The sequence below is a fragment of the Limanda limanda genome, chromosome 1 (assembly GCF_963576545.1).
Source record: "Limanda limanda chromosome 1, fLimLim1.1, whole genome shotgun sequence".
NCBI classification, from domain to species: Eukaryota; Metazoa; Chordata; class Actinopteri; order Pleuronectiformes; family Pleuronectidae; genus Limanda; species Limanda limanda.
The window spans coordinates 18179952-18427482 of record NC_083636.1 but is presented as its reverse complement, the minus strand read 5'-3'; the positions used below and the strand labels follow the sequence as shown (position 1 = coordinate 18427482).

At 43.1% G+C, this 247531-nt stretch overlaps 22 protein-coding genes and 3 pseudogenes across 26 annotated transcripts; 12 read left to right on the top strand and 13 right to left on the bottom strand.

Annotated features, from left to right (window-relative positions):
- The first annotated feature begins 6388 nt into the window (after positions 1-6388).
- Positions 6389-9414, top strand: LOC133009049 (fibroblast growth factor 6-like). Its single transcript, XM_061076459.1, has 3 exons — positions 6389-6722; positions 7228-7331; positions 9238-9414. Exons 1-3 carry the CDS (start codon positions 6389-6391, stop codon positions 9412-9414), a joined length of 615 nt encoding a protein of 204 aa, XP_060932442.1.
- Positions 9415-13693: 4279 nt separating this feature from the next.
- fgf23 (fibroblast growth factor 23) lies at positions 13694-15040 on the top strand. The gene is made up of 3 exons (XM_061076448.1): positions 13694-13928; positions 14038-14141; positions 14567-15040. Exons 1-3 carry the CDS (start codon positions 13694-13696, stop codon positions 15038-15040), a joined length of 813 nt encoding a protein of 270 aa, XP_060932431.1.
- A 1906-nt stretch (positions 15041-16946) lies between these two features.
- On the bottom strand, positions 16947-20721 carry tigarb (TP53 induced glycolysis regulatory phosphatase b). Its single transcript, XM_061076436.1, has 6 exons — positions 20651-20721; positions 20350-20387; positions 19843-19964; positions 18527-18604; positions 18308-18418; positions 16947-17753 (listed from the first exon to the last, which is right to left on the bottom strand). Exons 1-6 carry the CDS (start codon positions 20680-20682, stop codon positions 17319-17321), a joined length of 816 nt encoding a protein of 271 aa, XP_060932419.1. The 5' UTR covers positions 20683-20721; the 3' UTR covers positions 16947-17318.
- Positions 20722-23520: 2799 nt separating this feature from the next.
- On the bottom strand, positions 23521-33036 carry LOC133009010 (G1/S-specific cyclin-D2-like). Its single transcript, XM_061076415.1, has 5 exons — positions 32629-33036; positions 31547-31762; positions 29180-29339; positions 26601-26749; positions 23521-24367 (listed from the first exon to the last, which is right to left on the bottom strand). The coding sequence occupies exons 1-5, from the start codon at positions 32821-32823 to the stop codon at positions 24203-24205; spliced, it is 885 nt and encodes a 294-aa protein (XP_060932398.1). The 5' UTR covers positions 32824-33036; the 3' UTR covers positions 23521-24202.
- Positions 33037-53040: 20004 nt separating this feature from the next.
- usp18 (ubiquitin specific peptidase 18) lies at positions 53041-58042 on the bottom strand. The gene is made up of 10 exons (XM_061076390.1): positions 57850-58042; positions 57086-57182; positions 56732-56874; positions 56573-56652; positions 56357-56491; positions 55876-55971; positions 55636-55797; positions 55435-55566; positions 55222-55265; positions 53041-54225 (listed from the first exon to the last, which is right to left on the bottom strand). Exons 1-10 carry the CDS (start codon positions 57911-57913, stop codon positions 54153-54155), a joined length of 1026 nt encoding a protein of 341 aa, XP_060932373.1. The 5' UTR covers positions 57914-58042; the 3' UTR covers positions 53041-54152.
- Positions 58043-58506: 464 nt separating this feature from the next.
- pex26 (peroxisomal biogenesis factor 26) lies at positions 58507-60740 on the bottom strand. The gene is made up of 5 exons (XM_061076425.1): positions 60428-60740; positions 60205-60345; positions 59708-60024; positions 59467-59607; positions 58507-59376 (listed from the first exon to the last, which is right to left on the bottom strand). The coding sequence occupies exons 1-5, from the start codon at positions 60547-60549 to the stop codon at positions 59264-59266; spliced, it is 834 nt and encodes a 277-aa protein (XP_060932408.1). The 5' UTR covers positions 60550-60740; the 3' UTR covers positions 58507-59263.
- Positions 60741-60843: 103 nt separating this feature from the next.
- On the top strand, positions 60844-62329 carry llph (LLP homolog, long-term synaptic facilitation factor). The gene is made up of 3 exons (XM_061076467.1): positions 60844-60927; positions 61544-61751; positions 61835-62329. The coding sequence occupies exons 2-3, from the start codon at positions 61556-61558 to the stop codon at positions 61996-61998; spliced, it is 360 nt and encodes a 119-aa protein (XP_060932450.1). The 5' UTR covers positions 60844-60927; positions 61544-61555; the 3' UTR covers positions 61999-62329.
- Positions 62330-62679: 350 nt separating this feature from the next.
- hcls1 (hematopoietic cell-specific Lyn substrate 1) lies at positions 62680-67555 on the bottom strand. Its single transcript, XM_061076355.1, has 16 exons — positions 67485-67555; positions 66652-66735; positions 66498-66571; positions 65590-65713; positions 65347-65457; positions 65022-65076; positions 64817-64927; positions 64630-64740; positions 64446-64556; positions 64314-64369; positions 64094-64163; positions 63858-64006; positions 63578-63772; positions 63230-63401; positions 63083-63148; positions 62680-63000 (listed from the first exon to the last, which is right to left on the bottom strand). The coding sequence occupies exons 2-16, from the start codon at positions 66733-66735 to the stop codon at positions 62867-62869; spliced, it is 1623 nt and encodes a 540-aa protein (XP_060932338.1). The 5' UTR covers positions 67485-67555; the 3' UTR covers positions 62680-62866.
- Positions 67556-68020: 465 nt separating this feature from the next.
- Positions 68021-84783, bottom strand: golgb1 (golgin B1). The gene is made up of 20 exons (XM_061076305.1): positions 84687-84783; positions 82818-82896; positions 82299-82490; positions 82093-82206; positions 81818-81979; positions 81600-81722; positions 81099-81212; positions 80159-80861; positions 79976-80052; positions 78893-78953; positions 73611-78684; positions 73084-73495; positions 72757-72990; positions 71845-72678; positions 71520-71713; positions 71161-71320; positions 70979-71079; positions 70783-70854; positions 70363-70453; positions 68021-70252 (listed from the first exon to the last, which is right to left on the bottom strand). Exons 2-20 carry the CDS (start codon positions 82884-82886, stop codon positions 70115-70117), a joined length of 8925 nt encoding a protein of 2974 aa, XP_060932288.1. The 5' UTR covers positions 82887-82896; positions 84687-84783; the 3' UTR covers positions 68021-70114.
- A 3107-nt stretch (positions 84784-87890) lies between these two features.
- On the top strand, positions 87891-89506 carry guca1a (guanylate cyclase activator 1A). The gene is made up of 4 exons (XM_061077411.1): positions 87891-88088; positions 88917-89066; positions 89156-89249; positions 89379-89506. Exons 1-4 carry the CDS (start codon positions 87891-87893, stop codon positions 89504-89506), a joined length of 570 nt encoding a protein of 189 aa, XP_060933394.1.
- A 1094-nt stretch (positions 89507-90600) lies between these two features.
- orc5 (origin recognition complex, subunit 5) lies at positions 90601-95856 on the bottom strand. The gene is made up of 14 exons (XM_061079223.1): positions 95743-95856; positions 95222-95314; positions 94825-95010; positions 94540-94614; positions 93714-93825; positions 93302-93432; positions 93128-93176; positions 92843-92933; positions 92698-92753; positions 92220-92332; positions 91815-91862; positions 91624-91734; positions 90903-91015; positions 90601-90807 (listed from the first exon to the last, which is right to left on the bottom strand). The coding sequence occupies exons 1-14, from the start codon at positions 95854-95856 to the stop codon at positions 90762-90764; spliced, it is 1338 nt and encodes a 445-aa protein (XP_060935206.1). The 3' UTR covers positions 90601-90761.
- A 1254-nt stretch (positions 95857-97110) lies between these two features.
- On the top strand, positions 97111-118323 carry lhfpl3 (LHFPL tetraspan subfamily member 3). Its single transcript, XM_061079936.1, has 3 exons — positions 97111-97552; positions 116724-116954; positions 118301-118323. The coding sequence occupies exons 1-3, from the start codon at positions 97111-97113 to the stop codon at positions 118321-118323; spliced, it is 696 nt and encodes a 231-aa protein (XP_060935919.1).
- A 3126-nt stretch (positions 118324-121449) lies between these two features.
- kmt2e (lysine (K)-specific methyltransferase 2E) lies at positions 121450-147989 on the bottom strand. Of its 5 annotated transcripts, none has more exons than XM_061066065.1 (25): positions 147676-147989; positions 138823-139007; positions 135176-135290; positions 134264-134493; positions 133943-134082; positions 133203-133384; positions 133064-133102; positions 132770-132970; positions 132479-132609; positions 132226-132343; positions 132013-132122; positions 131668-131920; positions 130635-130733; positions 128560-128631; positions 127776-127958; positions 127176-127502; positions 126657-126956; positions 126309-126459; positions 125942-126168; positions 125801-125857; positions 124916-125461; positions 124246-124526; positions 124061-124140; positions 123891-123970; positions 121450-123693 (listed from the first exon to the last, which is right to left on the bottom strand). In XM_061066065.1, the coding sequence occupies exons 2-25, from the start codon at positions 138891-138893 to the stop codon at positions 122647-122649; spliced, it is 5040 nt and encodes a 1679-aa protein (XP_060922048.1). In that variant the 5' UTR covers positions 138894-139007; positions 147676-147989; the 3' UTR covers positions 121450-122646. The 5 variants fall into 5 exon arrangements, with proteins under 5 accessions (XP_060922048.1, XP_060922206.1, XP_060922129.1 ...); XM_061066223.1 differs by having other exon boundaries at positions 133269-133384; XM_061066146.1 differs by having other exon boundaries at positions 135176-135287.
- Positions 147990-152776: 4787 nt separating this feature from the next.
- rad51ap1 (RAD51 associated protein 1) lies at positions 152777-155317 on the top strand. Its single transcript, XM_061080330.1, has 9 exons — positions 152777-153017; positions 153100-153146; positions 153640-153772; positions 154061-154167; positions 154247-154336; positions 154439-154564; positions 154649-154834; positions 154922-155059; positions 155157-155317. The coding sequence occupies exons 1-9, from the start codon at positions 153001-153003 to the stop codon at positions 155288-155290; spliced, it is 978 nt and encodes a 325-aa protein (XP_060936313.1). The 5' UTR covers positions 152777-153000; the 3' UTR covers positions 155291-155317.
- Positions 155318-157684: 2367 nt separating this feature from the next.
- On the top strand, positions 157685-165335 carry LOC133027845 (probable polypeptide N-acetylgalactosaminyltransferase 8). The gene is made up of 11 exons (XM_061095365.1): positions 157685-157880; positions 158454-158697; positions 158918-159084; positions 159645-159828; positions 159950-160142; positions 161055-161240; positions 161321-161458; positions 162144-162239; positions 162454-162472; positions 164875-165023; positions 165177-165335. The coding sequence occupies exons 1-11, from the start codon at positions 157685-157687 to the stop codon at positions 165333-165335; spliced, it is 1731 nt and encodes a 576-aa protein (XP_060951348.1).
- Positions 165336-165756: 421 nt separating this feature from the next.
- LOC133026904 (adenosine deaminase 2-A-like) lies at positions 165757-167347 on the bottom strand (annotated as a pseudogene).
- Positions 167348-170637: 3290 nt separating this feature from the next.
- On the top strand, positions 170638-180417 carry LOC133025976 (probable polypeptide N-acetylgalactosaminyltransferase 8). The gene is made up of 11 exons (XM_061093163.1): positions 170638-170833; positions 171297-171540; positions 172027-172193; positions 173828-174011; positions 174133-174330; positions 178019-178133; positions 178429-178614; positions 178695-178832; positions 179116-179211; positions 179416-179583; positions 180259-180417. The coding sequence occupies exons 1-11, from the start codon at positions 170638-170640 to the stop codon at positions 180415-180417; spliced, it is 1851 nt and encodes a 616-aa protein (XP_060949146.1).
- Positions 180418-180815: 398 nt separating this feature from the next.
- On the bottom strand, positions 180816-182512 carry LOC133024824 (adenosine deaminase 2-A-like). The gene is made up of 5 exons (XM_061092162.1): positions 182477-182512; positions 182327-182435; positions 182081-182238; positions 181805-182007; positions 180816-180903 (listed from the first exon to the last, which is right to left on the bottom strand). The coding sequence occupies exons 1-5, from the start codon at positions 182510-182512 to the stop codon at positions 180816-180818; spliced, it is 594 nt and encodes a 197-aa protein (XP_060948145.1).
- A 9365-nt stretch (positions 182513-191877) lies between these two features.
- On the top strand, positions 191878-200834 carry LOC133023855 (probable polypeptide N-acetylgalactosaminyltransferase 8; annotated as a pseudogene).
- Positions 200835-201240: 406 nt separating this feature from the next.
- LOC133022933 (adenosine deaminase 2-A-like) lies at positions 201241-202867 on the bottom strand (annotated as a pseudogene).
- A 13667-nt stretch (positions 202868-216534) lies between these two features.
- Positions 216535-220795, bottom strand: ada2b (adenosine deaminase 2b). The gene is made up of 9 exons (XM_061079120.1): positions 220498-220795; positions 219705-219924; positions 219386-219596; positions 219138-219265; positions 218428-218518; positions 217738-217846; positions 217492-217649; positions 217216-217418; positions 216535-216622 (listed from the first exon to the last, which is right to left on the bottom strand). The coding sequence occupies exons 1-9, from the start codon at positions 220793-220795 to the stop codon at positions 216535-216537; spliced, it is 1506 nt and encodes a 501-aa protein (XP_060935103.1).
- A 679-nt stretch (positions 220796-221474) lies between these two features.
- On the bottom strand, positions 221475-227489 carry atp6v1e1b (ATPase H+ transporting V1 subunit E1b). Its single transcript, XM_061068824.1, has 10 exons — positions 227409-227489; positions 227216-227280; positions 225815-225880; positions 224925-225034; positions 224666-224732; positions 224451-224540; positions 223714-223782; positions 223188-223282; positions 222977-223064; positions 221475-222295 (listed from the first exon to the last, which is right to left on the bottom strand). Exons 2-10 carry the CDS (start codon positions 227246-227248, stop codon positions 222233-222235), a joined length of 681 nt encoding a protein of 226 aa, XP_060924807.1. The 5' UTR covers positions 227249-227280; positions 227409-227489; the 3' UTR covers positions 221475-222232.
- A 3530-nt stretch (positions 227490-231019) lies between these two features.
- On the top strand, positions 231020-232588 carry si:ch211-214j24.14 (uncharacterized protein LOC559160 homolog). Its single transcript, XM_061089240.1, has 2 exons — positions 231020-231046; positions 231451-232588. The coding sequence occupies exons 1-2, from the start codon at positions 231020-231022 to the stop codon at positions 232318-232320; spliced, it is 897 nt and encodes a 298-aa protein (XP_060945223.1). The 3' UTR covers positions 232321-232588.
- A 4549-nt stretch (positions 232589-237137) lies between these two features.
- spic (Spi-C transcription factor (Spi-1/PU.1 related)) lies at positions 237138-238537 on the top strand. Its single transcript, XM_061080897.1, has 5 exons — positions 237138-237176; positions 237312-237399; positions 237596-237717; positions 237807-237912; positions 237993-238537. The coding sequence occupies exons 1-5, from the start codon at positions 237138-237140 to the stop codon at positions 238475-238477; spliced, it is 840 nt and encodes a 279-aa protein (XP_060936880.1). The 3' UTR covers positions 238478-238537.
- Positions 238538-239583: 1046 nt separating this feature from the next.
- Positions 239584-241564, top strand: spi2 (Spi-2 proto-oncogene). Its single transcript, XM_061088081.1, has 5 exons — positions 239584-239619; positions 239967-240039; positions 240113-240207; positions 240672-240825; positions 241163-241564. The coding sequence occupies exons 1-5, from the start codon at positions 239584-239586 to the stop codon at positions 241468-241470; spliced, it is 666 nt and encodes a 221-aa protein (XP_060944064.1). The 3' UTR covers positions 241471-241564.
- The last annotated feature ends 5967 nt before the right edge of the window (positions 241565-247531 follow it).

Below are 247531 nucleotides of genomic sequence, written 5' to 3'. Positions count from 1 at the left end.
AGTTGCACTATGTTAAAAAATAATGATTCAAGTGTACCTGATATGTGGATTCTAGAAGACTCAACCAGGTTTGTGTGTAAAGATGGACGACATGACGGCTCCCAAAACGAAAAGCCAAAGCATCTTGATCGCCCCCTGTTGGCTGGCTGCAGTACGGGTCATAAACCCATCTTCCACATGTGAATGTGTTGGATACATTTTTCTCTAAAATGTTTTCTATTATTTCAGTTCTTATCACACTTATGTTTTAATTGGTTATTGGATGCTAGAGGGTAAAACGTCATGATTGACAGCTGACCCTGAATCTGCACGATGGCGTCGTTCATATCAGAGGTGTTTAGGCTTTGTTTCTGGATGGTGAGAGGAGGTGGAAACAAGTCTTTTTTCTCACTGTCACTGCTCTATGACGTTGTGCTTGAAAACTGCTGTGTCACTGCCTGGGATTTGTAGCCGGCGTAAAAGTCACCTCTGCCTCGCTCTTTTTCCCTCAGTCACTCTTCGCCCAATTTAGCAGCAGACACATCTTTCTCTGCAAGGTGCACAAGCTGTACCCTTGAACAGATATTTTTACCGGGAACACTTCCTCCCGACAGGCTGCACCTTGTCCTCCAGCCTCAAAGCTCCACAGAATGAAAATGAAAGAGGTGGAGCGGATCCGTCGCTCCCCTCAGCTACATTGCATATGTTCTACTATCAGTGTATGTCGGCGACTGTCAGGCTCCCTGTGGATTTGCTGCTTTTTTCCCTGTGTCACAAATTCTCAAAGCAGCAGAGAGGAGGGCAAACCCCAGTGCAGTTTGAGGCTGTTGAATTATACATGAGCTTCTTCAGCAAAAAATCCTCCAGCTACTCTCAGGGCGGCACTGTTACTATTTTACAAGCCCTGGTTCCGTTGGAGTAAAATACAGTTGTTTCGACCGGTCAGCTCCTCTGCTCGATTATGCAAAGTTTTAGCATTTAGCTAAACGCACTGCTGTGCCAAAACATAAACCAGAGACTCTAAATAAAGATGGACGACATTACGGCTCTCTGAAGTGAAGCCAAATCACCTTGATTGCCCCCTGGTGGCTGGCTGCAGTATGGGTTCTAAACCTCTCATCCATGTTAGTGGATGGGACATGGATTATTGACAGCTGAGCCTGCTGAGACGATTTCATCAGCGGGAGCTTGACACTGCAGCTGCATCCCTCGATCGCTAAAAGCTAAAAACTAAAAGCGCAAGATGGCAGCACCAGTATCCAGAAAATGTTGGCTTCATCTTTCCGGAAAGGGAAGAAGTAGGGATGTGTTGTTCATTTTTTTGTCCATGGTGCAGCCTTACAGAGCTGCTATCTTCCTGTAGACTCTTATCATACAAAACTTTTATTTATCTATGTATGTCTCATAAATAATAACTTTTCCATCCACTGCTGTGATTCTAAAGCTATAATCCCGTCTGTGTACGTGAAGGACTGTGCAGCCTGGGTGTGTTGTCTCTGCGTTCACAGTTGGCCCGAGTGTTATTCGCCGTCTATGCCAACGATCCTGATGTCATTCCAGAGAAATCCCTCCCCCGTCTCCGGGTCCCCCCAGCTGTTGTTTCAATATCGTCTTTTAAACCCCATGTTAATAAAACAGTAATTGAAAGAGCTTTGCATCCTCCTGTATCCAGTTACTTACACTTTCGTAATAAAAGCTGTTTGTGAGGCTATTCCCCCCGGTGCATTGTCCTGATTGATGTGCATGTGTGGGTGTGCATGTACTAAATAGATACTATAATTGCAACAGCTGACCTGACAATAGTGAACTGCAGATATTTCTCTCTTGCTCGCGTCTCTGGTGTCTGCGTCGTCTAATTTAGCTCTAATATATTCAGTGGAGGTGAGTCTATAGGCGAAATCAATGTGGCTGTTACGTGAGCGAGGTTCCTTCTGCCTCCGACTGCTCTCTCGATACGTCGAACTTTCTCTTGCTCAAGTCTAGAGCCAATTAGTTGATCGATTGTAGAGTCGCTTCAAAGTAAATTAATCTGCAACTTTTTTGATAATCATCTGCAAACTTTATTCCTCCGTTTATAAGACTCACCGCGATTATAAGAATTGGTGTGAAGTTGTGAAATATCTTCTGTGGCTTTGGGGAATGTTTTACAAATTTGGAAACATAATAACACCTTACGGGAAATGTCAAATGTTGTGTTTTTCAAGCTTGCCAAATAATAAGGGTTTGTCTCAGCTGCATCAGTTTTAACTGTACTTGTTTTAATCTATCTTCTCTAAGTTTCCTAACTTTATTAAAGTCTTAAATTCAATTACTTTAATCATTTTACTTTGTTTTTCAAGCATAAATGATATAAACATGATTGTTTCAGCCTCAATTCAATTCAATGTCTTTGGCTTTTCGTTGGACGAAACAACACCATGGTCTATTTTGTGATATACATCCATTTCTGTTTTCATGTTATAGGCCAATAATAAAGAAAACTATGTATTGGATGGGACATGGATTGCATTAAAGTAAAGTAAAGAGCTTTTAGTGGATGGGGGTCTTATTTCTTATTTCTCTGTAAAACTATAACCAAATCATATAAATATACTTGATATGTCTACAACTAATAAATATTTGAGGATCTCGTTGTATTTTTCTGTCAAAGTGCATTTTATGTGATGTTTGCGCAGCAGAAAGGTTTTATGAGCAAACAGCAGCCTCAGCGTCGGTCCAGCACCAGACTATTATCTGAATTAATCTGAGGAGCGTAGTAGCCTCTGATTAACGGTGCCCGCTCTCCATTGATTTAAGTTTCCCTCTGTCAATAGCCCGGTAGTTTTGTCTATTCAGGCTATTGGTTGCCATTGGTTTGCACAGTCATGTGCTGACACAGCAACTCAGGAGGCTGTCTCATTAATTTGCGAATCACTCAGGTCCAGTCCGTCTACTCCGGTGGGAACAAAGGACCTAGATTTTCTCTTTCATTATATTCCTTCAGGGATGGTTCAGAGGAATGAAGAACTGCAGCATGTCAAATTAAATCAAAATAACAGAGTTTGAATCATAGGATTGTTTAAAAAAAGGTGTAGAAGGAGAAAAGACATGAAAATATAAATATGTTAGAAACTAGGACCGATGTTTGTATGTTACCATGTCTGTTCATAGTCTATGATCATTGTTTGTCCCCGTGGTGGATGTAGTATACAGATTATTTACTGAAGTAAAAACAGCAATAGAACAGTTTAAATCCATTATAAGTATGTTACTGCACTTCAAATCCTACTAAAGTGACAGTTGTCCCCTGTGGTTAATCACATATCACATTAATAGATTAGCAACATTCTTAATTATTCTATTCTAATTGTACTTCAGTGTAGTAACTGCGTAAATATACTTGCTTTTCACCACAGATCAATATTTTACATATGTGAAGTGTTTACTGATTATTTACGTAATAAAAAATATCTTGATATTAATTTCAACCCAGAATACTTGAAATAGTCATGTAACTTTAGCCTGAATATGTTAAATATAGAAATATATATATACACATGATAGTGTATTAGAACACTGCATATGTCTGCTACATAACATGCACGTTAAATAACTGCGGGGAAGATACATTTGGAAATATTTAAATGAATCTCTGTATTCTAAGATACACGATGTTTGTTGTTGTCTTGCCAGTCCGCTGTTGTCTATCAGCAACAAGACCTCTCCGGTTGCTAAGGTGGTAGCCGACAGCACCTCGGGCCCCAGAGCCCGGTGCTCTGTGACGCACTGGGAAATCCCCCGAGCCCCAGTCACCTCCCAGCACCCTGCACCGTGCAAACAGGGATGTAAAGGTGGGGGAAACCAGTGCACTCACTTTTTTTTTTTGCCCAACATATTATCCACATTTTAGACAAATAACATTTGTAAGAAAAGAATTATACTTTTTTTTCACAGGAGACATTTTGACTTGGAAAATCACAGGTTTTATCATTATGACATAAATAACTGCAGCTCAATGTTAAGATGATCAGAAACATCTCATGTTTTCTGCTGTAACAAGACAAAATGTCTGCTGTAATAAACACATCTAGGTAGTAAAAAAACTTTAATGAGTGCTTTATAACAACCACAATACAGAGGTACAATCAAATGTTAATAACAATATAACAAAGGTTTTATATCGTTGTGTGTTTGTCATTCTCATCTCATGAGTTTAAAACCACAACCTTCACTTAGGACCAAAAATCTGTCTTTGAATTTTAAATAATTGATAATTTGACATTTTTCTTGATTTTTATCATTATCGACTAATTATACTTTTTTTAATTTATTTTATATATTTAATATTATTATATTTATTAGGGAAATATATCCTATAAGGCTAAATACAGCAAAAATGCAGAATAAAGCAAAAATCAACTGCAGGTATTTTTTCTTCACTGCTTCACTCTCAGTTTAATAACGACGCCGTCTGATTTGATTCATGCAGGTTATATTTTTCCTATTAGTGGCTGGGTGAGTTACTTACAATAATAATGTGCAATTTGACCAGGCAAAAATATTTGGTTGTGTAAACTTCCTGAACAAACAGCTAAGGACGTGTCACACAGGATTGTCCTTCGCTCTCCTGTGACTGGCTGTGACTGTTTTTACACCTTCCTTCTAAATAAGGCTTCAGGCTGCCAGGACATATGACCACCGTCCCGATTTGGGTTCTGGACACAGTATCCATCCATCCATCCCATGGTTGCTCAACACCAATGAAAGTCAAACACACACACACACGCACACGCACACACACACACACACACGCACTCACGCACGCGCACTCACACACACTCACACCCACACTCACACACTTACACACACACACTCACCCCCTCCTTCCCTCCCTCCCCTTCTGCAGGTTTCCCATGTGAGAGAGAGATGGTGTCAGGTCAGCCATAATTAGCTGGAGGAAGACCAAGAAAATGGGTTATTTTACCTTCAAAATAAAAGCAGCAATTAAACGACTTTGATTAGATATGACACGCAGTTCCGTTGAGATTAGATTTTTGGTTTATTAACAAACTATGATATATAATAATAGCATATTATAATAAGTGTGATAAAAATGGCACTCTGGAGAGACCAGTGTTGACGTTGGAAATTTGTTTCCTCAACTAGTAAACTCCCATTTTAAATTTAGACCCAACTCCTCCAATAAACACGGTCTGGATGTCTTCAGGTGTCCTATTTGCAAACTGTCCAATTTGCATCTTGAACATGCCAATTTTTGCTTGATGATGAATCAACGTTTTTGATGAATTAACTGATCATCTGAGTTTCGACTCAAATTGTACAAAACAAATTGTAAGACTTTTGCGGCATGTGCTTGTCAAAAAATGTAAATCCTTTATTATTAATCTGAACTTTAGCTAAACTTTAGGATTCACTTGTATGTGCCAGTGATCCGTGGGGAAAACATAAATCTATAGTATATTGGAAGGTGATAAGAACAATTTAATTACTTCTCAGTACAGATCCATGGATTTTGGTTGAGATTTAGTGTTTTTGAATTCAAATATTATTCAGTTTCCTCTTTGCGGTAAGTTTTTAAAATCTATATACAATCGAGACATGTGTTATTTATTTAGTTAAGACGAGGTCATTGCTCGTCAGTGTTTATTTATCTGAACTTTTAACTATAATATATTGCTGGTTTATTATCCTAAATGGATGAACTGGAGATATTCAGAGTTGCGATGGATGTTGTTTATGGGGAGGCCTTCAAATATGAACCAGATTATTTCTAAACACATTGAACCTTTTCATGATGACCTTTGCTTTGACCTGATGTATTTAATGCAGATTTTCCTCAACTTGGCACTTCATCTCATTGAGTTCACAGGTTTGTGGAGATGCGGTGACGCAGGGACTCCCCAGGATGAGGGTTTTATTTTGAAATCTACCACAGGAAACCTGTCTCCTCATTGTGTGCAGCTTCTCCTGACACCGATGTGAAGGTGCAGCACTCCCCATCATTCCAGTCAGAACTGCTGCTGCTGCTGCTGGGGTCCTCTCTCTCTCCTCCTCCCATCCCCTGCCTCTGATGGGGGTGCGCAGCGGTGAAGTCACAGTGATGTCATGGTAGGATGTGGGAGTCGGGGGCAAGGTGAGCTGGTTTTGCAGTGAGTGGTGTCCCCCCTCCTCCACAGCCAGCGTTTGCCTGTAGAGAGGCGAAAGATGATCATCGTCACCGGCACCAATTCAAGCTCCGACGCGCTCCGTCCCTCTCCTCCTGCTCAGATCCCGGGCTATGGGGCCTCGGTCTGCCTCCATCCCACAGCAAGCCTTCACCACCAACACCACCATGCCAAAGGACAGGGAATAAGAAGAGTTGCGTTTCTAGGGCAGGTAACTTTGACCACGTGCCCCGAAGGTGAACCGGATGGCCATTGCGCAGCGGAGCCTCTCCAGCATGTCCAGCGGGGCCAGGGCGCACTGGACGCTTCTTGTCCTGTGGACTTCTCTCTGCGGGATCGCCTCGTCCTACCCGATTCCCAGCAGGACTAACGCCACTTTGCTGGAGAAGAAGTGGGAGACGCTCTTCTCCCGCTCCTACCTGGGTATAGCCGGGGGGAAATCGGAGCTGAACTGGGAGAGTGACTATTTGCAGGGCATCAAGAGAGTGCGGCGGCTCTACTGCAACGTGGGCATTGGGTTTCACCTGCAGGTGCTCCCGGATGGCAGGATAAGCGGTGCGCACAGTGAGAACCAATACAGTGAGTTTGCATCACGGAAAGCACGGATGGAGGAAACCAATGCGCAGCAGGGAGCGTAAAAGTTACTCCTCCTGCTGCATGATATTTAATATAAGCGGTGTGGAAGTTTCCGAAAGCAAAAAGGTCCCGAGCCTCATATGCGTGCAGAGAGAAACATCCTCCCAAACCAAAAACATGACATGAATGCTCTGGAAGCAGTTCAGACGCACGCTTATTTTTACCCTGCAGCAGGACGCACGCACATGCACGCACACAAACACTTGCACACACACACACTCACACACAGTCATGCACATAGAGAGAGAGCACCGTGGTGTCTAAACTGCATGGATCAGGGCTGATGGTGCACATCATCCCGGCGCAGTGCACCTGCAAGGTTACACCCATCACTGCTGCAGAGGCCAGTACCACCGGCGCAGTGTGTGACTCTGTATATCTGCTGTGCGTGTGCGTGTGTGTGTGCGTGAGTGTGTTTGTTTCCCTCATAACCTCCTGTTTCCTTCAGGTCTGATAGAAATCTCCACCGTGGACCGAGGAGTCATCAGCATGTTCGGAGTGAGGAGTCAGCTGTTTGTCGCAATGAACAGCAGAGGAAGGTTATACGGAACGGTACGTGTGTGCACAACTCTACACACACACTCACTCACTCTCATGCACACACGCACACACACACTGCTGAGTGTAAGACGAGTTCATGTGGCTGCTGCATCCTCGGGTTTATGAGCACTGTTGTGTTATTAATATTTCCTGATGATGGGGGGTTTCACACGGAGTTCCAATTAGAGGATGAATCAGCGCCAACATCCTCTTCTCTATGTCAGTGCCACACTGAACAAGTAATCCATTACTCCGTTACAAGTACAGGCCACGCATTCACATTTAAGTAGAAGTGCTACCAACAAAAAGTAATCTAAGAAACGAAGGTAAATGGCCCATATAGCACAAAGCCTATTGAAATATAATATATGACTATGGTTACTGCTGCTGGTGGAAACAGAGCTAAATAGTTACTATAGCTACTGTAGTAACTCGTAACTATCGCTATAGCTATTAACTGTGGTGTAGTAACGAGAACTATGCAATGGCTAGTAACTATACTGTAGCAATTATTGGTTCAGCTAGTAAATATACATTAGTAACTAGTTACTATCCCTATAGCTAACAACTATACCACAGTAAAAAGTAACTAATGCTATAGCTAGTAACTATGTTGTAGTAACAAATAAATATTGCCGTCAATAGTGGAGTACTTCTCTCGTAGATGTAGTAAAACAGAAATATAAAGTAGCATAAAATGGAAGTACTCAAAGTAAAAGTGTCTAAACGTTGTACTTATGTACTGTGTTTGAATAAAGAAGAGTTCTTTGTTATCTCGCAGCCACTGGAGACTGTAAATCTTAATATGTGATTTATTCCTCATAATGTTCATCGGAGCAGATGATGAACTTTGCCCTGCAGTCAACACCACGGCTGCAACATGTAGTCAACAGTCAACATAAGAGTCTGATCCTCATTCCAACAAACGACAGCACAAGTCCTCTAAATACATTATCAGTGGGTTTTTCAGGAACTTTTTAAAAAGTAAAACCTGATTTTAAAAAAACTGTCTGAATGTTATAAAATACCTGACCTTGACGTGAGGGTTAAAAGCTGCCCTGCTGAATTTTTAATGATCCTTTCAGTTTCATTAAAAGAGACAAATATTTAACTTGTTGGTGAAGAAAATTAAGCAAAGAGGAAATTCTTCTAAAATATGAATATAAATATAATAATATAATAATAATATAAAAGTATTTGTAATTTTGAGGTACTTGTACCTGAGTAACTCCAGTTTATGCTCCCATGTATTTGTACTGTACCATATTTTAGAGGCAAATTTTAACTTTTTACTTCGTACTTATCCGATGTTCATTTCATTTACCAAATCAATTTGTTATTACTCATATAGTCAACTTATAACTTATGTATTACTATAGAATAAGCCACTCAGCAGTATATAACTACAATTAGCCTCCTTTTTACCAGATGCAAAGTAATGTATATGATTCTGTATTTTTACCTTTATAAGCAAAGGTATATTTTAATGTTAACACAGATCTACTTTTAATAAACCTTTCGTAATATGGTATTGTCACTTTAACATAAATAAATTTAAGCAATTTCAACTCAACCATAATGTAAACCTAATCTTGCTGAGCATTTACTGCCTGCTTATACATGTGTGTTTGTCCTTTAAATTCATATTTTCGGTTATTCAGGGTTATTTTACGAGTCGAGCGCTAACAGCGGTGAGACGAGTATCTGCTTTTCAAGAGTTTTGCAACAACATGCCTCCTCCTCCAGTTTCCCTCAAAGCCTTCTATAACCGTCTGTTTGCCACAGTAAAGGTCACGTGCGCAGACGTCGTGCACGATGACGTGATGTTCGTCCTGCGTCTGTCAGGAGATTTACTGACCTCTCTCATTTGTCTATTGGTCTGATTGTTTGGGGGGATGGGACTTTTTTGTCTTTTCAGAGAGTCTTCGCGGACGAGTGCAAGTTCAAGGAGACTCTGCTGCCGAACAACTACAACGCCTACGAGTCTTTTGTTTACAAGGGCTTCTACGTGGCCCTCAGCAAGCACGGCCGCGTAAAGAGGGGCAACAAGGCCACCACCGCCATGACCGTCACACACTTCCTCCCGCGGCTATGAGAGAAACTGGCAATAACTCTGTAATTTGCACATATGGATGTTCTTCCAGGTAAAACAGAAACGCATAGTCACGATATACACACCAATGGACTGCGTAAAAAAACACAAATATTTATTCTGTTTATATATATGTATATTTGGATAGCTATCTTTGTATATGTATGCCATACTGTGCTGCTTATTGTTTTTACGGCCGGGGCGAGTCGAAGCCTCGGGCCTGTCTCACTTTACCTTGGTGCTTGCTGTAACTGAACAATGTGTCACTTCCTTTTTTGAGATGGAGGATGAGCGATATCCTGAGCTTTTAAAGAGTGAAATGAATACGTTTTATTACCTCAAAGAACCACGTCACTATACATTTAAGGGATGCATGGACTTCCGCCCGAATATCTGCTAAGTGTCATCGTTTCGATCGAACCTCCGAGTGCTCGACGACTCGATGGCAGCGGGGGAAAACTGAACTGCACTACCTTTGCTGCACGATTTTAAAGGTGCCTTGGTGTTCCCACTTGTGGCCCCCTTCAGCTTGCATGTAAGAGACACCCGCTGGAGTCAGAAATAGGGCTGACGCTCCGGAGAGGGCCTCAGGAGGGGAGGGTTGGGGGGCGGGGGGGGGGGATTGACTATCTGGTTTATTTTCTTTTCTGTAATTAGATCGATTAAGTAATATACAATCTGTGGCGGAGACCAGAGAGTGGTCGGCCATGGCGGCTGGCGCGAGGCCACGAGTTTGACTGTGTGGCATCGCCAGCAAATACACAGGGTGGAATACATATCTATCTGAGCATGGAGAACGTTTTTTACTTTTTGGTTTGGACCGGGCTTGCATCTGCACAGGAATCAAGCGAGCGGATGGAGCACACTGTAGAGAGACGGACGGAGCTCCCACAGCAGAGTGGGTTGCTTCAGCTGCTGTTTGAAAACGATGTCCTCTGTCCGTCCGTGAAACCAATGAAAAAATGTAAATAGCTGCAAATGTAAAGAAGAAGAAATCAGGAGCTTTTTACGCTGCTTTGTTGCAGTCGCCTGAACGAGGCAAAGAGAAAGAGTCCAGGTTGCACATGAGCCGTCGATGATGGTGCCTCCATGTTTCTTTTTCTGGTGAGAATCTGTTTCTTTCCCTCACGTTGCGGTTGTGTGTTCGGTGGGAGTCTGTGTCCCCCCCCCCCCACCGGGCCATGTCCCCTCCTCGTGTCTGTGCTCTGCAGCAGCACTGCAGTGGCAGCGAGGTGTCGGGAGCTGGAGGCAGATAGTTACTAATGCAATTACAGATGAGCCAAGTGCACGTGCCCCAAAAGGACTCAAGGACAGTGCAGTCGGTGGAGTGGCTGCTCCCTGGAGGATTTGTCACATTTTAGCGGTGGAAACCCTGGTATCAGAAAGTTGGTACATCACAGCATCTTCTTCACATACAAATCGTGGAGGTGCTCATGTGATCAGCTCGTTTCCTGTACCTCGCTTTGCAGACTCGCTGTCAGCACGTGGACTTGTTTCAAACTTGTTTTCTTGCTTTGTGTCACTTCTGAGAATCTTAACGTGAACATGTTCCCTTGAAGTTTCTGCAGCTGTTTACTTTTAACACTGGATGGTTGCTCCACCATCTGCCTCCATCCGTTCATGTGTCGAAAGAGGAAGCAGGGCCGTATAAATCCAGGAAAGACGTACACGAAGGAGGCGGCTGCTGTGTTTGTTGTTCGTCAGACCCCCCTGCAGGAATGACAGGCAGCCCCCCCCCCACCACCACCACCACCTTTGGAGCTCCATTGCCCCCCCGAGCACCATCCACCACCCACCTCTGCTCTTCCCCCCTCGCCCGCTGCAGGCAGGGACCTTTGGATTCCTGCTGTAACCCAGGAGCTTCCTCCTCTCCTTTCAGCCTTTTTTAGTTCAAGGTCAGAGTCACGGACCAGCCTTGGCCAGCCGGGGTGCTCAGCTATATGGGTCGGACTGTTTCCGTGAAACAGAGACACTAAGTGCATAAACTAACTTTATTTTATGCTTTAACGGATTATAAATGATTGAAGAGGTGGGTTTCTATTGGACAGGTGGAAAAACCCGGCTCTTACAGTTCCCTATAGTTCCCTGCTTGAATATCTCTGAACCAGTCCTGCTCCTCTCTCTGACTTTAAGAGCGCCACCTCTTTAAAATGCAGCTCCACAACATGCTCCCCCTCGCTCCCCTCCCTTTTCCAAGTACTTGCATTGGGATATTTCTGGGAAGGGGACATCTGCAGAGTTAATGCAGTGTGTGAGGAGCAGGCAGAGTCGTGCAGAGCCTCACCTCTGCTGCTGCAACTCCAGTCCTGCAGGGCCGCTCCCTGGCCATCCTCAGGACGAGCCCTGTGCTGCTGCTGCTGCTGCTGCTGCTGCTGAGTACCGACCCCAACATCTCCCATCACCTCCTGTCACAGTATCACCCGCTGCTCTACTGTTGTCTACGACGCACAGATACACTCATAACAGTATTCGTCCCTCTGATAAATCTCTTTTTCCATTTGCGAGTGCTGAGACCACGATGCTGAGGAAGTTGAACTGAAAAGACTTGTTGCTGTTGTAGACCAGGCTGCATGCAGAGGCACTGACGTACCTACGAGGTGGGGAAGTCAATGGTGGCTCTCGCTACCCACCTCACTGTCAACCTGTCTGACGTCTCTCGTAGCACCTTATTAACCACGTCTCCATTATAATCTCATGCGGAGATTAAGTGAGTTTTCTCACACGTCAGAAACAGAGCTGGATCCTAAACAAGTGATGGTTTGTGTCTAAAAAAAGAAAAAGCTTCACCTTTCAGCTTTGACCAAAAGGAATCTTATCCAGATTGATCTTTTCTTTCCATCGCTTTAATCAAATTTAACTTCATTCAAGACGAGGAATCATTTTTTAAAAAATACTGTTTAATGTCCTATAAGCATGTCTGGGCCCCGAGCTTGATTAGGGCTGTGTGCTTCATGTGTTTTAATTTTTAATTTTTAATTCCTGCTCTGAAAGTACTGAGCCTCCACTCTATTCCTCTCATCTCTGCTCTCATATACCTCACCTCCTGCCTTAGTTTTGGTTTGCTAATGACTGTAAATGATGAAGAAACAACCTCCTGTCACTTGTTTCTGAAAACAGACAATGCTAAGTAAGGATATTAAAGTTTTTTCCTTTTATTTTTGTACGTATGTGCTGTGCACAGCAGTCTACTGTATTCCTGAGATACCAATAAAGGTTTGATTTTTTAAATTGTTGCTGGTTAAGTGTAATTACAGCATGAAAATACTCCTGTCCATCAAGAAACTGTTAAAAAGACAGAAAGGTTAAAGTGCTTGTGCAGAAAAATGTGAGTCATATTACTGTAGCTGATATTATTAGACTGTTAAAACAATATTTACCTTTGATTAGAGGAAAAATCAAACAAATCACAGAGTAGAAATTCTTGAGTAGAGCAGGAATTACCTCAAATGTGTACTTTATGTGCAGTACTACTCAATTACTTTCCACCACTACAGCAAATGTGAAAATACGTAATTGCACTAAATTAACATGTTTTCCTACAACTGGAAACTACTTTTCAGTTTCAAGAGAAGCTGTTCCCAGTTTAATGTGATTTGAACTCAAGCATCCAACTCTCACCCTGACGCACTGTAACTTTCCAGGAAGTCAGTGAAAACTACATTAAGTGAGAGAGTGGCTCCCTCTGCCGGTGAAGAGCGGGGATGTGGAGTCGGGCAGGTGCGTAAAAACAGACAAACTCCAGACTGTGGCTCCACGTTCAGCTCGGAGTGAAACTAAAGTGTAGAAAAGTTTGATGTGACGATAAACTTCCTGAGTAAAAGTCTGAATTTGCACAAACTACAAAAGTCAGTTGAGCTCATAAACAAATAAAATGACCCTGATTTGATTAACAGGTCGTTTTTATAGGTTAATATTCCTGTTTATTCTTTATTGCCTAATTCAAAATGTGTCCTGTCCAAAGAAAATAACCGGACTTTGGAGCATTTGGTCTAAGGTGGACCAGTCCAGACTTGCCACCTAAAATAAGCCTTCTGTTGTGTGACCAGAGCCCCGGGATAAACAGGCAGAGGTGGAAGTGCCCTTCCGCTGCAGCAAACCCGCACATCTGCTTTGGGGGCGAGCTTCTTTTTTTGTTTTTTTACGCAAAGGATGTGAGCAGGAGTGGCACTCGGGGGGCTTTAAATAGGAACTGTCTCCGAACTCTGGGACAACACAGCATCTGAAAAACTCAGCAGCAGCAGCAGCAGCAGCTCGCAGTGGAAAGAGCCAATTTTGCTCCAGGATGGACGTCAACAGGAGACTGGGGATGAGGGACACTCTGCTGGCCTTCCTTCTCGCCGTCTTCCAGGGGTTTCCTCTCGGGGACACAGCCCCAAATCCGTCCCCGCTGGTTGGGTCCAACTGGGGGAACCCAAGGAGATACATCCACCTGCAGACTTCCACGGATCTCAACAACTTCTACTTGGAGATCCGATTGGATGGCACAGTGCACAAAACGACCCGCAGGAGCTCGTTCAGTAAGTGATTCATGCTCCTCTTGTTGTTTTCAGTTTATTTGTTGCAGTGAAGGTCTGTTATTAAAATCCCCTCTTTCTCTTTCTTTCTCTCTCTCTCTCTCCTGTGCAGGTGTTCTTTTACTGAAAGCTGAAACGAGGGAGCGCGTCGCCATCCTCGGCATCAAAAGCAGCCGGTACCTGTGCATGGATTTGGTTGGGAACCCGTTCAGCTCTGTAAGTTGCTTTTCAATTAATTCACTCGATCTCCTCTAGAACTTGTACTCGTCGGTTTCCTCTTGCACTGGGCACACGTGTGAGGTTTTACGCATCCCTTGAACCATCACTTTAAATATGGGGTTTCTTTTACGCACGAACATAATGCAGCAATGGGATGTCTCAAAATGTATTATTAGATTATTATTAGATAACTCAGATCGATGAATTGTTGATTGATGATCTCCTTAACTTTTTTGTGTCCATATTTGGCACAAGTGCGCGCTTTTACGCATGGTTTCAAACCACTTTTGGTACTTTTACGCACCACATTTTTCATGGTTTCACTAACATCCATTTTCCAAAATAGTTTCAATTGATTATTCTACCAAGAACAAAAATGGAATACCTCCAGTTGAATGTTCTGCCTCTCTCTTCCTCCTCAGCCCACCTGCCTGAAAGACGATTGCCTCTTCAACCACAAGCTTCTGGAGAACAACCGGGACGTGTACTACTCAGTCCGGACCGGCATCCTCTTCAACCTGGAGGGCTCCCGGCAGGTGTACGCTGCGGGTCAGAACCTGCCCCAGACCTCCCTCTTCCTGCCCAAGAAGAACACGGTGTCGCTGGAGCGCCTCCTGCTGCACCGGGAGAAGAGGAACCAGCTGGTGGATCCCTTCGACCCGTACAACGTCTACATGGGTCAGACCGAGGGGGGCTCCGACTCCCGGGCCGTGCCGGAGGACGACGCTGACCTGGAGGTGGAGGTCGAGGTGGAGGTGGAGGTGGAGGCCGGGGACGCAGGGGACGACGGGCGCAACGTGTCCCGGGAGACGCCGCTGGATCCATCCGCCCACGACCCTTGGAAGGTGCACTCGTCCAACCCCGCGAGCCCCCGGAGCACCGGCACCATGGGTTGATTTCAGTGTGACCCAGCTTAGTTTCAGTGTGGGCGCCCAATTTACCGTAACTTAGATGTAGCCTTGCAGTTCATGAACATATGATACAAACAATATACAAACACAGACTTAACTTTCAGGAAAACAGAGGAAAGAAGAGCATTTCTTTCTTTTTCAGACTCTTTATCATAAAAACTTTTCAACCAGCATCACCCAGAGAAGCAGTGTGTTTCACTGAGAGAAGAAATTATTACACTTGACTCACATTGTCACATCTCAAATCCATTTTCTATATTACTTCTTTAATATCTGCTCTGAGATCACAGGTTACATTTATTCCTCAAAGTCCTTTAGGAGAAACGTCTTTGACGTGGATTTCACTCAATGTTCTGTACATTCCCAAGTAGGTTTTGGAGATAAATGGAGGATATGATAACTGATTTAGTTCGAGGAGATATCGTAGCTGTGCCAAGACAAATGAGTCAAATCAATTCCCACCCGTTATAATAAATTGTCACTCTCTTGCATGGAGATATAGTTTCATCAATCTTTGGAAAAGCAGGACAAAAAAAACAACTAAAAATAATAATACCAACATTTTGTTTAGTTTATTTGTGTGTGGTCTCTTCTCATCATGTTTTTTTGCAGCTGGCAAGACAAACCCAAATTTCAAAGGGACATTAACCCCCCCGACAGACAGAAGCCTGACTTCAGCCTCCTTCTGTCTACTGATGTGAAACAAGGCTGCATTAGCAGATCTACGATGAGGTTTCGCTTGTCAAAGTCCCACATTTGCTGAGTTGGAAAAGATGATTTGAAGTTTATTGTAAGATGTTTAACCTTTTTTATTTTGCCACCAATAATACAACCTATAATTCTTGACTTGAAGTAATATGACAACAGGGTAAACAACCTTTACAGAGCAGTGATCTTGAAATCAAATCTGAACTCTATGATTTTACGGGTGCCGGGCACCACCAGCAACATGAGCCCCAGTCCCAAAGAGTATTTATTTATTTAAAATCATTCCTTTAGTGTTATTTATGGTATTTATATGAATGCTTTTTCCTTTACAATGTACATATACTGTAAGAAAACATGGTTTGTCTTTGAATGTATGAGCAGGAGTTGTGGATGGAGGGTTGCTTGAATTTGGGACAAAATAAACTCATAAAGGAAAAGTTGTGTGTCAGATTTGTGTCTTTTCTTTAAACGTGTGGATCTTTAAAAGTTTGGTGCTTTGTGTGCTGCGTCATTTCCCGGGGACAACATGTACTATGCAAACGGAAGTCATGAATATGGGAGCAGGTTAAACAATCGACCCAGTTTCTGTGGAGTTCCGCTCAGGAGCCGAGGATCCTGCACTTTTCACACCTCACTTCACACAAATAAACTTGATTGATTGACTTAACTTCATTAGCAAACGGGCACATGAGCTGCGGTGCGATTTCAGCTTTGACCGACAGCTTAATTGGTCGTTGTCGTCCATTAACCTTCGAGGGAATAGCTCGACATTTCCGCTGCTGTGGTGACGATTCCAGAACTTATACAGCTCCCGGCCAAGTAATAGTCTAGTCACAGATATCAGCATAAAACAGCTGAGACCCGACTTCAGTTAAAAAAAGAATAAACATATAACTACCCTCGTGTAAATGAACATCTTGGGAATCTTTGCCAAATTATTATCTGTTTAATATTTATATTTTTGTTTATATTTGTTTGTGGAATCTCTTTGATTAAATCATTCAAATAAATGCAGTGGAGTTAAAAGTACAATATTTCCCCTTTTATATGCACAAATATGAATCAAAATATATATGGGTGTTCAGAAACACCTATGAGTATGAAGCATCTGCACACATAGACATAAATAATAATGTTGTTTCACAGCGTTTTCAGACATGTGCATAAAAAACTCAAACAAAGATTTAGTGTTGTCATCTTATATTGCACGTAAAAGTAAAAATGAGCAGCTGCACATGTGACTCATCAGTGTTTACGCAAACACTAAATAGACTTTGGCAATAAAAGAGGTAATAATACATTAAATATGGAGACTGACACTCGAGTCTTTACAGGCCTACAGTTGGAAGGATCACATGTTTGATAATACAGTATTTATATTACTGATCCACAGTAAAACATATAGATTACTGAATAAAACACCATATACCCTGTTCATTCTTGTTTGGGTTACCCGTGGTAACTCCTGAGGTCTCTTATTTCCCTTTAGCGTTTGTTTCTTTACATGTTGAACATAACATGCACAGTTGCTGCACACACACAGAACGTCGACTCACTACTCAGCGGCTGTGACCTTTGCTAGGTGGTCCGTTCTGTTGGTGAACACACAGCGAGCGGCAGAGAGCACCGGGCCGGACTCGGACGCCCTCAGAGTGAAGATAAAGCGGCCGATGCCGGTGTTTGGACAGGGTGCGATCATGTGGGACATCTTCACCCCTGCAGGTAGGGAGCACTTCAGGTCCTCCACCAGGTGCCCGATGGCCACGCGGATGTAGGCGCCGTGGCTCACCACCAGAGCGTGGACCGCGAGACCCTGCAGGCCGTCGTCAGCCGCACCGACCGAGGGGGCGTCCGAGGCGGCAGCTGCCACGTCCTCTGGGGCGTCTCCACCGGCTAACGCTCCATCAGAGGCGTCCGACCCAGACGCTCCGTGTTCCTCCAGCATTTGCTTGAAAAGGACTTTGAGGAATTTTTTGAATCGCAGCTTCACCTGGAAGCAAGGTGACATTACCCAGAGATCAAAAGGATTCCACAACTGATTCTGCGTCCGCCATCAGCTAATGGCAGGAAGTCATGTTTACATTCTGTTAGATGAAGTTTTGCCTCATTTTTTTTTTATCATTCTACAAACTGCACATTGAAATTGTTCAACTACTCGTCAACAATTTTGATAATTCCTTAATTCTCACTTTTCAAGCAAAACTGCTCTTAACTTGCTGGTTGCATTTTTTTTCCGTGAAGATTTGCTGCTGGTGATTTTAAAACATTTACATAAATTCTCCTGTCGTCTTTAAAACACAAACCTGTTTTTTCATGCTTGATAAGTTTTGATATATTGAAGATAAATGATTGTTATTCAACAGAAATATAAAAGTCGACTCCACTTTTGCAGCTGATATCCGTCGACAAACTTTTAAATGCAATGTCCCAGGATGAACACTGAAGGGCGCTGTTGTGCAATCAACACTCTTCTGACCTTGAGGTTCTTGGTGTGTTTTCAACTTTCACACTGTGACTGGATCAGCATCTAAAGGAGTGACTCACCTGTCCTAAAGTCTCTCCTCCTGGAGGCGTGTAATCTCGACACGACTGGCCGGCGGCGTTGGCCATGTTCTTCAGATGCTCTTTGGGTCGTCCTTCAGCGACACCGAAACCCTGAGAGGACGACGAAACCACTGGTCAGAGCTCATGACAAAACCTGCTGCGGGGATAAAGGTGTTTATCTGTGACATGTACACGTTGTATGGAGCCCACGAGTCTCACCCTCTCTCTGAGTAACGGCTCCAGGACCATCTCCATGCCAGAACAGTGAGTGTTGCTCCTCACGATGAGTTCAGCAGTCTGATGGAGGAAATGAGATCTGAAGATCAATGACTCAAGACGTCTTTATTTGCCAAAACACTTGAGAAATATCGGTAATACGTGGTGAGCACCGGTGAATCAAAACCCACAGACGCATGAATGTTCACACAACTATTTCATATCGGGAAGTGATCCTGCTTTTTTCCTCAATCAGGCGAAAACTACTGGGGTAATTTTACTGGTTTCACTGGAAGATTTGTCCTTGATGAGAAAACCTCAGTATCAGCTTCAATTTAAGAGTTAACACACACATTTACAGAAAAGTGAGGGGATTTGAAACTATGACTGTGGCACTGCGGAGGGTTGAGAACCTTTAAATTAAGATGTTGTGGGTTCAGTTACCTCAAACTCTGTCGGTGGAATATTTCAATAAACTGATGACAGTGCTTCTAACCTGTACCGTTAAGATCACCTTTTATGTAGGAAGCCAAATTATCACACAGGAGCTGGTTAAGATTTTTCATTCTTCATTAAAAAAGGAAAACGTGCGTGCAGTCTGGCCGCAGGATACGAGCCAGGTCTGGAATTACTTTACTGAAAAGGTCACTGACGTAAGACTGTTGCACAAAGACTTTTATTCTCAGGAAAATTTTAATCAACCCCCACGAGAAGTTCCACCGACAATGCATGACACGCTGAAGTAAATCTGATGAGTCGGACGTCTTATTGAATCAAGTATGATTAGAAAAGGAATTTAGCTGTGACTCATTACAGCAAACTATTTTTAGTCTGTTTGTTTGTCAGCAGGATAACAAATAAGATCAGAACCCTTAAGAAGAGTAGAATAACAAATCTTAAAATCAATGTCTGAGCACATCACTCGAGGATTCATTGAAATACTTTAGTTTGTGGCGTCCGTGTCAAATTGTTCTTATATAGTTCAGTTTCATTTTTATTTATTCTTCTGTGCCTGAATTGATTCTGTTCCTTGGAAGCTGAAATATGTGATTTTCCCCCATTGAGATCAATATAGAATTAGATTATCTTTAAAAATAAAAACATTAAAATAACTAAAAACCTCAACAACCGTATGAGTTATCATGGTATAGAAGGAGAATGTCACCCATTGTTAACACTCATGAGTTTTGCACTCAGGAATGCAGCTCTATGGCAAAAGAGGAAATAAGAATCAGGCTCTGGATTAACAGGCTGTAAAATAGATCATATGTAGTTTGTGTGTTTTCATGTTTTAGCCCAGCTGTGTGTGTCTGTCTCACCTGCACAGCCCGTTGTAAGTTACTGGCGAACACGTTGTTGAAGGCGATGTCTCTGAGGTATCTTCCAGCTGCTTCTCCCTGCAGCGAACCCGTCTCTGACAGGGACGTGTCCACGCCTTGACCTGAGGGGACAAGGCACATTTTTTGCAGCCACAAGACTAACAAGTTTTGTGTCTCTTTTAAAGTTGTTGGTTGTTGATTTACGCCTATTTTGTCGTTATTTTGCTTTTCTTTGCGTTTTCTTTCTCTTATGTTCTTTTAGTCAGCTTTGATCTTGTTAAGCACTTTGTTAAGAGAGGGTTAGAGAGTTTGTTAAAAAGTTCTATATTGTCATTGTTATTGTCGACCTGTACTTGTGTAGATGTACTTAGTTACTTTCCTCCCTGAGAAGCGGACCTGTCCAGTCCAGTGTAACGTGAGAGGATATTCTAACAAGTTGAGACTGGTAGTTCGAAGTTGGGCTGTGCAGATGGATCCATGTTGAATCCACCTCCTGGTGTCACGTACCTTGCAGCAGCTTGTCTCGGTTGTACGTCGTTTCCCCACTGCAGGAACACAACGTGACTCAATCAGCTCAAACACACACAACTGGGTTTATTACTCAGTGACAACACAAAGCTCTGTGGTGTAGTTTTGAACACAAGAAGCTGAGTGATGGGGACTGAGCCCCAGTGAACTACACCAGTCAGCCGCCATGCTGCACCAGTAGCCGGCTCACTGGTTTGAGACACACCGACACTCCAGTTCCATCGTGCTCACGTTCTCTGAGGACATGAGAGCGGAATTAAATCTGTGAATGGTCACTTACTGTCTCACCAGGGTTAAACTGAACGTCAACATCTTCTCCTCCTGTCACTTCCTGCTTCTGCGCCTGCTTCTTCTTCTCTCCTGCTATCTCGGCTGGCAAACGAGGAAGTGGCGCATTACTGCCCCCTCCCTACCGCTACAGACAGAGTGAGGCAATAGTAATAATGATAAAAAGGAAATTACTATTGTTGTTATTCATATTATTACTGTTATTAGATGTAGAAGTAGTAATAATTATATGAATAAGAACATTATGTATATTTTTTCTATATAATCTAGTATCAAGTTTCCTTCTATTTCCCTTCATATTTTCATACATAGCATATAGATGTTCTAATGTAAGTATTTTCTTTCAACGTTTTTTTATCGTCTATTGAGTTAACTTGCACCAAACTATATTATTGTTGTAAATGTACCTGTACACATTGGAATACTGTTGGGATTGTTTAAAATAAATGTCCATTATAAGCTAGCAAGGGGAAATTAACATCAAACTTGCAAATACTGATGAAACTGATCAATCAAATTTAAATCCAAACAAATACAACTAGGATCAAAACTTCTCGTTCTCAGGATGGATATTTCTATATATTTCTTGGCTTTTCAGATGCACTGATTTCTATACAATAACCTCACTAAATTAAAGTCAAAGTCCAAAATGAATAATTTACTCAACAGAGAAGCAGATTAAATTCTGCAGGACAAAAACACCACTCACATGATTTTAGCCAATTTAATGAGGAGAAATTGTTGAGGTACACTGTGTGGTTGCAGGTGGGAACAGTGGGAGAGGAGTTTGGAGAAAAAAAACAACCACACTGAACGACGACAGAACATTCTCGTGGCTTGAACTTTGACAAAACGGGTACCTCAAAAACTAAACAATATTCCACTTTAGTCCAAATGAACTGATCTGAACATGCCAATGAAAATCCAAATCTTCTTTCTGAAACGTATAACATACAGTTTAGGCTGTTATTTGACTTAGCACCAGCTGATTGAAATAACCTTTTGTAAAGTATAGGCACATTTAATTGCTCAGTGGAATCTGGCAGTTTGATATTTTTTGATTTAAAAGAAGAATCAGAAGAAGAAGATTTAGAAGAAGCACCGTACTTCCTCTCATCCACACGGAGAAAAAAAAAGAAGTAAAACCCGTCCAACAAATTCAGAGTGAAAACGATGTGTTATACGAAGTGTGTTGAGGTAATGATGAGATGGCCTCTCGCTCTATCTGTCCAAATTAACCTGAGGTACACAAACATTACAAAGAAGCAGCAAGAATATGATAAAATATTTTTTTTAAAAGATACAAATTAAACAATAAAAAGAATAAAACATGCTAATCAAAAAATAGATCGGCAAAACACAAGTACAAGTACTTCCAGTCCCGCACCAAACTGTGTTACGTTCCCTCCGGTACACAAACAAAAACAGAAAAGCCAAAAGGAGACGTATACAAAAATTCATAATATAGCAGCACACAAGTGAATCACAATAAGGCATCTTTGTGTAAGACTAGAAAAGAAAAAGCTTCATAGCAGCAAGAGAATCATGTGTATAGTCTGTTTTTTGTCACTTTGGAATTATGTTTTACAAATTATACACAAAACATGTAAAAGCACGAACATTTTGTTCTGTTTAAAGCATGTTTGTTTGTTTTTTTAAAGGGAAAAAAAAACATTTTGGCTTTAGCACAACAGAACATGCATGAACATAATAAAGAATAAAGTCTGTTCTAATATATAATGAGGATTTCTGCTCTTCAGGGGAAACTGGTTATATACAAAACTTTCCGACTATGTAAACCCCTTCATACCCACGTCTATAATGGAGAGAAGTCACAAAAATGGCAGTTTTAACATTTCAGTTCGGAGAGCAGTTTTACATACAAAGAACAAAACAAGAAGAATAGTTTGGACACAGAATGTGTTGAACTCCTTTAAAGTCTATTGGAAGGTTTTGGCTATGAATGAACAAAATTTCAAGTAAATAAACGCACTGGATCAAAAAAAATCTAAGTCTACATGTGACTTGGCTTTACGTAGTTTCTATACTATTATACAATAACTGATTATCCTACGTCTACTCACCTGTCGAGGAATAGGTTTCAAGACAACGTGCGTTACCCCATGGGAATCCAGCCCAGAAAAAAAAGAAAATCAAATAACTTAAAAGAAAAAAACTAAAAATTGAAAACAAAACTAAAAATTACCCTACTAACCCACGGAACTCTCCTCAACCACCATCCCCTTACCCTTCTTAAGGAATGTGTTTTTAAAAGTGCATCAATATTGTTATAAGTCGCCCACTATTCATAAAGTTAAATGGTACAATGGATAACAGGAGAAACTGCGGCACGTCCAAACTGATCCGGCCGACATCACCGAGGATTCTGTTCCTCCTCCTGTGTGTCACTCAAGTATCAGAAACATCATATAGCTTAAGTTAATTTCCCAACTCTGTCATGACTTCTGGCACCCCCCCCCACCCCCTCTAGACTTTCCACATGCTCGTCATCGTTCCTCAACAAACCTCTCGATCTTCACTCGTTTCCTCTCAAAACTTTCCAAATCTTTTTTTTTGACTAGTAACATGACAACAACCTGGCTAATGCTAAAACCACATTTTAACTACAGACCAGAAACGTCTATCTGCTCTCGAACACCAACGTCTGAACGATTAAATGTAGCCTCGCTGAATTCAACATGTGCAGGTACACAGGGTCCTGTTAATATACCGTGCTCCTCGGTGACTTTGGCAGTGAAATCAAGACTTTAACTGATCTCGTCTTCTCTTCTCACTCTTAACCTTTCGGACATTAGCCTCTGCCGCCATCCCATCCCATCCCCTCCCTCCCTCCCTCCCTAACGTCCTTCCTCTGTGAGCGGGCCCAGCCCCCTCCTGGCCAGCACTTTTCAGCATAAATAAAGAGCATTGCTACAGGTGCACCCAGTATGAGAGACGGAGCCGAGCGACCCTCCTCCGCGTCAACTTCCTTTAAATGCCATGTACTGTATTTTATCAGCATTGCAATCATGCGAGGAAAACCCCAGTAAAACTGTGAATTGATAACTGTTTTCTAAAGATGATAAAAGAGTAACATAACTAAATGCTTGCTAAATATATACATTATTTATTATATATTTTTTTTTGCTAGGTTGTATCAAAAGAAATATGTATATTTCATATAATTATGGTATAGATTTTTTTTTCAAGTATGAAAATATATTCAGATTTCCGGTCAGGGGAAATCAAAGGCACTATCAAGTTTTCAAGAATTAACCTTTTTTTTGTTGTTAAATAGCTTGTTTGATTAAATGTGGCCCGTACAGTGAGGTGAGAGAACACCCAGCCGGGTATGAATGGGGCAAAAAAAGGGGGGAAATTCCTTAATTTCTAAAAGTTCATAGATTGTCACACCATCACTCATGCAGTGACTAGATACTGGCAGCTCAAACACCCCCCACCCCCACCTGTCTTGCTCACTCCGGCTAGTTCATTGGTGTGACGGGCACGAGTGGTGCGTGTGAGGTGGTCGAACAACGGCGGTTCACAAGTTGACGTCGCGGACATCTGTGGGGGTGCTGGACTGGTCCTGCTGCTCCCTGGCTTTGCTGCCGGCCGGGACCCCGTTCTCCTGCCGGTGCTGCTGGCCCTGCTGCAGGCTGGTGGCCAGCACGCGCTCGATTTGCTCCTGGCACGCCCTCAAACAGTCCTGGAACAAAAAGGGGTCAGAAGTCGTTACACACGCACACGTCACCAGCATCTCGGCTTGTGTGTAAGTGCTTATAATACATTCCAGTAACCGAACAGCCCTGGAAGCATAACATTTTGTTTTGCATCTATTGAACTGTCCCCACCACACATGCATGCAATCATTTGTCTCCCAAACAAAAAAAACGCAGCTTTAAGTCTGACTTTTCATTTTGTTAACTACCTCCACGGAGGAGGTTATGTTTGTTTTAAGCAAGATTACAAAAAAAACTAAACGGATTTACCCCAAACATAGTGTAACATATGTTGTATCTCTAATTATACACCCAAATACTGCAGAAAAATGTAATCACAATCTGCCTCTAAAAGGCTTTAATCGCAAATCTTTGTGACTTTTCCTACAGATACCTGTAGATTCAAAGTTTTAAGAAAAACGTGCATGAAATATGTGAAAGTCCCATATTAGCTTTGTCAGCTGGTTTTCTCAGCTGGTCTCTATATTATACACTAATCTAATTATGTCACAATAAATTAAATTTCTGTACATATATGGAGAGACAGACTCTTTAATGTTTACACCTGCACGCTGACACTCGCGTGCTAAAATCTAACGAACAAGTCGTTTAAATGCTTTGGTCACATGCATGGCATACCAGCAGGGAATTATGGTTTTTGCAGTAGGTGGTCCTGTCTGCATCATGACCAGAACAATGGGTACCAGTACACGCCGATGCCAACAGCACAGAGCAGCGAGCTACAGGGTGGGCACAGGGGTGCACGTCTGATGTATGAGTGAAGGGGCAGGATAAGGAATGGAGGGTCCTAAAGGAGCTCTGTGGTCTATGAGGGAGCAGATAAGCGGAGCTGAGGCTCTGGATTCCCTCTCTACCTCCCCTCCTCCCCTCAGGGTTTACAGCACGGTCAGTCCCATGTGGGGGCCTAGAGGAAATGGCTTTGACCTACTGCACCCTGACCCTGTGAGTTTTGGTGTAAAACAGAATATAGGACAGTGGGGCCGGATGTTTTTGGACAACTTGTCTTGTGAAAGGGGGGGGGATCGTCTCCCCGTCTCCATCTCCCCTCTGCAGGTCTTGTGTTGGAGATGTGGGAGGTCTGCCTCGCTGAGCCGGCTGCAGGATTCTTAAAGAATGCACCAAGGCTCGCAAAGAGGCCAGCATTCCTTTGAAATGTACGGATAATTGGAACCCGATGGGCTGCAGTCGGGGTGCCTGTTGTGACGGCTGGGTTGCGGGGCACTCGTCACCACAGCAACGCAACCACAAGCCAAGAGGCAACCGTCTTGTTAGTCTGGCACAGTGACTGCGGCCTATTAGGATTTCGGGGCCTATGAAGTTATCCACTGGTGTCACAAGATACGGTGACACAGAAATCACACACTGGGATAAATATGGTTCATGTAACGTTTATTTATATCAAATGTGATTTTATTTCTATTGTACAAACACCTGGAAACTGTACAAACTCCATTCGAATTTTGAAATGCGTATTTTATTACACACTGGTCTATTGTGCATAATTTAATTATAATGGCATGTGTAATTTATGACTTACACAATGAATTAAAGTCTATGGAGTCCTATTTACGACCATTATATTTATAAAAGAGCCCCTGTATCCAGTTCAAACTCCATTCTAATGTTAAATCTATGAATTGATAAAGGATTTAACTAAGTATCCATTGAGTAAATAACACAGCTGCAGTACAATATAAAGTAAAAGTGCAATTCAGTTGTTAGAATAGTCAGTATAACACACTGATCACGTCAAGGAGAATGTGAGTCCACAGGTATGAGGACAGCTCTGACAACTTTGTGTGTCTTCATCCTCACTTACTGGAAGAGAGCCACTGCTTTGCTTCATTACGAACATATTCCTCCACCAGGAGGGGCCCACAGCTAAAGTGGAAGCCATGTGAAGAAATTGCATGTGTCCTACCACAAGAATGTGGGCTCTGAGTTTTAAGAAGACATTCCCTCTGCCGCTGCTCTTTATAGCAGCAGTCTGGCTCCCCAGCCAAGAGCCAGAAACTTGCTCTGCCTCTCTCTCTCTCTCTCTCTCCATGAAAAGTAAATAGCTTAAATCTGCCACTACTGAAGTCATCACTGTTGTTTACTAAAGGGCCTTTGATGCTGCTGTCATGAGATATTGCAATGATTATTATTAACAACGCATTTCTGCATTGATGTACAAATCTCCGTCGCTGTGGTACTCACCACCTCTGTGTTGGTGATCTTGGCCAGCAGGTCTGTCAGGTTGTCACGACTCAGCCTCTGGTCAGAGTGGTCGAACTGGAGACCACATACAGCAGCTCCCATGCTGCCTGTGGCAATCATGGAAGGGGGATTCATGGCGAGGCGGTCATCTGGTGAAGAAAGAGCATTCATGTGCAATTAGTAAAGCAGCAGCTTTAGGCCACAGTGACGCACGGAAATTGCATTTGTAACTTTGATACGAAGCGCTGCAAATCTTGACACAGCCCACAGGAAGTGTGAGAGATGCACGCGAGGTGCAAACATCTGAATCATCCTCAGCTCCGCAGCTAAACCTGACTTTCCCACAGTTTGGATTTCAACAGACCGGGCTGCCACTGGAACCTGTGTGGTTTTCTCCATAGAAACTACAGCTTTGATTAGAAAAGCAGAGTAGGAAGCCTCCTACTCGCTGAGAAATGAGTTCCAGGAACAACTCCCTCCAGCACATATCGAAGTCAAGAAAGACCTGAACGACAACAGGCCTGGATGGAGGAGGCGGAGGACGAGTGCAAGTCATGAAAAAAGCAGGGGGGGCGACTTTGAAAAGTTCATGATCCCTGCCCTCAACTCGACGGTAGCTTCAACTTTATGGGAAACCTTGGGGTTGAATTCCCCAAGTATCTTATGTTCAAACAATTACATCTCTTCGCTTTGAGTTAACGAAAAAACCCAGATCCATGACAATGAATTTGAAATGAAATCAAATGTAATTTAAAACATATCTCTGTTTCTGCTGAATCAATGTTGGTCCATTGTGAGAATGTTAGTCCACCACAAAAAGGCTTTAAAACTTTAACTGATCTCGTATTTACTCCTCAACTGAGAAGAGAAGCAACATCCCCTTCAGTAGCTGACCAATGTGAGTAGGTCTGAGGCTTTATCCACACTACCAAGTTATGAAACGCATCGCTGACGCTACGTTTATGCCTGGTGTACACACTACTACTACGTCTACAAAGTTTTTACTTTGTTTTTTTACCAAGTTTTTGAGCGCCTTAAATTGACAAGTTTTGAAACGCTAGTGGGCCCATTTTCTTTTGAAAACATTGCTGCTGCGTTGCCATAAGGACAGGACAAAAGGGACTCGGAGACGTTTGTAAACAATGATGCAAGTTCTTCTGAGAACAAGTCGACTACCATGGGTGAAGGCAAAAGTTGTTAAGGCTAAGTGAAGTACCTCCTCTCAGACTTAAGAGATACTTGTGAGTTACTCTTTAAGCAGAAGCTAGAGCTGACATGTGCCTTATTTCTTGGGAGTTTCTCCTAACATGGCCAGTTAGAATCTACTTTTAATGGTGAGATGTTTAGTGGAAACCGCCCCTGGTGCTTTTTCGGCAGTCCTGATCAACGTTGATCTCGAAAAGGCAGGGAAACGGCACACACAGCCTATCAGATGGTCGCAGCCCAGTGCCACCCATTCCTGGTGGCCTGTTCGCTTTGATTAAACCCTGTAGAGCCGCCTGCTTCACTACGCCCATCTTTCTCCTCCAGGGACCAGCTGTCCATAGGAGGAGCTCCTCCATCATAAGAATAACATCTCAACTCCATATAAAACTCCAAACATTTACATTACTGCAGAACCACAGCAGGCCTCCTTTTTTTTCCACTGTGGCTGCTTTGTGCTTGGATATAACTAGCTGCTTATGAATAGCAGAGGCGACCACTGAAACACACCCAAATATAAAAAAGAAAAATAAGTGTGACACTAAAACTTTGCTGAAGGGGGAAAGAAACTCATTGAAGGAGCCTATGGTTCCAATAATTAGCTCTAGTAAACAAGTAATTATTGGCAGGATTTCACTGCAATGGCATTTGTGGGGAATTTTATTGCACTTAAGTGACCTTCTTTGTTTTATTTCCTTCATTGAATTAGCTGACAGGAAGTGGCAGATGAAAGTCAGCCTTGTGACAGAGGAGCGCTGCATTGTGTGTGTATTAGGTGATCCCGCAGTCGTGTTTCCATCCAGGATATGAAAATATTAGAGGGATTCCCAGTATAGACAAAGGAATGCCATGCAAATTCACCTAGGAAGAGGCCTTAGGGGACATCTGAGTTTGAGCTCCTCCAGAGTTTATTCTGGACAGGACGTCAGGATGGGAGGAGGAAGGAAGATGACTCGAGCTTTGACTTTCTTAACCTGGAAGCTTCTCTATCAACAAACAGGACTTAAACTGCACCTGAGTCATCCAGCAAAGTACGTCTTCTGGAGCAAAAGTTAAGAGTATGATAAAATCACTACTATTACCACGTACGTAGCTAATCTAAACATGGCACTTATACGATTCTTCTCAGGCACTTAGTAGAGAAATATGGCGATGACCAATTTAAGCAGCTTTTTGCAGCTGCTGAGAAAACCCCTACTACAGGCTGTGCAGAGAAGAGAAAGTGGATAAGGCAGGCCGAGAAGAAAGAGGTCACAGATGACTCACAATGGGAGAATGTTTGTGTGTGTGGGAATATTCTGGTGGATGTGGCAATAACAAGGCAGCAGACCCAGCACGCACACAAGGCATATGAGATGATATGAAGCGGCGTTTACCTGTGGCACAGAGAGCGATGAATGTCAGCGTGTGTTTGCGCACCATCGCCAGCTTGTCTTTGGGGAGGGGCAGCCTGCGTACGATGTGCTCTATAAAATCATTGGGAATGACTGAGGCCATGTTCCACTTCAACTTCCCCAGTACCACCAGTTCCCAGTCCTGAAAGAAACCAGACAAATTAAAGATGAGTTCCAACAAAAGCTTCCAGGCAAAAGCCCCCACAGTCTGAGGGGTTAAATGGCGTGATGCCATGCCTCCATTGACCATGAAAAGGATCACAGTCCATCTCTATTCCCAGAGGAAATGGCTCTGTAAGAGGAGCAACATTTCTTCGGTTTATCTCTCCTCACTGTATCTTATTATCTGCATGCCATTCTCATTCCTCGCATCCTTTGTGTTCATATCGCCGGCATGTGACAAGCTTTGCCCTGCTTAGAGGCCCTGCCAATGAGAAAGCTAGCGCCTTCCTTCCTGTCACACGCCTCAAACAGCTACCATGAGTTTGCAGTGCACAGGCAGCAGCACAGAGCTGACTCTTCACTCAGTCTCTGCAACGGCAGGAAAGTGAACACATGAAAGAGTTCATTTTAAAAACCTATTGTAATGATTGTGGACGGCAGAATCAAGTAGTATGGGAAAGAAATTTTAGCACAAGAGTCAGAGAAGCGCAGGGACACATTCATTTGTCGTTATCATCATCGGAACTAATGACATTTGCCCCAAACAGAAAGATATCCAGATGCCCCAGGATTGCCATTAAATCTTGCTCGTAAAAAGAGATTTAGAGAAGCTATAAAAACTAAATCTTTCCAAACTTTCTATTTTTAAGCATTTATTAGAGCCATTATTCTATTTTTAGGTTTCAAGTATTTATCAAATTTGTGTGCCGCTTTCTCTTGTACAATGAAAGCTTTATATTATTTTTTAAGTAACACTGTGTAGGGGACTTTTAAAATCATGTCACATACTCACAAATTCCCATTAAGAGCGGCAGTTTTTGGTGTTGCTGAGCTGTATTGTTATAACAGGTGTATATTATTATGTCCACCTCATTCATATTAATACACCAGATGTCGACTGCACTATGAGTGTCGACTACGTGATGAATAAATGCTGATGATTTCAACTTCACACTTCCTGTGTCACCCACAAAGTAAACGTAGTAAACGACAAAACCCCGACAGCAGCAGGGCCCCCCCCGACGCTTATCTGTCATCCGGGACGTCAGCCATCATTTACATATACGTTGGTATCTAGCCCATAGCCTGACACATGCTTTGCATTTAACCCATTTAATCTAACCCCTCGGGAGATTATTGACTGTGACATGAGCGGGGCGGAGGTTTGTTGTCCGGGCGCTCACTTCCTGGACAGCTGCCACACACGCGTGCACACACACACACACAAACACACACAAATACACACGCCCTTAAACTTCTCTGCTGCACCGGTAGAGTGTTCATTACAAGGAAGAGCTGCAACATCTTTAACTGGCTCAGAATGCGTCCTCCGAACATCCTGTGAGGATATCCAGGAATCTGGAGTCTTACGACAATATGGAGCATCAGATGGGATGCATGTCATTTCCCTCAACCGCTCCAGGCAACACAGGAAGATGTATAAAGAACATATGGAGCCATTGGCTAAAATAAGAAACGGGTCAAATGGTCAAGACCCTCAATTCTTTAGTAGTACACCAACAGAAATGTGATGACAAATGCAAATTATGTTTTCTCTTGTAGTCAAAACTTCCAGAGTAAGTCAAAGAAAAGCCTAAAGTCAGCAAGATAATATTAATAGTTTGATTCAGTTCTACTTATCTTAGCCATAAGAAAGTAGTTCTCAGAATCATTGAAAGTTTGAGCATAAAATAGCTAATTCAACTTGCCTATGTGGAGAAAGTTTTGTTGACTTAATATCCTTCTGTTTTCGGCTGTAAAGTATCGTTGTGAATTCCATAAAGGGATACACTCTTATTAACCCTCATATGGATGCATGGAAGTAGAATGAATGTTTTGAAGAATACCTCCGTCTACATCGATTGGGCAAACAGAGCACTTCCATTATATTTAAAGATAAATCCAAATTCTATGCTGCATAACTGGCACTAGATGGCAACACATCCCTCTCCGGTCCACATGGAGCCAAAGAAAGGATGTGGCTGTATTGTGCACAACTCCACTTATGGGGAAAATGGGATACTTCCTGTGAAACAAATTAAGCTATTAGCATTATAAAATCATCCCAAAATGTGAAACTGCATTTTTTTTGTATGCCTCCAGAGAATCAACGAACAAGCAAATGGATGGATGAAGGGATGAATGGATGAAGGGATACATGGATGGATGAATGGGGGCAGTTCTTACCAGCAGCTCCCGTGGTGAGATGGAGTTGTCTGTGTACATGCAGAGTTTCTCTGCTGATAGCGGCCGGCTGTCTTTTAACTTGGAGGCCAGGAACATGCACACGGCTCCCAGGAGCTGCAAGTAGTTCTTCCTAGTCTGCATCACTGCTAAAAATCTGTCCAAATAATTAATGGCTAAAGGGAAGACGTCCTCGTTGCTCTTCTCCTCCTCACACACCTAGAAAGACACAGATATATAAAATTAAAAGTGTTATATTGTAGTATTTGAAAGAGGAAAATTCCCAAATACAACTTAGATGGGATATGAGGACTGGTTCTGCTTTAGGGATTGTGTTGTTTTTTACATGATTGTGTTTAAAATAGGTTAATAAAATGGTGACTTTAAACACATCTTAAGTCATGAACTGCAAAATCAGGCCGAAAAGCAAATTAGTTTAATAGGAAGTCGCTCAGCAAAGAAGAAGAAAGAAAAAAACTCGCCTCCTCTTCCTTGTTGGGGCTTGTCGCGTTTTTTAGAAAATATTTTAAAATTAAACCAAACAACTTGGGGCTTTTCAGAAAACGTGCAAAATGTCCCCAAGTTGTTTTAAAACACTTCCCGACAGTTATAAACAAGAAGCGGTGGCTAGCGTGAGGTGTTTTTTTAGCTTTTTTAAAAATGAAAGTGGTGTTGCACTCTCGCCCCCCCACCCCTGCTGCCCTGCCATGAGCCTGCATAAAGTTTTAAACAATTAATAATAATTACACCGAGGGGGGGAAATGTGAATTTTTGATATTGTTAATTAGCCCAAACCCTCCCTGTGTGGTTTGAGCTAGCCAGCTAACAGAAAGCACCAGGTTATTAGCGGTTAACCGATGTAAATATCAAGCTAGGCTACTTCTCTGAAGCCGATTTGTCTTCGCACAGGAATTTCCGTCTCTCCCACGCGTTTCGGTGAGTCATTGTCATTCAATTGTCACACAACATGACAAGCCTCCCTGACTTAGAACACCCCGGGTTCGAGAGCTAGCATTAAAAAGAAAAGAAGCAAAGAGAAAGTTAGCTTAAAGAAAGCATCCACAGCACGAAACGTCCCCACAAACCTCGTGCATCCAGCCTGCAACCATCCGTCTCATGTAGGGCTGAATGTCCTTCTGCACCCGCTGGAAGTACGAGCACTGCGGAAGGAACCGGTCCTCGATGGTTAATAAACTCTGCAGAACCCGGTCGTCGTACAGGATGTTTGGGTCCGGCTGGGCTCGCACAGTTATTTCCGACTCCAGGCAAAACAGCTCCATGACTCGGGCCCCTTCTTCCCCCCTCTCTCTCTCTCTCCTCGTTCTCCTTTTGTTTTAATGGCTAAAAGTGTGAGAAGGGAATCAACTGGTGTCAGACGGTTGTTGAGAGTGGAGGAGGAGAGGAGGAGGAGAGGAGGAGGAGGAGGAGAAGTGCCCAGGACGAAGCATGAAGCGGAGATGACTGGGTTCGCTCCAGTCCTGCTGCCTCCTGGCTCGCTTCTTCCTCTGCGGCTGCTCGGAGGTCCGACCGGCCCTGTGCAGCAGCGACACATCCGGCAAGACCTTCACAATAAGAGCCTCTGTGGGAGAAAGGCAATGTTTATAAAACACAGTTCATACACAGAAGTATATTCAATGTGCTATATGTATATATGTATATTAATTGCTGTACAGACACATTTAAAACAACATAGAGGCTAAATTAAAAATGATAATAGGCCTTATTTGTATTCAAGCCGAAGTACAGAGACATACAAAACCACATAGAGGCTAAATTAAAATAAAAATCAACTTTATTTGTATTCAAGATGCAGTACAGAGACATTAAAAACAACAGAGACAATATTTAAATGATAAAACACTATATTTGTATTCAAGGTGCAGTATAGAGACATTAAAAACAACAGAGACAATATTAAAATGATAATAAACTTTATTTGTATAGCACCTTTCATACACAGAAGTATATTCAATGTGCTATATGTATATATGTATATTAGTTGCTGTACAGACACATTTAAAACAACATAGAGGCTAAATTAAAAATAATAATAAACTTTATTTGTATTCAAGGTGCAGTACAGAGACATTAAAAACAACAGAGACAATATTAAAATGATAATAAACTTTATTTGTATATCACCTTTCATACACAGAAGTATATTCAATGTGCTATATGTATATATGTATATTAGTTGCTGTACAGACACATTTAAAACAACATAGAGGCTAAATTAAAAATGATAATAAGCTTTATTTGTATTCAAGGTGCAGTACAGAGACATTAAAAACAACAGAGACAATATTAAAATGATAATAAACTTTATTTGTATAGCACCTTTCATACACAGAAGTATATTCAATGTGCTATATGTATATATGTATATTAGTTGCTGTACAGACAAATTTAAAACAACATAGAGGCTAAATTAAAAATGATAATAAGCTTTATTTGTATTCAAGGTGCAGTACAGAGACATTAAAAACAACAGAGACAATATTAAAATGATAATTTTGTATAGCACCTTTCATACACAGATGTATATTCAAGGTGCCGGACAGAGACATAAAAAACAATACAGAGACAAATGACAATGATAACCATAAACTTTATTTGTATAGCATCTTTCATACAAGAAATGCAGCTCAAAATGCTTTACATACAATATATATCAAAATAAAAACATGTTGACATTATTTTAAGAAACATGAGAACATGTTAAAAGGACATTTAAACGAAAAGGATATAATGAGTTAAGAATTAAACATCGTATTTAAAAAATGCATAAAAACTGAAAAGAAACAATTTGTTTTGTCTTTTTAGACTGTTCTGTTCAAAGTCCATTGCATTCCATTACTCAGTAGGCACTTTATATGTCCTCTTTAATGGCTGAAAATATGTTGTATATTAACTTCCCCGAAGGCAGCATTAGAATAATTATCAGCAAGAATGATGCTTTATAGAAAACTGGAAGGAAGCCATATAGCTCCACTAGTCCACAAATCATAGACTATTTACATTTTTGTATGCAGTTTATGTTAAAAATCAGCACCGTTGCACTGTCTGCAATTAGACCTTCATATCTCCGAGCCCCAACCCAGCTGGCCTGACACATGTGAAGACAGTGCTATAAAATGTAGACTGAAGAACTGACAGAAACTCTTATTCTCCCTTAAAAGGCTAGCAGGTGGGGGGATAAGTGTGTATAAAGATTATTAAAAGCATGCATGCCCAGAATTGGTAAAATGCTAGCAGACACACAGTTCTTCAGCCTTTACTTATCTGCTGTTAGCTACAGGGTGGCCTCTGCACCAACGTTTTATTACTCGGCAAATCGCATCGTAATCTTTTAGGTTTAATTGAACATGCAACGTTAATTAAAAGGATTTCATTGTTTCTTGAGAAGGTTTCAGACATGACCTGCGAGTAGAAGCCAGACAATTGGCTACGAAGTTTGACGTCTTCAATGGTGTCTTCCATGCGTGTGACAACGCCCTTTCACCCGGAGAAACATGTTTTTTTAAATACAACCACACTCACTTGTAGTGAATCCTGCGGGGATCCCCTGCTGTGTTCACACATCGGATTCTCCTGGATTTGTTTATACTAGGAGGCCAGGCGGAAAAATTTCACACGTTTTATCCAAATTAGCTAACATTGGGATGCTAACACACAGGACTTTGATTGTTAAAATAGCTAGCTTAACATATCATGTTAGCATACTGATATTTAGCATTTAGCTCAAAGCACCACAGGGCCAGAGTCTCACCAAATTACATGTGTGACTGTGGACTCTTGGTACACAACTGCAGCTTTTTTACATGTTGTAGGTTTTGGTAATATGGGATAGTCTTGCTCAAAGTGAGTACACAGATTTTGGACTTTTAAAAACATGGGGGCTGGTTGTTGCACACATCCTTATGGCTCAGGGTGTGGACGGCATCTCGGACCACCAGTAGGGGAAAACGTTTCCGTAAAGGAAGTCCTTTGGCATGTAGGCAAGTATGAGGATATGGACATGCAAATCAGCAGAGAGTGCTTTCGAAAAGTGTTTATTATGTTGTCCTTCTAAGACAGGATCTAATCTGTAAAAAGGTGGGGGTTATAAAAGAGGAGGAAGTTATGAAGTTGTCAACTCCCTGTCACGTTTGATCTATGAAGGTCGTTTCATTCCCTTGTTGGCTCCCTGTGCCAAATATTTGCAAAAAAATGCCTCTAAATTTGCCGCCTTCAATCGCTTGCAGGAATATTAAGAGTCGAGCTGAATGAGAGTGGTTGAACTGCTTCTCGCTGGAACGGCTTCACAAACGTCCTCCTTTCACAGCCGCCACCAGAGAGCTGAATGAGATATGAAGTTTCAGTGAGAAAAATCGAGGAGTACTGTGGAGCTATTATGAGAGAAGACTGTGAAATGAGAGTGGGAACTGTCTGAGGGAATGTCAAGGTTAGCTAGATTAGTTCTACTTCAAAGGGGGGGGGGGTGTATGTATGAGAGGATTCATCTTAGAATTGAGATTTCATGTCAAAGGGGTTATCCCTTTGTCTGTGAATGGAGAGGGTGACAAATCCCTGGGTCGATGTTTTTGTCAAAAGGGGATCTCTCCACAAGAGGCCAAAGAAGCCCCACCATACCAGACATTCAAAGCACTGACACTTGAGGGAAACAGAGGTGTTAGACAGATAAAGCACCCTTACCCTGTTGCTGCTGTTTGTGCATGTGTCCTATGATAACACATGTCAGCCGCTATCACACACTCCGGGCTGCACAGAGGTAATACAGAGCGGCCAAAGCCCTGGGAAAACGTGGAGGAGCGTGAAATCACCTTGATCCAAAGATTCCTGCTGCATACCAGTCCACTGAACCCACCAGAGCACAGGGGCCCGGAGATGGGCAGACTGCCACAGATCAAGAGAAACAGACAAAGAGAGAGAAAGAGAAAGAAAGAGAAGAGGTGGAGGGTGATAGTCAAGATCTTTAATCCTAGTGATCGGTTTAAAGCTTAACATCATCTCATGCATTTCCTGTGCAAGATCAAGTGAGTCGCTCCATGAGGGAGGCCTCTTGGATATAAACACTGGATTTGCTTTTACATGGCAGTTTCAGGGCTAAGCTTGATTACAGGTTGCCCATGTGCTCTGAGTCAAGCTGGCTGTTTGGGTTTACTGACAGTAGAGAAAAGGATGCTATGGCTGGAATGCTGTGGTGTGAACAGTGGTGAACACTCCTCCCAGCCCTGAGTGATAGCTGGTGTAGCTCAGCCAGTACAGTAGATAAAGTGGCTTCTGTCTGTCACACGGTTGCAGACTATGTGCCTTCCCGACAAGTGTGTTCACCCCACTGGAAGTGGGCTGAACACCCGTTCACGAACATAAAAAGTAGGTTACATAAATGTTCATGGGTAGTTGTGTGTTCTTGCTCTTTCACATGCTTTTCTGGTCATGCTATCAGCGGGTGGAGTGCGCCTCTATCGCGAGCATCACACATCAAAGCTGTCCTTTCAATGCCACTCACTTCAGAGGGGCTGAGGGGAGAAGTGGCGTTCACCAAGTAAAGTGCAGGATTGGAGATACAACTGTTTGCAGCAGCGCTCCCTACAACTATTGCTGTGGTTTCCTTTACCCGGCATCTCCTGATTATATCTGTTTGGATGTGTAAATTCCACTTCCCCAGTTCTCCTTCAGTCCTTAAGATGTAATTGGGAGCCCTGTGGTGCAGCCAGTTAATTTGCACTCAACTACGCAGGGAGATTAGAAAACAAATGGAGCGTCGTCAAATCAGCACAGGGGAAAAAAGAGGGTGTTCCCCTCACCGTGTCCTAGGAATGTTTTGGCTAAAGTGAAAGCCATCATTCAAACTGAAATGCCAACGTTGAGGAGACAATGACGGGACAGACGGCAACATCCGGGCCTGGTCTTTAGTTGTCTTGCTCTTGAACACAAGAGGGATTCTTTTCTACAGTTTGGGCCTTGGTCACTGTTGAATCCCCCCCCTCCTCTTCCATTTAGTCTGTATACAAGTCTGACGTCCGGCAGCTTGCATCCCTCACTCCTACCAGAGTCTCTGAGAACATTGCCCTATTCTCCACCATGCACTCAGGAGTAATAACAGACAAGAGGAGGGGAGAGGAAGAGGGTTCATTTTAAACAAAAGGAGTTCTATGAGGTGACAGGAACAAGGGGTTTAGGTTTGTTCTGCAAAATGCTCAATGCTTGAAACAGTTTAACATTTCAGGACATATCCTTATTCTCTGTCCAGCAAGAGTTATGTGAGGAGATACCACGTATATCCATCTTGTTTAATCCGTACAAAAGCCAAATTGTAAAAACGCCTATCTGCTGTTTAACATGAGGCTATATGTCTGTTACTTGGCAACTGAGTTCCCGTGTACATTCCCCCCTGTTATACTATATAATTTGATATTTTCACTCTTACGTTTCTGTGTGGATTAAACAAACGAGATGTAATGTGTTGATTTGTGAGGTTTAAATTAGCTTATAGGGAGAATTTGTGACAGAGGCTGGGTACCTGTTTCCTCTTGTTTCCAGTCTTTATGTTAAACTAAGCTACCTTGCTGCAGGCTGTATACAGACAGACACAAGAGTGCTGTTGATCTTATCATCTAATTCACAGCCAGGACGTTTCCCTAAAGCAAATATCACAAATTTAAGTTATTTGTATTGACACTCATATCTCTAGTATATAATTACCCTTTTCTTGGAGAACACACGTCTTTCTGTGTGGGGGCTGGGAAGGGACACTCTACACAAAGGAAAAGCCTGGATTCAGTCATAACCGGCCAACGACATAGGTTGGATTTTAAGTGAGTGAGATCACATCCTCTCAATTTCACAGAGAACAAACTTCATGTCTAGAAGGAATCATTCATATCTGGATATCTGTATAAGATGGGATTTGCATCTGTCCCAAAGAGGGCATGCATGTAAAGTAATGTCCATGTTCACGGTATGAGAGGACGGCATGTGTCTGCAAAGGAGAGTGATGTTCTTCATGCTGCTATAGATTTCAGACTGTTATATAACTCTGCAGTGGGGGCCCCCTTGTTCTGTTCCAGCAGTCGCCTCTGAAGTCCCCCCACTTTTCCTGTTCATTTGCCTCACAACACAGATGTCTCAGAGCGGCAATGAGGACAAGGGGGGGGTGACTGGGCCACGGCCAAGAGGCAGCGGCTGCCTGTCACAAGTGAACAAGTGTGTGTGGTCAGAGATTAGGGAGGGAAGGACACAAACAAAAATTCCTGCGGAGGAGCTCCTGTGGCAGCTGTGGCTTTCTGAGTGCGAAGGATGCTTGACAACTGGAGACGCCCGATTGGCCTGCAAAAGATGAGTGGGTGTGTCCTGGCAGTGGCCCGGCTTCCTCTGTGTGATCTTAAATGAGAAGAGTGACAATTCATCAGGGACAGGATGTCCAATAGGAAGACAGATCCCAGGGGCAGATAGAGGGCCTTGAAGCTGGCCAATCAATGACCTTGGATCAAACAAAAGTTAGTCGTCTTTCTCTGTCCTTTACCTCAAACACATTCTGTGCCCATTGAAAAATGAGGCATTAATCAGCAGCAGACGGCTGAGCAGTTTCCAGTAAGTCATTTTGCGCAGTTTATTTTAAACCAATGGGTCCCACTGTTCCACAAATAACATTGCTTTCTTCACCCATTCACTTCCCTTCAGCTCTGCAACATTTCCACTCCTGCACACTTACATTTCCCTCCTGAGAGAGAGGAGGAAATGGGGGGCCTCGCCATGTGAACGCAAGCTCTTTGAAAGTGGCTCTAGTGAGGCGATATGCTACTTATAAACGGCAAGCGGGGAGGGTTTCAGGGTCGGACTTCTGGGGCCTGGACTGTCTGGGAGCTGCCTGGTGTTTTCCTGTGTGTGATGCATTCTAACCCTGGGCCCCCTCGACTAGGGCTGCAGCATAAAGAGGCCTCTGTAAGGCTGAGTCAGCTCCAGCCCTAATTCATCTCATTGGTCTCATTGCTTGATTAAATTCAGCAGGGGAACTCAGAAGGCCCCTATTTCCCCACTAAACGCTGCATGCATTCAAACAGAAGGATGGAAATCAACCTGTTATCAGCATGAGAGCTGGAGCCGGCCATAACAATGGTCCTCGTGTACTGCAGAGAGAGAAACAGGCCTCGAACCACAGCCAGACCAAACACATCGATGCACACTGATAAGAATTAGTCCAACAGATCTGAATGGGAGCGACAAATATTGTTTCTATGCGGCAACTATCGCCAATGACTTGAGATTGAAAATATAATAGCACTGCTAGCATTGCAGTCGAGCATTGAAGACAATGTAGGAGAGTGTGAATGCAGGAAATAAATAGTTTAGTCCGTCTCTGGCCTGCATTGGACTGACCATTGTAGTTAGTGATGCAAATGTTTCTCTTGCATATGGAGTAATGTGACATTCCAGAGAGCCAAAGAATAAAAGAAAAACACAACCAGGTGCATACCAGACCTATCTGCAGGAAATACCATGATATGAGCTGGCATGTTGATGGTGTGGTCAGGGGTAGATGACAACATCATTCTCCTCCCGTCCCTCGAGATCCAGCCAGGCTTTAATCCTGAGGAAGTCCAGTGGACGTTCAGCGGAGCAAAGGGGGGACAACTTTCCATGTGGCGCCCAAAACCATTAGCTTGAATCTGTACCCGCTGCAGCCAGGAGACAGTTAAGGCCGAATTATAGTCGTTTTTTACGCACGCACGCACGCACGCACGCAGCTTCTACGGACTCGTTTTGGTTTATAGTTCCCCCACACTTGCGCGTGTTGCAACGCAATTCACCGCCAGACCACTTGCCGGAGTCGGCTCTTCTTCGTGTGTGGCACACGTATATTTACATCGCCACGGCGGCTCCTCAGATCCTTTTTCTGGCGGACAAATCCGCCGGTCAGTGACGGGTTATACTAGTGGTCATAGTTTCGGATCTTTTCTGCCAAGTGCTCTTCTATTTTGGTCCATATTCGTTCTTCTAAATCTTCCGTGGTTTCCGCAGTTTCCGGGCATGAAACCGGAAATGCGACTCCGGACGGGATGTAGTAAGCAGAGCAATCACAAGCCTTGCGGGCTGCGTGAGGCTCGCGTCGCTTTGTCGTATAGTCAGAAAAATTGGCTGACGCACGCCCCCCGCAAGTACGCGAGGGGCGTGTTGGGTCTCTCACGTGCGTAAATCTCACTAATTCACATGTTATACCTTGTTTGTTTAATTTGTTCTGAAATCAGTGTAAAGTCATAATATTATATTTAATGGGAGTACTTACACGTCTGGTATACAACCCCCCAATACACCACAAAATAATTGGTGGTAGGGGATTTTGATGAAACCAGGTTAGCTGCTTCCCTGTATTCAGTTCCACTGCTAACTGGCTGCAAGTGCCAGCTTAACACAGTATATAAAGACAAGACATGGTTCCAATATTCTTGTCTAGCTCTCAGACAGAGAGGGTTTAAGCCTTTCCTGTCAAAATGTCAAAACGATGCCTGTAATGAATGGAATTTTTTTTTCTGCTTTTACATGTCATTGTAAAACTGTTTGGTCAGCATTTTCCCATGCCTGCCTCCTCCACACATCACTCAGGGTGCAGCTCCCTTCAGCTCAGAGAACTCAAAATCCAGTTTAACAGGCTGAGCTTTGGTTTAGACACAGAAACAGAGCAAAACTCACTTCCTCCCCAGACAAAACCAGTTGAAATCAAAACCTGGAGATTAGTCTTAATCAAATAACAAGCTTTCAGAACCAGATATGGCTTTGTTACCAAACTAAGAGCCCCCTAAGCTATGAGAGGTGGCTCGGACCGATCATGAAACAACATGCTACACCCCCCCACCACCCACACACACACACTCAGTATTTTTCACTCACAATATGACATTTGAACCTAATAAACATTCCCACAAGGACTGCCTTCTTTAGCAGGATATCAGCCCTGTTAATAATAGTTATCGCCCAGGAGAAAACTTCTTCCTCTCTGCCTAGAGTCGTCAAAGATCAAATCATCAATTCTTCCCACCGAAAGTCTGGGAGGAACTGGGCTAATTCTGATAGCTGTTCAAATGTCAGCCGTGGGCCAACCCACGGTGGGAAAGACGGAGGTTTACAGTGCTGCTGCAGCCTGAAGCTGCGATGGTCCGGCTGATCCTAGGTCACTGCTTCCCAGGACCGAGGCCCTGTCCCTGGGGAGCCCTGCTGAAGTTCCAGCTATGTCACTCTGGCTCCACAGCACTCGCACAACAACGACACAATGCTTTGTAATGGCCTACATACTGTGTGCAGACAGAAATATGCAAGCTAGACATCACATCAGACCTTTAAGATACCAGCTTGTGCAAGTTATCTTCATGCAACACAGCCGCTACATGGTCTGGTCAGAACTCTCGGTTGGTCCAGACTGAATAACCTCATCTGGATGAATTTTGAATACAATTTTAAACATACATTAATTTTCTGTAGTGGATGACTTAACTTACCCTCTGACCTTTCCTCTGGTGGCACCAACATCACCAAGCACCAAGTACTCTTGAAAACTACCTGATGAATTGGTACAAATTTGGTATAGACATCCCAGCTCTGATTTATGGCCGATGAATCTAACACACTATGGTGAAAAAGTGTTTACAATATACCTGCTAAACATCTGCATGTTAGCATTGTCACTATGAGCAGGCTGGCTCAAACCACTGCCACACAGAGTATAACCATGGACCACATCCTCTTTTAAAGGAGTTGATATCATGCACGATCCCCCCTCATCAGTGTCATCATAAAACTTGTAATGATTCCATTCTCATGGAAATCTAGGGAGGACTGGCTGCCTCCCTTACAATGTAGGATGTCTTTGTTTCCGACCTTTATGTAATCACTGATAACAGGAAGTAGTGAGGCATATGTTATGGTTGGAGCCACGGCCAGAGCTCAAGCCCTTCGTCAGGATTCCCACCGTCACTGAGGAAATGAAAGCACAGGGAAGCTGTCTTTATGGTCAGCCCATGAAGACATAAATACTCACTGGGAGAAGCAAGACTTTCAATGGGACTGCAGAAAAAGTGATGACTGGGCAAAGAACGAATTGCACAAGATGAAACAAGCCTCATTGAATAATCACGGAAAGCTGCTCAAAGTTGATGAGACACAATGCAGCACTGGATTTATTCTGTTGACCTGGTAAAAAAGCAAACATTCTTTAGGAATGTGTGAAATGTGCTGCGTGGGAGGAGAAGTTTGACACATGTGGCTGTTTGCTAGACATGAAAAGCTGCCAGGGCTTTCAAGGTGCGGCTCCTTTCTCCACCCTGTGCATTCACGGCTGTCAAACTGATACGAGTTCTCAGATGCGAAGAGGACTGTACATGTTTGCATTCTGTATGGTTTCCTGAAATCAATCTATGCAAATACAGGGATGTACGATACTAATCCCACGTTACAATGTAGAATCACGCCCTGCTGTGTTTGTGCTGCCTCTGCAAACTAAACACAACTACATATTACGTGGAAACTGCGTTTATACCAGAATCTGATCCAAGAAATGTGTCATTTTGGGGAAAAGAAGACTCGAGCTTGTGCAAACATAATATGAAATGTTTTTTGGGGGGGATATTCTGCAAAGTCTGTGACATTTAATAAAAATATACATAGGAAAAATCTATGTTTTACAACTTATATGTCTCTGGCACTGTTTGGTTAAGAGTACACAAGTACCTACACGTGCTTTATACCTGTGCTACAGTCAGCGATACGAACACATGAGTTACAGATCAGAAGTTACCAGTCTGGTCCAAGTGCAAACTGCATTGTGAGAGAAAGAATGAGGCAATCATTTTTTAAGAGACAAGCGCAATATGAGGTTAACAGCTGAGGGTTGTGACTGCAGACTATTGCGGTTCAGCAGAGAGGAACAACAAAGGTATCAATGGCCAACAACAGCTGGGTCTGCTTCCTCCAGAGCTGCGTTTGACGGATGGGGAACATGATATAGACTTTTCCACTGTGCAGCCTACATGACATTTGATATTTCGGTAGACATGTCCAGTCCGGCGTAATCGTCTCTAACATGACACACAGAAACGTCAAAATGTAAAAAAAAAAATTGCAGAGGACGTGTCATTCTCATCCGTGTTGTGAAATGGCGCTCTTTCTCATCTGGCAGATTAGAAACACATATGTATGACATTCAACTGGCCCTAGAGAATGTGCACAAGAGGGAGAAGGTGATAACGCATTCCCACAATCATTTCCTCCCTCCGGCGTAGGCTCTGCCTTGACAGCCATAGCTCACCAGCTGAGAGACAGAGAGGATGTGCTGGGGAATGTGTATTCAGCAGCAACGAATAATAAAAGATGGGCTACGTGTGAACACGCTATTTAGCTTCGACCAGCTCCCAGTGGCGTTTAAAGACAATAAGCCTTTCATCCACAGTTGTCTATGATTCGGTGTGAAAAGGTAAAGACAGCATTATCAAAGAAAATTGTCTCACACCAACAGAACCAGAGCTTCTAGACCAGACGCGGTATAAATAAAACATACATTTGTGTCCCTCGTTCTGTCTAATCTATTCAATAAAATGATTTCAGTAATTTATTGATCCCTCCTTATCAAACTGGATGAGGGAGGTGTCCTTTACAGCTCTCCATGGCCACCTACTCTTAAGTGAGTCATTCTAGTTCAAAGGATTTTATCGGAATTTATCTCAAAAGCTTTCGGTTTGCATTTTAATAAAGAGTTAAACAAAATAAGGGGAACACATTGAAAAAGTATCATGGTCCTTGGTGTAAATCTGCGTCCCATGCAAAAAGTACACATGCACCAGTGTGTCCACACAGCAGATCAAACTGAAATTATATCCGTTATTTCGACATTTTAGGAGGACAGGAAGCATCAGATACAACTTTGATGCAATGAAATTACGTAATCTTTTAACATAATTTACATAATTTTTTCTTAACATGTCTCAAAATCATGCCATATTTTCAAAATCACATTTACTCAAGTATTTATAAAACAAAAAATACTTTAAATGCGAGTTTCCATCGACTACCATCAAAGTGTTAGTTACTTGGATTATTGAGATAAAAAGCTGCTTGGCCCTAATTCTTGAGAATTAAGTGCCATCAAACTATTGCACAAGTACATCGAACAACAAGATGACAGAGTGGCCGCCAAATGTCAGTGTATAAATTGAAAATTGGCATTAAAACCAGTGGTAGAGAGTTTATGACTGTGACTTTCAACAACATGTGGGATTTTCTGATAGTAACATATAAATAGGTAATAAAGCGGCTTTTATCTAAGAGAACATGGTGCATATGCATCTTATCTTTCAGGCCACAAGTTACTATCACGCTATCGGAAATCAACTAAACATACAACTAAGAGAGTGAAAGCATTTGAAGAACAATTTCTGTGGAAGCGGTGCAGCGCTGCTCTTTGACACATTTTGACCACAGACGCCCAGCTTCCCTCAGTACGAACACAGAATGTGATGTTTTCACCACCTTCAGGCTCAGTGTGACCTTCCGTTGACAACTTATATATGTCACTGATGTGGGGAAACAGCAATGGCCGACAGAAAGGCAGAAGGGCACGTGCTAACACGCTAAGCACTGCACCCTCTTTTGACACAGCAGGAACGCAGTTTTCCCACACAGGCTTGGAAAAACTAAACATGTTCTCACAACTGTTCTCCTACATGATAACAGAGAGGTTGATGTAATCCTCTGCCGATGTAATCAGAAGATCAGTCCGCCGCCGAATTCTTCTGTTCAACAACCACAGAGCATGACACATGGTGGCATGAATGAACAGCCTCTATAAAAGATAAACACAGTCCTTTATTAGAACAGAGGTATCTCATATGTTGTGTGTGAGACTGGCCACAGGCTAGAACCAGGTCTCATTCCCAGGTCCACTGCAGCCAATTAGGCTCACTCATGTTGCCACATCAAATAGCTGCTTAAAAAAATAATTGGATTGTTTGTTTTTGCATGTTATTGTCCTGCTCGTGGGATTTTCATCTACAAGACACACATCTGAACCTGCAGGTTTAATCTCATTTCCAGATGTTTCATCCTCTGGCCATTTCTCACATGTGCTGGGAGTTTCAGAATGAAGCCTTGTGGAGCTTTACTTCATCCGTCGGCAGTAATGCATCCGCATCGCGAGGCGTGTGAACTTGTTCCGAACGGAGAAATCTCGCTCTGATTTTAATATTACAAACAATCACTGGCTGTGGCTCCTCTGCAGCCCCAGAGGTGCAGCACTTCAGTCTCTCTGTAATGGAACTTTGTGTGGGCTGAGAACTCATTGACGTTGGCTCTCACAAAACGTCCACATGAAAATGCTTTTGCAAAGTCATATCAAGCAGAAAAGGCGCAGTTATCCAGACGACTACAGCAGCGGATTGTGCAGCAGATCAAACAGTCTGGCCTGGGGCGCATTATATCAGATTTCATTTTGAGTTGAGGCCCTTCATTCATTTCTGACATTTACAGTTGGATTGGTGTACCCCTCTCCGAGGCCTCTTGGCTCTCAGTCTGCACTGAGGCCCCACCAGCCACTCTGGAAAAACCCAGTGCATCTGACTTGCATTGCCTGGCTCCACTTGTGTGTTCTGTTTGGCCCGTGCTGCTGGAGGAGGAGAGCAGGCCAATTACCAGCCGCCGCTCTGAGACCAATATGATGTCATCCCCCCGCTCCGCCATAACAGGCTGCAGATGAGAGGGGCTGGGCCTCTCAGCAGCCTTATTCGCTTAATGAAAAGCAGCAAAGTATTAAAACAAATCAAAACGGGATCGAATATCTGTGAACATTAACATTTTTCTTCTCATCTTAACCTGTTATTATCCATTAAAGTGGCCTCTAATGCATCACCGTGCAGCGGACCGGAGATAGCAAAGATAATAGCTCACTGTTTATCTCATGAGCCAGAGCACCTTGTTTGAATAAGACTGATAGCAGCCCATGAGAAAACATTGGGAATGCCATTGTGTATTAAAGGCTGCACATTTCACAGATGTGAAGCGGAAGCAAGTTTCCGTGGCACAACCTTAAACGTGCCCCACCCGTCAGCGCAATCACCTGCACGGTGGGGGTGTTGTGTCCTTTCGTTTTCAGCTATCAGGAAGCAACTGTGTCCTCACACATCAAAGGGGAAAGTTTTACAACAACGCGTCGTAAAAGTGCGGCAAAGAAAACTCTCCGACGTACGATTAAAGATGCAGAGGCCCATGCACTCGGTCACACTCCGAACGCTCGATTGCTAAAAAACCTGGAGACCGGTTCAGTGCAAATGTCCCAGGAGGCCTTGCATTGCCGAGGAAGTCTTGAAGCCACATCAGAGAGTCCAAGGGGGCCTGTGGGCTGCAACAGATCTCCTCTCATTTCCCCACATACTCCATCTCCAACGCCCACCGACCACACTCTATGTATAGACTCTGGAGATGATATAAAGCCTGAGCAGATAGCAGGCCTCAGCTCAATATAAACAAATGGCAGCTTTAACTGTTTAGGTGTGCTCGGCTGTGATATACATACGGAAAAATGCTTCAATCTGTATCTATAGAAAACCGTTGAGGAAAAAGACATAGATAACTTTTGGGTCCAGAAGCAACTGTGGTTAAGTATCGAGTGAAATGCAAATGATTGGAATTGTCGTTGACATTGTTTCTGTGTGTTTGCAGAGTTGCGTAGTAGCTTGACTGTGCATGGTTGATCCAATTTGGCTAACAAGATTAAGATAAGCAAGTTTACCCTCTTCGTTTAGCATGGTAGCACGCTAATATTTGCTAACTAGCATCGAAACAAATCGGTAGTGTTAATTACCTTGGAGGGAACAAATTTGGTTATCTTTGACTAGTTGATATTAAACAGGTGTGAGGTTCAGCATGTTCACCATCTTTGTTTAGCTTGCTAGCATTGATGCTGATGCAAATATTTTTGTTTTGGAGGTATACGGTGATGAAAAAATATGTTAAACTGAATTGCAGTTAATAAAGTCCATTCTGAGGGAGGGAATACAACTATGGTTGTCGAAAACCAAACAAAGACACAAACTTTATTGGGGTTCTAGAGCAGAAGTCAGGGGATTACCAAAATCATCAGGCATCCTCTTGGCACCATGAATACATTCAGTGGTTGGGATGTTTACATCTGGAACAACGCAGTGGATGGACCTGCTGATATTACAATCAATGAGCTATGGGCAAAAATTATTACCTGTATACTTTCATCATTCAGTCCAACTAAAACCTTAAACCGTCACTTAAAGGTCACTTAACCTCATCTCCTCCTCACAGCTGAAGATACTTTATCAAAAATATATTGGTATTTGTAGTGGGAGAGTGAAAAGCCTTGACAGTAAATTCCTACCTAAATCTTTACAAGCCTAGGTTTATATAGGACTCAGGGGAGGGAGGGTGAAGCAAGGTCAGGCACCTAACCCCAGCATGAGCCAGCAAAGGAATGGACTTAATACCTCTACAAATGAAAAAAACTATTGATCCAAAAGCTCATTTTTGAATTTGTTCGTAATTAAATTTTTGCTATCAATTGTTATTGTGAATTATCTTTTCTGTCTTTTGTGCTAAGCTAACTGGCTGCTTTCCTTAGCTGTATATTTAATTGGCACTGAGAGTGGTTTCAATTTTCTCAGCTCTGCCAGAAAGCAGAGGTGTATTTCTTAAAATGACAAACTTTGTCTTGAAGGGTCCATGGGCCAAAAGCTTTGGGAATGATTGTGTTGTTATATGTCAACTCTCCCTAATGTCACTATCAAATAAAAGCAAATAATACCAGAAATTATGGATTTGAGGAGATACGGACCAGAGCTACCACCAAGACGTCAAATTCAAAGCTCTACCCATGGTGTTTGCAGGACTGATGACTTCACTGTCCTAAACATGAGAAATTAAGGATATACTTCTGTTCTTCTGTGATCCTCTTTCCTGGGGGCTGACTCCTCTCTGAAGACCCCCACCTTGTCAATGTGTCTTTGGTTCTGTGTCATAGAGACTGTGTGAGCTATGCCCCGCTTCGCATTCCTCTGCCATCCAACCTCTGTCCAGCCAGGACTTTCCCACAGAACCCTAAACCCTGTGAATGAGAGTAGACCTTTGTTTCAGGCATTTTTCATCCTGATCCCGGCAACTTCCCCATGGTGGAATGCAATAGGAATGCCAGCGCCAGCTACCTGGCATTAGAGAGTCTTTGTGCGGAAATAGGAGAGGCTGAAGGAGAGAGCAGGTCAAAGAGGTTTGACAATGGATAGCTCACTTCTCAAGGTGCCCAGCCCATATTACAGAGCCAGTGAGCCTGGGTCAGGCCTCTTAAACATGGCAAGGTACACCAGGGAGAAGTGAAAAAAGGCTTTTTTTTGGGATCTAGACCAGTTTCGCTATGAGCTCTCTCGCTGTCACAAGTTTTTCTCCCACTGTACAAATCATTAACTGGAGCAGCGATGTAGCAACTGATTGGCATGTATACACAGGCACAGCTGAAATGTGTGTCTGCGGCGGCTCACAAGTTGTTGTGAGCTTATCACTGGCTGAGTGCTGGAGAGGTGAGACAGTGGTTACCCTGAAGGTGCAATTCCATTCGTTCCTTTGTGCTGAGAAGAATTTTAATTTGAGGGATTGCCATGTGAAGATGAGGATTTATTATGATACTGTCTAATAATGTTTAGACAAGTCACAACAAGAGGTATATTTTGCTATTGGCTTTTGGATCACAGTCGTTTTTATTACTCAGCTGATGCAAAACATGGCATAACACATCATACCATAAACAACAAATCCTTCATACTAGAAGGGCCCACAGAGGGGCCACCAGTGCACAGACATGGTGGTGTGCATGTCCGAGCAGGAGCAAGCTTTGAGGTAGGACGCTCACAAACTGACAGACGGTTACCTGGGCCCGTCAGTGAAGCCATTTCCCCAGTAACCCGAATCGCCTGGCTTCCGAGATGATGGCGGATCTTCCCTGGGTCCTGTGTCTGATGATAGGCAGCTGAGATAATAACGACAGAAGCATGAAGACCTGTATGGAGCGTCAGGTCACACTGAGGAGATGCTACATGTGATGAGCGTTGTTACCACGGGGGCCTCCGCTCACCTCCCGTGAGAACCAATATCTGCAACCCACTCCCGAGTCCTCTCAGCTGGAAGTGCGCTTCATAGTAAATATAAATAACCCGAAAAATAACTGAGATTGAATACATATCATTAGCTGCTAAATAACAGTGGCACTTGCCATTTTGAGTCGACCAAAATGAAAGCGAATAAACCCCAACTGCAGCTCTAGTCCAAACCAAACCAGAACCAAACTTGAGCTGCCCTTTTTTTCTCCGCTGTTCACTTATAGAAGTTTGACTGCTTGACATCCCATTTCCTAGAAAACTCAGCAGATGTTCTATTTATTACACTGCATCTGCCAAGAATCTCAGGGAGGACAAGCGAACACGTGAAGCGAGAGGGAAAACTCAGTGACGACCGGACTCCCCTTCTACCTCCTGAGAGGAAATATTATGATCTCACTGGGGAAAGATAAGGCTTCTTCCTCGACAGGACTGCTCATACTACAAATTCCACTAAGATCGCTGCAGCTTGTTCACAAACCAATGCATGTGTTTACACCTAAAGCTCGCAGATACTTGCCAGAATTCACCAGTATGACCTAAATATGAGCCAAGAGCCGCCATTCTGAAACTGGAGGTAACTAATCACAAATCAAGGTCATAGACAAACATTCCTCGATGACAGAAGTCAGGGTATAAATCTGGATTCAGGCCTTTTTTAAATTGTGGAGGATTTTCTTCTCATGGAGAAATTTGCGGATCCATATTTAGTCATATGCTCCTTTATCTGATTAAGTAATCTTTGTATATTAGAGGCAAACGATACGTGGACACTTACCTTCAGTTCCTTGTTTGTTATTTACAAAAGCAGACTTCACCATGGCCACCAGGCCCGAGAGCGAAAGATAATCATTTCCTATTTGAAACCTCATTATGTAACCAAAGGAAAGCTGTGCAAGCTGGCTGCCACCCCAGAAGCATTCATGACACTTTTCTGATAGATTCATTTATGTAGAATCGGAGCAATAAAGAGTCTGATGTTCTTTACAGGAAGCACATCTTCCCTCACAAAGTCATTTCTTACAGGAGGAAACATGCAAGGACCGGGCAAAAGTCCACTTCATTCACAGTCTCTGTTCTGAGCAGAAAAGCAGAAGTGTGTAAAGACAGTGTACAAATTGAGTTCCTGTCTACGACTGTAAAAATAAAAACACAGGAAGAAACTTGTGATTTCAGAATGAAACAGACAGAAACTGCAACACACAGTCACTTGACTCTATATGTCTGTTTGAAAATGTAAAAATCATTATGACATAGGAATGTATAATACTTGATACCGCGATAACTGGCTGAGAAGTATAAAACCTATAATACCTTTCCTTTTAATTCCCTCTAATTTAACTGTTATTTTACACAACTACTTTAGAAGTTATTAGAAGATGGAAGTACAAAAAGCAACTCTTGCTAAAGCAAACCATGTTTAAGCAGTGAAATGCATCTCTACTCAGGTGGAAATGATGCAATTTGATGTGGTTAAGCTATATTTTTATATCAAATTAAAATATAATCTTCCCTGGTGCTTACAATATTTGTTTTAGTTTATTTTGTTTCCCATTTTTTTTATTTATTTAGTCATTAATTCATCCTCTGAGGACCACAAATGTCCCAAACTTAAGGGCAATATATCCAAAGCTGCTGACGTTGTGAAGTGTCCCATCCAACAACCTGGCCTTTCCATAGAGCCAAGCTACCAGCATGGGTAAAATATTATAATACAACCTTTGTAACTTTGCCAGCCAGTTCACAGTTCACCTCCACTGCCTCCTTGCTGGTTTCTGCCTGTGTATGAACGGCATGAGGCTTCTTCTTTGACATGGAATGACATTATTATTGCTGATCATCAAAAAACAGACAGAGGGCTGGAATACTGCTTTGGTGTGAGTTGCATTTGAAAAAAAAAATCAAGTCAGGCACAAGGCATTTATCTGAGCCTGTGAAATCCTCCACAAAAAAGGGAAAATTTAAGAGTGGTTCTCACATAGCCAAATTCCATTTTCTCCTCGACGCATCAGTGGTGTGCTCACCTAGTTACTGGTAAACACACATCAACAATGACGAAAAAGCATTAACGAACCTAGAGATATTCTCCAAAGAAAACAGTTTTAAGTGTTGCCACACGGCAAAGTCTGAACAATCACTCTGCTTCCACAGCCTATGTGTCTGCTTCAGCTCATGCATTGTGTCAATCACTATCACTGCTGGAGAGATTCACAATCCAGCTGAAGGGAATCTTTGTGAACTGGTTAACACCTGACCGAGATAAAGGGCTAAAGCTAAATTGGGGAGACTATGATCTGCCGTAAAGTGTCTGTATAACCACGTCCAGGGGCCAGAGCTCAACCTCAAACAATGGAGACAGAGACCTCAGGCATGTGTGACACGTGCTTGAAAAGAAACTGAGACGTCCAGACGCTCAGTCAGGTTTTACAGGCTACATGTGGCCTTTGGCTGTGCTGCCTCTGGCATGTTGCCGCCTTGATAGTGTCTGCAGGGGTCAATGTCAGGGCTGTTCCGGGCAGGTGCTCGTCAAACTCGAACCCTGACACATGGTCGTGCACCAATAAGTAATCAAAGCCCCACAGAGAGAATAATCAGTTCCCTGGATATGTAGGAGTTATCATTTTCTATTCAGACTCTAATGTTTCTTCTAAAAATGCTGTTGGCCTATACATATTGGTTGGCTATTAGGGATGTACAGTTAGCTTGAGTTGTGCTTATACATTACCACCCAATAATATGATGTACACTTAGTGTGCTAAAAGGCATTATAGGACTTTGAATATATTTTGTACCAATACCTCAATACTTGTACATATGTAATATTTAGAATGCAGGACTTCATTTTGCAATAAAAATGTTTCATTCTGTGCTTTTGGCTGTTTTTGGTCTCAACCAAGTCCTGAGGGATACGTGGCTCATCGCTCATCTTTGATTAAAAAGACAATGTTTATTTTGCTCTCCTACGTTTGGTGCTCGGCAGGTAGAATTCCGATGGAAGTTCAGAATCATTTAAAGTCAAACTTCTGAGTAAGACTGAGCCAAAACAGTAAAATTTCCGTCCAGAAAAACAAAATAATGTGGTGAAAAACACTTAACACTTTATGGAGTTGAAGGGAACTGCAGACTTGGATGAGGATTCTTTGTGGGTTGATTACTAAGAGCCAACCCGGCCCTTACACATTACACATAGTATTGTCATGCAGTCATATAAATAAATACACTATAGCTGAAAGATCTGAGTATTTCTAAAAACTGGTAAAAGATAAATCCATCCCATAAATCCATCAAAGTACCCAAAGTTATGATAATTCCTTATTATGAAAAAATGCAACTTTCCTCTTGGTATACATACATTAACAAACTTTATTATTATAACTGTTTCCATTGTTTTTCAACATGCAATGTAACGTCACCAACACAATTCAAAACACCAAACCATATCTGTGACACTGACTCAAGTCTAGACACATAACGCACATATCTAGTCCTGGTCTTTGGTCTCAACGTGGGAGGAAGATACCACCTATACAGAAAGCAGCTCCTCTGCTACATGGCAGTGAGATGACTAAGCACGGGGCCCACTGCCTGTGGCACTGTGCAGGCATGTTCCATTCTGTCAGAGCTCCGCAGCACATAGGCACCATTTCACACGGTCCCCCTGAATCTGGGCCAAACGAGTGGGAACTCTAGAGGCTGTGCTGACAGCCTATGCCGAGCACTCAAGCGCTGTGGTTACAACTGCAACGTTTAAACTGCCTTCATTGCGAGATGGTCTCTGCAATGCATTTTTAAAAATAAATATATACAGATCTTAAGTACTAACATTCTGAGCTCAGGGGGTTGGGAGATGTGCTGACGTCGGTGCGTCAACAAAAGTCAAAAAGATGAAGGTGTTAATACCATTCTTGTAAAAGCAAAGTTAATATTTATAGGTAGTGATAAAATAGGTAGTGATAAAATACAATAAATACTGAGATGTTAATTCGATTTTTTGTTGTGAGGTTTTTGGCCCCAAATCAGACAGAATTACTTCATTGTTCTTCTTGAGTGACTCACACATTTTACCGCAGTGTCAGGAAAATGAGCACTGAGCCCCATTGCAGGTATTTCCCCCCAAACAGTGAACATCTAAGCTAAGCATTCTCTTCAAACCACCCCCCAGTGTCAGTGAGCTTGTTCGCATTGTGTGTGGTCTGAGAGTGGAAAACCCTTCAGTGTTTCAAGTCTTGAACGCCACCTACTGCTGTCAGGCAGAAATTACGATGCTGGTGTAAAGTGTACAACCTAACCCCTTCCCTGCAGTATTGCTATGAGGTCACACAAAACATTAAACATTAAACCAGTCACTATGTGCAATAAAATCTAAACTTTAAACTAATTATATCAATCAAGTAGGTATTTAATTCATTAAATTCCTATATGTCCATCTCAGACCTCTATTAAACCTCGTCCCACATTCATCCGGAGAATTCAGGTTGTCTTCCCTCCTCTTTGGAACTTCTTCTGTACATTAACATGTACGCTGTGCCGCTGTTAAAAATAAGACAGAGATGTATCAAACAAAGTTGTGCCTCTCGGAGATGGGGCAGGAAAAGGATAAAAGGAACAAACGATTTACCAGACATAAAAAGTGAAAATGTAGCTACCAGGTGTAAGGGAAAAAGATGTTTGTTGTTGGAAGACAAGACAGACAAGATGGATTTCCTCTGTTCAGAAGTTCAAAAGTTTAAAAAGCCCTCACTGCAAAAACACCGCCACCTTTAGTCTTTAATCTCCCCCCCAGGAACAGACAATAAGGCTTTGTCTTAAGACTTAAGGCTGTTTCCGCGAGTAGGAAGATGAAAGCTCCATGATGTCAGTGGAAGTCAAGCACTGGATTTACATGTCATTGATGAAAATCTTAAATTTAACCCTAAAAAGCAGCTTCTTTCTGGTTCAAGCAGGTTTTAATGTTAGTCTCATGTTCATTGGTCATCTCCTGTATTCGAAGGTGCAAAGACAATTTCATAAAAGTGGCTGAATACAGAAACACTGAGTTTTTATCAGAATTAAGTAAATTTAGATTGATAAAAGTAATATTTAAGTGACTTTCACACATGAAGATAACGCTGAGAATTTTAAGAAATGCAAATTATGATCACCTATTAGAAAGTTGAGAAATATCATCAATTCACCGTTATATCTACAAATTGTGCTCCCAAATGGGAACATGCAATTGTAAAATAACAGGTGAACCAGGATAGAGCCCTGAGGCACTCCACAGTCAAATTAAACCAGGGAGGAAAGATAATAATGCATCTAAGCTGGTTTTCGCTCAGCACAAAGACCTTTGTGTGGTTTGTTTGTTTGGTCTTTACAACATGTTAACATGTGTTAAGTTTAAGTTCTAGAAGGCAGAGTTTGGCTGAGGCTATGATAAGTGGCTGTGGCTTATAGCTTCAACTTTAGCATACAGATAAATGACTGAATTCCATCTTGTCATCCTTTAGAGAAAAAGTGAAAAAGCCTTTACAAGAACACACAGACCCATTATATGTTCCATATGCTGCCTGCACTTGTTCCAAGGAAACCTGTGTGTTGAAATAAAAAGACAGAATTACTTACAAATTTGCAAAATAAACAATGGGAGTAATACAAAATTCCTTCAACAAGCAAGGTTAAAACCTGTTTAACTTCTGTAGATCATAATGAAGTAGAAAGTCAGGAATAAACTTTTTTCACATGTCTTATTGAACAAACCTTCTCTACGTGGCTGTCGTCTGCATAGTGCCATTGCTGGTTCCCCCTAGGACGAACATAGGCAGTGTAGTGCCCACCCATTGTACCACCAGAGTGCACAACCACTGCATACAAAGTGTAGGTGTACTCATCCTAGAAAAACAAATAAACTTTTAGATGAAAAAATACAATATCCAGAGAGTAAAGAGGAAATAAAAGTACCTGGGCAAAGTCTCTGGAGAATCCACCTCTAGCGATCTCAGAGAAGTCAAAGGTCTCTGGAAAGGTCACTTTGCAATCCAGTTTTCTGATGTCACCACGGCTGCTCCGATACCGCTTCAGTTGCATGCACAAGATTCGAGGCAAGGAAAGCAGCTTGATAACCTGAAAGATACAATTAAATGTATAAGTTGACAATAAGGTTAATTAATATCTTTGGGTCACATTTAATCCAAACCTCACCCGTTTAGACGGAGTCTTTATTCCACATTGTGCACAAAAGCAGCTATCTCTGCCCCTTAAGTCCTGATCCTCTAAGAAGGAGGATATGCAACCTTCCTGAAATTGTCAGAAACACGGGCATTGAAATCGTATTATTAGTATGATGAATTATTTGACATTTTGGGGAATATGTTCACGTTTTACGAAAGGATCAAGACCACTCTCACATCTGTACAGTCAGTATCAGCAGCTGGTTAGCTTAGCTTAGCATAAAGACTAGAAAACACTAGGCGGTTCAGTCATAAGATAAAAACTGTACACTTTTGTTTATGGAATGTTTAAACAGCAGAGATACGATAATTCAATGATAATTCAATAAATGAGTATTAAGAGGTGCTAAGCTAATTTAAAATAAGTCATACCCGCTGTACAGACATGACTGTGCTTTCTATCTTCTTGTAAAATTCATGGCAAAAATTTTGAACAAACAAAGACACTGCACCAGAGAGTCGTGATCGTCCTTCACGTGCAGATGCAGGCTGAGCTGGAAGCTGGTCTGAGTCTGGACCCAGCTGCACTCCAAACACTGCAGGTGAGTCTCCACAGAAACCTTGTACAGATTCTGGATTTCCAGAGCCTGAGGGAGAAAACAAAGGTAAGCAAACATATGACACACTACCAGGTGAAAGACTCAGAATGCTAAAGGTTACAGGCCGACCAGTGCTCTGTCGTCCATCTGTTGCTGCAGGAAGTTCAGGATGGAGAGGAAGACTTCATCGGCGTCGTGCTGCACACAAACTACAAAACAGTTTCATTGTCACTAGGTGGGAAATAAACATCAGTGTGACACGTTGATCTGCGAATCTGCGGCTCTTACGTCGAAAGCTGTTTCTGTCCAGACAGTTGAGGAAGTCTCGATGGGGAGAGTTGTGCCCATGGTCGCTCTTCATGGCTGCGAGGACTTTCTTCAACTGCATGGGGACGTTATGACTGTCTGCTCTCACACCAGCTGAATCCCACCTTGTTGCAGTTCAACAAATCATCATCAATCTTCATTAATTTAACAAGTAAGAATTCAACGAGGCATGAAGTTATATTTCATTCTCTTCACCTAAATGTGGGAGGTATTATAACATTTACATATAAAACACGCAAAAAAATCCAGATTTACAACCTTGTTTTGAGGCATTGCTTCTTTCAGCAATGTCAACATACAACTTCATTTTCTCACCTTTCCAGCAGGTCTGACAGCTCCCAGGTCGCAGAGAGGGTCTGCAGCAGAGTGTTGACGCAGCAGGACAGCTGGTAGTTGCTGAGGCCTCTCATTGCTGGGACAGATCAGTGTAAATATTCAAAATGAATGAAAATAGCATATTATCCATTGGATTGATTCACCTGTGGTACAACTGTAAATACAGCCACACCCCACAGGTTTTTGTGAGATGTCTTCAGGTTAATCTGTCTGTACCTACTCCCTTGAGAAAACACCACTGTACAGGCGACAAGTCAAATACACCTGAGTGAACTACCACAACAGAAACACCTGAATAATGAAGAAAATAATACAAACAATAAATTATGTATTGATACCATTTGCTCCTGTGTGCTGTTAGTTCCTCGTTCACATGCCACACTGCACAACAATTGAATCAACACAATGTCAAAAACTAACTGTAAAGTTGCATTACACAACAGTCATGTACGGTGAAAACAATATCAATAACTTATAGCAGTATTTTATAAGAATTGGAAAAGCAATTTAACAACGATTCAATATATGTCATTATGATTCTTATGAATGAATTTTTTCAATGAAATGTATGAATCTATCTTGACTGACATTTTTTTATCTTGACGTAATGTTATGGAAATATCGTCAAGCCCCAAGTACAGAGGAGATTAAATTCATCCGGTAACTACTTCTAAAAATCACATTCAGCATCAAACCACCATCATCCCCATCAACACACAGGATAAAGTCGTTTCTCTACTCACCGTTTTGAAAGTCCCTTACTGTACAATAAGAAAAGGAATAAAGGCTGGAGAGCCCAGAGAACATGATGTCAGACTTCACTTCTCGCTTCTCAACAGAGCAGGAGTCGAACGTGTCTTTTGTTTTTTAAATCATCTGTTCGAGTCCAGCGTTCTTCTCTAGTTTCCCAGTAAACATCGCATCCACCCACGTCAGCTCCTCTGGATCAGTTTCACTTTACAGTGAAACGAAACCTACCAGTTGCCATGCGCGGACTTCGATGACACATCTCATTCGACTTTATAAGCATTTTGTGACGATTTCTTCAATAACTTTATTTCAAATAATAAAACCGTTTGAGTGTAAATTATGTTAAACTATGTTTTATTTATAGCAACGCAGTGTGATATAATATTGCCCTTGTTTTGGTTGGCTTCGATTTTTTTTTATGGGACATTTTCCCAATATTTTGACTGATAAAATGTCAATAGATTTAATTTAGAAATTCTGTCATTTTAATTGATTAATTAATTAATTAGTCGTGTATTTGAGATTAAGTTTTCCTATTTCTTTGTTTAACTTTTAACCCCAAGTTTGATTAACTCCATATAACCATAAAACACAAAACTTCATTAAAACACAAAACTTGATTAAACCATCCATAAAACACAAAACTCATACATAAGTATATATTTATTGCACATATTCATTGTCACATTTTGTCACCCATAATTTGTATGTCTTCCATTGACATTCTGATCACGTTGTTGATCCTGTATCACTCCTTTGTTATTTCTTTATCATTCTCAGTTATTAGTGATGTAGGCACTGCTGCTCCTGTAAAATCTGGAATTAATTATACTGGTTAAATAAAGTTATTGTTATGATCAAGAGGGGTCAGTCTTCATATGAAAATATGTGTTAGTGGCAGCAATAAAAAAGTCTGAGGTTTCTAACAAAGAATTAACAAATATACACTGGAAATGTTTTTATCTGTTTGTTCATACAACTGATGGTTTTCATAGGTAGGATGACGCCAAAGCCCAACAGTCCCGGTAAATTCAATTCACCACACTGCACATATTCATACATATCCTAAATGTGTTTTATTTCATCAACATTCATGAATTATTCACTCTGGGAAATCGGAGAGAATTTAAAAAACACCCCATCTCTAACATTAATGAAAGTGAAAAGTGCCTCTTTGCCCAGATAAGGGCCAACATGTCATGAGTTCTTTCTTAGCCCTCGTCTCATCCTTCCACCAAGTTTTGTGTAAATCTGTCCAGTAGTTTTGCAAAAATCCTGCTGCAAACAAATAAAGCAAACCACCAAACAACAATCGAACTGATTGGATATAACTAAGTCCTCTTCTCTTACAAAAAAGATAGAAATGTGTCAAAACTATGGACAAAACATAAAGTGTCTTTCAGTCTTTTACAGTCCTTTGCTCTGGGTGAGAGAATGGTAGTACGGTGCAACCATGGTGCTCCACATCTGTTTGAGCAGCTCAAGAAGTTTGGAAATCCACAGGAATGATGACGGGAGAGCTGAGGGAAAACAACAGTAAGAAATGCAAAAGTTTTATACTTCAACAAACCCGGTGATGGAAGTAAGATGCAAAGAACATGTTATCCAACCTGGATCCATTCGAAGTAAGAGCATGTAGAGAAGGACAGCTGCCACAAAGATTCTCCGCAGAGAGGATGAGACAGAGCCGGTCATAAAAAGTTTTTTGTAGAAAAAACGGAGCATGGCTGTGAGTTTATGGAGGACAGCACCTGTAGAGCACAAACACAGCCAGAGAGAGAGACTGTCTATATTCAATATTCACACTTATTTGATTTTGTAAAATGCATCTAAAGAAAAATAATTTGTTACCTTTATTTGAGACACTATTTGCAGAGTTTGGGCCGCCGACAGGATTTAGAGGCGGCTCTAGATTCTGTTGTTCCCTTTCATCAACAACACCCAGCGCTGTCCGTCTCTGGTCTTCCGTGAACGCCCGTCCTCCAACCTCGCCGACGATCAGCTCCCGAGCCTCGTCCGTGCGTCCGAGAGGGACGAGGACATGCAGCAGGTGCAGTTCTGCCACTGTCCCGAACCCCGACGCTTTGCTGTTGGACGGACAGTGTAACCAAACTCTGGCTGCCTCCTGCATCACAGCAGGCTCCCCCACCTTCGAGTAAAGAAGTATGCTGCCAATATACAAATGAGAGAATCAATTTTGAGAACTGGTATACTGATATACTGGTTTAAAACAGATGTTATAATCAAAACTTCTCTTTAACAGGGAATGATTGGTAGTTTTTGCTCATTAAAACAATTCATACATGACCAAAATGTGCAGTTACACAATCTCCTGCTGCTCCACTCACCACATCTGCATGATCTTTGCAGGTATCTTCTCCTGGAGCTCGTACTGCTGCAGGACCCAGGGGAGGACACCGGGCCACTGGTTGAGCTCAGCCAGGGCTTGGATCCCTATGGTGCAGAAACCAGCCTTGAACTCTGCGGACCTGTGGGGACAAAAGACAAACGACAAACAGTGACCCACTTGTCTCCCAGGCTGAAGGAAACACGTGAGCTCCGGACTCTCACCGGCTGTCCTCGGCCTCCGGGCCGCAGAGACTCTGCAGACTTCGGTCACATGTGTCAAACGCTGCCTGGAAATCTCTGTGAACCACCATTTGCTCTGCAGCCGCTTCCAGCATGTTGAGCATCTGTGGGACAGCTGCTTGTACAAATCCCAGTTAAACAGCCAAAATGACTGATACAACTTACTGGTTACCACACCGATGAATGCTGATTCACGGTTAGAAGATTAGATCATAGCTGAGGGTTTAATAAACCCGTGGAAACCGCTCGTTTTCCCCTCGATATTCTCCTTTACGTGTTGTTTACATTCCACTCCCGCTTGCACTTCCTGGTTGAATCCGCGAGCCAATCAGAAGCGGCAGTCTTCGGGCTTCCCAAAAAGAGCCAATCAGCTGACAGCTTCTTCGGAAACGCGTCCTTCCGTCTGTTCTCTCCTCCTGTAAACACGTGTGAGGAGCGTGTGGGGACATTTAATCATTTAACTTAAACTACGCACTCTTAAAGTAAGTGATGTTTACTGTTTACGTTGTGCTAACACTTCTAGCATGTGGGGAAAGCTAACGTTAGCTTTTTAGGTGTTTCCTTGCGAGATTTGCCACGGTGGCAGCTCCAGAGCTAACTAGCTAGCAAGCCTCGGGTTAGCCTGCTGTGGTAGAAATGAACCGTAAAGCTAATTGTTGTCCCTGTAGCTAGCTGACACGTACTCATGTCATGCAACACGTTATTGACAATGTGCAGCGTTAGCTTTGTTTTCAGGTGGATAAATAAGATCCACATGTTTGATCTTGTATCACGTGAGTCTGTTCTTTTAAACAAACAGCTCGTAAACTGCTCTGTGTTCAAACTTCTCCCCGTTAACACATTTAATTTGTTATTATAAATCAACATACATGTGCTTTGTCATCATCCTGACTGCTTTTATATTAAAATACAGAGAACTCTGCCGTAGGAACCTAAATTTGAGTGTTTTATATTAAAAACCATAATGTGTCCATACTTGTTTGTGGAGGGATCTGGTGCTTTAAATAAGTACGTAACTTAAAAGTAAAGAGTGGCCTTTGCTTAACTCATCTGCCATTAACTCCAATATAATGACTGATGTGTTGTTGTTTATTTCAGAACCTCCTCAAGATGGCAAAAAGCCTGCGGAGCAAGTGGAAGAGGAAGATGCGCGCAGAGAAGAGGAAGAAGAACGCCCCCAAGGAGCTGGCTCGTCTGAAGCAGGCTCTGAATTCGGACAAGAAAGCAGACGCTCTCATGGCCGACGTGCAGGAGATCGCCACCGTGGTGTCGGCGGAGCAGATCATAAAGCAGCAGGCTGATGACGGTGAGTGACCGGTGCCCACTGGCGATACTCAGCTTTAACTGTAGCTGTTTTCAGACCGTTGACCGTTGCCTTTTGTGTTACAGAGGGGAAGATGGACATGGACGCCAAACGCAACAAGACAACCCTGTTGGACGAGAACGGACAGTACCCGGTGTGGATGAGCCAGCGTCAGGCCAAGAAGATGAAAGGCAAGCGGATGGCAAAGAAAGGTGGAAAGGGCAAGAAGAAGAAGGGCATTGCCTGGTGAGCCAGAGGAAACCTACGGATGGTTTTCTTGGCTTCAAAGACTATTGTTGCAGAAACACACAGGATCGTTTCTTGTACTGATCTCTACATGACAACTGTCACTGGCTGCTGTCGGATCCTTCACTCGCTCAGGCCTGCTGCTGTAGAGAGATCCACTGCAGGAGCATGTTGGTTCTGATGGAACCGCAGCTTCATCTCCATGTTAGGCCAAGTTTTACGAAAATACGACTTTATGTAAAATATGTTTGTCTGAATACAACATAACAGATGATTGACATATATTCCCCACTGCAGTTTGAATCTGTGCTTTTCTGATAAAAAAATGAACTGATCCACTGATTACTGTGTTTTTTTTCTTGTACCATTTAAGACTCGTTAATATGATTTAAAATCCTTATAGCTGACCTGGAGACGGCAAATCTCTCCCAGTTAATGTTTTACATCTATTGTCAGACCCTCGAAATGAATGACAGAAGGGAAAATGTTTTGAGTAGTCCTATGTTAAAGAAAGTCGGAAAAACAATAACGCATCATTCCTCCAAGTTTCGTTATAATCCGTCAAGTAGTTTGTGTTGTTAGTGAAACACTTAACAACAATAACTATTTGTATTTAATCCAATTTATAATATGATCATGATGAAATACAATATAAGGAATGTAAAATAATACAAACACAGAACCCTGCCTGTAGAATAGTTTATTGACTCCAGTTTATTGCAGATACAGGATGCGTAACTTTATTGGTCATATTGTATAAGAAAGTTATCAACACCAAGTAAGAGGATTGAAATCAGCTGATCAGAAGCTTTTCTGTGATTTATTGTATAAATACAGAGTTGACTTCCCTCTGTTGAACAGTACGTCCCAAACTACATGAGCTGAACATAAGAAGCTGGGAACAAACCAGTGCGTCCCTGACACTCTCCCTTCCACCAGCCTTCGTCGATCATCTCTATGTTGACGATCACGTCGTCCGGGTTGAAGGAGATCTCATCGTCCGCCTCTGCACAAATGAGATAGTAGGATTAAGGGTTAGGACTATCGTTAAGTGTAAAAAAATATGAAGCGTGGAAGAAATGACGTACCTCCTTGATAGTCGTAAATGGCTATTGCCTTCTGTCCACATGTCAGGTCTTCATAGTCATTGTCATCTGTAAAAGAAAACTGAAATGAAAGTGCTCTTCACATGCTTCTCGTTCAACGTTTTAACTGCAGCCGACTCAGAGGCAGACCTGTCGCCGCAGGAGGAGGAAGAGGAGGAGGAAACCTATCATCAATTGCATCATAATCCCCGTCATCGTCCTCCACGTCCGCCGACCTGTCAGGAAGGGGTGGGGCCTCAGGGTCGAGGAAATCTTCTGAGCGTGGAGGCAAAGCTGGAGGCTCCTCGTACAATGGTTCATCCTGCAAACAGCACAGGAGCATTGAGATCAAATCCTGGAGAAGACTTGAATATAAGTGACGACAAAAACAAACTAAGCACAGAAACCAGCAGACACCGACGTTTTACTTTAAAACAACAGATTGAATCAATCTATTATTTGGTTGAAGTGATGTGAGATTGAATCAGAGGGTCTTACGTCAGGCTCAGGCTCATATTCTGGTTCAGGTTCAAGCTCTGGCTCTGGCTCATATTCTGGTTCTGGCTCATATTCTGGTTCTGGTCTTTCTTGTATCTCTGGCATGTGATGGTGTATTTCCGTTGGCATTTCGCATGCTGGAGCCGCACGTGGAGCAGGAGGTGGAGAACGTTCCTCCTCTTTGCTGCTCTGCTCCTACAGGAAACACAGCAAAACACAGAATCATGAATAAATATGTTAAACATTAGTTTATGTGTCAGTTTACGGTTCATGTTTTTACCTGCTGTCTACGCTTGGCCTCCTCTCGCTCTCTCTTCTCTCGGGCCTGTCTCCTCGCTCGCTCTTCTTCTGCTTTCTTCCGGTTCTCCTCGTCTGAAGATTTGGCCATGTTCTCGAAACGAGCCTTCAGCTTCCCTGCGCCTGACGTCGCTGCAGGGAAACAAACGTAAATATGAAAAAGTGCAACAGCAGTGACGTCCAACACTTGTAATGATTTAGGAAGAGAGTGAAACATACAGGCCTCCAGGGGTTGTGTCTTTTCATAGGCAGACGACGGTGCTTCAATATCTGAGAAGCCGACTGCGCTCTGGGAAAAATGTATAAATGTTTAAATCGTCAAAATTGAAACGTGACATTCCTACAAATAGGAAATTCAGGTTTCTTATTATTTAATCACAGTTTGCAGAATAAATAATTGATAATTTAACCCTGATGAATCAATAAGGAGGATCCTGACCTTATCCTGGCGATCGGCCTGTACTCCATATCGCCCCCCGAAACCTGCTGAGTAATCTGAACAGAAAGGAATTGGTTCAGTCCCATTAACCTCACTGGTTTTCCTGGGACACACGTGCGAGAGTTGTCTCACCTTTTTGTGACTGATGTTTCTCCGTCGCCCCTTTGTAGTCGTAGCCCAAAGCTGCTTTGTCTACTTTGTCCTTCTCCACGCCGAACTTCCCCCCGAATCCCTTTGAATAATCTGATGAAGACCAACGTTAGACATTAGACATGAGGCAGAGGACGATGGCGTCAACACTGCGACTCAAACTCACCTCTTTGTGACTGATGCTTCTCAGTTTCTCCTTTATAGTCGTACCCCAAAGCCACTTTGTCCACCTTCTCCGTCTCCACGCCGTATTTCCCTCCAAATCCCTTCGTGTAGTCTGGAAAAAACAAGATGACCATTTGAAAAAAGAACAATTTGTTGATGCTTATTGTGTTAAAACAGCTTGAACTCACCTTTTTGTGACTGGTGCTTCTCCGTCTGGCTTTTATATTCGTACCCCACCGCGGCCTTGTCCACTTTGTCCTTCTCCACGCCGTACTTTCCTCCAAATCCCTTCGAATGATCTGGAGACAGAAAAGATTGTCAGCAAAATCCTGAACTATAGACCGTTAACCAATAGAAATGTATACTTTTATATTAAAATAACAGTGGACCCACCTTTCTGAGACGCATGTTGCTGCACTTCCCCTTTGTATTCAAAGCCCATGGCAGACTGCACGGAAAACAGTCAGTAAATTATGACGATCATACTGAATGCAGCTCAAAATACCTCGTTGCATAAAAACAATTAGACAATCAAATTACTCATGAAGTAGAAAATAAACTGTACAATACATTCTACAGTTTTAGCTGCTTGCTTTAACTGTATACTAGAACTGTAGTGTTTAAGACTCTGCAAACTATGGAGGAACTAAATCATTCAGAAAAAAAAATGAATTAAGTTATATTGCAAAGATGCTGAAGTATTTCAGATTTTTCGAACCTCATCAACACGGTCCTTCTGAACGCCAAATTTCCCGCCAAACCCTTGAGCCGCATCTGTCTGGGAGGAGTGCTGCTTGACCTGGGACACGTAGTCGTGACCCACAGCCCCCTGGACGCAAGAGGAACATGGAAGAACAAATTCAGACTAAAGAATATAATTAAAGGTGAAATCTGGCAGCGTATCAGATGAGCATGTTATATAAATATATATATTGTTGGTTATGTGGCGTGGTTTGTTGACCTTGTCCATTCGGTCCTTCTCCACGCCAAACTTCCCTCCGTATCCGTACGACGCTTTAGGAGTGTGGTCTCTCTTCCTCACCTGCTCGTGCTCCGTAGCCACTTTGCTTCTGAGCTCTGCAACGCTGTCACACACACACACACACACACACACACACACACACACACACACACACACACACACACACACACACACACACACACACACACACACACACACACACACACACACACACACACACACACACACACTGTGGTCAAGATGGCTGCACACAGAGGTGCACATAGACACAAATATACAAACATACACACATTTATACACATACACCCTTATACCAAAATGTACACTCTCACACACACAGGTATATATACACACATGCATACAAACTTATAGACAGATAAACAATTATTCACACACACTTATGTCAACATATACACTCTTATACACACGCTTGTACACATACATTCACACATGCACACATGTATACACACTTATACATACGTATACACACTTATAGACACGTATACACACATAAACACACGATATCTGTCAAGAGCACAGGAGTTTTCTCAAGATGAAGAAACTACTTTATCCAAATTGATGAATTGACAAACAGATTCAACACGATCTCTGCACATATGACATTGGTAGAGAAACTTTTAAATGCTGTGGGATAAACAAGGGATTACGAAGTTTCCAAAAGTTCCCTGTGTTAGTTTCAGTCACCAAGTTAAAGTGACTCAAGCCATTTGACCTCAGCAGTCAGGAGGGTTTTAAATCCCTCCGTCACTGTGTCATCATGATGAATTACCCATATTAGGAGACAGTGGCTGTCTTACAGCCGCAGCTCTATTCTCACTTCCTCTTCCTGTTGCAACACAGCACCCACTGCAACCATCCTCCTTTACCTGATGTGTTCTGATCGTCCAGAGCCCTCGACGGTCTTGGCTCCCCAGCGCTGCTCCTGCTCGGATATGTCATTCTGAAACCCAAAAAGATCATTAAATCCAGAATAGGGGAGGGGGGGGTCTGTGAGCACTTCAGGGTTTTTGTCCTCGGCACCTCGAAGTCAGGGTCCGTCTCCCAGTCATCGGCCTCTGCAGCAGCCTTCACCTTCACGTCGTGGCCCGCGCCCGACTTCCACATCTGAGTGGGGGGGTGAAAGAAAACACAGGTCACACAGGAAGATTACATCAAAAAACGTTAATTATAACTAACACAAAACCACACCACTGTTTGCTGAAGTCCCAAAAAGGAAGTGATTTTCAACATGGAGCCTCATTTCCCCTTCAACGCAACACACTGAGGCTGCGATCTGACTTTAAAACAGCTTCACGGCAGCAGATTGTTTATTATCTGTCATATTCTCTGACACCTGAGTTTTAGGAAGGAGGCCAACTACTTTACACAAGTTAAACACTATGGAAGTGACTATTATGGGCTGTTATCAGAAGCAAACGCACTTCAAAGTTTATTTTTATAGTCATTATTGTCCAAATGTGACTATGAATTATGGTATTTTATATCTTGTAGACTTTATAATAACCTGACAAACAAGTTACACGAGGGAGGCTTCACATACAAGAATAATTTAATAATTACCATTTTCATACTTGCTATAATTTTATTTTAATATATTCTACTGTAACATACGGCAGTGCAGGTGCATATTAAGTGTAATGTGAGTCCTGACAACTTTACTTTGCTGTTGTTAAACTTAAACAAGTCAATACATGTAATGTTTGTAATATTGTAACTAAGGGTTCACAGCAAGGTGGTTTTATTTGACCTACTTCCTTATTGGAAGTGGAAAAAAAACTTTGTGAAACTTACATGTAAACATCAATATAAGATTGTGAGTTAGTTTAAATAAGATTTATTATAAATAATTTTACCTTTTGACTTTTCAGTTCGATAAATCCGTGTTTGAATCCAGAGCAGCAGCTGAGCTTCCTCTCACTGACTGTGTGATGGGCGACACGTGAGCGAGCACGCAGCCCAGCGGGAGCGCGCATCGATGTAAATAATAGAACGGACGACGTCACTGTAAACGTCACAATGTCCCTGATACTAATAATGACGATAATATTAATAACACAAACACATGTTGTCGCACTTGTAGCATTGGAACAATTTTAAACACATTTATTCAAAATAATTTAAAAAAATTAATCAAGTCGGAAATTACCTGTAAAAGTTTAAAAGTTAAGATCAGACTGACGATTATGGGATGTGATCTGTAGTAACAGTTTACTTTAAAGATTATTACTGTTATTATGATATGTTATTATAATATGTAAAATTGTTATGTAAAAGCATACAATACTGTGGTTCATGGAGTTGTAACGCTGTTTACACACTTGGGGGCAGACTTGCACAGATTTAACGCTACAATCTACAGAAAAGAGACGAATCAATAATCAAACTCAGATTGATTGAAAACATCAACTTTATATATGTAAGTCTTAACTCTACTTACACCTTTAATTGTAAGTTTTAAATGTGCTGGTGATTTTAGTGTCTAGGTGAAAGTGTGTTTGTATCATTGTTTTATTTGTGTAAATCGAGTATTCAATGTTGTGCATTTCAGATTATTACAGATTATTTCCCTTGACAGTTTTGATCCTTAGCTTCAGATCAACTTTGAGAAGCTGTGACGATAAAACGCTGAGAAGAGAGAACAAAAGCTGATGTTTCATTTAAATTAACTTTAAGTAGGTTCAAGGTATTTCAAAGATAAAATGGAACAAAAGAGATTAAATTCTTCTCGACAAATAAATGAGGAAATAATTAATTCTTGACGTGATCGTTCCCTGATCTAAACCACCAACACTTTAATTACATGGTATTTTTCTATACAGCCCTTTTTAAACAGTTATTTACAGCAGATGTGAAGAAGGTTAATTCAGGAAGAAGGTGAGTACAGAGTAGTCGTTTGACAAACACCCAGTGATTTAACAGAACGTGATGGGCGAAATCAGTGAGGATATATAAAGGACGGTTTTACATTTTGAACTAATGATCAATAAATATTGTGCTACATCAGAGTAGTAGATAACAGGATGGATAATAAAACAGCAGTCTTCGTCCTCTGGAAGGATTCCACACTGTGGTTACATTGCACTTAAAGGCAACTTCATCTGCCATTAAAACTACACAGCAAACTGCAAAATCTACGTCTGTGCAACAGAAGCAAGGACGGGGAAAGAATCGTGTTATGACAGGAGAGAAACCCACGTCCACCCGACAGAGTTTATACGGGTGTACATACATGATTTCTAGAGGAAAGTAAAAGATACACACACACAAGTGGAATGTGTCAGAACAGAAATTGCACTGTGCTCCGTTATTTTGTGCATGAATGAGATGAAGAAGAAAAAGAGACAGAACAACACATCCTGAACCTCAAGCCGTTCTGAAAAAAGTTCAACATTTTGGGAAATGAAATTATTCTCGTTAGATCCATAAAACTCGTACATTTGTCTATCTTAATGTAAACTGGAAACAGGGGCAGAGGAAGGATGTTTGTTTGTGACCAGTAAAATCAGGCACATTTTATGGGATTGACATTTTTGGTGCACAGTTGGTCCTTAGCAGAAGTATGAACTGCACTGGTATCAACTCCAGTTACTTAAGTACCAGTATCACACTAGAGAAATACTACATTACGGGTAAAAGTCATCAAATTTAAAATTCTACTGAAGTATTTCCAGCAAAATCAATAAGATCTAACTGACATTGGTATTTTGATACTGACTCATTACCATCTGATAAAAGGTGTTTCTAGTTTTTAAATACTACTTATACAGGTGGTTGGGTCCAGAGGTTCCTCTAGGTCGTTCCCCTCAAATATATAAATCAGAGGCGTTGTGAGATGAATAATGACAAATGTTTTTGGTTCTTGGAATATTCTCTGATATTCGTTGCGTTACTTTCAAACTATTCTTAACTTAAACCATCTGAGATTAGAGGGTAAATGTCTCTAACAACTAATATATGTCTGAGAAATATGACGGAGGACAGAAGACGGTTTAATCTCTGAAAGTACTGAAGCTTTTCAAACAGACATACTGAGGTACCCAACTTTCTCATTCTGGACATTTCCCAAAATATCCAACTTTTGCTTTCACATAAAGTTTGACCCTTTTCGTTTCTATCCCCATCTGAAGGCACATGAGGAAACCATCTGCCAAAATACTGGATTATCATAGATTTTTCCCTCGAAAACCGCAGATACAAGTAAAGGAGGAAAATCAAGCCTTTGTCCCTTATGTCCTCTCTGCTTGGAAACCCTGTCATACACCAAAGTCATTAAATATTCAAAATGGTTAAAAACCATTAATCTATATACTTTGGCTAAACGTATAATTCCTGTAAAGTGCAGTGTGTGTGTGTGTAGAAGAGCCTCGCACCCTTTAATTTATTACATGTAACAATATAAAACATATTGATGGCCTTGGGTAAGTTCCCTTTTCTTTCCCTTCCTCTCTGTCTGTGTGTTGTCGGTCAGATTTGCCAGCTGGTTTCAGAGGAATCCGCCCAAACACATCAGCAGCAGGACATGCACAGTGAGCAGATAGAGGCTGATCAGCAGGGGCGTGCGCTGGCGAGCGCAGAAGGCCACTCGCAGCATCCGCTTCCAACCCGGTCCACCTCTCCGACTCTGCCGGGGACGAAACACAAGGTTACGGGACGCGTTGGGCTCATAAGTCTTTATAATTACAGTTATTAAGAGGACAAATTAGCTGGTCGGGGACATTAGTGGAAACGTACCCGTTTGACAGCTCCTTCCGGCGGCTCGATGAAAACAGCCGTCTCTGAGTGCTGCCCCTCCAGGTCCGTGTGCCATTGGGCCGGGCTGTGACTGATAATAATAATGAAAAACAGATGTTTGTCGTCACTTTTTGGTGATTAAACGGATGTAGCAGCGCGGAAATGGGACAAGGTGAATTATAGATGCAGGAAAACCAAAGAGAAAGGGTCTGACATCACTGTTTGTTTTTACGAAATATTATCTTTAGTCTCAACATTATACAATTAAAAATATGTAATCAGTGTCCTCTACACACTTTGTAACATTAGTATCTCCACACCAGATGTTGTACAGTCTGCCTGGAAACAGCTTTGATCAGGGAACTAAACCAAAGAACTGAAGGAGCAGAACTAAAATCACAAGAGGAAATATATTGTTACCGTTTGAGTCCATCCTGTGTGGCCATGAGTTGCTCCTCAGCCGCCACCCTCTGCTGCGTCTCCTCATCCAGCCTGATGAAGAGAAGGTCAAAGTAAAGCTACATCCACACTACTCCAGAGTTTTAGAGCTGCTACAACGACACTACTGTTTCAAAACATAGAAGTATGGATGTAGTAAAACTCTCTTGTACTCTACCTCCGCTGTAGATCTTTGACCTCAGCCATGTAGGGCTGGATGTCGAGCTGGCTGCTTCGCTCCTGCGGGGCTCCAGGAGGACTGTCCTCTTTCTCTGAGCCCTGTGGAGAGTTGTTGATGTTGGGATCTTTCACATTGACTCAAGAACAACCACAAGTACCAGTACATGTTTCTGTCCCTACCTCTCTCTGATAGTGTTCCTGCTGGAGTTTGGGACTGTGAGTGCGAGCTTCCTCCAGCATGGCGGTGAGCTGTCGCAGTTGGTGGTCCCTCTCCGACAGCGTGGCGAGGGTCTGGTGTTTCAGCTGCTCCGCTTGAGCAATCCAGTCGATACGCTCCAGCCTAAAAAAACAAACTAGATTCTCAATATCACATGCAAAATCTGACTGTAAATAATAAATGGACGACATGTGCCCACTTCCTCCGGTTGCACAGAAATTCAGCTGAATTATTGCAGATTCTTTGGCATCACTCTAGTGGATCCATGGTCATTTACAGTCTATAGTTGAAAAAGACAAAAAATGCCTGAAGTGTGTCTCACCTGAGAGTCTCTATTTCCTGTTTGCCCGTCTCCACCATGTTCTCCAGCTGCGTGAGGACGCCCAGCGTGTCTTCGTTCTTCATCTTCTCCTCAAACAGCTCCTGGCTGATTTTAATGAGCTCCCCTGCTCCCAGCCGCGCCAGCTCCGACTTCTGCTTCTTCATCTCAGACGTTTGAGCTTGAAGCTGCTCCAGCTGCACACAAATCGAGGGAAAGACCAAAAAAAGATGTTGAAATAAAAGTCTGTGACAATTCATATGAACTAGTTTAAACATGTTTGTATTTATAGTTTTTCCTGCTGATTAATGGCCCACATGTCACTCACCAATCTCTCCCTGTCGTTCTGAAGGGCTTGCAGTGCATTCTTCAGGCCCCACACTTCTCCAGTGGAGCCGGGGCTGCTGGGTACCACGGGGCCACCGGCCTGGCTCACCTCCTCCAGCTTCAGGTTCAGTTCCTGGGCCTTGTTCATTGCCTGGTCCCTGCTGTCCTGGAGGGAGGCCATGGCTTTAGCAAACGACTGGTTCTCCGCTCTCAGCAGCGTCGTCGCTTCTTTCTCTTCCAACAACTTCTGCTCGATGGTCAGCAGGTCTCGGGCGAGCTCGGCCACCCTCTCCTGAGCGTTCTCTGACTCGGTCCTCATCACGCCTCCCTCCCATCGCAGCTCTGCCAGCTCTTTGCTGTTGCTATTCTGCTCCTGTATCTCCTTTGATCGGCTCTCCTCTAGAGCCTCCACTTGTTCTCTCGCCGCCTGCAGCTGCTCTCTCAGCTTCTCCACCTCTGCACCAGGAGCATCTATCACCTGAGACACCGTCCCACTGTCAGCAGCCTGACTGAGAGTCTGCCTCTCCACCCACACTGCCTCCACCTCTGCCTCTCTGGCACTTCTCACGCTCTTTAACTGACTTTCCAATTCCTCCCGTTCCCTTTCCAGAGAGGTGATCCTCTCTCTCTGAGCTGCCAGAAGCTGTTTGTGTTGGGAGTCCTTCATGCCCAGGACTTGGTTAAGTTCCTCTCGGTAGCCGTGAAGCTGAGCCGACAGTTTGCCTTTTTCAGCGTACAGGTCGTCTCTCTGGGCCAGGAGAGAGCGCAGCTCCTCCTTCAGGCTGTTGTTCTCCCCGGCTGCTTCCTGGATCAGAACATCCTTCTCCAACATGACCTGGGAAACAATACAAATATTATGATCAGCCACTAGAAAAACAATACAAGTTATAAATATCCGTACTTTGTACACTACCTGCAGGTGTTTCTCCTCCAGCTGTTTGTACATGTTGAGGACTCGGTCTCTGTCATCCTGTAAGGAGCCCATGGCCTTCATGAACGAGTCCAGCCGGGTTTTTCTGTTGTTGCTCTCTTCCTCAACGTTTCGCAGTTTTTCTTCCAGATCCCGAACTTCTTCTCTCCTCTGCTCCAGCTCCTTCTCAGCTTCGTGTGCCCGGCTGTCTGCCTCCTTTCTAGCCTCCTCAGCAGCCTGGGAAATAAAAACACACATGAGATGGTGAGAAATTTCTAAATAATATATGATAGCTGCTTTGCTCTCTTATAAATTAATCAATGTTAGAACCTGAGCAACAGCTTGTTCCTTCTCCCCCAGCATTTCCACTTCTCTTCTTTCCTTCTCATGTAACTCAGTCTGCAGGCTCTCGGTGAGGGCCTTCGAGGACCTCAGGTCTGTCTCCAGTTGCTCCACATTCAGACACAGGCGCCTCTCTTCTGCCTCCCTCTCCCTCAGCTCAGTCCTGGCCTTGTCCACTTCGCCCTGCAGCCGGCCGACCGCCTCGTCCAGAGCCTGGACTCTGTGACGAAGACCCTCCAGCTCTTCTGTCAAAGCACGGGCTTCATTTTGTGCAGACGTCAAGTCAGCTGTTGTTTGTTGAAGCCTGCGCTTTTCTTCCTCCATGACAGATTGACTCTCTCCCACTTTCTTTTCCTCTTCTTCCAGTCTGAGCTGCCAGTCTTTGTCTGCTTTCTGTAGTCTGAAAAAAACCAACAACAATTGAGTAATGTTTTCTAAATGTTGGGCTAAAAGGCTGAGTACAATGAATCGAACAAAACAGGGAAATAGGATAAATACAGAGAGAAGCTTTTTACCTGTCCACAGAAAGCTGAAGTTCCTCTTTCAGCCCAGTTTCTTTCTGAAGCTGCTCGGCCAGGTTCTTGGATTGTGTTTCAGCCTCCCGGACTTCAGCCTCCTTACCCTGCAGTACACCATTAAAGCGAGTCTCCCACTGCCGGGCCTCATCCAAAACTCTGTCCCGGTCATCTTGCAGTGAGGACATGCAGCGTGAGAAGGCGGCTAACCTGGCCAGAGACTCGTCTAGACGGGCTTGCATCTCTTGGGCTCGTCTCTCCGCTCCCTTGGCCACACCTCTGGCCTCCTGAGTTGCCTCCTCTTCCTTTTCCAGGTCTCTGTAGGCATCCTCCAGCCTCAGCTCAGTCTCCTTCAGTTCAGCTCCCAGCCTGAGCCTCACAGAGTCTAGTGTTTGCTCCGCCTCAGCCTTTAACAAGGCCTCTTTCTGCTGGGCGCTCTGTTCTAAAGTTGTTTTCTCAGCTAAGGCCTCGCTCAACTGTTTCTGGACGTCATCCAAATGAGATTTACAGCTAACCAACTCTTCCTCGATCTTCTTCAGGCTCTCTTGTGTTGTGGAAGTCTCCAGCTGGGACCGTTCCAGTTTGCTGTCGAGCTCGTCATGGCTGTGCTGCAGCCCCTTCGCCTCCCGGCCCAGTTCACTGATCCTCTCCTGGTAGTGGATGCTGTCGTTCTGCAGCTGCCGCACCTCCCGCTGCTTCTCCCTCAGCAGCTCCTCCAGCTGACGGGCTCGGCTCTGGCTGCCTTCTCTGACCCTCTGTGCAGACCTCAGCTGTTGCTCCAGCTCCCTCTGCTTACCAGACTCGGCCTCCGCCTCGTCTCTCTCTCTCTGGGCCTGTCTCATGTCCTCTTCCAGTCGGGACGCCCGGTCACTCTCGCTCTGAGCTTCGGCTTCGAGTTCAGCTCGCTCCCTCTCCAACTTCTCCATGTCCCTCTGAAGTTCAGTCAGGTGCTCCCGGTTGTCGGCCATCTCTTGCTGGTAACCAGCAATACTCCCATTGAGCTGCGCCAGCTGGTTCATCAGACGCTCCTCCAGGTTATCTTTGTCCGTTTCAAGGCTTCTGAGGAGTTCTTTGAATTTAATTTCTCTCTTGGAACCCTCGTCAATCAGACTCTTTTCTCTATCTTTACTTTCTTGTATATTTTTTTCTAGAGAAGCCATAAGACTCAGCTCCTCTTGACTTTCCTGGAGCTGTCGCTCAAGAGAGGCCAGTTCAGCTTTGAGTTCAGCCTCCCGTTCTTGCCACAGACTTCTCTCTGTGTTAACAGCTGCCTCCATCTCCTTCATTTTAGCTTCATACAAAGCTTGAACACTTTCAGTCTTTTCCTCCTTTTCATTCTCCTCTGTGGGCTGCAAATGTGTTTCTGGTGCAGACGCTGCAACTATTTGTTCATCTGGAGTCTCTTCTAGTGTTTCTGTTTCTTCATACTGACTCTCATCAGGCTCAGCTTTGGTCATGATTGTGTCTGATTTCTGTTCAGTGACAACCTCTTCTACAACTGCAGCAGAGCCGAGTGGAGCCACTTGGATTTCACGCTCCTCTGTCTCTGTTATTTGGCCAAGCCGCTCCCTCAGTTCTTCCACCTGCTGCCCTAAAGAGTGTTTCTCTGCAGCTGTGGCTTCCAGCTCAACTTTCAGAGCCTCCATCTCTTCTTCAAGTCTTTCAACCTCAGCTTTGAAAGTGTGGTCCACTCGTTTTCTTACAGGCTTCTCCTGCATCTCTCTAAGTTTTTCATTCTCCTCCTCTAACTCCAGAATTTTGTGCTGCTTTGTTTTGGCAAATTTCCTCATTTTGTCTTTCACCGAATCCACCTCTTTCTGCGCCTCCTCTGCCTGCCGCTCAGCCTCTTGCCTTTTCCCCTCATTGGTCCTCACTCTGGCAGCTAACTCTTGTCTCTCCTGCCTGGCAGCTTCCAGGACGCGCCTCACTCGCTCAGCCTCGTCGCTCACGTTTTCATAAGACTTGAGCAAACTCTCGTACTCGTCCTTCATGCCTTGAACCTTCTCCTCCCATTGTCTGCTCACCCTGGCGGCCTCTTCTTGCGCCGACTCCACTTCTCTCTTACAAGTGTCTTTCTCATTCACTATGCCTTCCATGGCCAGTTTGAGGCTCTCGCAGGATGATCCAAGGCTTTGGTTCTCAAGTAACATACGATCGACCTCATCGATCAGCCTTAGCTTTTCTGCTCTCAGCTTCTCCAACTCATCTTCTGCCGACACCAGTTTCTGCTGCAGCTCGGCCATGAGCTTCTCAGTCGACGCTAGCTGCTCCTTCTTGGTTTTATTGTCTTTCAGGGTCTCTTTGCGAGAGATCAGAGCAGCCTGAAGTTTTCGCTGGATCTGCTGGATCTTTGCCTCGCTACCTTTTTCTTCCTCTTGCTTCAGTGGAACCTCGACCTCTAACCTCTGGGTTTTTTCCTGCTCAACCTTTAATTCTGTCTGTAAAGAATCGATAAGTTGATCCTTCTGAGACACTGTTTCTTGCATTGAGTGAATGAGAACGTTCTGCTCACTTAGCTGCTGACTCAGGTCCATTATCTCGTGGTTCTTGTTATCGATGAACTGCTTGAAGTCTTCCAATTCAGCCTGAAGATTTGCGATTGAGGCCGTGGAATCTGCAGACGCCTCTTTGGTCGCAGCTTCCATCTCTGCTTTTAGGGCTTCTGCATGAGACTCAGCTTGACAATACTTTTCTCGAAGATCACCAATTTCCTCTGAGAGCGCATCAATCTGTTTGTCTTTTTCTCTCAGCGCTTGCAGCTCGTCGCCCAAATCCTGCAATTCAGCCTCTTTCAGTGACAGACTGGCATGAGTTTCCTGCAGCTGCTTCTCTAGCTCTGTGTTAGCGATACGCACATGTCGGATCTCTTCTCTGAGAGCTTTCAGAGATTCCTCTATTTGTGTGGAGTGGATGTCAGACGGCCCTGCAGGAGGCTGAGCTGGATCACCAGTTTGCAGTTGTAACGATTCAGACTCAGATGCAGCAAAGTCCACCCAGTCCTCCTGGACCCAATCACCTGCTGCTTGCTTCTCAGCTCGTTGTTTGGTTGCTTGCTGAGGCAGGTTTCCTCTCTCCGCGCACACTCTTTCTTCTAGCTCCCTCAGTTCAGTCATAAGGGTTTCTCTGTCTCCGCTCTGTGCGTCAAAACGTTCCATCAGCTCGTTGTATTCTTCTTTCTGCTGCTTCAGTTGTTCGCGGTGGTGTCGGTCTTTCTCTTTCGCTTTGCGGATGGTTTCTTTGCGAGATTCCTGAGCCTCCTGAACCTTCTTTTGAAGCGTTTCACACTCTGCTTTCATAAAGGCCACTTGGGATTGTAACTTAGTCGTTTCAGAGGAAATGTCCGACGCCTGCTGAGTGTTTTCAGCGTCTTTGCTTAGAGTTCTGTTCAGGGTGAGCGTCTCAGCGATGACTTGATCTTGTTGGCTAATTTTCTGCTTGAGACTTTCAACACTCTCCTCTTTAAACCTTAAAGCTTCCTCGAGCTCCTGGAGTTTAGTCTCCATTTCTTTAATATCATTATCTCTTGTTTTTTCTACTTCTGGATCATTTGCAGGATTTTCTCCCTTCGCTAACTCTTCTTGTTCTGTCTGGGTTTTTGCCGCCTTCTCAAAGTCAGCGACCTTCCTCATGAGCTCCTTACGTTGCACAAGTGCAGCCTGCAGCTTCTTCTTTGTGTTTGTTAGTTGGGTTTCCATCTCTCCTTTCTCCCTTCGCAAACTACCAAGCTCATCAACAACATGAGGGGTCTCGTCTTCACGACTCACCTGCTGTTTCTCATCTCTCACTTTCTCAAGTTCCACGATCTGCTCTTTCATTTTACTGACTTCACTGTCGACCTGGAACTTCTCTTCTTCTACTTGAAGCAGTTTAGTGGACATACTGTCATTGAGCTCCGACATCTCTTGCTCTTTCTGACTGAGACGAAGCTGCAGGTCACTGATCTCCGATTCCTTCTTTGACAAAGACTCATTGTTGAGGTCTGAAGTCTGGGAACATTCCAACACGCTGTTTTCCATATCATGCAGCCTCTTTTCTAGCTCAGAGGAGAGCAGTTCGGTGTCTTCCAGCTGAGCGCTCAGCATCCTCACCCGACTGTCATGCTCCGACAGAGCACTGTGGGTTGTTTCCAACTCGCTCTGCAGGATCTGGATCTTCTCCTCCTTGGCTTTACTTTCAACATTCAAAATGTCCATCTGTTCCTCTAGAAGCTGCATTTCAACGCTGTGCTTCTCCACCATTGAGCTACTTTGCTGGGAAACCTCACCCAGCTCCAGTCTGGTTGTCTTAAGTTCCTCTGCAAAGTTATAGACCTGAGACTCTGCCTCTTCCTTTGCGGCAATAAGAGACTGTGCTTCTTCTTCCAGATTCTTGATTTTCTGGTGTGACTCTGCAGCTGCCTCTCTGAGCCGCTGCAGCTCAGCCTGAAGTTCACTGTACCTCTTCTGGAGCTCCTCGGCTAAGGCATGAGCAAACACCTGGCCAGACTGCACGTTAGCATCTGAGGAGGAAGAACTCTGCTGAGTTACATGAACCTGCACTGTCTCTCGGGGGATGACAGAGGAGGATTCGACTAGAACCGTGGAGGTTTCCTGCTCCATGCTCGTCGCCTCCCATGACTGCAGCTGCATTTGGCCGAAGTCCTGCATAAGGGAGGGCCACTCCTGGCCTCCATCTTGATTCATAGCTTCCAGGAGGGTCCAGCTGCTGTGGGCAACCTCTGAATCACTACTGGCGACCATCTCGTCAGAGGAAGTCCCTTTGGATTCTTCTGGAGACTCAGACTGGTGACCGATAAGCTCTGGGCTGCTCTCAGTATCAGCAGACATGGAGAGGACGGAGGTGTCCTCAGCAACTAAGGTGGTTTCTTCATCTTGCGTATCCTCCATTAGGTCAGGAGGAGCTGCAGAGCTGCCACAGGCGTCTGAACTGGCGTCCTGATCTGGAGTCTGATGGTATATGTCACTTGATGTAACCTGACTGGAGCTGTGGTCTTCAGCCAGTGTGAGGGATTCTCGCAGGGCAACCAGCTCATTGTCTTTTTCTAATAGCTGCTGCTCCAGTTCCAGTATGTGTGCTGTGGAGTAAAAACATGAGGGTTGAGATAGAAAACTAGAATTACCACCCAGTGGTTATATGCCTTCGCCTACCAGTGCATTGCCCACTTAAATGTGTTATCTCCTAAGAGGTCACTGTGAAGTTTGATCACTGAACTCTAATCAGTTAATCTTGGCAATAACAGTTGTATATTCAGTCAGTATTTTGTGCAGGATAGATATTTGTACCCTTTTCAGCTTCAGATGAATCCTGTGCCGATGGTTCAGTCACTTCACCTCTATCAGAGAACTGGAAGAAAGAAAGAAAACTGTGACCATCTTTTCAAACTAGGAAGGACTGAAAGTAATGATTTACAGATGAAAAATCTAGTGTGAGAGAGTGAAACACAGAATACAGCCCACAACTGTTATCTGACTTTGCAGATGGACTATTAAAGGGACTCTCACCTTTGTTGCATTTTTACACTTTTTTTGGATAAGGTTAAATTGGTATTAATAAGGTAATGACACTCTAAAATGCAAGACAGACCCACCAGGAGTAAAAACAAACAATTATTTCACTCTCATAATATTTAGTGAAAACTTCAACCAATAAAATTCTTTGGACCGAAGTACCTTATTGGCCGACAGACCTGTCTGTTTGCTGCATGGACATGCAGGTTTTCCGTCTGCTTCTTGTGGCGCATTCGGGCCCGCGTCATCAAGGCGCGTCCTCAACTAGAGGGTTTGTTTTGATTCCACGGCAGACAGTATCGAGTAGCGACCGTAGCTTACCGGTGCTTCTGAATCCGAATCCATTGCTTTGGTAAACAAAAACTCACGTGCGTGCGCGGAGGCAGTAGGTTGTAAGTCTGCTTGTAAATAAAGTTTCTTCAAAAAAAATAAAAACACCGGGATGGTTGTAAGTCTGCTTGTGTAAATAAAGTTTCTTAAATAAAACACGGATGGGAACGAGGGGGTGGGGCATTGGAGGAAGGCGGGATGATTTGAATGTGCTGTAATTCTCAAATGCAACAAAGGTGAGAGTCCCTTTAAGAAGTACTTTTACATCAGCTACTACTGTGCTTCTAGTCCCACATCTTTCACTTCAACACCTTTTTAAAATCATAAAAACATGGACCAAACTAAACAGAAACTCAGTTCAAAGTTTTGGAGAAACTCTTGAGTGCTCTTTGAGAGCTCTTCTAAGTTTACTTATTGAGATCTGATCACATTCCAGACACATTGGATAACATTTGAAAGCAAACAACAGAAAAAGAAGGACAAACAGACAAGGTATGCAGTCACAGATTAAATGTTTACACCACCCACTGTAATAATTTGCTGCTCCAGCTGCTGTATCTTGGCCGTGGCCTCCTCCTGTTCTGTAGTTTTTCTGTCGAGTTGTTCTGAAAATCAGATGAACATTTAAAAACATTATCACCTCGATGAAAAGCTTCATATCTTTCATTAAAAAATTCAATCCCACACACTTCTAGATGCGTGTGCTCTTACCCTGAAGGGTTTCCATGGTGTGGGTGAGCTCTGCACGCTGCTCCTCACTTTCACTCTCTTTGTCTTTCAGCCTCGTCAGTTGGTTGTTAATCGACTGCACAGCGTCCAGGAGAAGAGGAAGGTCGGCAGGGACGGTGTTTTCCTCTGAGGTTTGAACGTCATCTGGAGCCAGAGCTCGTAAATGTCTCCAAACTTCAACCAAGACTTCCCCCTTCTTCTGAGCATCTTCCTGCTCCTCTTTAAGAGAAGCCAGCTCTCTTTCTAATTTTTCTATTTCTGACTTCTCCCTCTCTTCCGTTTCCTCGCTGACGTGAACTGCCGTCTCTCTCATTGATGCAAGTTCACTTTCAAGGCGAGTTATTTCTGCCCGGTCTCTCTCTGAAGCATCATGGCTCGCTTGGACGGCTGCGAGCTCAGCCTCTTTTATCAGAGCCAGTTCTCTCTCCAGTCTGGCAACTTCCATGTTCTCCTTCTCCAGAGCCTCCTGACGAACACATTCAGCCTCTCGCAGGGAGAACAGCTCGCTCTGCTGCCTTGTCACCTCCATTCTCTCTATTTCCAGAGCCTCCACGCTGGATCGAAGGGCTGCGAGTTCTTCATCGGCCCTGCTGGTCTGTTCGGCCCACTGCTGCCTCTCCTCCTCCTTCAGCTTCACGGCCTCTGCCAGCTCTTGCTCCATCTGCCGAAACTGAGCAGTCAAGATCTGAACAGAGAGAGAGAGGGTGAGGCAGAGAGAGAGGATGTTAGTGGGTGTGAGACTCAGCCAAACAATACATATAAAAGAAGTGCCATCCTTATCTCAGGTGTGTCGTCTTTAAACAGTTTGCTTGTCATTAGATAGGAGGAGTTTTCCTAGCTAACAAAGCGTCTGTAAATATGTCAACATGAAGAAAAGAATTAGAAGGAGCTCAGATGGCATCTCGTCCAACAGGATCTGTACCTGTTTTTGCTGATCTGCACTGTTCACCTCCTCCTGCAGCACTTCCAGCACTTGGGAGCGAGATTTGAAAGCCTCCTCAAGCTCTTCACAGCGCCTCTGGGCTGCCTGTAGAGCCTGAGAAAAACAAAACAACAAAACCAAGAAACAGGTTAAGAACATGAAAGCAGGTGTGAAGCGTGACGGTAATATTATCTTCCACTGCTTTGGAAACGGAAACATTTTTGAGTTTGTCACCGGGATATGAACAGAGATGGATTCAAAGTTGTCATCTTTTCATCTGTGTTTGTTTGTTTGTTTGTTGTCTGTCAGTTAGCAGGATTAAACAAAAACTATTGGACAGATTAACACAAAACATGTCTGAAGGATGTGGTATGGGTCAGGAAAGAAATTTCATTTTGGTGGTTATACAGGAGTTTTTTTTAAATGTCTTTAATAGGGAGAAAGCCCATTTTGACCCAGTTCAGCCCATTCAGGTCATTGAATAGCATCTTGATCTTGTACCTGCTGAAGCTCTCCGTCATTCTGAGACTGCAGTGTGACCCTCATCAGCTCTTCTTCTTGCTTCTGAATCTGTTCCTGGAATCGCACATCCTTCTCACACACCACCACCTGCATCTTCTGCAACTGAAAACAAAAACAACAACAAATCATCCAGAAGGATCTTTTCTATGGACATTTACAGATAATTGTTGACAGTTTATTACAGTTTTACTTGTCACCTGTTCAGTGTGGGCAGATTCCTTCTCGTGCAGAAGCTGCTCGGTGGCCTGCAGTTGTTGCCTGAGCTCCCTGCTGTTGGCCTCCGCCTCGCTCAGCTTGTTCTTCAGTTCTTGGAGCTCTTCCTCGACCGCAGCTCCGGTGAAAGAGCTGTCTGGGCTCAGCTGTAGATAAAAAAAAATGTCTTGATATTTACAGTTTAAGTGTATTTACAAAAAAATCATTTGTTATTCTGTACAAGATCTTTTTTTGTAATAATCCTCAGTCTCAAACTCACTGTGCCTCCTCCAGATCCTTTCAATTCAGTAATCTGTTTGTTGAGGGAGGCCATCTTAGCTTTGGCCTGCAGTTTGAGTTTGGTGAATCGAGTGTCGGCCTCTTCCTTTTCATTCTGGGGATATTGAGAAAGAAAAAGCTGTGCTTAACAGACATACATATCTTTGGAGAAAGTTGTTGATTGCAAACACAGACAGGATTTTTCACCTTGAGCTGAGCATCTTTGTTGGCCAACTCTGTGTCCTTCTGGACAAGATGAGTGTCTTTGTCTCGGATGAGCTCCTTCAGCTGCACCACCAGCTGCTCCAGGTGAGCCAGCCTCTCCATGGCCTCCTCAGGTACCTCAGACTCTACCGAAACCTGGCCCTCACCGCCGGGGAGCTGAGGCACCAACGTACCCTACACACAGAAAGAAGTGAAAGTCATCAACATACCCACTTGCTCTCAAAAATTCTGGCAATTGTCCACAGGAAATGACTTGCTAAACTTCTGCGTAGAAGTCAGTGCATGTCTGAAAACAGAGTACGAGGGCTCATCTTTAATTCAAGCGTGGAGAGATTTCGAGCAGAGATTTCTACCCTCAGCTCTTTGTGTCCCAAACAGAGAATAAAAGGCTCTTTCACATTTGACCAGAAACATTCTCTACACAAACTCATTTAAAAAGAAACGGACAGTTAAAACACTGTTCATGATAATTTGTTGTGAATGCATGTGTTGCCCTCTCACCTGTGAGTCTCCATCCAGGCCCTCCTCTCCGGAGAGCTCCTGGAGGACATTGGCCAGGCGGCTGAACATCAAGATGGCCCTGGGGGGAAAGAAAAACAAGCTTTGAGGCTTAAGCGACTAACATCAGAAACCATTTCTTTCCTGCATCAACAACTGCACTTTCCTGTTCACCATAGAAAACCCTTTTTCCATTGTCCTCGGTCAACATTTTAGGTGGAGGCATAACTTTGGGGTTATTTATAGTATCATAAATGCATGTTGAACCTGTCTTATTTTCATAATGCAAAGTATCTAACACATGATATTTACACGTGACCTTTCCCCGTGTCTCAGCTCGACGTGTCGTCTCATGCCCGACGGCACGCCCTGTGATACGGATGTTGGTACACACACAGTCCTGGACATATTTATTCACCTTTGTTTGCACATGCAGGTAGTGACGGGAGGCTTAGAATAGTTTTATAGATTTGAGACAGAGAGAGAGTTCGCTATTGACAAAAAAATCCCAATGTCCGTTCAGTCGCTGTCGTCTTTTCATTTGGAGATGGAGTTTTACCAGGTGACAGTTGAAATTGTGGGAATTTGATTTGAGACTAGAGTCAAGAACGAACGTTCAATCGTTATATTTAACGCAACATGGACAAGAATTCCTTAAAGTGCTCAAAAGAAATGAAGACCTGAATATGTGAAACGACAAGAACAAAGTCTGAACTACATCTGCTGAGCGAGATCCTGTGACGTTTGAAAGCTGTAGAACTGCGACTAAAAACAACTTGTGGTGAGGTTTCACCAGTTAAATATATCTTTTTAATGGCATTACCAATTACCACTGCTGAGGCGATTAGTCAATTAATCAGTTAGTCAATGACGGCGGGATTAATGATGAATCTGTTTAAGTAATTTGTCTCGCAAAAAATATCAAAGAAAAAAAAAGTATCACCTTGTTCCATTTCTCAAATTCTATTTAATAAGTTGCTTATGTTATTTTTATGTTGATGAATCTGGGGGAAATTAAAACAGATTTAAACCAAAACTTTATTCACCTCGGATTCTAATTGTGAGAGATTTTGACTAAAGAAGTTTCAACTTTTGGAGGAGAATCTGTGACTTTGACTGTATCCTGTTTAATATAGTTCACAGAGAAATTGTTCTCAAATCGTTTCAAGTTATTGTGCAACTACATCTATACCGAAATAGTGTATTAGATAGATAGATAGATAGATAGATAGATAGATAGATAGATAGATAGATAGATAGATAGATAGATAGACAGACAGACAGACAGGTACACAGACAGGTCGACAGATAGATAAACAGGAAGACAGGTAGAAAGATAGATGGAAAGACAGACAGACAGACAGACAGACAGACAGATTTGTTTCATTACAATCAAATAAATGTCTTCCTGCGTGTTTATACGAATACAGTTAAATCTGTAACGTAGTATTTCTTTTTCATCCCATCCACAGCAATACATTGTCAGACGCCCCCTAACCCTGTTTCTCCTCCGGACCGGAGCGAGCTCCTCCGAGTGTTCCCGAACCCGCAGAGCTCGGCAGCACTGCGGCTGCGTCACAGCGTCGCGGAGCAGCGCAGCTTAAAGACAATAACCACAGAAAACTACCGTGAGCCGCAGGCGCTACCGGACACCGGGAGGAGAGGATGAACCGGGGCCTCTGACCGGGGGAAGCTCCGGTGTTTACTCTGCTTCTCCCACGGCTCAGCCCCGGTTAGCTTAGCGGGCTAACGCCGAGAACTCGTAGGTTAGCTCCGCTGCTCCAGAAGCTGCTCCGCGGGGTTCCGGTGCGGGACAGCGGTGCGGGGCCGCCACGCGCGGGCTGGTGTGTGCGGGACGCGGCGCGGACTCACCGGTGTCAGCGGCTCGCGGGTCGACGGGTCCGGGCTTTCTATGCGGGTTCTCCTCGGTGGATTTCAGCGCTGAGCCACATCACCGAACGCATCCCGGAAGCAGAGCTGCCTCTGCGCTGATTGGACGGAGCTGCCAACGTAAGGGACCGTCTGCAAAGCCCCGAAGCGACTAGGGAGCATCTGTCTATTTCTTCCTAATTCTTCGTCTTCTTCATCCTCCTTCATCCTCGTCCTCCTCCTCCTCCTTCTTCTTCTTCTTCTTGTTCTTCTTGTTCTTCTTCTTCTTCTTTTTCTTCTTCTTCTTCTTCTTTTTCTTCTTCTTCTTCTTCTTCTTCTTCTTCTTCCTCTTCTTCATCTCTCCGTTCTTCTCCTCCTCCTCCCCAATCTTGTCTTCTTCTTCCTCTCCTCCTCCTCCACCTTCTACATCTTTTTCTTCTTCTCCTCTTCCTCCACCTTCTTCTTCTCCTCCACTCTCCTCTCCTAACTCTTCCTCCTCCTTCTTCATCTTCTTCTTCTTTTCCTCCTCTCCCTACTTTCTCCTCCTCCTCCTTCTTCCTCCTTCCTCCTTCTCCTTCTTCCACCTCCTCCTCCTCCTCCTCCTCCTACTCTTCCTCCTCCTCCTCCTCCAACATGAAGGTGCATTACAGCCATCCACTGTGTGTTTCAATATCCTTCTTCTTCTTCTCCTACATCTTGCCCATTTGTTACTGTATCTCTAATTAGCCTTTATATTTGATAGCTCCTCCTCCTCCTTCTCTTGGTGGCAACTTACTGTGTTGGAGCTTAATTCAGAGTTATCTATCTCATATTAAAATCTTCCATCCTATTATTCCAATGATAAATACTATTTCCAAGCTCAGTTCTTCCCCTCCATGCTTTGCAATTTCCCTCTTTAGCTTTTCACGTACTCTAACATACTTATTGCAGTAAAGAACAATGTTAAAGACGAAGGAAAGGAGTTTTTAAACTAACTATACACACAATTTGACTCCTTTGCATCAGTGACATCGAAGAAGGAAACATGAAGAAGTCAGGACACGACCTAAGGGTGAAGCTGATCATCAACCACGTCCGCCAGGTGGGCCGGAGCCTGATGCTGCTCGCCCACTACGCCACGGTGTTTGTGGCCTTCGTGGGCCGCAGCGTGCAGTGGATGGTGGAGGCGGTGAGGTGGACCAACCTGTTTGCACAATACACCGTGTCCGCGTTCGATTCCATCTACAGACTTCTGCACCGGGGCAAGAGGAGCAGCGTGGCAGCGGGGACCAGAGAGATCTGCCCGGGCGCCGACACGCAGCCACAGTGTGCATCATAACTTCATATCTGCAAACTGACAACCACCAGTGGTGACTGGGACCACATTTGGAAATCAATGGGAGAAAAAACGCAAGATGAAAGAGAAAAATGAGGCCTTACTGAAGTGTGAACCTTTTTACTTTTTTAAGCGCTTATAACATTTGTAAAATAATCTTACTAGCCTTAAACATTTTTATATTTGTGTTATCGTCAGCAAAAGCTCTTTCAAAATGTTGGAAAACATTGAAGCTCTTTGTTAGATGAAGTCATTCATCCCTCGTACCTGTTGATATGACAGGGTAACCCGAACCAGATTAGGTTTAACACTACGGAAGCATAATTTATACCATTTCACAGTTATCACACTAGATTTAACACTACACAAATTCATTAAGGTACAAACCACTACCAAGGCCCAACACTCCCCTCATGAAACCACATTTAAAGCCACTAAATCCTTTTTTTATTATTTGTACAGCCTAAAGATGTCTGATATTTTCAACCAGACCCATTAATTATTCTCTGAGAAATCAATGAAAATTCAAAAACAGCGTATCTCTCAAAGTTAAAGAAAGTGAAAAAATATATCATTCCTGGATTTGCTCCCTAAACCAGATTCAGACCAGAATGTATCAGGTTCTTCCCTGACCCATATCACATCTTTCCTCATAGTTTTGTGGAAATCTATCCAGTACTTTTTGTGCCATCTTGTTCACAATCAAACAGACAGGTCTGAGAACAGCTAAATGTATTTTTCAACCTGTGCCTGTGATGGGCATCTTTTATTCTGACTTGGCAGTGGAGACGCATGCTGCTTTATCTGTGAATGACATTAATTAGAATGTGTTCTGACGTCAGTGTGAGAAATGGCATCGTGAAAAGTGGCATGTTGCTTTAAAGTGACCCGCAGCTGCATTTACTAATGTAAAGTTTTTCATTTTTACTTTTGTATTGATCATTGTATTTTAAATGTAAGTGCATTCAGAATGCAACGTAAGCACTGACATGAACATACTGGTATTACTTCACTATTTCAGCTGCTGAAATCAACAAACACAAATTCAAGCATATGTCAAGATTATTATACCAAAGGAATCCTGTGCAAGAAATGAGATTTAATTTCACATATTTTCTCGTATTCCCTCTGAGACTAAAGGGAATTCTTCATCGTTTTGTATATGTTTCAAAAATGCAAGCTGTAATCTTTGTTCAGTTATTGTACTAATCAGCCATAACTGGTTTCATACTCTAATATCCAAATAAATTTCTCTACAAAACTGTTTAGTCATTTTTTTTTCTTTGAAAACAAGTCACAGAGTCCAAGGGGACGTCTTCATGTCATATTCAGACATGACCTGTGGAAGAAGTTCGCAGAGTTGGGTCTGAACTTTCCCCGGATGTCATCTTTAAAGGTTCAGTGTGTAGAATTTAGTGACATCTAGTGGTGAAGTTGCATGTTGCAGCTACCCCTCACCTCACCCTCTCCTTGTTATCTTTTGTCTTCACTAAGAGCATTAAAGCTGCACCAATCAGCTGCTGAGCAAAGTGAATCAGATGCACGGCTGCGTCTCCACGTGAGCGATGAAAGCTGCCCAGTGTCTGTCAGCACATCTCAGGGGAACCAGAGGTGCACCAGTCAACCTGCCCTGTTAATGGGGCCATTAAGCCGATCATCTGCATGTTCGTCTGGATTACAGCCGGCGATTAGACCTGAGGACACAGAGGAGGGTGTGCCGACTCAACCTCCACACACAGTCACCTACAAAAGGCCCCCACCCGCTGCCACCCTGAGTCCCACTGTTGTGTGACTGTGAAGAGGGAGCACCCTTCGCTTCACAGTAGACCAATCGGGCCGACAGGGTTTGTGCAGCAGCTGCAGGAGACGCCGGATACTTTGCCTGCGGAGCGATGGGAAACACCACTGGAAGCACCGTGGACGACCTGCAGGCCGTGGAGATGCACCTCTGGTACAAGAAGTTCATGATCGAGTGCCCCTCAGGTCAGCTCACCCTGCACGAGTTCAAGCAGTTCTTCGGGCTGCGCGGTTTGGACCAGGAGGCCAACGACTACATCGAGCAGATGTTCCGCACATTTGATATGAACAAGGTGAGATGCATGAGTTCAATTCAAGAAGGTCTCCACTATGGGTGCAGAGGGAAAACTTTTAGAGGTAAATTGGAATAAATCAGAAAGAAACAGAGAGAAAATACATAAATGAAGAAATAAATTAAAATGTCAACGAATCGATCTGTGAAAATAAAATCTGCATCAAATTTTCAAGGGTTCTTCCCTGACTCACACCTCATCCTCCCACTGAGTTTAGTGTTAATCTGTCACAGAGTTTTTGTTTAATGGTGCTCACAAACAAATTGATACGATCTGCAGCTAATGATTATGTCAGAAATTACTGAAAAGGGTCAATCACAGTTAAAAATTACATCTCTAAAACTCAGAGAGGCAAAGATATTTATCATATTTGGCATCTTTGAAAGGTCAAAGTGTGGCAGCGACCTCCCACGACAGTGCGGCCTTGTTCCACTTCGCCCCTCGGATCCCAGTTGAATTAAGAAGGTGCACATGTCAGGGTCATCACAGGATGTCCGTCTGAGAAGCTGCGAATCTATATTTAGTCCCCCCCCCCCCCCCCCCCGGCTCAGGTAAAAAGCCAGGGTATAATCTTCATGCATGATATAAACAGTGAGATTATCCGTGAGACAATGCTTTGATGCTAAGATTGTTGCCCATGTTCAGACACAGAGTCCCTGGAGATAATCCTCCAGCCTGGAACATCTGAATTTCACTCACACAGCTGGTCTCTGAGATGAAGAGGATCTGATGTGTCACTTTTGCAAAATAAGTGGACGGTCCCACATTAATCACTGATGTTTTTGATAAAAGCAGAGCACACATCTCACGTCCCGTTTGCTCCTGCAGGACGGCTACATAGACTTCCTGGAGTACGTGGCAGCGCTGAGTCTGGTGATGCGAGGAAAGATGGAGCACAAGCTGCGCTGGTACTTCAAACTTTATGATGTGGACGGAAACGGCTGCATCGACAGACACGAGCTCCTCAACATCATAAAGGTGGAGCAGACGTCCTGCATCTTTCACTCCTTGTTTCCTCTGGGCTTCTTCAGGACTGGTTTTATTCTTTTTATGGTTGTTTCCCACAGGCCATTCGTGCCATCAATGGAATTGAAAGTCAGGATCTATCCGCAGAGGATTTCACCAACAGTGTGTTTGACAGGATTGATATAAATGGAGACGGTGAGTGTCTGTGTGTGCGAGTGTGTGGACAGTCCACTTGGTGTCCTCTGAGTCAGGAAATATGATATCACGTATATTGTGTTTATACAAACTTAAAATTGTAATATCTGTGGATCTGTTTTTCTGAAGGCGAACTCTCCTTGGATGAGTTTGTGGCCGGCGCTCGCACTGACAACGAATTCATGGAGGTGATGATGAAGAGTCTGGACCTCACCCACATCATGGCCATGATCCACAGCAGGCGGCACAGCGTGTAGGATCCGTCCGCTCCTACGACCTCGACCTAAACCGGGATGTGACCCGAGAGCTTCAGTGCGTCGTCGCCTCTGGTTAAAAAAAAATCATTCACAGACTGAGATTTCTATTAAGATTGAATCCAGTTTAATATGATGCTGGTGTTACGCTAACCTTTTTCGTTAATGTAAAAAAATAAAGTGATACACATGCACTTTATATGCATCTGAATGACTTAGTCAACCTTTGCCAACCCGTCATTGTCCATGAGTAACGATGGCGAGTTCTCCCGAGGCCACACTGGCGTCAGAGACGACCTCTGACTCGGCCCACTTACCCTCAGACACCCACCAGGGATCAGAGAGGAAGATAGTGGAGGAGAGCAGCAACTACACGCTCTCAGCAATGAGTTCAAATCTTTGTTTCTATCTTTATTTTTCTGAGTCCCTCTGCATCAGATTACTCAAATCTCTATTTACCCGTTAGCGCCTGTGGGGTTCACAGGATGGACAGTAGCAGGAATAGATGAAAAAGTTTCTGGAGGGTTTAAAAACATTTTGAAATAAATAAATTTACTTTCTATGAAAAAAATGGAAACAATTATAGACGCTGCAAAAAGCAAATAATGCTGACCTGCGGTTTTGTGTCTTGTGTGTTTCTCTGGCTGAATGATTCACTTCCTGTTCATCATAAACATAGATTCAGTTATAGATTAGCTTTCTGTTTGTTGGCTGTGCTCGACTGGAGCCTTTTGTTAAACCACTGCAGACTTTTTTCCGATTCTGATTATTTGTACAATAAAGACAAACACTTAACATAAGCAGTGAACGTGTGTAAATCAGTGTGACGCACCGTATTGACAGAAACAACATTTAAACTCTGAGGATATTGATAAGAAGTCAACTCAAGAATCTTTATCAAGATTGATTTACATTTACGAGCTGTGATAACTTTAAGGATTTTTACCATCTCATGTGACCTTGAAAATCTAAATCTGTTTGGAAATATCCTATGAATAAAGAGCAAAAAAATAATTCTATTGACAAAACTTAACCAAGATAAAGTCAATTTTACAATAAATTTATTTTTTGTACAAATGCAAATATTTAACATGCGAGGCACAGAAACTCTACAGGAAAAAGTTTGTGTAACAACCACCAGGGGGCAGCAACATGATTGGATGAATTGTCCTGTGTGTCCTTAAGCGTGTTCTCATGTAGAGAAATCAGTCTCATCTAACTGTCACAGCGTGTCGCCTCTCGTCTGCTCACCGCAGGCTCACAGGAAGTCATACAGATACTTGACAATTTCAAAGTTCACTGTCCTGGAAGATAAATCACAATGGGAACATTGTCAGTGGAGAAAAACTCTGTAAAAGGTCAGTTTAAATCATGTGAATAAACAAAGAGGAGCACACACCTGGATATGGCACGGATGAAGTCCAAAGAAACGGCACATTTGTACTTGGGGGCGTCGAGCTGGTCGTCGTGACTGACCTGAGACAGCAGCTGTAGGGTCACCAGAGAGGAGATCTAAACGTGGGAGAGAGGGCAACCAAGATATGTCTCTGTTCCACTTCTTGAAAACACAGCTCCCTCCCACTTTGATGCAGACTCATTAAAACAGACGTCAGACAGTCACCCATATGGGTCGAGCCCAGTTTTCGAAACCATTTCATGCTCGGGCCATAATTAGATCAGCCTTTGGCCACAGATCCCAGAACTCATGACCATTTGGGTAGAAAACTCTCATGTGGGACGCTTTGGTCATTAGACTCGATTAAACAGAAAATATTACAACATTTGTGCCTAGAAATGTATAAAATGATCATTTGAAACCCTTGTTCATACAGTTAATGTTCACTTTCCTTTGTTCGTTAGGCAAATGGGAGGAAAAGAATGAAAGTAAATGATTTTTAATATTATGATGCAGCCACACGAGGCTTCGTACAGCTCACAGCAGGAGGCACAATAGTGGAGAGAGATTAGAACCTCGAGGGTGGAATTCAGTTTCATGTTCACGTCAGAGCAGCGGTCGACCAAAGTGACAAAAGGGTGAATGTTAATTTGTCCTGAAGTGCAGGGGTCAAGAGTAGGAGCGTTTTCTAAACATTGCTCGTAGCAGCACATTAGACTCTCACCTGGGAGAAGATACTGGCGGTGGGGGCGACTCGGCTGTCCACCACGCTGTAGAAGATGGCGAGCAGGCGGTCCAGAGGGAACGGCTTGGGTCCAAGTAGATGGTTGCTAGTCTGGAAGATATTTATTTTATGATAAGTTACATGTGAGGTGAGAGGAACTGAGAATAACAGGTGTATTGTGTGTAGATCACCTTTTCATTTTTCTTCAGGAAGTTCGTTTTTTTGATTTTGCCGGCGTGCTGTCGGGAAGAAAAGAAGGAAATCAAAAACGTTCACATAAATCAAGTTCTCTTTAGCCCAATCAAATCTGTACAACTGTCTGTCCTCTGACCCGCGATTTGCACGGATGAAGTCTCACACAATCTGCAACATTTCCTCTCTTCTTGAATAAATTAAAACAAATGTCGTACTTCAAACCAGTTTACTGCATCAACAAATTGCAAGAGACACTTCTGCCATCTGCAATGTGTGTAAGCTGCAGACGTCAGTAAAAAAGGCCTTGGTTCAGTTTGACTGAGGACCTTTGTTGCGTGTCATCCCTCATCTCTCCCCCCCCTGACGTCCTGTCATCTATATAAAAGAGAAAAATGTCCCACCTTGAGGAAGAAGCGCTTGTCTGCTCGGGCAGGGTTATAGGATGCCAGGTAGGCAGCGATCAGCAGGAACTTTGAGTAATATGGCAGCTCAACGTGAGTGTGGGCAGATAAACCTGAAGGAAGAAGGAAATAACCTTGAACACCAAATAAACCAGGTATATGCATTTTAATTGTGTGTAAACCTGTCCAGTAAATGAAATGACCTTCATGGGGTTTTACTGTGGTGGGGTTAGGGTTAGTTTTTACAGGAGGGGGCTGACAGGAACTGACATGCAGCCCCTCCAGATACTTTCAGGAGATTATCTGGAGTTCAGTGCACGTCTGAAAGCAGCTTAAGTACGAGCCGCTCAAACCAGGAGAAGCTCTCTCACCAAACTCTCTAAGGTTTACATCACAGCCAATCAGAGCTGGAGCCGATAGACACCCATGAAACAGCGATGCACGATGTTCAGGGTGTGGTCCGTGTGTGTGTTCTTACCTCTCAAGGCTCCAGCTTCCTTCTCTTCCATTTGCTGCATCTGCTCCCACTGAAGACTGAACCCAGACAACACAACATGATGAGCAGAGCAACAATCACCACGTGTCGCTGGTGAAATGAGAAAAGCAAGTTCAATCTGAAATACCTGGACACTTCTCGTATATACACCGTCTGCATGGCTTTTTTCAAATGAGGCTCGATGTTTCTCCACAGCTTGTGTGTGTCCGTCTCTTTCACTAAACACAAAAAAGAAAGCAACTTTATTGACAAGTGATTTTATAAATGATTATGTTGCTCCGTGTCTATTCATGAGAAGTTCTTAAAAACAACAATCCCTCTTTACAAGCCACAAAGAGGAAGAAGGTAAAATAAGACACTTTTAAATATTGATCAGCTGTCAGACAAAAGGAAACTCCTCTTTATGGATTACCTTTCCCTTCTGCCAATGGCTCGCAGTACTTCGAAAAGTTGAGGGCAGCCTATTGGAAAAGAAGGAAAAAAGAGAAATCAATGATGCAAGCCTGAAAGAAAATCAAAACAGTGAAAAATCCTCACTGACATAGAAACGTGTGTGTGCGTGTGCGTGTGTGTGTGTGTCTCTGACCAGATGGCGAAGCTCTCTGAGGTCCCGACACACCGAGAAAAAGACTCCCAGCAGGATGTTGACGTAGGACGAGTAAAACTCGGCTGAATATGAAGGATGTCTGTCCTGTGATAAGATCTGCTGCAGCTCGCCTGGGAAGGAGGGACACACACTGAGATTAGATTGTGCAGACGTGAAAACAGAAGTTATTCTCTCCACAAACAAATTCTCACATATCAAGCACATGAATTCAAACAGTGGTGTTTTGTTAATGCACGACTCCTCCTCACAGCCGCTGCCTCAAGTGTTGGAACAAACTCACAGGTACAGATCGCACATCACACACTGCATCTGCCAAGTGTGCATCATCACTATGCAGCGCAGTGAGAGTTACTCATGGCGCTGGCTGATGCACCTGTGAGGACGTTTATACCTTTACTGTAGTCGGGGAAATGGAGCAGAAGCGGCTCAAAACAACCCGTGTTGGGTCTGAACTTGTCCCAGGAGATTTCACTGAGCAAGATGACGGTAACGTTGTCCTCAACCTGAAGGACAGATACACGTAGTTAAGATCAGATAAGTTTCATTGTGATTAGAGCAACGGGATCTGTGCACGCGACTGGAAGAATGACAGTGTTTCACACATTATTCATTCAATCTATGGCGGTTGATGGACGTCCCTCGCATGCAGGACAGATTCTGAGAGAGTGAAGAGAGACGGTCAAGTTCTCAAACTTCATGGTTGAAAAAGAGGAGCAATACTAATGATGACAGGGGTTGTACAAAAAGAAGTGATGGACAAAAGGTCCTTTCTGTCTCTATAATAAAATATATTCACAAAAGTCTCCTTGTTGACCTTTTAGTCGAGGCCGGAATAATAAAATAAATATATAAAATACACTAGAGACACAAAAATCCTTGATCAGCCTTTCAACCCTGAGTGGTGGCACTTAAGGCAAATTAAATTAAAGAAAGACAGAATCCTCTTAACGCCCGCAATCCACCAGAGAACACTCAGATTTCACACAAATAATCACCTGCGTTTTTTTTTACTCGTGGTTGTGTTTAATTAAAAACCTGTGACTGGCTGCCATCCTTTCTTTCCATCTAACAGCTTTATGAAGGATGTGCACACACACACACACACTCAGCTCAAGGTCATCCATCATAAAATAAGCTCTTCCAGTCCCTCTTCATCATCCTCACAGTACGACAACAATAAAGTGGCTCGACTTGATGGATAAGACAAAAGAGCTCACCAGCTCCTGAAGACGCAGGAGGGCGGGGAGGAGATTGGCGTCGGCGTCTCTCAGCAGCTCGGCTTTTTCCATCACCTGAAAAATACACGTGTATGTTATACTCGAGAAAATAAAACGTTTCAATGGGCGTTTTATTGTGTTTTTTGCACTTTAAAATGCAAATAATGATGAATTAAACACACGTCATCCTCGTTGCTGCTCTTTGCATGTGCTGTAACTACTTATCACATAATCGTGCAAACATCAGTATTTTTTCTGGTTGGATGTGAAGTGCACGTCGCTCACGATGTATCTCGTCTGTGTGGCAGGAGACTGGGAGCACTGCTGCCTGTAGATGCGTACGAAGTCGGACAGCGAGGGGGTGCGGGGGAGCAGCGCGGCCGCCTCGGAGCCGAAGAGGGACAGCAGCACCTGCTCGAACAGCAGCGAGTTGGAGACGCACTCCACACAGCTGACGGTGGCGTGAGGCAGCTGCAGGACAAGAGGGGGAATGAAGACAATCAGTTTGATATCTGTGGAGAGTGTGAAGCATCAGTGAGAATCTTTATGTTTAATTCACACAAAGAAAAAGAGGAAGTCAGATTTTCAAGGACTTTCCTGTTCTCACAACCTCCCACATTCACATACCAGGTCCTATCATTGACCATGTGGACGGACTGAAGACACTGAATCTGACTCTCACCTCTAGTTCCTTCAGCAGAACGTGCATCACGTGACTTTTCCCCGAAGCCCGATGACCGTAGATGAAGATGGAAGGATAACTGTACTGCTGCGGCTGTGGGGACAAATCGGTTTGTTTGGTTAGGTCTCTTATATTTTCTTCTGTCCTCTATTCATAACACTTGGTTAAGTTATTACTTCTGAATGGATTTCCACAAAACTTGATGGAAGGATGGTACATGGGCCAAGAAATTACTTATTTAATTTAGTTGGGGATCCACATCCAAACATATTATAAGTAACATTATTACTTAAAGCTATATTTTAAAACACCTAGGGTATTTGTAAATGCTTTAATTGACTTTTAAATACCTTAAATGAATATTTTTCAGACTTTAACAGCTATTGTGTTCATTAAAAAAAACAAAACATAAACATGTCCTATATAACATAACTACCTAGTATATTAGTAAATGCTGTAATTGACTGTTTCCTGCCTGACACGGATGTTCCCAGCGGCTGAGCGGACATGTGTGGCTGTACCTGCCCGAGGAGGGAGAGCAGCAGCCCGGCCTGGTTCTCTCTGCAGGGCAGCTGCTCCCGGACCTCCTGCAGCTTCTCCTCCTCGTATCCCGGGTGTTGTGACAGGGCTGACATCCTCCTGCTCCTGGTCCTGCTCCTCCTGCTGCTGCTGCTGCTCCTTCTGCTCCTGCTCCTCCTGCTCCTCCTGCTCCTGCTCCTCCAGCTCCTGCTCCTTCCAACGTGTTATATGTCACCGAAATAAAACGTTAAATAAAAGTTAAACTGAGAGAAATCCAGAGTTTTGAAAGTTACAAACAAACACACGAGCGAAGAGACACCCGTCAGTTTCCCGCGCGCCTTTAGATTACGTCACATGACGACGGTCACTTACCAGCCAATCAGAGATCACTGCTGCGTTGTGGGTAATGTAGTTTTGGGACCCTTGTGCCGAAACCCTTCAAAATAATAGGACGTTGTGCATTGAAGATAAAAGATCACTGCGTTTACTGTTCGATTTGAGTCAAATATTTTAAAAACGAGAAGAGGCCTATATTATATATTATAAATTATACATTTACACGACAAGTAAATAAAAGCTTTTATAAAATAAACTTTATCATCCAAAATTTACAAAACAAGACTGGCAATAAGGAAACAGCAATAAACAAGTCTTTCCACAATGAGATAACATTAAGGTTTAATAGAATAAAACAAATTGTGTATTAAACAAAGGATTTTAAAAATGCTTATGATGCAATTGGAGAGAAACAATATTAAATAAATTGAGTAAAAACAAAGTATGTTATTACCATTATTATTATTATCATTTTAATGTAAAGTGCATATTTATGTGCAGAAGGATTTTAATTATCAGAGGAACCATTATACCCAGAGACTTGGTTCCACCTTGTGTGTTTAAGCTTCGTGTGGTTACCGTAAAAACACGTCACACAGGATTAAGGGCTGTGGGCTGGCTCTGGAATATCTGAGGCTTTCCTCCAGATCCAATTCAGAAGGAGCTCGGCTGCGGTGGTTGCTCCGTCGCCTTCGAGCTCAGACGAGCCTTTGCAGCGAGATCACACTGATCTGACGGAATCATAATAATAATACTACTAATAACAGCATCTGGCTCTGCATCATCCAGGTACATGCATCTGGTTGGTGCATGAGCAAGAGCAGCCAGGGGGATTCACGCTCCTCTGTGGATGGGTGAAGCTCGTCTCTCCAGGAGCTTCTGCAGAGATGATGGATGTGATGGACCAGTGATGCTGCGGCTGCAGCTGTGACTCAGTCGGGAGGAGAATCCAGCGACCCGGAGAAGTTGTGCTCCCCGGATCCAGCGACTGTTCTCCGGATCAGAGCCCCCTCTTCTCCCCCTCAGACCGGAGGATGGTCCCCGGGGCCCCCGGCACCATCACCACCACCACCATGCTCCCCGCGTCCGAGGCTGCCAAGATCTACCAGACCAACTACGTGCGCAACTCCCGCGCCATCGGCGTCCTGTGGGCCATCTTCACCATCCTCTTCGCCATCGTCAACGTGGTGTGCTTCATCCAGCCCTACTGGATCGGGGACGGCGTGGACACCCCGCAGGCGGGCTACTTCGGGCTGTTCCACTACTGCATCGGCAACGGGCTGTCCCGAGAGCTGACGTGCCAGGGCAGCTTCACCGAGTTCAGCTCCATCCCCTCCGGAGCCTTTAAGGCCGCCTCCTTCTTCATCGCCATGTCCATGGTGCTGGTGCTCACCTGCATCGCCTGCTTCTTGCTCTTCTTCTTCTGCAGCACCGGCAGCGTGTACAAGATCTGCGGCTGGATGCAGCTGTCTGCAGGTAGGACCCTCTGCCCACAGGTGGAGGTCTCACTTCAGGGGCTGGTCGGTGCATGTAGCTCCATGTGTCCAACATAACATGCAGGGTGCTCTCTCATATCCAACCCTAGTGAGGTTTACTATGAAAACAGCTGATCTGAGACACAATACACAGGTTTACTTCTTCTACCCTCAAGATCCAATTGTTCTCCAGCCTATTTGGCTCATAGTCTCAGATTTTCACTTACAAAACATTTTGTAGGTGGAGTGGCTACAGCCTTATCAGGGAGAGTGAGATCTTGAATTGAAGCAGGACAAATACCATGTGTGTATAAGTTGTCATGAGGAAAATCATGAAAAAAGGTCTGGACTTTAACCGTCTGCTGATCTGAGTCTAAATGCTTATTTTAACTTCTCTACTACCTTTAAGATCCACATTTTTTATCTCAAGTTTGCGGCTTCATTATGCGAGATTTTCTCCCTTGAATCCCCAGATGAGACAATTTGTCTGGTTTGAAGAGCCCTTATAAAACATTGTGTAACATAGAGTGGTGCAGGTGGAGTGGCTGCAGCCTCGGGGGAAGTGAGACCTTGAATTGAAGGAGTAAAATGTGTGGAACTTAAGTTTTCATGTCAAAACTGGACTTTGAGTTGTCTTCCATACACTTAGATTATTACAGATGGGGATTATTATCAGTGTTTATCAATAAACATCCTATTCCAGAGTATATACAGGAAACAGGTCGTCAGTGGTGTGTGTGGTTTACATTGTGTTTGCCCTCTACTTAATGTCATATGAGGAAAAAATGAATGCACTTTCTTTTCTCTTAATATTAACTAAAACTAACATCATTTTAGTCAAATTTCCAAGATCGTCTCTGAAGCAGACAGACAATCTGCCTCTATGTCCTCGTCCAAAACTACATTTATCAAATGACTGTTGCAGCTCAGCTTTGCCTTCAAACCAGTTGTATTCAGTGAGTGTGTGAGAGAGAATGACAGTAAATATCAGCATTAACATTTTCCTCCCAGTATTTTAATTTTCAGTGGATTGGAACGTACCAAGCAGCAGGAACAGGGACGTATCAGGCTTTAAGAAATACTGGAAATCCACGCAATTTAAAAAAAATATATATGCATATTGGACATATTTGTTTGTTTGGTTCCTACGGATCCTAAGAGATTTTAAATACTATATAACACATAAACACATGACTGTAGATGCATCCACACACTTCCTCCTCTTCTCTGTGGAGGTAATCAAAGCAGCAGAATTTTCTAATCCACCTAATTGGTAGAATCTTTGCGCCTACGTTACCCACAATATTTACAGATTTGAATGAATGAAAGCTCAGGGAGATGAATTGTGATGAATAGCTTGTCCAAGTGAACAACAGACGTGATCAACCTCCGTCTTTCACACGACCTTGACTCAATAGTTACTGCTGTTGGCTACTAACGTTTGTTTTTTAACAAGAAAACAAACGGATTCTCTGTTTACAGACGGCACTGAGCAAATATTTTAATGAAGAATCTGTAGTTTAATTAGAAAACGTGAGATTTAATATGATAGGAATCAAGCGTCCTCACCAACATCATATTCACGCAGACGCCTTCAGAGACAAAAGGCAGTTTCATCCTGTGGCCCTAAAGTTCACTGACGACATGATGCAACAACTGTTGATTAGATATTTAGTGTTCGTCATTTATTATTTTATAAAGATGAACGGCATGACTGCTTAGAAAAAATGAAGCTAAAGCATCTCGATTGCCTGACTCTGCACGGCTCCACGATGCGTAAGATGGCAGCGTTCATATTCAGAATATTTTGGATATTGCAAACAAGTGCCGTCTCTAAAGTAACCAGAGTTTCTCAAACCCCCACATTGGCGAGGGCAGATTATTTCTGAAAAGAAACAAAGAAGCGATTCTTAATGAGCAGCCGCACGTTGTGTCTTTGCCGCTTCTTTTTTTGTGTGTGTCACAGATCACAGCTGCGTCTTATTCCTCCGAGTCACATGTTGCGTTTGTTCAGTTTTCCCAGCATGCCGAGGGAGAAGATGTGAGACTTTACAACAACAGTCAGGAGAAAGAAATTCAGGGGACAGATTTTCAATGACTGTCGCAGCCGATACGCTCGTCCTCTCTGGTGGGTTTTTGTGAATGTGATTAGCAGGAGAGGAAAAAAGCATTTACTCAATACTATGAGTAACTTTATGCTACTTTACACACATTTAGTCCGATGTCTCATATCAGAGACATTGGACTTTTTCACATTATACGAATCTTACTCTAGTCAAATTAATTGCAGCTATTTATGGAGAAATGGTTTTTCTGATCAGATTTTAGCTCCAGAAGCTAATCATGTGGAGAAAGTAATATTCTCACCAAGTTTAGTGAAAAGACGTCACAAACACTGTTGAGTTATTTTGTACACACACACACACACACACAAGTCTGTTCCATTAATTGTTGACAGCCCAACCAAAACCTTATTCCTAACGTTGAACTCTCACCTTAACCTAACCACAGGTCGCATCTTAACTGGAACCTCAACCAGGACCGAGCCTTGGTCCCATGACAAGCTCAGTGTTGAGCCCTGAATTCTGGGACTTTAACCCCAGTAAAATTGGGACCTATCTTTTCTGACCTCAGCATCTCTTTCTCCCTCGTCCCCTCCTGTGTCTCCTGATGCATTGAAATCTCGGTGGAATCAGCCATTTAGAGGTTTTCTCTGCAGCCTCAATAGCCTGATATCGAGGCTCTTTCTCCCTCTAAGCTTCACGAAATCCCTTTGTGATTGTAAAAAAATCCTCCTCTTTAGATGTGATTTGAGGAGGTACGGAGCTGCTGTGATGTGCAATCAAAGGCAACACATATAACTCAGAGGCTTCGGCGTCAACCCCGGGTTGTCCTGAATGTTTGATGAGCACCCGCTTTCCGGTGGAGACGGGGTTTTAGGAAAGTGGCGGAGAATGATGTGAATCGTTGTAATGATGGAAGTGTGTCTTTGTCTCTTTGTAAATCACAGTCTGGTTTGATCGTTCGTTTTATAGTTCGCACAAATCTTCTGCGTAAAATTGGGCAACGGATGGCAGGTGTGAACCCGACAGAGCCGGCTTCTTTATTTCTAAGAGCCCTTATCGCCAAGAGTTCGAGAATCTCGTCGTCTTTCCAAGTTGACGTCTTTGTCAGCGTCTGCTTCGTGTTAGGCTCCTCTTCTTCACCCTGAGATATTTTTGTTCTTTTCACTGTTGTTCCCACTCAGTCGCTCTGACGTTTTTTCACATGGGCTCACTCAGTCAATCTGTGGAGTTTTGACCAGGGGGCCTGACAGGAAAATGTCAACCAATTCTGCAGCAATGGACTCAGACATTTGCGTTCTCACGTACAGCCCCTGCAGAGGATTTCAGGAGATCACCCAGAGTTCAGCGCAGGTCTGAAAACAGCTCTGGCCTCGGGTTGGGAACGGCAGCAAAGGTCAAAGGGGTCAAAGATCACAGTGCGTGAGACAATGAGGTGGCACTTTTTTTACAAAGTGAATTTCATCCCCTTCCACCTCTAATTTGTTTTGCTTCCTCCGTCTCACCTCATCATTTCTTTGTTTTTCTGACGAAAGAATAACAAAAATCTGCAACCGAATGAATTTTCTACGACCTTATAACTTATAAGGTCATTAATACCTTATCATTTATTTATGAAGTGCCGGCAACTTATTCATTTGCCATTAATTAATCCATTAGATGCAATTTGAACAAGCCTGACTAGAGAGGGTCACTGACGATGAGGAGAGGAGGAGGTGAACGTGGTCAGTGAGAAGCAGCCGGCGAGCGGCTCGGACACGAGGCCGCACGTCGCTGTTCGGTAACCTGCACGGCCTCCACATCTCTGATTGCCATCTGGGTCTCACACACAGACACAGACACACACACACACACACACACACACACACACACACACACACACACACACACACACACACACACACACACACACACACACACACACAGGGTCATGCCGACTGGCCATGGCACGAGCAGCTGCCCATTCTGCGGGCCTGTAAATCTATAGACGTCCACAGAATCAGACGGGGGTGACCGAAAGTGCTCTGGAAGCGCTTCCAGCACCCGGCCCATTTCCTGGTCTTCTGACCGGCAGCAGTAAGTGGCTCCGGTCGTGGCGCTCTCTGCCTACTAAGTACTCCTGAGCTGGCATTCAGAGCCAACAATAAAAGGTCCATTTGGTAGCTGGAGGTTTATCGATCAAAATGTTGCTTTTCAGAATAACAAGCAGCGTCTCTCTAACGGGGGACAGCTGCCTCTTCACGTCCCTTCCCACCGCTCGTGGCGTGATTCAGTGATGTGTTATTGTTTGGAGCCCAGAGAGTGACAGGGCGAGGACACAAGAGCCGCTTGCCGAACGCTTGATGCATGATAACGCCGTTTGATAGAGCCCGACTGACTGATATCATTGTACTGATGCTCGGCTCGTTGTGCTGCTGGTTCAATTTCACACCTCCTCAGAAAGTTGTCAAGTGGAATCGGGGGACGTGCTGTTCATCGCCGCCACGCTGTGTCTTCAGAGGAGAGGTGGAGATACAGCAAGACGCCATCACGCTGCATCTGCTGCGAGAAGGACGATAAGGAAAGGAGACGTGTGAAGGCTGAAACGTGCATTTTGAAATACTGCTCGTGTTATTTCTCTCCATTATCTTATGAACTGAACTGAGCCTCTAAGAGATAAAGAAACACAGCTACAGGATCGATGCTGATGATAAGTTTTAAGTTTCTAGTTTACATATCATACAAACCAAATAACATCCAAAGTCAATGAAAAGGACTGAAATATAAATATATACGATAATAATTTTAAATGTTACATCTTAAAAGCACAAAAATGCTTTTCATTGTGTGATATAGTTTTCACACTGGCACCGAGTGGATTCTGGTCATTTATAGTGTAACGTATAAAGAGACATGTGAAATGTTGAGAAAACAAGATCTGGATTTAAAGCCGGGAGCTAATGACATCAGCCGGGTCCTGATCCTCTCACACGTATAACGAAGGGCCGGAAGAGTCTGAAAGGCTTTACAGTGATGTAACATGAGACTAAGACCCAGACACACACTCACACACAAACACACACACACACACACACACACACACACACACACACACACACACACACACACACACACACACAGGTGATGTGTCCACCTTGGGGTGTTTAGTCGAACCCTCTTCTCTGTCCTCTCTTTGTTCAGCTGGTCCCCCCCCCCCCCCCGCCCGCCCTACAAAGTAAAACATTTCGTCTTTTTTTACGCCCGGGGAGGTCACAGCGGTTGGACGGTGATTTTAAACTGAGACAGAGGCATAAATAAAAAAAGGAGACGGAGCCGCAGGGTGAATCAGCCAAATTAGAAAGCAGCCGAGTCAGCAGGACATCGGGGAGGAGAGGGATCTCCACCGCTGTCTAAATCCGAGGATTAAGAAAGTGGATCCTCCTTCAGCTGATGAGGATTTTAAAGCGACAGCACCCGACATTTGTCAGTTTCAAAACACGCTTAACAATAGTCAGCATATGATAGAGACAAGTCTAATTTTAAGAACAGGAGAGGGTTAAATACAAATTGGGCTTTTGGTGAGTGAAGAATGAAGCTCTTGAGCCTTTGTGTTGCCCTCATCAGATTGTTTTAAAGATTTTAAAGTCAGAAATCAGCAGCTCCTGGGAATCTGGCATCATTTGATCAGTTTAATGTGTCCAACAATTTTATCATATTATATGTCATTCATGCTTTTGCTTACTCCACACATATACTGTATCTGTAGTCTGTGGAATGTGGAAAGATAGATAAATGGATGAAGGCTGGACGTCTTATGGTCCATAAAAAGGATAAAAACTGTGAAGACCCTTATCAGTGGAGGTTTGGACCATATCACATGATATTAGATAATTAATTCAGTTCAAGCAAAAACCTCACTCACATCGTCGAGGTCACATCATGTTTTGAGGCATTAAGGTGATGATGAGTTTGCTTATTTAAAAAAGAAAATTGGCCGGGGCGTGACAGACAGATGAGGCTGAGCCTGCAGGGGGTGGCGGCGGCGGTGTGTCTGATTGGGGAATGGCGAGGTGTTTAGATCCTTAAGTGTGACTGACAGCTGTGATTGCAGAGTCGTTAGGACGCGGAACGAGCTCAGAGATTGAGATTATGTGTGAGACGAGAGGAAGATCTGTGGACGTGGACAAAGTCCCGCTTCTTCCCTGGGACTGTGATTAAACTGATTATACTGCAGGAAGTGGACGGCGCGTCGCTCTTACAAATAAACCAAGAGGTGTTGATGTGGGTAATATATGCACTGATGTAATATAACAGCTCGAGGCCTCTTTGATTGACTGAAACGGAGAATCACTCTATTTCCTTTGTCGGGGCGGTTGTCCTAATGTTTGTTGGTCTATACTTGCAAAGATATTTTGGGATTATTATAGTTATTTGTTATAAATATTACATTTCAGATCATAAAGATCGCATTGACAGAGAGAGACAGAGAGGGATGGATTCACTTCCTTCACATTTCCTTCAACCTTAAGTGAAGATTGTAGAATAAATATTGGCACTAGAGCGGCACATATCTCCCTCAAGGGCCGACAGTCCCCTCATGAAACCACATTTAAATTCACTAGATCCACATTTTTATGTGGATCTGCAACTTATTGCTCATGAATATCTAAACATGCATGATTCTTTTCATCAACATCCAGGATATTTCCTCTGAGAAATCAAGAAAAATGTTGAAAAACGCCCAATTTCTTAAATCCGCCTCCTGATCCAGATCCACACTGCAATTAAATGGGTTCTTCACTGACCCATATCTTATCCTTCCACCAGGTTTGTGTAAATCCCTCCGGGGCTGAAAACCTGAGAGACCTCACTGACTCCATTGCATCATCATTATATCAAACTTAAAAGGAAGTGGGTTTTTGTTCACGTTGCTACACGGTAGCCGCAGGAAGCTCTCCAGCATCGCAGTTATTAAAAAACTGTCAGACCTCCGACTAATTCCCTTACATGAGGCGGCCTCCAGCCTTGATTTCTGCTGTGTCTGCCGGAAGGAACCTTTATGCATGTTTCATGAGCTATGCCTGCTTCTCCCATGTTCTGCTGAGGGGAGGACGGACGCCTGGTGCGGCTTCGAGAAGTCCGCTGGCATTTTCCAGAGCTGTGTCGGCCTCTAAATTGGTGAGGATGACGAGGGCGGTTGATGGGATCGTGTCCGGTTTGTGGGAGCCAGTAGCAGAGCTGACGGGGAGATAACGAGGTGCTTCCTGGAGTCCCTGCAGAATGAGGATGTGCTGAAGCTACAGGGCTTAATAACGCTCCTAATCAGCCGCTAGTTATCGAGCAGCAGAGGAGCTCACAGCTGGAGACTGAGGAGGAAATGAGAGCTGAATGGCACGAGGAGAGCAGAGGAGCAGTGATTGGCAGCTCTGAGTTTGGCATCCTACGGTGTGGCTGTTAAACAGTGTGGAGCAACAGTGTCGCTGTGCATGAAAAGACCTGAGCGTGCATGTGCAGGGCTGGAGTTGTCACATATACACACACACACACACACACACATATGCAGCTGTGGATGTTGTTATTTTGCACCCTGCAAAAGAAAATGTTCCCAGTCTGTTGTTGTTGTATTATCCATCTTTAACATGTATCCCTAAGAGAGCGTCACTAAATTGCTCCCCCGCTTCCTGCAGCACGACGGCTCAGTGACAAATCCCCCCGGCAGGAGAAGGTGATCATCCTGAGGAGTAAGCTCGTCACAGAGGAGAATAAATCACTTTGTTTTTCCCTCTGGCTTTTGAAAGTCGTGGGAAACACTAGCAAACATATATATCTCCTCCGAGTCGTGGATATCGGTCTGTTCTTCCTTTCAAAGATTATCACGATGATGGATTTCAGTGTCTTGGCTCCTAATCTGATCCTCAAACCCCAAACTCTTTGTTAACTGTCAGGTTGCTGACCTCATCACTCATAAACCAACGAACACCATTTGACATTTTGCTTTAAAGTGTAAAGCTTCTAATCTTAACTTGTCATTTGCAAACTTTTAAAACTCAGAGGCACCTTTCAGCACTTTTTTAAGCGAAAACACATTCAGGTTTTGAATTATTTATAAACCTGTCACATCAGATCCTTTTCTCGGCTCTTTGTCATCATGTGAATGCTGTTAAGAGGAGGCCGAGTGTTAAATGCTCCATTTCTGGAATAATTAGATAGATACAAACAGGAAGTGAATCTTAAAACACGCCCCAATGAGGACGTTGTGTTTTTATATCCATCCATCAATCACAGCTGGAATCGGTTTCCTGACACGCAGCAGTGAGCAATGGCACTGGTTCTGTTTCCCAGATCTGGAATTTGTTTTGTGATATCTGTGCCACTTTAGGTTCACATCCATTTTGTCTGGGCCAGAAGTGCCTGGAGTAGCAATCAGAGCTGCAGGAGAGTTCTGACAGGAGAGTTCTCACATAGATGTCTCACACCTTGAGGTAAACATGTTTTCATGCTGGGTGAAAAGGGAAGAGCTTATATAGAGGCTGGCAAGAAGCCGGGGTTAAGGGAGTAAACATGTTTTTCAGGCTGTGGCAAGATTCTCCATTTAGAGGAAACATAATAAAATATATATCAGAACTCCAGGTTGGAGGACGCAGTGTTAAGGGTTAAGTCAAAGAGAATAAGGATTAATTTATTTATTCTAGAATGAAACAGCAAGATCATTTGACTGGATTTATAACGTGATCCTGTGATTACTATGACTGACTCTTCCTGTTCAGACTTCGAGGAATCCACCAGGTCTCCTCTGTCGGTGGAGACTTCCTTCGTTGTCCAGCTCAGCGCTGAAGTCTTCCACGCTTCATTAGGGTTTGATTATCCCGTCTCCCCAGGAGTAATGTAATTAGTGTATCCAGGATGGAGGAGGAGGGGCGGAGGAGAACGGCTGGGTGCAGCTCTTCCAGGCCCCCCCCCCCTCTGAGAGCTTACGGACCGACATGCCACACAGAGTCAATCCTGAGCTGGTCACCACCTTCTCACCGTCGCCCATCACCTCATAACCTCCTCACCGCCCAGGACTGGCCACGGCTGCGAAAGTTTCCAGTCCCAGTCAGGGGCTTAAACCCAAGCTGAGCTCTGAGGGGCGCCCCGTCGTGATGGGATGTGACAGCCTGAGCACGAGGAAGGAGACCCTGGGTCAACAGGACGACACATGGACTTCCTCTTGATCCCTCGGGGCCGTTCAGCCTGAGCTCCCAGTCCAGATACTCTGGACGTCGCGGTCCGTTCGGACGACCTGGCAGATTCAAGGCAGCTGTTGTTGTCATTGCGGCGGCTGCTGCTTGGGTTGCGCCTAGAAATAAATTTAACAAATCCCAACATGAGCACTTGTTTGAGATGAAGTGGAGCAAAGGCGTCGGAGCCGTGTTTCTGTTGTGCTGCTGATCTACGATTAGGGATGGGTATCATTTGGTTTTTATCCGATACCGGTTCCTAACCGATACTTTTAAAACGATACCGGTGCCTAAACGGTGCCTGAACCGATACTTTTTTCAAAAAAGTGCACAAAACGATGCTTGACTAAGAAAGGCTTTTTTTATTGCCAAATATATTAACTGTTTAAAGTAGATTATAAATATAAATAAATACAAAACCCTTTTTAACTCAAAACTATGAATAACATACGAACTGTTAACAAAAGTTTACACTATACTTAAATAAATAAAAATAAATACAAAACACACACACTCTGACTCTGCCTTCGGTGCCTGAGCCAGGCACCTTCAGCCAAGACTGAGAGTCGCTTTTCCATCACTCAGAGACCCCCGTGTCTCCGCGGCTGGGGCTGTCGCAGGCAGGCTTCGGCCCGCCTTCGTCCCCCTAACATGCGGTCACTTTTATGAAACATTTCTCGGCGTGGTCTTCGTTCCTCCCGGTCCCGGAGCCCGGTCCCGGTTCCCGGTCGCGGCGCACCGCCACGGAGGAAATGCGCCCGGCGGGGGCCAGCCAGCGCCGGGGAGAGGTCTCACGAGGAGATCCTCCCCCCCCACACCTGCACGGGAGCCCTGACGCACGCGGGGTGCGGGCAGCGCGGGGACAAGAGTCTGTCCACCGGCAGCCGCAGGGCCCGGCGGGAGCCGCCGCTTCCCGTGAAGGAAGGAGCGGAAGGGTGAGGAGGCGGGACGAGCGGAGACCTCAGTCTTCCATTGGCTCAGGCACCGAAATGAGGCACCGAAATCTCCGTTGCGTTTCGGTCCGGGTAGGTACCGGTTGTATTGGAACCGGTTCTCGGTACCCAACCCTATCTACGATTGCATAAAAGTCAATATTTTGCAGCATATTTGGGAATCGCACACAGTTACAGAACGACCTGCAGCAGAAACAAAAAACTAACAACTCCCCCCCCCCCCTCTCTTCCTCCTCCTCAATCTGTTTGTGTTTTTCTCGTTCCAAAGCTCTCTCCCTCTCTCTCCCTCTTCTCCGTCTTCTCTCTCTCGCTCTCTCTCCGTCTTCTCTCTCTCTTCGCGGCTTCATAATCACGAAATGAAGTTGAGTTTCACTTAATTAGGACCTGAGGGCGATGAGCGAGAGAGTTGGTTCACACAATTAGTCTCGACCCTGAGGGCGGTGGGAAGGTGCCGCGTTTTACCAAACTGTAAAAACATGGGGATGTGGTGTATTAACCAGAAGATTTTTATCTTTACATGAGTGTCATTACTGTACAGACAACACAGAGCAGGTCAACACAATATGAGTATTTAGAGTTTTAATACCTGGTTTATAATGAGCTCGAGTTTATTCTCTTTACTCGCTGATTCAACTTGTGCATTAGTCATCACACTAAGGGATTATAAGACCAGAAGCCCCTACCGGAAGTTAACTTTCCTCTGTGTCTTATTAAGGAGGAAAGTGTAAAGTCTCCTCCTCCTCCTTGACACAGAAGTCGTAATTTTCTCTCAAGCGTCTGTTTGATCCATTGGACTCTGCAGACGTCATCATGTCCTCTACTCCGACTGATGTCAACATGTCTCCCACTCTGCTTCGAGTCCAGAGGAGGGACGGGCCTTGGAGGGGTTTCCTATCGGGGGGGGTTATCTTCTTGATCACTGGGCCGGGATGGAGGAGACAGACACCTGATTTATCCTCCTCTTCCTCCTGAGTGAAGGACATGGTGACTCTCTGCGTGTTTCAACGTGAATGTGCATTTTGATTGATGTTCACCCGGTGAGTGCCTCCGCGGGAGGAGACCTTCTTCATTCACTCCAGTGTCACGTTTCCATCCCAAAACTTTAAATTTCCAGTTGAACAGATGGATAAAACAGCACTTTATGTGGATTTACCCTGTTTTCTTTCGTCTTACTCTTCAATCTCTACAAACTACATCTCTCTTTGCTGTCTCTATCGTCCCAAAGTCCAATTCATATCCTTCAAATCCCTTCCTCTGGTCGTCTCTGCCATTCCAAAGTGACACCACCTCTCCTCCCCGACGAAACAAAACAAAACTCTGATCCATTAGGATGGACTTCCCCGCAAAGAGCTTTTTCTCAGCAGGGGCGTTTCGTCCCCTCCTCCCTCTTCAATCAATACGCTCATCTCGGATGAGGGAGATGTTTGATGGCTGCAGCCTTTTAGCAATCATACAGACACGACATCCAGAATGCATCACTCCACCGGAACGTCTGTGGCCTCTGCAGGACGATTTAAGTGCTTCCTCGGAGTCGACTGGAACGTGACAGCGGATACCAAGAGTCGTAAAAGTCCACCTGATGTTTTCCTGTTGAAATTACCTCAATCGCTGAAAGGGGGTCGACACAACTCATTCAGTCCATTCAAGTTTGCAAAGCCACGAGGCGTCTGCTCCTGCTGCTTCTCTCTCTCTCCGAGGAAAACCACTAATTAAACTGAACATCCTTCCACGATTATAACGGTGGCACTGAGCTGCAGATGAGCTGGTGCCGCCATGCTGTGTGGAAAACACGACTTACAATGTTAACATTGGAAAACATGTTGGCGAGGGGATTGAATCAAAGAAAGCGAGTGGAAGCTGGGGACATAAGTCGAATACAAATGAGGTTGGAGCTCGAGCACGACATCAAAAGGCTGCGGGGGGGAGTTAGGAAGGGAGAGCTGTGGGAGTGTTTGTGTCCCAGAGGACTTAGTTATGATTACGCCAGGGACGACGGCGGAGGAACAACACTGCTCACTGCACTCAGAGGCTCCTATAGGCCGCAAGGGAAGTGTTTTGTGTGTGTGTGTGTGTTAACAGTTGCCGCTACTATGCAGTGTTTGTTTACACCATTTTTTGCAGGTCACGGATCAGAGCATGCAGAATGAGTGTGTGTGTCTGTGGAGATGGAGAGCGGGGGACGTGTGTTGTTTCTGTGATGTTCGCAGCCACCTCAGTCAATGCTCTTCCTCCCTTCGTGCTTGTCGGTTGCCATGGAAACCACCCTCCTTGCCACTGCTGCTGCCGCTGCTGCTGGCGGCATCACTTCCCCTCCATCCCATCACTTCCGTCTCAGAGAGATAGTCAGGAGCTGCCGACGGAGCAGCTGGACTTTGGGAATTGATGCACCCCCCCTGTTGCAGATCAAGGTGTCTCCATGGCAACGTGGATGGATTCGATTCGGCCGATCTGTTAAAGCAGAACTCTTTCTTCAGGTCACAGAGGCGGGTCGGGGGAGCAGAGCTCCATGTTGAGTGACCGGAGGAGGAGTCTTTTTCTCCCATCAGTTCACGAGGGATAAAAACTTTAAGAAGCTTAACGAACATTTTCCCTCGTTTATGTGTAAAAACCAACTCAGCGAAAAGGGAGGTATTATCACACTCACATCACATTTATGGAAACTCCAGCTTAATGTCCATTTACTCACTTAGGGGCCTCATTAGCTCCTGGTATAGTCCTGCAGTTTTTAAGGTTCAGCATGATTTGTCAAACTCAAACTTGAATCTTTAACTGTGTCTGTATGATAGACACTACAAACTTTACAGTGAGCTAGAGGCCTTGTTTTCAGACTCTTTTGCAAGTCAAGTTTTGAGTTTCCACAAACGGAGGAGTAGGTCCGTGGTGTGGAATTAAATCAAGCAGGCAAACAAGCAAAAGGAAGAAACCAGCTAAACTAAATGACAATAAACAAACTGAAAGGAGAGAGTGGATCACGGGCTGCGTCCTTCATACCTCTTTGAAAAGCGATTTGCCTCCGAGGCGCAATGAAGCCTAGGATAGGTTGGATTGTGAAGGATCCACCTGTTGGAACCCTCGATCTTTTAAATCTTGTGGTCGCATCAGCTGACTTTCATCCCTCCATTGTCCCCGCTCATCGCAGAGCTCCCCTCTCATCGTCAGGCATTAGTTCTCTGTATTGCAGAAAGGGAGACAGAGACGGGGCGGGGAGGGGGCTTTAAAGACAAGAAACGAAAGTGGAGGACATATATTCTCTTCCATCACCGCAGATCAGAGACACATTGGGAGTTAGCGAGACGGCTCGGAGCAATCCCCCTCGGCCCGACTTCAAAGCACGCCGGGTTTTGGAGACAAAAATAAGGACGGCCGTTAAAGATTCAGAGGAGCTGCCAAAGTGGTCTACTACTTCAAAAACGCCTGTCACCACATCTGAGGCGGCGAGGAAAGGAGAGAGCGCTCAGATAAGGCCACGACTGATCACACATGTAACGTGGACTCAATACAAACACTGGGTCTAGTGTCAGAAATAAAAAGTGACCATCTGGGTTTTTTCCTCATCCTCAAGCCGAGAAAACAAATCTTGTGCATGTTGTTTTATTACTTGCCTCTCACATGCCCGCCACCGGGCCATGACATGTAACTTTACTTAAAGTGACTATACAAGACTTTTAATATGTTTTCACCCAGTCTGGGATATAGCATGCACTTGGTCTAAGGTAGACTGCGAAGGCTGTACTGCAATGAGACCGTCTGGTCTAAGGAGATCGGACACAGACGGTTTAAAGTTCACGTAAGTTGAAATCCACGTTGAGGCCCAAAAAGGATCCACCAGTTTGTTTCTTCAGAGCAGTTTGAAGCGGGACAGTCTATTTTTCGCGCTGTGATGCACTCGGTCTTTAAATGCAGCCTCTGAAGGACGGGGCCGCTGAGTTGAGAGCGTATGATGCTGATGTGTGAGGTCATGCTGCTCACATGCGCATGGCTCTCACATATTGATCAGGAGGGATGAAAGAGGAAGAGGAGAGAGACAATAATACGGTTTTGTGTCACATTCACACCACGGCGTGGAGGCGCCGGTGCCGCCCTGACACGCTGCAAAAAACCCACACATCAGCTGGAGCAGCGACAGCAGGCAGCCCCGTCTCCATGGCGATGCAGCATCTTCCTCATCCTCAAGTGCTGTTCGGGGAAGCAACCCCTTACTTCTCGAACATGTTCCGTGCTCCTAAGAAATAAGAGGAACGTTTGATTAAAGCTCCTTTGGAAACTCGGAAACTCAAACAAGACGGGAAACACGATCTGGGGGCCGCGGTGTTCGGATGCGTCTCCTGTGTACCGGCAGGCAGCAGCAGGGCCTCGTGCATCTGAAGCAGGAAAACAACACCTCCGCCCAGGAGGATTATCATAATAACTTTTATGCAGATTATCACTAAAATAGGAAAAAGCTTTGATTCGGCTCTGATGTCTAGCTGAGAGGTTTTAAACAAGGGGGCCACAGGAGGTATCTTAAAATAATCCTCATTTGCTTACACGCTGGTGAGCATCACATTCGTGCAGCCTTTGTTCTCGTGTCATCAGATGCTCCGAGGCGTCGTCGTTACATTAGTCTGCATTATTCAAGTGTTTCTTGGAAGGAGCAGCGTCGTCAGCTCAACTCTGATCAGAGACGTTCGGCTGTGAAGGCAGATTTTTGGCCCAAATGACATTTACCAAATCTCTATTAACAACCGTCTGCCCATAAATGCAGGTGCTGCAATAGCTGAAATGATGAAGCACTAATCATATAATAACTCTCAGACTTGTGTCCGGCCTGTTCTCAGATCAGACCCGAGCGGCTGCACCTCCCCGAGCTCAGACATGATTAGATTGTGAAAAATCTGATCCTCAATCAGTTTTATTGCTGCCTCTTTGCCAGGGACCGTCTCCAAAGTACCTTGCGTGGACTAAAAATGTTGATTTTCCGTAGAGTGAAAGAGTTAAATAAGGACTTGAGTGAAGTGAGACTGCGGTTTGTCTCTGAAGTGTGTGTGTTGTCCGTATGTGTTGTCCTTGTGTGTGTGTGTTACTGCCTTTGAATATTTAAAGACAGAAATTGCCATTCCCTTCATGTCTCAAATGAGCAGCATTGGGATTCCACTCTTGTAAAAGCCGGCCCTGCCTAGTTTACTCCAGAGTTCACTCTCCTCTCTGCTCGACCTCGTTGTCCCACAACTGAAAAAGACAGAGGAAAGAAACACACACACACACTCACACACACATATTAATATCTGACTTTTCTCAGTGCTTGTGATAATCTCCTCCTCGATCCTCGTTGTTTTCCCGTAACAACATCCTGACAAACCGAAAACAACCCACTGTCACTTATGTTATTTTAAGCCTGAGCTGCACACATCTCCCACTCTACTCATGGTTTTTTCTCTCCCCTTCATCCTCTGTTTGTCTTCCCCTTCTCCCTCCTCATCCTCCACAGTGACTGGTTGTTACAAGAGGGCGGTCACTTGTTCTTTTGTTTCGGCCTGTGAGCTGCGTGAATACAAGGGCAGTTTTCAGCACCACAGTGAGTGGACAGCTCCCAGATTTCCATGAAACCAACATTCCAAGACGTTTTTCACATTTTCACTGATTTCTCAGGGAAGCATTTAGGATCTTTATTTCTTTCTTTTTTTATATATCCAAAATGTTTACAGGACTAATGTCCGAGTGGGTGACAAATATAGGGGGAAATAAAAAAAAAAAAAGGCAATGTGGATACAGACAAATGTTCAACATGCACGAGGTCCATCTGGACAGACACACACAAACACGCGCACACGCACACGCACACGCACACACACATACACACACACACACACACACAAGTAACACTGGCTCTATATTACAGGTTTATATTCTCCATGCAGTTTTCTCAGCTCTCAGCAACATGTGACTCAATGAAACATAAAGAGAGGAAGTGCAGCGAGTTGCAGCATCAATCAGACGCACCAGTGGCAGAGACACAGCCTGTGAATGAGTGGACTGAATTCACGAGGAGTTAATGAGAACGGTGTGCAGCAGGATATGTGATATACTCCTTTATCACACACACACACACACACACACACACACACACACACAAAAGTCAGTGGGATGTAGAGAGGGAGGAGGTATTTTCTCCTCGTACCTTCTTACATCTGCCAGTTTCTGCCCCAATTAACTCCCATTAATATAACTTGCCATGCTTCACCTTGATGCTGATGCACAGTGCACACAGAATGAGCTCACACACACACACACACACACACACACACACACACACACACACACACACACACACACACACACACACACACACACACACACACACACACACACACACACACACACACACACACACACACACACACACACACACACACACACACACACACACACACACACACACACTTGGACATATACTCACCACATCAATAATCTTTGTGAAGCGCACAAAGTAGACAGCTACAGCTGGGCTGTGAAGTGCAACATAATGACTGTGTGTGTGTGTGTGTGTGTGTGTGTGTGAGTGTGTACTATGTGGAGATTGGACTGAAATGTAGATGATGACACCTCCTGCTCTGATTGTCCCTATGGTCACAACCAGCAGCTGTCAGCTGGGAAGCCATCAAGGAGAGAGAACGTACGTGTGTGTGTATGTGTGTGTGTCAGCGTGTGTGTGTGTGTAATCAAGAACTTTCACCAGCGCCAAGAGGATGCTTGGAAAAACTTTTCAATGGCAAAGTTATTCAGAGCAACCTCTCATGTGGTGAGATCATTTCCCTTTGAGCATCAATAAATAATCAGATTGTGAAATGACACATAGGATGGTGAGCTGCACATTACACCATCATGTCTCCTTAATCACTTCCCTCAGCACAGCACGCACACACACACACGCACACACAAGGCTTCAGCTCAGTCATCCCCCTCTTTTCTCTGTGGTGGAGAGTGAATCTCAGCTCATCAGCAGCTTCCTCTAGTGTTAGAGCACCACCAGCTCCACCAGCACCACCAGCTCCACCAGCACCACCAGCACCACCAGCTCCACCAGCTCCACCAGCACCACCAGCACCACCAGCACCACCAGCACCACCAGCACCACCAGCACCCCCCTGAATGAGGCAGTTTTAAAAATGTCTAAACAGTCGGCTGACATCATCTGAACCTGGATCACTCAGCCGATACAAACGGAGCTTTCAGGCTTCACTCATCTGGAAACTGACCAGGAGCCTACATGATTCCTCATTTGCGGGTTTTTATAATATCTTTCATTATTTATGAGGGGGGTTGTGGGCCGACCGCTCTGCAGCCGAGCCGAGGGGATGTTGAGATGAGGGGAATTTATTTATCAGGCGATGAAGAGGCTGATCCCGTCAGCTTACCCCCGTTGTCGCTCCACGTTACACTGCAGCTGCCTTTTGTTCAATTCTTGTCCTTTTTTTGTCCCTGCACAACATTTCTGTGCGATTCAAAAAAAATGTAAACATTCTAGCAGAAGATAAAAGATCGACCTCAGCCTACTTTAGAGGCCGTTTTGGGGATAAATACTAGTTGTGGTTTGAGCCTTTTTTTCCACTTTGCAGGTAGCAACACACAAAAAGTGACATGTCGGCTGAAGCTAAAAGATTCAATTCAGTGCAAAACGAGGACAAAAGCAGGGTTTTGTCAGGAATCATTGAGGTATTGAAGATGCAGCTTAAAGGAAGATAATGAGATCAGTCAGTGAGGGAGCACTGCACATGTGGCTTCAGTTCAACACACTCAGGCATCAAACCTGCCACGAGTGGAACCTCAGAGAAAAGGGAGATCTCCAGGTTGTACAAAAACACAAACCAGCGTCTCCTGGATTTCGAGGTTTGAGGTTCAGCTCGTTCTATTAATATTGCAGCTGAAAAGCCGACAGGAGCGAAGCATCTTGTTTACACAGACAAGAAATCCTCTAATTTGAGGACACTAGGAAAATCAATGCTTTGGCTCAAACGTCACTCCAATTTAAGCTGCTTCTATTTGAAAATGGCTTGTCTAATAAACACTATTCCTTCTATTTCTACATTTGTTACAGACTACATGTTTTGTGTGTAAACATTTAAACAGTCAGCTGCTTTTTTTTCTTTGCTCTGAGGAAATTCATCTCCAAACTCAGGCAGACAGTTGGAAAGTCAATATACTCAATGCCTCCTTGGAAATGTAGGCCCAGGATATGGATTAGAGTGTGTTTACAACAAGACTGGTGATCATTACAGGAGCTAGTTGCTGCTGTTGCTCGTACAATTTGTGAGAAGCATTTAACTTGTGAAGCAAACAAAGGAGGGAGGGCTGAGACCAGGGCCGGGTCTAGGCAGGGGCAAGAGGGGGCCTGGCCCCCTCAAATAAATGTTGTGCCCCCTCAAACTAAATCCCAATTTATAATAATAATAATATAATAAAGCACAATGCCCCCTCAAGATTTGTGGCTGCCCCCTCATACATGCCTGTCTAGACCCGGCCCTGAATGAGACTCTGACTCATCCAGTCACACATGTCAGTCACAGGCTGGGGGTAAAGGTCTCCGCCTCACTACTGCACCAATTTAGACAAACAGGGGAGAAGGGAAGGGAGGAGGGAGGAGAGGGGAGGAAAAGAGAGGAGAGGGGAAGAGAGATTAGAGGAGAGAAGAAGGGATGAGAAGGTAGGAAGAAGGAGGGAGAAGAGGGGGGAGATAGGAGGAATGAGGAGAGGGGAGGAAAAGAGGAGAGAGGAGCAGAAGGAAGGACAGAGGAGTAGAAGGGATGCGAGGGAAGGAGAAGAAGAGAGGGGATGAAAAAAGGAGGACCAGGCTAGGAGGATATTGCCATGACACATGGAAACTAATTCCTGCTTCCACCTCTCCATCCTGACACTTCTCCTCCTTTGTTTTTGAACCCAACACCAACAAAACACTTGTCCTCCTCTCCTCCCTGATCCAGGTACTAGTCTGATCCTGGGCTGCATGATCTACCCGGACGGCTGGGACAGCGACGAGGTCAAGAGGATGTGCGGCGAGCAGACGGACAAGTACACGCTGGGTGCCTGCTCGGTGCGCTGGGCCTACATCCTCGCCATCATGGGCATCATGGACGCCCTCATCCTCTCCTTCCTGGCCTTCGTTCTGGGAAACCGCCAGGACAGTCTGATGTCTGAGGAGCTGCTGGGAGAAAGTAAGCTGACCCACACAGTCATTCATGTTAGATAGGAACCATGGAAACTTTAACACGAGAACAAACAATGACAGTTTAGACAAAAGTGATTGGAGAAGTGACAGAAAATCAAAGCTGCGGAGCCTTCAACTTAAAACTGGTCCGGACAAGATTATGCTATTCTACTCTGGACAACTTTTGTAATTTCATTTTTAATTATTTCATCTTTTGGCTCAACTGGTCTTTCCATTAAAGTTCTGTACGACACAATACACATCAATACGGCATGTAAAATACCTCCCCAAGCCAAGGAGGTTCTGTTGGTGGTTTGTCTGTTTGTACGTGGGTGGGTAAGCTGGTTTTTGGTGGGTGGATTAGCTGGTTGGATGTTTGGTTTGTTGGAAGTCAGAAGTTAAGGTGGATCTGGACAAAGATCCAGGAATTTCTACCCCCGTCTTTGACATAGATTGACGCAGCCTTTCTTTTGCATTTTAACCAATATCCCAGGAAATGATTTATGGATCTTAATGTCTCTCTGGAACCGATGTGGTTTCATCCGCCTCTGTACGGTAAAGGGCTAGAAACCTGTCACCAGCACCGATGTGCAGCTGAGATAACGTGATGTGGCTTTAGCTACAAGGTTTGATTGAATCTGAGACGACTGCTGGAATCTAAAAAACGTCCCATTTTCTTTGCATAATCTTCACATGGACAAAGTTCTTCATTTGCATACATTGGAATGTTACCCAGCACCTGCTTCCCATGAGATGACAAACACACTCAGACCCAAAGAAACTGATTTAAAGAGTGGAGAGGCAGGAGGGACGGGAGAATACAGATGAAGGAGGAAGGAGATAAAAAGCAATCAGAGAGAGAGAGAGAGAGGAAGATGAGTGACTGGGAGGAAGAATGCACCGATATCAAGGGTTAATTGAAGCCTGGGGATGCTGGACAGAGTCATGAATTACTAATGGCTGTTTACACAGCTTGCTGCCAGCCTGTCGAAATTAATCACAGCCGCCCTATCACCCAGGACACAGTCGGCTGTTAGCTCGTAGAAGCAAAGTTGCTGGGAGGAAGGAGCCATTATCAACCAAGAGATACCGGAGGGGGAGGAGAAGAGAGAGGGGAGAGGAGAGAGAGAGATAATGAGGCGAGGAAGAGGAGAGAGAGGAAGAGGCAGATACATGAAATGTGAAACATGGGATTCATCGAACAAAGTTTCAAAAGGAAGTTTTTTCTTACCTTGTCACTTAAAAGAGGGAAAGTGACACTTGATCAAGTTTTTAAAAAATGTAATGCGACACTGCCACCTGCTGGTTCAAAGTGTCCTCTTACTTCTGACCTGGCCTCTCTTTTTCCCACAGAGAGCGGAAACAACGCCATCTAGCGGTCGCATTGAGTAAAGCAGTCACACACGCACACACAGGTAAGCATGTTATTCAAGTAAGAAATAACCAACATTGATTCTCATCTATTATTCGATGCTCTTTGTTTTCAAAAGTTTAAGTTTGTATATTATGTTTATGTTGGAGATGAATTCTCCCACCTACTCTTTAATTTCTAGAGGAAATTTCAAATTAAAAGCATAGAAAGTAGATACATTTCATCCTGAAAATCGTGCAGATTCTCTCTTCTCATTGTCTCATCTTTTTCCCCTGCAGGTCTTGCTGCAGAGATGTAATGTTACTTCAGGATCCAGCTGCCGTCTCCTGGTGCAGCTTGTGGCTGAGACACAGATCTGATGTGTGGACGGATTAAAGAAGACGAGGAGGAGGAGGTCTGGAGGAGCTTGTCTTCCCTGAATCTCCGTCTGTAAAATAACCTTCTCAGTCGTCTGAAACTGTTTTTATCTGCAGGATGAACTCTCTCTAAGACTTTCTCTGGCCTCCATGTGGACGGGAGGCTCAGTCCACAGGTTCCGCTTAAGGACAAAACAAAGACTTAATGTGGTAAATCTGCTCGGGGGATACTTGACGTGGCATCTCAAATTGAATCAAATCAAAAAAAGAAATTCTCCAGACTTCGAGCGATACACACAAGGACTTAGGGGACTTGAGGTGAAAGCTGTCGGAATGTCTCTCTCGTCAAAGTCAACAAACTCCAGGAGAGAAAACCAGGAGTTCAGCTCCGGTTCGACCTCTCGTCATCGGAGAGGAGGAGACATCTCAACGCTGAGTTACAGAAAGAACAGTGATGTTTTGTTATGATTAAATGTTTGATGTGATAGAAACACGAGGTAGTAATTAGAGGTTTTGCTGGTGACAACTTTGCAAGAAAATTAAAAAAAAAGAATAAAAAATAGAAGTGCACTAATTAGGAGAAAACATCTATTATATGGAGACTATAATCTATGTGTAGATGTGTTAATGACGTCCCTGTACTTTGTCTTGACTTTTAAAAATGGTCCATTGCTGCATCTTGTAACTTGACAGTGTTGTGGCATAGGGAAGAGGGCCTGAGAAATGCTAAATCATCAAGAAGTGGGGCTTTATCCTTTTTTATATGTTATTTTCACAACTAAAAAACCACTGACGTTTACATTGAAGCTGTTAATGGATGATGGAACCACAAAAACCGATTTAGAGCAAATATCTGCTTCGCTGAAGTCATCACGGACCGACAGCTACTTAGGTTCTGTGAAATGACAAAAAATATAATGAAATGAGAGTAAAATGAAATGAAATCCATATTTGAACATCTCAAAAGCTTGTGGCTATTGAGCAACCAAACCTGTGTCCAAAAAAAATGTTTATAGGCAAATACCAACTGTCAAATGGCAAACTGTCATTTTAATATTTAACCAAATGAGTCAAACTGTTATTTATTGAGCTTCATTGATTTGAATGAGCTAGACAGACGTCACGTGTTGCCCCATGTTTGTTAATATATCAGATTTTATGGCCTTGTTAACGTACAACATGGAAATCTATCGTCTTTTAATATATTAAATAAAAGCATTAATTTAATTTCCCTCAAAAGAGCCTTAAAATGTATTAGTCTTAAATTGAATGTATACTTTTTTTCTACACCCGGCTGTGGGCGTTAGCTTTACTTATAAAAGGTTTGTCTGGAAAATCTAGAAATCTTTTAATCCTTTTCCATTCTCATCATTTCCTTATCAATTGTCTGCTGTTTACCAGCTCCATCTCGAGTTCAATTAATAATTAATGACATTATGAATCATTGATTCACTTTGCTGAGAAGTATTGACAAAATATTATGTAAAGGTCAATAAATACATGACGTTTGTTTCATTTCTTTGAGTCATGTTAGGAGTTAAATTGCATTTTGTGAAATGCTGTATTTTGAAATACATGTTTACAATTGAAATAAAACATTTCATAGTGAGTAATAGTCACTTGATTATTTCAGACACTTCTTTTTCAGACAGTCTGAGGCAGATTAAATTCTTACTGGGAATTCTGAAGGTCAAAACCTTGTGATTAAAATCAGGCTTAAATAAAGTTAATGATAAAATCTGAGGCATGTTTTATCTCTTATCTCACATTGAAGCTGTGACATCTCAGAAGATTGGTGAGCAGCCTGCAGATGGAGTAACTTCTGCCAAGCGAGAGAGAGAATCACATGACGAGAGTTGGACCTGATGCTCGTCCTTGTAATGAGAGGCAGTGAAGGGCGGGAGCTTCATCACAGTAACGACAGAGGTGGACTCACCAGCGCCAGCTCAGATGGAGATATTAGCTCTGACATGCTCGCAGGGTTCTGGATCACAGGCCATCTGCTCACATGAATCGTGGGCCCGGCAGGAGGCGGTGCACCTCCACCAGGAGAAATGACAGTTCTGACTCCTTGCGATGAGATTGTGTTTCATCAGGTAGTTTGTTCTGATTGGACTAGAAGCTTAAAGCTGTTTCCGTGAGGCTGCAGCGGTGATTACACAGCAGAGAGTTTTTATTTTCTAAGATCAGAATCACGAGTCAGATTGAGCCTGAGGAAAGAGCAGGTTGTCTTCTAAACCAGCACAGCAGTGGATCTGTGTACCGGGGCCAGTTTAGGACATTTCAAGCTGAGCCAATCAAGTTCAGCTCTCACAGTACATTCCTGTCTGCACCGCGAATTAACAAGAGCTGCAGTGATTGAGCCACGTGAGACAAACTCCATCCACTGATATCATTACACATTTGGACTAGATTTGATATTGATTCATCTGGTTGTTTTTAATTAACAAATATTTCAAAATACTTGTTGAAAATATCATCTTAAACTATATTTAGTCTTTAATCTTATAAATATAGCTAGTTTACAATGATGAAATAGTTTTTTTGTTTTTGGATTTATGGTCAGGTGTGTGCATCCATCCATAACAACCAAGAGCAGTTGATCTTCATTTTACGTGGCTAAACAGATTCAGCCATGAACGAGCTTTCCTTCCGTCCTTGAATGTTTCTTCTTCTTCTTCTTCTTCTCTCCTGAAGGCAGAACGACCACAGTGGATGTTTAACTAGCAGCGGAGACGGTGGCACAAATTCTCCCAGACACACGTCACCACAAGTGGTATAAAACTGTCATTACAGTGATTTATTATAATGAACCATGAAAATAGCCAACCAGTGCAGTGTCTGTGAGTCTCTCCCCTCCACACAAACATACACTCAAACACAAATAATAAAAAAAAAGAAAAGGACAAAGTCGAAGAGTCGGAGGGGAAAGTAAAATAAAATAAAAATAATGCTACAGTCACAGAAACATTCAGCTTTGCCAAGAAGAGCGTTCATATGTACAACGATAGTTCAAAATGGGATGGGAGCGAATTGTACAAGCATAGAAAAGAAAAGAAGCAAATATTTACAACCTGTTCCTGGTGAAAGCTGGAGTAACCACCTATACATTAAATTACACTTTCTACAAATAACCATTGATATTCAAAAATAAACCGCTAACGTCCTACCTGTGGGCGAGACCACTCTGCCTACTTCAGAAGACTAAGAGCACTCGTTACACAAAACCTCTCACACACACACCTTCCTCCTCAAAAGCAGCCACACACACAAACGCACACACAGACACACTCGAGTGCAGCCTCCCGGGGGCGGTGAGGCAGGCTCCCAGAAACGGGTCTTTTTTTCTGACTCTGCAGCGGTGCACAGATATTTGTTGTTAGACAGAGGAATAAAAAAAATAATTGTGTTTTTTTTTCTCTATACAAAAAGCTTTCTCGTTGCTATAATGAGCCACTAGATTAAAACAAAGAAATGGTGTAGAGAGCCGACGAGACGAGAGAGAAGAGGAAGTAAAAGGAATAAACTGACAAAAGGAGGAAGAGGAAAGGGGGGTGGGGGGGGTTTACAGGCTGGAATGTCAATTGGTAAACAAAGTGCGGGGGCCTTACAACGGGAGACCGAACAAGACACAGAACAGAGAGCGTCCCTCTCCGTCGCAGGAAGGATATACAAAACAAAGGGAGGCCAGACAGTGAGGGATATGAGCACCGGGGGTAGACGGGGGATCGTCCATCTTTATTTTTACAGTCTGTCTTGAAGATTATTTCACTGTCCTTTTTTCTAAAATTATTCTGTCCTTGTGTTATTTTAAAAAGTATCCTTCTATCCCACAATCAGCTGTTTTTCCACTGGCCATGTGTTCAGGTACATAGAAAACATATCTACAGCTTATGGTACACGCCCCTCTCAGGCTGAGTTCTCAGGGGCTGCCGGGGTGGGGGGTGCGGGGCCGACAGCAGAGAGGGCGGTCAGTGCCACCCCGTGCTAAGGTACCCCGAGCTGTGGAAGGGGGTGGAGGACGAAGGAGCTCCACGAGTCCCAGAAGGCATCTGGGAGGCGGCGGCCTGGGCCTGGCCTTGTTGAGTCTGTTGGGGGGGAGGAGGGGGAGGTGGAGGCAGTCCAGTCTGCTGAATGGGTGGGGGGTACGTCGATTGGGGCACTGAGGGATTGGCTGCGGTGCCTGGATGCATCAGTGCCGGCTGAAACCCCCCTAAGTTCTGAAAGTGGTGGGGCTGCATCGGGGGGTTGGTTGATGGGGCCGGGGGAGGAGGCGGAGGCGGTGGAGGAGGAGTGAGCGACAACAAGTTGCCGCCGGCAGGAGGCTGCTGCTGCTGCTGCGGTTGTTGGGACGACTGAACCTGAGGGGGAGGAGGCGGAGGGGGAACGGTGGTCAGCAGGAGCTGGTGCTGCTGGATGGGAGCAGGCTGCAGGTTGACGTGCAGCAGGGTGGGGCCGCTCATCGGGTGTGGAGGTGGAGGAGGCGGTGGAGGAGGCACGGCTGAGCTCTGATAGTGCACACTGTGGGGAAGAGTCTGCATCAAGGGCTGAGAGCCGGGGGGGTAAGAGGGGGTAACGGAAGGTTTGAACCCGGCGAAGGGTCCAGCGGGCGAGGGGCTCTGGCTGGGAAAATACGCCGTGGAGACTGGAGGCGCTGGTGGAGGAGGGGGCGGTGGCGGGGGAGCACTCTGTGCGTTATACTGGGGGAACGGAGAGGGGCCAGTCTGAGCCTGGGGCTGGTTTTGAGGCTGCGCAGAGAACAGCGCCCTCTGGCTGCGGTAGGGCGAGCCCTGAGCCTGAGGCTTGGGGGAGAGGAGGAGTGAGGATCCAGGGAAGTGGACCGGAGAGGAGGGTAGGGGGGCTTGATGCAGCTTGGTGGGGGTCAGAGGAGCCGGCTTCGGTCCTGTGGATTTGCTCGCTGGCGGCGTTGTCAGATTTGGCGTCCGAGGTTGAGCGTCTGCGTTGTCCTCCTTCACTGAACGACTCGGAGTCTGGGAGACGGAACCGGGAGAGACGGGCTGAGAGGAGAGAGGCAAAATCAGACACCTGCTGAGAACTCGCTGAGATGAATCTGATCACCATCTTGTAAAATCTAATTATTTAGCTCCAATTGTGACACAAATACTTCAAACCTAATTACTGAGTTTAAAAACATGTAAACAATGTCTTCACTTTAAGCTTTATAATCACAAGTCACAGTCTCATGAGGACTCACTCCGTGGGTTGGCGTCTTCTGAAGACCTGGCGATGGACAGTCTCTGAGTGCAGGCGTGTCACCACCTTCTGTTTCACCATCTACAAGAAGAGTCAAGAAGAGTAAGAATGACTGACGGGTGAAGGTTACTCTTCATCCAGATGAGTCAGTGTCAGTATCTCTATTCTCACCTGTGTCTTTATCTTTGCTGAGCAGCAGCGCTCGTTGGTAGCTCCGCTCTCGGGCCTGCTCCACGGAATTCGACGACGTCCTGCAGAAAAACATTCGGACCATTACTATCATATATGATAATACGAGCTTGATAACAAAATGATAATAAATGTGGTTGTTCATGTTTATTTCTGACAGCACATACCACTGTCCTTCCCCGCCTTCCTTCTCTCCCTTCTCTGCAGCAGTCTCCGCCTCCTCATTGGTTTGAGGCTCTTTTACCGTGACCGTGGGGGGGTTGGTGGTGGCGTTGCAGAGTACTGTGGGAGCAGGGGGGGGAGGAGGAGGCTCACTGGCAGTCTCCAGAGCGACAGGAAAGACGTCCATGTTCAGAGGCGGCACGGAGGAAACGGGGGAGTTGCACTCCGTCTTGGAGCCGCTGCGGCGAGCTTCTCGTTGACGCTTCCTGTACTCGAGCAGAGACACCTGGGAAGAGAGAACCTCAGTGTCATTTATACACAGGGAAGTCTTACATCGAACCACTAGAGGGCAGCATTTGGACAATCACTGACATAATAGACAATGTGATCATCCCCTGATCCACTCGAGTGTGGTACAGAGAATAAGCCCAGACAATGATCATCTGTACACATCACTGCAAACCTCATCATAAATTAACAAACATGAGACTAAGAACTAGGTAATGTTTCATTTTATTGATCAACAGATAAAATTAAATAATTGTAGCAGCTCTGGTACAACGCGTTTAATTTACTTTTATCACACAAATATTGAAATAGTAATGTAGAATTTGTGCAGATTTTAACATAGAGAATACAGAAAGCTCAAAATTATCAGTAAATTAGTAGATGTACCTTTTTCTTTTGTGGAGGGTTCTGTGACGACCCTCCGGCCTCGCCGTTGCCGTCCCCGTTCAGTGAGCGAGTGAATCCCAGTGAGCTACCCTCCTCAGCGCAGGGGTAAAAGAGCTGCCCCTGGCCTTCACTGAAGGGGGCCTGAGCGATGACCAATGGCCCGGCCACTGCTGGGGACACTGCTGCAGTCCCAGCTGCAGCCTCAGGCCTGAAAAGAGCAACCAGAGGCTCCAGAGTGTGTGACGGGGTGAGGTCCCTTAAGTTTGAGTTGACTGGGGAGAAGTTCAGGCCAGCTGCCCCAGACGGGCCTCTCTCTGGGCTTTTTATCCAGCCAGGAAAAGTGGAAGCAAGAGTTTCTGCAGACGAGGGAGCCTCGACATTGACTTCTACAACTCCACCATCAGCCCGGTCCTCTCCGCAGTCCATAGGCTCCGTCACTGGGGGCTGTGGACTCTCTGGAACTGGCAGCTTGGCTTCGGTCGGTAGCACATCCGAGCTGGGAGCCCTGTTGCTTGGAGAGGAGGCCAACGAAGGCGGGCGATCAGCCTGGGAGAGAAGAGAGGGATCAATATCTGTCTTAATGAAGAAAATGAATATTAAACTCTGTAATGTCAAACAACGACATCAGAGGTACAGTCACTCTGCTCTCTTCGTAACAGTCTAGCCATATGATGTCAGAAACATATCCTGCCTCTGAATTTTTAATCTTTCAAATGAAATACCCTGGTTAGACCTTTCATTTTCAAACTTTAAATATTTAATGAGGCAGCACACAAATCTGTCTTGATGAACTGAAAATGAGTCTAATCCAGTTGTAGGCAGGATCCACAATGTTTGATAATCACTGATCCTCGAGAACCGTATTTGCTGCTGTGTAAATGTTACCTCTTGCACACTGGGTTTCCGGCTGACCTCTGGTGAACTCTCCTCTGAAGATTCACTCTGTGAAACCAAAAACACTTTCAGTCATTCCGGGTTTTTCACACATAAAAAACAGATGAAGCCACCTTCATGCACCAGCCTTACCTCCTGAGGGGCAGTAAGTGTCTGTGTTGGGGTGCTGGGCAGGGGCTCCGTAATGGGCTCCTCGGTCCGGGGACGTGGAGGGGTCGCGAGTAAGACGGGCGTCGCGGGGGCCTCCGGTTGTTCGCTCCTGGTGGGCGTTGCACATGGTGAGCCGTAGGGCGTCGAACTCTCGGACATGCAGGCATCTAACGGATTCAACCGCCGCTTTTTCAAAGGTGTGGGCAACTCTGAAAGAAGCAAAGTTTTGTGCGTGCATGAGTTTATATCCAAGCGCTTTCTGAAAACTGACTTAAGTAAGATTTATTTTACATAGGTTGCTTTTATGACCAGGCTGAGCACTGGATACCGAGTTCTCACACACACTGACCTGGTAACAAGCAGATGCCATTATACGGTAGAGGGCTGTCCGAGTCTCCATTGATGGAGGGGCTGAGAGGTCCCTCACAGGGCATGAGGAGGCTATGTCGTCTGGCTGGGCTTGGGGAGCCTTCCTCCTCCAGAGCCTGCTTCAACCATCGCTGTGAAAAAGAGAAGAGGGAACTTCAGTGAAACTAGTAAGACATCAGCTTAAAACAAGTTGCTCTATCCTCTTCTTTAACTGGTCCCATTTCAATCTGACCCATTTGATTAGTTTCGCACAGCGCAAAATGTTTAGTGTTAAATTGGCTGATGCATTCATAAAGAAAAGGAATATTTCTGTAGCAAGATTCTGTACCTTCTTGCAGGAGCCTGTGGTTGGCGGAGTTTCTGGCAGTTCTCTAGATCGCCGTCTCCCTGAAGGGACTCCGGGAGTGGTGGGGCTGCGATTCGCCAGGAATGGGGACGAGAAACGAACGTAGTGTTTGGGCGTGCTGTAGACCTGCGGCGAGCAGGCCATACCTGGAAGGGCGTTCAGCTGTGTGGCGAGTACTTCTGGGTCACTGCTTATTCTCAGTGGTCTCTCTGGGATCGGCTCGGGGGTTCGCACTGCAAAACGGTCCTGCTGCTTATCTCCCACCCATTCGCTGACAAAGTGCTGTTGAAAAGTTTGAGAGCATTTAGCAAATCAATTGACAATTTATTCAATGTAATATGTTGGATATGTTGTGTTCTACAAAATAAATGATCAATCAATAATTGTTTCCAAGTAGCTCAATTTAAAAACAAAGTTGTAAGCCCATGAAAAAAGTCAAAACAAACAGAGTTGCTCAGTAAGGTTGACGTTGCCCGTCCAGAATTAAAAATGGAAATGTACCTTTTTAGTTTTGAAGTTCTTGCTCCCAGAGCGGTTTCTGTCAGGTGCAGGTGAGCTGCTGTGTGGAGGGCTGCAGTCTTCTGCTTGGTAAGCCATGTTCTCAGACTCTAGTGAAGTGAGGAGTTCCCCTTCAGGAGAGTCATTGGACATGGGCTCAATAGACTCAGTCGGAGAGCCTGGGGCCAAGTCCGAACAGGTGCTGATGGTGCGAGCTCGCCGGCGCTGCTGACCGATGTGCGTGCGGTTTCTTGAGAAACTCTTCCTGTTTCTAGAGGATTTGACCTTTGCTTGCTTTAGTCCTGGCTCCTCTTTCACCTCCAGAAGTGGCTGTGATGAAGACAGTCAAGTATTTAGATTTATTCAAAAATTTAAATTGCTGATATATTAGTTTCATCTAAATCTGATGGTTTTTTTTTTTTTTTTAAATATGACTTAAAAGTAACTACTTTTGGGAAAACATTGTTTGGTCAGGGTTAGCAGAACAGAGGCTACTTCAAAAACCAGGTTTGGCTTGTGTGTGCGATTGCTCAAGTATTTATGTCACCCAACATTCAAAAGAAACAGCAAACTACAAGGTTTTTGCTCGCGCTCTGTTCTCACCTGCATGAGAGTTGGGGAATCTTCTGTTTCAGGAGTGGCCGGAGGTTCATCCTTGTAGTCACTGCGACCCCCAATCTCTGGCTTGCCACCGATTCGCTCCAGGGCCTGCTCCCTGCGTTTCTCCCTCTTCTCCATGCGGGCGAAGGCTTGCAGGATGGCCTCCATCTTCCTTTCTTCTCGTGTCTGTAGAGGGTTTGTTGTGGGGGTTGGGGGAAAAGGGGGTGAAGAAGAGGGCGCATACGCATTAGTCCATTAAACATTACCTCACCCACAGAGCCCCAGAGGGAGAAATACTTCGGGTTAATGTGTGCTGAGCAGAAATAGCCTTTTTAGCTGAGTGCCAAGTGCAGAGACAAGTGAAGAAAGTGACCCCTTCTCTTTCACAACACAGGAAACAAAAGGGGAGAGGCCGGACAGAAGCAACAGGAGAATGTTGTGAGGCTGCGTCAAAAAGTAACTGGGACGACCAGACACTTGAAATGTGTCCTGCCTTATGTGTTCCTGTTTGCATATTTGTAACACAAAAATATTCCCAGCTCTGTACATGGAAACCATGGCTACTTCCAACAAGATAAAAAGGGCGCCACCTTCATTCAGAACACCCCCTTTGAAAATACATCTATACCACTAAACATAGAGGTAACACCAGAATTTCTGCATAGGTCAGGCCGAAGATTGGTGTCTGTACAGACGGCACAGTTGTTAGGGTTAGGGTTAGAGTTTGGGGGTGGGGGAGGCTGGTAAATGGGTGGAGTGGGTTTGGCTATGAATGGGTCAAGTTTACCTCCTTGTGTTTCAGTCCCTTCCAGCTGGAAGCCGCCCCGACAGGGAGATGGGACTGCTCCGCTGGGCTGGCCTGAATGTTCGATAAAGAGACAGCCTAGTTTAGATGAGACACGTTTAGATGAGACATGTCCCCCCTAAACAAGGCTTCAACAATGCTGGACAGATGTGAATCCTAACTTTCTGGTGGTGTGTCTTTGTAATATCCTACTTTATAGGACACTGCCAATTAGAGAACTACTTTAGGAATGTACTGATGAGACAACTGTCAAATATTGAGGTAACCTTCTCCTGTTATCGCCTCCAGGTTAGGGGGATATTCTACAGCTGATGTTTTTAAACCTTTGTCAAAGACAAGTCGCAAACCGCTTTATTCTATTTAGTCCTGAAGCAACATGTGTGTGTATAAACTTTTAAGACCGGGTGCGACAGATTTCATGTTCTTCTTAAAGAGCTGGATGAGACATGTGAGTTTTGTATTTAATTATTGTAAAGACGTGTACAAATAAACTAGATTGTGATTTGCTGAAATGTATTATGGGAAATGTAGTGTATATTTTCAACGCTCTTAACCTGCAAAAAAGTTTTTAAAGTTCACACCATGGCTGAAGAGGGGAGCGTTATTGAGGCAGATTACAGCAGTACATCATTGAAGAAAACAAAAATGATAGATTCAGACCCTGTAGTAATATTCACAAATGCTTAACATATCAAATGTTATATTTGGCCCCTTAGCTCTTAATGGGTTAAGACTGTCAGGACTTCTGTTCTTACAGTAACATCTAAGCATGGTCATCAATCAATTGTCCTCTTTGAAATGTTAAACATTCACAGACAAACAGAAACAAAAAAGGAAAACTATGGAGGTTTGTGGCCAAAGTTTTTTAGGTCTCTATTTAATGTTGCACTACAAGAAGTTTTATCTTCATTGGCCTCAAGGTGAAATTTGTCTTGCAGCCAGGTAAAAAAAAACACTGAGCGCAGGAAATCAGCAGCCAAACGCTCAGTTAGCAGAGCATAACACAAACAGCCTTTTCAACCGATAGGCACGTCTGTTTAAGTAGGCAGGATATCAAGCCAGCACACACTGATGTTATCTCCCTCGCACCTTGTCACAGCTTGGATTTAGAACACCCACATGCATTTACTACGCTTGTGATTATCAGCGTGTGAATGCATGCTTCTTTGCTGTAGCCGCGGAGCGCGCTCTCTCTCACTCTCTCCTGGGCCACATTCCATAGAAGGCTGACTATTGGATCTCCCAAAGTCAATGTGGCCCTGGCAACAAGGCTCTACCCTCTGCAGCCGCTCCTCTCTATTTCTCTTTCATCCCCTCTCTTCACCTATCCATCCCTATCTGGCCATTAGCAGAACTGTATGTTGGCCAGAGATGAGTCAGCAATTTAAACTTTGGGTCCGCTGTGTGAAATGGAGCTGACTGCAGGGTAATTTCCAGAGTGTGTGTTTGTGTCAGTACAGTGTACCATGCTCGCCCTGTGGGTGTTTGATCCCATTGCTCAGGGGCATGAGGCTGTTTGGCAGGGATATGGAGAACGGCTGAACCGGTAACAGGGCGTTTCAACTGACTTGACAGTTAATTTCAAACTATAACAAACACTCTGAGATAGTTTCAAGGCACCACAATATTCAGGGTTTGTTCCCACTCACGTGTACGAGTGAGTATGTGGCACTTGGGTTCGGATTTCATTTTTTAACATTGTGACCAAAAAAAAACATGAAAATGAGGAAAATAAAATGTATGACATAAGCACAAAGCCATATAGCTCTGAGGGGACAGAAGAGCAAGGTCGGAAATAAATGAGGGATAAAGACATTTGTAAAACAGCAACAGTGGCAATGGTGTGAGTGCTAGCAGTAAATGATTGATGAAGAGTAGGGCAGGTTTAAGGATGAGAGGTAGAAGACAGCTGCTCCTATCCAAGCAACAGCCCCCTAAGGTCCATGCCCAGTGCAACAGGGGGCATTTAAATTTTTGCTCTTTCTGCTGGGTGGCTTCATTGCTTGAAAAAAAAAACCACACAAACAAAGCTGTAGCCCCTGGCTTGGCACACTTACCATCTTCCTCCTCCTTTCTGCAATCTGCTCATCTGATTCCATCTCTACTTCATTGCTAACGGAGGATTTGTCTTCAAGATCCTCATATAACTCAGGATCCTGTGAGAGAAGGGAAGAAGGGGGGGTATGGCGCTTTATCAAGGCTGATCATTCAGTCTGGCTACAGACTCAAGGGAGACAGGTAAGAGTGGAGGAGAGGGGATGTGGGGTAAAGAAAGAGGGGAAGGGGGGGGGGGTATCTGTAAAGGTACTAGAGGGTGTCACTCTTTGGGGTTTTTTCTTTAGAGGTTCATCAATGTGCACAGAACACACCTGATTAAATCAGGACCCTCTTCCTGAATGAATAGAGGAGCTGACACATTGAGACCTGTCGCTTCTAAGTAATTAATATCCTGTGCTCTGACATCTCATCTCCTCTTCTCTTTCTTTCAGCTGTGACACAACTCTGCAGTTCATTTCAATTAATTCCTTAAAGTCTAAACCATCCTACAACCTAAGCTACATGACACTGGGCTGACGCTTAATGGTCAAACACCAAACTTCAAAATAAACTAAGACAATAATTCGATTTCTATAATTTTCAACTGTTGAATGAACCTTGTGTCGTTAACGTTAAAACTGCTGTTCTGGAAGAGACTCTGTTGCAGTTAACACGTTAACAAACGGTCATAAATGTCTACACTTGCACTAAAGAGAAATACAGTGCGACACATCTCTCTTGCACAAGTGGCACCACAAGTATTGTGTGCTGTAAAATCTGAACTGTGTCCTCAATCATTTATCGGGAAAACGAAAAACATAAGGGGTGATGGGAAAAACAGGGAATTAAAGGGGATGTATACTAACAAAGAGTGACTCACAATGGAAAACACATGCACAGACCATTTTACAAAGATCAAACAAAATGTCATGCATGGACAACAAGGTTGAATGTATTTTAACAAAATGTCTATGTAACACATGAGCAGTCAAGCGCTAAAGAAGAGTGCAATCTGGTGCATTCAGTGTGATGAGCACAACAGTGGGATCTTACCTGGTTGTTGGAGATGGAGAGGCGGAGAGGAGAAAGTTTTCTCTGTTTGCCGTCGCATAAACTCTTGCTCTTCCCCTCGCCGTCCAAACCCATGTTCTGGTTCTGGCCTAGGTCGTCCCGCACCGTCTCCTTGTCCTTGCGACTCCCGCGGCGGCGACCTCCAGAACCTAAGTTCTCCGTGGGCTCCAGGTTGTGCTTGAGCACGGGGCATTCCTGGTTCCCCCTCACACAGGCACAGTCCACCTTGTACTTACTGCACAAATGAAGACAAAGCCAAATATGAAGTCAGACGGAAAAATAACAGCGCGTTTCTGCTTTGATTCCACTTAAATCCTCATAACTCACCAGTTGCCATAGTCAAAATCAAAGCCAATGGTGATCTCTGTGCCCTTGGTGATAGGCCTCAATGAGTAGATGTATAAATGCAGCATGCCGTCTTCGATGACGTGCCGCACCTGAGGGCAGTTGAGCAACATATTAGTAAAAACTAGAGGATAATGGACACAGACAACACAGACGGGATATGACTGGAGTTTTTTTTTCAGGATGTCTCTTTACCTCAGAATTGGGGGTACATGAGCGACGGATGAAGCGTGCTTCGTTGCCGAAGCTGCGAGCGTCCACACACATCTCCAGTCCATCAAATTTTGAATAAAATAACACAAATGGGTACGGCCTAAAAGGGAAAACATCAATCAATGCATTAGTGGTCATAAATCACCAGTGTAATATTTTCATAGTGTAGTGTATTCAATTTAAATTCATGAGATCTCCTCTGAGAAATATTTTGACAACTGACCAGCCTTCTGACCTCTTAAAGAAGTAACCATTGGCCTCAAATTGCTGTCGAAGCATGAACTTTCCCCTGTACTCAATGATGAGGGAGTCTGGGGCCAGGTCTCGCACCGCCTTGAGGATCTTCTTGTTTTTCTGAATTTGACTCTGGAAGGGAGAGAAACACAGACTCTTGTTAGGCCATAAAATTAAATGGTACTCAAATCCAAAGAGAAAGTTATCTATATAGACAGGCGGACTAGTAGAGGTTATGTGTTTGGATGTATTTGTAGAGTTAATACTATAGCAGACTATATGTAAGGTATACCTCCACAGGTGGTTTGAAAGAGGCTGGGTGTGTGTTGTACGCCAGGCTCTTGCCGTCCCCTTGCTCTTTAACACGCAACAGGACCTGGACGTCCTCACTGTACTGATTGCTGCTGGCCTCCTCGTAACGCTCCATCCACGTCTTGATCTTGTTCTCCCAAAGAGACGGGTGTTCTGTTGGCTCCTGCTCTGGAGCGGCACCCTGAAAGTAACAGGATCAGTTGTTGGTGGTTAGACACAAGAGAGGACACAGGATTAGACAGACAGTGGTTATGTGTTGCTTGCGAGAGTTTACCTTTACTCTAGAGGACTTTCTGGAACCCTCTCGGAAGGCCTGAAAGAATAACGAAATTGAAATTTCAATGTTATTTGAAATTCAAGCAAATAATACACAACATGCCTTATTGCTGGTTTTACAAATTAGTCAAGCGGACCTTCTTGGCTCGGGCTGAGGATGCTTGAGGCTCCTTATCGCCACTCTTTTTACGTTTTTTATCAACCTGTTTATGCCCGAGACGCCCAGTCGTCAGGGTGATGGTGGTTGGCGTGTGTTGGAAGGTTGAGTACAGCTCTAACGGGACCTCGTCTCCACTCTCTGTCGCACTGGTGTCCCCATCTGAATAAGCACATAATTACACATTAGTGATAAGAAGAGAGAACGGTATAAAGAAACAAGGCTATAAAAAAGGCTTCAGCTGCCGCAAAGGCTCAAAAACAGTCAGCCCAATGACAACAATGGAAGAAAAGGATTGTCACAGCACAGATTAGAAAGAGGCCGTTAATAATCTGTCCAGCAGGTGTCAGTGTGTTCCAGGCTCAGGCGGCTCAAAATATGGCTAAACCTGCAGGGGGAGGAGGCTGTACCCTGACAGCCTACAACCTGCTCTGTTCACTAACAAGCTGGCCATTTACTGCAGCAAGGAAACAGGCAAAAGCAGAACTGAAAGATCCATGTAAAAACTTACAAAGAAAACTTGTGACACATGGTGTATCTTCCACAGGGGAAAGGAGCTCTCAGAATCTGATAATATTTGGCGGCATACATGCCATCTGTAGTTTATCCAACTCAGTGCAAGTAAATATAACTTTTTCTTGCTCTACAGGTAAACTAAACCACAAGCTTTTATTTACAGAGACTGGGGGCCTGTGTATGCCTCTATGTCGTCATGCTTACCAGACAAACAATCTCGTTTCCTGGTCTGCAGCAGGATGGCCCTCTCCCTATCAAGGTGTCGTGGTTGGCAGCGTTCACACAGATAGGTCTCAGGAATGTTCTGCCTGTCGATGCCCATGCAGTCAATATGCTGCCAGGCACTGAAGGAAAAAAAAATCACAACAAGGAGGTTTTTGAAAAGTCATTGTTTGAGGTTGCTTCAAAGTTAAGATCAAGGAGGTCCTCAGGAAAAACGGACGTCTGCCTCATCAGCTAATCAAAATCATACAAAGCATCTGGTAAACAATGAACAACACTACTTGTGCTAATCGGACTCTTTACCTGCACTTGTCACAGCAGATCATGTAGCCGTCATCGTGGGTGAAGCCACAGATGCAGCGGGTGATGTCAGCCCCGTAGCTGCCATCCTCTGAGGTGCTGAGCGTGGTGCCCCTGGATGCTTCGTCCTGGCCCCCTGGAACAAACAACCCTCCCTCTCCTTGTCGGATCAACATGGAGGGAGGAGGGGAGGCCGGAGGTGTAGGTGGGGGCCGCGCCCCATAGTTATGGTCCTGGCAGGAGGACGGAAGACAAGAGGGTTATGTCGTGGAAGTGATTGACAGTTTAGCAAGTTGATAATGCAAAAAGCAAACACCCAAAATTGTGAAGCATGTTCCCGTTTCAGAGAATGAACTGAAGAGGTTATCAAAGTCTTAATGTACTTAGTAATATGAGAGGGGACTTTGTAAGGACTCAAACTTATGATCGTTTTCATTATCAATTAACTTTTATGCTCTTAATGTTTCCATATGCCTTAGTTAGTTTGTTATTTTGCAAGATTACACAAAAACTAGACGTATTACCAAAGAACTTGAGCTGAAGTTGGTGTCATTAAATATTTGGTCCAACCGACAATCCATGTAAATAAATATCTAACCTTTAGTACGAGTTAAGGAAAATCAAATAATTTGAGAAGCTGGAACTATAAGATGTTTGCCACGTAAGTTTAATCAACTAACTAAATGATTAATCTATTGCAAAGATAGTTACTGATTAATGAAGCTCTCACCTACTATATCAGAAAAATATCGCGGACCTGCCCGTTACAGGTCAATAGGTCAATGATATTTTGGCCTAAAAGGGAGCTCGTCATAAACACTCAATAATTAACAGAAAGGGAGGGTTTACAGTATGAAGCTTATTTGTAAGAGAGTGCGTTGTGTGAGTGTGTGTTGTGTGTTTGTCTGTACTCACGGCATAAGGCAGGCCAATGTAACTGTGGGAATGGTGTGAACTGGTGCTGTAGATCTGGTGTGGGTAGCTGGACTTTTCCACTACCACAGGGCTGGCCTCCACCGATTCTGGTCTGCTGGGCAGCAACACAAACAGAGAACGTATTTTACTTTATACTGAAAAACTAAAAATAATGTTGTTACACAGGGCAACTCGTGCATTGTTCTCATCCAGCAGTGTGAGGAAGTGTGTGTGCATGAGGAAGGGTTAGCAGGGAAAACGCTACGGCAATGACAGTCACATTGACAGAGGGCAGGGTCAGTGTGACTGCTGTTGCAAATCCAGTTAAACCTTGGCCTCACAACCTGAGACAAATAACAGACATGGCAGGTAATCAACACGTGCTACCTATTATTCTCACTAAACAACAAACCCAGAATTCTTAAGCTCATTCATACCAAACCAGTAAATCCACTTTCCCTCAGATCACAGTGCAGCCGGGGAGGGAGCCTGTTTGGCCGTTTGAGACTAACCCACGTTTATTATTACACGATTGGTCTATTCTTCAGTTGCTGAGGGGGAGGCTCCAGAGGAAAGAGGGAAGTAGAGCTGGCGGAACGCATGAGGCATGAGACAAGATAATCAGGTATGAACAGGGACACAAAAAAAGAAGTGAAAATGTGAGAGGCTGAACGTTACAAGATCCACGAGAAGCTTTTGAGATAAAAAAATGCCAGCTATTAATCTGAAAGTCAGATATCCACTTGTTAATGGTTCAATCATGCAAAAACATCTTGGTTTACAGAGTCCTGTTCAGAAAACTTCTCCAAAGTCGGAGACAGACAAAAACCTTTATGTTTTAGTTAATGTGTCAGCGGTTGAACTTCTTTCCCTCTCTGCTCTTTTTTATCTCTTAACGTCCCATGGACATAAAACAAAAGAACTGCACCTTAACCTCTATGAAACCTACTGACGGCAGGTTTACCTGAACAGGGCATAAAAATGGAGAAAAGCACACCAAGCAAACCTGATAGATGTGTACAAAAGACTTGAAGAGTGTAGGAACAGGACGAGCAGTACTTCAGTGCAACACTGTTCAGCTTTACTTATTCTGTAACACATTCTAAAAATCCTATTCAGAAAAGAAGTTCAGCAAACAGTCCCATTAGGAGATATAATAACTAAGTAGTTGGAGCAAGTATTAAAAGCATTCATGAACTTTTAAATAAAAATAGACATAACATACACTATCCCTCATCTAAACTCACCTTTTTAAAAAGTTAGTCCAAAGGTAAAGGGGTGACACGGTACCGCATGAGCCTCGCTCTGCCCTTTTGCTCCGGTTGCATGCCGTAAGAGCACTATGCAACACTTCCTGTGTGTATCGCTGCTCACTGTCAAAGTGAAAATGTAAGTGCATGCATGAGGTCTGGAGGCAGACCCAGGGGAAGGTGTGTGCGAGTGTGTGTGAGTGTGTGTGTGTGAGTGTGTGAGTGTGTGTGTACACAACAGATTATGAGACACCTACACATATTTGTCTAAATGTTTATGGGTGAAGAAACAGTCAGAGTAAAAATGGTGGAGGGAAAGTTTTAAAATCTTACTTGAGAGTGTGCAGTGGGCTGACACACTTACCCCACTTAATCATTAACCAGACTAAAGCCTCCACTTTATAAAACAGAGTGAGACTGGGTGCATTTGGTGCAAGGATCACTCTTTTAGTTGGATCTACAAGTGAAGCAGTGAGTGATATAAAAAGGACTCACAGCGCAGTGACAGAAACGGGCGGCATGTAAGTGAGCCCGCCTAGTCAGTGGGAAGTACGTAAGCATGTTTGAATGCATGTGTGCATACTGTAGGGGTGGTATCATTCACTTCACCACCCCTGTGAAGTAGAAGGAGGGGCTAGAGAGTCAGAGTACACATCAGTGGGAGGGTTGTAGCTGTGCAGTCAGTAATGTTCAAGTTCCAAAACCAACACCTATGGCCTGCGTCACAGATAAAAAAAAGATGAGGGAGAGAAAGACGGTGGAATAAAAAGGAAGTGTGGATCTTGAAGTTTAATTCAAGGTGGCAGCTCCCTAGATGCTATTTATAGCATATAGATGTGAGTATTTAACGAAGGAACAGATGTCATTTAAAATGCAAGCACCTGCTGTGACAGGGTGAAGAGGCAGAGTGGACAAATGTGGAGAATGGAGAGATCAACAGCAGGAGAGAAAAGAGCAGCACTGAACAGCCAGAGGCAACGCCTTCACTCCCAAAGAGCTCTCGCTCGCTGCTATGGCAACACTACGTGTTCTGTCAGCGTGTGCGCGCACGCTAGGCTCTAAGTGTCACCGTGGACACACACTACATTAACCAACAGCTGGTCACGCTGCTGCAGACTTCAGGGGGATGTGGAAAGGACGTGACGCTGTTTCTCTGGTGAGTAGCCAGCCCCACTGTTCCTAGACTCGGCTGGCGCACTCACAATGCTCTACACACAATGCTAGCTGCGTGCGTATGTGCGTGTCCAGCTACGCTCCGTCCCTCTGGTCAGAAGGGAACCTGCGCAGCAATAGGTGGAAACCCCTTTCAACCTTGTTATCTGAATTGAATAAATCTGCAGCAGGCGATCGGACACAGTGCGTGGACGGACAAAGAGTGAGTGAGAGAGTCAAATCAGGGGCTTTCTCCTACCCCCTGTGGTAGCAGGAGAGGAGAGGAGAGGAGGAGGGGGAGGCGATGGGGTGCAGTGAGACTGTTTAAGACGCCATATCAACGTGAGGGCCACCTGTCACTCAGGCCAGTGACCATGGCAACAAGCCCTGCGCAGTGCAGAGGGGAGGGAGGGGAGCGAGGTGCAGATACCATGGCAACACAAGCTGTCAAGGCAACAGCTCTGATGAAGGCAGAGGGGAGGGCGCTCCATCTTTTAAAGACACAGGAGTACCTCCATAAGTTGATGACGTATGTTATTCTTTAGTCAAACGAGAACCTCTTGCTTCATTTATCTGACCAGAAAAAACCACGGCAATGTCCTTGAAAAAACTATAGGAAACCGAGAGGAGGGGCAATAGGAGGCTTGTTGCCATGGTTCCATGCACCATTTCTGCTTCGCTAAATGATCGCAGTGTACACATGTGCAATCATCAAGCTGGAGCATTAGGAGAGGATCAGGGAAAATCATGTGTGCTTCTGTATGCTCAGGCTCAATGCCAGGTTTATTTTCATGGGCAGATGTAGTTAATAGCTGAACGCTCAAAATGTCTTTGTGACGAGCAATAGCTGAGTGGCAGTATAATCAATGAAAAGATTTGTCCATTAGAGCCGATACTGGAGGGGCCTAGCAAATGGACTGCAAATTCCTTTCCCCATTACCGGTAACTGTGTAAATGTTGGAGAGAAGATCTACGCAAAAAGAGAGGATTGAATCAAGCCACGCACAAAAGAAAAGGATGACTGAGCTGCTTCTGTCATTACAGAGGGCTTGTTGGGGCATATTCAAAGGAGAGGAGGGACAGGGGAAATCATATTAGACCGAATAAGTGTCAAGTGTATGTGACTAACACCAAAGAAGGGTGAGAAATGAGAGCAGAAGCAGGGAGAGAGGTGAAAGATTATAGAGCTTGGAGAGAGTGAAATTGACAAGAATGAACAAGGGGTGTTTTGTGGGGGTTACTCACTCTGAGCCCGCCGCCATGTCCAGGTATGAGGTGTCTGCTGTGTCCACCCCCACTGGGATGACTATGCTCATGACGTTCTCTGCTGATCAGTTCTTGTCCTACTGAGTCCAGAGAATGGGAGTCCAAAACACTGAGGCATGCCAGCCGCAGCAGTCATTGCAGACATCTAAGTGCATCCACAAGGCCTGAATATGCAGGAGATGAGGAAAAAGTAGACAAACAATAGAGAGAGAGAGCAAAGAAATGTCATTAGTATTGTGTAGCAACATTTGGCAAGTATATATTAATGATCCCCTGACACACAGGATGATGTGTCATTAGTTTCATTTCAAGTATGAAGCGTTTGCAAGGTTGCATCTAGCAAACCCGAAATTACAAGTTCATAGTGAAAGGGGGGTATTTCCAGAATGCGTTAATTCATACTTTCATACCAAGAACAGTTTTGCACAGGGAAGAGTCAGAGAGGAATTCCCCCTCCGACAGAGACCCGGGTGTTAACTGATGAAAGGCGAGAGGATATGGTTTTGTGAGGTGAAGCCTGGAGCTGCTGCTGTGAACTGCGCTAAAGCAACTTCTACACACACTCTGCCTGGAATGCGGAGGGCCGCACTGTAAGGAAGCTCCCGCCACTAAGGGGAGCAAGAGAACACACGGCAGCCAGCCGCCATGAAAGGAGGCAGGAGAAACGCACACAGAACAAAACACAGAGGCCATTTTTCCCCCCTTCGACAGACTGCTCTGCTCCGAGCTCACACACGTACTCTCATCCTGGTTACACATGCACACAAACAAAATCTAACACTGCAACTGCACACCGACACATCCTCTTAACAGGAAAGTCAATGTGACTCTCTAGCACAGCTCAGGGAAAAGGCATCTGTAAGATCTTCATCAATGATTGATTATATTAGGCATCAGGCATCGACTGTGTCCCTTTGGTCCCCGAGTAGGTGGTTTGATGGATTCATAAATTAAACACTGTGGATAGTAACGATAGGAATATTAAGCCATGTATTTGCGTCTGAATCCAGACAAGAGCATATGTCAGTGTGGCTGCCCCTGATACAGAGAGCTCTGTTGATAAGCGGGATTAGTGGGAGGGACAGATGCCGAGACAAAATAGGCTGGAGGTCACACCTCCGCCTGCTCATGCACGCTGGGGCCAAACAAAAGCTCAGATCTCGGCTCGGGGTGTAGATGGGTTACAAAGCAAGGATATGTTGTGTATCGAGTAGGACCATACGTCACATTTTGGCCATCAACAACAGTGCATCACGCCAAGACCTATCCCTGCATGCCTCTGAGGTATTACACCGACATGTGCCGTGTCTTTCTAGGAAGCCTGTATTCTATTACCAGATGTGAAGGAAACATCTCTCAGTAGCAACAACAGTTTATTGCTCTTCTAAATAGCAACGGAACCATTCGATTTATTTCAATTACAAATTCACCCAATATCACTGTGTGAGCCAGCAGGACTGGTGAGAGGCTCACAGACATGACAGCTGTCATCTCCAGGCCTAATTAATAGAAGGAAGAAGACCCCTGTGAGACTGTGTGTCAGCCAAGGCTACTGGTGGGATCACTTTCAAAATTCACATGCGAGTACGTGATCACTGATAGGTTTGATACCAGGGCTGCATTTTAGGATGGAAGCTGATTTAACCAGAACCATCGCTTTCAACAAGGACGGGAAAGTTTGTCTAAAAATTAAATAACAACCCCACCCACCCCTTTGTGTTATATGAGAGGCACAGTATACTTCAGCACTGGGTAATAGCTTCCCTTCGAAATAGTATGTTAGTCCTCTCGTCCAAGAGGTTCGTCTCCCCTTCAACCCCAGACCCAGTGAGAGAATCCTGATGTCACTACTATGGAATATAAAGCTTACGGTCACACATACACACAACCCCCCCCACCCCCAAAATAACACACAGCCAGATAACCCCTTGCCCTGTCCTCTCAAACATTCCTCTATAAGGAGCCTCTCGTGGTGCGCTAACACACTTGCACTGCAGCGGGCCACAGTCGAGACTGACAAAAGACGAGTGGAAGAAAGAAAAACAAGTACAGTGCAGCAGCATTCCTGACTAAATCTGAGCTGTGCTGTGACTGCCTCTGCCTGCTCCTCCTACTTCCTCTAGAAAAGCTGTCCGTCACTAAGGAGAAATGCAGCCAAAGAAAAGTAAAAAAAAACACATCACCCTCCTTCCTGTGCCCAGTCACCCCGCCCAGCCGGATTTCTCTCCCTACTCTGTGCACTTCCTAAATAAACCTGAGACAGTAATGCAGAGCGGAGGGGAAGGGGAGTGTCGCAGACACTGTTCCTAATTACAAGGAGGCTGGGAAGACCATTTAAAGGCACCTTTGGCCAAAACCTCTGCCGTTATAGAAACACATGAGGAGCGAGGGGTGGAGAAAATGGGGAACATGCAGAGGGGAGGGTGAGTAGATAGGGAGGCATTCAGCGAAAGTGGACAGTAGTAAAAATGAGCCACAGGATGGAAGTGGTTACGGTTTACATTGGGTCTCATCTCTCTACAACTGTTCACCTTTCATGTGCTCTCTGAGGAGATTTCCCTGTGCGCTGTTGGGAGCTTTAGAAATCATCCACAGCCCCTCCATTTCAGGAGGGCAGCAGGGTGGGGGAGGTGTACATGGGGTCTGTCTGACAGTGACGCTACACAGCCTGGGTGGACTCTGGGTGGCAGAGTGGAGCACATAGCGTAACCCAGTCTCTCCTTTCTCCTCCTTCCCTCCCTCAGTGAGGGGACACAGTCACGTCATTGTGTGGGGTATAACTATCCTTTTAAGACAGAACCACACTGAAGTCACGGAGGGAAAACCCATACCATCACACTCAACCCACATAGCTACAGACAACAGCTTAGCTTGCTCCTCAGTTTATTACCACCAATCTATGTGTAACAGTGTTTTCATCCTTGTTTTCGCAGCCAAGTCCGGCAGATTATGTTTCTCGATAAAGAGGAGGAGCAGGAGAAAATGAGGGATTCCAACTGAATCCCACAGCTCCCCTGCCAAGCTGATGTGACTTTACACCATCCTCACTGCTGGCTGCAATGACTCAGCTCGCAAACAAATGGATAAAACAAACTCACACAAGGAGAGAGTCGTACACACAGGAAGCATGACCCAGATGGAATGTAGGCCTGGCCCTCGTGTTCACCGTGCCCACAGTGGGGCACAATGCATCTGCCCCGTCCTTCATAAATCAGTGTGCCCATGGCTGCCAGCACTCCCTGTGCACTCAAGCACTGAAGGTGAAGTCATACATCAATACAGCAGGGGATGTGGATGTTAGCGTCCACACAAGCAATATTTAAGGGCCACATTAAGAGTTGTGTTGATGTGTGTGCAAGTAAATAACCTCATTAGACTGTAAAGGCCAGACGACTTAGAAGTGCTCATGTACCCTAACTAGCAACTAGTACACAATAAAGGCTTAGGGCCAGCAGTGCTGCAGAACAACAAATATCTCTTCATGGTTACATGTTCAGTTCCATGTGGACATGGGACAGTCATTTAGAAGCGCGTCACAACATGCTTGGCATCTGCCACACAGGCTTGTTTTGCAATGGTAAGATGCAAGAAAAAAAAATCAAACCATGTCCTGTGTGCTCAGTTCAAGCAACCAGGAAATGAGCGAGTTAAAGTCATTAGGAAAAGGGTTTGGCAGCTAACCTGGGGCAGCCCCCCCGCAGTCTGAGTAATGTCTGTTCACGGAAAATCGCTGGGGTACGATCTCTCCATCTCCCACTCACTGCTGCTTACAGAGTATCACAGCCGGGGAACGGTGAGTTCTTTTAAACAATTTTACACCAAAGCAACTAATTCACTTCATACGCCATCTCTATATGTGTGTGTGTTTGTTAAAGTAGTTCTGATTTTGCCCCTGGTTTTACCAGAGAGTGACAAGCAGGGACAACTGCAGCTGGCAGCGAATTAAAGCATTTGGGGAATGCATTGTGCAGCTAAATAAAATGTGAGCTATGTGTGAGCAAAGAAAATTGGGAGAGGCTACTGAGCATCTACGGGACAAAACACTAAGAGCCACTCAGGTCCCATTACAGCAGTGTTTGATGATCAATTTCACGCCTGTTCCGCAGTGCCATTACATCACCATCATTAACAGCACATCTCTTTATTTGGCTTATCCCTCCTTGTGCAGCTACCCGTAAATGCAACTGTAACATAGGGACAGCAACAGGAAGAAAGTAAGGACGTGCAGTCCGGCTGCAGCCTCCGGAGCCCCAGCCCTAAAGCCACCTGTCAGGGAGGCAGCTTGCTAGTTTAAAGAGGGATCTGTTGCGGCCCAACTAGCAGCACAAAAACAGGTCACCTGAGCCTTGGCTTCTCGTCCCAGCTGGGATGCCACGTGACTGTGTTGGGCCCCAGAGCTGGCCGGCTTTGTCTCTGGGTCTCTCAGGATCTGGGTACCACACAAGGGTGAACGCTAGAGACCAGACCACAGCCCTGCAGCTTTGCCCCCTTCCTCTGAGGTGAGATGTGTGTCTACAGAGACTCACACTTCACAGACACAGAGATGCGACTGTTTCAGGTATGAGACTTTATTGCCTGGAGACGGGGAAAGAGCATAAAAACAAGGAGAGCTCTTCCAAGTACAGGAAGAGTGTCGGAGAGAAAGCTGATGAGACTGTGACCTTCATCTGCCCTGTTAATATGTTAATACACTAATAAACACCCTGTGTCTTTGCTTGACTTCTTTATTGTCTCTGTTGATTGGGCTGAAAAAATGAATATTTTGTGTTAGGCTTGTGACTTTGTGTCATAGAGTGTGTTAAGGGGTTAGGGCTGGAGGGAAGGTGTGTCATTTGAGACCGTGGAGTCTCCCGGCTGCCTAGCAGAGTGTGCTGTCCCTATGGCAGGGGGGGGGGGGGGGGGGGGGGAGTGGCAGCTCACCTCCTGTCACCATCTCTGTTAACACAGCAAGCGAATGCACTCTTTGCTGCACAAGGGAACCAGGCACACATACAGCCAGGCAGGTATTTAACACACTATACAGAGTGTGGGGGGGGGGGGGGTATCAGGTCTAAGGCCTTTGCTCCTTCACAAGGAAGAAAAAGATGGCTGGGGATTTTGTGTATTATGTAGCAGAGACAGATTGAGTACAGTAGGGCCCTCTTACTCATCTAGCTGTACAGAAAATCCTCCTCAAAAGAGAAGACCCTTTGTCACTATTAAGTGAACCCTATCTACAGGCAGCTGAAACTCATCAAAAAGAACCAGGTCCTCAATGGACAGAAGCTATACAACCGTTCAGGTGCTTAGTGATGTATAAGACATGAATAAGGATACAGAGCCTCCAACCTGCATGCCTATATCAAATGATATGCAGGAGTGTGGAGGTCTGTATCCTGCTTTCCTCCTCCTACTGCCACATGCTTTTGTGGCGTATTTGTATGATACATCAACACAGTGAGGTTGACAACAATACAACACACTCACATAACCGCGACAAAGCGGATTGCAGTCACACAAAAAATATCACATTTATGTGGTTGATAGATTGGATGATAATGCAAGCTTCAGAGGGAAACCTCAGCATACGCACTAATGACTCATTGCCCTTAAGCAGCTTTTAAAACGTCCCACTTTTCACTGAACTGAAATTATCAGTAGGAAACTGAAATGTTTGTGGCAAACGGTTGATAGGCATGAAAGGACATTTGAGCTCCACAGAGTGCCAAAGTTCATCCCATGGGGGTGATGTAGAGGAAAGAAACAACACAGAACATTGTGAAAGCTTGTGAGCTTTAAACTCTATCCTTGCAGCTACTGTTGATTTGGATCCTTCCCATTTTTTGTGTAATTTAGTGTCTATTTGAATGTTTCAGATTTCAAACTCGCTTGACAAATCTGGTAAAATTGAGCCAGCATGGGGAACAACTCGGACACAAACATTCATATTTTACACATATACTATACAGTCCAAAAGATGAGGCTCTGGAGAGACACCGGCAGTGTTTCTTTGACTTTTATGTTCTTTAAATATGTTCTGTGAAACTGGAGGAGATTGTTATATTACCTAAGAAAATATATCAGAACCACAATATCTGTGTCATCTCAGAGGTTACTTGGGTCTTTCTATTGAGTTAACTTCCACCTGGTTTACATATTTAAATGTACTCAAATACACTCAACTATCAAACTATCCCCTTGAAATCATATTCAAAAGACTTTAATATGACAACTAACCCCTCTCTCTCTCACACACCCCTCCCCCCAGTGTTTCTATAAAACACAAAGCATATTACATTTGAAAGGTATTAACCAAAAACAGTAAAGATAAATGACAAAGCTTGGTAGTCGGAGACAAACTGCATAATAGTGTTAACTTAATAAAGAGGATTCCGGGCAGGTGAGAGAGAAGCAAACCTCAAATAGATTTATTTTGAGGGGTGTGTTAGTGTACGTTGATGAAAGTCACTCTTTGTTGTCAAAAAAATATACACTAGGTTTTAAATGTATATAGCTCGTACTTATTGTATGAAATCTCTAAATAATAATCCTCATTTGTCAGACATCAAAACACAAGCAAAGGCATAAACCGTGACGCACGTTACAGGGCTGCTGTGTTTTTCGTTTTTGTGTGTGTGTGTGTGTTGAAAAGACACAATCTATCCAGCCCATCAATGACTCCGTGTGACAAAAATCCCCCCAAACGACGAAGTTGTGTATCTTCCAGGACGAGAATTCCAAATTGTTTGTTCGTATTGTTTTGTCAACTCTCGGCTAAGATACAATAAAATGGCATGTGTTGTGTAGTTGCTCCCCGGTGAGTGTGTCGGTGCTGCAGTCAGTCCTGCCGATAGGGGTGTGGAGGGCACAACGTTGCTATTATGTTACCACACAACTCCCTGGTGCTGACGCCATTTTCAAGGCGATTTTCTCAGGACGGCGAGACAATCGTGTAACCAGGGAATGGCTCGCCACGGACAGAAAACCCCCAAGATTGCATTCAATCGCCTCTTTCACACACTCTGCCTTAAGTATCACCCTGTCGCTGCAGTCTGTGTTGTTTCCAGTGGGCTTCTTTTTTGTCAATTCGTCGAAGGCGCAGAGCCCGTGAGCTAATCGGCTAGCAATGACGGCCTGTCGACATGTAGCAGGCAGGGATCGGAGCAGTGGAACAACCCGAAGTGAACGTGTGTTTGACAGGAAGCGAAGGCAGCAGCTTCACACAGTGACCACTCGGGATTTGTAGCTTATTGGTGGGGGGCCGTGCATAAAAGGGTCCAAAAAACATCCGTGGAGAGTTAGCTAGCTAGCTGTGTAGTGCGCAGTGGGTTAGGGTTAGCATGGCTAGCTAGCAGCGACGCGAAAGTGGATTAATACTTCGCTCGTCACAGGCAGGAAAGAGGGACCACGTTGAGAGATAACTCCTCGGGGGCAAAACCAAAGCCGATTGCGCATTCCTACGGTAATATATTTAAGGTCCGGTGTGGAAATCATTTACGACAATCAGCTTGGGTTGGGGTTACGAATTGTGTGACTGAGGCGAGATGCCCAAATGGAAACATCCCCTCCCCCCACGCTTGCAGCAATTGAACCCAATACACCCCGAATCTAAATTACGTGATTGCGAACTGTTCTTTTAAGTCCCATAACAAAACAGCAGCCACCATTTCCTCGCTCGACATTTGATCCATTCTCGACTCATCTAGCTGTAGAGGCGATTCTATAAAAGCTCAGCCGCCTGTGAGATTACTGCGCAATGGACCCGGGGCATTTAATTTATTTAAACAGCTGACCTGTGCTTTGAGTAGATCTGGACATAGATTTAACACCATATGTCTGTGTACATGCATGTAAAAGCTCATTGTTCCGGCTTTGAGCAGCGGCATTGTAAAGATTTAGCTGAACGGAAATAATGCCCCCTGCTCTGGGGTGAGCAGGATGGGAGCCACCACGACAATTCAAGTTTGCAACTAATGGTAAACGAACGTCGTTCATACTGCGTGGCAATGTTTAAGACCGTGTATTCAAGTACCATACGGTTAGAAGAGGAGCTAGCTCATATGCCAAACGCTGCAACGACGTGCAGAGCAAATAGTATTTGAAAATAAAGCGGGCAACGTTACATCAGGGGGAAACGTTATTTACGTTAAAACGGATCAAATCGTGCGCTGCATTGCCCGCAGTGTCACCGTGTCACACCAGGCATCAAGCGAGCCCCCCTCTGCCTCTATTTATAATCAGGCGACGCACGAATCCTGGTAATATGTCGTATATTGAGGACAAGTTCGCTGCTGGTAATGTTAACTGTTGTTGACTGGCTCTGCTCTGGAGAAAGCGTTACACGTTCTGGGACAGACAATTCAAATCCAGCGTTACCGCTAATGTGTAATAGAGGCTGCCTTAACCACGTTGTCAAACGGACCCCTGCTATTATGGAACAACATTGGCCCTAGATCTTTGTATGGCGTGTCGTGTTTTGCCACACTATAGCGAAAAGTCAGAGCCCTGGTGGGTCTGTGTCAAGCTAATTTGAGCTAGTAGCATGCGCTAGCTAGCAAGTGGTCTCCTGACGTTATGCTTTCAAACTTGACACTTACATTAGAAACTTGCGTCAGCTACTTAGGGGGTTTCTTTTTTCTATGGAAGTGAATACGAACCAAAGGGGAAATAGCACCTGCACACCCCGAACTAACGATATCCACCAGCTAGCAAGCGAGCTAAGCTCAGCTGATACAAGAACTACGTTAGCCAGCATCAGCATGATGCGCCTAGCCAGCTAAGTAAAGCCAACGTTAGCCTTCCAGCTCGGATTTGTGCTCAACCCACAACAAACACTCAATGTGGTGTACTCACCGTTTTATGTCCACTCTGGAGGATCTCAAGAGCGAATAAGGGGAGCTGGGGGAGACCCGTCGCTTTCCACACAGCCTCCACAACCAAAACAATACTTCTGTTCACACACTGCGGATCCCTAGCAAAGCTTCAAAATGTTTGTATTTCAGCGTGTCCCCTATAGAGTTGCTTCCCTAGAGAACTTCCGTGCCTCTTGTTCTACTCGCGGACCCGAACTCAGGCTAAAAATCACCTCGGAACCGTTAAAACTGAGCCTTAGTCCACGGCGACTTTTAGAAATTAGATCCCCTCAGACCAGTCTCTTTTCCCTTTGCAAAAATGGCGGCCCTGCCAGGACTGCCGAGACTCCGCCTCCCCCACGAGCCCCCCTCACTCCCTCCCCACCGCTCGAGCCGGGCCCCGCCCCCTCACACTGCGGGGCTACACTCCCGGTTTCGCAGGGGCAGCGGGGCCGCGCTCACATGCGCGCTCACGGCGGCGATTCCTCAAGCCTCTGCTATTTCTGTCGGTGACGCTCTGGATCTAAACCCCCGCGAGACAATGAAGTGTTATCATAGGAGAGAGAAATGCTTTCGGCTCGTTGTTTATTACCATACGTGACAATCTACTCGAGTCACAATGCAGCGGGTTTCGAGGTTGTTTTTCCAGTGTTTTTAAACATCGATGGCCTCAGTGTGTCCGTGTTATCTTCACGATCAGCTCATGAAAGTGAAGTCAGCTGTGGGGATGTTTTTATCAGGAGGTTGTGTTTAAACTAATTGTTGTTTCCTCTTGTGTTTGCGCTCAGGCTGAAAGGAGGTGGGACACACTCTCAGCCGACATATCAGCATTTAACTGCACATGTGTATATTTTTTATATTCCGTACACTTCAGTATTTCATCTTACTTATTACTACAACTATTTTTGACTCTTGCTGCTGTAATATTGCAAATTTACCCAGTGTGGGACTAATGAAGGATTTGCTTTTGCTATTGTCAACATGGACACACACCAACATTTTTATTCTACTATATATTTCAATTTGTGACGTGTATATATATAAAAAAATATGCACACTCTATAGGTTGTTTAGAAAAAAGGCCAGTCCAAATTGCTCACTAATCACTGCCACAGAATTGCAGACAGGTTTACAAAACATTGCTCGTTAGAACCAAAATCCTTTGTTTTCCCAGTGGCCGGGCTGAAAAGGAGCATCTAAATCCTCCACCCAATGCCGTAGGAGGCAGCTAAGCTGTTACGTAACCCCTTACACAAGAGCAACAAATACTGAGCTGATGTTTGGAAGGGATAGCCCATGAAACACTGACCGGGAAGATTAAATCATGGAGAAAGGAAACAGGCCGTACAGGAAACATATTCATAGGGCTCCGAGAGTCAAGAAAATGCCATAAGCTCAAGAATCGGGATAAAATTGGGTAATTAAATCTAACACTCAGGTTTTGATGCTGTATCAGAGCTTGTGAAAATGTTTTTTGGGGGGAGCTGTTTAAAGTCTTACTATCATCACCTGTAGCAGTTGCATTTTATTATGACTTATATGATTTATTGATCCTCTGTAGGGGAAATTCACAATCGAAACAGCAGCACAAGGGAACTGCAGTGGAAGTCAAAGTTTGACGTCATATTGAAGCTCGTTTAAAATATGATTTATTTTGGGGAGTGTCTGTTAGATGTCCCGTTATCGTCACTAGTATAAGTTGCTATTTAAAAGCATTTTGATTAAACTAAGATTAAACTCTATTGATCCACACACTGGGGGAATTCAGGTCAGAATAATGGAGACACGAGAATAAAAACATAATAAACACCTTTCACTGTAGTGAATGTTTGAATAGAATATGTTATAAAGTAAAGTGCAGTGGCACAGGATTTGAAAATCCGTTTGTACATAAATATAAGGACCTATTGTGATGTGCAGATGACACAGATGCAAAAGTTAATTCCGTTAGACACAGTGCGAGGGACATGCGAGTAAAGACTCATTTCACAAACAAAGTAAAACATGTAGAATCTTGTGAGTAAACTGCTGTTGTTGTCGCTGTTCATTCTGCAGAAACAGGCCTGTAACAAATCCCATTGACATCACATGTTGCGGGGATGCTCTCATCGTTTCCATCTCTTGACCCCCCCACCCCCTCTTCCACCCTGAACCGCATCCCCCGGCGCATGCGCACTGATACGGCAGCGATGCCCCGCAACTGCTGGTGCTCGAGCTGCACGGACGTTTTTGAAATAACTGCGGGGACGGATGCGTTCGAAAGTCTGGTCTCGATCATCTGATCGTCTTCAAAAATCGCAAACGTCCATAAAACTGCTCCGGAGGATTTAACGCCCCAATGTCGCTTGTCCTTTTATGTTATAGTAGTTCTCGTGGATGAAAACGATGTTTTTGGGAGACGGTCGTGATGACGTCAGGCAGCCGGTATGTGTGGGCGGGGCCTGAGCTGCGAGGGGAGAGGGGCACACCCGGAGATCCGCTGCTATCCGGCGCCATTAGCGAACCACGTCCCCGCGGTGCGTTCTCCGTTCCTCACGCAGACTTCTCCCCGATGATAAACAGCTGATCCCCCGCAGAGTGGTCCCGCGTGTGGGAGGGACCGCGGGGCGAGACGCGGGATGTACCGCAGCGGGCGAGGCGGGACGAGGCGACTTCATGTCGTCGTCGACCGGGAACAAGATGGCGTCGAGGATCTTTCTTTTTTTTCCTTTCTTCTGCTTGGTCGAGCACTCAAGGGCGGAGGCGCCGTGCGCGTGCCCGCCACTGTTATTGTTTCCTGTCTTGTGTTGAATTCACAGATGCTAGTGCACGTGGTGTCACATTTGTTTGTCGTAAAAACAAACCCGTGGAAATGGGTCGTGATCCAACGAAAAAAACAACTCTTTTACAAGCGCCTGAGTTGTACATTTGTTTTTGCTGCAGTTACATAATCACCATTCCCCTCCGCCACTGTGGCAGAAAGCAACGTGAACGGTAGAAACGATCATTAACATCTGCCACCAGCTGTGTGAGCTTCTGACACCATCTAGTGGAACATAAACCCCTTTGCATCCCTGTTGAACACAGTTTGGTTACTACCACGTTATGAGGAATTCAAATGTGGGTTATTTTAAATGATATTAACAAACACCCCACATGACAAGGTTATTGCAGATTTAAACCCAAACATTGTGGAAACCGAATAAACTGAAAACCAAGTGCAACACAGTGTGTGTGAGGTCAAATAAGAATGTGGAGATATGAGGTGGTCATATTGCCGGCCAGGGAGACAATCTTTTATGTGTCATAGGTTATATGTTATAATATATTTTATCAGTGGCTCCCGGGTTTGGTGAAATTTCAACATGAAGCTGTTATGGGTGCATCAGATTTTTCTTTTGACAGCTTTATGTTCTGCATCACAGCTGTGATCCACCAGGAGTCACATCTTTCCAATAAAGCAAGATCAAGCAGACAGCTAATAACGAGGAAATTGCAAGGATCTTCTGTGAGCGATTTGATCATACAGAGATTAGCACTGAAATAGCCAATAGTGTAGTATATAATATATATATATATATGTAATTATAATAAATACAATACCGGAGGAGATATAATATTGCAGACATGTACCTTGAATATGATGTCAAAATATGAGGAGCAAGTTTGGGGCAAGACCACAGCAACTGTCGCTGGGGTCTATGTACAGCTGTCACACACAAGATTTGTACATTCGTTTTTCAAAAAAACATTACACACTTCATATGCATATCCTTTTTTTTTTAGATAATCCAGAACAGTGTCTGCACTGTTCATGTATAGCATTAGTTCTGCCAAAAGACTTATAAGCCTTCATCCTTTGGGCCAAATGTAGTTTACTTTACTTGATGTAGTACTGCCATATTGAAAATATTCAATTCTAAATCCTTCATTGCAATGTCACATAAGAAAAAGTGTGTCCACTGATCAGGAACAAGTAAGAAGTACGTTTTTTCAAGTTAATTGTGTGATCAGGATATTATTAATCTAATCGGCCAATTACTTAATTTCTAAAGATTAAGGGAGAAGTGATACCTGCTCACCATGTCAACCATAAGTAAATGACAATTTTAAAGAATAGGCAGAAATTCTTCACATTTGAGAAGATGAAACAATGACATATATCTTAACATGAAAAATTACTTTTGACAGTACTAAAAACAGTTCACAATTTTTGTGAATTTTTGTAAATTTTTGGTCAGTGGCAAAATGTGTGTAAACTGTTGGAATATTACATTTTTAATAAACCATATAATTACTCCTAAATCAGTTTGGTGATTTTATTTCATGTGCTTAATCTGTAAAAGATCAGTTAAAACATGAGTTGACATACAAACTAGCAGACAGTAAAAATACTCAACATAAGTACAAGTACTAAAGAACTTCAATTGAGAAAATGTACTTGTTTGTCACAATACTGTTGATATTAATGAAAAATGTTTTATAGTATAGCACCGCTGGTTATAATCTCGCCTCATTATTTCTTACGATTCATATTACACCTGCCTTGAGTATATATACCCACCACAACACAGCAACATTTCATTATTATTATTATTATTATTATTATTATTATAATTATAAGTAGTAGTAGGAGTGGTAGGCTAGTAGTTACACAAAATAACAATTAATGACAAAAATGACCCGCAGAGAGTTTCAGACACTCTAAATGTTTATTCTGTTAAACCAGGGTTTAGGTTTAGGATTTAATTTGAATATATTAAGGCTTTATATTTGTATAGTCTATGGGTTTAATCCATAAGGTTTAATCATGGGTTCAATCAATGAATTCTCCAGAAGCAGATTCAACGAATTGTTTTTTACTTTATTTTTCCAGTTTCAATTGATTGATTATAATTTTTGATGACTCTGCAAATCAATCATCCTCTGTGTGAGTCTGAGTAGTTTTCTAGGAAATGTACTGACTGTATTTCAGTTTGTCTTTTTTAACGAATCTGCTGCCGCCGCTCGTCGTGCTAGCTAACACCACTATGTCACTTCCGGTGGGTTCAGGCGGGCTGGTTGAAAACGCAGGAAGGAGGATCGTCTGCTTAATGTCGTGCAACACAAGAAACGATCATCGGCTTAGTTTAACTTCGCTTTAATCCACACGTTTCACCCGCGAAATCACCGCACGCACGTTTGTTTTAAAGCCATCGACAGTTTAAGCTAACTTAGCGTGTAGCAGCTAGCACACTTAGCCTGTGTCGACACGTTTGTGTTGATGTTTGTGTTGACGTAGCAGCGAATGTAACGTTTCATGTAGGTTGTGTTAAGCGGATAAAACACTTCTTTAACTTGACCAACTATGGAGCGACCATCGAGGTAGGTGGAGCTTTGATTTCCGACCCTGTTCATACTGTTGTTGGTGTCTGTTGCTAACACGTTGTTTGTTGTTTACACACAGGAAGACGAAGAGTGTGAACTACCGTGAACCCAATGACTGTGACGATGGTGAGTTCGAACTCACAACTCGTTAAAATTATAACAATATAACTGCTAGAAATAAGAGATAATAATATAAACACCGTTGGATGGCAGTTATATAGTCAGGCTTTAGATTATGTAATTAAATCTACATGTCAGTTTGATCTTGAACACAACAGGCATCATCTAACATGCAAAGAGCTTCTCCAATGTTATTTAGTCCCTTCAAGAATTCACACATCCTATATATTAAAGTACAAAGTGCTGTCAGAACAGGAAAACTAAGAAGACATAACCACCATAACATCTGCATGGCCGACACTGACCAGACGCCCGATCAGGCAAATACTAAGACTTCACACCAGCCTGTAATATTTGCTGTTTCACAGTCAGCACATTGTTGCCGCCCCGAGGCCGGACTCTCTCTTTTCGTGGCACACAAGATGGATACGAATCGGTACATTAACACAAGATCCGGCCTCTCTCACCACTAACACACAGTATCCTCATGTCGTGACAGATGACGATTTTGCCTGTGCGAAGGCTCCGCCCAGCAAAAAGGCCAGAGACGATGTGAAACAACAGGAGCACAAGAAAGCGTCGAGGGAGTCGTCCAGTCAAGAGACCGACTCTCAGTCCAGCCAGAAGAGCAGGTAGGGAGTGTGACATCTGGCCCTTGACATAATGACTAAAGGGGTACTCGGAGTACATACCTCCGTCTAGGGCAACGCTCTGTCTGGCAATGTTCATTTTCTAATTGAATTTGCTCATATCCCATCCTTTCCAAACAGCGACGAGTACATCACCTCCGTGGCAAAGTGAACAAATACCATTTTACAAAGCTCAGCAGCTGCAGTAAATTAACCAGGGACAACATACGGCATAACACCGTATAAAATCGATCAAAACTTTAATTATTTCTGACATTTTTCCCCCCATAGAAGACCATTAGATGAGAGGTTGTGTGAACGAGCTCTAGAGGCAGCCATCACGCTTTCTCTGCTCAATAATGCAGAGGAGGTAGAGGGCCAATCACCAACCAGTAAAGGTATGCTGTGTCTTTTAACAATAAGATTGAGTGTGTATGATGAAGGTGTTTTCTAAATTTCTAAAATTAAAAATTTTAGGAGATGTCAAGGTTCCTATTCTACTGGATGAAAACACAGATCCCTCGTCCCTGCACACGTCAAACTGCAGCGTGAATGCTGCAATTCTGGGTAAATTTCCCTTATTTTTGTCTAATGTGTTCATTTTCATATTTGACAATCATCGAAAAGGTTTGAACAGTTTTTAAGGCTGTTACACTTTGATTTCTTCAGGCTTGGATCAAATCACATCAGAAAAGGTGTTACCTGTCTCATCCAGACAAAGAAAAGCCGCCATTGAGGAGCAGAGGAAAAACTTGAAGGAAGAAGATGACGACTATCGACCCAAACCGACGCCAGGTTATAATCACTTGTTCTTACGTTTGTGGTTTTCTTTCTACCACTGTTGTTTCTGTGTGATTTAAAATAACAAAACTTTTCCAGATTCAGAAAGTGATGAAGATTTTAGCGAAGTGGATGAGAGTGAAGAGGAGGAATTCACTGTGAAGAAAGTCAACAAGACTAAAAAGAAGGAGCACGTCGCCAAGAAAGAGAAGATTAAATCACCACCAGCCTCTAAGAAAGAGAAGCAGCCATCAAAGACATCAAAGCCTAAATCTGTGGCAGCTGGTGAGTTCCCCAGATTCATCAAAGCAAATTCAGCTTTTGTCATTGATGAATTTTAATATGATTATGACTACTTTGATCCACGAGCAGCTTCCACACCAGTGAGAAATCCTCCAACTTCCAAACTGGCATCCGAACGACGCGCTTCATCCCCCTCACATCCTACATTTAAACCTTTGGATTCTCCGAGTCCAGCAGGGGGCAGGACACCCAAGTGGAACCCACCAGGTGCAGCATGAGTGAACAGCAGCTGTGATGCTTACAGGCGTTTATACATTAACTCTTTGTCACTTGAACTCTCAATTAATTTCTTTTTCCTTCCCAGGTCTGATGGGTAAAAGTCCCACGTCATCCCACAATCCCTCAGGGAAGTCTCCGGGTCAGGGTCAGGGTCTGCGACTCGGACTGTCTCGTCGTGTCAGAGTTAAACCGCTTCATCCCAGCGTTGCAAGTCACTGACTGAACTCTTCCACTGTCCATGTTTGTGTCAATATTGACAGCTATAATATCATTTTAGCTTTAAATACTACTTTTAAAAAATGTCGCTTGTAAATATTTCTGTCTTGATTTGTACAACAATAAATATGACTTGATTTCCAGCTTTGGCCACAAATGCCATATTCTGCCTCAAGTAAAAAGGTCAAAAGAGTTATAGTGATTATAATTAAGATAAATTGATTTGTCATGGTGTCGTCAGTACAGTAATTTGGGAGATTTACAAATTTCACCTTGTCTCTTTTTTCATTCTTGGTCTTATTTTACTAATTTCTATATCCATTTTACAACAGCGTGCAAACATTGTATATTGTGTACATAAATATGTCAAATAAAAAGTAAAAGGCAGTTTCAACACCAGGAGTTACTACATACATTTCAAAGTGGGGATGAGTTGCTGGTTCAAGGTTCAACTTCTCCAAGATGAAAAGAGTTCCATCATTCGGCTTCTCTACTGCGTATAGAAAGTTTTTATTAACACGTTTTCCTTGTTCACAAATAACAGTCTCCAGTGAATATCTTAGAACAAAATAGCGTCCTGTAAAATGGAGAAATTAAGTTTTTATACTTTTGTGTTATCATTTAATTGAGATGAGATATATTTTATCTTTATTGTTGCTTTTGAACTGACCTCTTTCTCAGCGTTTCCCGTCTAAAAACCAAGTTCACCATCTCATCTAACTCTGTGGAAGAAAAGCTAGGAATAGTTTAACTTTCTGGTAAATATTTCATTCTCCTAGAGACGTCTGGAGCTCTGTGAGATTTTACAGTAATGGTCCACTTTGCCTTTAGCAGATGGAACTCTACACCCCCACAATTGTGCTTAACAAGAAAGGATTGTGATCTCCGATTACACATTATCAAACCAGTTCCTCTATTGCTGGTGATATCTTGGGTCACACTTGGTTTCTTTTCACGTACAGTAATAAGGAAACTCTTGTGTCTGAAAACACAGGAGGACTCCGCCTTTCATTTTTTAGCAGATTGAAGAAAGAACACAATAATATTCAGGTTGTTAACTGACTAAGATGAGAGTGGAATTGCTGAATAATGTTTCAGAACAAGGTTTGAATGTACCTGGAAATAAGGGATTTCTCCTGGAAACATTAAATATTGACACAGTGGATTTGTAAAGGCTAGTTTTGTTTGTCAAGTGCGAAATGTGTACATTATAAGGCAGATGGCCTTTGATGATTGACTGCCCAAGGATGCAAGGTCCTATTGGCATCTTGACTGCTGATGCGTAAAATAAACAGCTTGGGTTTCACAGCCTTTCAGAAGCTTCCACAACAGATTTAGTGCTCTGTGGTTTCCTTTAGGTCCGTCACACTCAACAGTCTCTCATGTACATAATACCTGGACATGCAAGAGCTAAAAATACTGTAGTATTTTAATTAGAACATTTAAATGATACATATATATAGTACATTTTTTTAGAACATTGTTTTAAATAAAACTGAAGCTTGACTCTCGATTAAAAAAAGGTGGATTACTAAATTAGTAACTGGATTTCTTGGCTGGGTCCCTGCTTCATTTAAGGTACCTAAGGATTCAGTGACAGTGGATGTTGAACATGATACAAATATTTACATGTCTGTTCTCTTTGTGTTTATGGACAGAAGGGATTCAGAGTTCAAATATGCACAACATAACATCTGCTGCAATATTTATAATTATAGATTAGGTGCCGTTTATTTTCTCAACTGAGTAAGAGTGATTTGTTTTATTAAAACGTCTGTCAATACATAGTGAAAAACGTCTTTAAAGTGGCGCTTTGACTAATGCTAAAAAAAGCAGAGAAAGCAAATGAATACAAATTTTAAATACACATAATCAAACTTTAAAAAAGGTTTAGTATCATTAATAAATTATTTTATTGTTGATTAAAGTTGTAAGACCTCACACAAATAAAATTAACATTCAAAGTTAGCTATTTAATCAAGAAGAAAACCTGTTTTGTCTAGACGATATTATTTTTTATGTTTTATGTTGTGCTTATATAATATTTGGTTTGTGTCGTTTATGTAATTCTTTATATTTTCTGTGTTTCAGACATGCTCGCCTGTTTGGCCTCTCCTCCCAGCTCACTACAGCTAATGACACACACCTTGTCTCCCAGGTGCAGCAGGAGCAGAGACAAAAGAGCTGAGAACCACCAGCACATGTCTGTGAACTGCAGGATATCAGATCCCTCTCCGGTATGATGTGTCACTGCATGTGTGTGTGTGAAGACAGGGAGGGAGGGAGAGGGAGGGAGGGAGAGGGACAAAGAGTTTATGAAATGTAGGTACTGTTTACTCCTTTCTTCATTCAATGTGACACCTGACTTAAACTCTCAGCCTATACAGCAGCAGCAGCATGATTAGATGTGGCTATTTTAAAGTGTCGATTTTGGCCTTAGCCACGGCTTCGACCCTGGTGTACCTGAGCTCCATAAAGAATGAGGTCCATACCCACTCGGAGAGACTCGAGACGGCCCACCACAACGATTCCATCAGAAGTCAGGGGATGCTCAGAAGGTTGGACAAGATGGAAAAGGATATAAACAGGCTGCGTGAGTAAAATCTAAATAATCTAAATCAAAGTTTATAAATTCGTTGAACTTGATTTTTTAGCTGGAAAAACTCTGTGTGTCATGATCCAATAAAGGAGGCTGAAGATTATAACAGGGTTCAATTTGTTTTTAAAGTTAAGTTTAAAAAAAGTTTAGGTGAAACATTTTATTTTACGTTTCCACATGTAATTGACCTACTTCATGTTAAAATCTAAAAGTGTCTATAGGGACAAAACTGCGACCATCACTTGAATTATCAGTTACTATAATTATTTCCCAAATTAATCAATTATTTTATCTACAAGTGTCATAATGCCAAGAGACCAATGTGGCCGTGTCAAATTTCTTGTATTTCATATATTATCCAACCAACAGTTAAAAAAAAAGCAAGAAACTACAGTAAATAAGTGATCACAACTAGATAAAGATGAATTTCTTGCAGATCATTAAACTTATTGACTCACTGGGAGACTTTTACTGAAGAAACAGAGATTTTTAATGAAGTTAGGTAAAGTATGACTTTACAGGAAGCCAGTGACAGAAAACATCCTGCTCTCTGTTTTCTGTCCACAGTCGGTGTGATAGGCAAGGTTGAGATGAAGGTGCCAGCGGGGCAGAAGGAGGCAGAGGTGAAGAAGGAGAGGAAGGTGGTGAGGAAGCTGTTCCCCAACTCGTACTTGTTCAGTAAGTGGGGACAAGAGCTGTCGGAGGAGGAGCAGAGGGAGGCGGAGATGCTGTACAAGAGGTACGGGTACAACGCCTTCCTCAGTGATCGCCTCCCCCTCAACAGAGAGATCCCGGACACCAGGCCCCCCAGGTAACCCCCCCCCCCCCCCGAAACCTCCCATACCATCTCTGCACATACCACACTCTGCTCAAACACGGGTGGAGTGGCTATCAACCATGATGACAAATGACCGCTTATATTAATGCCTAAATACACTTAACATCCTTGTGCAATCAATGTCAATCAAGGTGTGTGTTAGCTCCATATTTGGATTTAAGATGCCAAAATAAACACGCGTGCCTCTTCACAGATGTGCTGAGAAGAAGTACCCAGCTGATCTGCCCACCGTCAGCGTGATACTGATCTACCTGGACGGGGCTCTGTCTATCCTCAAGAGGGCGATTCGCAGCATCATCGACAAGACGCCGGCTCATCTCCTGAAAGAAATCATCCTGGTGGACGACCACAGCAGTAACGGTGAGTTAGATAATCTGGTTTTAGGCTATGGGAGATTATTCTGAGATATAGGCTGCTTTCTTTTTTTAAACCATTTGCTTCCGACACATTATTTAAGACGTACAAAGACAAACAAAATGTTTACTGACGCTATGAATCAAGTAAGAAGTGTTGCCCTCTGCTGGTCATTCCAGAGATGACAGGTTCAAGGCACTGCCACTTTGGCTTCACTTTCCAGACCTGGAGTATATATGTCCATTTTTAGAAGCAGTCTGTGGTTTGCCCCTGCTTCCAATGTTAATGCTACGCTAAGCTAACTACCTCCCGGCTGTAACTTCAGACTTAATGTTTCAAATTCAACAACAATTCTTTTAAATATATATATGAATACAAAAATGTTTTTCTTGATTGTTGGCGCCACCAGTGAAATTATCTTTATTATGCTGGGGTGACGTTTTAGAGGTGGACATTTCCAAATCAAAACCAGCTGCATGGCAAACGTCCCTTTTAAGGCTGGCTGCTAGAGTTTTGTAACTAGACTGAACCTACAGCAACATTAATAAAACCTTCACTGTCTGCAGAGGATTTAAAGGAGAAACTGAACGACTACGTCACCCTGATCAACGAGGAGCGTCCAGGCCTGGTGAAGAAGGTCCGGCACTCTGAGCAGCTTGGCCTCACGCAGGCCAGACTGTCGGGGTGGAAATCCGCCGTTGGGGACGTGGTGGCCATCTTTGACGCTCACATCGAAGTCCATGTGGAATGGTTGGTTCAAATCCAGAGTGATGCGAGTTAATTTGTCTTTTGGAGCGTTGCCGTGCTGGTTAAGCTGTCAGTGCACATGTTGTTTCTGTTTTGTCGAGTTGAACTGTCACTGTTTTTGCAGGGCAGAGCCGTTGTTAGCTCGCATTAAAGAGGACCGCACCATCATCGTCACACCGGTGTTCGACAGAGTCAATTACGATGACCTGACGCTGACTCCCTACATGTCTGCAGCTGACGCCTTCGACTGGGCTCTGTGGTGCATGTACGAGTCCTTCAGACCAGAGTGGTACGAGCTAAAGGACGATACACTACCTGCCAAGTAAGTTTAAAGATAACTAGCCTGGTTAGCAAAACCCTACTTTGGTTAGGTAAGAAGGTCAATACGCGGGGAAGGTTTTGAAAGTTGAGAAGTTTAAATCATGCAAGATAAAGTAATAATTACTGAAAACTTTAATAAAAGCATTAATATTTGCAGCAAGAACGTTTTCAAAGCATCAAAATTATGCTGTAAAATGGTACCAAGAGTTTAACATGTATGAGCTTCACCAAGGAGATTATATTTTCATTGTTGTTGAGAATGCAAAAACTACTGAACCAGAGGTTTTTCAACATTTCGTGAATTTCTCAAGAAACTAGACTTTTCAAATACAATCAACTTGCACCAAATGACACACACTAATAAATATCAGTTCCCACATTTTCTCATTAAGATCAATGAATTACTCTCTCTGGGAAAACGCTGGATGTGTTGAAAAGTTAAGGAAAATCCGGGAAATGCGTTCTGATCCAGATCGCTGCCAAAATCGAATGAGATGTTTTTGCATAATATTGCTCCAAACAAAAAAAACATCCAACACACAAACAGACAGGCGTGAAAATATAACTTAGTGAGAAAGTAATGAAAAGATCTTTCTGAAAAAATATCAGGCATATGTACGGTAATATCTCTAACGTGTGGTGCGGATCAGGACGTATCTACTCAATACAAGGCAATAACGTGGGCAGTGAGCCTTGGTGGAGGTGTGGGCTCAAAGTTATATATGTTTAATTTATTATATTAGAAATATTTGGAAATCTTAAGAAAATTACACATAGAATAGGATCTTTAATGTAAATATCATGTATTTGTTGAGCTTCCCTCTTAATTACTTGTATTACTGCTATTATTAGCCAGCGTTTCAATTGATTTACACATTGTCATATTGTGCATATGGTTTATTTTTCAGGTGTGGCTCTGTGGAGGCAGCGTGGAAGTCATACCTTGCTCTAAGATCGCCCACACTGAACGATCATCGAAGCCCTACCTCCCGGACCTGAGTGTCACAATGAAGCGAAACGCACTGAGGGGGGCCGAGGTTTGGATGGATGAATATAAATATAATGTCAACATTGCCTGGAACCTTCCTTTAGAGGTGAGAGCTTTTACCCTCCGAATTCAAATGACTGTTTTTAGAAGTTGTGACTGACGCAAAAGCTGCACTTCCTCCCACAGAATCATGGGATAGACATTGGGGATGTGTTGGAGAGGAAGAAGCTGAGGAAGAGTCTGAACTGTAAGCCTTTTCAGTGGTATCTGGATAACGTTTACCCCATGCTGGACCCCCTGAGTGACCTGCTCGGCTATGGAGCTGTGAGTTTAAAGTAGAAAATCAGTCAGAGTACCTGTGAGAAGCAGGGATATTGCAACGAGGCCCAAAAAAGGGAATGGTTGAAAGTTTTGTGAGAACCACCTTTAAATCATGTGATCGACTACAAACAGGAGCCTGGAACGACACCATGTTCAATGAAGCCCCCTAACGTGGCCCAAGGCCAGTAGCTTTCTGCCAAAATAACCTTCAGATGAACCATGTTCCCAACACATTCATGCTGGAAACCTCACTGTCTCTCCAATGTTTAATGTAAGAGAAAATACTACTGTATGTACAACACAATGTTCAATGAAGCCCCCGGCCACTAGCTTTCTGCCAAAATAACCTTCAGATGAACCATGTTCCCAACATAACCATGCTGGGATCCTCGCTGTCTCGCCAATGTTTAATGTAAGAGAAAATACTACTGTATGTACGACACAATGTTCCCAACAGCCTCCCACAGTTTACAGCACCAGAGGAAACATTGCAACATGCATTCACCCTGATGTCGTTTGACCCAGGAGTGAATACCGTCTGTATCCATTCCCATTGCAGACAAAAGTCAGATGTTAGTGGATGTTTGTGAGTTTTTCGACCAGTGGAAAAGGGGCTTGATTTTAGGTTTGATGCAGTGACACTTTGGATGCTAAAAGAATACATGTCCATGTCTGCTTCTGTCTGCAGCTGAGGAATGACTTAAAACCAGACCTGTGTATAGACCAAGGACCAGTTCCCGGGAACACACCAATTATTTATCAATGTCACTTCTTCTCGCCTCAGGTATGTTTAAAGATTTATTGCAGGCAAACTAAGTCATTGTTATCTGTTCTAACCTACATGTACAGACTGACGTGCTGTAAATGTTGAATTTTAATGATTTTCCTCCCACATTGAAACAAATATTCCCATTTAAAAAAGAAAAGGTTGCTGTAAAAACTGTAACATAGACAGACTATGATTATATCTGTTGAATTACTGCTTTTTTCTGGTGCAGAACTGTTATTATCGCACTGTTGTGCAATAGGAGTAGACTTGACGTTGGCTAATTATTATTAATAATAATAATAATAAATATGATTATTAAAATAAAAGATTATTTATTAAAAATAATTAAAAAAAATTGATAAGGCCATAACTTATCGTAGAGGGGCACCACCCTGGTTACAGGGACCAACGAAATCAAGCTATAAATATCAGTCTCATATGATATTGGTTAAATTAATAATCTTAATAGTTAATATTAACGATTATTTAATAAACAGTGAAGGCTTCTAAGTTCGAGCACAGGCAATCATAATCCAGCTGTATTCACACACTTATGCACAAATAATCACAGACTACAGATACTTTAATTACAAAAGCATTTATTAAAAAGGGGAAATACCGTTAATGTTATTTAATGATTCATCATTTTAACAGACTCCAATATTTCAAAGATAAACACAGCAGCAGCACTTATCACAATTCAGAAAATACGTGTAAAACCTGCGGTCTACCTATGTATGTCTGTCTCTGTGTGTGTGTGTGTGTCTGTGTCAAAGTGTCTCTCTGTGTGTGTGTGTCTATGTGTGTGTATGTGAAATAAAGTTAGTGATATTTAATGATTCATCATCTTAACAGACTCCAATATTTCAAAGATCACAACAGCAGCAGCACTTATCACAATTTAGAACACACATGTAACCTCTGGTCCATCTATGTGTCTCTGTGTGTGTGTGTCTCTGTCTGTGTCTATCAATATGTCTTTGTGTGTGTGTGTGTGTGTGAGAGAGAGAGAGAGAAAGAGGGGGCGTGGCGATGACGCAGTCACGTGGTGACGTCACCTCTAAGATGGAGGCCGACAATGACTCAAGGAGTCATTAGGCTTAAAACTCTCAAAATGGCCGCTTTGGAAGTTAGATCCAGAATGGGAGGAGAGAGAGAGAGAAGGCGTGGCAATAATAGACTCTCAAGATGGTGGTTTAACTGGCGTTATTCAAAATGGAGTTTATGTTAATGACCATGTGGCCTGAGCCCACAATGGCGGTCGCACCATGAATTACACAAAGGGATTTTCAGACAAAGAGAATTTCTTATCTCTGCTTGGCTTTGGGGCCGTATTGCTTCCAGATGTGTTCAGCCTCTCTAAGTATAGATTTATCTATATGACATGAACTGTATGTACAGATCGGAACGTTTGTGTAAAAATAGTTCAGGAGAAGAGAGAGAGAGAGAGAGAGAGCGTGCAAGGAGAGAACGAACTCTGAAAAATATGCCATAGATAAGTTAACAGTGGTTTCAACCCTCAGCCCTCAGGCGAACGTTGTGGACTGAGGTTCTGATCGGTAAAATCACTGCAGACTCACACAGACGTTAACAGCGCGGCCGGAAGCTTTCCTCGCGGCCCTATTCACTGTAACACAAAACATTGCCGTCAGACCGGAAACTGGAAGTGGCAGCTCGGAGTAGCCGGCTCGTCACGGCTAAAACAATGAAGAAACACGGAGGTTCCGCAAGCAAATACACTCAAGTATTAAACAAAACGTTACGTATTAAAACTAACATCTGCCCGGACAATCAAGTCTCTTACTGTGACCGTGGTTTCATGGGGTGCGTGCGCGTTCCGCGCAGATATCCCGGAAGTCCAGTGAATAACTCGTAGTCTCTTAGGCGAGCTCCCGCTGGTCCGCCTGGAACAGCGGGCGTCGCGCAGGGCTGAAGAGGAGCAGATTTTCTCGTGCTGCCTCAACGGGATGACGTCGTCCTTCTTCTTCAGGGATGTGCGGCTGCGTGGAGCCGGTTGAAGATCGTTAGGGAAAAAGAATAAAAGTCCGTGTCTCACTCGTCTCGCGAGTGAGATTCCTGTTTGGTCTTTTCAAGTTAAAACAGCGAAAATGTCCTTTCAAAATAAAACTTCGACTGAGATAAAAGAAGAAAATGAAACGATTTCAAATAAAATGATATTAAACAAACGTCTAATCGCCTCCATTAGCTTGCTGAGTCGTGTAGTAAGACCTCAAGAGGCCTAGTTGCAACTTGAGCAGTGGAGTGGAAAAGAGGACAAAGAAAGAGTAGTTATTCCCTCCTTAAATTTGCTGGGATGACTAGTGGGACCCCGGGGGGGTCCCGTTGCAGCGTCAGCATCGGAGTAAGAGAGAGTGATTTCTGTGAGCTCAGCGCCTTTGTACCTCCTCAAAGAGTACCGGCCCCTGGAGGAGGGGTCAAGGGTCAGTGTGGCCAATTGAGATGTCAGGATTTGGTCTCAGGGAGCGGCTTACAGTGGGGTCCTTCGAAGGAACCAGGAAGTGATTTGCTTCCACATGGAGATAAGATCTCCATGCTGGAATTTTATGTGTGGCGTTACTCGAGCCTGGTCTCAAGCTTTATGACCCATTGTTGATGGTCAGCACACTGGGAGTCTCCCCCAACAGCACTAATGGACAGATCTACATCGGCGGAATCAAATCTCACAAGTACAACAGCAACCGCTGCCTAGTGGACTCGGGCTCTGGAGTCTACCCAGGGCTGTACGACTGCAAACTGGCCAAGCAGAAGAATTTCCACATGCTGTGGGATTTCAAACAGGTGAGTAATATGTCCGTTTTAAGAACAGAAACAGAAATTGAATCTAAAAATGAGTAACTAAAAGCTTTAAGCATTTGTGTTTTCCATTAATATGCTTGTATGACAAGTCTCAGCCACCGTAGAGAGGTTGACTGAAACATGTTTCATACCCAGGACCAACCGATCCAGAACAGAGACACAAAGAGATGTCTGGAAATTGCGATGGACGAAAACAGCTACTACAAACTGGTTGTTAATCAGTGCAGTGGTCAGAACTGGAAAATTCAGAATCTCGTCCATGGCCGTCTGCTGGGCCCCAAGAAGACAATATGAAAAATGAGACATTACTGCGCAAGAAAAACAAACCAGAACAACCTGCTTTGCTTTGGTTTCGAGGGTAAAGTCGTGAACTGGATCTCAAGAAGTGATCAGTTTTTATTATACGGCTTTTGACACTGATATATATATATATATATATATATATATATATATATATATATACATGAACTGCCACGGGGTAGTAGCGACTTTCAGTTTTTGCTTTGCTTTGAATACGAAAAAGCTTTTCTGTTTGAATTTCCCACCAGGGCAGCCTTCACCTTCCCACTCCTATCAGGCTTTTCCTTTACAGTATAAACAGCAGGCTCCCAAGAGGTCACTTAACATTTTATACATAAATAAAAGGCTGGCAATGTTTAATTAGGGTGGAGTTTTTAAACAAACATTCAAGTCAACCGGATCTGTTTTGGTTCAGTCAGGAATGATGAGCGATGAAAGCGTCCCATTGGTTCTGCCACATGACGCAGCCCCTGTCCTTCAGGTGGTCCGGCAGCGAGCTGTACCTGCAGGAGGGAGGAAGGGTTCAAGAGGGGGAACCAACACCAATGAGGCTGAGAAACCCAACAGAATTACACAAATAATAAATCCCATCAATGTGATTTTTTTCCTCCATTAAATCCATGAAATATTCTCTGAGAAATCAATTCAAATGAAATCACCAGCTCCTCTTCCTTCCACTAAGTTCTGCTGCAATCCGTCCAGTAGTTCACTTTTTCTCCATTTGGGGGTTTGTCTGTTCTTCAGCAGGATTTCGCAAAAACTACAGAAAGGATTTCCCAGAAACTTGTTGGTGGGAGATGGGGACATGGGTCAAAAGAACCTGTTGTCCTCCGTCTAGATCAGGAGGTTCCTAAAACAAATCTGGATCAATTTGAATGTGGTTTCCTGCAGCAGTAGGTGTTTTAATCAACCAGTCACTCGTCATCATTTTGCGATGAAGATGATGCCTTCCTGATCTGCATTGTTTCTTTAAGGACTGCTTAAGCGGGGCATTGATGCACATTCTGAGCTCCAGTGTGTATTTGGGGCAGCAGGGGGATGTGGTTTATGTCTGAATACAAAGTGTATGTGTGTTTGTGGTAATTTAGGAATTTTGAGAAGTGTGTGTCTCCTGCGTTTTGCTCCATGGCACAGAGGAATACGTTTTGAGGTCAATTCCCTGATGGTTTTTGTCTTTTAAGGGGATTTGCTGAAATATCAAATATCCCCAGAATTTTCTTTTCAATAATAATTAAGAATTTGTATTGAAAACAATAAGGTATTTGCAGTAAACACGTTAAAACCGGTTGATTCCGACCTGATGGAGTTGAGAGCCAGTTCCTTCAGAGTCCCCAGGTTTGCTTTCAAGCCTCTGATGCCGACAAATGCTTGATAGAAGTCGTAGGAGAGGCAGGTGGTGCCGAACAGAGACGTGTCGTCGGAGCTGATCACCATCGGGTGGCCCTTGGACATCAGCACAGCAGACATATTGATAGACACAGTCTGAAACCAGCTTTAGCACCTGGAGGCCCGAGGTCAAACTTAATATACAGACACGGACCCGTTTTCTTCTTGAGTGTGCTAAAGAATTCAACCTGGTTTGAGATGGGGCACAGCTCCACAGCCACGTTTCTTCTCCTGGAAAGCTCTTTAGCCAGCGGGTGGTGTGCCAGAGCGTAGCCGTGCCCAATGCGTGTGGTGTTGAACAAAAGGGCATCGAGGACGTTCTGATCCACGTCGGTGTCTTCGCCGTCTGCTGAGAAACAAGAGATGTGGCTTTGAGGAGATCTTGGCTTTGCAACAGATGATAGTGAACTTGACCGGCTCGTTCCCGCACCCACCTGTCTCTCCCGCATGAAAGAAGTACGGCAGCGTGACCCCCAGGTCAGCTGGCATGGAGAGCGCCTCCCTGAAGTACCACAGAGACCTGCCGCTGTCCTCCCTGCCGACCTGGAAGCCACAATGTAGGCTTAAGGAAACTTAGATGTCACCACAAAGAGATCAAGAGCAAACCTCTTTCCTACCATGTCGCATTTTAATAAATCAAACCTGAAACCCAGAGATGTTGCAGTGTGTATGCCGTGAGTTCACTGAATGATACTAACTAACTTGTTATGGGTGCGTTCATAAATTCATCGTGAAATGTTCAGAGCATGGATTCATAGTTTCAGATCACTGCCGGGAACTAATCAGTCCTGCCGTCAATATAGAGAAGGAGGGAGGTGGATGTTCATCATCTCAATGGAGCCTATATATATATATAAACATCCCACATGACAAGGGTATTGCCACAAGAACATTTAAACACCAAAATTGTGGAAACAAAATAAACCAAGTGCATCACAGTGTGTGAGGTCAAATAAGAATGTGGAGGTTATGAGGTGGTCATAGTTGCCGGCCAGGGAGACTATATTTTATCAGTGGCTCTCAGGTTTTGTGAAATTTCATCATGGAGCCGTTATGGGTGCATCAGATTTTTCTTTTACAGCTTAATGTTCTGCATCACAGCTGTGATCCACCAGGAGTAACTTCTTTCCATTAAAGCAAGATCAAGCACACAGCTAATAACGAAATTGCAAGGATCTTCTGTGAGCGATTAGATAAAATCATTCAGAGATGAGCACTGAAATGGATAATAGTGTAGTATATACCTTGAATATGATCAAAATATCTGGAGCAAGTTTTGGGCAAGACGCTGGTGTCTATGTACAGCTGTCACATGTTTTTCAAAACAACATTACACACTTGCATGCATATCCTTTTTTTTTTTTTGATAATCAAGAATAGTTACTGCACTGTTCATGGATAGCGTTAGTTATGCATGGACTTATAAGGCTTCATCCTTTGGGCCAAATGTAGTTTACTTTACTTGATGTAGTACTGCCACATTGAAAATACTCAATTCTAAATCCTTCATTGCAATGTCACATAAGATAAAGTGTGTCCACTGATCAGTAACAAGTTACAAGTGTGTTTGTTTAAATATTATGAAAATTCCACTTTTGTAGTGCTTCTACACGTTAATTTGGGTATCTGGCATGTCTACCGTCCCAAAAACTCAAAACAGGTCAATCTGAGGAGGGCTGCTTTAGACAGGGTAAAAGGGTGCTGTTTTAAATGATCCTTGTGGTATTTTGACCAAAATATGTTTCAGACATTTCATTAAGACCCCAATGAACCATATCAACTGCGGTAAAATGGGCATAATATGTCACCTTTCAGTTTATTCTGTGATCAAGATATTATTCATCTAATCGGCCTATTACTTCATTTGTAAAGATTAAGGGAGAAGTGATACCTGCTCACCATATTCCACCATAAGTAAATTAACATTTAAAAGAATAGGCAGAAATTCTTCACATTTGAGAAGATGAAACAACAACATATATCTTTACATAAAAAAATACTGTTGACAGTGCTAAAAACAGTTCACAATTTTTTGTCCGTGAATTCATTGTTTTGGCTCAACGTGTGTAAACTGTTGGAATATTACATTTTTAATGAACCATATAATTATTCCTAAATCAGTCTGGTGATTTTATTTCATATGCTTAATCTGTAAAAGATCAATTAAAACTTGAGTTGACATACAAAATAGCAGACAGTAACAGAAGTACTTAAGAACTGCATTTGAGAAGATGTACTTGTTTTTCAGCTTCCAAACTGGCATCCTAACAACCCACTTCATCCCCCACACTTCCTAAATTTAAACCTTTGGATTCTCCAAATCCAGCAGGGGGCAGGATACCCAAGTGGAACCCACCAGGTGCAGCATGAGTGAACAGCAGCTGTGATGCTTACAGGTGTTTACACATTTACTCTGAGTCACTTGAACTCTCAATTCATTTCCTTTTCCTTCCCAGGTCTGATGGGTAAAAGTCCCACGTCATCCCACAATCCCTCAGGGAAGTCTCCGGGTCAGGGTCTGCGACTCAGACTGTCTCGTCGTGTCAGAGTTAAACCGCTTCATCCCAGCGTTGCAAGTCACTGACTGAACTCTTCCACTGTCCATGTTTGTGTCAATGATGTACAGCTATAATATCATTTTAGCTTTAAATACTACTTTTAAAAAATGTCGCTTGTACAGTAATGGTCCACTTTGCCTTTAGCAGTTGGAACTCTATACCCCCAAAATTGTGCTTAACAAGAAAGGATAGTGATCTCAGATTACACATTATCAAACCAGTTCCTCTATTGCAGGTGATATCTTGGGTCACACTTGGTTTCTTTTCACGTACAGTAATAAGGAAACTCTTGTGTCTGAAAACACAGGAGGACTCCGCCTTTCATTGTTTAGCAGATTGAAGAAAGAACACAATAATATTCAGGTTGTTAACTAACTAAGATAAGAGTGGAATTGCTGAAAAATGTTTCAGAACAAGGTTTGAATGTACCGGGAAATAAGGGATTTCTCCTGGAAACATTAAATACTGACACAGTGGATTTGTAAAGGCTAGTTTTGTTTGTCAAGTGCGAAATGTGTACATTATAAGGCAGATGGCCTTTGATGATTGACTGCCCAAGGATGCAAGGTCCTATTGGCATCTTGACCGCTGATGCGTAAAATAAACAGCTTGGGTTTCACAGCCTTTCAGAAGCTTCCACAACAGATTTAGTGCTCATTAATAAATTATTTTATTGTTGATTAAAGTTGTAAGACCTCACACAAATAAAATTAACATTCAAAGTTTGCTATTTAATCAAGAAGAAAACCTGTTTTGTCTAGACGATATTATTTTTTATGTTTTATGTTGTGCTTATATAATATTTGGTTTGTGTCGTTTATGTAATTCTTTATATTTTCTGTGTTTATTTCGGATGAGCCAACATTTTTTAGCATGATACAGAAATAAAACCATTTCTTTTTTTTATTTTGTCAAAGCGAGAAAGGAAATCATGACACGGCTTAAACACACAGTGAGATTTTTTTCTCCACTGATATAAAAGTGAGGTGAGAAAACAGAAATGCAGAGAGGCTGGACATGCTCGTCTGTTTGGCCTGAAGCAGATCTGCTGCTGAAGACCTCTCCTCCCAGCTCACTACAGCTAATGACACACACCTTGTCTCCCAGGTGCAGCGGGAGCAGAGACAGAAGAGCTGAGAACCACCAGCTCATGTCTGTGAACTGCAGGATATCAGATCACTCTCCGGTATGATGTGTCACTGCATGTGTGTGTGTGAAGACAGGGAGGGAGGGAGAGGGAGGGAGGGAGAGGGACAAAGAGTTTATGAAATGTAGGTACTGTTTACTCCTTTCTTCATTCAATGTGACACCTGACTTAAACTCTCAGCCTACACAGCAGCAGCAGCAGCAGCATGATTAGATGTGGCTATTTCAAAGTGTCGATTTTGGCCTTAGCCACGGCCTCGACCCTGGTGTACCTGAGCTCCATTAAGAATGAGGTCCATACCCACTCGGAGAGACTCGAGACGGCCCACCACAACGATTCCATCAGAAGCCAGGGGATGCTCAGAAGGTTGGACAAGATGGAAAAGGATATAAACAGGCTGCGTGAGTAAAATCTAAATAATCTAAATCAAAGTTTATAAATTGGTTGAACTTGATTTTTTAGCTGGAAGAACTCTGTGTGTCATGATCCAATAAAGGAGGCTGAAGATTATAACAGGGTTTAATTTGTTTTAAAAGTAAAGTTTAAAAAAAGTTAAAGTGAAACACTTTATTTTATGTGTCCACATGTAATTGACCTGCTTCATGTTAAAATCTAAAAGTGTTTATAGGGACAAAACTGCGACCATCACTTGAATTATCAGTTACTATAATTATTTCCCAAATTAATAATTAATCATCAAATTAATCATTAATCATCTGCAGATCATCTGCAGATCTTTCAACTTATTGACTCACTGGGAGACTTTTACTGAAGAAACAGAGATTTTTAATGAAGTTAGGTAAAGTATGACTTTACAGGGACCCCTTGACAGAAAACATCCTGCTCTCTGTTTTCTGTCCACAGTCGGTGTGATAGGCAAGGTTGAGATGAAGGTGCCAGCGGGGCAGAAGGAGGCAGAGGTGAAGAAGGAGAGGAAGGTGGTGAGGAAGCTGTTCCCCAACTCGTACTTGTTCAGTAAGTGGGGACAAGAGCTGTCGGAGGAGGAGCAGAGGGAGGCGGAGATGCTGTACAAGAGATACGGGTACAACGCCTTCCTCAGTGATCGCCTCCCCCTCAACAGAGAGATCCCGGACACCAGGCCCCCCAGGTAACCCCCCCCCCCCCCCCAAAACCTCCCATATCATCTTTGCACACACCACACTCTGCTCAAACACAGGTGGAGGGGCTATCAACCAGATGCCAAATGACCGCTAACATTAATGCACAAATACTCTTAGCTCCATATTCTGCCTGTAGCTGAACATTACCTCAGTGTGTTGGTTTCGTAACATCGTATCTTATCTTTTTTATAACGTATTTTATAGTCCAATAAGTAATCTATTCCAGGATGTGTCCGTTTATGTTTCTTAGCTCTTAATAAATTTATATCTGTTGATCAGAAAAAATTTATCGTTGCCTAAATTTCTTTATAATCATGAGCAAAAAAAGCATTGCAGAAGTGGGGCTCCCGAGATATCTTTCCTACATTTACATCTGATTTTCCACTTTTCTCCTGTGACCATCACGAACACAAGAACTACAGGTTAAAATTTGAATTTAAGATGCAAAAATAAACACGCGTGCCCCTTCACAGATGTGCTGAGAAGAAGTACCCAGCTAATCTGCCCACTGTCAGCGTGATACTGATCTACCTGGACGAGGCTCTGTCTATCCTCAAGAGGGCGATTCGCAGCATCATCGACAAGACGCCGGCTCATCTCCTGAAAGAAATCATCCTGGTGGACGACCACAGCAGTAACGGTGAGTTAGATAATCTGGTTTTAGGCTATGGGAGATTATTCTGAGAAATAGGCCGCTTTCATTTTTTTAACCATTTGCTTCCGACACATTATTTAAGACGTACAAAGACAAACAAAATGTTTACTGACGCTATAAATCAAGTAAGAAATGTTGCCCTCTGCTGGTCATTCGAGAGAAGACAGGTTCAAGGCACTTCCACTTTGGCTTCACTCTCCAGGGGTCTCATTTATAAAAGAGTGCGTAGGATTCATACTAAAAGTGTACGTACGTACAAAAGCCGGAAATGGCGTACGCAATAGATAATTCAGATTTATAAAACCGTGCGCACGTACACCTGAACGCAATGTTCGCTTTATAAATCACAGCCCACCTGGAAACATTCGTACGTGGATCTGCCTCCAAATCCGCCCTCCACACGCCCACTTTCAACCATAAATGGTCAATGCAAAGCATGGCGTGAATATTAAATTATGCTGCTGACCAATGGGTTTCCACCGTGAGTCCTGACGGAGTCACGGCATCAAGCGATGTGAAGAGGAAGGGGAACTTTCTGACACTGACAACGAGGTGTCTGTTAGTGAGGTGGATTTGAAGAGCGACTTTATGGAACAGCAGTGATGTCACTGATAAGGAAAATACACTGATACTCTGCCGCTGCTGCTGTGGATAACACACTGTGTGAGATCAGAAATCACTGAACCCTCGCTTCCTCCTCGTCCTTCCATTCACATGCACACATCGAGCAGAACCCCACACCGGTGTCACAGCAGTATTTATTTATTTAGAGCATCGGACCAATTCCCTCACATCAGTGGATCCTCACCTCCTCTAGGATATTATTTGGAAAGTTTCTTAATTTCTTATAAGTAATCTCCAGTGCGCTCTGTGCCCTGTGCGCTCTGTGCGCCTGACGGCACAGTCCCGTTCACTGCAGTGATCTGATGATACACGCACAGTGTTAGAAGATATTATTAAAACCTAATAATGACTGGGCTCCGTAACTCGGCTGTTAAATCGAATCTTAACCTAATATTTCTTTAAGTCGTTTTATATTTTTTTAATTAAAAGGCTCGTGTGGAGCAGATACGTCACGCGAGAAAAACTGTTGGTTTTATTTTCCCGTCTCCAAAACGGTCGTAAGCATGGGTCTAAGTTTGCGTAGAAATACGCACATTTTACCGTCAAGTTTGTTTTTATAAATCCCAACGTTTCAGGCCCGTTTTGTGCGTACGCAACGGTTATAAATGAGACCCTAGACCTGGAGTATACACGTCCATTTTTAGAAGCAGTCTGTGGTTTGCCCCGGCTTCCAATGTTAATGCTACGCTAAGCTAACTACCTCCTGGCTGTAACTTCAGACTTAATATTTCACATTCAACAATTCAACAATTTAAATTCAACAATTCTTTTAAATATATATATGAATACAATAATGTTTTTCTCAATTGTTGGCGCCACCAGTGAAATTATCTTTATTATGCTGGGGTGACGTTTTAGAGGTGGACATTTCCAAATCGAAACCAGCTGCTTGGCAACCGTCACTTTTAAGGCTGACCTAAAGTTTTGTAACTAGACTCAACCTACAGCAACATTGATAAAACCAATCACCACACGAAAACCTTCACTGTCTGCAGAGGATTTAAAGGAGAAACTGGACGACTACGTCACCCTGATCAACGAGGAGCGTCCAGGCCTGGTGAAGAAGGTCCGGCACTCTGAGCAGCTTGGCCTCACGCAGGCCAGACTGTCCGGGTGGAAATCCGCTGTGGGGGACGTGGTGGCCATCTTTGACGCTCACATCGAAGTCCATGTGGAATGGTTGGTTCAAATCCAGAGTGATGCGAGTTAATTTGTCTTTTGGAGCGTTGCCGTGCTGGTTAAGCTGTCAGTGCACATGTCGATTCTGTTTTGTCGAGTTGAACTGTCACTGTTTTTGCAGGGCGGAGCCGTTGTTAGCTCGCATTAAAGAGGACCGCACCATCATCGTCACACCGGTGTTCGACAGAGTCAATTACGATGACCTGACGCTGACTCCCTACATGTCTGCAGCTGACGCCTTCGACTGGGCTCTGTGGTGCATGTACGAGTCCTTCAGACCAGAGTGGTACGAGCTAAAGGACGATACACTACCTGCCAAGTAAGTTTAACGATAACTAGCCAGGTTAGCAAAACCCTACTTTGGTTAGGTAAGAAGGTCAGTACGCGGGGAAGGTTTTGAAAGTTGAGAAGTTTAAATCATGCAAGATAAAGTAATAATTACTGAAAACTTTAATAAAAGCATTAATTTTTGCAGCAAGAACGTTTTCAAAGCATCAAAATTATGCTGTAAAATGGTACCAAGAGTTTAACATGTATGAGCTTCACCAAGGAGATTATATTTTCATTGTCGTTGAGTATGCAAAAACAACTGAACCAGAGGTTTTTCAACATTTCGTGAATTTCTCAAAAAACTAGACTTTCTAAATACAATCAACTTGCACCAAATAACACTCTTTCATTAAGATCAATGAATTACTCTCTGGGAAAACGCTGGATATGTTGAAAAGTTAAAGAAAGTTAAGTAAAATCCCGGAAATGCATTCTGATCCGGATCAGCACCAAAAATGAATGAGATGTTTTGCATAATTTTGCTTATAAACAAAAATAAAACAACCAACACACAAACAGACAGGGGTGAAAATATAACTTAGTCAGAAACTAATGAAAAGATCTTTCTGAAAAAATATCAGGCCTTTGTGAGTAATATCTCTAACGTGTGATGCGGATCAGGAAGTATTTAAACTGAGTACAACACTGGAACAAATCGCTGTAGTTTCTACAGTAAAATTATACAGTAAATTCTTGTTCTGTCGTTTTCCGAAGTTTATCTGTATATCGCAATGCATCATGGGCCAAATATAATTACAGCAGCTGACAGCATTTTTCCACAATAACACATTGTAAAATGACAGGCAAGTTGTATTCTGACTGTAGATGGTGCATGTTACAGTTAAATACGGTTGATATCGAATGCATTGAACGAGGCGCTTTGAAAGAGGACCTTGATATGAGAGCATGGGAGCAGAGGAGCAACAGCCGTGTGCAGCCACTACATAGTACGTAAGTTGAATTTTAATTGCCTACAAAATTTATATGGGCCCCAACTTTGTTCGGATGTCCTTGTAAAAACATTGGTGAGATCTTTATTAAACCAATGCTATTGTTTGCAGTTACTAAACTGACAACTTACTAAAGTGAATGACTTGAAGTGAATCAATGACATTTGAAATTGAAAAGCTAGTATGCAACCCTGCCAGGATGCTCTGTTATGAGAGTAGTTAAGCTCATTAACATCGCGCTAAAGCTAGCATGCTAACGCTAGCTGGGTGAATGGGATTGGTCCTACATTGAACAGTCAGTGACTGCAATTTAAAATTATTTTACTGAAAGTTTTGGATTTCACTGTTTGTAGTACAGGGATGACCTGCGGCTAATTTGCAATACCATTTTCTGTTTTGTTGTAGCAGGTTTAACTTTTGCAAACAGATATAAGTATGAAATGATGATACTTTGAAGCTTTTAAAAATTATATTAGTATGATCTTGTTGCCCTCAACAGTTAAGCTTTTTTTTTTAAATGTATTTTTTTCTTGTAGGTGTTAGCAACAGCAACTGACGTCAAAAGAACACTGACGCTTCCTGACTTTCCGGAACTAATTGTCTCGGGTAGTTTATACAGTTTTTTTTAAACTGTTAAGCATTGCACAGACCGAGACTATATAACCATTAAACATGTGGATATCTCTATGCGGAAGGCAACCGAAATGATGTTAGATCATGAACTGCCTTTGTCTGCTGCCCTCTGCACTTGTCCAAGTAAGACAAAAGTAACTAGCCAAATAAGTTATTCAGTAATGGAAATGCCGTTATAAAAACAGAATGATAGGAATAGTTGTCCCAAGGGTTAGGCTTACCAACCAGCACTGACGTCGTTGCATGGACTTAACCCTGGGCATAGAGTCCTTCAATTGAAGATCTCATGACTAGCCCAACAACAGTGGCAGCAAACTGGGACAACTACCAAAAAACATTTTAAACCACAACAAACATGCCAAAAATATGTTTAGTAATCCACAACAGAATATATATTAACTCTTTATTGTTTGTGGGCTGGACCTTTATTGCAGAATTTGAAGCAAAAACTTGATCACCCTACCTGGTTTATGTGCAGTAAATATTTTACAGTCATTGATGTTCATAAAAATGAAACTGACTTATCTTTATTGCTGTTCATTTGTGTGGTTAATATGTATATATTTTTATATATATACGAGTTTGAATGATTCACGTAACTGCTTTTATAGTTTTTTTTAAACCTTGCATGTCAGCTATTTGTATGTAGGCTATTTCAGAGGTCTGTTAAGCAATCGATACAATCTTTAGCGCTAAGTTCACTACTTTGCCAAATAAAAGCTTTGTGATTCCACAAAGCATTACTGCAATAACATTAACGTTATGCTTTTATCTCAGTACTAGTCCAACAACAGTGGCAGAACACTGGGACAACTACCAAACAACATTTTAAACCACAACAAACGTGCCAAAGATATGTTAAGTAATTCACAGCAGCTCTTTTAGAGGAGCTGTCAGGGCAGTTTTTTCATGAAGTTTCTTTTCGTGTGATTTTGTGATTTCAGATGTTTTGTTGGAATCAATCCAACCAAAGGCACCAAGACGGCTAAGCTGGTCTTGACTGAGTGCAAGTCAAATGTAATGCATTAGGACTGTTCTCCTCCTCACTATGTGACTGGACATTGTTCTTCTCATTTTATTAGTATTTACATATTTTGCTGACATATTCAGATTTCCAATTACACTGAAAAAAGGTCATATTTTTTAGCTATTTAGGTCAAAGTTAAATTATACCAAAAATTATGTGACCTTCTTCTTAATACATTTCTACCTCAGGTCCTGGTTTCAGATTGGGCCTTTAAGCTGAGTATGTTGTCAGTTTTAATAATGTTTGATTATGTTGAAACTCTGGTCACTGTGAATTCAAATGGGTGGCCGGTGTCCAAAGATATATAATTTAGGTTTAAGAGCTTTACTGGAAAAAAGAACACCATGTACTTAAAACGTTGGGAAACTGTATTGTGTCAATAAAAGTTTTATTTTGTTACGGCTCTGGCTCCATTTTTATTTAACAGGTGAAGAGACTTTAGGGCGATGTAGTTGAATATTGGATAAACAGTATGCCTGGTCTCGTTCAAAATACCTCATAATATGCAAAGCTGCTAATGTAAAAAAATAAAAGAGTTTTATAACATCATATTGCATTGTAATGTATTGACAGCTATTTATTGGCAACTTTAGTTGCCAGGTGACTTCTGTAATTTGAAAAGAATATAAGGTAATGTTGTAAGCTAGATTACAATTAATTGCGGTTGTCTGTAAAAAAAAAAAAACAAGAAATTGTTGAAATTTATACACAACAAAAAACCTTAAAAGTTATCCTGTAATATACTGTAATTCCTTTTAAAGTAATTAACAGTACTTTATTGGAAACTTTTTGCTAGGTATTTCCTGTTAATTCTACAGTCAATTCTTTACATTGAAGGCAATACAGTGGCCAGTCAGCCTTGGTGGAGTTGTGGCTTCGCTGAGTGTCCTTATAGTTATATATTTTGAAATTATCATAGTAGAAACATTTGGAAGTCTGACAATTACACATAAATAGGATCTTTCAAATATCATGTATTTGTCGAGCTTCCCTCTTTACTACTCGTATTACTGCTGTTATTAGCCAGCGTTTCTATTGATTTACACATTGTCGACCTCTGTCATCAGGAGTCCCTCCGTCATGGGGATTCTTGTAGCCGATCGCAAGTTCTTCGGCGAGATCGGGAGCCTTGATGGTGGAATGAAAATATATGGCGGTGAAAACGTGGAGCTCGGCATTCGGGTAAGACTGAAGAACTCCGACCGTTTTTTGGGTTTTGTTTGTCATAGTCCAGGCCCTTTACTGTGTTACTGTTTACTCTCCTTGTGTTTGCACAGCATTCTTACAGGAGAAAAAACATACAAAGGAGTACTGCATTGCTTCAATAAATTATTTGTCCGGGATGGTTATCATCTCACCATATCATTTGCCGGGATGTGTTGGCAGAGTTGCGTAACAAATTTTACGAGCAAATGTAAGCAGACTAATTAGTCAACGTTTTTCATATTTCCTTATGTGCATATGGTTTGTTTTTCAGGTGTGGCTCTGTGGAGGCAGCGTGGAAGTCATACCTTGCTCTAAGATCGCCCACATTGAACGATCATCGAAGCCTTACCTCCCGGACCTGAGTGTCACAATGAAGCGAAACGCACTGAGGGTGGCCGAGGTTTGGATGGATGAATATAAATATAATGTAAACATTGCCTGGAACCTTCCTTTAGAGGTGAGAGCTTTTACCCTCCAAATTCTAATGACTGTTTTAAGAAGTTGTGACTGACGCAAACGCTGCACTTCCTCCCACAGAATCATGGGATAGACATTGGGGATGTGTCGGAGAGGAAGAAGCTGAGGAAGAGTCTGAACTGTAAGCCTTTTCAGTGGTATCTGGATAACGTTTACCCCATGCTGGACCCCCTGAGTGACCTGCTCGGCTATGGAGCTGTGAGTTTAAAGTAGAAAATCATTCAGAGTACCTGTGAGAAGCAGGGATGTTGAAACGAGGCCCGAAAAAGGGAATGGTTGAAAGTTTTGTGAGAACCACCTTTAAATCATGTGATCGACTACAAACAGGAGCCTGTATCCATTCCCATTGCAGACAAAAACCAGATGTTAGTGGGTGTTTGTGAGTTTTTCGACCAGTGGAAAAGGGGCTTGACTTTAGGTTTGATGCAGTGACACTTTGGATGCTAAAAGAATAAATGTCCATGTCTGCTTCTGTCTGCAGCTGAGGAATGACTTAAAACCAGACCTGTGTATAGACCAAGGACCAGTTCCCGGCAACATACCAATTATTTATCCATGTCACTTCTACTCGCCTCAGGTATGTTTAAAGATTTATTGCAGGCAAACTAAGTCATTGTTATCTGTTCTAACCTACATGCACAGACTGACGTGCTGCAAATGTTTAATTTTAATGTTTTTCCTCCCACATTGAAACAAATATTCCCATTTAAAAATAAAAAGTTGCTTTAACACAGACAGACTATGATTATATCTGTTGAATAACTGCTTTTCTCTGGTGCAGAACTGTTATTATCGCACTAATGGACAGATCTACATCGGTGGAATCAAATCTCACAAGTACAACAGCAACCGCTGCCTAGTGGACTCGGGCTCTGGAGTCTACCCGGGGCTGTACGACTGCAAACTGGCCAAGCAGAAGAATTTCCACATGCTGTGGGATTTCAAACAGGTGATTAATATGTCCGTTTTAAGAACAGTACCAGAAATTGAATCTAAACATTATTAAATAAAAGCTTTAAGTACTCAAAAGGCACTTCTGGAAAGAATGAGTGTTATAATATGGGAAATGTGTTTACAGACGTCTGATCCATATTGGTGCCAAACAAGAATGCAAAAGCCATAATACAAATAATAAGCCACATCGATACAACCGCAACAACACAAAAGTATTTATGTATTATTTAAAAAAAGGAAAAATAAAAAAAGATGCCTACCTGTCTGTTTGAGGTATTACGGTACATGTTTTCTTCTTTTTTGGATGCTCCGGTACCATAACATCTCAAACAGACGGTCATGTTTTTTTATTGAATCAAATGTATATAAGAGAAATAGTGGACGACAAACACAGATATACTAGGAAAGGAAAATAATTTAAAAAAAAAAAAAAAAGACAGGATTTTATGAAAAAGAGAGAGGCACAAATAGAGCGTAAATAAAAATCGTCGGCTAACTTGATCAGAGAAAGTAACGGTGCTTGTTTCATCGTCAACATCTGTCGTTGTTCATTTCCGCTGTGGTTGCGTTTCAAAGTTGTGACCTTTGCATTTGTGTTTTTCATTAATATGCTTGTATGACACGTCTCAGCCACCGTAGAGAGGTTGACTAAAACATGTTTCATACCCAGGATGAACCGATCCAGAACAGAGACACAAAGAGATGTCTGGAAATTGCGATGGACGAAAACAGCTACTACAAACTGGTTGTTAATCAGTGCAGTGGTCAGAACTGGAAAATTCAGAATCTCGTCGAGGGCCGACTGCTGGGCCCCAAGAAGACAATATGAGAAATGAGACATTACTGCGCAAGAAAAACAAACCATAACAACCTGCTTTGCTTTGGTTTCAAGGGTAAAGTCGTGAGCTGGATCTCAAGAAGTGATCAGTTTTTATTATACGGCTTTTGACACTGATGTCGTGTATATATATATACATGAACTGCTACAGGGTAGTAGTGACTTTCAGTTTTTGCTTTGCTTTGAATACTAAAGAGCTTTTCTGTTTGAATTTCCCACCAGGGCAGCCTTCACCTTCCCGCTCCTATCAGGCTTTTCCTTTACAGTATAAACAGCAGGCTCCCAAGAGGTCACTTAACATTTTATACATAAATAAAAGGCTGGCAATGTTTAATTAGGGTGGAGTTTTAAAACAAACATTCAAGTCAACAGGATCCATTTTGATTCAGTCAGGAATGATGAGCGATGAAAGCGTCCCATTGGTTCTGCCACATGACGCAGCCCCTGTCCTTCAGGTGGTCCGGCAGCGAGGTGTACCTGCAGGAGGGAGGAAGGGTTCATGAGGGGGAACCAACACCAATGAGGCTGAGAAACCCACCAGAATTACACAAATAATAAGTCCCATCAATGTGATTTCTTTCCTCCATTAAATCCATGAAATATTCTCTGAGAAATCAATTCAAATGAAATTCACCAGCTCCTCTTCCTTCCACTAAGTTCTGCTGCAATCCGTCCAGTAGTTCACTTTTTCTCCATTTGTGGGTTTGTCTGTTCTTCAGCAGGATTTCGCAAAAACTACCAAACGGATTTCCCAGAAACTTGTTGGTGGGAGATGGGGACATTAGTCAAAAGAACCTGTTGTCCTCCGTCTGGATCAGGAGACTGATCCAGGGATTTTTTTTTACTTTCTTGTGGCATTTCTTTCAGATTTCTCACAGAATCCTTCATAGATATTTATTAAAGGGTGCAATTTGGTGCAGTTCCTAAAACAAATCTGGATCAATTTGAATGTGGTTTCCTGCAGCAGTAGGTGTTTTAATCAACCAGTCACTCTTCATCATTTTGCAATGAAGATGATGCCTTCATGATCTGCATTGTTTCTTTAAGGACTGCTTAAGCGGTGCATTGATGCACATTTTGAGCTCCAGTGTGTATTTGGGGCAGCAGGGGGATGTGGTTTATGTCTGAAACTCCGAATACAAAGTGTATGTGTGTTTGTGGTAATTCAGGAATTTTGAGAAGTGTGTGTCTCCTGCGTTTTGCTCCATGGCACAGAGGAATACGTTTTGAGGTCAATTTCCTGATGGTTTTTGTCTTTTAAGGGGATTTGCTGAAATATCAAATATCCCCAGAATTTTCTTTTCAATAATAATTAAGAATTTGTATTGAAAACAATAAGGTATTTGCAGTAAACACGTTAAAACCTGTTGATTCCGACCTGATGGAGTTGAGAGCCAGTTCCTTCAGAGTCCCCAGGTTTGCTTTCAAGCCTCCGATGCCCACAAATGCTTGATAGAAGTCGTAGGAGAGGCCGGTGGTGCCGAACAGAGACGGGTCGTCGGAGCTGATCACCATCGGGTGGCCCTCGGACATCAGCACAGCGGCCGGGTGGTTCCTCAGGTCTGAAACCAGCTTCAGCACCTGGAGGCCGGAGGTCAAACTTAATATACAGACAGGGAGCCGTTTTCTTCTTGAGTGTGCTAAAGAATTCAACCTGGTTTGAGATGGGGCACAGCTCCACAGCCACGTTTCTTCTCCTGGAAAGCTCTTTAGCCAGCGGGTGGTGTGCCAGAGCGTAGCTGTGCCCAATGCGTGTGGTGTTGAACAAAAGGGCATCGAGGACGTTCTGATCCACGTCGATGTCTTCGTCGTCTGCAGAGAAACAAGAGATGTGGCTTTGAGGAGATCTTGGCTTTGCAACAGATGATAGTGAACTTGACCGGCTTGTTACCGCACCCACCTGTTTCTCCCGCATGAAAGAAGTACGGCAGCGTGACCCCCAGGTCAGCTGGCATGGAGAGCGCCTCCCTGAAGTACCACAGAGACCTGCCGCTGTCCTCCCTGCCGACCTGGAAGCCACAATGTAGGCTTAAGGAAACTTAGATGTCACCACAAAGAGAACAAGAGCAAACCTCTTTCCTACCATGTCGCATTTTAATAAATCAAACCTGAAACCCAGAGATGTTGCAGTGTGTATGCCGTGAGTTCACTGAATGATACTAACTAACTTGTTATGGGTGCGTTCATAAATTCATCGTGAAATGTTCAGAGCATGGATTCATAGTTTCAGATCACTGCCGGGAACTAATCAGTCCTGCTGTCAGTGTAGAGAAGGAGGGAGGTGGAAGATACTGCACTGTTCATGGATAGCATTAGTTATGCATATACTTATAAGGCTTCATCCTTTGGGCCAAATGTAGTTTACTTTACTTGATGCAGTACTGCCACATTGAAAATACTCAATTCTAAATCCTTCATTGCAATGTCACATAAGATAAAGTGTGTCCACTGATCAGGAACAAGTTACAAGTGTGTTTGTTTAAAGGTGACATATTATGAAAATTCCACTTTTGTAGTGCTTCTACACGTTAATTTGGGTATCTGGCATGTCTACCGTCCCAAAAACTCTGGAAAAAAACAACTCCCTCGATTTGTTGTGGTTCCTCTATGTCAGAAACGATACGCTAGATGGCGTTGAATGGGATTACGAGAAGAATTTACGTCATAGTCTCGCTACACGGCCCGGCTCCACCGGCCACTGACTCTGGTTCAACAAGATATGGTTGCAAGATTGTATCTTTGTCTCCAGTAGCCATATTTCTACAGAGGTAATGGATAGCTTAAAATCTGGGAGCTTGTATCTCGTGAAGGAGGGAGGGGGGAGTGTGGGGGGGGGGCACTCAAAACAGGTCAATCTGAGGGCTGCTTTAGACAGGGTAAAAAGGCTGCTGTTTTAAATGATCCTTGTGGTATTTTGACCAAAATATGTTTCAGACATTTCATTAAGACCCCAATGAACCATATCAACTGCGGTAAAATGGGCATAATATGTCACCTTTCAGTTAATTCTGTGATCAAGATATTATTCATCTAATCGGCCTATTACTTAATTTGTAAAGATTAAGGGAGAAGTGATACCTGCTCACCATATTCCACCATAAGTAAATTAACATTTAAAAGAATAGGCAGTGTTACCCTCAGTTTTATTTTTAATTCATTTGAACTTTTACCAAACCGGTATACCAGTGCCTGGTGTATCCGTAATTGGCTGCAGATTGCAATCGGTGGTTGTGTTCTCGAAGCACAAGAATCATAAATGATTTAAGAAAAGAGAAAAATAATTCTAGGAATTTATTTCTCTTTGAAAATTTTTATTTTAATCCCTTTGCACCTGTCCCAAGCAGGTATACTAGTTCCTTGTGTATCCGTGGTTGGTTGCTTCTAGCATATAAGTGGTTGTGTCATCTCAATGCACAATAATTATGATTAATCTTTGAAGAGAGACATAGGTTCGAAACTAATTTCTCTTTGAATTTTATTTATTCTTAATTCCCTTTGCTAAGCAGACTTTTGTGTAACTATGGTTGGTTGCTGACTGCGTTTCAGTAGTTGGTAATTTTTATTGGAGATTTTCTGCATGCTTTTGATCTTAAGGAGACAAACTAGATTTGAGAGACTAGTTTGAGAAGACTAGTTGTTGAACAACTAGGTCTTAAGGATTGAGCCACAGAGCTATCCTTCATTGCTACTATATAGACACAGGGTGAAGCTCACCTGTGCGTCTTGTTGTGTAGTGTTAATTAAGCGTTTTACCCGCTTTTATCCAAGCGAGCTTGAGCCGTCCACCAGGTGTCTTTTCGCACTCAGAACATGAGTAGCATGTACCACCATGGGGCAAGCGCTCCCTCAGGACCAGACGTCCTATTAGAGACTGTAGCCAGTCTGATTAATTTTTTCTAATGATGCGGTGAGTGAGTTGAGTGAGTATGAAATAAGTACCTGCGATCGTAAGATCAAGAACTGTCCATGCACTCATCAACCCCACTGGCCCGCATCCGAAAATACCCCATGCTCTGGGTCAACTGACACTCCTCTACCAGCAGAGAGCCGAGCTGCAGACCCAAGAACATGCGAAGGCGCTCAGAGCCATGCAAAGCAGCATGTCGAGCGGAGCAGGAGAAAAACTCCCACCTGCGGCATATCATCGAGACCCGCAAAGAACAGGACCAGGCGGTGCAGGAGCACGCGCAGGTCAAAGGTCTGCAGAAAAGGGGGCACAGTCAAACAGAGCTGCCCCCCCTCCAGCTGAGATCCCTGATGACAGGGCCAGGAGCTGACGTCATTCCCGGTGGAGCCAGCAGAGCAGAGACACTGGGAGAACAGCTGCGAGCACAGCTCCACAACCCTCATGCAGAGGGAGCTTTGCTCTGGAGAGCCAGACACACCCAGCAGTCCACCGCTCCGACCCACTCAACACCAAAGGGGGAGCAGGACTCAACCCCTAGACGTGCAGTGACCTGGGACCGCTATGAGGCAACATCAAATGCCTGTCCAGCGGACACACAGCATCCACTCCAGCCAGAAGGAACACATCCTGCGCGGAGCCATGCTGATCCACATCACGACGACGGAAGGACTCCGTCCTGGAGGGCTGAAGGAGATTCCCAGTCTGCCACTCAGGCAGAGGCGCACCATGACTCACGGTCGCGTCCTGGATGGTCCTCCAACCCCCGGTGCAAGAGATGGTGGCCACGAAGATGAGTACCGTGGCACATACGAGATAGAAGACCCTAATGACTCAGCACCCCCTCAAAGAGAGGAAATCCGCAACCGGCGGCAAGAGCCCCTTGAAAAGACATTTATCGCTTCGACCCAGACAACCGAGGGTTTAACGAAGACGACACCGTGGTTCTGGCAGTTCAAGTCCAACTCAATGTGGACCCGGCGCTGGAAGATGACAACTTTCCCCACGCCAAGATGAACCCCAGCAAAGAGAACCAGAAACAACGACCCTTCCAACAGGGTGCCCCTCAAAACCAAGGGGGTGAGGATTTCAACCAGCCCCACAAACAGTTTCGACCTCAGCACCTGAATCCCTCTCAACAGAGAAGTAGGGGCTGTAACCAAAGGAAACCCCATCAATACCAGGAGTATAGATATGGTGACCGAAATCCAACACATGGGATGCATCCTGGCACAGAGGAATTAATACGGAGATGTGTGGATGAAGCAATGAGAGACATTGTGCCACGTGTTCCTCCAGGCTCCACTGAGAGACCAGACACTGAACCCCGTTGGCGAAACTAGGAGCAGACGCCCTCCTTCTCCACTCCTAAAGATGACTTCAATGACTGGGAAGGACCAAGGCGCTGCCAGAAACCCCTCTCACCTCCACACCTGAAAAGGGGGGGGGGAAGAAATCCCAATTTTAAAACAAAGACCGCTCAAACCACTCACTCCATCAATAGCTGCATGCTTTAGACCCTCTGTCAGTAAATTGTACAACGTACGTTCAGGTAGTGAACTCTTTAGACCTCGTTGAGGAATTTTGAAGTCGTTACCACTACGGTTGTGCAGCCCTCAAGGGTACAGTTGGCAATTCAGTCTTGGCAGTGCAATTTCAATATCTGTAGATTTGCAAACCTAGAAATAGGATTTACCATATATTCACAGATTAGCGAACAACAGAACGTGACTCGCCGTTCTAAATGTTTTTGTTTGACAGAATAACGCACATGTTTATTTCAAAACACCAGCACCTACTCAAACATTTTCTTCTGTTCCTTTTTCCACTTTTCTTTCGTTTCACTCTTCACCGAAATTCATTGGTATGTTAACAATAACTGCCGATAAGCATTATGTGAAATTGAAAATGTGCGCCGTGTTTTAGAATAGATGTTGTTTAGCCTCTGTCTGCCCAGACAATTACCTCTCTCTGTTTAGACTCATGCCTCAAAGACATTTATGCCTCATGATGAACTAACTTTCAATGCTTCAACTCCACTCAAGGATTACCTCTCATGGATTATCACTGGACTCTCGACCCTAGCATGCCCTGGAAACCGGGTAACGACCCACTTCCCAGACCAAAGGGGGATTGTTGGGCAAGGCCCAGTGATCTGACTTAGAACAAAGAGTCGTAAAACCTTAGGCCAGGCTCGGGTAACCCCTCAGATAAAAATTCCAGCATGGGCCCTTATCTCCATGTGGCAGCAGGTCACTTCCTGGGTCCCCCACGGTAAGCCCGCCCCTGGGGGCCAAATCCTGACAACTCAATTGGCTGGAGGGCCACACTGACCCCTGACCCCTCCTCCCAGGGGGGAGTCACCTGGAACATGACTTAAAAAGGCTGAGCTCACAGAAACCTTTCTCTCTTTTCCTCCGATGCTGACGTTCCCATCAGGCCCTTTCGGGTCTGCCCAGAGGTTCCAGCAAACTTAAGGAGGGAACTACTTTTCTCTTAACTGCTCTTTTCACTCCAGCACTGACGTTCCAGTTAGGCCTCCTCCGGTCTGACCAGAGGTTCCTGTTGCTTAAGGAGGCGATAAGACATTTATTTCAATTCATTTCATTCATTTATTCTTTTATCTTAGTCGACGTTTTTATTTTGAAAAGGACTTTTCCTGTTTTAACTTGGAAAGATCAAACAGGAAATTGCTCGCTGGACGATCTCAGACTGTTTCCTTTTCCACACGGACTTTACTTTTATTCTTTCTCCACACGATCTACAACGGCTACAAGCAGCCGCACGTCCCTGTGAGGCAGCACGATCTCCGCTGCTACTGAAGAAGACGAAGCCTCATCCCGTCACGGAGCACGACGGATCCGCTCCGGCCCAGCTGCGGTGCTCATGGGAGCCCGCCTGAGAGACTTCAAGCTATTCACTGAACCTCCGGGAGATTCGCGCCAATGCGCATGCAACCCACGAAATCACGGTCACAGTAAGAGGCTTATGTTGTCTGGGCAGATGTTAGTTTTAATATGTAGCGTGTTGATTTAATACTTGAGTGTATTTTGTTGATGGAACTTCCGTGTTCCATTGTTTTAGCCGGCCACTACTCCGAGCCGCTACTTCCGGTTTCCGGTTTGATCGCAATGTTTTGTGTTGCAGTAAATAGGGCCGCGAGAAGCGCCTCCGCCCGCACTGTTAACGTCTGTGTGAGTCTGCAGTGATTTCACCAATCAGAACCTCGGCCCACAACGCTCGCTTGAGGGCTGAGGGGTGAATCACTGTTAACTCATCTCAGGCGTATTTTTAAGAGCTTCTTTGAACTCTCCTTACATGTTTTCTCTCTCTTTCTCTCTCTCTCTCTCTCTCTCTCCTTCTAAACCGACCTATACACACTTCTGACCTGTATTTATAATACAGGTCATGTCACATAGTTAAATCTATGCTTAGAGAGGCTGAACACATCTGGAAACCATTCGGCCCCCAAAGCCAAGCAGAGATAAGAATTCTCTTTGTCTAAAATTTCCTTTGTGTAATTCATGTGACGACCACCAGTGTGCGCTCCGGCCACATGGTGTCATTAACATAGACTCCATCTTGAATAACGCAAGTTAACCCACCATTTTGAGTCTATTATTGCCACGCCTCCGCTCTCTCTCTCCTCCCATCCTGGCTCTAAATTCATAACGGCTCCGCCATCTTGTTTTGTAGTCAATCCGCCATTTTGAGAGTTTTTAGGCCTTGATTCCACGAATCATGATCGGCCTCCATCTTAGATGTGATGTCACTACGCGTCATCGCCACGCCCCTTCTTTTTCTCTCTCTCTCGCACACACACACACACACACACACACACATTGATAGACACAGACAGATACACACACACAGAGACACATAGATGGACCAGAGGTTACATGCGTGTTCTAAATTGTGATAAGCTGCTGTTGTTATCTTTGAAATATGGGAGTTTGTTAAAATGATAAATCATTAAATAACACTAACTTTATTTCACATACACACACATAGACACACCCACACAGAGAGACACTTTGACACAGACACACACACACAGAGACAGACATACATAGGTAGACCGCAGGTTTTACATGTATTTGCTGAATTGTGATAAGTGCTGCTGCTGTGTTTATCTTTGAAATATCGGAGCTTGTTAAAATGATAAATCATTGAATAACATTATAACTTCCCCTTTTTAATAAATACTTTTGTAATTAAAGTATCTGTAGTCTGTGATTATTTGTGCATAAGTGTGTGATTGCAGCTGGATTATGATTGCCTGTGCTCGAACTTAGAAGCCTTCACTGTTTATTAAGTAATCGTTAATATTAAAATATTGACATTATTAATTTGACATTTATCATTATGAGACTGATAATTATAGCTTGACATCGTTGGTCCCTGGAAACCAGGGTGGTGCCCCCCTTTCTCAAATATTAATATAGATAGTATTATTCTTAAATTGATAATTTTATTGTTTTTGACTAATTATTTTCATTATTCTTGGTTGATAACCTTATCATTGTTAATTGATAGCTTGTACTTTCTAATTGATAATTCCTATTTTCTCATTAGTGGTTTTATTGTTATTTGATTACTGATCATCTTCAATTAATAATTTAATTATTTTTGATAGATAATTTTTATTATTTTAATAATCATATTTCATGATTATTAATAATTAGCCAACGTCAAGTCTAATCCTATTGCACAACAGCAGAAATTCTTCACATTTGAGAAGATGAAACAACAACATATATCTTTACATAAAAAAATACTGTTGACAGTGCTAAAAACAGTTCACAATTTTTTGTCAGTGAATTCATTGTTTTGGCTCAACGTGTGTAAACTGTTGGAATGTTACATTTTTAATGAACCATATAATTATTCCTAAATCAGTCTGGTGATTTTATTTCATATGCTTAATCTGTAAAGGATCAATTAAAACTTGAGTTGACATACAAAGTAGCAGACAGTAACAGAAGTACAAGTACTTAAGAACTGCATTTAGGAAGATGTACTTGTTTTTCAGCTTCCAAACTGGCATCCTAACAACCCACTTCATCCCCCACACTTTCTACATTTAAACCTTTGGATTCTCCGAGTCCAGCAGGGGGCAGCAAGACACCCAAGTGGAACCCACCAGGTGCAGCTGTGATGCTTACAGGTGTTTACATATTTACTCTGAGTCACTTGAACTCTCAATTCATTTCCTTTTCCTTCCCAGGTCTGATGGGTAAAAGTCCCACGTCGTCCCACAATCCCTCAGGGAAGTCTCCGGGTCAGGGTCTGCGACTCGAACTGTCTCGTCGTGTCAGAGTTAAACCGCTTCATCCCAGTGTTGCAAATCACTGACGGAACTCTTCAACTGTCCATGTTTGTGTCAGCGATGTACAGCTATATTACCCTTTTAGCTTTAATTACTACTTTTAAAAAATGTCGCTTGTAAATATTTCTTTCTTGATTTTACAATAATAAATATGACGTGATTTCCACAAATGCCATATTTTGCCTCAAGTAAAAAGGTACACCATTAAACACCTTTATACACCATAAGCTCCTCCCTGAGGGGAAGGAGAAGTTTCTCTTCTTCTTCACTGTCTGGTTAGGGTTGGTAGACATTCTGTCTCCAATCTCTGTCCCAAAACCGCTATCCATGTTTACAACCCACACAAATCCCCCGATTTGTGAACCCTTTGTTAAGTGACACTGTGTGTGAGGAAGTCATATAACATCAGTTGCTTGAGTGACTCCTGCATGTGAAACATCTGTCTCTGAGACAGGGCCGGCCCTAGCACATTTGGCGCTCTAGGCAAGCTTCACTCCTGGCGCGCCCCACCCCCCCCCCCCCAAAAAAAATAAAATATTTTTTCAAAATGATTTTCCACGAAAACGTATAAAATGATTTCTTTCTTCGACGAAGTTGCTTGGACACACACACTCTAACCATAAGCCTCAATGTGCTAGCATGTTCTGACAACACCGTTTTCGGCTCATTTTACCCTAATGTTAATACCACAGCAACAAAGTATAACTGTAGAATACAGCATGAATGGAGCAGCAATAACGACATGGAGCCTTCAGTTCCTCATCCAGACTGCATCTTATTCAAATTAAACACAATTTCAAGTACAAGCATTTCTCTGAGTGTAACTGCATTTTAAAGTGCATAAAACATACATTCAATTATTATGGTGTCTCTTTACTTCAAACATTATCACTCATAAAGAAATATAAACATTAACAATATAGACCTATTGAACATTGGCTTATAACTGGTCTTTATAAGGCACAATAACAATACATGAATTAATTACAGAGTCTGTTTGTGTCGGAGCTGAACTACACCCTGTCTAAAGTAAACAAAATACTATCTCGACCCGCCTGCACGACGACGCGCAGGTAAAATAAACACCTATACAGGCGAATGTAGCCCCGCCCACCTATTGGCGCGAGTGTCCCACTGCACAGCGGAGTTTCTAAGTTTTTACCAGTCTAAGTAGACAATCAAAACGATATTAATGTCTCAATGACACTCGTGGTGATCAAGCGAAGCTTTAGGAGCTAACGTAGGTGACTCTCACCCACTACTAACCCGTAGAATACAGGATGAATGCAGCAGCAATTAAGACACGGAGCATTCCGTTCCTCATCCAGACTGCATCTGGCCTGTGGGAGGACGTTACCCCCAGAGAGACAGTCCGGGGTGCAACTGCTCTCGTGCCAAACGTGCCACCTGAGTGCTGCGGTCGTTTACTGATTTCTCTAATGAAACTTCTGGGTTGATTTCAGGAGGTTAACAACTAGGGGTGAAAACTCAGTAGGATCTTTTCATTATGATATTTTAGTCACCCAAGGGACATAATATGGATTTGTTGATTCTCAAACCATTTAAACAGACTGACCAAGTGTCTGGTTGCAGTTTGTCATTTATGTCACATCTCTCTCCTCATAATTATCCATTATATCTTTAGTGTCAAGATGAACTATTGAAAATGAAATATTTTGATTTTTTTTTTATATGTACTAAATGTTCCCCCGTCACCTGATGTCAGGTTATTCAACATCTTTTGTCCACATCTCCATCAGGGTATCATTTTAACTTTGCACATTGCAACACTGCATTAACTATCCACACCCAATGTAACTACCACCCCCTAGGAGCTATATACCCAATCTAACAGACAGAAATTCATCAGTCCTCCATCAGTCACGGTGAAGACAGTAGATGCTTCTTTCACCATTACCTTTGTAAGTATCCCTTTTGCTTTGATTTCATTGTACCACATTACTACAGATTGTAATCTTTATATTTTCTGTGTTTATATCGGATGAGCCAACATTTTTATCATGATATAGAAATTAAACCATTTCTTTTTTTAATTTTGTCAAAGCGAGAAAGGAAATCATGACACGGCTTAAACACATAGTGAGATTTTTTTCTTCACTAATATAAAAGTTGGGTGAGAAAACAAAAAATGTTCCTTTATTCATTCAATGTGACGACTGACTTAAACTCTCTACCCAGCAGCAGCAGCAGCAGCATGATGAGGTGTAGCTATTTCAAAGTGTCGATTTTGGCCTTAGCCACGGCCTCGACCCTGGTGTACCTGAGCTCCATAAAGAATGAGGTCCATACCCACTCGGAGAGACTCGAGACGGCCCACCACAACGATTCCATCAGAAGCCAGGGGATGCTCAGAAGGTTGGACAAGATGGAGAAGGATATAAACAGGCTGCGTGAGTAAAATCTAAATAATCTAAGTTTTAAATCAAAGTTTATCAATTGGTTGAACTTGATTTTTTAGCTTGAAGAACTCTGTGTGTCATGATCCAATAAAGGAGGCTGTAGATTATAACAAGGTTCAATTTGTTTAAAAAGTTAAGTTTAAAAAAAGTTAAGGTGAAACATTTTATTTTTACGTTTCCACATGTAATTGACCTGCTTCATGCTAAAATCTAAAAGTGTTTATAGGGACGAAACTGCGACCATCATTTGAATTATCAGTTACTATAATTATTTCCCAAATTAATCAATTATTTTATCTGCAAGTGTCAAAATGTCAAGAGACCAATGTGGCCGTGTCAAATTTCTTGTATTTCATATATTATCCAACCAACAGTTAAAAAAAAAAGAAGCAAGAAACTACAGTAAATAAGTGATCACAACTAGATAAAGATGAATTTCCTGCAGATCATGAAACTTATTGACTCGCTAGGAGATTTTTACTGAAGAAACAGAGATTTTTAATGAAGTTAGGTAAAATATGACTTTACAAGAAGCCAGTGACAGAAAACATCCTGCTCTCTGTTTTCTGTCCACAGTCGGTGTGATAGGCAAGGTTGAGATGAAGGTGCCAGCGGGGCAGAAGGAGGCAGAGGTGAAGAAGGAGAGGAAGGTGGTGAGGAAGCTGTTCCCCAACTCGTACCTTTTCAGTAAGTGGGGACAAGAGCTGTCGGAGGAGGAGCAGAGGGAGGCGGAGATGCTGTACAAGAGATACGGGTACAACGCCTTCCTCAGTGATCGCCTCCCCCTCAACAGAGAGATCCCGGACACCAGGCCCCCCAGGTAACCTCCCATATCCTCTCTGCACACACCACACTCTGCTCAAACACGGATGGAGGGGCTATTCACCAGATGCCAAATGACAGCTTATATTACTGCACAAATGCACTTAACATCCTTGTGCAATCAATGTCAATCAAGGTGTGTGTTAGCTCCATATTCTGCCTGCTGCTGAACATTTTCTCAGTGTGTTGGTTCCGTAACATCTTATCTTATCTTTTTTATACCGTATTTTATAGTCCAATAAGTAATCTATTCTGTATCTGTTGATCAGAAAATGTATCGTTACCTAAATTATCTAATAAAAATGAGCAAAAAATCCCCCCCCAAGCAAAAACAAAAGTGAGGAGCAAATTCATTTAACTGAGGAATATTTATCTTAATCTTGTGTTAAATAATTAATTACATTAATTCTGCTCCAACTGTTACTGCATATTGCATATAGCATTGCCATGTACTATATTATATCAAATTAATGACATTTAATATTAATATGATTTATTGTATTTGTCTATCTTAGTATATGCATGTATACATTTTTTATTTTATATATTTTATATTATTTTCCCTTGCACTATATTTGCTTTATGCTATCTTAACATGAACAAACATGGATTAAGCTTTTATTTCCCAGAAAACAAACTTTTTGTTGATGTGGACAACCGATGTACGAAAAAAAAAATTAGGTTTGACTCATTTCAGTAAAGTAGGTTCCTTTTATATGCGGATTTAATGTGAAAATAAATCCCAAAATGTATGCATTTCTTATTTACACACTGATCAATCCGCGATTGAGAAAAAAAGCATTGCAGAAGTGGGGCTCCCGAGATATCTTTCCTACATTTACATCTGATTTTCCACTTTTCTCCTGTGACCATCACGAACACAAGAACTACAGGTTAAAATTTGGATTTAAGATGTAAAAATAAACACACTTTCCCCCGTCACAGATGTGCTGAGAAGAAGTACCCAGCTGATCTGCCCACCATCAGCGTGATACTGATCTACCTGGATGAGGCTCTGTCTATCCTCAAGAGGGCGATTCGCAGCATCATCGACAAGACGCCGGCTCACCTCCTGAAAGAAATCATCCTGGTGGACGACCACAGTAGTAACGGTGAGTTAGATAATCTGGTTTTAGGCTAAGGGAGATTATTTCGAGATATAGGCTGCTTTCATTTTTTAAACCATTTGCTTCCGACACATTATTTAAGACGTACAAAGACAAACAAAATGTTTACTGACGCGATGAATCAAGTAAGAAATGTTGCCCTCTGCTGGTCATTCGAGAGAAGACAGGTTCAAGGCACCTCCACTTTGGCTTCACTTTCCCGACCTGGAGTATATACGTCCATTTTTAGAAACAGTCTGTGGTTTGCCCCTGCTTCCAATGTTAATGCTACGCTAAGCTAACTACCTCCTGGCTGTAACTTCAGACTTAATGTTTCACATTCAACAACAATTCTTTTAAATATATATATGAATACAATAATGTTTTTCTTAATTGTTGGCGCCACCAGTGAAATTATCTTTATTATGCTGGGGTGACGTTTTAGAGGTGGACATTTCCAAATCAAAACCAGCTGCTTGGCAACCGTCACTTTTAAGGCTGACCTAAAGTTTTGTAACTAGACTCAACCTACAGCAACATTAATAAAACCTTCACTGTCTGCAGAGGATTTAAAGGAGAAACTGGAAGACCACATCACCCTGATCAACGAGGAGCGTCCAGGCCTGGTGAAGAAGGTCCAGCACTCTGAGCAGCTTGGCCTCACGCAGGCCAGACTGTCGGGTTGGAAATCCGCCGTGGGAGACGTGGTGGCCATCTTTGACGCTCACATCGAAGTCCATGTGGAATGGTTGGTTCAAATACAGAGTGATGCGAGTTAATTTGTCTTTTGCAGTGTTGCCGTGCTGTTAAAGCTGTCAGTGCACATGTTGTTTCTGTTCTGTCGAGTTGACCTGTCTCTCTTTTTGAAGGGCAGAGCCGTTGTTAGCTCGCATTAAAGAGGACCGCACCATCATCGTCACACCAGTGTTCGACAGAGTCAATTACGATGACCTGACGCTGACTCCCTACGTGTCTGCAGCTGACGCCTTCGACTGGGATCTGTGGTGCATGTACGAGTCCTTCAGACCAGAGTGGTACGAGCTAAAGGACGATACACTACCTGCCAAGTAAGTTTAATTATTACCAGCCAGGTTAGCAAAACCCTACTTTGGTTAGGTAAGAAGTTAAACGCATTTCCAGCGGGGGGAGGTTTTGAATTTTGAGAAGTAGTAATCATGCAAGATAAAATAATTACTGAAAACTTTAATAAAAGCATAAGTATTTGTAGCAAGAACGTTTTCAAAGCATCAAAATTACGCTTTAAAATGGTAACAAGAGTTCAACATGTATGAGCTTCACCAAGGAGATTATATTTTCATTGTCGTTGAGTATGCAAAAACAACTGAACCAGAGGTTTTTCAACATTTTACGAATTTCTCAAAAAACTAGACTTTCTAAATACAATCAACTTGCACCAAATAACACTCTTTCATTAAGATCAATGAATTACTCTCTGGGAAAACGGTGGATATGTTGAAAAGTTAAAGAAGGTTAAGGAAATGCATTCTGATCCAGATCGGCACCAAAATCGAATGAGATGTTTGCATAATATTGCTTATAAACAAAAATAAAACAACCAACACACAAACAGACAGGGGTGAAAATATAACTTAGTCAGAAACTAATGAAAAGATCTTCATGAAAAAATATCAGGCCTTTATGAGTAATATCTCTAACGTGTGATGCGGATCAGGACGTATTTAAACTGAGTACAACACTTTAACAAATCGCTGTAGTTTCTACAGTAAAATTATACAGTAACTTCTTGTTCTGTCTTTTTCCGAAGTTTATCTGTATATCGCAATGCATCATGGGCCAAATATAATTACAGCAGCTGACAGAATTTTTCCACAATAACACATTGTAAAATGACAGGCAAGTTGTATACTGTCTGTAGATGGTGCATGTTACAGTTAAATACGGTTGATATCGAATGCATTGAACGAGGCGCTTTGAAAGAGGACCTTGACATGAGAGCATGGGAGCAGAGGAGCAACAGCCGTGTGCAGCCACTACATAATACGTAAGTTGAATGTTAATTGCCTACAAAATTTATATGGGCCCCAACTTTGTTGGGATGTCATTGTAAAAACCTTGGTGAGATCTTTATTAAACCAATGCTATTGTTTGCAGTTACTAAACTGACAACTTACTAAAGTGAATGACTTGAAGTGAATCAATGACATTTGAAATTGAAAAGCTAGTATGCAACCCTGCCAGGATGCTCTGTTATGAGAGTAGTTAAGCTCATTAACATTGTGCTAAAGCTAGCATGCTAACGCTAGCTGGGTAAATTGGATTGGTCCTACATTGAACAGTCAGTGACTGCAATTTAAAATTATTTTACTGAAAGTTTTGGATTTCACTGTTTGTAGTATAGGGATGACCTGCGGCTAATTTGCAATACCGTTTTTTTTTTTTGTTGTAGCAGGTATAACTTTTACAAACAGAAATAAGTATGAAATGATGATACTTTGAAGCTTTTGAAAATTATATTAGTATGATCTTGTTGCCCTCAACAGTTAAGCTATTTTTTTAATGTATTTTTTCTTGTAGGTGTTAGCAACAGCAACTGACGTCAAAAGAACACTGACACTTCCTGACTTTCCGGAACTAATTGTCTCGGGTAGTGTATACAGTTTTTTTTTAAACTGTTAAGCATTGCACAGACCGCGACTATATAACCATTAAACATGTGGATATGTCTATGCGGAAGGCAACCGAAATGATGTTAGATCATGAACTGCCTTTGTCTGCTGCCCTCTGCACTTGTCCAAGTAAGACAAAAGTAACGAGCCAAATAAGTTATTCAGTAATGGAAATGCCGTTATAATAAGGGTTAGGCTTACCAACCAGCACTGACGTCGTTGCATGGACTTAACCCTGGGCATAGAGTCCTTCAATTGAAGATCTCATGACTAGCCCTACAACAATGGCAGCAAACTGGGACAACTACCAAAAAACATTTTAAACCACAACAAACATGCCAAAAATATGTTTAGTAATCCACAACAGAATATATATTAACTCTTTATTGTTTGTGGGCTGGACCTTTATTGCAGAATTTGAAGCAAAAACTTGATCACCCTACCTGGTTTATGTGCAGTGAATATTTTATAGTCAGTGATGTTCATAAAAATGAAACTGACTTATCTTTATTGCTGTTCATTTGTGTGGTTAATATGTATATATTTTTATATATATACGAGTTTGAATGATTCACGTAACTGCTTTTATAGTTTTTTTTAAACCTTGCATGTCAGCTATTTGTATGTTGGCTATTTCAGAGGTCTGTTAAGCAAACGATACGATCTTTAGCACTAAGTTCACAACTTTGCCAAATAAAAGCTTTGTAATTCCACAAAGCATTACAGCAATAAAATATACTTTATGCTTTTATCTCAGTACTAGCCCAACAACAGTGGCAGCACACTGGGACAACGACCAAACAACATTTTATACCACAACAAACGTGCCAAATATTTGTTTAGTAATTCACAGCAGCTCTTTTAGAGGAGCTGTCAGGGCAGTTTTTTCATGAAGTTTCTTTTCGTGTGATTTTGTGATTTCAGATGTTTCGTTGGAATCAATCCAACCAAAGGCACCAAGACGGCAAAGCTGGTCTTGACTTTGAGTGCAAGTCAAACGTAATGCATTAGGACTGTTCTCCTCCTCAATATGTGACTGGACATTGTTCTTCTCTTAACATTGTATTAGTATTTACATATTTTGCTGATATATTTAGATTTCCAATTACACTGAAAAAGGTCATATTTTTTAGCTAGTTAGCTCAAAGTTAAATTATACCAAAAATTATGTGACCTTCTTAATACATTTCTACCTCAGGTCCTGGTTTCAGATTGGGCCTTTTAAGCCAAGTATGTTGTCAGTTTTAATAATGTTTTACTATGTTGAAACTATCGTCACTGAGAATTCCACTGGGTGGCCGGTGTCCTATGATATATAATTTAGGTTGAAGAGCTTTACTGAAAAAACGAACACCATGTACTTAAAATGTTGTGATACTGTATTGTGTCAATAAAAGTTTTTTTTTTGGTTACAGCTCTGGCTTCATTTTTATTTAACAGGTTAAGAGACTTTAGTGCGATGTAGATGAATTTTGGATAAACAGTATGCCTGGTCTCGTTCAAAATACCTCACAATATGCATCATTTGCAAAACTGCTAATGTAAGTATTAACAGCTATTTATTGGCAACTTTATTTGCCAGGTGAATTCTGTAATTTGAATAGAATACAAGGTAATGTTGTAAACTAGTTTACAATTAATTGCGGTTTTAGGTAAAAAAACAAACAAGAAATTGTTGCAATTTATATACAACAAAAAACTGTAAAAGTTATCCTGTAATATACTGTTATTCCTTTGAAAGTAATTAACAGTACTTTATTGGTAACTTTTTGCCAGGTATTTCCTGTTAATTCTACAGTCAATTCTTTACATTGAAGGCAATACAGTGGCCAGTCAGCCTTGGTGGAGGTGTGGCTTCGCTGAGTGTCCTTATAGTTATATATTTTGAAATTATCATAGTAGAAACATTTGGAAGTCTGAAAATTACACATAATAGGAACTTTAATGTAAATATCATGTATTTGTCGAGCTTCCCTCTTTACTACTCGTATTACTGCTGTTATTAGCCAGTGTTTCAATTGATTTACACATTGTCGACCTCTGTCATCAGGAGTCCCTCCGTCATGGGGATTCTTGTAGCCGATCGCAAGTTCTTCGGCGAGATCGGGAGCCTTGATGGTGGAATGAAAATATATGGCGGTGAAAACGTCGAGCTCGGCATTCGGGTAAGACTGAAGAACTCCGACCGTTTTTTGGGTTTTGTTTGTCATAGTCCAGGCCCTTTACTGTGTTACTGTTTGCTCTCCTTGTGTTTGCACAGCATTCTTACAGAAGAAAAAACATACAAAGGAGTACTGCATTGTTTCAATAAATTATTTGTCCGGGATGGTTATCATCTCACCATATCATTTGCCGGGATGTGTTGGCAGAGTTGCGTAACAAATTTTACGAGCAAATGTAAGCAGACTAATTAGTCAACGTTTTTCATATTTCCTTATGTGCATATGGTTTGTTTTTCAGGTGTGGCTCTGTGGAGGCAGCGTGGAAGTCATACCTTGCTCTAAGATCGCCCACATTGAACGATCATCGAAGCCTTACCTCCCGGACCTGAGTGTCACAATGAAGCGAAACGCACTGAGGGTGGCCGAGGTTTGGATGGATGAATATAAATATAATGTAAACATTGCCTGGAACCTTCCTTTAGAGGTGAGAGCTTTTACCCTCCAAATTCAAATGACTGTTTTAAGAAGTTGTGACTGACGCAAACGCTGCACTTCCTCCCACAGAATCATGGGATAGACATTGGGGATGTGTCGGAGAGGAAGAAGCTGAGGAAGAGTCTGAACTGTAAGCCTTTTCAGTGGTATCTGGATAACGTTTACCCCATGCTGGACCCCCTGAGTGACCTGCTCGGCTATGGAGCTGTGAGTTTAAAGTAGAAAATCATTCAGAGTACCTGTGAGAAGCAGGGATGTTGAGACGAGGGCTGAAAAAGGGAATGGTTGAAAGTTTTGTGAGAACGACGTTTAAATCATGTGATCGACTACAAACAGGAGCCTGGAACGACACCATGTTCAATGAAGCCCCCGGCCACTAGCTTTCTGCCAAAATAACCTTTAGATGAACCATGTTCCCAACACAATCATGCTGGGAACCTCGCTGTCTCGCCAATGTTTAATGTAAGAGACAATACTACTGTATGTACGACACAATGTTCCCGGCAGCGTCCCACAGTTTACAGCACCAGAGGAAACATTGCAACATGCATTCACCCTGATGTCGTTTGACCCGGAGGGGAATATCGTCTGTATCCATTCCCATTGCAGACAAAAGCCAGATGTTAGTGGATGTTTGTGAGTTTTTCGACCAGTGGAAAAGGGGCCTGACTTTAGGTTTGATGCAGTGACACTTTGGATGCTATAAGAATACATGTCCATGTCTGCTTCTGTCTGCAGCTGAGGAATGACTTAAAACCAGACCTGTGTATAGACCAGTTCCCGGGAACACACCAATTATTTATCCATGTCACTTCTACTCGCCTCAGGTATGTTTTAAAGATTTATTGCAGGCAAACTAAGTCATTGTTATCTGTTCTAACCTACATGAACAGACTGACGTGCTGCAAATGTTGAATTTGAATGTTTTTCCTCCCACATTGAAACAAATATTCCCATTTAAAAAGAAAAAGTTGCTGTAAAAACTGTAACACAGACAGACTATGATTATATCTGTTGAATAACTGCTTTTTTCTGGTGCAGAACTGTTATTATCGCACTAATGGACAGATCTACATCGGCGGAATCAAATCTCACAAGTACAACAGCAACCGCTGCCTAGTGGACTCGGGCTCTGGAGTCTACCCGGGGCTGTACGACTGCAAACTGGCCAAGGAGAAGAAGTTCCACATGCTGTGGGATTTCAAACAGGTGAGTAATATATCAGTTTTTAAGAACAGAAACAGAAATTGAATCTAAAAATGAGTAACTAAAAGCTTTTAGCATTTGTGTTTTTCATTAATATGCTTGTATGACAAGTCTCAGCCACCGTAGAGAGGTTGACTAAAACATGTTTCATACCCAGGATGAACCGATCCAGAACAGAGGCACAAAGAGATGTCTGGAAATTGCGATGGACGAAAACAGCCACTACAAACTGGTTGTTCAGCGGTGCAGTGGTCAGAACTGGAAAATTCAGAATCTCGTCGAGGGCCGTCTGCTGGGCCCCAAGAAGACAATATGAGAAATGAGACATTACTGCGCAAGAAAAACAAACCAGAACAACATGCTTTGCTTTGGTTTTCGAAGGCTAAAGTCGTGAACTGGATCTCAAGAAGTGATAATTTTTTATTATACGGCTTTTGACACTGATATATATATATATATATATATATACATGAACTGCCACGGGGTAGTAGTGATTTTCAGTTTTTGCTTTGCTTTGAATACGAAAAAGCTTTTCTCTTTGAATTTCCCACCAGGGCAGCCTTCACCTTCCCTCTCCTATCAGGCTTTTCCTTTACAGTATAAACAGCAGGCTCCGGAGAGGTCACTTAACATTTTTATACATGATTAAAAGGCTGGCAATGTTTAATTAGGGTGGAGTTTTTAAACAAACATTCAAGTCAACCGAATCCGTTTTGGTTCAGTCAGGAATGATGAGCGATGAAAGCGTCCCATTGGTTCTGCCACATGACGCAGCCCCTGTCCTTCAGGTGATCCAGCAGCGAGCTGTACCTGCAGGAGGGAGGAAGGGTTCATGAGGGGGAACCAACACCAATGAGGCTGAGAAACCCACCAGAATTACACAAATAATAAGTCCCATCAATGTGATTTCTTTCCTCCATATAATCCATGAGATATTCTCTGAGAAATCAATTCAAATGAAATTCACCAGCTCCTCTTCCTTCCACTAAGTTCTGCTGCAATCCGTCCAGTAGTTCACTTTTTCTCCATTTGTGGGTTTGTCTGTTCTTCAGCAGGATTTCGCAAAAACTACCCAACCGTTTTCCCAGAAACTTGTTGGTGGGAGATGGGGACATGGGTCAAAAGAACCTGTTGTCCCCCGTCTGGATCAGGAGGCGGATCCAGGGATTATTTTTTACTTTCTTGTGGCATTTCTTTCAGATTTCTCACAGAATCCTTCATAGATATTTATTAAAGGGTGCAATTCGGTGCAGTTCCTAAAACAAATCTGGATCAATTTGAATGTGGTTTCCTGCAGCAGTAGGTGTTTTAATCAACCAGTCATTGTTTCTTTAAGGACTGCTTTAGCGGTGGATTGCTGCACATTCTGAGCTACAGTGTGCATTTGGGGCAGCAGGGGGATGTGGTTTATGTCCGAAACTCCGAATACAAAGTGCATGTGTGTTTGTGGTAATTTAGGAACTTTGCGAATTGTGTGTCTCCTGCGTTTTTCTCCATGGCACAGAGGAATACGTTTCGAAGTCAATTCCCTGATGGTTTTTGTCTTTTAAGGGGATTTGCTGAAATATCAAATATCCCCAGAATTTTCTTTTCAATAATAATTTAGAATTTGTATTGAAAAAAATAAGGTATTTGCAGTTAACACGTTAAAACCTGTTGATTCCGACCTGATGGAGTTGAGAGCCAGTTCCTTCAGAGTCCCCAGGTTTGCTTTCAAGCCTCCGATGCCGACAAATGCTTGATAGAAGTCGTAGGAGAGGCATGTGGTGCCGAACAGAGACGGGTCGTCGGAGCTGATCACCATCGGGTGGCCCTTGGACATCAGCACAGCGGCCGGGTGATTCCTCAGGTCTGAAACCAGCTTCAGCACCTGGAGGCCGGAGGTCAAACTTAATATACAGACAGGGACCCGTTTTCTTCTTGAGTGTGCTAAAGAATTCAACCTGGTTTGAGATGGGGCACAGCTCCACAGCCACGTTTCTTCTCCTGGAAAGCTCTTTAACCAGCGGGTGGTGTGCCAGAGCGTAGCCGTGCCCAATGCGTGTGGTGTTGATCCACGTCGGTGCCTTCGCCGTCTGCAGAGAAACAAGAGATGTGGCGTTGAAGAGATCTTGGCTTTGTAACGGATGATAGTGAACTTGACCGGCTCGTTCCCGCACCCACCTGTCTCTCCCGCATGAAAGAAGTACGGCAGCGTGACCCCCAGGTCAGCTGGCATGGAGAGCGCCTCCCTGAAGTACCACAGAGACCTGCCGCTGTCCTCCCTGCCGACCTGGAAGCCACAATGTAGGCTTAAGGAAACTTAGATGTCACCACAAAGAGATCAAGAGCAAACCTCTTTCCTACCATGTCGCATTTGAATAAATCAAACCTGAAACCCAGAGATGTTGCAGTGTGTATGCCGTGAGTTCACTGAATGATACTAACTAACTTGTTATGGGTGCGTTCATAAATTCATCGTGAAATGTTCAGAGCATGGATTCATAGTTTCAGATCACTGCCGGGAACTAATCAGTCCTGCTGTCAGTGTAGAGAAGGAGGGAGGTGGACGTTCATCAGCTCAATGGTGCCTATTGTACATCCATTCAGTCAAACCCCTGTTTAAGGTGGAGCTTATATATATATATATATATATAAACATCCCACATGACAAGGGTATTGCCACAAGAACACCCAAATTGTGGAAACAAAACAAACCAAGTGCATCACAGTGTGTGAGGTCAAATAAGAATGTGGAGGTTATGAGGTGGTCATAGTTGCCTGCCAGGGAGACTATATTTTATCAGTGGCTCTCAGGTTTTGTGAAATTTCATCATGGAGCCGTTATGGGTGCATCAGATTTTTCTTTTACGGCTTAATGTTCTGCATCACAGCTGTGATCCACCAGGAGTAACATCTTTCCATTAAAGCAAGATCAAGCACACAGCTAATAACGAAATTGCAAGGATCTTCTGTGAGCGATTAGATAAAATCATTCAGAGATGAGCACTGAAATGGCCAATAGTGTAGTATATACCTTGAATATGATCAAAATATCTGGAGCAAGTTTTGGGAAAGACGCTGGTGTCTATGTACAGCTGTCACATGTTTTTCAAAACAACATTACACACTTGCATGCATATCCTTTTTTTTTTTTGATAATCAAGAATAGTTAGTGCACTGTTCATGGATAGCGTTAGTTATGCATGGACTTATAAGGCTTCATCCTTTGGGCCAAATGTAGTTTACTTTACTTGATGTAGTACTGCCACATTGAAAATACTCAATTCTAAATCCTTCATTGCAATGTCACATAAGATAAAGTGTGTCCACTGATCAGTAACAAGTTACAAGTGTGTTTGTTTAAAGGTGACATATTATGAAAATTCCACTTTTGTAGTGCTTCTACACGTTAATTTGGGTATCTGGCATGTCTACCGTCCCAAAAACTCAAAACAGGTCAATCTGAGGAGGGCTGCTTTAGACAGGGTAAAAAGGGTGCTGTTTTACATGATCCTTGTGGTATTTTGACCAACATATGTTTCAGACATTTCATTAAGACCCCAATGAACCATATCAACTGCGGTAAAATGGGGATAATATGTCACATTTCAGTTAATTCTGTGATCAAGATATTATTCATCTAATCGGCCTATTACTTCATTTGTAAAGATTAAGGGAGAAGTGATACCTGCTCACCATATTCCACCATAAGTAAATTAACATTTAAAAGAATAGGCAGAAATTCTTCACATTTGAGAGGATGAAACAACATATATCTTTACATAAAAAAATACTGTTGACAGTGCTCAAAACAGTTCACAATTTTTTGTCAGTGAATTCATTGTTTTGGCTCAACGTGTGTAAACTGTTGGAATGTTACATTTTTAATGAACCATATAATTATTCCTAAATCAGTCTGGTGATTTTATTTCATATGCTTAATCTGTAAAAGATCAATTAAAACTTGAGTTGATATACAAAGTAGCAGACAGTAACAGAAGTACAAGTACTTAAGAACTGCATTTGAGAAGATGTACTTGTTTTTCAGCTTCCAAACTGGCATCCTAACAACCCACTTCATCCCCCACACTTCCTACATTTAAACCTTTGGATTCTCCGAGTCCAGCAGGGGGCAGGATACCCAAGTGGAACCCACCAGGTGCAGCATGAGTGAACAGCAGCTGTGATGCTTACAGGTGTTTACACATTTACTCTGAGTCACATGAACTCTCAATTCATTTCCTTTTCCTTCCCAGGTCTGATGGGTAAAAGTCCCACGTCGTCCCACAATCCCTCAGGGAAGTGTCCGGGTCAGGGTCTGCGACTCGGACTGTCTCCTCGTGTCAGAGTTAAACCGCTTCATCCCAGCGTTGCAAGTCACTGACTGAACTCTTCAACTGTCCATGTTTGTGTCAGTGATGTACAGCTATATTACCCTTTTAGCTTTAATTACTACTTTTAAAAAATGTCGCTTGTAAATATTTCTTTCTTGATTTTACAATAAATATGACGTGATTTCCACAAATGCCATATTTTGCCTCAAGTAAAAAGGTGTTGTGGAAATTAATAGGACAAAGTTATACATTAATTTCTCTGAAGTTTAATTCACATCTGCAGATGGGCTCAAGGTGCAAACCACGAAAACAGACAAACACAATGAGCACCAGAGCTATGGAGAATCAAGACATTTATACACCACAAGCTAAGTGACACTGTGTGTGAGGAAGTCTGTTACGCCCTCTGGTGGCTCGTAGCTGGACATAACATAAATGCAACAGGTCTGAATAAGTGAGGGTGCAATCACACAAAACACAAGACCAGATATAAGATAAAGACAGTATTTATTTAGACAAAGCAACACAGGGATCAACAAGGACTAACAGTGGCACCAAAGAAAAACACAAAGAAATTCCCCCCCCCCCTTTACAGGTGCTTAGCACCCAAAAGTACAGCGGGTGGTGCTCACTCTAACCTGAGGTTTTAACAAACCGTAAACCTACGTGAGTGTGATATGTAAACCCCGGAGTATCTTACCTGCCCTTGTAGTCCCTGTGCGCACAACAAACAAAGTCAACAACGACAAAAGACAAAACAAAAGTAGGCTGCTACAACTTAAACAACTACTGGTAAAAACTCAAGACACCAGTCAACATCAGGACCAAACAAACCAATCAGCGCTCTGACACAGCTCACCACAAAAGCCTCCTCTCGCCAACAAAACAAACACAGGACTATTTAAAGGGGAAGGGTTGACGAGAGATCTGTCACAGGTGGGGTGATTGGAAGATTGGATGCAGGTGAGATGAGCGGCCATGATGCTTCTTCTTCTGGCCACTTCACTGGCACGTCCTGCCCGAGAGCTCCCCCTTCCAGTCACTGGAGGCATCACCAGTCTATAAGGATGTGGGAACAAAACAACAACACAAGACAGAACCCAACACATGTATACATACAGGACATACAGAACACTGTCCGTAACAAAGTCATATAACATCAGTTGCTTGAGTGACTCCTGCATGTGAAACATCTGTCTCTGAGATCCCTTGTCTATGCTTACTAAAGGCTCCAGTATGCTTCTCCGACTCCGTGGCGCGCGGGGGGACGCACGGATCCCACGGACTCTTTTTCATTTATGCTTCTCCGATAACTTTACGTGCTGAAGACAATTCACCACCAAACAGTAGGTGGCGCAAAGGAAGACGAGTTTAGAGAAGCCGTCCTCTATGTGCGTAGAAGAAGTCCACGTTTGTTTGTTTACCTCTTAGATACCTCCTTCCGGCTTTCCTTACACACAGTGAACGATGGCAACTAACAGAACTAAATAAAGTGACACCCAGCGGGTCAAAATGCTGATGTTATTGTTTCATAGCGCAGCGGTTCCCCGGTCTTGTTTCCGAACTGCGTTGCTAATTCCACAGCTTGAAGCTACACAGAGGCAGCTAGCTTCCCCTCCCGCTTCCACACACAGTCAGCAGGGGCTCCCGATATTAACTACTGCCAAGTGTTTGCTTCTAACCTGACGGTGTTTGAGAAACAGTGTCATGATAGATGTGGAATTAATTTGTGACAGCGGGTTCTTGCGCTGTTACCACCACAGTTAACATGGTGGCTAGATCGCTAGCGCCGTTATGAAAGTTTGTTATAACCGTATGTGACCGTACACACATGCCGTTAGTGCTCTAACCAGCCACCGTCAGCCGGACAACTCCGCTGGCTTTACACACTTGTCACATTAATCGTAGAATCGTAGTTGTGTTTGGGTTTATTGTGATATAGGGAATGATACAGGAAGTCTGAGGTCTGGAAATTATGTCGTTCCGAAATGCTGTCGTTAGCGGATCAGTCACAGCTGTCCCTAGGCTCTCCACCATGCCGAGGGATAGTTAGAAAAATCAGAGGTGCACGAAAAGCTCTCCGAAGGCGCTCAGAGAGGGCGTTTCTCTGTCCGTGTCGGTCCGTGTCACTCAAAACGGAGAAGCATATATCAGACTTAAACCTAAGGCCCCCGCAGCCTCCTACTTCAGACACTTGAGGGACCCCTGCAGTGAACCTTTTGTTTTGTGACACTGAAGGCTCCCAGGATGCAATACACATCTATTTTCTATGAGCAAGTTTACTCATAGAAACACATTTGTCAATATATTTCTCTTTTCCACATGTCTGTTCTTTCATTAAACATACTCAAATACAGATATTCCCATTACAATCTCCCCTTTGAGCCTAACAGAATCAACATCTTTATAGAATCTCATCATCCAGAAAATGAAGAGTCCAGGATATATGAGTGTCAGGAAGTTGAACATATTGTCCAGCCATAGACTTGATTAAGGAAGTGACCAAAGTCTCAACAACACTAGTACACAATTGTTGGCTAATTATTAATAATCATACAATATGATTATTTTAATAATAAAATTATTTATTAAAATAATACAACTATTTATTAAAAATAATACAATTATCAATTAAGAATAATAAAACTTTTAGTTTTAATTTATAAAAGACAGGGCACCACCCTGATATCAGGGACCAACAATCAAATGTAAAGATCAGTCTCATATAGATCTACCCTGGGTGCCAGACGAATTTAGCCCCGCCCACAACATTTGAGGTCGGGAAGTTTGGTCTGGCATTGCTCCGTTGGGGAGAAACAATGCCCGAACAGAAGCTGTTCGGACCAATCAAATTGTCAGGGCGGGCTTTATACGATGATGGACAGATGATCAACAGTAACGTAATCAACTACGTCACCAAAGAGCGCTTGGGTTGACTTTGTTTTCAACAAACATGCTGCTGGAGAGCTGAGATATGTAGATGCTGCCATTGAGTCTGTTTTAGAAGACATCGACAGCGCATTCATTTTGAAAGAGGAACAGAGAAACGCGATCAAGGCATTTGTAGATCGAAAAGATGTTTTTGCCGTCCTTCCTACGGGATTCGGAAAAAGTTTAATTTATCAGCTGGCCCCGATTGGTGTATGTGAGTGTGTGTGTCTATGTAAATTGGAGTTCTCCCTATTCTAAAGAAACAGCCCCCCTCCTTTTGAAGTGGTTTTACGACAGGTAGCAGGTGAACAGATATGCGTATTGATACAATATTTTAAATAAAACTGAAGCTTGACTCTGGATTAAAAAAATATGGATTAGTTAATTAGTAACTGTATTTCTTGGCTGGGTCACTGCTTCATTTAAGGTTCCTAAGGATTCAGTGACAGTGGATGTTGAACATGATACAGATATTTACATGTCTAATGTCAACACAAGCAAACAAAATTTGTATTAGTTGTTTTTTTTTGCTTTCTCTGTTTCTTTGAGCATTAGTCAAAGCTCCATTTCACTACGTTTTGACAAAACGTTTTAGTAAAACAAATCACTCTTACTCAGTTGAGAAAATAAACGGCAGACTAATCTATAATTATAAATATTGCAGCAGATGTTTATGATGTGCATTTTTGAACTCTGAATCCCTTCTGTCTGAAGACGACCACAGTAGTAACGGTGAGACAGATAATCTGGTTTTAGGCTATGGGAGATTATTCTGAGATATAGGCTGCTTTAAATTTTTTTAACCATTTGTTTCCGACACATTATTTAAGACGTACAAAGACAAACAAAATGTTTACTGACGCTATGAATCAAGTAAGAAGTGTTGCTGCTGGTCATTCCAGAGATGACAGGTTCAAGGCACTTCCACTTTGGCTTCACTTTCCAGACCTGGAGTATATATGTCCATTTTTAGAAGCAGTCTGTGGTTTGCCCCTGCTTCCAATGTTAATGCTACGCTAAGCTAACTACCTCCTGGCTGTAACTTCAGACTTAATGTTTCACATTCAACAACAATTCTTCTAAATATATATATGAATACAATAATGTTTTTCTTGATTGTTGGCGCCACCAGTGAAATTATCTTTATTATGCTGGGGTGACGTTTTAGAGGTGGACATTTCCAAATCAAAACCAGCTGCTTGGCAACCGTCACTTTTAAGGCTGGCTGCTAGAGTTTTATAACTAGACTGAACCTACAGCAACATTAATAAAACCTTCACTGTCTGCAGAGGATTTAAAGGAGAAACTGGACGACTACGTCACCCTGATCAACGAGGAGCATCCAGGCCTGGTGAAGAAGGTCCGGCACTCTGAGCAGCTTGGCCTCACGCAGGCCAGACTGTCGGGGTGGAAATCCGCCGTGGGAGACGTGGTGGCCATCTTTGACGCTCACATCGAAGTCCATGTGGAATGGTTGGTTCAAATCCAGAGTGATGCGATTTAATTTGTCTTTTGGAGCGTTGCCGTGCTGGTTAAGCTGTCAGTGCACATGTTGTTTCTGTTCTGTCGAGTTGACCTGTCACTGTTTTTGCAGGGCAGAGCCGTTGTTAGCTCGCATTAAAGAGGACCGCACCATCATCGTCACACCGGTGTTCGACAGAGTCAATTACGATGACCTGACGCTGACTCCCTACGTGTCTGCAGTTGACGCCTTCGACTGGGCTCTGTGGTGCATGTACGAGTCCTTCAGACCAGAGTGGTACGAGCTAAAGGACGATACACTACCTGCCAAGTAAGTTTAACGATTTAACTAGCCAGGTTAGCAAAACCCTACTTTGGTTAGGTAAGAAGGTCAATACGCGGGGAAGGTTTTGAAAGTTGAGAAGTTTAAATAATGCAAAATAAAGTAATAATTACTGAAAACTTTAATAAAAGCATTAGTATTTGCAGCAAGAACGTTTTCAAAGCATCAACATTGTGCTGTAAAATGGTACCAAGAGTTTAACATGTATGAGCTTCACCAAGGAGGTTATATTTTCATTGTCGTTGAGTATGCAAAAACTACTGAACCAGAGGTTTTTCAACATTTGGTGAATTTCTCAAGAAACTAGACTTTTCAAATACAATCAACTTGCACCAAATGACACACACTAATAAATATCAGTTCCCACATTTTCTCATTAAGATCAATGAATTACTCTATCTGGGAAAACGCTGGATGTGTTGAAAAGTTAAGGAAAATCCGGGAAATGCGTTCTGATCCAGATCGCTGCCAAAATCTAATGAGATGTTTTTGCATAATATTGCTCCAAACAAAAAAAACATCCAACACACAAACAGACAGGCGTGAAAATATAACTTAGTGAGAAAGTAATGAAAAGATCTTTCTGAAAAAATATCAGGCATATGTACGGTAATATCTCTAACGTGTGGTGCGGATCAGGACGTATCTACTCAATACAAGGCAATAACGTGGGCAGTGAGCCTTGGTGGAGGTGTGGGCTCAAAGTTATATATGTTTAATTTATTATATTAGAAATATTTGGAAATCTTAAGAAAATTACACATAGAATAGGATCTTTAATGTAAATATCATGTTTTTGTTGAGCTTCCCTCTTAATTACTTGTATTACTGCTATTATTAGCCAGCGTTTCAATTGATTTACACATTGTCGACCTCTTTCATCAGGAGTCCCTCCGTCATGGGGATTCTTGTAGCCGATCGCAAGTTCTTCGGCGAGATCGGGAGCCTTGATGGTGGAATGAAAATATATGGCGGTGAAAACGTGGAGCTCGGCATTCGGGTAAGACTGAAGAACTCCGACCTTTTTTGGGGTTAGGCTTTTGTTTGTCATAGTCCAGGCACTTTACTGTGTTACTGTTTGCTCTCCTTGTGTCTGCACAGCATTCTTTCAGCAGACACAACATACAAAGGAGTACTGCATTGTTTCAATAAAAGTATTTGTCCGGGATGTGTTGGCAGAGTTGCGTAACAAATTGTACGAGCAAACATAAGCAGACTAATAAGTCAATGTTTTTCATATTTCCTTATGTGCATATGGTTTATTTTTCAGGTGTGGCTCTGTGGAGGCAGCGTGGAAGTCATACCTTGCTCTAAGATCGCCCACACTGAACGATCATCGAAGCCCTACCTCCCGGACCTGAGTGTCACAATGAAGCGAAACGCACTGAGGGGGGCCGAGGTTTGGATGGATGAATATAAATATAATGTCAACATTGCCTGGAACCTTCCTTTAGAGGTGAGAGCTTTTACCCTCCGAATTCAAATGACTGTTTTTAGAAGTTGTGACCAGTGTTGGGAAGGATACGTTCAAAACGTATTCCGTTACAGAATACAGAATACATGCACAAAAATGTATTCTGTAACGTATTCCATTACATTAACTAATCTGAGTAACGTATTCTGAATACTTGGAATACTTCCGGTTCGTATTGCATTTTTTAAGTCTATGATTGCGGCGTTGTTATAGTCAGTGGAGCAGCAGCAGTTTAAACTCTCTCTCCACCGATGCTGCGGGCCCGCTGGATGTCCGGCTCCCATCCACTCCCACCTCTGTGCCGGTCCCACCGGAGGCTGAACCCCCCCCCTGCGCCAAGGCTGCCTCGCGCCGTGCAGCGATCGTTTCGGCGTCGGGTCTATTTTTTGCGCTTGACGCGAGCATATCGCTCCAGGAAACACACTGAAAAAGGATTTTAAACGATATTGATGACATATTTTATATGATATAAATGATAAAGCATGCATCCCATAGTTTGTATTCCCCTTCTGTTGTCCTGGAGTTTTAAATAAAGAGAGGGGGGGGGGGGGCGGAGAATACGTAATTTACCCTCGACACCCGACATTGAACGGAGCAAACAGCGGAGAAGTTCTTGAAGATGGATGACATTAAATTGGGACGCTGTTGCAGTTAATGTTGGAGCAACAAGTGACCATATGCTTTTATACTACTGGGTCAACGGGTGATATTATTTTAGCGTCGCTTCAGCGTCCGGTGTGAACCCGGCGTGCCTCGCTGGTCTCCTGCAGAGCCATGACAGCGGAGCTCTGGGAGCGCAGGTCGGTCTTCTCTCACCAGGCGCTGGAAGGGCAGCTTGCGGATCAGCAGCTCCGTAGATTTCTGGTAGCGACGGAACTCTCTCAGAGCCAAGGTCCCGGGGCCTGTAACGGTCCCGAGCGGGTAGCGGTGAGGCTTCTTCACGCCGCCGGGGTCCGGGCGCTCTTACGGCAGCCCTGGTCTCCAGCTGCTTCCTGGGGGCTTTGCCTCCGGTGGATTTACGAGACAGTGATTAAACTCGTGAAACAGAGAAGTACCGTCATGTAATCCACTGATTTCAACAATGTAACTGTATTCTGAATACCATCTATTTAATTTGTAACTGTAACGGAATACAGTTACTCATAATTTGTATTCTAAATACGTAACGCCGTTACATGTATTCCGTTACTCCCCAACACTGGTTGTGACTGACGCAAAAGCTGCACTTCCTCCCACAGAATCATGGGATAGACATTGGGGATGTGTCGGAGAGGAAGAAGCTGAGGAAGAGTCTGAACTGTAAGCCTTTTCAGTGGTATCTGGATAACGTTTACCCCATGCTGGACCCCCTGAGTGACCTGCTCGGCTATGGAGCTGTGAGTTTAAAGTAGAAAATCAGTCAGAGTACCTGTGAGAAGCAGGGATATTGCAACGAGGCCCAAAAAAGGGACTGGTTGAAAGTTTTGTGAGAACCACCTTTAAATCATGTGATCGACTACAAACAGGAGCCTGGAACGACACCATGTTCAATGAAGCCCCCGGCCACTAGCTTTCTGCCAAAATAACCTTCAGATGAACCATGTTCCCAACATAACCATGCTGGGATCCTCGCTGTCTCGCCAATGTTTAATGTAAGAGAAAATACTACTGTATGTACGACACAATGTTCCCAACAGCGTCCCACAGTTTACAGCACCAGAGGAAACATTGCAACATGCATTCACCCTGATGTTGTTTGACCCAGGAGTGAATACCGTCTGTATCCATTCCCATTGCAGACAAAAGTCAGATGTTAGTGGATGTTTGTGAGTTTTTCGACCAGTGGAAAAGGGGCTTGATTTTAGGTTTGATGCAGTGACACTTTGGATGCTAAAAGAATACATGTCCATGTCTGCTTCTGTCTGCAGCTGAGGAATGACTTAAAACCAGACCTGTGTATAGACCAAGGACCAGTTCCCGGGAACACACCAATTATTTATCAATGTCACTTCTTCTCGCCTCAGGTATGTTTAAAGATTTATTGCAGGCAAACTAAGTCATTGTTATCTGTTCTAACCTACATGTACAGACTGACGTGCTGTAAATGTTGAATTTTAATGATTTTCCTCCCACATTGAAACAAATATTCCCATTTAAAAAAGAAAAAGTTGCTGTAAAAACTGTAACATAGACAGACTATGATTATATCTGTTGAATTACTGCTTTTTTCTGGTGCAGAACTGTTATTATCGCACTGTTGTGCAATAGGAGTAGACTTGACGTTGGCTAATTATTAATAATCATGAAATATGATTATTAAAATAATAAAAGATTATTTATTAAAAAAAAATAAAAAAAAATTGATAAGGCCATAACTTATCGTAGAGGGGCACCGCCCTGGTTACAGGGACCAACGAAATCAAGCTATAAATATCAGTCTCATATGATATTGGTTAAATTAATAATCTTAATAGTTAATATTAACGATTATTTAATAAACAGTGAAGGCTTCTAAGTTCGAGCACAGGCAATCATAATCCAGCTGTATTCACACACTTATGCACAAATAATCACAGACTACAGATACTTTAATTACAAAAGCATTTATTAAAAAGGGGAAATACCGTTAATGTTATTTAATGATTCATCATTTTAACAGACTCCAATATTTCAAAGATAAACACAGCAGCAGCACTTATCACAATTCAGAAAATACGAGTAAAACCTGCGGTCTACCTATGTATGTCTGTCTCTGTGTGTGTGTGTGTGTCTGTGTCAAAGTGTCTCTCTGTGTGTGTGTGTTTATGTGTGTGTATGTGAAATAAAGTTAGTGTTATTTAATGATTCATCATCTTAACAGACTCCAATATTTCAAAGATCACAACAGCAGCAGCACTTATCACAATTTAGAACACACATGTAACCTCTGGTCCATCTATGTGTCTCTGTGTGTGTGTGTCTCTGTCTGTGTCTATCAATATGTCTTTGTGTATGTGTGTGTGTGTGTGTGAGTGTGTGAGAGAGAGAGAGAGAAAGAGGGGGCGTGGCGATGACGCAGTCACGTGGTGACGTCACCTCTAAGATGGAGGCCGACAATGACTCAAGGAGTCATTAGGCTTAAAACTCTCAAAATGGCCGCTTTGGAAGTTAGATCCAGAATGGGAGGAGAGAGAGAGAAGGCGTGGCAATAATAGACTCTCAAGATGGTGGTTTAACTGGCGTTATTCAAAATGGAGTTTATGTTAATGACCATGTGGCCTGAGCCCACAATGGCGGTCGCCACATGAATTACACAAAGGGATTTTCAGACAAAGAGAATTTCTTATCTCTGCTTGGCTTTGGGGCCGTATTGCTTCCAGATGTGTTCAGCCTCTCTAGAAATAGATTTATCTATATGACATGAACTGTATGTACAGATCGGAACGTTTGTGTAAAAATAGTTCAGGAGAAGAGAGAGAGAGAGAGAGAGAGCGTGCAAGGAGAGAACGAACTCTGAAAAATATGCCATAGATAAGTTAACAGTGGTTTCAACCCTCAGCCCTCAGGCGAACGTTGTGGGCTGAGGTTCTGATCGGTAAAATCACTGCAGACTCACACAGACGTTAACAGCGCGGCCGGAAGCTTTCCTCGCGGCCCTATTCACTGTAACACAAAACATTGCCGTCAGACCGGAAACCGGAAGTGGCAGCTCGGAGTAGCCGGCTCGTCACGGCTAAAACAATGAAGAAACACGGAGGTTCCGCAAGCAAATACACTCAAGTATTAAACAAAACGCTACGTATTAAAACTAACGTCTGCCCGGACAATCAAGTCTCTTACTGTGACCGTGGTTTCATGGGGTGCGTGCGCGTTCCGCGCGGATATCCCACTGAACGCCCGCTGTTCCAAGCCCGGAACAGCGGGCGTCGCGCAGGGCTGAAGAGGAGCAGATTTTCTCGTGCTGCCTCAACGGGATGACGTCGTCCTTCTTCTTCAGGGATGTGCGGCTGCGTGGAGCCGGTTGAAGATCGTTGGGGAAAAAGAATAAAAGTCCGTGTCTCACTCGTCTCGCGAGTGAGATTCCTGTTTGGTCTTTTCAAGTTAAAACAGCGAAAATGTCCTTTCAAAATAAAACTTCGACTGAGATAAAAGAAGAAAATGAAACGATTTCAAATAAAATGATATTAAACAAACGTCTAATCGCCTCCATTAGCTTGCTGAGTCGTGTAGTAAGACCTCAAGAGGCCTAGTTGCAACTTGAGCAGTGGAGTGGAAAAGAGGACAAAGAAAGAGTAGTTATTCCCTCCTTAAATTTGCTGGGATGACTAGTGGGACCCCGGGGGGGTCCCGTTGCAGCGTCAGCATCGGAGTAAGAGAGAGTGATTTCTGTGAGCTCAGCACCTTTGTACCTCCTCAAAGAGTACCGGCCCCTGGAGGAGGGGTCAAGGGTCAGTGTGGCCAATTGAGATGTCAGGATTTGGTCTCAGGGAGCGGCTTACAGTGGGGTCCTTCGAAGGAACCAGGAAGTGATTTGCTTCCACATGGAGATAAGATCTCCATGCTGGAGTTTTATGTGAGGGGTTACTCGAGCCTGGTCTCAAGCTTTATGACCCATTGTTGATGGTCAGCACACTGGGAGTCTCCCCCAACAGCACTAATGGACAGATCTACATCGGCGGAATCAAATCTCACAAGTACAACAGCAACTGCTGCCTAGTGGACTCGGGCTCTGGAGTCTACCCAGGGCTGTACGACTGCAAACTGGCCAAGCAGAAGAATTTCCACATGCTGTGGGATTTCAAACAGGTGAGTAATATGTCCGTTTTAAGAACAGAAACAGAAATTGAATCTAAAAATGAGTAACTAAAAGCTTTAAGCATTTGTGTTTTCCATTAATATGCTTGTATGACAAGTCTCAGCCACCGTAGAGAGGTTGACTGAAACATGTTTCATACCCAGGACCAACCGATCCAGAACAGAGACACAAAGAGATGTCTGGAAATTGCGATGGACGAAAACAGCTACTACAAACTGGTTGTTAATCAGTGCAGTGGTCAGAACTGGAAAATTCAGAATCTCGTCCCTGGCCGTCTGCTGGGCCCCAAGAAGACAATATGAAAAATGAGACATTACTGCGCAAGAAAAACAAACCAGAACAACCTGCTTTGCTTTGGTTTCGAGGGTAAAGTCGTGAACTGGATCTCAAGAAGTGATCTGTTTTTATTATACGGCTTTTGACACTGATATATATATATATATATATATATATATATATATATACATGAACTGCCACGGGGTAGTAGTGATTTTCAGTTTTTGCTTTGCTTTGAATACGAAAAAGCATTTCTGTTTGAATTTCCCACCAGGGCAGCCTTCACCTTCCCACTCCTATCAGGCTTTTCCTTTACAGTATAAACAGCAGGCTCCCAAGAGGTCACTTAACATTTTATACATAAATAAAAGGCTGGCAATGTTTAATTAGGGTGGAGTTTTTAAACAAACATTCAAGTCAACCGGATCTGTTTTGGTTCAGTCAGGAATGATGAGCGATGAAAGCGTCCCATTGGTTCTGCCACATGACGCAGCCCCTGTCCTTCAGGTGGTCCGGCAGCGAGCTGTACCTGCAGAAGGGAGGAATGGTTCAAGAGGTGGAACCAACACCAATGAGGCTGAGAAACCAATATTACACAAATAATAAATCCCATCAATGTGATATGGGGACATGGGTCAAAAGAACCTGTTGTCCTCCGTCTAGATCAGGAGGTTCCTAAAACAAATCTGGATCAATTTGAATGTGGTTTCCTGCAGCAGTAGGTGTTTTAATCAACCAGTCACTCGTCATCATTTTGCGATGAAGATGATGCCTTCCTGATCTGCATTGTTTCTTTGAGGACTGCTTAAGCGGTGCATTGATGCACATTCTGAGCTCCAGTGTGTATTTGGGGCAGCAGGGGGATGTGGTTTATGTCTGAATACAAAGTGTATGTGTGTTTGTGGTAATTTAGGAATTTTGAGAAGTGTGTGTCTCCTGCGTTTTGCTCCATGGCACAGAGGAATACGTTTTGAGGTCAATTCCCTGATGGTTTTTGTCTTTTAAGGGGATTTGCTGAAATATCAAATATCCCCAGAATTTTCTTTTCAATAATAATTAAGAATTTGTATTGAAAACAATAAGGTATTTGCAGTAAACACGTTAAAACCGGTTGATTCCGACCTGATGGAGTTGAGAGCCAGTTCCTTCAGAGTCCCCAGGTTTGCTTTCAAGCCTCCGATGCCCACAAATGCTTGATAGAAGTCGTAGGAGAGGCCGGTGGTGCCGAACAGAGACGGGTCGTCGGAGCTGATCACCATCGGGTGGCCCTCGGACATCAGCACACCGGCCGGGTGGTTCCTCAGGTCTGAAACCAGCTTCAGCACCTGGAGGCCGGAGGTCAAACTTAATATACAGACAGGGACCCGTTTTCTTCTTGAGTGTGCTAAAGAATTCAACCTGGTTTGAGATGGGGCACAGCTCCACAGCCACGTTTCTTCTCCTGGAAAGCTCTTTAGCCAGCGGGTGGTGTGCCAGAGCGTAGCCGTGCCCAATGCGTGTGGTGTTGAACAAAAGGGCATCGAGGACGTTCTGATCCACGTCGGTGCCTTCGCCGTCTGCAGAGAATCAAGAGATGTGGCTTTGAGGAGATCTTGGCTTTGCAACAGATGATAGTGAACTTGACCGGCTAGTTCTCGCACCCACCTGTTTCTCCCGCATGAAAGAAGTACGGCAGCGTGACCCCCAGGTCAGCTGGCATGGAGAGCGCCTCCCTGAAGTACCACAGAGACCTGCCGCTGTCCTCCCTGCCGACCTGGAAGCCACAATGTAGGCTTAAGGAAACTTAGATGTCACCACAAAGAGAACAAGAGCAAACCTCTTTCCTACCATGTCGCATTTTAATAAATCAAACGTGGAGACCCAGAGATGTTGCAGTGTGTATGCCGTGAGTTCACTGAATGATTCTAGCTAAATTGTTATGGGTGCGTTCGTAAATTCATCGTGAAATGTTCAGAGCATGGATTCATAGTTTCAGATCACTGCCGGGAACTAATCAGTCCTGCTGTCAGTGTAGAGAAGGAGGGAGGTGGACGTTCATCAGCTCAATGGAGCCTATTGTACATCCATTCAGTCTGAAGCTTTTATAATTCTTAGATAAGGCTATAGTTTGCCCAGTGGAGGTTGGCTGCAGGGGTATAAATGCAACATCCCCCCCCTCAGGTCGTTCAAAGATCTGGACATCTACAAACTCAGCCATGAAAGTTTCCTTTTCCTTGATTTGTTTCCCTTTTTCTCAAAAAAAAAACAAAAAACAAAAAGAACCATTTTAGTACCAGATCGAAAAGCAGCAGGGATATGTTTATTATCTAAACGTTACTCATTCCTACTTCTTACCAAGTCAAACCCTGCCACGACGTCTGGTAAGTTCTTCTGCAGCTGAATGGCCTCTTTTATGGCTTCTTTGACCTCAGACACACTCAGAGCCCTGGAGGAGGCGGCGAGGAGAGCGAACACCGGAGTGAGGACATGATTCGGTAAAATAGGATCAGGCAACATGCAGCGTCAGCACTAAAATATATATACAATGTCTAATGTTCAATTGAAGGTGAAAACAACTGGTGCATTAGTCAGAGACCAAATTGGCAGATAATGATGCATTCAGAGAAAGTACTCAAACATTTCACTTGAGTAAAAGTACCAATCAATAGACAAAAAGTACCACATTAACTTTTCTACCTGAGTAAAAGTAAATAATTGCTTCCAGAAGTACTTGAAGTACTTTAGAAGTACCTGTCGAGTATTCCTAAAGCAAAAATCCTTTACTGTTCCCACTGTTTAAACATGAATAGTACAGGTTCTGTCATATTAATAAAAAAATAGCAATATGGAATCTCTGCCTCTTCTGAATCAATTTCTGGCGTTTTTATATATTTTGCATCTTCCTGCTGATCCAAATAAAATTCTGGATTAAAATCTGGTTTCATAAGTGTCAAGGCTTTTTCAGCCGTTGCACAGAATCAAACAGAAACCTGTAACTACTCCAAATATGTAGCTGAGGTACAATACTGAGTGCCATCTTAAATCTTACTGATGGATTTATTTACCTGTGGACAGAAATTATGATGCGAGCACCAAGAAAGTCTGGGTGATCAGCGACAAATTTCTTTGTGACCTCTTGAAACGTCTTCAGAGTCCAGACCTTATCGTGAATGGTTCCGTCGAGCTCGTACGTCTGCAAACCCAGAAAACATTTCTCATGTTGCAATGTGCAGAAACGTCAGAGCTCCTGCTACTTTCTACCGAGTCTGGAGCTGCAGGGATCAAGTGTGAAACCAAACAAGGTGCATAAAACCTTGGAGATGCCGCTCCTGAGCTCCAGATACATGATGTTGTCTTGGTGGAGCTCCTCCAGGCCCTTGTAGAAGTAGTCCCTCAGCACAGGAGCATGGGTGATGAGCCCCGCTGCTGCGATGAAGGCTTTCTCAAACTTCTCCCACACAACGTCCTGGTCTGGATACTCGTTGTCTGGATCGTCGGTGAAGAGAGTGAGGTGCTGCATCAAACTGGGACGAAAACATCAACAAAATGAGAATGAATATTGTGCATTAAGTTTCCTTTGTCACGTCTTGAATTGAAATGTGTGAGGGGGAGTTTTTAAATCTTCCTTCAACCTGCTATCAAAGCTCGTGAGGTCTCCTATTTTGGCTCGCAGAGTCTCAAGCAGCTGCCAGTAGAAGCAGTCCCACCGGGGGAACGGCTGGCGGTCGGAGAACAGGAAGCGGACCGAGTTGTCCCACGTGAAGCAAATGTAGCAGTGAGGCCTGTAGGTGACGTTTTTCACCAGCCAGTCGACGCCGACCAGGGTGGAGCCGTGGATGTGGAGGGCTGCACCTGCCGGGAACACAGCAATGTGACTTCAGGACTTTGGGCATCAAACTCACGAACATGGCGACTGATGGGTTATGAGACAATGGGCCCCTGAGCACAGACTACAAGGTCATCCTGTGTATCATTGTTTTGGATGTCTTTGTTGTCTGTATCTTGTCACTTTGCAGTATTTATTTTTACATAACTACGTCATCTTGTTTCTTGGTAGTCAACTATTGTCATTTTGAGCTAAGTTTGTGTCATTGTTTTGTGCATTTATTTATCTTTCACATAATTCTGTTTCTTTGTCATCGTTTTGTGTTTTTTTTTTTTCAATCACATTTTTCCCTCCCAGGAACTACTGACGGCTCAAAAGTTGCACAACTGCACTAACTCCTCTGCGTAGATATTATGCTGAGCACAATATACACATTACTATTGGAATTAATGCAAAAAAACACTGATATGCAGGTTCTGTTTCCTCAAGGCAGAGTAAAACCTATTTAACTGATTTAGCAATGTTACTGTCTCTTAAAGAAATGCCTCAGTTTGCTGTAAAATGAAGGAAAAACCTGTCTCACTTGTTCCCATCATCACCTTTAGGCATCTTCTGCAGCAGTTTGAAGATGGAGCTCTTCTGAATGAGAGGCTTTGCTTTGAAGAAGTGAATGGCCGGTGGGAACTGGGCAGCAGACATCTCCAGCTCCTTCTGCCGGTGCAGGTACGCTCCCAGCTTCTGCTCGGCCGCAGTCAGGGCCACCCGGCCCCCGGTCTGCCTGGACGCCTCCTGACGCATCAGCAGGTCCCTCTGGGCGGGGTCTGGCATCCCGTCAGCCGCCCTCATGACCCCCAGAAGGAGCACATAGGGGGCCACAGCCTGGAAGATGGAGATCATCTCTGGGTGCCACTGCAGGGTTCCGTCCTCCTCGTCGTCCTAGAACATGGTCTCACACCCTCGGCTCGAGTTGGATCTGGTCGTGTAAAGAAAGAAATACTGTGCGAGACATGAACTAATGAGATTTAAGTCTCTGCATCGGGAGCAGGAGAGGTCGCAGGAGTTTTTGCAGCGTAACTGGTTAATACATTTGACAAACTTGCTTTAAGGTAACCGACATGACATGCTGCTCATCTCGCATTACGGCGCCGACAAGAGTCCATTCACTAAATTGACCGTGACCACTTGGCTTTCTAAATCAGACGTTTCCGGGAGCAGAGCGGAGGAAAGTGAAATAATCCTCGTGGAAGCTTTTACAAGAGGGTTGAAAAACCAAAAACTAAGTTACAGGCTAAATGAAGCGACTTTAGAATCATAAACACACTCACTCACGAGCGGGAGCTCCCGAGGTCCTGCTTCTCAGCCGTCTCACAAAAGACTCCGCTTGTTTTCTACACTCCGCTGTCAACATGTCAGCAAAATACTCGGAGCAACCGGATAATTGGGGCATTTTTGTCTGACAAATACCATGTGATAAACTAATGAATGAAGCATGAATGGCCAGTGTTACAAAATAAAAGTAAAAAACGTACGTGGCACGTCAGCGAGGTCACCAATTAAAAAAACAAAAACAATCATGTGGTACTAATGATTTATATTTTATTATGTTTTACAATTTCCACAATTTAACATTTTCAGTTTGAGACACAATCCCAAAAAAACAAACAATATACAACAACCACACATACATATAATTTACTCTGGAAACCTCATACACATACAGTGCCCGCCCTGGAATGATAGCACCCACTCGTGAACTCATGACGGAAGAATAACAGACAGGTCGATGCAACGGCAATAAATTAACTGCGGAAGGTCAAGCTCGGTCTCGGGTTTTGTCTCACGGACGCTATTTGTTTTGCCTCTGTGATTGGTTGGAGCAGAGACCCGTTAGCAACACAACGCCCCATTCAACTTCTAATGTGGGGGAGAGGTTAATGACAGAGGGAGAGCTGACACACAGATGACGTGTGCGTGTCATGAAGCCTGATTCAATTAGAGAGCAACCTGTTAAAACATCCAGTCATCCCCGACTCATCAGTGTAAACCGAGACCCTCGGAGGGGGGGGGCGGGGGGGGGGGGAGAGTTAACCATCACAGCTGTGCAGTATCTTCGATGATGATGAGGAGGATGATGATGCACATCTGTAATTTTAAGTTGCAGCTTTTATCTCGTCCCTTAATGCACAGAAAAATACAGCAACACATCACACAACAACAACGCGACTCTTCGGCGTCGGAGATTCCGTCGCTTCACAGACACGAGGAATGACGTCTTTCATTTGACAACATAAAAAATAAAAAGGGGGATTTTCCGTTTTCCTCTGATACGGCGACTCAGTCCAGGAACTTGCGGTTTGGGTTGGCGCCAAACAGAGCCACTCGGATTTCAGGCATCATCTGCGGACACAGAAGAAAGTGTGTGTATGAGCAGGACGGTAAAGAGATGATGGTCATCGTGGATTCATCTTCAGATTATCTGCTGGATTCATTGTTCGGACCCAGATGAAAAGAATGAAAAATGTCATTCATCTTTTCTTGTCATCGACGTGAAAAAAATACTAACATCAGAGATGCTGGAAGAAGGGAATGTTTATCCATCATTCATTCAACAACCATAAATTATTAATTGACAATGAAGATATTTGAATTTTTCTGTGTCTACACTGATCGCTCGTTTCACTTTTATCTAAGCACTAAAGTGTAAAATATTAGTTTAAATATGATGAAAACTCTTCACACTTGGAAAAGAGAGCCCAGGTTCCCCCCTCCTGAGAGTAAACAAGGTGAAATATGAATTAAACAAAGCTTTGTTGGTGGAAAAAAGTGGAAAAAATACATATGACATATAGAGAGTCTCTATACTCGACATAAAAACCTGTCCGTAAATTACTTCTCCATTTTAACGATAACACCATAACTACATACAGAATATTTATGTCACCTGGTTATAGATCACAATTCAAAGACACAATTTAAAAACCATAAATAATGCTGATAGATGAATTAAAAGAAATGTACAAGGAATATTTACACAGGGATGAAAAGGAAGATTTAATATGAGCCATCTCTGTTTCGTACCTGCTGAGCCATGAGGTCCAGCCTGCTCTCTAGAGTGTTGGCCACCTTGATCTTCCCGTTGCTGTTATAGACCTCAATCCCTCCACAGCTGCGAGAGGAGAAACATCACATCCGGAGAAGTCAACATTGTAAAAAAAATGCTAAAATATTCTGGAGCAATTTTTTTCCCCGTGCGAGGTTTGATTTAATTTTCCAGTGCGACGGTGCTCACATGTCAGGGGAGAGGAAGTTGTCCTGGTCGATGCGGACCTCCAGGTTGTTCTTCACACCTTCTTTATAGATGGGAATGTTCCTCTGGATGGACGCCTAAGGGAAGAGTCACATTGAAATCTCATTTATACTCATCTAACACACAATTAAGAATCAATTTCCTCTGATAATATGTCTTACTACATGCACCTAGGATATACAACCCGTGATACTTGCTACATGCCGCAGCTCCTTTGCTCCTGCAGCCGTCTCCTCAGTGCCCACGTAATTAGCTTGTTTCTATCAAAAGCAGCAAAGCCACTGAGGAGCTTTTCACGACTGTTTCTGTCTTAATGTGATTTATTTTGATTCACTGGGCAGTGACAGTTATTTGGGCTGAGGAGCAGGAGCCCAATCCTTGCAGCTGACAAGGCTTCGTCTAAACTGATTTAGATGTTAAAAGGGGTCTTAACATACTTTAGTTCTCACTCATTTTATTTGATGTTTACCCTGACGAGTCCTAACGTGCACTCGCTAGCTTCCCTCACCTGTATCAGCTGCACGTCCTGTTTACGGCAGCGGGTCGTCACCTTGGGCTCCAGAAGCTGATAGAATCCCTGGTGTGAGAAATTATAAAAGGTTTTCAAACCTCAGTTTATGACATCAACACAGTCTCATCAAAGAAATACATAATATACACTCAGGTGCCAGTTTATTAAGTACACATAGCTAAAACAAAAGCAGTCTATGACAAAAGTCTGTTATTATCTTCCCTACCACTCCTCTAAACTTGACGGTTAGGAGTGGTTCTTTCCACTTATTGAGCCACAACCTACAACTATAATCAGACAATCACATGCAATAATATTAATTTTAAAGCATCATATCACTGGTACCGAAAGTTAAAGGTAAAATAAAATGCTGATAAAAATCTAAAACATGTGATTTTATTTTGAATATATTTAAATTATTTTTTCTACAACCATCTGGGGATGCCCAGTAATTATTTTGGGACCCCTGGGTTGAGCATCCCAGCTTTAGAGGGAGTTACATCTACACTTTGAAGTATGGAAAGAATTGAAGAATTTATATAAATCTGTCTGTAAAATTCAAGCAATTTAACCACCATGAAGTTGACTTAACCTCTGCAACTGTTGCGACGTAAGCCGAACATCAGGATTTGTTGCAGCACTGTTTTATTAGGTTGTTACACTATATGTAGATGTACCTAATAAAATGGTAACTGAGTGCAAATGCTTTATGTAAAGTGAGAGAACAGACGAACCTGTAAGATCAATCCATCCAAGAGAGAGGGATACCTCGCCGGGTCTTTTGCGACATTAGCGAGCCGCTGGCGAGCCTCATTCAGCATTTCCTGTCGATCCAGACACACAAATGTTTAATCATCTACACAGAATCTTTTAATTAATCTCCTTCTCCAGCTCCTTTATGGTCATTTAATATTTCAGCACATCAACAAGACGGTGTTCAGGGTCTTACGGAGATCATGTCATCTCGGGCCTTCAGGACCTTCAGTCGAGCCTGGTTCATCAGGTTGGACATTTGACTGTAATGTTGGCAGATAAAACACACCTGATAAGATTGCTAAGTGAGCAATGTTTGTTGCTGTGAAACACAAAAGGATAATTGTGTGACAAACCAAAGAAATAAATCACAGGAACTTGGCATCAGTCATTTCTTTGATCTGAAAACGGCAGGCAGGACTCGCTGGGTTCTGTGATGTCTTGTCGTGACTCACATTTTCTTCTGTTGCTCGATCTGCTTCTCTTTCTTCTCGTAGTACTCCATTATCTTCAGCCTCTGGGTTTGAACCAGACGGCCCTTCTCGATGTTGAACTCCTCCTCCGCCTGCAGGGGGAGACAAAGTTCACTCAGAGGCGGCAGGGATCTTCCATTACAACACCAGAATTAAGAATTAAAGTGCGTCCACAAACATCTGCACGGCCTGGTCATCTATAATAAGTCACAACTATGTTAATATGTATAATGACTGCTGGAACTACAAAGTTTCTTTGTTAATTTGTTTATCAAGTGTCCACAGTTTCCCTGAACACAAGGAAATGAATGCTGTCTTTTTATTTCTTAACCAAACTAACAACCCAAAACCCAAACAAACAAACAAACAAAATAAATTATGTATAATAAATTTATCAAATTATTGTGTTAACCCTGAATGTTCCTTTTTGTGTTGTTATTATTATACCTAATATTTAATTACCTTATTTTGGTCCAAAAGAACATTTTATTATGAATATATATCTTTTGCAGCTAGAAAGAAAAATATACTCTTGAAGCTTAAAATAAATGTAACAGTATATGGCAACTTTCTACACTGCCTGGTCAGTGGGGGGCGCTACAATAAACTTCAAACTCTGAAAGGACATAAGTGCAACATTACAGGCCTGGATTTAATGAACCCTTGTGCAAAGATTGGGGTGAATAGGTTTTATTCATGTTTTCCTGACATTGGAGATGGATTAGTCAGAGGCTCTGACTGGGACTGAAGGTGCTGACGATGACCAGTTCAAGTTGAGCTGGTGACTTCTGATTCTTTCCCATCACTCCGCTGCTGACTCATTCGCAAAAGGGGAAAAAATGTCTCTAGCTGATGTGCACGTGTGTTTATACCTTTGCATCGATTTCCTCTGCCTTCTCGTTGGCCTCCTGCTCGATGAAGGCCATCATGTGCTTGATCTGCGAAACACAAACAAGAGGAACATTAAGAGTCACGTAAAAAAAAAAAAATTCAATGTGTTTCCACCAAAGCAGGATTTGTCAGGTTTTAGCCTCTGAAGCTGCCTCCTGTGACACATTCAAAATCACAGCCGGGTTTTTCCAGAATCAACAAAGACTCTTCTGACAATCTTGGTGAAAAAATATATTCTGGATGTTTCACAATAAAAAAAAGAGACCACTTCCCAAATTGTGATTTTACTTCCTCAAACTGAAGCGGTAAATGGTTCATTTTTATATCATACACCAGTGACCATGCACACTGCGGGCACAGGAATTTGACGACCCACAGCCACCCACCCTTTAACGAGACATAAATCAACAACAATGGAAGTGTCATTCTTTTTAAATAAGTGTCAGTTCCTATTCTGAAAATTCATTTTGTTTATTGGACTAAATTTATGGTTTTATTTAAAGAAAATTATATTTTATATATTGAGACAAAACTATGATGTTTCCTGTTGTACGTTGTGTGTTGCGTCTTGTTGTACGTTTAGTCCTGTTGTATGTTGTGTCCTGTTGTACGTTGTGTCCTGTTGTACGTTGTGTCCTGTTGACACACTGGATGGCAGCTTTCCTCAAAATGAAAGCTGGGTTTTGTTGTGTTGCTGTGAAGTGACTGGTGCAGCCTCTCACACCACGATGACGAATAGTTCCTCTGATTTACTTTCACACATGTACGACTTGTAAAACCCCAGAATTAAGCAGATTATTAGCTTTACAGTAGCTTGTGTAGTTTTACAGTAGATTGTGTAGTTTTACATTAGCTTGTGTAGCTTTACAGTAGCTTGTGCAGGCTTACAGTAGATTGTGTAGTTTTACATTAGCTTGTGTAGTTTTACATTAGCTTGTGTAGCTTTACAGTAGCCTGTGCAGCCTTACAGTAGATTGTGTAGTTTTACATTGGCTTGTGTAGTTTTATTTCCCTCTGACTGTAGCTCACCCCAGTTCCTCATCAGGCCCCTGACATGGGTCCATCACGTGATCATGTGGGAATATGAGCCTCCACATCCCAGCTTCAACTTCCACACAACACCGGACACAAAATGGCTTCTTATTTCCACCACCACTTTATTTCTCGTATCTAAAAAACCAGCAGCTAACCAGTGGCTGAGCTGCTGGTGTGTGGTTCGGTACTAGCTTACACTGTCAATGTCATCCTCCTGCACAGACGCATTAGCATTAGCCCGTGTGACGATGAGAGGAAACCGGGTGCGTGGAGCACTTCAGCTGCTGGGTGGATGTGGATGTTTGAATCGTGTCGTGTTGGAGGTGAAGTCGCTTCGGTTCGTTTACCTGCTTCTGAACGTCGGCATCGCTGAGCGCCATGGCTGCGGGTGTTAGGGAGATCCGCCCGGGTCCTGCCACACACAAGAGGAAAACACCGAATGACACACGAATCAAACGCACCCACACACACAGCAGAGCATCGTCTACACACTTGAGAACAGAATCGAGTAATGTGAGTGTTTGTCGGATCTTATTTTACCGGAGAGTCTCAGAGGAAGAAGAGCTTTGAATTAATCGCCGCAGTCGTGACTCTCAAAGATGTCTACGGAGGGTCAGCTGATGCCCGAGGTCACATGATGTTTACTTCCGGCCCAGCGGCCAATCAGGCGTGAGAGCCAGAGAGGGGCTTATCTCAGTGCAGAAGATGGAAATAGTTATTGATATATATTTAATTTGACATTTCAATTGGAAGTTTACCGTCTATTTAATTAAAGTTAATTTTAATAATAATACATAAATATAACATTCACAAAATTGTATACATTTTATAGTAAAGAAATAATTACAAACACGTCCAAATAATCATCTTGTTCCGTTTTAATTGTGGCTGCATTATATTTTATTATTTGCGTCTTACCTTTCCATGAAAAAAAATAGATATAGATATATTTATAATATATGACAGGAATGTTCTTTAATTTACTTGGAATGATATTATTATTGATTTTATTGATGAACCTCCTTTTGTATTTTAACCATTTGTTTTCCTGTTGTGTAGTGCTTTGTACTTTGTGTTGAAAAGTGCTCCATATATCACGTTAGTATTATTATTATGTGTTGTTATTATTATTATGTGTTTCGCATGTAATCTTTTTATGGTTAATGGCATGAAACGTTATTCCAATGTCATATTTTTATTCTGTATTATTTCTATTATATGATATAAAAGAAAGTGTTTTATTTTGACTGTGTTTTATAAAGTGAATTGACAAAATTTCTCTTTAGGCTTAAAGTGTATATGTTGTTATACTGTGTTAGTGACCCACATGGAGCCTCCTGGCACAGGTCCCTGTCTTGTTACGCCTCTTGCCAGCAGAGGGAACTAGAAGGTGGAAAGTTCAGCTTCAGAAATAGCCCCTCTTCCCATCTGACAAGCATTTTCCACTGAGCGTCACTGGCACACACTGTTTAACCTGCAGTTTGAGCAGTGAACAATGAACTCAGAACACAGACCTGGACGAGACGCTCACCCACTGACCCCTGTCAACCCCTCAGACAGTAGGCACACAGGTCAAAGTCTGATTTGACGGTTAAACTGTCATTTATTTTTCAATATCGACTTCCATTAGTCATGTTTATTCTCACTGAGGACAGACAGCAAAGTCACAACTGCGTCCTCTGCAGCCAACTGTTATGTCATGGATTTAAATGGGGTGGTGGGGGGAGAGAGAGAGAGAGGGAGGGAGAGAGAGATACTGTAGAGAGAGAGAGAGTGAGCAAGAGAACAGCTTGTCAATCCTGTCATTCCTGTGCCAGCTCCAGTGTGCATGTCTGCCTCTCTGTTATTCCGTGGCTTCGTGTCTGGATCTCACTTTGATTTCCAGCCTCTGCTCGTCATCTAGAGACTCACACAGCACAGCACCAGGAGGACACAGGTACACCGGGACGTTACTTTTCCTCTTTGTTCACATTGCAGAAAGTTTGAAAGCTTGAAATCACAGGAAAGGCTGAAAAGTGAGGAAGATTGCCCTTTGCTGCAAGAATCAAGACTGTGATTTGATTATGGAGGCCTTTGTGCGCTGAGTGTATCTAATGTAAACACGTCAGGGTTAGAGGGGTCGTTCTGGGTCACTGATGTGGTGAAGGGTAAAGATCTCACTCTGCAGCACAGAGACACAGACGCCAGGAGCTGGTTTGTCTTCGTGTCCCACGTTGACATTGAAAGGTGACCTCTTGTAAATCGTGGTGTGTGGGACATGAAATTGTCTTCATCGCACAGCAGCACAGAAAGCGTGTCCTAAATCACACTGATCATTCGGTTCACTATGAGTCTGTTATCTCTGGGACGGGATCAATGGCAATCCAATTACTCAAGTAGGCCAGCACATACAGGAGGATCACAGAGAAGAAAAGGTTGATTGGTTTGTGTACAGACAGGGACCCAGACAGTGTATGTGTGTTTGTGTGTTTGTGTGTGTGTGTGTGTGTGTGTGTGTGTGTGTGTGTGTGTGTGTGTGTGTGTGTGTGAGTGTGTGTGTGTGTGTGTGTGTGTGTGTGTGTGTGTGTGAGTGAAAGCTTTTAAATGTTTGTGTGGACAACTTTACCCGAGAGTGGCACTGCAATCTGCCATATTGTCTCTGTAGAAGGATGACATGGCAGCTAATGGGTCATTAAATCACTGATGTCTGGGAGACTCAGGGTGGAGTTAACCCTTTAGCAAAGGAGGGGGGGGGGGGGGATTATACATTTTCATTAATAATAAATCATGAATAAAATATAAATATACTTACATTTTAAATAATCCCTCATTAGTCCCAAAATTGGGAAATTTACAGCAACAATGGGGAAAGTAAAAATAAGAAACCTTCTTTCTGTAAAAGCAAAAAATAAGTGAGCATGCAATATAAACACAAGGAAATATGAAGAAAATAAATTATAAATATATATACATATATAAATGTAAACAGGGAGGCACATATACGCTATTGACATTGTACAGGTAGAACATGAGATTGCTCAGTTAATAAACGACTCCACCCAAGTGAAGAATCAGCAGATTTTGTTGATTTGCTGGAAATAAAAAGTCAAAGACTAATTCAGAGATTATTACGATTTTTTGTGATTGCGCTGGGCTGTTGTCGTCTCAGAGTCCAAAGGCTGAGTTGAACGAAAAGTACCAAACTGTTGCACAACTGTCAGGGAGTGAGTTTACTTTCGCCTGTGAGGCAACACAACAGAAACACAGGCGTGCATGTGTGAATGTAAATTTAGAGGAGCATTTTAACTTGCATTTTTTTTACAGGTTACATTCATCGAATTTCTTTCAGACGTGGAAACAAACATTCTTTCAAGCTCTTTCCTGCCATTTTATCTTTCTGCTTTCCAGAGCAGTGGTGCAAACTGAAACAGGAAACAGCATTAATCAGCATTAGCTCTTAATGTGTAGGATGGACTTACAAATAAGGTTGAGTGTAAATGTAACGGATACTCAAGCCCCTGTCAAAGGATTTGTTCTCGTTAGGCGACATGATGTGAAACCAGAGACACAGACAGACCATATGTTGTGGGTCTGATACAACATAAGTGAGAGACGAGCAAGTGTTGAGAAAATCTATTCTGGGGCCGACGGGGGCGGGGGGTGAATACTTTCTGCAATCAAAGCTGAGACGTGGGACAAGAGGGTGAATTAGGTCAACTCAGGTACATTCAAACTGAATTCATTAAAAAAGCCATTTATACTGTGATATTCTTTGTGTTTATTTAGAAATTTAGATTTTTTATTTTAGAAATTAAGCGAAAATCCAAGTTTGGGTCCGAACCAAAGGGTGACAGACAGAATTTTTATGTCTCAGACGTAAAGAATGATAAGTCACTTCCATTTTACGTCGGCCGGATTCTCACGCATGTGAAATATCTGAAATAGCTTCCACTCGTGGGTGACAGATGGAGATGCATATAGTGGCTAAGCATAGAAAGATATGCAGGTCGGGGCTATAGATAGTCATGGCCACTGTACTGCACGGCGGCCCCTGGACAACTTTTTCCAGTCACAGTGTCACTGACGTCACAGTGAACTCAGCCAAATAAGAAAATAAAGTTGCAGGAGAGCGTGTAGCCGTGCTGCACAATATCATTTCACCATTCGAAGAAATGGTCTTGTTGTCCTCCAAGCAGAAGGTCGGCAGTTCAATTCCCAGTCTTCCCCAAAATACTGAACTGCCCTCATAGCAAAAGTAGAAGAACTGTGATGGAAATACTCAAGAAAACTACAAGTACTCTGTAAATGTATGAAGTTACTCTCCAGACTTTTCAGTTTAGTCCAGTGTGAAAGGGGCCTCGGACCAACAGACCAAAATGTAGTCTGACCAAAAGAGCCTTTTCCAGCTACTTGGCCCCACCCACAAGCAGACAGGATTGGTTTTTGAGGTTTGGGACATCACAAAGCCTGGCAGTCTGTATCCATTTTTCATACTCAGAGATGGTCTTGACTGTTTATTTCACTCAAAATGTGTCATTAACATGTTTAGAACTTAATTTTCAAAGGAGGGGGAATTTAAAACGGATCTGTTTTGTCTCTGCAGTGTTCAGCTGTCATTCTGGAGAGAAAGGCCCCAGTCGAGTGGAGCAGGGGGGATGGAGAAGGTGAGGAGGCCAGCTCCTTGAGCCCCAGCCCCGCTGCTCTGCCTCCAACCCACCCAGAGAGCGTTGGGCCCTGGCAGAGCGAGAGCCTGCTGGCAGAGTCCTGGTCCACGATGGGCGACATGGACGCCGAGGACACCAAGAGCCTCGACAGCAACGACGGGGCGGCTCTGGCCGGAGAGGAGAACCACTCCTCCAACTCCGACATGGTTCACCTGGAGCGAGAGGAGGCCGAGATGCTGGAGGAGGCGGCGGAGGAGAGGGCAAGGAGAGCGGAGGAAGAGGAGGAGGACGATGAGGAGCTGCAGACGAGTGTGTTAAGTGTTTTAGGTGGGGAGAGGGAGGAGCAGGACCTCCAGGCTCCAGAAACTCAGGAGCTCCTAGTGTCAGCAGAGGAGCCTCACGTGGAGAAGGAGCCCGCAGAGTTCAGGCAGGTGGTTCCCCCAATGGCCCTGCCTCCTCTGCCTATCGTCAGGCTCGATCCCCCCTCGGCGACCACCACCCCGGTCCCTTCCACCACAATCTCTGAAGCTGAGGAACTCCTTTCCCTTCAGGGGCTCCACCCTCCGTCCATCCTCTCTCCGCTGGCAGCAGAACCCCGGGTAGAAAGTCTTCAGCAACTCAAATTCTCACAGATCACTCTTTCAGAGGAGGAGGAACATTCAAGTAAAGAAGCAGCGTCAGAGAAGCCACAGGCCACTGCTCCTGAGACCAAAGCTCTGAGCTCCACGGAGCTGCTGTGTGGAGGAGCTGCTTTAGTGGCTGTTGTTGGAGTCATGGCGTACGGAGCTGTGGCCTACTGCCGAAAATAAAACCTCCCACCCTTTCACCACAGGCTCTGTTTTTAAATATATTCACGATCAATTACTCCGCCTCAATCTCTGAATTCTGGATGTCACTCGTTGTATTATCATTGTTAGTCACATTCGATTTTTCAGGTTCATTTTGTGCTACCTCAGCTCACATCAGAGCTCATGGCCTTTGTTTCTGTTTTTTTTTTTCTCAGAGGAAATTAAAGCTGTAAAATGTAAAAAAAAATCATGTACAAGCTGCAATTTTAAAGAATCTTGAAACTTGAAACGTTTGTTGGATGTTTCTTTGTGTGACAAATTTAGTGAAAAATTCCTCTTCTAGTGTTTGGGAGATTTAAATTGGACTATAAGTTTATTTAACTCAGAAACTAGAATGTCATCCCCACAGCAACGCTGAACAATCACATTGTGTGGTTCTTATAGTTGAAATATAAAAGATAAAAAAGGAAGTTGTCTGATTATCTAAATTGAATGTGCTCAGACCACTTCCTTTTTTTGGCAAATGAATAATCTAGATAAATAATTTGGATTCTAAATATATAAATAATAAATAATCCTGATTTCCTCTTTACATTTTTTCAAGATACGTGAGTTATTCTCTGATAAAACCATGAAAATGTGGAAAAAGTGTTGCGTTATTAAAATCAGTGAACTGTTGCCCCAGTTGAGCTCAGTGTCATCCAGCTGTGCCATGGGATAATCCAATAAGCAGTCGGTCTGTTTACGCCAACAGCCACTGGGATGACGTTCTAGTGTCTCAACAGAAGCTGTGGAGCAAGAAACCACTTCCTGCTCACGTGATATGAGCCCTGACCTTTGACCTCCCTGCATCGGGAGAATCAATACAAAAACAGAAAAGGATGTTTTGTTGAACATAAATGTAGCTTCTTGCAGTGGACTGAAGCTGACTGTTTGTTTGATGCTCTGTACTGTCATCTACTGGTCAGGCAGCATCATTACAGTGAGACCAATGTCAAACTCAGGCATAAAAAGTTGAATTTTTTTAGGCACACTTCTACAATCTCATTGCTTTCATTAATGTATTACAATTATAATTAGTATTACTAGTTGTTGCAGTAGTAGAACATATAGTAATAGTAGTAGTAGTAGTATTTGCATATTTTGAGATGTTCTTTTCAAGAAACAACAGATAAAACCTTCATGAAAACCAGAAAATACATTTTTACATTAATTAATGAACTCACTTTTGCTTAGAAAGAGAGAATAGGCCTAAGTTAATCGTTAAAACTATATATGATGTAACTTTTGAAGCTTTGACATCCAAATGAGACCAACTGGACAAAAACATGCATGAAATTGAATTTACAAAGCGAAAGAATAAAGTTTTTTTGCTGGGATTATAAAATAAAAATAAGTGGTTTTGGAAAAAAGCTTAAAAGTGAAATAAAAGCATGTTAATTGTCGCACAGAGACAGACACTACACCAACTCGACCAACCATGTCCATCAGTGTTTTTCCAATCCTCTCAACCAGAACACGAGCCGACCCATAAAGATGATAATCCTGCGGTCACACAGCACTCGGCCTGAGAGACGAATTACACCCAGTGGCTTTGACACTTCTTGATTTTCATCTAGTGACAGTAAATAAAGAAGAACAATGGGCTCGACTGTGCGGCTGTTCCCGCATCGGTGTCAACAAGCACGCAGCTATTGAATTGAGAAGGGGAAGGAAAGTGCTTCTTTGTTTGGAAAGATAAAGCTGCAGCATGTTTGCATTAGACCAGGAAATATAGTGCATCAACTTCACAGATAAACATTCATCTGTGTGTGTGTGTGTGTGTGTGTGTGTGTGTGTGTGTGTGTGTGTGTGTGTGTGTGTCTTTTTCCCCAACCTACTCCCTCACGCTCAACACACCCACCTGAGCAAACCAAACCGCACATTCACAGGTGATTTACTGTCACCCTCATCATTTTTAATTTTAATATCCAGATAACAGTCATAAAAGCATTATACCACAGCAAATGCTGATTTAATGTTGTTATTCCATGACAGATGAGGTCAAATGATCCTTTAATTGGGTCAAAAATCAAATTAATGTCAGTGAATGTGTCAAAGAGAGATTTTTTTCTTATTCAATTCAAATCAGAAGATTCACCTTCACTCATCTGTGCGAGGACAATAGACGCACAACAAAAAGGAGAAGAAAGAGGAAACTCTGTAAACCACACAATCCAGGACTTTAAGCATAAAAACTATATTTGAGGAAGTTGTCATGCATGATCTAAAGTAATAAATGTTACGTCTAAAACATATCAGAAATAAAGAACGCAGAAAGAAAAGAAGCTACGCAGCAACTGAAGACGTGTGAGGGGCTGAGATTTGAGAAGATGAGCAGCAGGCGGTATAAATAATTTGAAGGTTAAAGACAGTTTCATGACTTGCTCTGGATTTAACTTAATTTATGTTTTATTACTTTCTCGATGTCTTCAATCTTTTAAAGGTAAAACAGTCTGTTGCTCGTTTGATTCATTTAATCTAATTTATGTCGTCTGAGAGAAGTAGAGACATGTGCCCAGTGTGTGATAATAAAGTTGAATAAAATCGAGGAAAACGTTATAGAACAGAGCAAAATGAACTGAAGCCATTTAATTGAAGTAAACACAATATATATGAATAGAATGCGGCATAATAAAGTAGAAAAGAATAGAATAGAAGACAATGAATTAGAGTAGAACAAAATGAATAGATCACAACAGTATATAAAAGAGTATAGGACGGAGTAGGATCAAGCAGAATAGAATGAAGTTGAATAGAATAGAATATAATAGAACATTCAACATTAAATATTGTAATGGAACTGAACACAATATAATAGAGCACAAATAAAAACAAGTAGCCCTTAAGAGAAGAGAATAGAAATGAATAGATGAAAAGATTATGGAACAGAACAGTCAATCTGTAAAGTTTTATTCTTTTATGATTTCTAATCTAATTCTATATAAAACCTAAAACTACTGGAAACAACTTTGCTGGAAGAGCGTGGGACGGCGGCTCCCAGCTGTCAGGCCTCAGCTGCAGCGCCACCTTTCATTTAGGAAACGTCCCCCTTAGTGGAGAGAGAGAGAGAGAGCGAGACAAGCACCAGGTTTGTGGTTCTTTGTTTTTATCAGCGTGCTGCACAGGCAGGAAACACACACACACACACACACACACACACACACACACACACACACACACACACACACACACACACACACACACACACACACACACACACACACACATATACACACACACAAACACATTTGCATGCTTGCCCACATACACACACATGCAGGTAATTTACTATGACAGCTGTTTGTTTTCTTTACTGTTTTTCTCCCTCTTTTTTTCAGAGCTAAAAAGCAAGAAAACGTTTAAAATGAGTGACATTTCAAATGGCACAATCAAATCCCATCAAAACCAAGTGGTCTGACAAAACGCTGTCACGTGATAGTGGGATGTGTTGATATAATCTGTGCATCTCCACTTTCTAAGGCTCCATGAGGTTTCCAGCTCAGGATTCAGGCCTGACCGCCACCGCCGTTCTTTAACGGGACTGAAAGGGGAACTTCAGGAGCAAGTCAGTTGATATTTAAAACTGCACGCCTGAGATAAATGCACTTCTCAAAAAAGCCTCTGTTTATTTGAATGGGGGAGGGACAAACACACAGGCTGCGTTTAACAGTATTAACCATTAACCTTTACAAGGACATTAACAGGAGCTGACCGTGGCCAATTGAAAATGCAAATAGTCATTAGTCGTATTTAAGATAGAGATATTTTATAATGATTTTGTGACACTATTGTAAGAAGAACATCATTAAATCAATTAAATAAAACAAAAACATGATTAAACATTAGGTATATAATATTATAAAATATTGTGATTATAATGAAATAAATATTAAATGAAATGATACAAATACTTTTAAAAGAATGTAGAGGATCAGTTTTATTGAAGAGATTTATGAAGAATGCAGATGTGTTAAATGTTTTTTTGTTTTTATCGAATATGTTGGTAGTTATAACTTTTTCTTTTTTTAAATGTCACGCAATTTAATGGAAGAAATTATCAATCAATTATTAATCAATTACCTTCCAAAATATTCACAAATGTATAAACTAACTTGACAATTATTTTAATTAAAGGACCAAAAAACATTTAAAAACAGAATTAAAGTCAACAAATTTAATATAAAGTTTTCTTTTATTGCTGTGTGATATTCAAATTTGCCTTCAATTCTTCATCTGTTTATGGTGCTACCTTAATAAACGTTATTATTTATACAGATATTAGCAGTTACCATTTACCCATTGCTTGTGTCCAATAGAAGCCCAGGCTCATGTCGTGCAAATATTCTTCTCTACATTTGATGTTTATGTCAGAAAACAAAGGGGCCACTGAGGGGAATTCACAGAAGCTCCATGTCTTATATTTGAACTTATAGAACAGTGCATAACTGAAGAGCACTCATCGTAGATCTGTGTTAGATACATAGCGTATCTCGCCTGCTATGCAAATTCCCCGGTCAGAGAGAGAATTGGTGGTATTCCTGGGTCGAGTGCACAATAAAATAAGTGCTTGTTGTTTGTAGATTGTAATCTCCGCTGTGAGAGATGATGCTCGCGAGTCAGATCATATCTGTCCTTCCCAAAAAAGAAGAAGTGTTCGGCTGCATCGCTCGGTGACGTTAGCATATTTAAATTGACCAGCCTCTCAACCTGCTCACCTGGATGAATGGTAAACAGGTACTGGAGGTCTGGGGCACATATATGTAGCCGTCCACAAGCTGCAGAGCTGCACTCACACTATGGCCTCGACCGAAGGAAATACTCCGACGTTTAAGATGGTGAGTTGTCAGGCTGATGGTTTTTATCCTTCAGATATTCAGAGGACAAATAGGATTGTGAATTTTTGTCCTTTACAAGTTCATATATTCATTTTTATTTGTGTTATTGTTTATTTGAATTTTGTGTGTTTCTAGACGTCCTTGGACAGCGACATCAACCAACACTTCCAGGATGCAATCGACGTGATTCAACAGCATTCAAATAATTCATACTACGATTCAGGTACAGCAAAAACAAACTCTCAGTAAAATTGAGCGGGATTTACTGCTAAAATACACGGCTATAGAAATATATCTTTTATTCTACAATTTATTGTATTTATAGATTTTCGGTGCAGAATTTTTGTGTTTAAAAACCTACAATGTTCCGTCTTTTTGATCCATTGATTTCTATTTGATTTGTGTTGTTCCCTTTTCAGAGTATCCACATTACGAGACTCTGGGCGCTCAGCATCCGTCTCTGCAGTGTCACATCTCCTGCTGCGTGGTCACACACCCGCCTGACACTCCGGCTCCTGTCTACGAATGGAGCGACACAGCTGTAAGTCATGCTCACACAACAGGAATTATAAAAACTATGTCTGGACGCACAAATATTCAGAGGTTTGACTTGAATGTTTTGTCTCCCAGCAGCAGTCCTGGCCTCAGGTCATCCCTGACGTCTCGCTGGGTCACTCAATACCAACTGAATCCCCTCAGTTCTACTCCATCGTACCACCACAGAGGAAAGGTGAGCGTCACACATCAGCAATTTACACACAGGTTTATAATCATTTTATCCTCATGACTAAAATGAGACCATTTCCATGTCCTCAGGTCGTAAGAAGCTCAGACTATATGAATACCTCCATGAAGCCCTGAACGACGCCAACATGGGCGACTCCATCCAGTGGACGGACAGCGGCAGCGGCACTTTCCACTTCATCTCCAAGAACAAGGAGAAGCTGGCCGAGTGCTGGGGCCAGCGAAAGGGCAACCGGAAGACCATGACCTATCAGAAGATGGCCAGAGCTCTGAGAAACTACAGCCGCACGGGCGAGATCATTAAGGTGCGCCGCAAGCTCACCTACCAGTTCAACCCGGACATCCTGCACAAGCTGGGCTCCACTCAGGGGAACCTGCGGCTGCCCTGTCACCCGGCACAGGAGGAGGCCCACGGCCAGCAGCAGCCGAGCCCGGGCGAGCAGAGCTACTACAGCCCCTCGGCGGTGGACTGGCACAGCTGGTACAGCCACTACCAGCTGCAGGAGGACTACGATCTGGCCGCCAGCTTCACCTCACACAGCACAACCAAACTCTGAGGAGGAGGAGGAGGATGCTTTATTTAAAAAACAAAACAATAAAACAATTTAAAAAAAAGCTAGAATAGATCTCAGAGAAGTTAATACCTGCAAAAAAGGCCCAACCTTCAAATTACACACACTCATAGATATCAGTTCCCTAAATGTGCCTGTTTTTCATCTATGATACATAAATTGTTCCCTGGGAAATTGGTGAAACTGTCAAAAAACTGCCAAATATCTAAACATTTTACAAGGTTCAAAAATGCTCCTAGTTTCGCCCCCTGTTCCAAAGTTCACTGGGACCCAAACTGTAAGATATCTTACCAGCCGTTTCAGGAAACTACATTAAATCTGCTAAATACATTTATATATGCATGTAGCTGATGCTGCCACTGTTACTGTATTTAAGGTTTATTTTTATATAATATTGTGTCTCGCTGAAGGATATTATCTCTAGAAAAAGGGAAATATTATTGAAAACCGGTCTATGGCTTCAGCTTTCAACATTGAGACAAATTTTAATTGCATTTCTTTTTACTGTCAGGACTACTTACAATATAATAAATACAAATAATTTCATAGATATTTAATTAAACATATATTTTTTAATCAAGGCAGTTTCCAATACATTTCCAAAATGTTCAAAATGGTATTAGTGATTGTAGTTGAAAATAATAATGATTTACATGTAATATAATTTACTTACGGTTCCTGTTGTTCAAGCAGCAACTAGTGTAAGTATCGTGTTGAATGACATGTATATATTTATGATTTTCTTGCTAAAGATGTTATACTTGTTGTATTTATAATGTAACTTTCCTTTTTTTCACAATTTGTTGTATTATTTCAATATGATCAATAAATCAATCTGTGTTTTCTCACATGTGCTTGATTTTTACTGATTTGACAAAAAAATAATTTCAATCGTGCTTTTGTCCCCAACACACACATGATCACAGTGAAAATACAAAGACTGTGTTGAAAGGTTTGGCACTTTCTCCATTCCGGTGAAATATTACAACAGACGCGCTGCAAAACACGAAATTAAGACACATCCTGAGAGGAAAAATATGGCAGCAAGTGTGTTTTTCCTGAAAAGAGCATTTTGTGCAGCGGCTGCCTCCATGCCGGGTCTTATCTGCTGCAGTGGGGAGGATGTGGTCAGTGCTGGGAGGCTTTGTTGATGGGTTGACTGGTGCTGGGGCTGTGTGGGATGGTTGGTCATTGTTCCTGTGAGCCCAGGGTACAGAGCGTCTGGTGGTTATGCAGAAAGGCACCGCTCCTGTCGGGGTGGGGGGTGGCAGGTGGGGGTATAATAAGAGGCCGGGTCCTTGAGCGCCTCAAAGTCAGTTTTCTGAAATTCTCCCAAACTGTCAGGACTCTGCCGCGTTCAGCTCAACCTCATCTGTGATGGTAAAGATCAAACTCGCACGTTCCCATCAACAGCAATTCATGCATTGATCAAAGATGAATTTTGGTGACTTATCTTTATCAGAATTCTTTGCAGGACGCTCAGTCTGATTTGGAGGTGATCTTAGAGTTCCTGGAGGAGTACTACAGACAGAACTCTGCAGAAAACGGTAAGAAGAAAAGCTCCAAAGTTAAAATGTCCGATCCTTTAAGAGTCTCTGAGTTATCTTGTGCTTCTCCCAGAGGTGAAGGTGCACCACAGTGAGGCTGCTGAGGAGAGAAGTGCACCTGTGGATGAAGCCTCGAATGAGCAGCTGTGGACGTACTGTGACCCACCTGTGAGCATTTAAACGTGATGTTTTTATCGCTGTCTGGCCATTTAGGGGCCTGGTTGCCAAAGAAAATGATGAACTGTGACTTTAAAAGATGTAAAACCACCTAAACGAGTGGGGGTTGCAACAGAACTGTGTTATTATTGTGTTATTACATATATTATATAGGTTATGTTACCCTTTATCTGAACCTGCCTTGCTTCAATCATCCTTGTCTCTGGAAAATTATTACCATTATTCCTCTTTTTTATGATTTACCTATTCTTTTATTATTTTTGTGTGTATTTTGTACTAAATATTATTTTGTTGTTGCTGCTGCTTGTCTAATTAAGGCCACTTTCTTTTTCCTGTTGGGCTTGGGCGGAGGTATGAGCTCTATTCAGTGACAGTCTAGTTTTCAACGACACACTCTTAAACCATATTCGGAAAACTCAACTGAACATTTGTCTTTTTCATTTCCTCCATCAAAGATCACAAAACCTACACCTCAGCCGTTCCTGGCACGTGATGCCCCTCCAGCCCTCGGCCAAAACACGGCAGCGGCACCACCTGAGGGTGGGTCACTGCCAAACTGTGCGTCGACAAGACAAACAACCAAACGCCCGGCCACAGCAGCAGGGAGTGGTGAGTTCTGCTTTTTCTGGTCAATAGATACTGTTATTACCCCGGCTGCTTGTAGCCTGAGGGAAACAAGACCAAGAGAGCAAATAAGAGACCTTCCCTTTACTGAAAAATAACAATGGAGCCGTGCATGGCTTAGCTCAGTAGCTGTTTTTACATACCTATCAGATAACCGCAGTGTTTACAGCTGTGTCTCCACTAAAGGGCATCCCGCCAGTGAAGAGATTTTCGGGGAATTGCTGTATTTAAGGAAATGATTAACTGTAAGCAGGACTAACTGGTTATGGTGTGGCACATGCAGCTGTGATATTCCCTGAATCCTACTTCCTGATGGCTGCAGGTAAGAAGATCAGACTCTTTCACTTTCTCTTCGAGATGCTGGAGGATCCCAGCATGGCCCACTGCGTGTCCTGGGTGCCAGCGGCTGCCGGCGTCTTCCGGTTCTCCTCCAAGAACAAGGACCAGGTAGCGGTGCTGTGGGGCCAGAGGAAGGGCAACAAGAGGCCCATGACGTACCAGAAGATGTCCCGGGCCCTCAGGAACTACGCCCGGTCCGGAGAGATCTTCAAGGTGAAGAAGAAGCTCACCTACCAGTTCAGCCTGGACACCCTGACGTCACTGCAGAGGTGTCGCCGAGGACATGTGTGACGTACACAAGATTTTGTATCGCTCGGATCCTCTCTTATAAAACTCTAAATGTGCTCTTTTTTATAATATCTTTCTCAACTTTGATTTCAAACAACTTTTCATCAACATTGCTCTGTTCTCTTCACAGTTTCTGTAAATAAATAAAATGAAATAAATAAAAGAAAAGATGTTTTACTTTACTTTCACGGTTTAAAGTCACTTTTGTGAAAGTTGGTGAAGTCAAGAGTTTGGTGAAAAATATGAATAAAAGATATAGATAGATAGATAGATAGATAGATAGATAGATAGATAGTGTGATGGGAATTTTGTATTTAGACATGGTTAAATGGAACAGATTACATTTATATAGAAAGAAGTTTACTGAAAGATGTATTTTGGTGGTTCAAGACTCATAGTCAGAGTTTAGCTCAAGTTAACACTATGCATAATGCTCTTGAAGGGCCTTATAGACGTGGCCTTCTCAGTCTAGTGTGAACAAAAGGTTTCTCAACAGGGGCCAATTAAGTCTTCTGCAGCAGGGAGCTTCAAAGGCTAATAGGTGTGACCTGCAGAGACAGGAGATCTCTGAGAAACTCACAGGGTCTGGAACAAGATGCGTTTAGCATCTTGTTCAAACTTCAAAGAGACCGCCAGAGACCAATGTCTGGTCTTCCTGTGTCGACATGGAGAGAAGCTGATTGGACAAATGTATTTTACTGTGGAGAGGAGGGATCTGATTGTATAAATGGAGTGTACTTTTGAGAGCTCATCGCCATTGCCCTCATATCTGTCACCGTGATGTTTGAGCTCTGTGCCATTGAGGTCAAGTCTGTTGTCGTGACTTGACCTTTGTAAACCGTCCGCAGACGGTTTGAATTAAACATCCAGAATTGATAATTGCTTGTTGTGTCATGATATGTAATAATTTTTCCATTACATTTGGCTGTTGTTGGCAGTGACATCCACGTGAGCGACTCTGGCTCTCGGTGCTGAGGGTAGGTAATTGCGCCGGGGCAGTACGTTTGGAACTAAACCTTTATTATTTCAGTGGGCCTGATGTTCTGAGAATCCGGAGTGCTCACTGAGGTGGGCTAAAGAACCGACTGGGACAGGCAAGCAGTTTCATTCTGGTAAAGTATAATTCTTGTTTTTAGATCTTTTAAGGAAAAAGGTCCAAAGAAATTCACTCATTCAGGGAAGTGAGTTACAGACGTGTATATACTAAGGAGGTCTTAGAGACCGGTATAGGATTCACAATAAGCTTAATAGGTTAAGATTCTTTTCAAAAAAAGATCAAAATGTTAAACAGGGTTTAGCGAAAGAGTTTAATGCTAAATTACTTTAATATTGGGCGCTGCGGCATGCTCATAGTTATTGTAAACAAGCAGAAGAGTAGAATATAAATATATAATAGTATTATTATTTTGAAATGGAGGAAAAGCTGTGACAGAGAGACCTAGGCCAGGTCTGTATCGTCTCAGCATAATAATCTGTTTGAAAATCTGATAAATTCCCATACATTTTATACCTACATGTGTCTTGTTTAAGAGAAATGTGAAATGAAGTTTTCTCTAAGGCGATTTGATTCATGCAGAGTTTTAGAATTGTATTAGAGGAATTAAAATTAAAACTTAGTAATTACAAGAGGTGATTACAGTGGCAATATTATAACTGAAGGGGTTTTTCTCATTGTCTCTTAAAAAGTGTTTTGAAGGTGAAAGGTTACTATCAACGTTACACAAATGTTGATGATTTGATACAAGTAACATGCATGATTTGATGAGACTAATCTGAGAATTACAGCTGAAAAAGAAAAAGTGAGGAGTGAGTGAGAGAGGATTTCTTGGAATTCTCAACACTGGAATAAGGTGAGTATAATTTCAATCATATTTGGGATATATGTGTAAGTTTTAAAGGCTTATATCAAAAGAAAAAGAAAAAGATTCAGATCAATCTTAAAACGAATTTGAAAATAGACGTTTTTTAAGAAATAGGAAAATTATTGGCTTTAGAAATTAATTCTGAAACATTAGGGTCTTTTCCATATCAGTAGAACTTAAATTCCCAAAAGATTCGTATTCTACTGAATAAATCAGAGTTTAAATTGATAAACAACCATTACAGAGATGAATTTACCACAGATTTCTTCTCCTACAGTTCAAGATATGGTTCTGAAGTATGGTCATTATAGTGTTACACAGTTTGGCTTGTGGGTAAAAAACTATGATTTTCCAAACACAGGGAACATAACTTTAAATCAGTTGAAGCAACTTAAGATCAAATTGCTCATTGAACAAGAACGAAGCAAAGAAGCAACAAGAGGGAGAGATGTGGAGCTATTTGTGCCAGACTGGAGAGCATTTGAGTGTTGGTTGACTGAAGTCAACATAAGAGACAGTATACAGAAGGAAGTAACCGAAATAATCTCCAGGTATCAGTCTCTCCAAATAGGTTCTGATCTGGATACATTTCCACTGAGAGGGAGATCGTTGCAGACAGAGCAGGCGTCGGCCTCAAACGTCCCAATCGACACTTCCAGAATTCAGCTTTGTTGTGGAGGTGAAGGTGAGCAGGCTTTCAGTTTCCACCATTTTGCATGTGGAAGATGTGCTAATTTTACAGGGACGCTGAAAGCTGCCCAGCCAAATGCTTGGAAAAGCCAAGCCCGCGGACGTGGGAGAGAGAGAGGACGTGGGAGAGATGGAACTTGTTTCATATGCGCTGAAGCAGGACACTGGGCAAGAAATTGCCCTGAGAATCCACACAACAGTGTTACTGACCAGCAGTTGAGCTGGGAACAGTAGAAAATGCCATCAAGAGCAGACCATGATGGAGAGAGAGAAGTTCAACAAAACTTCATATAAGTAAGAACACAGCTGCAGACACCATGTGAATTAATGTTACACATAAAGCATATGGTTAACATTATTATAGTTAAATTAGAAATCAATAAAACTAATTGCTAAAAACACACAAATTAAATCTATTTTTAGGTTCAGGAACTAAAAGCACCAGTAAATATGTGTAAATAGTGTGATATTACTCTTAGAATGAATGTTATATAGCTCATAATGATAGAAAAACATATGCAAAAGTTGTAGATAGATCCATTTTTATCATTGGGGTTTAATAATGTGGTTAGAGGCTAAATGCAAGACAAACATTTATCTCTGTTGTCACTTTACTGCTGGGTAAAATTTAGGGGGAAGATAGAATAGTATGCTAAATTTTAAAACAGCAGGGCAGTAGTGGAAGACAGAGTTGAATAACATCTGCATTTATTTAAACGAGAAAGGGGGATCTGACACAAGCGTATCAATGGATGATCCGAGACAAATTTCTCACCTCTAAATTAACATCCTCTTGCAAAGAGCAAGGGGAGAGATCAAATTAGAGCACAAATGGTATTTACTTAGATTTATCTAAACACTTGGTAAGACAAATTTAGTTTAAAAGGTTTAAAGTTAATCGCAAACGATTTTCTTTCATGCTAAATCACATTGGGGTTTCTGAACACATTTCTGCATGAAAATGTATTTTCTTTGATGTAATTGAATGACATTTTTAGTTTTGTTGTAAACATTATTGATTTTTCTGAGTTGATAACAGGTACTATCATGTTTGTGAAACGGACACATATATGATTTTGGTCTGATCAGAAGAGCAGACGCAATAGAAAAGAATATCTGAAATCTTCTTGTGGAATATGAGTAATCTTTTGTTTAAACAGAAAAACTTTTTCCTTTAGGGGAAAAGCAACAGATGCAAAGTTTCAAGCAAGTCTCAGAGCAATGGCAGCTTCTGAGAGAACAGAATAATGTGATATGTGTGATACTTTGAAATAAGACTTTACTAGTGTCATATGCTGTAACAATGATATTTGCTGGAGAAAATAACATTCACTTTTCAACAGCTAGGAGGTTCAGCTATGATACAGTATTGTTTTGGATGATAGACATTACTATTTACAAATAGAAAGTTTTTAACTAGGAAACTCTTAACTTTATCAGTAGAGCAGATTTAAATGGTTAACAGCTGATTACTGTGAAACTGAAGTGTTTGATGACAGGTTTTCAGCATCACAGTGTGATAACGAATGACAGAGGGGTTTTACGACTCTGTTTGAAACAAAGGAAAACCGTCCCCATCATTACATGCATGGACCAAAGAGATGCAAATATGCTAGTGGCGAGAGTGTCAAGATTTACACTGATAGCTTGTTTGCATGGGGGTTCTGCATGTGATTTGGGCTGAAGAAGAAATTCATGAGATTGACTTCACACCATTGTCTTGCCTTGACTGTGTTACTGGTTGCAAACAGTATGCAGTCTGTAGAGGACATGGAAGGCATTTGAATGATTCTTAACACTGACATTTAATGTGGGTTACAGGAGCGGTTAGCAAGACTACATCAAACTAAATTTTTTTAGAATGCAGATTTGGGTTTATTAGTTTAGGAATTAAGTAGTCTTGATAGACTGTGTTTTGTTTGGTGGTCGATGGACTTTTGATGTGGGATATGGATGATTTTGTTCAACCTGTGTATGTTTTCTCATTAGGTTGGATTGACACATGACTGGAGTCAGTGTGTCAAGAGAGAGGAGTAACATATGCTGGATATAGATGAATTGGGTTATTGGGTGTACACAAGAAACACTCTAAATAATATTCAATAAAACTTTTTTAACAGAGTTATGTAATTTGAGTTACAAATAAAATAAGGACATCCAGATTCTACAAGATTGACATCCACCTCAAAACAAACGGTTTAATCATTTATAGAGAGGTTTAATAAAGATTAAGTTAAATAAAGTAGGTTAGGGAAATAAATAAATACTGTTTTGTTTTATGATATGATTTCTATGCAAGCAGAAGTGTTTCCCAAACATCTAAACAGGATTCTCCAGCGGTGAAACAGATACTGTTCGGAGAACTCATTCCATGATGGAAGATTTCAAAAGGATGTCCGCTGACAAGGGTAACATATTCATAAGTATAGCATTATGGATACTGGTGAGTATGAGTATCAACACAAGGCAACATCATGCCACATCCCGCCAGGGATGGGACAGTGGAGAGAGAAGGAAGTAAAAAAACAAACATAGCAAACACATTGAAAAACACATTGAAAAACAAACTGGTAGATTGTTTTAAACTGTTTCCTGTACTCTTTAAAATCCACAGGCAGACGAGGAGATTCTATCTAAATCCATGGAGACAGGACTGCGTGACCTGAAACCAGGAGACTGGATTGTGCTTAAGGACGTGCGGATGGAAGAAGAAGACGACGTCGATGGAACGAGTGCAAGCCAAATGCCTCTCAACACAGATGACAGGAAGGTCGCAGAGGTCAACCTGGAGATGAGGGCCAACGCAGGAGGATTTCCAGAGCCAGGGGTGGATCTACAGGACGGGAAGTGCTTTGTGCCAGTGTGTGAGCTTCAGTCTGAAATTTTTAGGTGTTGCAAGGAGAGGCAACACATTTGAAGAGCTACACGCTGAACACAACCGCACCAACAGGAGATCAGCAACACATGATTATACGACTGAGAAGCATTCAAGGGAAAAGAGATGGTTTCCCTGCTCACGAATGCTTGGCAGGAACAACATCAAATTTCTGATCATCAAAGTCAGAGCATACAAGATGTCTCTGAAACAAGATGTTCTTCAACAAGGAGGTGTTCGACACACGATCAGGACGAAGTGTGGCACCAACACAGTGAACATTTTGATAATATGATGCACATCATTTTAATAATTGTAAAATATGTTATTGAAGTTTGTAGAAACTGATCATTTTCAATTGTGTAACTCTGTTGTATTGTTTTTGCGCTAAGACTAGTGTTACTTCTTTAATTAAGATCAATTTTTGAAATTCACATATCCTGGAAAATTCCCAATCTAAATGATGAGATGTTATAAAGATGTTGATCCCAGATGGATAAAAAGGGAGGAATTGTGATGGGAATTTTGTATTTAGACATGGTTAAATGGAACAGATTACATTTATATAGAAAGAAGTTTACTGAAAGATGTATTTTGGTGGTTCAAGACTCATAGTCAGAGTTTAGCTCAAGTTAAC

What these genes read in the sequence shown, in the direction of transcription:
- LOC133009049 (XM_061076459.1), top strand. Translation starts at nt 6,389, where the DNA reads ATGGCCATTGCGCAGCGGAGCCTCTCCAGCATGTCCAGCGGGGCCAGG. An exon ending in GCACAGTGAGAACCAATACA is followed by an intron (nt 6,723 to 7,227) that starts GTGAGTTTGCAT and finishes TGTTTCCTTCAG; the next exon opens with GTCTGATAGAAATCTCCACC. An exon ending in GAGGAAGGTTATACGGAACG is followed by an intron (nt 7,332 to 9,237) that starts GTACGTGTGTGC and finishes TTGTCTTTTCAG; the next exon opens with AGAGTCTTCGCGGACGAGTG.
- fgf23 (XM_061076448.1), top strand. Translation starts at nt 13,694, where the DNA reads ATGGACGTCAACAGGAGACTGGGGATGAGGGACACTCTGCTGGCCTTC. An exon ending in GACCCGCAGGAGCTCGTTCA is followed by an intron (nt 13,929 to 14,037) that starts GTAAGTGATTCA and finishes TCTCCTGTGCAG; the next exon opens with GTGTTCTTTTACTGAAAGCT. An exon ending in TTGGGAACCCGTTCAGCTCT is followed by an intron (nt 14,142 to 14,566) that starts GTAAGTTGCTTT and finishes CTTCCTCCTCAG; the next exon opens with CCCACCTGCCTGAAAGACGA.
- tigarb (XM_061076436.1), bottom strand. Translation starts at nt 20,682, where the DNA reads ATGTTGACGTTCAGTTTAACCCTGGTGAGACA. An exon ending in AGCCGTTACTCAGAGAGAGG is followed by an intron (nt 18,419 to 18,526) that starts GTGAGACTCGTG and finishes TCGTCCTCTCAG; the next exon opens with GGTTTCGGTGTCGCTGAAGG. An exon ending in GAGGAGAGACTTTAGGACAG is followed by an intron (nt 17,754 to 18,307) that starts GTGAGTCACTCC and finishes CCTTGCTTCCAG; the next exon opens with GTGAAGCTGCGATTCAAAAA.
- LOC133009010 (XM_061076415.1), bottom strand. Translation starts at nt 32,823, where the DNA reads ATGGAGCTGTTTTGCCTGGAGTCGGAAATAACTGTGCGAGCCCAGCCG. An exon ending in TCTCACCACGGGAGCTGCTG is followed by an intron (nt 29,340 to 31,546) that starts GTAAGAACTGCC and finishes GGTTTCTTTCAG; the next exon opens with GACTGGGAACTGGTGGTACT. An exon ending in AGATCACCAACACAGAGGTG is followed by an intron (nt 24,368 to 26,600) that starts GTGAGTACCACA and finishes TTTTTGTTCCAG; the next exon opens with GACTGTTTGAGGGCGTGCCA.
- usp18 (XM_061076390.1), bottom strand. Translation starts at nt 57,913, where the DNA reads ATGTTCTCTGGGCTCTCCAGCCTTTATTCCTTTTCTTATTGTACAGTA. An exon ending in AGATGGACGACAGAGCACTG is followed by an intron (nt 56,492 to 56,572) that starts GTCGGCCTGTAA and finishes TTTCTCCCTCAG; the next exon opens with GCTCTGGAAATCCAGAATCT. An exon ending in TAAAGACTCCGTCTAAACGG is followed by an intron (nt 55,798 to 55,875) that starts GTGAGGTTTGGA and finishes TGTATCTTTCAG; the next exon opens with GTTATCAAGCTGCTTTCCTT.
- pex26 (XM_061076425.1), bottom strand. Translation starts at nt 60,549, where the DNA reads ATGCTCAACATGCTGGAAGCGGCTGCAGAGCAAATGGTGGTTCACAGA. An exon ending in CCGGAGGCCGAGGACAGCCG is followed by an intron (nt 60,346 to 60,427) that starts GTGAGAGTCCGG and finishes TTGTCCCCACAG; the next exon opens with GTCCGCAGAGTTCAAGGCTG. An exon ending in CTTACTTCGAATGGATCCAG is followed by an intron (nt 59,377 to 59,466) that starts GTTGGATAACAT and finishes GTTTTCCCTCAG; the next exon opens with CTCTCCCGTCATCATTCCTG.
- llph (XM_061076467.1), top strand. Translation starts at nt 61,556, where the DNA reads ATGGCAAAAAGCCTGCGGAGCAAGTGGAAGAGGAAGATGCGCGCAGAG. An exon ending in AAAGCAGCAGGCTGATGACG is followed by an intron (nt 61,752 to 61,834) that starts GTGAGTGACCGG and finishes TTTGTGTTACAG; the next exon opens with AGGGGAAGATGGACATGGAC.
- hcls1 (XM_061076355.1), bottom strand. Translation starts at nt 66,735, where the DNA reads ATGTGGAAGTCGGGCGCGGGCCACGACGTGAAGGTGAAGGCTGCTGCA. An exon ending in AGAAGGACCGTGTTGATGAG is followed by an intron (nt 65,077 to 65,346) that starts GTTCGAAAAATC and finishes TTTTCCGTGCAG; the next exon opens with TCTGCCATGGGCTTTGAATA. An exon ending in AGGCCAAGCGTAGACAGCAG is followed by an intron (nt 63,773 to 63,857) that starts GTAAAAACATGA and finishes TGTTTCCTGTAG; the next exon opens with GAGCAGAGCAGCAAAGAGGA.
- golgb1 (XM_061076305.1), bottom strand. Translation starts at nt 82,886, where the DNA reads ATGTTCAGCCGCCTGGCCAATGTCCTCCAGGAGCTCTCCGGAGAGGAG. An exon ending in TGGAGGAGAAACACCTGCAG is followed by an intron (nt 72,679 to 72,756) that starts GTAGTGTACAAA and finishes ATTGTTTCCCAG; the next exon opens with GTCATGTTGGAGAAGGATGT. An exon ending in GTCAAAGATCTACAGCGGAG is followed by an intron (nt 70,855 to 70,978) that starts GTAGAGTACAAG and finishes TCTCTTCATCAG; the next exon opens with GCTGGATGAGGAGACGCAGC.
- guca1a (XM_061077411.1), top strand. Translation starts at nt 87,891, where the DNA reads ATGGGAAACACCACTGGAAGCACCGTGGACGACCTGCAGGCCGTGGAG. An exon ending in AGCTCCTCAACATCATAAAG is followed by an intron (nt 89,067 to 89,155) that starts GTGGAGCAGACG and finishes TGTTTCCCACAG; the next exon opens with GCCATTCGTGCCATCAATGG. An exon ending in GATTGATATAAATGGAGACG is followed by an intron (nt 89,250 to 89,378) that starts GTGAGTGTCTGT and finishes GTTTTTCTGAAG; the next exon opens with GCGAACTCTCCTTGGATGAG.
- orc5 (XM_061079223.1), bottom strand. Translation starts at nt 95,856, where the DNA reads ATGTCAGCCCTGTCACAACACCCGGGATACGAGGAGGAGAAGCTGCAG. An exon ending in TTTCCCCGACTACAGTAAAG is followed by an intron (nt 93,433 to 93,713) that starts GTATAAACGTCC and finishes CCTCCTTCCCAG; the next exon opens with GCGAGCTGCAGCAGATCTTA. An exon ending in TTCATCCGTGCCATATCCAG is followed by an intron (nt 90,808 to 90,902) that starts GTGTGTGCTCCT and finishes TTTATCTTCCAG; the next exon opens with GACAGTGAACTTTGAAATTG.
- lhfpl3 (XM_061079936.1), top strand. Translation starts at nt 97,111, where the DNA reads ATGGTCCCCGGGGCCCCCGGCACCATCACCACCACCACCATGCTCCCC. An exon ending in CTGGATGCAGCTGTCTGCAG is followed by an intron (nt 97,553 to 116,723) that starts GTAGGACCCTCT and finishes TCCCTGATCCAG; the next exon opens with GTACTAGTCTGATCCTGGGC. An exon ending in TGAGGAGCTGCTGGGAGAAA is followed by an intron (nt 116,955 to 118,300) that starts GTAAGCTGACCC and finishes TTTTTCCCACAG; the next exon opens with AGAGCGGAAACAACGCCATC.
- kmt2e (XM_061066065.1), bottom strand. Translation starts at nt 138,893, where the DNA reads ATGAGCATAGTCATCCCAGTGGGGGTGGACACAGCAGACACCTCATAC. An exon ending in ATCTGCTGTGACAAGTGCAG is followed by an intron (nt 134,083 to 134,263) that starts GTAAAGAGTCCG and finishes TTTTTCCTTCAG; the next exon opens with TGCCTGGCAGCATATTGACT. An exon ending in TCTCCATCTCCAACAACCAG is followed by an intron (nt 130,734 to 131,667) that starts GTAAGATCCCAC and finishes CTTCTCTCACAG; the next exon opens with GATCCTGAGTTATATGAGGA.
- rad51ap1 (XM_061080330.1), top strand. An exon ending in ACCCAATGACTGTGACGATG is followed by an intron (nt 153,147 to 153,639) that starts GTGAGTTCGAAC and finishes ATGTCGTGACAG; the next exon opens with ATGACGATTTTGCCTGTGCG. An exon ending in TCGACCCAAACCGACGCCAG is followed by an intron (nt 154,565 to 154,648) that starts GTTATAATCACT and finishes AAACTTTTCCAG; the next exon opens with ATTCAGAAAGTGATGAAGAT.
- LOC133027845 (XM_061095365.1), top strand. Translation starts at nt 157,685, where the DNA reads ATGATTAGATGTGGCTATTTTAAAGTGTCGATTTTGGCCTTAGCCACG. An exon ending in CCGGACACCAGGCCCCCCAG is followed by an intron (nt 158,698 to 158,917) that starts GTAACCCCCCCC and finishes GCCTCTTCACAG; the next exon opens with ATGTGCTGAGAAGAAGTACC. An exon ending in ATCGAAGTCCATGTGGAATG is followed by an intron (nt 159,829 to 159,949) that starts GTTGGTTCAAAT and finishes CTGTTTTTGCAG; the next exon opens with GGCAGAGCCGTTGTTAGCTC.
- LOC133025976 (XM_061093163.1), top strand. Translation starts at nt 170,638, where the DNA reads ATGATTAGATGTGGCTATTTCAAAGTGTCGATTTTGGCCTTAGCCACG. An exon ending in CCGGACACCAGGCCCCCCAG is followed by an intron (nt 171,541 to 172,026) that starts GTAACCCCCCCC and finishes GCCCCTTCACAG; the next exon opens with ATGTGCTGAGAAGAAGTACC. An exon ending in GGACGACCACAGCAGTAACG is followed by an intron (nt 172,194 to 173,827) that starts GTGAGTTAGATA and finishes CACTGTCTGCAG; the next exon opens with AGGATTTAAAGGAGAAACTG.
- LOC133024824 (XM_061092162.1), bottom strand. Translation starts at nt 182,512, where the DNA reads ATGGTAGGAAAGAGGTTTGCTCTTGTTCTCTTTGTG. An exon ending in TTGCTCTTGTTCTCTTTGTG is followed by an intron (nt 182,436 to 182,476) that starts GTGACATCTAAG and finishes TGTGGCTTCCAG; the next exon opens with GTCGGCAGGGAGGACAGCGG. An exon ending in TGTGCCCCATCTCAAACCAG is followed by an intron (nt 182,008 to 182,080) that starts GTTGAATTCTTT and finishes TCCGGCCTCCAG; the next exon opens with GTGCTGAAGCTGGTTTCAGA.
- ada2b (XM_061079120.1), bottom strand. Translation starts at nt 220,795, where the DNA reads ATGATCTCCATCTTCCAGGCTGTGGCCCCCTATGTGCTCCTTCTGGGG. An exon ending in TCAGGAGCGGCATCTCCAAG is followed by an intron (nt 219,266 to 219,385) that starts GTTTTATGCACC and finishes CTGGGTTTGCAG; the next exon opens with ACGTACGAGCTCGACGGAAC. An exon ending in CTTTCATGCGGGAGAAACAG is followed by an intron (nt 217,650 to 217,737) that starts GTGGGTGCGAGA and finishes GATTCTCTGCAG; the next exon opens with ACGGCGAAGGCACCGACGTG.
- atp6v1e1b (XM_061068824.1), bottom strand. Translation starts at nt 227,248, where the DNA reads ATGGCGCTCAGCGATGCCGACGTTCAGAAGCAG. An exon ending in TGGATGGATTGATCTTACAG is followed by an intron (nt 223,783 to 224,450) that starts GTTCGTCTGTTC and finishes TTCTCACACCAG; the next exon opens with GGATTCTATCAGCTTCTGGA. An exon ending in TGGACCTCATGGCTCAGCAG is followed by an intron (nt 222,296 to 222,976) that starts GTACGAAACAGA and finishes CTGTGTCCGCAG; the next exon opens with ATGATGCCTGAAATCCGAGT.
- si:ch211-214j24.14 (XM_061089240.1), top strand. Translation starts at nt 231,020, where the DNA reads ATGGTCTTGTTGTCCTCCAAGCAGAAG. An exon ending in TGTTGTCCTCCAAGCAGAAG is followed by an intron (nt 231,047 to 231,450) that starts GTCGGCAGTTCA and finishes TTGTCTCTGCAG; the next exon opens with TGTTCAGCTGTCATTCTGGA.
- spic (XM_061080897.1), top strand. Translation starts at nt 237,138, where the DNA reads ATGGCCTCGACCGAAGGAAATACTCCGACGTTTAAGATG. An exon ending in ACGAATGGAGCGACACAGCT is followed by an intron (nt 237,718 to 237,806) that starts GTAAGTCATGCT and finishes TTTGTCTCCCAG; the next exon opens with CAGCAGTCCTGGCCTCAGGT. An exon ending in ACCACAGAGGAAAGGTGAGC is followed by an intron (nt 237,913 to 237,992) that starts GTCACACATCAG and finishes CCATGTCCTCAG; the next exon opens with GTCGTAAGAAGCTCAGACTA.
- spi2 (XM_061088081.1), top strand. Translation starts at nt 239,584, where the DNA reads ATGCCGGGTCTTATCTGCTGCAGTGGGGAGGATGTG. An exon ending in GGACGTACTGTGACCCACCT is followed by an intron (nt 240,208 to 240,671) that starts GTGAGCATTTAA and finishes CCTCCATCAAAG; the next exon opens with ATCACAAAACCTACACCTCA. An exon ending in GGCCACAGCAGCAGGGAGTG is followed by an intron (nt 240,826 to 241,162) that starts GTGAGTTCTGCT and finishes TGATGGCTGCAG; the next exon opens with GTAAGAAGATCAGACTCTTT.